The 218,359-nt window shown below is 50.0% G+C and overlaps 65 protein-coding genes across 66 annotated transcripts in view; 32 read left to right on the top strand and 33 right to left on the bottom strand.

Moving 5' to 3' along the window:
* The window catches only part of L3040_001780 (uncharacterized protein), a gene marked incomplete at both ends in the record, with an annotated part of 1,941 nt that extends 1,897 nt beyond the window's left edge, over positions 1-44 (bottom strand). Inside the window, one exon of the mRNA XM_066156892.1 lies at positions 1-44. This exon is cut by the window's left edge and continues 74 nt beyond it. Coding sequence (XP_066012898.1) covers positions 1-44 — 44 coding nt within the window.
* Positions 45-1,458: 1,414 nt separating this feature from the next.
* On the bottom strand, positions 1,459-3,232 carry L3040_001779 (uncharacterized protein; the record flags this gene model as incomplete). The annotated part of the gene is made up of 5 exons (XM_066156891.1): positions 1,459-1,654; positions 1,707-1,860; positions 1,909-2,327; positions 2,373-2,906; positions 2,955-3,232. 5 exons carry the CDS (start codon positions 3,230-3,232, stop codon positions 1,459-1,461), a joined length of 1,581 nt encoding a protein of 526 aa, XP_066012897.1.
* A 2,490-nt stretch (positions 3,233-5,722) lies between these two features.
* On the top strand, positions 5,723-6,555 carry L3040_001778 (uncharacterized protein; the record flags this gene model as incomplete). The annotated part of the gene is made up of 2 exons (XM_007294453.1): positions 5,723-5,836; positions 5,944-6,555. 2 exons carry the CDS (start codon positions 5,723-5,725, stop codon positions 6,553-6,555), a joined length of 726 nt encoding a protein of 241 aa, XP_007294515.1.
* Positions 6,556-8,187: 1,632 nt separating this feature from the next.
* L3040_001777 (uncharacterized protein) lies at positions 8,188-10,174 on the bottom strand (the record flags this gene model as incomplete). Its single annotated transcript, XM_066156890.1, has 6 exons — positions 8,188-8,256; positions 8,316-8,336; positions 8,411-8,488; positions 8,537-8,610; positions 8,677-9,953; positions 10,017-10,174. 6 exons carry the CDS (start codon positions 10,172-10,174, stop codon positions 8,188-8,190), a joined length of 1,677 nt encoding a protein of 558 aa, XP_066012896.1.
* Positions 10,175-12,060: 1,886 nt separating this feature from the next.
* L3040_001776 (uncharacterized protein) lies at positions 12,061-15,974 on the top strand (the record flags this gene model as incomplete). The annotated part of the gene is made up of 5 exons (XM_007294451.1): positions 12,061-12,465; positions 12,558-13,998; positions 14,090-15,090; positions 15,147-15,508; positions 15,602-15,974. The coding sequence occupies 5 exons, from the start codon at positions 12,061-12,063 to the stop codon at positions 15,972-15,974; spliced, it is 3,582 nt and encodes a 1,193-aa protein (XP_007294513.1).
* Positions 15,975-16,623: 649 nt separating this feature from the next.
* L3040_001775 (uncharacterized protein) lies at positions 16,624-17,277 on the bottom strand (the record flags this gene model as incomplete). The annotated part of the gene is made up of 2 exons (XM_007294450.1): positions 16,624-16,898; positions 16,998-17,277. 2 exons carry the CDS (start codon positions 17,275-17,277, stop codon positions 16,624-16,626), a joined length of 555 nt encoding a protein of 184 aa, XP_007294512.1.
* A 1,149-nt stretch (positions 17,278-18,426) lies between these two features.
* On the bottom strand, positions 18,427-19,014 carry L3040_001774 (uncharacterized protein; the record flags this gene model as incomplete). Its single annotated transcript, XM_007294449.1, has 2 exons — positions 18,427-18,802; positions 18,872-19,014. The coding sequence occupies 2 exons, from the start codon at positions 19,012-19,014 to the stop codon at positions 18,427-18,429; spliced, it is 519 nt and encodes a 172-aa protein (XP_007294511.1).
* A 1,667-nt stretch (positions 19,015-20,681) lies between these two features.
* Positions 20,682-21,042, top strand: L3040_001773 (uncharacterized protein; the record flags this gene model as incomplete). Its single annotated transcript, XM_066156889.1, has 3 exons — positions 20,682-20,761; positions 20,818-20,911; positions 20,962-21,042. 3 exons carry the CDS (start codon positions 20,682-20,684, stop codon positions 21,040-21,042), a joined length of 255 nt encoding a protein of 84 aa, XP_066012895.1.
* Positions 21,043-22,312: 1,270 nt separating this feature from the next.
* Positions 22,313-24,226, top strand: L3040_001772 (uncharacterized protein; the record flags this gene model as incomplete). The annotated part of the gene is made up of 5 exons (XM_007294448.2): positions 22,313-22,639; positions 22,687-23,052; positions 23,099-23,178; positions 23,228-23,553; positions 23,601-24,226. The coding sequence occupies 5 exons, from the start codon at positions 22,313-22,315 to the stop codon at positions 24,224-24,226; spliced, it is 1,725 nt and encodes a 574-aa protein (XP_007294510.2).
* A 4,585-nt stretch (positions 24,227-28,811) lies between these two features.
* Positions 28,812-29,140, top strand: L3040_001771 (uncharacterized protein; the record flags this gene model as incomplete). The annotated part of the gene is made up of 3 exons (XM_066156888.1): positions 28,812-28,823; positions 28,882-28,988; positions 29,041-29,140. The coding sequence occupies 3 exons, from the start codon at positions 28,812-28,814 to the stop codon at positions 29,138-29,140; spliced, it is 219 nt and encodes a 72-aa protein (XP_066012894.1).
* A 1,107-nt stretch (positions 29,141-30,247) lies between these two features.
* Positions 30,248-31,336, bottom strand: L3040_001770 (uncharacterized protein; the record flags this gene model as incomplete). The annotated part of the gene is made up of 4 exons (XM_066156887.1): positions 30,248-30,497; positions 30,546-30,874; positions 31,147-31,183; positions 31,239-31,336. The coding sequence occupies 4 exons, from the start codon at positions 31,334-31,336 to the stop codon at positions 30,248-30,250; spliced, it is 714 nt and encodes a 237-aa protein (XP_066012893.1).
* Positions 31,337-31,725: 389 nt separating this feature from the next.
* On the top strand, positions 31,726-32,752 carry L3040_001769 (uncharacterized protein; the record flags this gene model as incomplete). Its single annotated transcript, XM_066156886.1, has 3 exons — positions 31,726-31,914; positions 32,012-32,065; positions 32,132-32,752. 3 exons carry the CDS (start codon positions 31,726-31,728, stop codon positions 32,750-32,752), a joined length of 864 nt encoding a protein of 287 aa, XP_066012892.1.
* A 274-nt stretch (positions 32,753-33,026) lies between these two features.
* On the bottom strand, positions 33,027-33,562 carry L3040_001768 (uncharacterized protein; the record flags this gene model as incomplete). The annotated part of the gene is made up of 4 exons (XM_007294444.1): positions 33,027-33,106; positions 33,228-33,280; positions 33,381-33,464; positions 33,552-33,562. 4 exons carry the CDS (start codon positions 33,560-33,562, stop codon positions 33,027-33,029), a joined length of 228 nt encoding a protein of 75 aa, XP_007294506.1.
* Positions 33,563-37,207: 3,645 nt separating this feature from the next.
* L3040_001767 (uncharacterized protein) lies at positions 37,208-38,178 on the bottom strand (the record flags this gene model as incomplete). The annotated part of the gene is made up of 2 exons (XM_007294443.2): positions 37,208-38,080; positions 38,134-38,178. 2 exons carry the CDS (start codon positions 38,176-38,178, stop codon positions 37,208-37,210), a joined length of 918 nt encoding a protein of 305 aa, XP_007294505.2.
* A 537-nt stretch (positions 38,179-38,715) lies between these two features.
* L3040_001766 (uncharacterized protein) lies at positions 38,716-41,024 on the top strand (the record flags this gene model as incomplete). Its single annotated transcript, XM_007294442.1, has 3 exons — positions 38,716-38,769; positions 38,827-39,003; positions 39,057-41,024. 3 exons carry the CDS (start codon positions 38,716-38,718, stop codon positions 41,022-41,024), a joined length of 2,199 nt encoding a protein of 732 aa, XP_007294504.1.
* A 489-nt stretch (positions 41,025-41,513) lies between these two features.
* On the top strand, positions 41,514-42,836 carry L3040_001765 (uncharacterized protein; the record flags this gene model as incomplete). The annotated part of the gene is made up of 6 exons (XM_007294441.2): positions 41,514-41,548; positions 41,649-41,721; positions 41,785-41,867; positions 41,932-42,532; positions 42,582-42,713; positions 42,807-42,836. 6 exons carry the CDS (start codon positions 41,514-41,516, stop codon positions 42,834-42,836), a joined length of 954 nt encoding a protein of 317 aa, XP_007294503.2.
* Positions 42,837-43,444: 608 nt separating this feature from the next.
* On the bottom strand, positions 43,445-44,807 carry L3040_001764 (uncharacterized protein; the record flags this gene model as incomplete). Its single annotated transcript, XM_066156885.1, has 3 exons — positions 43,445-43,925; positions 43,990-44,430; positions 44,593-44,807. 3 exons carry the CDS (start codon positions 44,805-44,807, stop codon positions 43,445-43,447), a joined length of 1,137 nt encoding a protein of 378 aa, XP_066012891.1.
* Positions 44,808-45,319: 512 nt separating this feature from the next.
* L3040_001763 (uncharacterized protein) lies at positions 45,320-46,967 on the top strand (the record flags this gene model as incomplete). Its single annotated transcript, XM_007294439.1, has 3 exons — positions 45,320-45,783; positions 45,841-46,130; positions 46,189-46,967. The coding sequence occupies 3 exons, from the start codon at positions 45,320-45,322 to the stop codon at positions 46,965-46,967; spliced, it is 1,533 nt and encodes a 510-aa protein (XP_007294501.1).
* Positions 46,968-49,154: 2,187 nt separating this feature from the next.
* Positions 49,155-50,909, top strand: L3040_001762 (uncharacterized protein; the record flags this gene model as incomplete). Its single annotated transcript, XM_007294438.2, has 2 exons — positions 49,155-49,601; positions 49,938-50,909. The coding sequence occupies 2 exons, from the start codon at positions 49,155-49,157 to the stop codon at positions 50,907-50,909; spliced, it is 1,419 nt and encodes a 472-aa protein (XP_007294500.2).
* A 1,189-nt stretch (positions 50,910-52,098) lies between these two features.
* Positions 52,099-55,152, bottom strand: L3040_001761 (uncharacterized protein; the record flags this gene model as incomplete). The annotated part of the gene is made up of 3 exons (XM_066156883.1): positions 52,099-53,404; positions 53,465-53,491; positions 53,786-55,152. 3 exons carry the CDS (start codon positions 55,150-55,152, stop codon positions 52,099-52,101), a joined length of 2,700 nt encoding a protein of 899 aa, XP_066012890.1.
* A 2,141-nt stretch (positions 55,153-57,293) lies between these two features.
* L3040_001760 (uncharacterized protein) lies at positions 57,294-58,363 on the top strand (the record flags this gene model as incomplete). The annotated part of the gene is made up of 4 exons (XM_007294436.2): positions 57,294-57,404; positions 57,566-57,662; positions 57,777-57,940; positions 58,028-58,363. 4 exons carry the CDS (start codon positions 57,294-57,296, stop codon positions 58,361-58,363), a joined length of 708 nt encoding a protein of 235 aa, XP_007294498.2.
* Positions 58,364-59,310: 947 nt separating this feature from the next.
* L3040_001759 (uncharacterized protein) lies at positions 59,311-60,351 on the bottom strand (the record flags this gene model as incomplete). The annotated part of the gene is made up of 3 exons (XM_007294435.1): positions 59,311-59,825; positions 60,046-60,151; positions 60,238-60,351. The coding sequence occupies 3 exons, from the start codon at positions 60,349-60,351 to the stop codon at positions 59,311-59,313; spliced, it is 735 nt and encodes a 244-aa protein (XP_007294497.1).
* Positions 60,352-62,226: 1,875 nt separating this feature from the next.
* On the top strand, positions 62,227-63,050 carry L3040_001758 (uncharacterized protein; the record flags this gene model as incomplete). Its single annotated transcript, XM_007294434.1, has 3 exons — positions 62,227-62,615; positions 62,690-62,906; positions 62,961-63,050. The coding sequence occupies 3 exons, from the start codon at positions 62,227-62,229 to the stop codon at positions 63,048-63,050; spliced, it is 696 nt and encodes a 231-aa protein (XP_007294496.1).
* Positions 63,051-63,561: 511 nt separating this feature from the next.
* On the bottom strand, positions 63,562-64,093 carry L3040_001757 (uncharacterized protein; the record flags this gene model as incomplete). The annotated part of the gene is made up of 4 exons (XM_007294433.1): positions 63,562-63,702; positions 63,749-63,886; positions 63,947-63,982; positions 64,034-64,093. 4 exons carry the CDS (start codon positions 64,091-64,093, stop codon positions 63,562-63,564), a joined length of 375 nt encoding a protein of 124 aa, XP_007294495.1.
* Positions 64,094-64,360: 267 nt separating this feature from the next.
* Positions 64,361-65,833, top strand: L3040_001756 (uncharacterized protein; the record flags this gene model as incomplete). The annotated part of the gene is made up of 2 exons (XM_007294432.1): positions 64,361-64,615; positions 64,676-65,833. The coding sequence occupies 2 exons, from the start codon at positions 64,361-64,363 to the stop codon at positions 65,831-65,833; spliced, it is 1,413 nt and encodes a 470-aa protein (XP_007294494.1).
* Positions 65,834-66,416: 583 nt separating this feature from the next.
* On the top strand, positions 66,417-69,738 carry L3040_001755 (uncharacterized protein; the record flags this gene model as incomplete). Its single annotated transcript, XM_007294431.1, has 3 exons — positions 66,417-67,449; positions 67,500-68,488; positions 68,539-69,738. The coding sequence occupies 3 exons, from the start codon at positions 66,417-66,419 to the stop codon at positions 69,736-69,738; spliced, it is 3,222 nt and encodes a 1,073-aa protein (XP_007294493.1).
* A 1,120-nt stretch (positions 69,739-70,858) lies between these two features.
* Positions 70,859-73,424, top strand: L3040_001754 (uncharacterized protein; the record flags this gene model as incomplete). Its single annotated transcript, XM_007294430.1, has 4 exons — positions 70,859-70,958; positions 71,030-71,061; positions 71,129-71,203; positions 71,307-73,424. 4 exons carry the CDS (start codon positions 70,859-70,861, stop codon positions 73,422-73,424), a joined length of 2,325 nt encoding a protein of 774 aa, XP_007294492.1.
* Positions 73,425-76,209: 2,785 nt separating this feature from the next.
* On the top strand, positions 76,210-78,100 carry L3040_001753 (uncharacterized protein; the record flags this gene model as incomplete). The annotated part of the gene is made up of 3 exons (XM_007294429.1): positions 76,210-76,270; positions 76,336-76,964; positions 77,018-78,100. 3 exons carry the CDS (start codon positions 76,210-76,212, stop codon positions 78,098-78,100), a joined length of 1,773 nt encoding a protein of 590 aa, XP_007294491.1.
* A 1,809-nt stretch (positions 78,101-79,909) lies between these two features.
* Positions 79,910-80,755, top strand: L3040_001752 (uncharacterized protein; the record flags this gene model as incomplete). The annotated part of the gene is made up of 4 exons (XM_066156882.1): positions 79,910-79,933; positions 79,985-80,335; positions 80,433-80,652; positions 80,706-80,755. 4 exons carry the CDS (start codon positions 79,910-79,912, stop codon positions 80,753-80,755), a joined length of 645 nt encoding a protein of 214 aa, XP_066012889.1.
* Positions 80,756-81,640: 885 nt separating this feature from the next.
* L3040_001751 (uncharacterized protein) lies at positions 81,641-82,597 on the top strand (the record flags this gene model as incomplete). 2 transcript variants are annotated; one of them, XM_007294427.1, is made up of 3 exons in its annotated part: positions 81,641-81,799; positions 81,971-82,363; positions 82,463-82,597. In XM_007294427.1, the coding sequence occupies 3 exons, from the start codon at positions 81,641-81,643 to the stop codon at positions 82,595-82,597; spliced, it is 687 nt and encodes a 228-aa protein (XP_007294489.1). The 2 variants fall into 2 exon arrangements, with proteins under 2 accessions (XP_007294489.1, XP_066012888.1); XM_066156879.1 differs by lacking the exon at positions 81,641-81,799 and having other exon boundaries at positions 82,238-82,363.
* A 1,291-nt stretch (positions 82,598-83,888) lies between these two features.
* L3040_001750 (uncharacterized protein) lies at positions 83,889-85,382 on the bottom strand (the record flags this gene model as incomplete). The annotated part of the gene is made up of 1 exon (XM_007294426.2): positions 83,889-85,382. One exon carries the CDS (start codon positions 85,380-85,382, stop codon positions 83,889-83,891), a length of 1,494 nt encoding a protein of 497 aa, XP_007294488.1.
* Positions 85,383-87,199: 1,817 nt separating this feature from the next.
* On the top strand, positions 87,200-87,576 carry L3040_001749 (uncharacterized protein; the record flags this gene model as incomplete). Its single annotated transcript, XM_066156878.1, has 3 exons — positions 87,200-87,259; positions 87,310-87,359; positions 87,426-87,576. 3 exons carry the CDS (start codon positions 87,200-87,202, stop codon positions 87,574-87,576), a joined length of 261 nt encoding a protein of 86 aa, XP_066012887.1.
* A 1,302-nt stretch (positions 87,577-88,878) lies between these two features.
* On the top strand, positions 88,879-89,753 carry L3040_001748 (mitochondrial 54S ribosomal protein uL29m; the record flags this gene model as incomplete). Its single annotated transcript, XM_007294424.2, has 2 exons — positions 88,879-89,406; positions 89,460-89,753. The coding sequence occupies 2 exons, from the start codon at positions 88,879-88,881 to the stop codon at positions 89,751-89,753; spliced, it is 822 nt and encodes a 273-aa protein (XP_007294486.2).
* Positions 89,754-90,185: 432 nt separating this feature from the next.
* Positions 90,186-91,972, top strand: L3040_001747 (uncharacterized protein; the record flags this gene model as incomplete). Its single annotated transcript, XM_007294423.2, has 8 exons — positions 90,186-90,231; positions 90,303-90,327; positions 90,382-90,441; positions 90,491-90,518; positions 90,565-90,910; positions 90,957-91,505; positions 91,553-91,707; positions 91,775-91,972. The coding sequence occupies 8 exons, from the start codon at positions 90,186-90,188 to the stop codon at positions 91,970-91,972; spliced, it is 1,407 nt and encodes a 468-aa protein (XP_007294485.1).
* A 1,795-nt stretch (positions 91,973-93,767) lies between these two features.
* Positions 93,768-95,197, top strand: L3040_001746 (uncharacterized protein; the record flags this gene model as incomplete). The annotated part of the gene is made up of 3 exons (XM_007294422.1): positions 93,768-93,908; positions 93,988-94,113; positions 94,184-95,197. 3 exons carry the CDS (start codon positions 93,768-93,770, stop codon positions 95,195-95,197), a joined length of 1,281 nt encoding a protein of 426 aa, XP_007294484.1.
* A 554-nt stretch (positions 95,198-95,751) lies between these two features.
* Positions 95,752-97,005, bottom strand: L3040_001745 (uncharacterized protein; the record flags this gene model as incomplete). The annotated part of the gene is made up of 1 exon (XM_007294421.1): positions 95,752-97,005. The coding sequence occupies one exon, from the start codon at positions 97,003-97,005 to the stop codon at positions 95,752-95,754; it is 1,254 nt and encodes a 417-aa protein (XP_007294483.1).
* Positions 97,006-97,940: 935 nt separating this feature from the next.
* On the top strand, positions 97,941-98,299 carry L3040_001744 (uncharacterized protein; the record flags this gene model as incomplete). Its single annotated transcript, XM_066156877.1, has 2 exons — positions 97,941-97,954; positions 98,110-98,299. The coding sequence occupies 2 exons, from the start codon at positions 97,941-97,943 to the stop codon at positions 98,297-98,299; spliced, it is 204 nt and encodes a 67-aa protein (XP_066012886.1).
* A 1,443-nt stretch (positions 98,300-99,742) lies between these two features.
* On the bottom strand, positions 99,743-102,987 carry L3040_001743 (uncharacterized protein; the record flags this gene model as incomplete). Its single annotated transcript, XM_007294420.2, has 2 exons — positions 99,743-102,171; positions 102,237-102,987. The coding sequence occupies 2 exons, from the start codon at positions 102,985-102,987 to the stop codon at positions 99,743-99,745; spliced, it is 3,180 nt and encodes a 1,059-aa protein (XP_007294482.2).
* A 6,835-nt stretch (positions 102,988-109,822) lies between these two features.
* Positions 109,823-111,238, bottom strand: L3040_001742 (uncharacterized protein; the record flags this gene model as incomplete). The annotated part of the gene is made up of 4 exons (XM_007294418.1): positions 109,823-109,998; positions 110,053-110,467; positions 110,631-110,893; positions 111,100-111,238. 4 exons carry the CDS (start codon positions 111,236-111,238, stop codon positions 109,823-109,825), a joined length of 993 nt encoding a protein of 330 aa, XP_007294480.1.
* A 2,832-nt stretch (positions 111,239-114,070) lies between these two features.
* L3040_001741 (uncharacterized protein) lies at positions 114,071-116,429 on the top strand (the record flags this gene model as incomplete). Its single annotated transcript, XM_066156876.1, has 2 exons — positions 114,071-114,527; positions 114,577-116,429. The coding sequence occupies 2 exons, from the start codon at positions 114,071-114,073 to the stop codon at positions 116,427-116,429; spliced, it is 2,310 nt and encodes a 769-aa protein (XP_066012885.1).
* A 4,103-nt stretch (positions 116,430-120,532) lies between these two features.
* Positions 120,533-121,910, bottom strand: L3040_001740 (uncharacterized protein; the record flags this gene model as incomplete). Its single annotated transcript, XM_007294416.1, has 5 exons — positions 120,533-120,856; positions 120,913-121,234; positions 121,299-121,522; positions 121,578-121,646; positions 121,710-121,910. 5 exons carry the CDS (start codon positions 121,908-121,910, stop codon positions 120,533-120,535), a joined length of 1,140 nt encoding a protein of 379 aa, XP_007294478.1.
* Positions 121,911-122,733: 823 nt separating this feature from the next.
* On the bottom strand, positions 122,734-123,745 carry L3040_001739 (uncharacterized protein; the record flags this gene model as incomplete). Its single annotated transcript, XM_007294415.1, has 3 exons — positions 122,734-123,351; positions 123,412-123,661; positions 123,729-123,745. The coding sequence occupies 3 exons, from the start codon at positions 123,743-123,745 to the stop codon at positions 122,734-122,736; spliced, it is 885 nt and encodes a 294-aa protein (XP_007294477.1).
* Positions 123,746-124,858: 1,113 nt separating this feature from the next.
* L3040_001738 (uncharacterized protein) lies at positions 124,859-127,048 on the bottom strand (the record flags this gene model as incomplete). The annotated part of the gene is made up of 4 exons (XM_007294414.1): positions 124,859-126,666; positions 126,715-126,780; positions 126,839-126,962; positions 127,022-127,048. 4 exons carry the CDS (start codon positions 127,046-127,048, stop codon positions 124,859-124,861), a joined length of 2,025 nt encoding a protein of 674 aa, XP_007294476.1.
* A 525-nt stretch (positions 127,049-127,573) lies between these two features.
* On the top strand, positions 127,574-130,211 carry L3040_001737 (uncharacterized protein; the record flags this gene model as incomplete). The annotated part of the gene is made up of 6 exons (XM_066156875.1): positions 127,574-127,596; positions 127,655-127,723; positions 127,860-128,802; positions 128,890-129,181; positions 129,255-130,047; positions 130,127-130,211. 6 exons carry the CDS (start codon positions 127,574-127,576, stop codon positions 130,209-130,211), a joined length of 2,205 nt encoding a protein of 734 aa, XP_066012884.1.
* A 2,934-nt stretch (positions 130,212-133,145) lies between these two features.
* Positions 133,146-134,947, bottom strand: L3040_001736 (uncharacterized protein; the record flags this gene model as incomplete). The annotated part of the gene is made up of 4 exons (XM_007294412.1): positions 133,146-133,511; positions 133,562-134,324; positions 134,375-134,446; positions 134,493-134,947. The coding sequence occupies 4 exons, from the start codon at positions 134,945-134,947 to the stop codon at positions 133,146-133,148; spliced, it is 1,656 nt and encodes a 551-aa protein (XP_007294474.1).
* A 775-nt stretch (positions 134,948-135,722) lies between these two features.
* L3040_001735 (uncharacterized protein) lies at positions 135,723-136,830 on the bottom strand (the record flags this gene model as incomplete). Its single annotated transcript, XM_066156874.1, has 3 exons — positions 135,723-136,276; positions 136,330-136,663; positions 136,714-136,830. 3 exons carry the CDS (start codon positions 136,828-136,830, stop codon positions 135,723-135,725), a joined length of 1,005 nt encoding a protein of 334 aa, XP_066012883.1.
* A 4,320-nt stretch (positions 136,831-141,150) lies between these two features.
* On the bottom strand, positions 141,151-142,836 carry L3040_001734 (uncharacterized protein; the record flags this gene model as incomplete). The annotated part of the gene is made up of 5 exons (XM_007294410.1): positions 141,151-141,491; positions 141,541-142,253; positions 142,305-142,488; positions 142,538-142,673; positions 142,741-142,836. 5 exons carry the CDS (start codon positions 142,834-142,836, stop codon positions 141,151-141,153), a joined length of 1,470 nt encoding a protein of 489 aa, XP_007294472.1.
* A 304-nt stretch (positions 142,837-143,140) lies between these two features.
* Positions 143,141-143,993, top strand: L3040_001733 (uncharacterized protein; the record flags this gene model as incomplete). The annotated part of the gene is made up of 4 exons (XM_007294409.1): positions 143,141-143,395; positions 143,445-143,629; positions 143,688-143,742; positions 143,790-143,993. 4 exons carry the CDS (start codon positions 143,141-143,143, stop codon positions 143,991-143,993), a joined length of 699 nt encoding a protein of 232 aa, XP_007294471.1.
* Positions 143,994-146,515: 2,522 nt separating this feature from the next.
* L3040_001732 (uncharacterized protein) lies at positions 146,516-148,436 on the bottom strand (the record flags this gene model as incomplete). Its single annotated transcript, XM_007294408.1, has 4 exons — positions 146,516-147,231; positions 147,276-147,724; positions 147,797-148,036; positions 148,345-148,436. 4 exons carry the CDS (start codon positions 148,434-148,436, stop codon positions 146,516-146,518), a joined length of 1,497 nt encoding a protein of 498 aa, XP_007294470.1.
* A 1,837-nt stretch (positions 148,437-150,273) lies between these two features.
* On the bottom strand, positions 150,274-153,938 carry L3040_001731 (uncharacterized protein; the record flags this gene model as incomplete). The annotated part of the gene is made up of 6 exons (XM_007294407.1): positions 150,274-150,624; positions 150,683-151,195; positions 151,246-151,486; positions 151,539-152,095; positions 152,147-152,406; positions 152,456-153,938. The coding sequence occupies 6 exons, from the start codon at positions 153,936-153,938 to the stop codon at positions 150,274-150,276; spliced, it is 3,405 nt and encodes a 1,134-aa protein (XP_007294469.1).
* A 981-nt stretch (positions 153,939-154,919) lies between these two features.
* Positions 154,920-156,189, bottom strand: L3040_001730 (uncharacterized protein; the record flags this gene model as incomplete). Its single annotated transcript, XM_007294406.1, has 3 exons — positions 154,920-155,114; positions 155,170-155,732; positions 155,784-156,189. The coding sequence occupies 3 exons, from the start codon at positions 156,187-156,189 to the stop codon at positions 154,920-154,922; spliced, it is 1,164 nt and encodes a 387-aa protein (XP_007294468.1).
* Positions 156,190-156,619: 430 nt separating this feature from the next.
* L3040_001729 (uncharacterized protein) lies at positions 156,620-159,406 on the top strand (the record flags this gene model as incomplete). Its single annotated transcript, XM_066156873.1, has 8 exons — positions 156,620-156,685; positions 156,772-157,930; positions 157,984-158,113; positions 158,216-158,396; positions 158,505-158,607; positions 158,805-158,923; positions 159,090-159,140; positions 159,257-159,406. 8 exons carry the CDS (start codon positions 156,620-156,622, stop codon positions 159,404-159,406), a joined length of 1,959 nt encoding a protein of 652 aa, XP_066012882.1.
* A 1,352-nt stretch (positions 159,407-160,758) lies between these two features.
* Positions 160,759-162,196, bottom strand: L3040_001728 (uncharacterized protein; the record flags this gene model as incomplete). Its single annotated transcript, XM_007294404.2, has 3 exons — positions 160,759-161,847; positions 161,901-161,932; positions 162,175-162,196. 3 exons carry the CDS (start codon positions 162,194-162,196, stop codon positions 160,759-160,761), a joined length of 1,143 nt encoding a protein of 380 aa, XP_007294466.2.
* Positions 162,197-163,338: 1,142 nt separating this feature from the next.
* On the bottom strand, positions 163,339-166,011 carry L3040_001727 (uncharacterized protein; the record flags this gene model as incomplete). Its single annotated transcript, XM_066156872.1, has 5 exons — positions 163,339-163,925; positions 164,005-164,968; positions 165,016-165,686; positions 165,739-165,834; positions 165,888-166,011. The coding sequence occupies 5 exons, from the start codon at positions 166,009-166,011 to the stop codon at positions 163,339-163,341; spliced, it is 2,442 nt and encodes an 813-aa protein (XP_066012881.1).
* A 1,449-nt stretch (positions 166,012-167,460) lies between these two features.
* Positions 167,461-171,743, top strand: L3040_001726 (uncharacterized protein; the record flags this gene model as incomplete). Its single annotated transcript, XM_066156871.1, has 15 exons — positions 167,461-167,741; positions 167,887-167,982; positions 168,074-168,119; positions 168,167-168,204; positions 168,267-168,333; positions 168,609-168,838; positions 168,928-168,976; positions 169,024-169,091; positions 169,201-169,256; positions 169,305-169,364; positions 169,416-169,433; positions 169,484-169,595; positions 169,746-170,349; positions 170,422-171,537; positions 171,618-171,743. The coding sequence occupies 15 exons, from the start codon at positions 167,461-167,463 to the stop codon at positions 171,741-171,743; spliced, it is 2,967 nt and encodes a 988-aa protein (XP_066012880.1).
* Positions 171,744-172,943: 1,200 nt separating this feature from the next.
* L3040_001725 (uncharacterized protein) lies at positions 172,944-175,510 on the top strand (the record flags this gene model as incomplete). Its single annotated transcript, XM_066156870.1, has 6 exons — positions 172,944-172,968; positions 173,072-173,104; positions 173,168-173,256; positions 173,317-173,337; positions 173,391-174,760; positions 174,808-175,510. The coding sequence occupies 6 exons, from the start codon at positions 172,944-172,946 to the stop codon at positions 175,508-175,510; spliced, it is 2,241 nt and encodes a 746-aa protein (XP_066012879.1).
* Positions 175,511-177,164: 1,654 nt separating this feature from the next.
* On the top strand, positions 177,165-178,322 carry L3040_001724 (uncharacterized protein; the record flags this gene model as incomplete). Its single annotated transcript, XM_007294400.1, has 1 exon — positions 177,165-178,322. The coding sequence occupies one exon, from the start codon at positions 177,165-177,167 to the stop codon at positions 178,320-178,322; it is 1,158 nt and encodes a 385-aa protein (XP_007294462.1).
* Positions 178,323-178,913: 591 nt separating this feature from the next.
* Positions 178,914-179,797, bottom strand: L3040_001723 (uncharacterized protein; the record flags this gene model as incomplete). The annotated part of the gene is made up of 2 exons (XM_007294399.1): positions 178,914-179,046; positions 179,160-179,797. The coding sequence occupies 2 exons, from the start codon at positions 179,795-179,797 to the stop codon at positions 178,914-178,916; spliced, it is 771 nt and encodes a 256-aa protein (XP_007294461.1).
* A 2,468-nt stretch (positions 179,798-182,265) lies between these two features.
* L3040_001722 (uncharacterized protein) lies at positions 182,266-183,720 on the bottom strand (the record flags this gene model as incomplete). The annotated part of the gene is made up of 1 exon (XM_007294397.2): positions 182,266-183,720. The coding sequence occupies one exon, from the start codon at positions 183,718-183,720 to the stop codon at positions 182,266-182,268; it is 1,455 nt and encodes a 484-aa protein (XP_007294459.1).
* A 1,064-nt stretch (positions 183,721-184,784) lies between these two features.
* On the bottom strand, positions 184,785-187,101 carry L3040_001721 (uncharacterized protein; the record flags this gene model as incomplete). Its single annotated transcript, XM_066156869.1, has 4 exons — positions 184,785-185,339; positions 185,404-185,707; positions 185,764-186,178; positions 186,237-187,101. The coding sequence occupies 4 exons, from the start codon at positions 187,099-187,101 to the stop codon at positions 184,785-184,787; spliced, it is 2,139 nt and encodes a 712-aa protein (XP_066012878.1).
* Positions 187,102-188,196: 1,095 nt separating this feature from the next.
* Positions 188,197-190,944, bottom strand: L3040_001720 (uncharacterized protein; the record flags this gene model as incomplete). The annotated part of the gene is made up of 6 exons (XM_066156868.1): positions 188,197-188,954; positions 189,075-189,354; positions 189,409-189,664; positions 189,726-190,167; positions 190,218-190,613; positions 190,692-190,944. The coding sequence occupies 6 exons, from the start codon at positions 190,942-190,944 to the stop codon at positions 188,197-188,199; spliced, it is 2,385 nt and encodes a 794-aa protein (XP_066012877.1).
* A 5,569-nt stretch (positions 190,945-196,513) lies between these two features.
* L3040_001719 (uncharacterized protein) lies at positions 196,514-196,813 on the top strand (the record flags this gene model as incomplete). The annotated part of the gene is made up of 2 exons (XM_066156867.1): positions 196,514-196,683; positions 196,741-196,813. 2 exons carry the CDS (start codon positions 196,514-196,516, stop codon positions 196,811-196,813), a joined length of 243 nt encoding a protein of 80 aa, XP_066012876.1.
* A 1,809-nt stretch (positions 196,814-198,622) lies between these two features.
* Positions 198,623-199,738, bottom strand: L3040_001718 (uncharacterized protein; the record flags this gene model as incomplete). Its single annotated transcript, XM_007294392.2, has 3 exons — positions 198,623-198,796; positions 198,885-199,521; positions 199,635-199,738. The coding sequence occupies 3 exons, from the start codon at positions 199,736-199,738 to the stop codon at positions 198,623-198,625; spliced, it is 915 nt and encodes a 304-aa protein (XP_007294454.2).
* Positions 199,739-200,643: 905 nt separating this feature from the next.
* L3040_001717 (uncharacterized protein) lies at positions 200,644-201,671 on the bottom strand (the record flags this gene model as incomplete). Its single annotated transcript, XM_066156866.1, has 6 exons — positions 200,644-200,652; positions 200,994-201,047; positions 201,116-201,209; positions 201,327-201,380; positions 201,521-201,597; positions 201,660-201,671. 6 exons carry the CDS (start codon positions 201,669-201,671, stop codon positions 200,644-200,646), a joined length of 300 nt encoding a protein of 99 aa, XP_066012875.1.
* Positions 201,672-203,039: 1,368 nt separating this feature from the next.
* On the top strand, positions 203,040-203,540 carry L3040_001716 (uncharacterized protein; the record flags this gene model as incomplete). Its single annotated transcript, XM_007294390.1, has 1 exon — positions 203,040-203,540. The coding sequence occupies one exon, from the start codon at positions 203,040-203,042 to the stop codon at positions 203,538-203,540; it is 501 nt and encodes a 166-aa protein (XP_007294452.1).
* Between the last annotated feature and the right edge of the window lie 14,819 nt (positions 203,541-218,359).

The following is a 218,359-nucleotide window of genomic DNA, read 5'->3' as shown; positions in this document are numbered from 1 at the left end:
CTCTGCAGATCGCGATGCTCGTGGTGGTTGTGTCCGCCCGCCATGGTTGTGGTACTTGGTTGTCTAAAGCTCAACTTTATATAAGGCTCGATCAGAAATCGAGGCCAGCAGCAGCCGTCCGGTATTTAAGCCACAGTAAACCCTGTCACAAAGACCGAAGCCTTGAAACCTATCTCAAGGGGAGCAAAGAGCGAGAAGAAAGATGATGGAGGAAAGATTGTTGAAACGGCAGGGCGAAGCGGTCTTTCATCAACTAGCGCAGCCTGAAACCCGCAACACAAAAATGCCCAAGGAGACCAGTGAAGAGGATGGAAGGAAGATGCGATATACGACTTAGATCTCGGTGAGATAGCACTCAGGGGTATGAAAGAGGCTTTTGATGCAAGGGAGAAAAAAGGGCTGATTCTTTGCCCGGCTCAAGAGTGTGTGAGGCAAGATGGCGCAAGACGATCACAGCTGGCCCTTCCTGTGACTCTTTATATACTTTCAGACCATATTTTATCGGAGCACAATAGGTGTGTTGTAACTGATCGGTGACTCAGCCGCCTGAGGTGAACAACAGTCAATGGGCTGGCTGTGTTTGGTGGGTGCGCAGCAAAGGATTCACAAATTACCAACATTGTTGAAGTCAACTAGCGAATACTTCGCTTGATTATCCTACCAAGTGAACTCGCAATACCCCAAACAACGAATTTTCGCAAACAAAAGAGAGAAGAATTCTCGGAGAAAAGCCGCGTGTGTTCCAAAGCCCTTGACGCCTGACCCGGGAAAAAATGCTGCACGAAGCATGTCGTGGTACACAAAGGCAGCGCAGCGCTACACGACTCCTAGCAAACCGTCCTCAAAATGCTGTCCTTTCCCTGCATCCGAGCTAGGGGCAGCAATCTCGCTCTGCTGGCTTAGCCCGGTCGGTGGCTCGCTCGCTATTGGCAAAAAGCGCGATCGAATGGTATGATGATTACCTCGTGCCCAGGCAGAGCAGGGCAGAGCCGCGATCGAGGCGGATTCGGAAGCTGAGCTTTCTGGCTTCTGGCTTGGTGAATCGTGGAACGCTTGAGAGCGGACTTCTACATTGCGAAGTTGCATGAGTGCAGGTATTAAGTTTATATCAGTTGATGTGGTGCGTTCACAAAGAAGGAAGGCAAGCTGGCGATTGGGATGGAAAGGAAGAAACGACATCCTCTAAGACTATCTACCAGTGCACGGATCGTGAAACCTGCACTATTGTGCCGACCAGGTACCAGTTAGCCAGGTTGAAAGCCGAGCGATTTATCGACGCTTAATAGATTTTATATATACTTCGCTCCTCTACCGAAATGGTCCGATGTGCATGGAACCCGAGATAGTGACTGGGCGGACTGTCTCCGCCCGCTATCTGTCGAGGAAAAGGCCGATATTCTAGTCAAGTATAAAGCGCAGTATAAGCAAAAGAAACGTTACGATCAACATTATCCTTGCTCAAACGGTGTATCTGTAGAACATAGCATCATCACCTTTCTCACGCTCAGCCAACTTCTGTTCATCCGAATAGTTCCCCTCGGCAAGGATAGCATCACGTCGAGCGTTCTCTCGGCGGTAGTACAACGTCATGATCGATGTCAGGATAAACGACATTGAGGTGAGTCCGATCAGAATGCAATGACCTTTGACAAACCTAAGATTCAATCATCAGTACACGGCTTGGCATCAAGAAGCGAGATGCTCACCTCGGTCCATCCTTTGACAGGTAGACAAAACCAGAGATGGCTCCTCCCAGGTTCCCGAAGCCAACTTGCATTGCAATCCCTACCCCTCGCTTCATACTGCCGCCGATGTTGTTGCTGGTCCAGGCTGTAATGAGTGGAACAAGAGAATAGATTCCTGTCGCGTGTGTCAGCAGAAACCTGTCAGATGTCGTGTTGGACATACCGGAGGCAGCCAGGAATGTCCCGGCGTATTGTACATGTGGAATCCCGTTTGTGACCAGCATTAGAAACCCGATGATTGCTAAGGACTGGAAGCCTAGCAAGAAAATCCCTCGCTGTCCTGCCTTATCAGCAGCATAGTTGCTCAGGATGGTGAAGATGCAAGCTACTACGTAGGGCGGCACGGTCATCAGCTGTGCCTTGTTATTGGTGTAACCAAGATTCTTCAAGATCGTAGGAAGAAACAGGGCAAAAGAGTATAGTGGTGTGAAGATCCCAATCGTGATCACCATGTTGACCCAGATTTTCCAGTCCTTCATGGCATGGCCTACGTATTTGAGATTGAACTCTTCGGACAGACCGCTGTCGGCCGACAATCGTCGTTCGACCTCAGTTCTTTCAGTAGTTGTCAGGAATGCGGCACTAGAGAATTTTAGCTAGAATTCTTTTACAACGCGGGAGACCTACGTTGAGGGATAATCGTTGACGGCCCAGTACGAGAAAGCACCAACCACCATGGTTAGGAGACCTTCAAGAATGAATATCCAAGCCCACGCCGGCTTCCCACCAACGCCAGCCATTTCCGAAATGCCTCGAGCGAGCAGTCCACCAAAAGCACCAGCTGCTGTAGCAGCAGAAAAGAACAATGCTATCCGAAAGCCACATTCACTGCGCCGATACCACATTGTGATGAGGTAGGTTATCCCTGGAAATAGACCGCCTTCTGCGAGACCTAGGAAAGCTCGGCACGCGAGTAGTCCTTGGAAGTTATGTATCAAGCCCGTGCAGGTCATTACCAGTCCCCATGAGACCATTATAACCGTGAACCAGATCGACGGTCTGAACCGCTTCAGCATCATGTTGCTTGGGATCTCGGCAAGGACGTAGAAAGGGAACAGGATAGCCAGGGCGATGTTGTAATCCAGACCCTTCATTTTCAAATCTGTCTCGAGGCCGGCGAGGCGCGCATTTCCAACATTGGTGCGGTCGAGAAAGCATAGGCTACAGCTGTCAGAACGTGTAAGTTCTCTGAATTCCAGTGATGCTCACAGGTAGATGAGCGCAAGGAACGGAATCAAGTGTAGATCCAGCTTGCGAAGCAATTTCTTGGTATCGACATCATTGAAGGAATTCGTGTGAGTGATGGGGTCGCTCTCTTCCGAGCCTGTCGTATCGATGTTCTTTTCTCGATGGGCAGTATCAGTCGCATCGATTCCTCCTGGCCTGATAATAGATACTGAGCCCATCGCTGGTATTGCAAGAGCGATTTCCTGAAAGTAGAAAGACTCGTGAGAATCAGTGGAAGATTCGTCACCCCAGTTGCGCATATTGGCTGTCTGAGGTCGCTCGAGGGCGGAGCTTTTATAGGTGTCTCTGCAGTGTCAAAGGTTCAGCTCGTGGCGCTTGACAAATAAGAGGTGCTGTTGTGTTCCCCGATAAGCAGGTCTGCGAAGTGATACAAAGTTGTATCTTGTATGACGAAAGCTGAAGTGGGTTCAGCAGGCCGACCACTAGCGCCATCTACAAAAGGAAGGAGCGCCGACCCAGGAAATCTACCAGTAGCTTCTGTAGAGCTTAGTTAGAAATTTGAAAGCCTTCACGGGTGTTTAACGTCTACTCACTTGTGCCGGCTCCCTTCTGGTTCCCTCTCGTCTATATATGGAACTTTCTCTGCAGTATTCTCTCCTGTAGCACAGCTGTATGCTGACTGCATCATACGTGAACCTTCTCTACTTGGGGAATAGCACTTCAGCCGGCTTGAAAGACCTTGATTCATGCTGCAATAGCTGGCTGCAGCCATACATTTGTGCCGCCAGGGAAGAAGGGAAAAGACCTCGTAGAATTGCAGAAGATAGTAGTTCATGAGTTGTAATATAAAATTGACGAGCCACTCTCGTATCGTTCTATCGTTCTATTTTCACTTGCTCAGTCTAATCTCCTCAATCTCCTCAATCTCCTCAATCTCCTCAATCTCCTCAATCTCCTCAATCTCCTCAATCTCCTCAATCTCCTCAATCTCCTCAATCTCCTCAATCTCCTCAATCTCCTCAATCTCCTCAATCTCCTCAATCTCCTCAATCTCCTCAATCTCCTCAATCTCCTCAATCCCTTAATTCCATCTCAAGATCAGCGGATTCGACCACCGCCGAAGATCTCTATGTCCCCTCCCCTCCCAAAAAAACAAAAAGGAAAAACCCTATAATTTCTATCTCCATCTCCAACCTCTCCCCCCTTACAAAGGATTAAAGCCCGGGAGTTCACGATATCCGCTAATCCCTCAAGCGTGCCAATGAACAGCAACGTTCGAAAATTGCTTCAGCTGATCTTTCGACTGAAAGCATTTGCCCTCCATTTTCAAATCACCCTCATTTACCGCTTTCGCTGGAATAACCATCTGCAAGTGCCATTGAGGGTTTTGAACCCATGAGAAGCGCAACGCTTTCTCGGGCTCTGATATCTATTCCTCTGATGACTTGATATACTCCACGATGGCTTTTTCTTCTCCGGACCGTAAGTTTTGTTGCCTCTCACTACCAGTTGCAGTCATCTTTTTATAAGATTTCGGAATGTATACTCTATCCAAACCTTCTATCTCTCGCTCTAATAACACAATACGGACATTCTGCTATAATCTTTAAATTATTAGGATCGCTTACTATTTAAATTGTTAGCTCCGCGTAATAAGTAACGATTCATATAGATCAACTCACCCATATTAAAGCCAGGTCCTAATGGATTGTGTACGGATTCTACTACCTCTAACCCGTTATCTTGAATAATTCGCCAAGAGAAGACCTATAATTCGAGTAATTAATATAAGCTCATATACGAAAATCAAGTGAAACTTACTTCGTCAAGTGCTGCATAGCCGATGACTTTTCTCTATGGAGTGAGTCCATCTTATCTCGGACTTTATCCATATGAGCTCTACTAAAGAGCAAGCTTAAGGCTAGCAAGACTGCCAAGACAGACTTCGATCGTAGCATCGTATTGGTATACGGAGGTCTTTTAATACTGCGAGCTGACGAAAGGGAATAAGCTTGCAAAGGAAGAGGATGATAAATTTAGTCTAAAGCAGATGCAAGAAGAAACACATATATCTTTTTTGAGTTGAATTCGAAATTTCTACGTCGGTTGTAAATAATCGTGCAGCTAGTTATGGTCAGCGCACTGACTATTATATTCGTCTTTTTATTTTATATCGAAGATGTTCTCAATATGAATTATATTCATAGTATTGCAATCTTAAAAGGATTAACGTGATTACTTGTACAGAATCTCGCAATTTGATACAAATAGTACGAAGTGTCAAGATGCAGCATATGCAGGTACGGATAAACACGTTGCTGCCGTGACTTAGTATTGCGTAAACGATCGTCGGTTACCTTAAGTAATTCTTATAAAATTGATCCGACTTCAATTCAAGGTAACCGACGATTACAGTCCACAGGAAAGTAACAAAACAAAACATAAATCAAATCATTCGAAAGAAAAAGAAAACGGGTTCCGAAAACCAGCTATCGTACTCTTCTGCTTTGGTACCGGACATATACCTCGACTTTACTTCGCCCAAGTGGCGGAGGGCAGAGTTGATAGATCACTCGACATACCTCTGTATCTCTGTATCACGTTCAGGTCTATTCTATATGTTTGTATTTTGTACTTTGTACTCCGTAGCTTCTGTCTTCCCATCACGTCCACGTCTATTGTATCAAAGCTGACACCTTAAAATCCAGGCATCCAAAACCCGGCGCGTCTACTCATCCCGACCGCGTCTCTTTATCAACAGAAGGAAACACAACAATCAACCTCCCACCATGGCATTACCACTGCAGCCAGGCCTGACGCCGACAGAAGTGGCATTTCTCTGCGAAATGGAAATGATCACCGTCGTTCCGCGTCAACGCCTCGAAAGCCTGAGTCTTCTCGGTGTGAGTTTCTACCCCGCCGACCCCTCCATCCAATTCTATTCCATCCTATTATCTCCTTTTCTCATGTCATGTAAAGAACAATTATAATATACTCACAACCCCCCCAGGGCCTAACACCAGCCCTTCGCCCACCGCACCGCGCTTCCATTCCCCTCTGGCTCGCCCTCCTCCTCAAACGCCAACGCCGCGCCAACATCCTCCCGCCTCCCTGGCTGCTCCCCTCCTCCCTCGATCGCATCCTAAAATACGAGACCGAGACCTCGATCAAGGCTTTCTCACCACCCCCTCCGCACCCATACCCCGTATCCTCCCGCCCCGCGCCTACAGACAGCATATCGCCGCCCTTCCTACCTTCCTCGACAGCAGAATCGCCGCCCGACTACCTACCCTACCACTGGCTGGAGCTAGGCGAGATTCTGCTCGAGGCGTGTTCGGACGACATCTCTGACCCGGATCGGGTTCGGACGCTGCTGAGGGACTTGAGGGAGGTGAGGATGGCGAAGATGAGGGACAGCGTGAAGGTGCTGGAGGGTGGCGGCGTGAACAGTCTGCGGGGCGTGGGCGCCATGGAGGTTGCGGAGGGGAGGGCCTTCATTGTGGGCGTTATGGATGGGCTGAGGAAGCTGGGGGCCAGCAGGGAGGTTTCGAGAAGGGAGAGGGATGATGAGCAACGGAGGGACGGGGAGGGGAGTGAGGATGAGGATATGGGGTTTGAATGAGTAGACTAGGGCGGGTGTCACGATGATGATGTGTATGTATGGGCGATACGAAGGAAGGTCTTTGGCGTTTGGGAGGGGCGTATGGGTAGAAAGAAGGTATACCATTTGACGAGCTTCAATCACACTTTAACTTCTCACACCAAGATCTGGATTTTTCCTTACCAAGCACGCATTCCAGGTTGATATTAGCCCTGCTGTCAACCACGCTCTTGTTATTTATCTAACGCCTGCTGCTGTCACCTAGCGACCTTATAAAACATGAAGAAAAGGTGAAGATGCCCATTGTTGGTCGCTAAAAGCTTAAGTATCGATTGGCTTGGAGGTTGTCATCAGGCTTCTTTATACGACGGCACTTAGCGTCGGGGTGCATTAGTGCACGTTTATCTCAAGGCTCGTGAGGATCTTCTGACACGTATTTCAATTCTGAAGTAATAGTAGATGCATCCGGATTATCGCTGTCGACTGTACTTCTATTGTCATTTATGATCTCCTACAGTACTCACTCTAGATTACAATTACCAGCATAGCTATCTCACACCACCTGTCCTATGGACTACAGAACAGATCTCGAGGCTCTAATATTCATCTGCGAACTCCTTTGGAAACACACACATACGTATATATAAGTGTATATATATACATCCGAGATAAAAGATAGGGAGCCCCTCTGCATGTGACCTTTCGTATCGTATACATATCGTCCCCTTGATACTCCTGATTTATATCTTCTTTTATATTGAGAATTCAGATTGCTAATGAAATAGTGAAATGGGGTTGTCACAGGTCATATACTCAATTGCCAATTAAGCTAAGCGACGTCAGTGATCTATCTACCCTATTACAATCCAATCCCTTTTCTCTTCGCTCCTAGCCTTTAAAGCTCTGGAACGCGGTATGTCTGATCTATACAATTATACATATATATATATATACATACATCTGTTGTGTGAAGGCGCTAATATTTAAATCCGCCAAAAAATTTCCCACTTCGAAAAATCAAAGACGTCGTACTCCTCGATCTCTTCTTCTTCTTCGGGGTTGATTCTTTATCACGACCCTCTCACTTTCTACCACCGCACCAATCTAGCTCATCGGCACTTTCGGTCGTGCCTCTGATAGTAGTACCGAGTCTGCTGCGCTTTATTTGCTTAAAGAATTAAGAATTAACTCTGCTGGCTGCTTATTTTTATGCGTCAACTCTCGTGAGCGCTTGTATCTATTTCTGGGTATCTAGCGAATCCGTAAAAAGTAATATTTTCATCGTATCTTTATCGCCGCAGCGGCTTTTGGGCGCTAGCTTTGAAATTTACTCATGGGTTAATTGGTAACCCTCCCGTTGTTCATGCTCGTACGCTATCGGTCGTCGTCAGGTGTTGCTGCTAGTATGGCAAAACATATCAGGCTAAGCGAGGATTTTTCCAGAGAAGTATTGGAACATGGTGTCTAGATAATCGCCAATCCAAATCGATATACAAAGTCCACAAGACAAATTATTAGCAGAGCTGGATTATTCGAAGGTCATAAGCTGCAGGTGTTATGCGAGCTCAGGGCCTGAAGGAATAGGAGCGAGACACAATGTCCCAGAGACAACGCCTATTTTTATCTATCCCGTCCAACATCTTATCCAAAACCCTAAACCCAAAATAACACGATAGAATTTTTGAGTGTATAGAAGACGTTCCAGATGCTGGTGGGCATGTCCTATGACAACTTCCGTCACTTCATTGCTGCAACTCGTTGCGTCGGAGCAGCAGACGTACCTCCCTGATAGATCTTCGGCACTTATGAATGCTCGGTTTTAGGTTGCCAGAATTGAGCTCCTTTATTCCAATAGGCTGCTCGTTTCTTCGGGTACCGCTTCCTCTACTCGTTTGCTTCCGTCGGGTGGGAACGCGGCGAAGAGAAGCACGATGAACGCGACTGACGCAACGGCCTACCGGCAATCAGAAGTTTTTCGTGGTCAAGCCCCCATTTAACTTACAGCATTACACGTAAACACAAGGTTGATCTTTCCAGCCTCCGCGAAAGCGGCAAAGATGAATCCAAAGATGGTCGCTTGGAGAGAGAGAGAGAGCCCTGGTTAGCGGAAATTCTCTCCGCTCATGTCATCGCGATACTTACTCGTTGTTAGTCTTGCAACCATTTCCACTAGGGTGATAGCACTCAGTGCGTCGGTCCGTTCTGATGGGGAGCACATTTGGATGATCACTCCTTTCGCACTAGATCCCGTCCCAGACGCCAATGGTAGCAAGACGGCCACGACGTACAACTGCCACCCTTCAGTCACGAACGTCGCGCATCCCGTAAGTAAAGAATCAGCGAGTATGCTCCATCGGCTGTACTGCAAATCAAAGTCAAACGTCTCGCCTCCATTCTCCAAATGCGGCATCGGCATAGGCTCTTCATCCCGTTCTCCTACTTCAGCTGTAGCGGCGAAGTCGCTTGGCTCAGTCGGTAAATTTGTATCTGATTCCGGAGAGGGCTCGCAGTCTTTCACGTGCTTGGGGTTGGAGTATCTGGCTCTGCCGTATGAGATGATGACCGGAAACACGAAGGTGAGAAAGATGCCACGAATAAATGAGTTGAGCGAAATGAGATATCCGTTCTCAGTCGCGCCAAATGCGTATACATCAGTAGCATACATCTGGAGTAACACTGGGATGAATCCTGTCGCCAAGACACCCAGGAATACTCCAAAGCCGAGGAGAATTGTGCCGTATTCCATTCTCACTTGACCATTCTGCATCATCCATTTCCTCGGAGTAAAGATCTTGAGGGGGCCAAAGAACCGGGAGAGCTTGGTTTTCTGGACTTTCAAAGCAGTCTTGTCTGGTGCGATCCAGGGGAGGAACAGGGCCACGTAGATTGAGGAGCTGGTAAATAGAGCGAGGGTGACCCGGAATGGAGCGATCAAGCCGAACACATCGGTAATCAATCCACCTAGAAAGTAAGCAAGCGACATACCTAAAAATGCGCATCCTTGAAGTTTTCCCAAAGCTCCCGTCCGTTCGCTCGGCTCGAGGATCTCGGCCACATATGAATTAAGAGCCAAGAGGTATCCGGCTGGACCGCCGACGATACAGATAATTTGAGAACATTGTATGATCAACATTCCAGTTGCTCCCCCATGCATAACCCCGATATTCTGGATGAGCAGGCGCACTGCAGGCCAGAAAACGGAGTTCAACAAAGCGGACTTGGCGCCTAGTTTCTTGATAGCCCATCCCGTGATGAATAAATTCGCCATGCCGAAGAATGTTGTTGACGCACCGAGGATACTGTAGGCGCGAGCTGTACCAGCTTCAATCATTCGGTTCTCGCAGCGGTCTCCGTGAGCTGGCTCCGGATGGGTTGTATAGTAAGCGTCACATGTCATGAGACGGAAGACATATAGCAGCCTTTAACTAAAAATGAGCATTTTGAAAAGTTTTCTCTTAAGATGGGGGTCCAGGTTGACCTACGGAACTTGCGTGACGCCAAAAGACAAAGAAACAACGAATCCGCAAAGCAAGGCTCTGTACAATACAGATTTTCCATATTTGACTGCCTTCGATGAATGGCATTGTATAAGAGGCGTGTTCTCATTAGCCTTCACGGAATTGGGATCCTGCAATGCCATGTTGGTTGACGGGAGGAAGTCAGAGAATTTAACATTTTCGCGCGAGGGCTGCTTTGTTATCGGTAAGAATTTGAAGAGTGGGGTTTGGATCGTCGGCCCTGAAGTTGACGGTCACGTGGGGATAAATATGGGATTCTCCAGAGGGTGCAAGATCAAGTGTGTAAAGAAGATGTATCTTTTCGCAAGGAAGACGTAGGCTTATTGGTACAAAGTAGCGTGAAGCTGGTTAAATATTATAGGCCATACGTAACAGACCTGTCGTCTTCATGTCATATTCTGACAGCGTTAATGCATCAAGCCTCCAACAAACGAATCTTGGAATTGTAGAATCCATCCCGTGGAGAAAGCGTGTGGCGGCTTGCGATTTGCTGCAATCTTTGGGGCAGCCGGGAGGAGAGGCTTGTTCTCAGAGAAGTGCTTCCGGGAAAGGGGTCGCCTTTACTTAAGTTAATTGAAGCAAGAACAGGTCATGTTTGAGATACATACTAAAGCCAAAAACCGAAGACTATTTGGTTAAGTCCAGTTATTTATGTTAAAGGAATATTATTTGGATATTTGTAGTTGTTCTCAAGTGAATTGGAGTGATGACAGATCGAGCTGAAATGTTAAGCGAGCCCCTGAAATCCAAAGAGCTGTAGTGAGCGCAGTCTAGCTGGCTGGAACTGGGTCTCTATGAGGATATGTTCTGGAATTTGGCAAACTGTATCCTGCTAGAAATGCTCTTTGGGCTTTGACTGTGGTGGAATCTGGTCTGGAACAGTTAGTACTGGCGCAAGCTTGTAGCTAGGAAATCGCAATTATGGCTAATTAGCCATACAACGACCGCCTCTCCTGTAACAGATTGAGGCCGCAGAAGCAACGATCCTTCCTCATCTATAAGCCATATGGCTTCATGATAGAAGGACTAAGTATCTGTAAGTAGTACATAGTGTTTTGAGCTAGCATTGCCGACTCTCCATTTTTCCAGTCCCAGGGATCGGACTAGCTGCCACGGTGAAAGGTCTTAAGTCCAACAAAGAAAAATCGCAAATGAGGAGGAAGACGTAGTAAGAGTTTCTCCTAGCCTAGAGAGCTAAAATCCGACACTCTGGGCTTGGAAAGTACAAAGGGTACATTCATGATGTGGCTATAAGAAAGCTGAACGATCCGGTTGTCGAGGTAAGCCTTTGCACGCAATCATATCGCTGATTTTACCGACATCGGACCAGATAAGTAAGGTTTCGGTAATTCTTACCATATAATATATATTCTCTCAGTCGGCTTCCAGACTTACATTTCTATGAAAGAGTTTAGCGGGCCCCTAAAGATGTGAGGTCAACTTCCACTATTAGCACTTCAATCGAAATTTAGATGTATATACCTACCAGCCAGGACCATGCAAGGGACATCCTAACACGCACCTGTCCGCGGTTCTGGCCTCATTTTCTCTTACATCTGTCTTAATCTTTAAATTCTATCGAAAGCTGCAGTGGGCTTGCGCATACATATTTGACATAAGAAAGGACAAGAAAAAAGTGAGGATGTTTGGTTGGTTGTTTACCGGCCCACCCACCGGGAACGTGCTGGTAGCCGGGAACCCTGATAACTCCGCACAACTTCGTATACGGAGTGAGATTGGCAGAAGCAATAGCGATCCGCAGCCATACGATAGGTCCGCCAGAATTCACAGCGGGGCGCCTCTATCACTGTCAGCGGATGATTTATTCTCGATAGATTCGCGGTTGAACCTCTTGCAAACAGAATAAACCAGCTACCTCAACCTCAACCTCAACCCCGTCGTACCCACCGTGGAGCAGGAAACAGCGTTCTCAGCAAATCGCCTGCTCTGGAGCCTTTCCCCCCCCCCAGAAATTAACGACAGGCAACTGCTTCAAGAATCTGCCAAAATGGAGATATTCATCCGAGACGTCCCTGGGCAAGTTACCGAGAATGGGATGAGGAGGCAGCTCCAGCCTTACATTGACAAGCTCTCGATCAAGACCTACCATTGTCGAAAGCAGATTCAAAAAAGATTTGCTACAGTGACTTTCTTGCATGTGCAGGAGGGACAAAGCTTTCTTAAGGCATACGGCGGCCAGTTCAAGGCGCCAAACTTCTCGGGCGAGCAGCAACAACTCAGGATACTCGGTACTCCAGTCTATTGCACTATCAGCGCGAAAAAAGTTAATCAGCTGTTGTTGAAAAGCTTGGCTAAGGAAGAGAAAGATCGGTTGACCCTAGATGAGAAGCCAGCTACGAAAGCGAGGACTATCTCGGGGACGACAAGATCGTTCTCTTTCTCGTCCGTATCGGTAAGCCTAATTTCTAACAAGCACGCCCCTGTCTCCGAAATATAATAATTTTTTACCCTTCTATCACGTAGAACTTGCTGACAAGCAAACAGTGCGGTGTCTGGGGCTACGAAGGATCGAAGCTTTGCTTCATTCCATATTTCAGTCACAACCACCATGGCGAGGGGGTCGCAAAATTTGGGACCCGAAGTGTTGTCCTCACCCTTGAATCTGGTGAGCGGCTCGACTTCTTGTACGCAAGCACAAAGAGCATTACGACGGAGAATGTGCCCAAGCCTTCAATCACCTTTACTCTCTGGGAGGCACCGAGGATTTATCAGTCAACTTCAAATGACCCCATACCACAACTTGTCGCAAAAATGGGGCAAATGAGCTTCGGTGCACCGAAGAGTAACCAAAGATCCAGAGTCTCGGCTCTTGGAAAGGCGCACGTTCAGACTGTGATCAGCTGTTTCGTATACCGAATTGCACTTACTGCAGAGCCCGAAGAACTCCGGAAGCCTCTCCTGAATTTACAGAGAGCGCCTGGCATACCTCCTATCATCCACCAGCAAGTGGAAGTCCATCCTCCCGAAACGTCTTTCTCTGTTCAGCTGAAGAGGCTAGATGAAATTCTTAGCGACACTCGAAATATCCCGTGGATCCTGGCTTTTCAACTTCGAGGGCTCGTCATGAACGGAGTCTTGACCCCAGAACAAACAAGACAGCTTATACCTGAAGTACTGGCGATAATGAGGCGAAACGGTGTCACCATTGCAGTCGCAGCTGTTCGAAAACTCGGCACCCAAATCCCGTTTCCCGGTTTGGAGACGCAGGCTTATCAATTCGACACTGCAAGATTCCAGATGCAATTGCAGTTCAACGCAGATCGGGCGAAGAAGGAAGAGCTGAAGGCTCTCGTCGATGGAAGTATCTCGAAATCGGAAAACCATGCCATGATCCACCGCGTGACGATAACTCCATCGGGTTTCTATCTCGGAGGCCCGGAATACGAACCCATGAATCGAGTGCTAAGACAGTACCCAAAGCATCACGATTCTTTCATCCGAGTAAGCTTCGCGGATGAGGATGGCGAGCCTATCAGGTTCAATCCAAAAGTCTCCAACGAGAAAATTTTCCAAGACAGGTTTGGAACGTTCCTGTCAACCGGGTTCCACGTTGCAGGTCGCAAATTCGATTTCCTTGGATTCTCTCACTCCTCTTTGAGAGCGCAGTCTTGCTGGTTTATGTCGCCATTTGCTCACAACGGCAGTCTCATGTACGATCGCGTACTTATTCAACAGCTCGGCGACTTTACGAAGATTCGATGCCCGGCAAAGTGCGCCGCGCGAATCGGCCAGGCCTTTTCCGAAACCCCAATCGCCGTCCCCTTAGAGCCTGGTCTGGTTCAGCTACTGCCGGACGTCGAGCGCGGATCCAGAGTCTTTAGCGATGGATGTGGTAAAATCTCGCGATCGATCATGCACAGGATCTGGGCCGTACTTCCGGACATGAGAAAACACCAGCCAACATGCTTTCAAATTCGATACCAAGGTAAGGCTTGCTGCCGTTGAAAGGCGCATCAATTTCGATGAATGCTGATTGCCCGAGTTTTGAATTCGAAGTTCCTGCTAACACGATTTAGGTGCTAAGGGTATGCTATCGCTAGATGACACGCTCGAAGGAGATCAGGTTCTCATGCGTCCATCAATGATCAAGTTCGACGGGTCCCCCTCCTTTGACCTAGAACTCTGCAATGCATCATATAAGTCTTTGCCCATGTACCTGAATCGCCAACTTATCAAGATCATGGAGGACATAGGCGTTCCCGACCAATGGTTCCTAGATCTCCAATCACAGGAAATCGAGCGTCTCCGAAAGGCAACCACCAGCGCGTCAAATGCCGCGAAATTCTTGAGCTCGCACTCCATCGGAGACCGAGTCCATCTATCATGGCTGATTCGCAAGCTAGCTCAGATGAGCATCGAGTTCCGCACTGATCGATTCCTGTGCGATGTCCTCGAGTTATCCGTCATGCTAGAAGTCAAAACCTTGAAGCATCGCGCACGATACCCCGTGCCGGAGGGACTGACGCTATACGGCATCATGGACGAGACCGGGATCCTGGAGGAAGGTGAAATCTACTGTACCTACCAGAGCCAGAAAGGGAAAAGAATGGTAGTCATCCAGGACAGAGTCCTGGTCACTCGCTCTCCTGCTCTTCATCCCGGGGACGTGCAGCCTGTAAAAGCCGTCAACGTTCCGCGCGATTCTCCCCTCTCGAAACTCCGTAACTGCATCTGCTTCAGCCAGAAAGGCGACCGTGATCTCCCCAGCATGCTAAGTGGTGGAGACTTGGATGGCGATCTGTACAACATCATTTGGGATCCTGGATGCCAGATTCGTTTCAAGAGCTTTCCGGCTGATTATCCCAGGCAGGATCCCATTGACATTGGGAGACAGGTTTCGAGAGAAGACATGACTAAATTCTTTGTACAGTTTATGGAGACGGATCAGTTGGGAAGGATCGCGATGAGTCACCAGATTCTGGCGGATCAAAAAGATATGGGCACGTTTGATGAGGACTGCAGGATACTTGCGGAGATGCATTCTACTGCTGTCGACTTTTCCAAGACTGGGGTTCCGGTAAGCCAAATCTTCTAGATCAGATCTCGTTGCCACTGCTGATATATGCAATCCAGGTCGATATGAAGAAGATGCCTAAGTTTACACCTATCCGACCGGACTTCATGTCGATGGGAAACCACGTCCGGATGGAGAAGAAAGAAGGGCTGCTACTCGAGGCCACTACTCTCTCAACCCAAGATGACAACAACGACGACGACGACTTCCCTGCCTACCGATACTACGAAAGCGACAGGATTCTCGGAAAGCTCTACCGCGCAATCGACGAGCACGAGGTCTTTAGCGAGATCAAGAAATACCGCATGCTATCAAGAAAGACGCCCTCCGTGCTCGACAGGGTATGGGTCCACGTCCACAAGAAGTGCTGGAATCTGCAATGGGCGCAGCACGTACTCTGGGCGCAGGAGATCCGCGAGATGTAAGTATCACCACTGACATTCACATCGATCGAATCCCCCATCCTCTCTCTGTTTCTGCGCTGGACGCCAGGCTAAGAAAGGCCGACCCGCAGGTACGAAGACAACCTCCGCAACATAATGTCAAGCTACAGCGAGCACCCGTCCCGGCCCATCTCGGAACTCGAGGCCTTCATCGGCAACATCCTGAGCGTCACTGGCACCCAGTCCAAGAAACAGCGCGACCTGTCCGTTACCATGAAAGAGGCGTTCGATCGCGACGCTGGGTTCGTCGTGGACTGCATCATCTACGACGAGGAAGGGGAGTATGCTGAGAATGCACTGGAGAAGAGCATGGCGTGTCTGTCGGTATGTTTGGGTCAGGGGAGCGCGTTTGTACGTGCTGGGCGAGACAGTGAGGTGCTGGTTAGCTTTGGGTATCTTGCTGCCGCTGTTTGTTTGAGGGAGATGGAGTGCTATTTTACGTGAGGGGGAGCGAGCGAGGCCTTGATGATTTATGATGAAATATGACGGTGATTCTGAGGGGTTGGAAAAGATATCCGGAGTTTATTTATATCATGGGAATCTGATATTGGGTGATTGGAAGGGCTAGGATATGGATGGATGGGTGGATGGATACCTATGTGTTTGGGTTTGCTCGAGTCACTTCTCAACTATTATCGGATACAGCAGTGGAGAATACAAATCTGCGCTGAAACGAATTCCAACTTCCCAGGCCTTTGCAAGATCTCATGAACAACTGCCACGCAGAGCTCTCACCCGGTCAATCAATGGTCGATTCTCTTCCTTTGCAAGTCCCAGCTGCTTCATATTTATCCAGTGAGGTTTGGTATTTTCGCTTACGACCACCGCTGACTATTATCTAGATCTTCCACTTTTAAAACTATGCTCAAAGACCCGTGTTTACCAATCGTCTGAGAAACCTCCTGTTATCGCATAGTGGTTTATTATTCCTAGCCACGCTACAAAACACGCCTTTTCTTGTAGGATTCTGCTCTCTATTTACACCCCTCGCCATCATTGGCATCGCATCCTAACAAGAGTCTCCAAGGGCGCAACCAAGAAAATCAGTACTTGCAGACATTTACAGACGACAAACCGAAGCCGCGTACCTATCCTATTCTAGCAGTACATCCAATCCCGACTTCTCGTCTCCACCCTCAAGCGCCGCAATCTCCCTCCGCAAGACATCCGCCTTGAAAGCCTTGAAGGCCTTCTCAATCCTCGCTTTGCTCTCCGGATCGCTGCCGATCGTCCTTTTTGCCGAGAACGATCCAGTCAGCAAGCCCAACTCACCACCCAAGAACAGGCCCCCAGCCGAGAAGAAAGTGTACGCCGCGATGTCGCCGAGAGTGCTTGGCTTTAACATCGGGGTGATATCCGGCAGCGGCTCTATTCGCGTCATCAACACCATGGTTCCCAAATCTCCAAAAGAAAAAGAGAAGCAATGGGAAAAAATAAGGGGAAAAAAAGAGCAGCATTCCCACATACCCGTTCGACCGTTCGCAAACTGCACGTGTGTAGGCCGCTCAACCGCCCGAAACGCCTTGAACATCTCCCCCCTCGCTCGCCGAACCCTGAACGCCAGGACGGCCCCCAGGCCCAGGCCCAGCAGCGAGCCGACGGTGGCGAAGGTTCCGAACTTCTGCGCGGCGCTTTGCAGGGCGTCGCGGTCTGACTGCCGGAGGTCATGCTTCATGTGTTCTTCGGCTAGTTGAGCGAGCTCTTTGCTGGCGTTCTTGCGGGAAATGGCGAGGGACTCGAGAGACATTTTGGATTAGAATTCCCTTTTCTTTTCTTCTTTTGAGAGGAGCTTGAATTGGGTGGATTGGAAGAGATGGAAGGGTTTGAGAGAAGATGGAAAATGTTTGTTGTGAGCGCAGGGGAAGGATCGGAAATCAGGCCATGACATCATATGGTGGATATTTGATCACGTGTTGATATAAAGAAATCGCAGACGTTCGTTCAGGGCTTTTATTTCTGGATTTGCTGTTGAAGGAAGATTCCAATTTCTTGTGTCAGAGACTCCTATCTATCTGTTTGATGTCGTGGCTGAATAGTTTTGTTGCGCTCTTTGATATTCGCTTTCAATTTTCTTGACCGGATGATGCATCATCCAAGGGAATCTAGCCTTCCGATAGTCTATAAAACATGCTATGCTTTTTCATTTACATTATGAGCATCCTCTACGTCTGTTACGCTCAGCTCTGTTTGGTTTGAGATATCTACATACCAACCAAAAGTCGATGCAGCTTTGTGTGCTATAAACAGCTGGCAGCAGTTCCCATTAAAGCAAAGCCTCCAGCAGCTGCCAGCTAGGCTGGAAACTATATCTAGTAGCTTTATATATGCTTATTTTCGGATTAAGCAGCCATCAATCAATATCGCCGGCATTCATCACTTCTGAATTCGCCCCTGAAATGAAAATTGTTTACGCGCCAGGGGCCTAAGCGAGAAATTTTTAAGGTTCGTTCTTGATCATAAAGTCCAGATCAACCAAAATCGCGTCATTATTTATGGGTATGGTAACAGGGATTGAAAATCTCGGAGGCAGTCGATGCTCGCACGCTATTGATCACCTCTTCTTTTCGAATAATTTCCATTTTATGATTCAAGCCTGACTCTAAGAAGGATGAGAAGTGTCGTCCCTTCACCTCACTTCCCTCTCTCTTCGAAGATTGCGTGATATGAAATTTATTAAATAGTCATTGAACATATGGATTCATTATATGATAAGTGTGTCATCCTAGTAGACAAGATTGACTCTCAAGCCGTCGAGTGTTTATTCAAAACTGCAAGTCAAAACCTCCAAGCTCTCCCATCTCTCCCATTCCTTCCTTCCATCGTAGCTGGCACGGTTAGCTCGAAACCACTTACCCTGATAAGATCAGCACTTACACAAGAAGAAAAAGCATAATTCCTACTCCCACTTCGACTTCTCAAGTCTCTCCCCCAGGGTCAAGCAATTGTTCGAAGTCTCATAAGCCCAAACTTGAAGCTGCGGTGCCTCCTCATACCGCTCACTAGAGCTCGCAAAGTCATCCTCCAGCGGGGCCAGGGCCGCGTGCTCCTGCGGGCGTGACTTCAGTGTGACGTTGTCCTCTGGAGCCCCCACTAGCAACGAATCAAGATCCTCGGGCCTAGTTCCGCCCACGCCCTCGCCAACAGGCGCTTCACAATACCCAGTCGCAGGAGTCGGCTGCTGAACTTCTGGATTTTGTTCAGTAGGTAGCAGTGTCTCGGGAACAGGGGCGTCGGGAAAAGGGGGAAAGGTGTTGCCCGGAGGCTTCGCAAGTCTACACAGGAGGATTATCAGAACGAATATTTGCACAGAATCGGCCGCAGCCGGTGTCATGCATTTCTACTTCTTGAGGTTGGCAGTATACTTCTTCTGGTCAGTGTTCGGTGCCATAGCAGCTGGGTTGGCAAGAGTGAGACAGTGCTGAGCGAGCAGTGCAAATGATGTGACGGCGAATGACGGGCCCAGAACTGGAGTTTTAATGAACATGTTGCTTTTTGGAAGGGCAAATCTCTTTTATTTATGTATTTTGCCAAAGCTTTTGCCGAGTTAGCTCCTCGGCCATCTCGATACCACTGGCAGCAACGAGCGGTGACTTGAAAGCAAGAAAACGCACTCGCATCAGAAGGTCAAAATCATGCAGCCGACGAACCATTTCCCTTCCTTCAAGCAGTTTATAGCAAGCAGGCGGTTGAATCTTGAAGTCATTAGCCCTCTTGTGCTTGGATCGTCTCTGCAGATGAATGCAACACCAATTCTTCATAACTGCAGCTTGCCTTCCTCGGAGGAAGTCCCAATACCGGAGATCTCCTTTTCATTAGTTGGTTCATCGATCCCGCGTTAGCGAGAGTTGACAGCCAGAATGACAACGCTGGTCTTACTTCCCGGTTGGTGATACGCGAGATCGAGAGGTTCTGTCTCAAAGCACAACAGGACCATAAAATAATATCGTGGCGGTCAATATTATCAGAGTCCAATGGCAGCACCCCGATGACAGTACTCAAAGCACATCTTGAATGTTCTGCTAGGACCTACTGTATGTCAGTGGAAGCTTCCGGTCCCAGATCGTACCTTTCTTCAACGTCCTGCACATCTCGCCCTCCTGGGTAAATATGGTGCAACCTAGCGTTGCTCACTGAAGAAGAATTAAAAAGCCAATAGCTAATAGCTCTGACGAATGTCCCCGATTCGACTCACAGCCAATTTGGGGCTTTTCGTTGATTCCCTTATTATCTGCCGCTGCCGTGACTTTTCTTCTGGAACCATCAATTCGATCAGAAGTTCTTTAGGCAGGTATCCGCGCCAACATGACAGCAGACGCTGCATCTTCTTCCACACCGCAAATATCAAGCGCTTGCCCTTTGCTGCATTTTCACCGCAAGATACGTGTTCACTTGAACGAGAATTCATCCGAGTCCATTGCTCGTTCCATTTGAGCATCAGTCGCTCCTTTATGCAGAATTCCGGAAGACGATTCAGCATTCAGTCACAGTAAAGCCGCTTTGGATTCGAGTTTGGCTTGGCTTCTGGTCGTGGCTTTTGCAGCAACTATTTAATATTGCCCTGGCCTTTCTTCAAAAGAAAGGAAGGCGACGCTGAGCATGGCTCGGTGCTCGCTTCCTGGCGAACCAAAAAAATAAAATAAAAATAAATCGGCTGAACGTTTATCCCACAGGATACCTGCAGCCCTATCTCAATCGTAGTAGCATTCGTACGAGAGCCGGGTACTGGAGTCTCTTCGACCCCCACGAGGCAAATGGGTTCAAGGTTAGCCTGTTGGCGAACTGCGACCCCTGGGTGAAGTCCAGGTTCCCGGCTTTCTCCCTATATACCCAACACATTCACTTCTCAGGCTATGTTTCAGCATTGTTGTCTCGCTATCACAAAATAAGTATCGTGCTACCCCATATGCAAAGTAGGTGCGAAGAAAAGGCCAAAGCAACTAGGTAAAAGATCATATTTCTTGAAGCAGAGAGGAATCACATAAAATAAAAGAGCAGAGTGGTACCCGAAGAATTAAACAGACAATCAGAAAAAGAAAAAAAATCTATCATCGCTTCTTCGAAACACATTTAGCGCTGCCCATTACATTCCTCCAGCATCAGAGCTGCCCGCAGTTTCTTGGCTGTGGAGGTCGAGTCGTGGGTGCTTTATGCATGGCGCCGAACCATAGCTCTTCGATCTCAGCATCTGCGCTTGTAACACCTTGCAATATTGCGAGGAACACTCGTTTCTGGTAAGTTAAATTGGCGGCTGTTTGGCCAGTACCCCGACGGTTAACCGCCAGCGTAGGAACACTTTGCTGTCGGGCAAACCGGTCTTACGTCCAAACTCCAACATGGCAGGTGGCCACGGAATCGAGGAAACCATTATATCGCCTCAGCTCGTACGATAATATATCCACAGGATTCATGAGGCATGGTGTCGGGACACCAGGGTCTGGACAGCTCGAGAGCCGGTTTTGTCGATTCTGGTCTGACTCGGCACGCCACCGGTCCGGGAAATGCGCATAGTTAAAGATGGACATATCGGTATCAACGACTGGCACTGTAAACCAGAAAGCATAAATACGGACGTCGATGGGTTGAAGGATGGGTTGATAGGATCGTCGGAGATGCATCCGGTAGACGCTAGGCTCGTTAAGAATCAAAATAAACGCTAGAAAAGTATCATTCTAGTAGTAGATGTTGCGTACCTTTTCAGCGACTTTGTTCCTCCATTACTGGGTGCTGAGCGTTCAAAAGAGAAGCGAGGAAAAAAAAACTGCCAACTGAATAATATCTAACTCCGCGTAGGCTGACATCAACCGGCGAAGGGGGCGGTGGCTCAGCGGCGTGCTTGCTTGCTTGCAAGAGCGGCCGTCCCATTCACCGGTCGATAATTATAATGGTGTATATCCTATTATAATACGACAAATACGGTACGAATCCATTCAATTGGATTTGTAAGCAGGAACCTCATAACATCCCGTTGTTATGGGCTTCCGGCAATGACAGAAATCAAAATGTATATAATGTTGTGTATATCCCATTATAGCACCAAAAAACCCATTAAGTTGAGTTTGTAAGCTGGAACCTTGTAACATCCCGTTGTTACGAGCTTCCAGCTGAGTTTTGCTATTTGAATTTATTTATTTTTTTCTCTCTTAGGCAACCTACTTGATTGATATACGAAGAGCGTCGATATCTCTGCGTTACAGCCATGAGATAATCAAAATATGCAATTAAAAAGTATATGATTCAAACTTTTATCGTATTATCGCGACTTTTCCATCGAGCTAGTTGCACATCTCTACCTTGTATTCTGATATCCGGACTAACCTTCTGGGCAATATCATTTATCAGCATCTTCGAAATCTGTAAGGTTTTCAATTAATTGGTGGTTTGACTTTTATTAATTATTCCTCTCCTTTCTATTCAGTATCTCATTCAGAAGCTTGGCGGCTCATAAAAAAGCGAATCATGAATTTGAATCGTCTGATCGACCGACCTTTATCTGTGCGCTTAAAAACAAGCAAATCTTTACAGATGAATCAGCTACTATCTGATTTTATTTCTTATTCATACGAATTCGAGTTGCGATACGATTATATAGCTATTTCAATTCTGGATTCCTCAAGGAAATGGATGTCTCGCGGTAATTTGGCCGGGGTGCAAAAGCTTAATGGAAAGGAATGGGCACTAGTCCCTCAACTCATGCCTACATGCCCCGAGATACAGGAGAGCCATTCATGCGCGGTCATGGATACAAATATTCACCAATATTCAAGAGACCGCATTTCTTCCCTATGGCTTCTCATTTGACTCGCAGCTGGGAAAGATTTCGTCAAGCAATACAATTCTTGTATCGAGACAAGCTTTGTAGGTGGGTTTTGGCCGGGACTTCAGCCGCCGTTGTCGCAGTAGCCGTTGGGTTAGGATCATGGTTACTGCTGCGTCAACACAACACCCGGTCTATCGTCGACCTGGGCTATTCGATCTACGAAGGTGTGAAACTTGATTCGGGCGTTGATCGCTTTCTGGGAATGCGATATGCTGCCTCGCCAGTTGGGGATCTAAGATTCAGAGCGCCCGTCAAAGCTCAGAATACGACCGGGATGCAGGCTGCAACAGCGGTAAGTCTTCCGATGCCTCACAGGATAATTGACTGATTGGTCAATAGTTCGGGCCTCTGTGCCTCAGCACTGGCGTCTATTACCCAATGCTCTCTGACAAGGGAGAGGCAATAGAGTCCGAGGATTGCCTTTTCATCAATGTCTGGAAGCCGGCATCTGCTACATCGGATTCAAAGTTGCCCGTTTGGGTCTACATTCAAGGCGGAGGCTATGCTGGCCTGTCTAATGCCAACTATGAGGGGTCCACAGTCGTGGCTGCTTCAGGGCATAACATAGTCGTCGTCAACTTCAACTATCGAGCTTCCGTTTGGGGATTCCTGGCGAGTGAGAAAGTAAGAGCTGATGGAGACTTGAATGTTGGTCTCCTAGATCAGAGGAGAGCATTGGAATGGGTCCAGGAGAATATTCATCACGTGAGATATTTCACGATAATCCAAGTCAATAGCTAACCGACAGCAGTTTGGTGGCGACCCTAAACATGTTGTGGCTCATGGAGTATCTGCTGGGGCTGGGTCACTGGCATTTCATCTCACGGCTTAGTAAAAGCTACACCCATGAGACGTGAAGACGATATCTGACATGTCACAGTGGCGGCCGAAACGACGATCTGTTCGTTGGTGCAATCTTTGAATCCCCATTCGTCCCAACCAACCCCAAAGTTCTGGAACTCGAATGGCAATTCGATCGTTATGTTAATGCGACAGGCTGCGCTGAGGCCTCGGACCAGATGGCATGCATGAGATCCAAAAGTACAGCGACATTACAGGCCGCGAATAGAGGGTACCCGTACCCCGGGCGGATAACCGCGCCGCGATTCTACTGGACCCCAACTATCGATGGAGAATTCATTCAGGATTTTCTATCTAACATGATCGAGTCGGGAAAGTTCTCTAAAGTTCCGGCCATGGTTGGCGGTATGATAGCCTTTGTTCACTCTCGCTTCATGGCTGACACGCTTTAGACGACACCAACGAAGGCTCTAGCTTCGCGACTAATGCCACAAGCCCAGGAGCCGTGGCAGCCTTTTTTCAAGACAACTATCCCAAGCTCAATGATACCGATACCGCAGCCATTAATGCCCAATACCCACTGATGCCACCGCTACCCCGGCGCGCCGCCTACTACCCCTCCTTATCCGCTGCTTACGGGGAAGCAGCATTCACCTGCCCCGGAAACCATCTCTCCGGCTCTTTCAGCGCGTATACCTCCCCCACGAATGTGTGGAACTACCGGTACAATGTTTTACAGGAAGACAATGTCGCTGTCGGCCTCGGCGTACCGCATACCTTCGAATCTCCAGCTATATGGGGAGTCGGCAGCACCGGCTCTAACGATCTACTCAGCAGCTATACGACGTACAACAAGGACATCGTGCCTGTGGTTATGCATTACTGGATCAGTTTCGTGAGGTCGCTAGATCCAAACATGTTTCGCTATGAAGGCGCGCCGGAGTGGGGTAGTTGGGGAAATGGGAGCGGGCAGAGGCTCGTGTTGGAGACTAAAAATACAAGGATGGAGGACCTACCCGAGGATCAGGTGAGGAGGTGTGAGTTCTGGAGGGGATTGGCAGACACGCTGGAGCACTAACGCCATGGAGCATCACTGCTGGATCAAAGGACTACATATCAGTACGGAATCTAATTCCCTGCATAAATTTTGGTGGCTTCAAGAGCACCATCAACAACAGGATACTGTTTGAAAGGTGGTGTCTCCCTCGTGGTACATCTTCCGTCCGTGATTAGATGATTAGATGATTAGATAGGCAATGCTAGGTTCAGCTGCCTTTGGATATGGTTTGCTGAGCTCGTAAGAAAGTCAGGACCAGCTACAACCTCCAAGAAAAAAAAAAGGCAGCGGAGGATTTTCTCAAATCATACGTATTTGTAAGGTATACAAGAGCGAGGATAAATATCAACTAGTAGGAATGGCAGTTATCCTTTCCGCAGGCATCACCTCAGATACGTAGTACTAATACGAGGACCGGATCTTAGCAAATTGCTTTACCAAATGTAAAATCTAAACCCCGCAAAGTTTCTCGAGACAAAATCTATGCTAAACCTTTCAATCAAAACATTTTCTTTAAAAAATAAGAGATTACGTAGGAACGCGTGGGCTTGAACAAGACTAAGTAAAGAAGATCAAAAACATTCAGTGTTTTTGATTAACGTCGTGCGGTATAAGTTTATCAAGTAAGTTGACGTAGATGGCAAGCAGCTTACGTAACATCAAAGCGAGCTTGGGAGTGCACCTACCAAGGTATATACGCGCAATTGAGAGTTCACAGGATTTGAAGAGGCGTGTTTATTTGAATGATTTGAAGTTCGAAATAATAGTATATCTCTAGTCTTCAATTGTCAATACCGGTATTTCAATTACGTTGTCTGCCATTTTAGGATTCTGCCTCCCGTCACCACGCGCACTTTTTAACTGACCAATCAATTCCATTCGCTAAAAAAGGTTATTTGCATTTTTTCATGAGGCCTATGATGGCCTGAGGCTGCCAGGCCTGTTAGGGGCACGTGCACGCTAAGGGGGTACATAGATTTCTCCCACCAAAGAGAATTTAGAAATATCATCCTCTCCACACAACATCCCCCCCCCACCCTGAAGTGGTGACCTACGCAGGGATCGAACTTGCAATCTCTTGATTCGCAGTTAAAGAGATAAACAACAAACACCAAAAATACCATCACCAGAAACACAAACTTCACCTTCAACAACCTCTTCCTAAGAATTCAGCAACAAAACCTCCATTCCACCACTACTACTACCAAAACTACAAGAAGACCCACAAAAACGACCCACAAAATCAAATAAATGCATAAAGAAGGAACGACAGAACACCACCCCAACTCACCTTCTCCGACAGACTCAGAAAAGAGATACGAGGAGAACTTGCACCACCTTCAGCCTTCACCTTCAATACCTTTAACACCAAACGGGCGCTCACTTTCGACGGCCTCAATCCTTTCCAACTCAGAGCAATACTCATAGCACAAACTGATAACTGAACTTCCTTCGAGAACATACCCATGGATAGCGAGGTCAATTACCTCACCATCCCAACTGTCAGAAACGGAGGATTGGGGGAACGCTATCTTGGAACACATCGCGAAGCACGAGATCATCAACGAAAACGTCCAAGAGAGTCCCAAAAGAAAGGAGCCATTCTCTCAAAAGGTCCGGAGCTTGCTACCAGGATCTCTCGTGATGCTATACGACCAGAGAGCAGCTGGACAGAAACTCCGACCATCCTGGAGAGGCCCTTTCAAAGTATCAGGCCTAAGAGGTGAACATAGGAGATCTTACACCTTAAAGCAGATCAACAAAAAACCGATACCACGACACTTCCATATAGACCAACTCAAGCCATTCTACTTGCGGACCTCTTATTTGATAACAAGGGAGGAAGAGAGACTGCCGACGTACTAGAATCTGAGGGCTGGAACTTCAGAACACTCACTGCCATCGGAGCTCAGGAAGAAGAGGAAAGAGAAAGAGATGTTGATTGAGACGATCGCAGGACATTGAGAGGAGTGAGGAGATGAAAGGAAGATGAGGTTTAGAGATTTTGGTAGGAGTTATCAAGGAATATTGATATTGGCGCAAAGGAAACTAGGAAGCAAATGAGAGAGGGAACTATAAGAGTTAGGCAACGATACCTTAGCGGAGTTTGGAATTCCTTTAAGAGGAGTAATGAGCATTGAGCGCTTAGTTAGGAAGGAAGGTTCTCGGGGCGAGAACCTCGTGGGATAGGGTCATGTGATGGCCTAAGGCTGCCAGGCCTGTTAAGGGCACGTGCACGCTAAGGGGGTACATAGATTTCTCCCACTAAAGAGAACTTAGAAATATCATCCTCTCCACACAACACGGTCCCCCCCCCCACCCTGAAGTAGGCCACATTCCCCCTTATAGAGGAAGGAGCTCTCCGGTAATACCGGTACAAGGCTTCGCAAGCTCGCTTTGATAATACTAGAAACTGCAGTGTACATTGCAAGTCTGCTTTTGCACAACAGTTAAAAAGCTATATTCGCTCCGCTTGCTCGGTTGATCGATCGTTAATCGTCGGTTTCCTTAAATTTTAATTCGAAAGAATTGACCGACTGCGCCAGGTCGGGATTTTTTACAAATTAAATTCAAGGTAACCGACGATTACTGTAGCTGTTAGCTAAGCAAGTTTTGTACGTAGTACATGCAATGTAAAGTTTTCTTAGCCGGAAACTCGATGCTACCCCGCTACTGTATCGTCAGCTACGTACGAGGATGCATCTCGATCTGGTGATTACTTCGCTTAGTTAAGCGGCATCGCGGATCAAAAATCTAAATAATGCGAAGATACTACGGAGCGGCATAATCTTTACGTTAGCCAAATGGTTATCGGGCAAACAATGCCGTGCAAGAGTAACCGCTAGTAGTATATGGTAATATGAAGCAGTCGGTAAAGCGCCTTGACCGGCCTGCTCTAGGGGTGTGTCGTGCGGTATAAGGTTATAATACTACAGTAGTGCCACCCTTGCAGAAAACAAAGAGGAAACTTATAGGCTGTGGCTCCGTACGGACGGGGGTGCTGGAAGTACTCTGCAAAGTAGATGACCGCCTTCGCTAGCAAGGGGGTCGGCCAAGGTGAATTTCGGTGGTGAAATATTCTGCTTTCGATTCTGCTATGTAGAGCAGAGGTGGAGGTGGTGACCTACTTTGCCTCCAGCACCTCCGCGTAGTGTTTCCCGATCGGCTGGTGATGCTATAACCCTTCGTTAGTGTACTAAGCGCAGCAAGTCGTCTAGAACGTCTTTTCTAATGTGTTCATCGACTCTTGAACGCATATCGAACTTGACCGAGCGTAAAATCGGGTTTCTAAACGATTTGAGATGGTGAAAGGTTAGCGTCGTTATACAAAGTTTAAATACGTAATTGTTCATCTCGAGTACGGAGGTACAGCGGTTGAGTGGTTTGGTCCAGGCGAGGTACTACTACCGGTATGTCAGTTATTCACGAAACCTAATAAGGTATTATCAAAACTAGGTATAGCCGCCACTACTATCAAAACAGGTATTACGTATGAAAACCTTGAAAAGACCGAGACTTGTTTGGCCGCAGGTTATCTAGCCAAACCCGATTTTATTTTAAGGTTAATGAAGTGGGCAAAATAGTGATCTTTGGCGCGATCTGAACCTTGGCAGATTATATACAAATCGTAATATATCGCCTTTTTTAACAAAAGGCTGAGCTACGGATAGTTACACAACTCCTTGAGAGTATGCAAAGATATGCGCGATTGCTCTTGATTAAGGTATTCGTTTTCGTTAGCTAAAAGCTGATCTGTTTTGTAACTATCTTTCCAAGGGGAAGTTCGTTTAGGAGTCTTGTTGCACGGTTTAGTATAGTGAGCTTCTACTTATTTAGCGGCGATCACTGCTAGCAATTTTTCGTATAAGAAGTCTTGATAAGATCAAAATTCAGCGTCTCCGTCTTGTTCTTGCTATTGCAACGACATGTTTAATAGATTTTGCGAATCTATAAGGTTGAGCGAAAATCATGGTTCAATATAATTAAATCAGTTTTGAGCGAGGTTTGGTTATCGGCAATAGGTTATCGCTGTTAATTAGCGTGATTACCTCGAACGGGTACCGGTAGTGTGAATTCAGGTTTGAAGCGAGTTTCTCAAAACCTCTTGTTCTGTATAAGGTAGCGAAAAAGTATTGGAATACCAAGGTATGTAACGATATTTGCGATAAAATTGTGGGGACTTGACCAAACGTAGTTTTTACCGAAAACCTCCTGGCCACTACCAGTATTCACCATACCTGGCCTGGACCAGACCACTCTTAGTTGGGCAATATCGAAATGAGGTTCTTCGAGATTCCCGTTACTGCCCCATTAGGTTAAGGATAATGGCTGTGGGGCGGTAATGGTTACGATACCTAGCGGATGTACCTCCGTACTGTGCCTGGATAGCCAAATGATACGATTTTATTGTATTAAGCCTTGATTTGTATTATAGTTGTTTTTTTGCTTCCTAGCCACATAGACAGGTATATGTAAGAGCCAGTCGTCCACACTTGAGATTCCACATCCACCTTTCCAACATCTCCCTCAATCATCATTCGCATCTCAAAATACGAGAATTTCCCCTCTTAAGCTAGAAATCATTTCAAAGCCATCCAACGCCATCATGAAGACCTGGGTAGTTCTAGCCCTCTTGTTTGCATCAGCATCGTCCGCATCAATGATGAGCGCTAAAGAAAACGGAATTCTCGTCACCCGCCAATCTTGCCCTCCTACGCCTGACGGATGCGCATGTAGTAGGCCTGCTGGATGTCCTCGCTGCAATTGCGTTTGCGACAACTGCGTAAGTTCAGCTGAAGCGACAGATGATGTGACTTCCACTAACTCTGCAACAGTAAGTGTACTGTTCTGGTTTTGCACTTCGGAAGACGCCGGCTCTGGAAGGTGCTTGGAGATATCTGGTTCCTCGGTTCCCTTGCCCGCGCTCGAGTTTGATTTTTGGAGGCATTTTTCACCCGGTTGGGCGTGTTGTTTTCATCCTGTCTCTGCTATGCAAACGCCACGCACCTATAGCTGGCTAGCCACACTAAGATCGTTGTGTCCCGCATCCGCGGCACGATCAGAAAAATGTCACTGGTATGACCTCACAGTCGTGTTGAGGCGATCAACGTTTCCTCGGTCATTTTCGCAGTGAAAAGCAGAACATCTGCCATCTCAGTGGAAGATGTCTTGTGCTGATGAAGAAGGGCTTTGGAGAAGGGTTACTACCGAGGACGAAAAATGAGGGAGTTAAGCTTTAGGGCATTTCTACGTTTGAATGCCATGTGGATTCGGTCGACGGTCCAGCAATTCGGGCAACACAGCACAGCCGACCGCACAGACTTCTTCGAGAAACTTATCCCCTTTTCTTCTCTCACAACTTACGATCTCTTCTCTCTTTATAGACAGACAATTTGGACCTTCATCAAGACCTCGTTCTAATGAAGTGCCCCTTACGAACCTCTAGCTCTTTCGAGAGTCTGGAGAGCCGAGATTGAACCTATCGATAAGTTCTCGTTAGAGAGATTGCAATAAACGATATCCAGTTCGGTTCCGCGGGCAGGAAGCAGTACTCTATCCCAGGCATCCATCACTTCTTCAACCGTGATTTCCTGCGCTTCCTCCTTAGTGTTTGTAGTAATTTCTTGGATCATCGGTTTTCCGAGCTCTTCTTCTCGAGCTGGTACGAGTTTTTTTGTCTTTTTGTGTATCCACCCGACGGCATTCTCGGGCCACTTGAAAATCAGAGTGCTGAGTGCTATTCTAGATTTGGCGCCATAATTTTGATCTAGCTGCTCAGCCCAGTATTCCTTGGAGTGGCGATTAACAAGAGTCATCTCGCTCCCACAGAGCCGGTCCGCATCACGCGAATCTCGGAATGTACCGAAATATAAATGCAAGACAGTCTCGAGCCATGTTGACTTGGGCGGCGAGGCAGAAGGTGTTCGGTCTTAGACCTCAGCGTCTTGTAAAACCGGAGATCCGGGAACAGGGCTTTTCTGCGAGGCACATGCACGACTTTATAGCATCCATTTGCTACTTGAAAGCCGCCTAGAGTCTTCGCTAAGTAGGCGACCGAAAAGATTTCGTTGAGATTTTCGGGAATGTTATTTCTCCGAGGTGCGCCAGGTTCCCGATGAAAACGGGCATCGGCATGCCGCAGTAGGAAGTAATAGACTTTTGTTGCGGAACGGCGAGAGCTGGGCTTTCTTGGAATGCTGATCTTGATGAAAATTCGGGTTGAGGGCTTGGCTGAGTATCAGGGAAAGATCCTCTACTGTTTGCTTCAGCCATTCTGGCTGGTCCGGGTGTCCTGAAAGAAAGTCAGACTTTGCGCCTTTCATGAAAGTGGTAGACATACGCATCATAAATACCCAAACCAGAAGCATCTGGCCCATCATCCTCGCTCTTGAGATCGGCGTTTGAAAGTGCTCGAGACTGTACGGGACATTGGTCATCCTCGTTCTCGCTCTCGCTCTTAATCTCGACAATATCTACTGGAAGTGAAATAAGTTTAGTATAAGCAGGGGTCGATCTTGCGTTCCGGAAGGCTTGTAACTCGGCGTGCATATTTTCACGCAGCTGTTTCTGGAAGGCGGCAAGCTGGGCTTCTATCTTGGCCTGTAGGCCGTCCACAAAAGCGGATTTTTCTACGCTCGAGGAGAGCGGGCCTGATACGCTTCTGCGCCTCTAAGGGACTCGGGTCCAGCCTCGATTCTGTTTCTGATTGTGCTTAGAATCGCTGAGCGCTATACTAGTCCACTTACTCCAATAGAAACAGAGTTAGAAATAATCTCCTGCGAGCAACAGCTCTGACGGCTCTTTTGTCGACGGTAAAATCTCCCATCTGTACAGTCCATCATCCCCAGTTGATATGCGGATCAGAAATATCTTCAAATTCAGCATGAGTTCGTTGCCAAGACCTCTGGCATCCCGCCAGATTTCAAGTAATCGGAGCTTACCCAGAGATGCTGGGGAAGAGACGCCAAGGGCTTGAGTCTTTCAGGCGATCAGTAAAAGCAATTGACTCACAATTGACTCACAATTGACTCACTGGGCCGTCTTCAGAGTCTTCTGGGTCGGGCCATGGACTTTGCTATCCTTCAATGGCGCTTGTCGCCCCGATGAGCTGCCTTTGGTATGCGTGCGCATATCTAGTGATGACCACAAACTCGAATCATAAGAACTGAGCTGCAAAAAGATAGAATGGAAGAGCACTAATTGAGTGTCGAGGCAGCAAGCACTGGTCAAATTCACAAGCGGAAGAGAAAATTTGCCAAACAAGAAGATACGAAAATGTAGAGCGACAAGAATACAATGCATTATAGGGTAAACTGAGTTACTATTGGAGTTGCTTCGCTTTCCAGTGTTGATGTTGTCGCCAGCTGAAGGGATGAGGTTGAAATAAAAGGGGCAGCCGCTCGTCTATTCACCGGCCCCCCGTTCCGCACGGACGAGAACGCGTCTCCCGACTTCATTCTCACATCCGTACCCGCGATTATCATTGGTAATCAACACCGAATGAAACCCACATAGATGCGATGCCTATCTGCGTAGAATGCCGCCACCCGGTCAAGGCGCTCTATACCGACTACTCCGGCGCCGACGATAAGTCCAGTGGCCACGGCGTGCGGCTTACTGTATGCAAGAACTGCGGGCGCTTCTGCGATAAGTACGTCGAGCACGACCACGTTGTCTTGTTCATAGACCTGGTGCTGATAAAACCGCAAGTATGCTCCCCTATTCCTCATATTCCTCATATTCAACAGAGGGAGGGAGAAAGGGGGGGAGAGAGGGAGAGATAGAAGAAGTAGCTAACGAGTGAAGGTATATCGGCATCTACTGCACAACACGCTGATGCGGGAACATGATCAATTTGACGTACATGCCTCCTCTACCAACCAAATATCCAACTCGTAAAGAGAAGCTCGCTAATCCGAAGTCCAGCCATCGATCATCCGGCTAGGTATTCTATTACTGCTCTTCGATGTCTATCTAACGTGGGCCCGCATCGAGAGGCAAACCTCCACCGCGCCCCCCACCGCAGACAACAACTTCCTGCGCCTGGCCGCCCAGCCAATCGTCTTTCAATACGTCTTCTTTCTGGCCCTGTGCGCCCTCTCTTACCTCGCTTTCCACCTCTCCATCCGCTTTCTGACCTCTTCCCCATTTTCTCCCCTCGTTCTCTCGGGCCTCATCCCTCGGTATACGAGGCCCAACAGCGTAAGCACCGCTCTCCTGGTGTCTTCGTCGACGAAACTATTCCCCATATTGATGGTCATTTGGGAATACGATGTTCCTGCTGCGGCGAGGAGTTTGGGGTGGGCGGTGGTTGCGAATAACGTGGAGGCGCTGAAGATATTGCTGGATTGCGGGTATGGTACTGCGGCTATCCTGGCGACGGTGGGCGCGATTAGTCGGTGGATGGTCGGGAGAGGGATTCTGTGGGTGGTAGGTTTGGATGGGGTTGATACGGTGGGGGAGTCGGGGGTTGCAGCTGATGGGAAAGCATTGTGGGCTTTGCTTGAGATGGGAAGGGAATGGGGTGGGAGGCTCGGGTTAGGGTGAATGAAAATATACGTTGGCTGAGTGGCGCACCACATGGATTGCTGTGATATGCCTCACTAGTACCCTTTTCCATTTCGCTTTGTGATATAAACATCCCAACGACTTCCCTCTCGACATGAAAACCCGGAAACAGTTCCCAACATCTATTCCGTATCAATATACACACGGCCACTGGAGCCCGTTCCAAGAACGCCGAATAATACACCCATAACTCTTCTTTCCTCTCCCGTCGACTCATCCGCCACCTACTTTCTCCTCCCAACTCATCTCATCTTCAATGTCCTACGGTATGATTTCTCAGTCCAGACGCCCGCGGTTCGATGAGAGGATGCCATTGCGCCAGGAACGTAATCGCTAGAAGCAACCCACACACATTAGCACCCATCTCCTCCCGCATGGCCAGCAATCCAAGTCGAGCCACTTCTATTCAGTTCCATAGCTGAGAGTCGAGGAAAGGGAGGGAAAGGGAACATACCCCACATGAGATAGCAGCTCGCGAACGAGAGAAGCAGAGAGCTGCGCCAGATTCTGCTAGCTGTTAGCGGTGTTTCCCGCCATCTGTAGAGGCGTTGTTTGCTGCCGAGCAGGGCACTTTTGTGATTTAAGGGAAGTGAGATGGGGGACGTACGTTTGCGTCTCGCCCTTGGGAGAGAGGAACCAGCCTGCGATGCTGGCGAGGATAACTACCACGAGGCCGATGATGATGCTCCAGCTGTTTGTTTTTAGATATGCGGTTAACTAGCTGGAACTCGGAAAGCTGATTTCGGGGTGCTGAGTGGGAAATAGGATGGTGACATACCCGTTCGCCATGGTTGCGATTGTTCGTGGAGCTTTTGTGTAATGGTGCTGGGCTCTTGGATGTCTTGAGGTCGTCGAGAGCTCGGTCGCTTAGTCAGTGGGAAGGTCTTGGTGCTTTCAGGTTTCTTTTTACAACATCGCGTCACAACTACCTTCAACAACACTCACACTCATTCTTCAACTTCAAAACATTTGAATGTCGTCAAGAAATGATTTTTTTGGGATCGATTAAAGCGTCATGAGGCCACAAGGCAAAAACAGGCACACACGCATAACACAGCCTCCTTCGCCACTTCCTTCGCCACTTCCTTCGCCACTTCCTTCGCCACTTCCTTCGCCACTATTTTCGTATTAACTTCGCAACTTTTTTTGCTATTTTTAAGTCTTAATTTTATACTTTAATTTCTCCGCTATTTTACTTATATAAAAGCTAAGTCTTTACCGTTTGATCTAAAGCAAATTCAGCGAAATGGAAACTATTCTTAACCTTCCTCATGATACTGAGCACGTGCGCTCGATTCTTTTTACATTACCTTTACCTTTTTCACTTAGTTTAGCTGATTATAAGCTATTTTGGCCTCTTATCGATAACGTTTATTCCCTTCGAAATAAATCGCTACTTACATCAACAAAGCCTTACGTTTATTATTACGTCACGTGTCGATTCGAGCGTGCACGTGATGCTTCTCGGACTTCTACTTTTAGTCAACGAGGAGCTACTATTAAAAGAACCGAAAAAGGCGTTAAACCTCGCTGTAGCGTAGCGTTTTCTTTACGAGAATATAAAACTCACGTTGAATTTCATTCAGCTAATGGACGAGGAATAGCGCGGTCGGAAATAGTTCGGCACGAGCATTCATTAGACGAAAGTGACGCTAATAAGCGAAATGGACTCCTTCGAAACTTAGCGAAACAGCAAGCGGCGTCCGGTTACGCTCCCGCCGCGGTAGTTATTGCAATAAACGGCGGTAAAGGGCGTGCCGACGTTCAAAAAAAGCTTAAAGAAGCAGGTGGAGCATATTTTATTCGGCAAGACGTTATTAATAACGGCTTAGCGTGGCGCACGTCCAATCTTAATACGCTTTGGGTTTCGCTTTCGGCTAAAAGCGACGTTAGCGTACAAGCCAAGGAAGCGCTAGAAGCGCTAGATTCGCTTAGCTGGCTTAGCTGTCCAATCAATGCAATCGGACTCGACGGTCAACGAGGACAAGGGATTGTATTTGCGCTACCGACGCGATTAGAGATTTTAATTAAATTCGGCCACCTTACGCTAATCGATTCGACTCATAAAACGAACCAATTAGAATGGAAGCTTTTTACGATTATGGTTCGCGACTAATGGAGTGCTTGGCATGCGATAGCGCACGCACTTATGTCTCACGAATTTGGTGAATTAATTGCTGAATTCTTATTGGTTCTTAAACGATGGGCACCGAAGTGGGTTTTGCGCTACGTACTTAGCGACGATTCAGGGGCCGAGCAACGCGCGTTTCGATTAGCTTTTCGGGGTTTAATCGATGGAGAAACAGAAGTAAGTCGTATTCTTTTAATAATTTTAATTCTAGCTAATTATTTAGATTTCTCATCTTCTTTGCAGAGTTCATTGTATGCGTACGATTAAGCGAAAACTCGGTAGTAAAGATTGCGCTAAATCCCGAGCTGCACTAGTAGCTGCACTTTGTAATCGGCGAACTTTAATTGGCGCTTAACAATCTATCGATAACGCTATTCGATACGCACCGACCACCGAAAAAGCTAATTATATTCGAATCGAATGGGAAGCGAATTTATCAATGTGGGCTAACGCGTCACGCCAACATTCAGCGTTATTACTTCAAGTTCTTACTACCAATCCGAATGAAGCTTTTCATCGCTCGCTTAAAGCTTTAGCAGGTATAACTAAGCTGACTAAAAATTCGAAGTATTCTCTTTCAGGAATAATAAAAGTAATAGCGCAATGTACAGATCGATACGACGCTTGTGCTCGAAAGCTAGCTTACGATTGGTTTCGAAAAAAGCTTAGCCAAACGTTAGAATATCCGTGGCTATTAATTTTTCCGTACCCCGTGCAATTACTTTTATTAAACGAAATTAAGCGTGCGGAAGAGCTAGCGGAATTAGGAAAAGAAGTTCGCTTACCGGAATCCGGACGTTGCGATTGCGTTTTTGCACGTGCTTATTGGCTCCCTTGCAAGCACGTAATTTACGCTGATTCACTTGGATTTTTCGAAGAAGAAGTTGATTGGGAAGAATACGCTCGTCAATTCGACGAATCAGGTTACGAGATTTATTCGACGATTAGTGCTATCGAAGTAGAAGAAGACGAAGTTACGAGCCTTACACGTGATATTCGAACTAAATTAATTACAAGCGAAGCTTTAGATTCAGTTCGAACTCGATTTTTCGAAATATCGGAATTTAGCGAAACGTTAACGCCGGAAAATCGAAATATAATATTAAGTCGATGGGAAGCTGAATTAGCTGATTTTACAAGCGCATTTATTGGTCAATCGTTTACGGAGTGGTTAGAACGAGAATAATATAAGCTATACTTGATTAAGGTTAGAATGATCGGAAGTTCGGCGTCCGAGAGGCTGTGCAATGCGTGTGTGCCTGTTTTTGCCTTGTGGCCTCATGACGCTTTAATCGGGATCGATTAAAGCGTCATGAGGCTATAAGGCAGAAACAGGCACACATGCATTAGATAGCCACTCGGACGCCGAACCTCCGACGGAGCTAATCTCAATCGGCTATAGCCTACATCATTCCCGTATTAACTACTCCGTAAACGATTGACTATTAAACGCGCTCATAAGATCGGCTAAGTCGCTAAACTCCGATATTATGAAAATTCGAGTTCGAATCGAATTTAAAACTTCGCTCGTAATTGATTTGATTCGAATATCACGTGCGAAGCTCGTTAAGCGGCCGCTAGCTTCGCTTTTATTCTTTTAACTAAGGCCTGCTTGCTAGCACTGTATAGTACTATCCCCCCCCATGAATAAATGTCGGACCCAGTTTAGGCCTATAAATCATAGAGCGGTGGTTTCTTAATAGCTCAAAGCCTTGCTTACTCCACTGTATAGGCTAAATACCGGCTCAAAGATAATTTTCAAAGCTGAATCCTTATAAGTTGATTGGTTTAAGCCCTAGTAAGATTCCTTGCGAAATTATACTTTCGACATTTATTCATTAAGAGGATAGTAGTAATAAAAAGAAGGCTAAAAGCGGAAGTTTGAAGAGCCTTACGTGCACGCTCAAATCAACACGTGACGTAATAATAAACGTAAAGCTTTTTTAATATAAGTAATGGTTTTTTCGAACTGAATACACGTTATCGATAAAATGCTGAAATAGCTTATAATTCGCTAAAAAAAAAAAAAAAAAAAAATAGGTAACGTAAAAGAAGTCGAGAGCACGTGCTTAGTATTATAAAAAAAAGCTAAAAATAGTTTTTATTTCGTTGAATTTGCTTTAAGTCAAACGGCGGAGAAAGTAGCGGGAAAAGTGGCGAGAGGGGTGGCGGAAAAGGTGGCGGGAGAAGTGGCGAAGGAGGCTGTGTTATGCGTGTATGCCTGTTTCTGCCTTATGGCCTCATGACGCTTTAATCGATCCCCTTTAATCGATCCCATTTTTTTCCTTGAATATTCTCATTACTTAATTTTCAAATTTCAAACCAGCCTCCTTCCTTACCGCCCCATAAATAGCCGCAATGTCCCCCTTCTCCCCCTTATGGGCTTTCACTTGCTTCAGATGCTCATCAGCAACCTCAACACCGTGCATCCTCGTGCCCGCACTCTTCGCAAGCGCCATGGCATGTCTGGCATCCTTCCTCGCCAAATCAACCGCGAACAACGGCTCCTCTCTCTTTTGGTAATCCCCACTCAGCATTCTCGTCGAGTATGCCGCATAAGGGCCCGGAAACATCGTCTCAATGAACTGATGCAGATTTTCATTCCCGAGGCCGGATTTCTCAGCTAGCACGTGCCCTTCAGAGAGCGTTTCAACCATGTTGAGCACAAAGGTGTTGCCGATTACCTTTAGTAGAGTGGCTTTCCCTACCGGTTGGTCGGAGAAATCAACGTTCGCGCGGCCCATTACGCCTTTACAGTACGGCTTTACCTTCTCGACGCTTTCTTTGGGGCCAGCGAGGACGCAGACGAGTTGTCCACTCTCAGCCATAGCAGGGGCGCCGAAGACAGGACAGGCGACGAAGGAAGCGCCTGCGGCTGTGATCTTCTTGGCGAGTCCTTCGGTGGTGTCGGGGTGAACTGTTGAGCAGTCCACAAAAAGCTTGCCCTTGGCGTCACCCTCCAATGCGAAGTCAATGGTGGCGTTGATGGCGTCGTCGTCGCCCACGCAGGTGAATATTATGTCGGAGTGGGAGACCACTTCTCCAACCGACGAGGCGACGGTGGATTTTCCGGAAGGTAGGGACTTGCTGAGGTCTGTGGCTCTCTTTTCGGTCCGGTTGTATATGATAAGAGGCTTGTCAAGTTGACCCTTGTCGACGAGGTTTTTGCACATGCCCTAGCGAAGGTAGCGTAAGTAAACAGAGCTGGAGATGGAGGAGGGGGAATTGCCCTGCCCATGTTTCCGAGGCCGATCCATGCTAACTGAGGCGCCATTTTGAATTGCGTGAGCCTCTGTAAGTTGAGTTTCTGCAAGGGGGGATGGTAATTGAGTACTGTATAGAGAAAAGACCTGAGGGGGTAGAGGGGTTGAATAGACGCTCAGTTAGTCCTCGAGATGACGCGCATCGGATCAGACCTTACCCGGGATATCAGGGCGAAGCGGCTACCTCCTGTACCTACCTACTCCACTCGTACAAGTATTCCACTTTCCCACACACTTGAACAATAGTAGGTATGGGTATCCCCAATAGCCAAGCTATGTAAATATTCCCTGAAAATCCTCTATTGTCCGCCCGTCCTCGAAATGCGTCATCCACATGGCATGGCGATAAGGCCTTTATCGCATGCGGAGGCGGAAGTTTAACTCCGATCCCATAAAAATCCCTGGGCATATCACGCTGTTACGCAGTCATGCAGTCACACAGCTTCCCAACTTCAAAAGAATTCCCTCTCTCCACTGGCCTTTTCCCTCCTCATACACCCTAAAAACCTCCCATGAAACTACCACGGTAATACTGTGCAATATGCAGAATGATCTTGCAACAATCAGCCTTGAGACAGGGCAGACCAGCGGGTGGTCGTAATGTGAGTTGGAATGCTTGCGGCGGTGAGCGGGGAGCTTTAACTGACTGATGGATGTAGATCCGATGCTGGAACTATTTTGGAAATGATAACTCGAGATTTATGGCGGAGCACGGGAGGGGATTGGCAAACAAAAGTATTCAGGACAGTCAATTGAAAGAGGCGCTGGCGAGGGAGCATGTCAAAGACTTGGAGAACCGGGAGAAGGCGAAAAAGAAAGCCAAAGCACTCGACAAGGTACCATACACTTCCTTCTTGGGGCTTTTGAACAAATGATTAATGGGTGCAAGGACTTCTTCATCTCAGTCCTAGGCTCCTCGGCCACGAAACGCGAAGCGAGGTCCTACATTCAGCGCTTCACTCCTTCCGAAGAAGTCCCCTCTGCGACTGCGACTGCCAAACCGGCGCCTCAGTCACAACCATGTGGTGTTAATCTCGGTGGCTTCTACGGGCCTGCGGCGGTGACGAGGAGTCCAAAGTTCGTGCAGCAGCCTGAAAAGCTGGCCCGGGATACTGCGGGACCGCAGTTGCATGTTGCATTGGTAAAGATCAGGGCTCCGCAGATTTTGGACCACATCACGCTCGATGGTATTGGAAAAACACTTGCGCAGCTTGCTAGACTGGGGCTAGTGAGTGTAGTGGTGGTCGATTGCAACAACTCAGGCCCGCCTTATGGAGAAGGAATCAGCAATAAGGATTGGAAGACGGCGGAGATTGAGCAGGCGAATCGCTTGGTTGCTGCCATTGATGCTAATCGGGATACGGGGGCTCGGCTTGTGGACAATATCATCGGGGTTTCTGAGGAGCCGGCGCGCCCGGGGTTCGGGCAGACGAGGGCACATGTTTCGAGTCGCAATCTGCTGATGGTCCCGCTGAGGAGGAATATAATTCCGGTCATTCCTTCAATTGGGTATTCGGATGCTCAACAGATTGCGGTGCCAATTTTGGCTACGGATGTTGTGTTAGCCCTCACGAGAGAGTTAGCGGGCCTTCCCTTGACTCTATCGCTCGATGAGGACCACAAGGTTTTACAGACGGAGTTGCATGATGTCAAGAGGGAAGCTTCATTAGATCGGCTCATTGTTCTGGATCCGCTTGGAGGTGTACCTTCAACTGATCGGGATAATGGCTATCACGTCTTTTTGAACATGGAACAAGAGTTTGAGCCGATTAAGCAGGACTTGCTCAAGGGATTGTATCCACAAATGGATCAAAGCTCGCTAAAAGCTCAAGCGAAGGAGGAGAGCTCATCAGACCCAGGACTAAGCAACCTCCTTTCGAAATTCGTCGAGCTTGAGGATCCGAAGCCATTGGTTGCCACGCCTAGCGAGGAAACCACTGCGAAGCCTAAAGCCGAGAACTGGTACCATCTCCAGAATTTGCAGCTGGTCCGCGGGGTCCTGTCTATGCTACCGACCAGCTCATCTGCTCTCTTGACAACACCCGAAGAGGCAGCAAACTCTAGCAATGATGCGCCGTTTCAAGCTGCGAGAGTCGGCACCAGACGTCAGCGAAATCCGCTCATCCATAATTTACTCACAGACAAGCCTGTCTTCTCTTCCTCTTTGCCAGTAAGACGTCTAAGTCAACAGACTTCCGCAACTGAGAATTCGTCACCGGCAGAAAGAATCACTCCGACGACCTTTGCAAAACATGGCATGTCCGTCTCTATCTTCCCAGACCCATCAATTTCTCCGTGGCAACCACCGATTCCTGGCCAAGCAAAATTGACCTTGACGGACTCGGCAATTGACCTGCCTCGGTTGGTCCACCTAATCGAGGACTCATTTGGCCGCAAACTTGACGTCCAAGGGTATCTCAATCGAGTAAACAGCCACATCGCTGGAGTCATAATAGCCGGTGAGTACGAAGGCGGCGCCCTTCTAACCTGGGAAACACCCCCCGGCGTCCCTGACGATGGGCTCCCCTCAAACCGCGCTCGAATGGTGCCCTATCTCGACAAATTTGCCGTGCTCAAACGAGCCCAAGGATCCGGAGGCGTAGCAGACCTGATATTTAATGCCATGGTGCGAGACTGTTTTCCTCAGGGTTGCGTGTGGCGCTCGAGGAGGAATAACCCGGTTAACAAATGGTACTTCGAGAGGTCGAGGGGGACGTGGAAGGTGCCGGAGACGGGATGGACGATGTTCTGGACGACGCCGGATTTGGGCCTGGATAGGCAGCGGTTTGGGGATTACGAGGGCGTTTGCAAAAGTATTGAGCCTAGCTGGGCAGACAACAAGCAGGTTTTAGATTAGAGAGCTGGTGGAGTACTGGTGGGCATTGCATGGAGTTTTGGGAGGGACTCAGTTAGGGAGGTTCGAAAAGCTACATACAGCACTTTGCTTGAAACACTTTTTACACAATGTCAATATGATGCGGTATTTTGATGCTTGGAACAAGCGAGGACTTTAGGTGGTTGGTTGTTGTTAGGCGTCTAGGCGCATCCGAAAGAAGGTTGACGACTCACGAGTCAACCAAGTTCTTAGACAGAAAGACCATGCTCTGCAGTCACAGCTTATAGAATATTGCGAACAAGACTTCGTATACTATACGATAATTTCGCACAATACGCAAGCTTATCCTTCTGTTGTGGCTTTGCTTTAATGTCACGTGCCTGACCAAGGAGTGGTGGGGCTCTCAGTCCAGGGGATCTTGATCGAAGTTAACGTTTACTTGCAACATACCAGACACCTGCTTGTCAACCAGATTCGCCATCATATACGATTCATCCCACAACCTTCAAAATGGATAAAGTATCTGCCTTCGGAAAGAATATCTCGTACGTCATTCACACTAAAAAAAAACTATGCTCAACTGTGCTCTTTCGTTATCTATTGGCCTGCCTCGAAAACTATATAGGTCTAATACTGGTTCCACAGGGCTTCATTTACGCCGTTTGCCGCACGCACTCAGCAATATGTCAAGGAACAGCTTGGACAGGCTGAGGACAAGGTCAGAGATGCTTTGCTTCTGCTGCATGGCGCATGATCAGCTGCTTACCAGTGTCTGCTGCAGACTCAACTTCCCCCGGATTACATTGAGTTGGAGAAGCGGGTCGATGCCTTGAAGCAGGTTCATCAGAAGATGCTGCAGGTTACGTGCGTATTCATGCCACCCATATTATATTCTTAGACTCGTTATCTGACAGATGATTGCCGTCAGTTCCCAATACCAAAACGAAGCCTACGATTACCCAGCGAACATCAAGGAGTCCTTCGGAGACCTAGGCCGCACCGTCAGCGAGAAAGTCCACCTTTTGTCCTCCGCCACTACCCCCGCCGAAGCCCAAGCAGCATTCACTGCCCCTCCCTCCGCAAAGCCTCAGCCCAAGACCTTCAACCATGCTATTGCCCGCGCCAGTCTGGCCAGCAGCCAGTTGCTGCAACAACAAAATTCCGGCGCCGGGGAGGACCCCCTATCCACAGCCCTTGAGAAGTACGCGTTGGCCAGCGAGCGTGTCGGAGAAGCCAGACTCGCCCAAGACTCCCAGATCCAAAGCCGCTTTCTCGCAGGCTGGAGCACGACCTTGAACACCAACTTGATGTTTGCTACTCGTGCGAGAAAGGGCGTCGAGAATTCAAGACTGCTTCTCGATGCTGCAAAGGCCAAGGCCAAGAACCCTGGATGGCACTTGCCTGGCCAGGTCAAGACGGCTGATGGCGCTGATCATGAAGATACTTCCGAGGACGCTAGAGTTGAGATTGAGCAGGCCGAGGATGAGTTTGTTGGCCAGACCGAGGAGGCAGTTGGCGTTATGAAGAATGTGCGTGTTAAAGTCTATACTCTACAGCCCCTAAAACTAACAACAATAGGTCCTCGATACCCCCGAGCCTCTCCGCAACCTTGCAGATCTTATCGCTGCTCAACTCGAGTTTCACAAGAAGGCCTACGAGATCCTCAGCGAACTCGCGCCCGTCGTTGACGGCCTCCAGGTTGAGCAAGAAGTACGTCGTTCCGGAGATTTCACTGCATAATCCAATCAAAGAGACAGGCTATCAGAATTGGAAACCAAAGCTGATGATGCGCCTTTATTGCAGGCCAGCTACCGAAAGAGTAGAGAAGCGTAAATCAGATCATGTCTCTGACTCGAGCAGGAGACACAGGATTCGTTTTCCTCGACCAGGAGTGGTGATTTGTTTTGATTGGCGCTGATCGGGTGTGAGCGCTGGTGGCCGCCGAGCCGATATCCGAGATTGCCGGTCCCTCGTTTGCCTTCAAATTTGTTGTTTTATAAAGGGGCGTCCTTTTTCTTTGGGGGGTATGAGAGTAACCGATCAGATATTCCCTGTTTTTGATCGAGTTCGTGATGTTTTTATTGCTGTTTGGTGTGAACGCGACATGTGCTGCTACGTTCCGATTACAACTCTTTTGCCGCAAGTTCTCCGTTAATACTCATCCATACTTCAAACAGTCCTATAGTGACGAGCTCTGCCAACCCTCTGATCCGTCATGCTTTCATTAGCTTACTTCCCTTCGCTTCGCTCCACGCTTAAACTCGTGCTCTGGAAATTCGCACCGCCATTTTTTTGGCATATCGCATCACCATGCGTCTCGCAATCACATTAGAATTTTATACCTTGCACACGGCATTGTTCCGATTCAAAATTCCCATAGCCATTTGAGATAAACATCTTTCACATCCACATCCAGCGCCCCACCCACATCACAAGTATCTCTACTGCCTCCAAGAAGCAGTCTGTACCTCCCTATCCCAAAACGCTAACGCTTCATGTCTGCTCAACACACATTTCTCCTCCAGCCCTGGCAACCTCCAAACAGTGAAGCCAAACCCACTCTGCTTTAGACTCGTCACCATGGGTCCCAGCGTCATTCTTTTCACAGTTATCCCTTGGCTATCCAGCTCCGCAATGGCCAGCTCAGCAAAGCGAGCGAGAACTTCGTCGGAGGTACTCCCAGAACTATTGACCAGAAGTATGGCTTCCTCCTTCTTCTCGGAGTTAGAGAAAGGTATGAAAGCCCGGTCTGCGTCGGATGTGTCAGTGAGAAGGGTGATCATCTCTCTCGTGAGAGCTTCTGGACTTGGAACAGGCGATATCTGGCGAAGCCCTGGCTCGCCGTGGCAGCCGAGTCCGAGCTCTATGGTCGCTGGAGGAAGTGTCTGGATCTCGGTCATGATGTTATTTGGGAGTGCAACACTTGTACGATGGGAGGAGTCAGTGGATGTTCTCAGACATGATAGATACGGTCGGGTTCTCGCACCGGTCAAAAGCCACAGCAATCGTCCCCGAGTTCGCCGCGATGTACTCCATTACATCGCCCACTCTCTCTAGACTCTCCCCTCGATCCGCCAACGCACAAGCGATCTTCAGACCAACAACGTGACCGCTCAACCCTCTCCTGCCGACCTTGCCTCCCTTCTTCCGGCCGACCGCAACGTCGTCACCCACGGGGGTGAATCTGACTTTGTATCCTGCAGCCGTGGCTCGCGTGATGGCGAGGCCCGCATTGAGGATGTCGCCCGTGTAATTCCCACACACGATCAGCGTTCCCTTCGAAGACGTGTGACGATGTGGTGGTCGCGGCGCTTGGCACAGCCTGATGGCCTCGAAGATCTGTGCTGCAGTGGGAGACGCAAAGATGTTCCCCGACACGGCGCACGAGAGGAAGGAGGGGCCTACGAAGCCTGCAAACATGGGCTCGCTACAAAAGATCGATCAACGACTACCTGGGCCCAGGTCCTATCACAGAGAGAAGATACCGTTCGGATTTCCTAGAGGGGTCATGTGGATGTGGGTATGGATGTGGATGTGGATGTGGATGTGGATGTGGATATGGATATGGATCTTCTCGTGTGCAACTTACTGTCCACCTCCTGCGAATCCAATGGTTGTCACATGGTCTTTCCGAAAGGTGTCCAGGTCGCTGCGATAGACTATCTTGTGTGCCGTCGCGTACGAGAGGTTTGGATTGTGCTCGGTAAGGCCGATTGCGGCTTCGTTGACGGCGTCTGCGGCATCATTGATGAAGTGGAAGGTCTCTTTCTTTGCGGTTTGTCCGGTGTAGGTTCCTGTCGCCATCTTTGTCAACTGCGGGATCGATTGTGTGGTGGTATGTATGTATATATTTATCTAGACCTTGAGGCAGAAAATAGGTTTCGGTATTGCTTGACTGCAAACCACAATGAGGACACCTAGATGTGAAGATGTGATGATGTGATGAGGGGAGGAATGGAATAGGTTAGATTCGTTCTAAATAGGAAATCCGCATGGCGGGAAACACTACATGGACATATAAGCAAGCAAGCAAGCAAGCAACACTCGCAAAGTGGTTCCGATGGCTCGCAAAGAGCGCCGATGGTCCTCGTGGAGCTCTCTCTCTCCCCCGCAGTACAGTGCAGTTTTCGGGTTTCCCTTTCTGGACTACCGTTTGCTGCCCCAACCAGGTAAGCATGAATTCCCAATGACAGTTTGATAACAGGAGCTGGAAAGCAAAAGATCATTCTAGTATTTACGATCCGTCATTCGTTCTTCCTTTTACCCTGTACAGAGTGCCCTTTTTCAAAGTGCCCATTTTCATTTCCTCCCTCACCATGTCCATTGTTGTCGAACAAACACTCCCCTACAGCAGTGCGCAGCTCCAGCTCGAAGACCCAACGAGATGGAGTCGGCTACTCCCTCTCATACGACCCTCGGTCAAAAGCATCGAAACGGCAAACGGCCAGACGGTGCTTGTCGATACCGCGCTGGCGAGCAGCGAAAACGTTCTCGTTGCTGTTGTTGGGAGAGTTGGGAACTTCTCGAGCAAAATCTTGAGCGAGTCGCATCTGGTGGCAGCTTTCACAGTCGAGCAGAGGGAGAAGGGAATCTCGGCTCGAGATCTGGCAAGGGCTCTCGAGGAGTCGGGATTCCCTACTGAGAATGGGGTCGTCGTGCTCCGCGCTGGCGGAGCTCAAGATCTGACCATGGCGGCTGGCGTCATAGAGCTTACTCTGGATGGCGTGTTGAAGCTGGATCACATCCTGTCATTGTTTGCGGCAGCAAAGCCCAATGTCAAGTATGTATCGCGTTGATTCTTCTTCGGATTTGAAATCATGAACCTGAACTCCCTTAGAGCGTCTTTCGAAAAGACTCGAGCCTTACTAGACCACTTCGTTGGGTCCACCGCAGATACTACATCTACTTTCCACAAGCAGAAATCTGGAGACCGGCCTGCAGTAGCTCACGCTGCCGGTCTCGTCGCGTTCAACTCGGCCAAGTCCTCGATAGACAAGGACTTGAGTTCTTTACTACGCTCGAAAACACCATCGACGGATTCGATCTTCTCCATTCACTACTCTGACGTAAACGGCCTCTCTCGCTTAGAGAACAACATTTTGGCCCATGAGATTTCGGGTTTCCTAGGTGAGTTATATGAGTGAATCGGCGATTTTCGATCGATTGAGATGCTGAGGATCTACAGCCGGGAGGGACTCCGCGTCTTATATCTCCCAATCCACAATCCTCAACAGTCAGTCCCAAGCACGGGGCTGGGCGATATCATCATGTGTTCTTCCAGCTTACCTCTTGACACCGCAAGCGAAGCCAACAAACCCACTTGCCAGTGCCAACGACAGTGCTCCATCCGAGCCAAGCGACATTACATCCGCGATCACGTTTTCCGACGCCCAAGTTCGGCGGATGGTCACTGCAGGGTGCGAGCGAGTCATCAAAGAGGAGTCCACGATAACGGAGTACGATACCATCGTCGGCGACGGAGATTGCGGCTACACGCTGCGGGACGGAGCGACGCAAGTCATGAGCTACGTCCGCACCGCCGACCTGTCCAAGCTCCCTTCCACTCTCCGCGATCTCGTCGATGACCTCGAGGTGACCATGGGCGGCACATCCGGCGCTCTGTACTGCATCTTCCTCTCGTCCCTGGCGCAGCATCTCCGCCACGCGTCGACATTCCCCGCTGCCCTGGCCGGCGCCTTGGAGTCCCTGCTGAGATACACGCGAGCGCGACTGGGAGACCGGACGTGCTTGGATTGTCTGATTCCGTTTGTGGAGACCTTGAAAGCGACGGGTGACTCGAAGAAGGCGTTGAGCGAGGCAGGGAATGGCGTGGAAGGCACCAAGATGTTGGAGGCCAGGCTGGGTAGGTCGAGTTATCTGGATGAGTCGGCCACAAGGGGCGTTCCTGACCCTGGGGCTTATGGGTTGCTGGTGTTGTTGGAAGGGATGGTTGGCGCACAGTGAAGTAAGTGGCCATATTGCGTGATGTATGCTATACATATATGGAAAGACATTTTTCTGAACGTCATTTACGAATGAGTACCTGTCAGTTCATAGTAATGGTGTACGTTGTTCCACTTTTTTTCGGAACGGATTTTCAGATATAAACACAAGTTAGCAATTCTCGAGTCTCACAAGTAGGTAATAAGTAAGAAAGAAACAGGGCTGTCTATTGATCAAGATAGTTGGTTGTATGTGACGAAGGGAGTCCGGGCTTGCTTGGCAAAGTGGGCAAACGTAGTTCCTGCGTCGCAATTTTGATAAAATTATTATCTAACCAACGTGCGAGGACCTTGTCATTAACCGTATTCTTGATACCACATCACGATCGCTTAGCTCAGTTGGTTAGAGCGTGGTGCTAATAACGCCAAGGTCGCGAGTTCGACCCTCGTAGTGATCATTTGGACAAAACTTTTGCATTTCACTCTATTTTTTTCGCCCGGTTTGTTTGACTTCTCCGACTGTTGTGTGGGTGGCTTCAGTGTGGCTGTGGTGGGTTGGAGCTAAGCGAGGCCTAGCCAATACCGGTAGACAAGTAATAGTATTCAGAGCTGATCAGCTTCAGACTTGACGAAATTGATCCGGTTGATAGGTAGTCTGCTAAAAAAAAATTAAAAAATTTGACGTGTTTGATTTTCCTGCACACCCGCTATACAAGTCACCAGTTGAGGATCAGAATATTCCCCAAGTTTCCGGTGCGTTTGATTCTACTTCGTACGCACAGCTTTGGACTACGTCCGCCGATTTGGCCGGGTACATCCAAATCGCCAATTGATCGACCTGACGTTCTTGAAAGCGTCGTATTTCTATTTGGAGTCACAACTCCTGAGTCATTCAGCGTATACAAACAAGTCAGACAAACATACTTACTTGATCTTCACACAGCAGCACTCAGCAAATATCCAGCGTAATAGCAAGGATCTATCTCCCTATATCTCACTCTCAAAACAAGTGTCGCTCTACCTCTTCTCCCCGTAATGGGTTTCTCCTGTCCAACAGATACATAAGCACTGGACTGGCCTGAACTGAGAGAAACAATTTATCATGGAGCCAACCATCGGCTCTCTCAAATCCTGCACATAGATTCGCGACGGGTACCTTATAACCACCAACCCATCGCTCATCGCGGTCAAAGACGTCAACGAAGCATTCGCCAGCAAGGAAATGTACTGGTGCTACCCACTCTCTGAAGATGCCATGCGCTCACTTATCGACAACTCCCTCTGTTTCGCCGTCTTCTTGTTGTGCAAAAGCAGACTTGCAATGCACATTGCAGTTCCTAGTACTATAACCCTATACCGCACGACACTTCACCTATCCCTCTACTAGTCCCGCATCTCAAACCCCAAGCGCGCTTCCAGACGAGTCAACATTCATCGGTTGTGGCCGCATTATGACGGATTTCGTCACTATGGCGTACCTAACCGATGTGGACATCAAGCCTGCTCACCAGGGAAGGGGATTGGGGAGGTGGATGCTAGGCTGTATTCAAGAGACACTGGAGTCGATGCCGCATCTAAGGGGCAGTATCTTGTTTACCGGGCGGGCATTGGAAGAGACCAGTGCCGTTGTATGAGGACTTGCTGGGGATGAAGGTTAATCAGTACAAGAGGACTGAGGACGGGGCTGGCGAGGGGCTGGCGAGGGGCTGGCTAGTATGATGAAGATATCTGTGAAAGGGAAGTCCGCTGCATGAGGATAACGAGGGGGGAATTCAGGATGATTAATGTGCACAGCCGTCTGGCGTCTGGCGTCTGGCGTCTGGCGTCTGCCATCTGCGAAGGTGAAAAGCCACGGGATGGGACGGGATGGGATGGGAGCCGTCGGCATCGGAACTCGGGACTCGGGACTCGGGAGACTCGAAGTCAACCCGAAACGGCAAGTTTCAGCCAGGGCTGACTTAGCATGCCTAGCGCTGAGCTTAAATGGTTTATTTATAGATACGTACATCATGATCGCGATTCGTGGCATCTTCCTCGGGACCTCAGCCTTGTGAAGCCTCGTCACCATGAATACACGGACATAATCGCAGACCGGCGCAACGACGTCCATTCCATTCCCTCTCCTCTCCTCTCCTCTCCTCTCCTCTCCTCTCCTCTCCTCCCCTCTCCTCCCCTCTCCATAACTCTCCCACATACCCGCCTCACCAGCATGGTGATCCGCCCCGCGCCAATGGCATCCTCGACGTCCTCCGAACTCTCCTTCACCGAAACCCTCAGCTTGCTCTCACTGTCTCTCGCCTGCGTCGGCATCATCGCGAACACGTTCCGCGGCGATGGCGAACCCCTCATCGCGTCGCTAGCGTTCAGCGGGATCGCGTTTGCGGCGTCCTACTCGATGATTAGGTGGCTGGGGCCGACGTTCATGAAGGCCGGGTTGAAGGGGAAGGATATGTCCAAGGTGCATAAGAAGGAGATTCCAGAGACGATGGGCGCGGTGTGCGCCGTGGTGTACCTCCTCATCATTATTGTGTTCATCCCCTTTCCGTTTTACAAGGATATTGTGGCGGCGACTTCGGGAGGGGGGAACAAAGATGTGGTTTTTGAGTTGGATGTTGTGCAGACGGGGAGGTTTTTGCATAGATTTCCACACAGCAAGGTACGGACCCTTTCTGCTCTGAGGGTTGTTATATGGAAAAATTTCAACATCTGGCATGTTTTAGATATCTGGACTCGTGTTTTGAAGCATTGGCGCTTTCCAATTGTTCTTCTGCCAACATCCAGCTAGTGTTGGACGTTCACAGAGCGAGGGTTCTGAATCTTATGTTTTGTTCTTAAAAGTCCAAATCTGTTCTAGACATTATCAATATCAAAAGTGACAAGTCATACTTGAAGATAGTTTCTTTCACCTTCGATTTCTAGGGCCTCTTACTCCTGACAAGCTTCTCTTTCTACATACCTCAATAGCCCAGTACTATAGCTAACACAAACCCAGCTAGCATCCTACCTCTCAGCAATCCTCTCCCTCCAATCCATCTGCCTCCTCGGCGTAGGAGACGACCTCTTTGACATCCGCTGGCGGCACAAATTCTTCATCCCAGGAATCGCCTCCATTCCCCTGCTAATCGTTTACTTCGTCGACTTCGGCGTCACCAAGATCGTCATCCCGATTCCCCTGCGCCCTTACCTGGGCGGCCTCTTCGACCTCGGACCCCTCTACTACGCCTACATGTTCGCCATCGCGATCTTCTGCCCGAACAGTATCAACATCCTCGCCGGCATAAACGGCATCGAGGTCTCTCAATCCCTCGTCATCGCCTCGCTGCTCGTCCTAAACGATCTCTCCTACCTGATCCCCAGCCAGTCGCCCCCGCTCCACCCGGCGACCGACTCCCATCTCTTCTCCCTCTTCTTCCTCCTCCCCTTCATCGGCGTCTCGATCGCCTTGCTCTGCCACAACTGGTACCCGAGCCGGGTCTTCGTAGGCGACACCTACTGCTACTTCGCCGGCATGGTCTTCGCCGTCGTCGGGATCCTAGGCCACTTCTCCAAAACCCTGCTCCTCCTGTTCATCCCGCAGATCTTCAACTTCCTCTACTCGGCACCGCAGCTCTTCCGGCTGATCCCCTGCCCGCGCCACCGCCTCCCGCGATTCAACGCCCGCACCGGCCTCATGGAAGCGTCCGTGACCGAGTGGGCCCTCCCGCCCACCAGTATCCAGAACGCGTTCCTCACGATCCTGCACCGGCTGCGCCTGCTGCGGGTGACGTGGAACGCCGAGGGCGTCGTGACGGAGAGCACCAACTTCACCATCCTGAACCTGTGGCTGGTGTGGTGGGGTCCTCGGCGCGAGGACCGGCTCGCGGCCGAGATACTGCTCGTCCAGTCGGCCGTGGGCTTGCTCGGCTTGTTCGTGAGGCATAACTTTGCGCTGCTGGTTTTCGAGAGCGATAACCTGGTGAGGTGAGGTGAGTGAAGGGGGGTTGGGGTTGGGGTTGGGGGGTTGCACAGTTTGAACGAAAAATGAGAGTTAAGTGATCGATTGCACCACCCACCATCGGACATACGAACTGGGCCGGCTCGGCTGCCACAGGCAGAAGAGAAGGACAGACGAGGGAAAAGAGGCGCGCACGGTTGGTTGGTTGGTTGGTTGGTTGGTTGGATGGATGGATGGAAGCAAGTGTGTGCAGCGCAGTGCAGCGCAGTGCAGTGCAGTATGTATAGATGAAATCAAATAAAGAATCGATGGATGATGATGGTCCAGACAAGCAACCATGGATGGGACGAGATGAGATTAGGTGATTGCAAGACCAACCAGACATGTGTATATATATATATATATATTCACGTGTTTATGTATGTATGTATGTATGTATGTATGTCTGTATGGATTTACATGTACGATCAAATCTATCAGACAGAACAACTGTAGCCAGCAAGCCAGCAAGCCGGCAAGCCGAACTCCATTATCACAATATAAAGTACCACACAGCCTCGACAAGCAGAACGAGTGGCCTCCTGCCTGATCATCAGCCAAAAGAGCCAAAAGAGCCAAAAGAGCCAAAAGGGAGCCAAAAGAGCCAAAATGCAACCTCACCTTCCCCGACTCCGCACACTTACCCCTTCAAAGAAAAAGGGAAAAAGAAGTCCGATCTGGTTTGAATTCGAAAATTTTCTGTGCCGTGGAGGCTTTCTCTTTATGATCCTCAACTACAGTCACATACAAATAACAAAGGGGTATTTGCCCTGCTCTCATTTCCCTCCCTACCCTCATTCCATGTCCATGGCCATGCCCATCCTCCCTCCCATCATTGTTTCATCCCACCCACCTACTCTCAGGGGTAATCTCCAGAGAGCCCCACGGGTATTTGTCCGCAAGGAACAAATCCACAACAAAGGTACCAACCCAACCCCGAGTACGCCAGAGCTATTCCAAAGCCCCTTTTTGATGAAGCCCCCAAGCCTAGCCTTTGTAGCCAGACCAGGCCAGGCCAAGACACACCGGCCAGCCAAACCCAGAATCCCAGTAAAACACAATCGCTCAGACCCTATGGAGAACGAGAAACGAAGAGAAGAGAAAATAAAACGCCAGTCGTGGCGAGCGGGTTCAGGAGCGCCGGTAAAGAGAAAATCTAGAAATGGTTTACAGCGAGCCATCAGCCTTTTGTGACGGCCGGGGGGTTGTTGATCGGTAGAGATCCCGAGGTTGCACCTGCCGCCGCTACAAGATCGACGCTCTTCTCTACAATCGTCGGAGATTCGACCATTGCGGATCCCTCAAGACCTCCCTGGGCCCCCGCCTCCTCGATCGTCGATAAAGATGGCTTCAAGACCGCCGGTGAAAGAGTCGGGCTGCTTCCCGGCGCGGCCACAATCGCGTCCGTTTTCTTCGCCCTTCTTGCTGCGTAGTCGCTCAAGCTGAGCTTCTTTCTCTCGGGCTTAATCGGGACTGGCGGAGCACCGTTGGCAGCAGCAGCAGAGAAGACCGGTGTGGCTCCATTTGGAGGTCGCGCAGATGTAGGCGTCTTGGTAGGAGTTTCGCAGACTGTAGCCGACAAGATCGGGGGCGAGAGGACGGGAGTAGGAGGCATCCTGAGAGTAATTTTTGGGGAAGGATGAGAGTCACCCGCGGCGTCTGGCCACGTTGGCGGAAGGGGCTTATCAACGGGACTGTCCGAGACGGCCGGTGCGTCGGGCATAGTGATGTCGACAGGATCTGGATTACCCAGCGAAGACGCCGAAGATGCGACGCTCGTGTTTCGATCTTTTGTATCTGTCGGTAAATCCGTGGGGCTACCTCCATGGCTGGTTGTGTCTGCGGGTACAGGAACCAATGGAGAAGCGTCGCCAGTCTGGCTCTCGTCGCCAACCACCGAAGCCTGTCGTTGTAGAGCTTCCGCCTCTTGCTTTCGTTGGATATTCTGCCGGTTCTTGAGGAGGCGGGTGGCCAGAGGCAGAATCTTCCGTTTCACCCTCGGTGTTGGGGCGTTCCACCAAGCATTATCCACCTCGTCAGTCTGCGTAGACGATTCCACGTATGAAGGTTTCGGATGCGTCGAGCTATTGCGCGAGCGGTATGGGAGTGAGGGATGGGGAGAGGGGCGGTGGTCGGGCGAACGTTGCGCGGCGGTTGGCGAGACAGCACCGGCGCTGGATGGTGATGCGGATTCCCTCCTCGACGCAGTGCTTGCATCAACGTACTGCCGCGATCTAGATCCGTTGGCGGCCGTACCAGAAGTTTGCGAGATCGATGCGCGGGATGCTGCTGAACGTTGCCGGGGTTTTGCGGTAGGTTGGTTGGCTGCGGCGTGAGCAGGCAAGCTCATGCTCGATCCATCAGATGCGCGTTTCTTTTTCCTCGGTGGCTGTCCCTGCTCCATTTTGCGGAACGAGTCTTCGAGCGCTGCCAATTTTCTCTTCTCCCGTTCAGAATGTTCCGTGAGAAGTCCGTTGGGTTCAGCACTGTGTGACGGGGTCAAGTCACGACTGCGAGGTTTACTACGGACCGAACCAGATATTGACCGGTTATCGTCTTCGTCCTGGCCTTCACTAGCGTCTCGGCTATTAGTAGCATGGCCTGTGCTCGTGGGCGACATGTGGCTCTGTTTCGGCCTTCGACCTTTCTTTGTCTTGGCGGCATGTTGTTGTTGTTGTTGTTGTTGTTGCTGCTGCTGCTGCTGTTGCTGTTGCTGCTGCTGCTGTTGTTGTTGTTGCTGCTGCTGCTGTTGTTGCTGTTGCTGCTGCTGCTGCTGTTGTTGTTGTTGTTGTAAGGTCTGTTGCCTGGCTTTATATGCTGCATGAAATCGAGCAAAGGCGCAACCACTACCGAGATTGCAGGCGCACCCGCCATGATCGGAGAGAACCGTATGAATAAGTGGTATTAGCACATCGTATTCCTCATCGGTCGCGTCGAGTCCATCTGGCTTGGAGGCTTCTTCATCAATGAGGTTCAGGAGACGGTGGAATCGAGAACTGAGCTGCGACGGAAACTTGAATTCCCATGGCATAGTTATTTCTTCGTTAGCAGCGAGGGGACGATCAGTCGTTAGCCAAAAGTGATACTCCGAGCGTTGTGCAATAAAGATTTCCAAGGCCGTATTCGGCCGACAACTACGCCGCACATATCGACACAATGAGCCCTCGCTTCTAGTATCTATGAAGAGGGGGAGGTGTGGGATGAAGAAGACGAAAGGTCGCGGGTGGGCCATGTCTGCCCATCGATTCTCAACATCGTTACAGTAGTCGTTTTGGGTACCGACGATACCATTGAGCTCACCGACGGGTAGAGTTCCGGTGATGTGGGCTACATTGATCAGGCATATTCGAGTGAAGGTCGTCCCTCTGTCGGTCTCCTGTCGCCGCTCTATCCGGAGTTCAGGCCATCTCAGGGAGTCGACGGGTACTTTGAGGAAGTCGAAGCAATCCTCCTTCTTCATGCCGGTGTCCTCGTACATCTTCGCAGCGTCGTTGAGCCACAAGCCCATCGAATTCGACACAGAGAGGCTCGCGAACGAGTTGGTTGAGGTTATCAGGATTGACTTGTCATCATCGTACAATCTCATAAATCTTTCGGAGTAGTCGTAACCTTTGGAGGGGAGATCCGGCGGAGTGTGTACCGGACTCGGGGGATGAGCATGAATGTGTGATCGTGCAGTGATGGGTGGACTCCGTTTTATCTGCGAGCTGACCGATTGATTTGATCGATGGCCTTTCGACTTTTTCGTGGGAGGGGGAGGGCTGCCGTGTTTATGGGCATCGTGGTCTTGATGGCCATTATTGATATGAACTTCTGATGGCTTCGCCTTCTTCTTATGACTCTTGGAGGGTGGCCGCTTGGTCTTCTTATCGGGGCTGTCAACTGCTTTGTTCTGCCGTTGCTGCCGTTGCCGTTCGGTCGCATGCCGTCGGTCTAGTAGGCCCATTCGCGGTTTGCAGTCAGCACAGGAGTGGTCGAACTCCTCCTTGGAAGCATTGTCCACTTGGCCTGGGTAGTAGCATTCGATATGTTGCCATGTATCGCAAATCTCGCAGTAAATAGTATTTCCATCGTCGTCGGAATAATCACAGATGCACTTGATGGTGTAGGGCTCCTCTTCTGCGGACTCGCCGACCGGACGTGGATCGCCCGCAGATATCGAAGCCGTAGAGGACAGGGCGGCTGGAATGGGAGTCGCGATCTGCGTGGCGATCGAGAGAGGCCTTTCTGTCATAATCTAGCAGGAGCCTCTAGGTGGCTGTACACGTAGGAGGGTCAAGGTGAGTTCACTGATCCTTTGGCCTGAGTCGCATGACGAAGACGGCCGCGACTCAATCGAGAGACGTGTCGCAGAGCGAGCAGGAGGGTCGGAGATGACGACGAATCTCATCAGTTGCGGGAAAAGAGTGTAGAAGGTTCACGTCGCACGTTACAGCGTAGGCGGAGGACTCGAAGCACAGGCAGGTCGGAACCGGCAGACGCAAATTTTACGATTGTATACGCCTCCCCGATGATGTTTATGGCGATCGAACGACGAGTCAATTTCGAGTACGGCGTCGTGAGGCTGGGAATCGACTCGAGGGGGGTGGGGGGGGAGAGAAGACTTTTTTCGCAGCCAAGGAGGAGGAGAGGAGTAGTCGTGGAGATGAAAGAGGATATCTCGAGGGATAAGGGCTCGAATGGCCAGGGGAAAACCGCCTGCGTGAATGGATGGATGAGCGGGTAGTGATCTATCTGACCGGCCCTTGAAATTGAAGCGCGAGGTGGTGGAGGATGGTGGATGGTGGATGGTAGATGGGGGATGGCGGACGGCGGATGGCGTGGATCAAGGGACCAGATCTAATTGTCCAGGGCGATTCGAGGATGATGTGAGAGAGAAGGGGGGTTGTTGAGAATCTTGAATGAGTGCGAATGTGAAGATGTGGATGCATGCGATAGTAGTAAGAGCAGGATGGACAGCAGGAGGAGAAGGTGGAGGAGGAGAGGAGGAGGAGGAGGAAGAAACACGACGACCAGGAGATGAGAGGGGGAGAAGATGAGTCCTGACTGGTCGACGGGGCCCTGGCCTTTGCCCAAGGAAAGAGCGACCTAGCGCAATGGAAATGGATGGGATGAGGGCCGCTTTTGGCCGGAGGGTACGGGTCGCGGGACAGACCCGAAGCGCATTTCCAGGTAGGTCATGGTAGTTGTAACATGGGGGTGGAGAGGGTGGAGAGGGTGGATGGATGGGTTGGAGGTACGAAGTGCAACAAAGTGCTTCCGATCTGGGCCATACTGTTAGATATATGTATGTGTACGGTATATATGTATATATAGGCATGTATCATCGGTATATCAACATATATATATGGCAAGGCAACGTCGATGATGATGAAGGTGATGATGATGCATCGTCAGCTCCGGTCTGGTCTGGTCTGGTCTGGTCTGGTCTGGTCTGGCCCGGTCGAATAAAATCTGATAAGCGAACTGGGTTTCGCGATAGATGATAATGATGATATTGATGCAGACGCAGATAGATGCAGATGCAGATGCGATGCGAGAGGCAGAGTTGGTCCAGTATCGCTCGCTGGCTGTCACTCGGTGGGACGGGGACTGGATGTTGTCGGAATGATGGATCCACTTCGCACCCTAGTCAAGTGGCACTGTGCTTAACCAGCTGGGCCTTGACCCTTCTGGTCCTAGCGCCGAGGCATCCCGCCAATAGAAGGGAACGCTAAGTCTTAGCGTGCAGTGGCGCTGCCGCAGAAGGGCGTTGGATGGATGGATTGGGTGGATGGATTGGATGTTGGACTCCACCGAAGCCAGAGGTAAGGAAAGTCAGCACGGAGTAAGTAAGATAATAAGTAAACAAGAATAAGAATAGACCCAACCTGACCGAATTGGGAGTTGGGCCTGACCGACGAGACGAGACCAGAGTGCCGGGTACGGAGTCAAGAAGGAGGGAGGGGAAGGGGGGAAGGGGGGAAGGGGGGAAGGGGGGAAGGAAAGACAAGAGAAGAAGAGGAAGAGACCGTGTCGATCAATGACTGACTGAGTACCGTACCGCTACCCGTCTGAATACGACATGGGAAACCCTAGACGCTAGGTCGCGGGAGTAAAAAGCATTAGCCGGGTCACGTGATACCAGCCAGACACAGATGTGTACCGGTAGATACCTAGGTACCGGTAGATGAATCTTGTTTCCGACTCGATCTTCAAGAGCTGTCGAGGCAAAGGAGGGATGAACATTGACAAGAAGCAAAAGACCATCACAATAACATCTCGTGCTTTCCCGGAGAACACGAGACCTACGTTTCGCGAAGCGAACCGACGCGGCGTGACTCGACGGAAAAGCTTTACTCATTAACAGCACACACTGGGACTTCTGATACAACTATGTCGACAGGCAACCACCCCTACTTCCCTCCAGAGATCGTCCTCTCGGGTGGCGTCTTTGTTGAAAACGACTGGAATGTGTTCACACTGATCGCCATCTTCGGCGCAGGAGTACGTTCGGACAGAGCCGTTCCCCAATCTCTCTCTCGATCAGAGCCCTAGGAATGGGGAGAGACATATCAACAGCCTTTGGGTCAAAGATGTCACTAAGCCCTGAGATCTTAGAACTATGCTTTTTCATTAATACGTAGAGCTAGCTAATCTCTACGCAGTGGCTAGCCATAATGGCCGTCACCTTGCTGTTTGTCCAAAGAGTCAACCCTAAGCTGAGCAGCAGCGACAGATGCCTGGTCTTATGGTTTACTCTTTGTGCGTCTCCCCTTACCCCTCGAATCCAATACAATCACACTCCACTCCAATCCAATGCGAATTCGGGTCCAAATTTCAACTCCCTGATGAGATCCCAGAACTGACTCTCAATAGGCGGCTGCATCCACATCTTCTTCGAGGGCTACTTCATCTACAACCACCACCGCATGGCCTCCATGACCGACTTCTTTGGCCAGCTGTGGAAAGAATACGCCCTCTCTGATTCCCGCTACATGACATCCGACCCTTTCGTCTTATGTATGGAATCCTGGACCGCCGTACGCCCGTCCCTTCTCTCTCCTAAATCCTCTTACCCCCTCTTCTCTTACTCGAAACCCGGATGGTATCTAATACCCCTTCCCTAGCTCATCTGGGGCCCCCTCTCGCTCTTAACCGCCCATCACATAACCACCTCTTCCCCGTACCGGCACCCGCTCCAAGCCCTCGTCTCCACGGGCCATTTCTACGGCGCCTTGCTCTACTATTGCACCAGCCTCTATGAAGATTTCTTCCGAGGGGAGCGGTACTACCGGCCCGAGGGGTATTATTTCTGGTTCTACTTTGTCGGTATGAACGGCGCTTGGATTGTGATTCCGTTGGCGTGTTTGCTGGGGAGCATGAGGGCGGTGGGGAGGGCGTTTGAGGTTCAGGGGGCCATTGGGCGGGGGTTGGAGGAGGTGGAGATGAAGAAGAGGGTGTGAGAAAGACGGGGTGGGATGGAGGGGAGGGGGTGACTATCAGTCTCTCACACCTTTCTCAACCTTCCGCACTGGCACGTCCGACGAAGGGCTCGTCCCGCTTGCTTCTCCTGCCCCTCAGGCTCTGTGAGTATCCGGTGCTGAGGTACTATGTAAAAGCGGACCTAGGTGATGTTTCCTCGCCCAAACAGAAGAGTCCTCGAAAATGTCACTGCTACCTCCCTCAATACGGACGGCATATGGCTCTCTGCTTCTTCCATCGACCAAGACAATGACTCGATAAATCATCGTGTCCCAGAGGAGCTTTCTTCGTCGGCGCAGCCAGCCATTTACAACGAAACGATACTGACCATATGCGTATCAAGCAAAGTCTGAGTGAAATACACCGGCCCCAACTCTTCCAGCACAGATAGGAGCGAGGAATCCTTCGAAAAAGCATTGAAAAATCAAAGGTTTTGATCTCTCTCAGATTCGATTATATCCCGAAAGGTGCTGCTTGCTGTCTTTTGGAGCGGGCTGGCGATATGCAGCTGGCATGCAGGACCTAAAGACTCTTGTAATGATCACAGAGGAGGCTTTTGGATAGCAGGAAATGCTACAATTGGGATAGTGGTCGTCTCTTTGCTCGATGTTAATCAAAGTGATGAGCCATCCCGTTCTGACTGTAACACAATTCTGACTATGATGCAATTCTGACTGTAACACAATTCGGACTATGATACAATTCTGACTATAACACCATTCTGAGCATAACACCATCCTGACCATAACACCAGTCTGACCATAACACCATTCCGACCATGACACCATTCCGACCATGACACCATTCTGACTATGATACAAAGCCTTTTCCAAATTCTTTCCGGGTAAGGATCTGTCATGGCCTTAGACCAACACAGGCGCCAGGAGCACGAGCCATCTTGTTGAAGGACTTCCGTTCAACCAATTCTCTACGCCTCCCCTTTATCGGTGCCCGGCCCCTTGTAAGGCCAGTCTTCTTCGTTGTCCGGCTGCACGTAAGGCCATACTTCAGATTCTTGTCCCGGGCCGCCCAGAATACGCCAACTGTTCCAATCAACCGTCTCGGTCGCCTGCTCCTCCAGCTTCGCCTCCGTCTCGTAGCACTCGGCCCACAAATCCAACTCATCGTCCTTGAGCAGTGCATCTGGGATGACCATCTGCAGCTGCTGCTTGTCCCAGAAGGCGATGTACGAGAAGCGCAGGGCCGTCGCGGGGTCTGGTGACTCCGTGCCGCCTGGCTTTGCCAGAGAGGTGATGTATTCCGTGAGGAGACCTTCGTCTCCGCTCCAGAGGTACATCTTATTGGGATCCGCGCTCGAGCCCGCACCCCAGGCGTAGTATTCCGGAACCCATACTTTTTCGGCCGCGTCGATCTTCTCACTGTTCGCTTTGACGACGCAGTACCAATCGTCTTCGTCGCCTTGCCATCCAGGAGGGGTGTTTGCTATCAGGGTCGTTAGTTCCGAGTCATACGACGTGAGTGATAAGTAGAAATGAAGGGCGCGGGGTTGGAGAGAGCTGAGAGCTGAGAGCTGAGAGCTGGGTAGGTAGGTAGGTAGGTAGGTAGGTAGGTAGATACTGTGGGAATAGCCAAGAGGCTAATAATCCCCGTACAATCCCAAACAGTGGGTAAGGTAAGGATCTATAAATGCAAGGCAACTCACTCGTGTAAAAATAGCCGACTTCTCCTAATTGGCGAGGCCCTTCCTCATCATCGAAGTCATCATCTGTGGAAGGCTTGTGGTTTTCATTGATATACTCAGCCTCCTCCTATAATTCGCGTAGAAATTAGTATAAGCTTATACTGAAACGGCGAGGGTGTTATGGCTAGACTCTGTAGATCGTGTTAAACTTACTTTGTTGACTGTTCGATAGCCGATAATCTTTCTTCCATCTTGAGCTTGAGCTCCCGTGAGTAGGAAGCTCAAGGCCAGCACGGTTGGGCAAAGAAATTGCGATAGTCGAGGCATCGTGTCTTGGATGAAGGCTTTGAAGCCTTTTGATGGTGCGAGTTGAGGAGAGAGAATAAGCTTGAAGAGGGAGAAGATGGCGAAGATGGCGAAGATGGCGAAGATGGCGAAGATGGCGAAGATGGTGAAGATGGTGAAGATGGTGAAGATGGTGAAGATGATGGTGAGCTGGATTCAGAACAGGTGCAGGAGGAGATATATATCCTCATTCATTGATTCCCATCCGATAATACATCTCGTCAACTAATATTAGATTAACATTAGAAACCGCACCTGGAAATTTCATTCGTGCTGCCCGGCATAATCACTTGGGCCGTCCTTCCTCATCTTCGGCTCAGGGACGGCCAAGCCGATTACCTATCTCCATGTCGAAAATCCTCCCAAGTACCGGGTCAAATTTGCCAGATTTGCGCTTACCCAACCCTTGGAAGCGTTTCCCCGTGCAGTCTCTGTCATGCAGCAACTATACTTGTCTTTCGGTGCTTATATCGCAGATCATTCTAAATATAAAGTCGAATTCTCGCTTAACCAGCTATTCATAGTAGGAAGCTATGATAATTAACGAGCCAACCAGCTAAGAATATACCGCAAGAAATTTCGACGAGGAGAAAAAGGATGTACCGGTAGGCGATAGGAAAAGCTCTGTTCAGCCGATCGAAATTACGGTAATGCGCTTGGAGTACCGGTACCATTGTAAAAATACCGACCTAGCGCGGCCAGGTCGGCACCACCAAGGCTTTATTAGTCACTTTTAGTAATCACATCTATTAATTATTTCTCAGGATTGGCTTCTTACACATGTTCTGTTGAGTACATCTATTAATTATTCTTATTCATTTTAAAAAATATTTTAGCAAAATTATATGCTTAGAAAGCATTGCTATTTTACAAATATGTGTCATAGCTATAAAGATGTGTCCAACCGTTGCAAGTCAGGACATTGCGATGTGATGAAAATGTAGCGAAAATTTGTCCGAAACAATCAAATATCCTTTGTCCGTTCTAAATATCTTCAAAGCTACTAGGGGGAGGCTACGATTCTTTACCTGTGCGAGGTGCCTCCTACGAACCTTCGGCTCCCTCTCTCTTACGGTAGAGACAGTCTGGAGAGCCGAAATTGAATCATCGCCATGCGACGTCTCCTCGAAGAGATTCTCCTTTAACGTCGGTTCCATACCTCTTTCTTCATCTCGACTACTACGCCGACTACGATTTATTTCTGACGGGTCGACCGATTGAAAATAAATTGAGAGGATTTTTAATAGAGAGAGAACGGGTGTGAGAGACAGAAAGGGCTCGGTTCGATCGATTCAAAACCCAGTATTGCGCCCTCAAAAAAGCGTTCTGTAAACATACCGGCTCTATATACAGGCTACGAGCGCGAGCGTTCATAGCTTTACGACAACGAAACGGTGTTTGTAATTATAGGATCGAGGCCGCTCGTAAGGCTATACGTATTCGACAGTTACCGAGAGACAACTTGGTGCAAGTTATTTGAAATGCTTTAAGAGGCTTATAGGGAGTCTGCGATACCGCGCGATCAAAACCACGGAGCGATCTGAAACAAAGCGTTTCCTTAATTTGATCTCACTCTCTATTAGATAATATTTGGTTTATAAATCCTTTTCTTAGCACGTCGCCGTGCCCCATCAGGGGTCCTAGGGTCTAAGCATTGCGTTTTGGATATCAGCCCGACGTAAATAAATGCTATTACTACTTAACAACTACCAACCTAATCAAGAAATAAACCATACACGAGTAAGAAATAGTTGATTCTGTTACATGACCAATAGAAAATCTTTATGGAATAGAAGTTGGCGGTATAGAAAATGTGCTTCTAAAGGACGAGGTCTATTCCCGTTATCTGTATCAACAATGGCTATATCAAAAGCTCCTCCTGCGTCTTCTGACCCGGCAACGTCATTGTCCATCCATGCCAAGGCCATCAACTGCTCAGCCCCCGCCACCCACGAGCCTCAGCTCGTCCAGCTCCGCAATCCCGACCGCTCCCCATTAACATCGCAAACCTCATATCCTCGAAAACCCCCACGCACCCGAAATATGAAGTTCCCCTCCAGCATCCTCACCCTGCTCCTCAGCAGCCTGGTCGCCGTAGATGGCTTGTCGCTCTTCGGCAGTCAGAAGGTCCTCGGCGAGGGGGGACCAGTGCCCGGCGACAACCCTCTCACCTTCTGCAAAGCCGACCACTCGTCTGACATCTTGACGCTGCAGAAGGTCAACCTGAGTCCCAACCCTCCCAAGGCGTGCGTATCCTGCCCAGCTCTCAAACTCATTTCTGATATATATATATCATATGCTAATATAAGGCAAACCGTAGCGGACAAACCCTGAGGATCGAAGCCGTCGGAACACTGCTCGAAGATATCGAGCAGGACGCGAAGGTTATCCTGCAGGTCAAGTACGGACTGATCCGGCTGGTGAACACAGAGGCGGATCTCTGCCAGCAGGTTAGCAATGTGGATATGGAGTGCCCGATTAAGAAGGGGCCTATTACCATCACGAAGGATGTTGAGCTGCCGAAGGAAATCCCACCCGTTAGTTAAGTTCGATGCTTTGAGCTTGATGCGGTGCTAATGGTGGACATACAGGGAAAATACTCCGTCTTCGCTGATGCGTACACTATGGATGGCAAGCATATTACTTGCTTGGAGGCTACCGTTCAGTTCAGTAACTCGTAACTGTGAATCTGGGTTCCCTTAGGTGGTGGACTGATCAGGGAGAGATGAAATGTGCATTGAGAGGCGTGATGGGAGAGCCGGAGGGTAACGAATGACAGGAGTGTTTGGTCCATTTCGATGCATGGCTTGTAGTGATACCTATGGCGACGGGAGTTATTCCTTTTGGCAGATGCAACTCGTATCTACGGTAGTGCTCAGTGATATAATGCGAAGTTTACATTGCGCTTTGGGTTGTTTACTTTAGTGACTTCGCTTCGAGTAAACAATAGCCGAAGGATTCCTGCTACAAGATGACTACCCTCAGGATCCTGATCATTCACACTAGCTGCTCGAGGCTCACCGAGCGGTGAGTACACCAGGGCGCTGTGGGGATGAGAAACTTTGTCAATTTCTTTGTGAAACTCAATGCATTTGTGTAGTGAACGCCCGTAGCTCTTCCTCTAATGTACAGAGCGTACAGAGCTCAATCCCGGCCAATCCATACAGACAATCATCATATCATAAACACCCGCTATTCTCCAAAGAGTCTGCGCACCCGTCTCAACACACTGTCCTTCTCAGGGTCGTATGGATGGTCCTTGCTGGGGATCTCGAGGAGAGCTGGGAAGGCGGCAGTGTAGGTATCGACTCGGTGACGTATTCGCTCAGCAATCTGTATTCATCAGACCCCATACGAAGATGCAGAGCAATATCCTCACATGTTGGTTAATCAACAGGATGCCAATATCCTTTCTCTGTGTGGTGAATCTCTCGAACGCCTCCTCGATAGCTGCATTATCCGTCTTGCTGTCAACGACGAGGAAGTTCTTTTGCGAGTCGGGTGGATCGGTGACATGCTGAATCCCTATCAGCTGGCCATCCAATTCACTCCAGCCTCGGGCAGTTGTTGTTCATACACCAATACCTGCAAGTAGCAGCCCGGTCACAGAGTCCTCGGCGCGGTTAGCTATTGAATTCGAACTGCGTAAGATGCGAAAACTCACCTCGTCTCCAATCACCGCAAGGAATTGCCGGTCCTTGTAAGCAGATGGTGGAGCTGCCATCTTGTCTTGAATTTAATCGATAATCCCGAAATCGCAGAAATCCTGAACTCGAGCTTCGACCTTCAACCTTCTTCAGGGCGGCATGCCCACTAAGTAACGCTAGTTAGTTATTCAACCCCTGTCTGTCTACAGGCGAAAACCTCATCCGAAAGATTCGCGCCTTAGGCGTCTACTGTGCTGTGTAAACAAAGAACGTCACCCTCTGTGTCAACACCAACAACCCGACGATGTGAGGCGAAGGTCGAGGCCAACAACAACCTGCCCAATATGCCGAGACTCGTGCGCAGAAAACCGGCGCTTCAGCGCATCAAGGACTACCTGAACCCGGGCGACTTCTTGCTGTACATCTCGGAGGAGATCGAGACGAGGGACTGGGACTCCAAGCAGTTTGCTACTCCGTTGGCGTTGGGGCTACACATATCGCTTTTGATTGCGAGGGCGAACACGGGAATCTCGTTGGGAGGCGGACGGGATGATGTGTTCGGAGACGACTATTCTGGGACGGGCTGGCTGAGCTATATCGTAAGTAGACAAGAATGCTGGAGCTCTGGAAGATCACTTACTGACACCATATAATCGCAGGCTACGCTCGTTGTCTGGAGTTTGTCGATCTTCGCCGTGGTCAACGCTGCCTACACATTCTCTCGGACGCGGCATTATCGCCTGTTCGAAACGTCCATAGATGCCCCTCAGAGCACCCCCTCCGCGCACCGAGTGCGCGTCGACTCCTCTCCAGTATCCTCCTCTCCACTGCGATTGCTCACGAATATACTAGGCGATACGAGTGCCGAGTCAAGAGCGCATCCAGATCCCACTCGTGATGTATGGGAAATCGCTGTCTGGGACCCTATTCCCATTTGTCTTCGTTTGTTCTGCTTCTTCAGCCCCGGCCACGTCCTGGTCTACTGGCTTTTTCTTCCAACCGCCGCGGCAGACCCGCGCCCAAGCGTTACAGTCTTTACAACTATTCTCCTACAGGCATTGCTTTCTTCGCAGCTGTATCTACTCCAGACCTTCTTCTCTCAGCAGGAGCAGGATACGTCCATCATTCACAAGGAGGTCATGAGCGAGTACGATATCAAATACGTCCACCCTCGACTCAACCCACTTGTTCGCGATGTTGCTACACAGTACTCGGATGCAGGAACCGGAACGGACTACGAAGGAGATGGTGATGTGGACATTTACACCCCATCCGTCGTCCTCAGACGAGGTTTCCGCACCAACCCAAATCCCAACTACGCCAAACACGTCGATCCCGACAACTTCACAGGCATCAGCAGGCAAGCATCCCCTGCACCGCAATATACTCCCTCGGCCTTCAATTCTCGCGAGCCATCAGCCTTCACCGCCGTGACACCTCGACCTGCTATTCGCCAACCTCAGTTCCGGAAGAGCATGGGCCCTGTAACCACGCCCAGCACAGGCGATGGTGGCAGTTTAGGCGTGTACAGCCACGCCAATTCCCCCCTCAAAAAAGCCACCAGCATGTACGACATCCAGAGCCCTGGACCACCCAAAAACTCATTCGACATGGCGAGGTCAGAGATTCGCGAGCAGAGAGAGAAAAGCTCAGCGAAGAGACAGAGCGAGGTCTCGAGGTCATTTCTTCAGGGAAGAGCTCCGTCTTCCGATATCGAGGATGAGAGACGGATAAGTGCTCCCGCGTCTGGGCTGAACAGACGGCCGGGCTCGAGTGCGTTAGATAGCCCTTATAGACGATTTCCTTCGAGATTTTGATGTGGTCACGGATGAGAGAGGTCAGAGGTTGCGTGCGTATGGATATTGGTTGCATCGGGAGGCGTTCAGGTCTTGGAATCTGACGAGCATCCGGGGTGGCATTTATCATAGCAGTGGGGTGCATAATCGATGCATTACATTCTCTTCTTGTAAGTTCTTCTATGTCGGACAGCTGAATCTCTTGCGTTGCCTATTTTCACGCTCTTTGGTAGTGTTTGTAATCTCTTTTCACTAGTCTCCTTCAAAAAAAAAACATTTTACTCCAAACTCTCACGCCATATATCATCTCTGCAGCTGCGATCGAGGAACATGAGCCTTGTTTCATTCTTTATATCCTGCTTCAGTTACCAATTAGACTTTTGGCAAGTGCCAGTACTCTATTTCCCGGGTCCTCTCAAGGTAAGGAGTATTACTAAACAGCAAGCCGTCCCTTCCTTCCATATTCCTCGAACGTACCTTCTCTCGCCAGCATGGCAACCCATCCCCTTTTCCCGTATATGTTCATCCCCTCTCTTCTCGACTTCTCCATTACAACCACCCATCACTACTCCGCCCATCCAGGGCATATAATATACCAAGTGCGATGTCAACCGACGTTCAAGCCTCCCACACACCCGTATCATTCACGAAGCAAGAGCTGGACTCTCTCCGCGTCCGCGGCAGCCCCCCAAAACACTCGTCACCAAGTATTCTCATGTCCGGCGGCGCCCTCTGGTCGCCACCTCCCACCACCTCGCCCCTCAGCCCCTCCAAGCGCTCGTCAACCTGGCACCCGACGTCCTTCCTGAAACGGCTCAAGTCACCGCCGCCCGCAGCGCTGACTACCCAAGCGGAGAGGAAAGACCGGAGAGTCCACGGGCGGTCGAACAGCTTCAGTGAGGGGCTGAAGAAGCTGCTGCCGAGTCATCGGTCGGAGAAGGGCGGTACGCTGCGCGCGAAGAAGGGCGATGGCGAGGATGCATCTGGACAGCAGGATTTTCCCCGGGATGTAGCTCGCGCGGGTCTAGCTGTGGGTGCGGGGGACCAGGTGCAGGATAGGACGCAGCAGGCGGACGCGGAGAAAGCGAGGGGGCCATTTCAGGCTCATGTCTGGGTTTCCGGGACTGGAGACTTTCAGCGGGCAGGGAAACCCTTACCGGACGTGCCGCCGGCGGTGAGGGGGGATGGGACGTCGGGAAGGAGAGATAGAGGGGGGGAGGCGGATTTGACTTTTGTGCAGAGGATGTTCGAAGATAAGAGGAATAGGAGGCAGCAGAGGCGGAGCTTGAAGGAGAGTGGGGATTATTTGGGTGTCCAAGGCGCGAATCCGAGGACGGGTTATTGGGATGTTAGTAGCGGGAGCGAGCCGTCTGAGATGAGCGATGAGACTAAACGGAAGCTTGATGAAGAGGCGAGGAAAGTTGAAGAGCAGAAGAGACGGTATGATGAGGCTGAAGCTAAGCACAAATGGGAGCTGGAACGGGTGTTGAGTCTGCGGGCGAAGAAAAGAAAGTATGAGCAGAGGATGAAGCAGCGGAGGCACGGGAAGTGGCAGTTGAGTGATAATGGATGGAGCAGCGTTGCTGAGCCGGAATTGAGTCCGATTGTGCAGTCGGTGGTAGGATCGCCAAATGCTGGTAAGTAAAGTCAGGGGCTTAGTCTCGGCTCGGCTAATTTGTTTACGCAGACCTTGCTCCGGGCGATCGTCTCTTCCCGATGCCGACTGCTGATGATCCGACCCCTTATATTAGTGGGGCGCTGATTCGGCCACAAGATTATTTTGGACACAGGGCTGCGTCTTCACTACTGATGCAAGATCGTCTGTCTAGTCGATCTAGTGGGAGGACCTCGCTTGAACGTCAACATCCTGTCCACCGGAAAGCAGTGGATTCTCCGAGCCCGTATGCCAAGCGACCCTCTGTTCCACGGCAGAATACTATACCTCGGAAAGAAGTTGGTTCTCCAAGTCGTCGAAAAAGCAACGAATCTTCGATCACGATTGTCCATAATCCTGCCATCTTGATTCCTGTGAAGCAGAAGCCTGGGGAAGAGAATGGCCTGGGTATTCAGGGCGTCCAACATCTTACACCGCAGCCTATCGTACATGTAAGCGGTCCACAGGAGATTGGGATCCAAGTACAGGATGAATCTCTGTCTACTCCAGCCTCGCAAGTGCCTGGAAGCGGCAGAAGGTCTTCTTTACAGTCCGTGGCAGATAGCAAAACTATTTCACGGCCTGGTCCTATGCACAGGCCGGAAGGAATAGGAAGTCCCTTGGCACCAGAGGCTACGATGACGAAATCACATAGTGCTCCGGGTCTCCACAGAAGTCCACAGCAAGGGCCATTAAATTCGCAGCAAGCAAATAGAAGTCCCAAGGCACCAGCCCTGGCGACCAAGAGATATCCGTCGCGCAGACTAAGCTCTTTTTTAGAGAAGGAAGCCCGATGGGGGGAATACGAAGACCCGCAAGAAAGAAAAGCTTCAGCGATCCCATTCCAGTCAGTCTCGACGAAACAGGTTCAAGTCCAACTCCCTTCGGCCGAAAGCCAGAGAAACGTCAGCCGACAAACCAAAGTTATCACTTGCCTGAACGAACTACCACCGATCAAGCTGAAGCCTCCGTACGCGGCCAGCATCCCGTCGAGTTACCCGCCGAAGGAATCTTACCCAGTGGTACGTATCTCGTTCTCTGCTCGGGGGTTCTTTACTGATTTCATGTCTAGTGGATGCCGCCCACGATCCTCAAAACGGAACCAGACAGCCCACCATTGTTCACCAACACTATCATCACTACCACTACTGGTATCGATCCGTATCAGCACTTACCAGGTCAGACGGACGGTCCAGAGGACTTCATGAATGTAAGCCAGGGAGTCTCCGCTCCCCACCACAAACAACGTGGGATGACTTTGGGGGTGGACTCCGCTCAAAGTACCAAGCCCAGGAAGCGGCAGAACGAGTCGCACCACACTCATCCAGCAGACATCGTCATATCATCGGAACGCCACCTCGAGGAGACCAAGCAGCGGACCGCAAGGTTATGTCAGAGGGTTTCTCCCGACGGCGAGCGAGTGGAGCTGAAGAACACACCCATATCCATATCTACGTCCCTGACGCCCGAGCGGGAGAGCCAAGCAGCGAGAAGCGCAGCCCGCATGGCATTCCAGCATCGAAGACACAGTATGGCAAAGGAGAAGGCGGAAGATCCGGTGGGAGAGCAGCTCAGTCCGGCGAGGTCAAGAAAACAAAAGTCGGACGAGAAGAAAGGGGAGACCATGACTGGAGCATCCCCATCCGGCAGAGGAGACACCGGAAATCGTTCTGGGAACACGCGGAGTAGACTGGTGGTCGTCAGACGGGAGCCGAGCGTGAGCCCGACCCGAAAGCCGGAGGTTATCCGACCAGAGCCGAGTGTGAGCCCGGCCCGAAAACCGGAGGTCATCCGACCAGAGCCGAGCGTGAGCCCGGCCCGAGAGCCGGTACTAATCGTCGGCACGCAGGAGAAGCAGGTCATCTTGCCAACTGAGGCTGGAAATTTGAAAGCAGAGAATGCAGGGTCAAAGGGAACGGATGATGGGGATGCTGTCGCTTTCGTGCTAGTCCATCCAAGTGAGACTCAAACGTCGCCCGCCCCGTCGGGGTTGAAGAAGAAGCCGCTGCCGCTGCCAGTCGACCAGGTGATGGCCGGCTTCTGGCATAGCTGCTGGGTGTTTGTGGAGCCGGCCTTCAACGCGGAGAGTGCGGTGCGGAAGCGATTTGAGCGGCAGGAGTTGACGGTGCAGGACTGGGTGCTGTTCGCGGCGGCAGGGGGGTTCGTGGGGGGCAGTTTTCTCGTGGTGGTATTGGGTATCCGGGTGCTGGGAGCGGTCACGGGGGCAGTGATGGGGGTGGGGGGCTTGGTGCGGGTTTTGATGGGGGTCTGAGTCTGTGTCCGGGGGAGTACAGACAAAGTATATCTTGTCTACCAAGGAGGAGAGAGAAGGAGAGTGTCTGAGTCTGAGGTTAGCGGTTATTACTATTGCTCACCAGTATGATGTATTACCTTTTCCATTACCTTGATGAGTGTTCGATAGGTAGGTGGTGACTGAGGAGGGAATTGGAAGTGTAACTGTGTCGCTGAGGAAGAGAGAGAGAGAGAGAGAGAGAGAAAGGAAAGAGTGTGTGTCACGTGACAAAAGGAGCGACTGCACGTGCATACGTGCATACGTGCATGCAGTAGCGTGGAGCTAGGTATGCACGCATGGAGATGATTGATGTGCGGCCAGCCTAGCCTAGCCCAGCCTAGCTCAGCCCAGCCCAGCCTAGCCCAGCCCAGCACAGCCTAGCCCAGCCTAGCCTGGGTGAGGGGGGTCTACTCCGTACAGTACCGGTACTGTAGATGAGGTGACTACCGTATACCGGTAGTCCTTGACTACGGATACCTACTGGTACCACATGAGGGAGCGATTGCGGCCGGTCGGCACTGGCAGGTTGACTTGCGGCCAGATACAGACACTTTACCCCTCCACCTATACCGGTACCTACCTAAAGAATGCCCCGGTGAGATCTCGTTCCCCTCCGTTCGGTTCGCTCCCCTCCCCTCCTTACTCCCCCTCTGCCATTTCCCCGCTTACCCATGTACTGGAACGAAGTAAGTAGGTAATACTGCGTCTGTGATTGGTCAATCCTCAGCTTGGCACCGTATCAAAATACGTAGTACGGCGGGGAAAGCGCAGGCAGGGATCCCTCCCTTAACTTCTACCAACTCCCTTTCCCAGTACAGTAGCGAGCGATATCGGGACCCGATTCGCTGATCATTGCGGCATCAGTCACCCCGCACCGCCCGATAAACAAATATTTGAAAACTTCCTCTCCTTCGTTTCTATCTTGCTTTCCCAACAAAAGGCAACGACGAGAACAAGTTAGACAACAAAGACAATCTCCTCCCCATCTTCTCTATCATCATCTTTCTTACCTTCATCTCTATCTTCAGTAAAGAATCGGACATCACGGGCAGACATCACAAACAAACATCACAGAAAGACAGACACATCTACCTCAACCATGCCGACCGCAGAGCCACGCCCGCAGACTTTGTACGACAAGGTCCTCCAGGATCATATCGTTGATGAGAGACTGGATGGAACCATTCTGCTGTATATCGGTACGTGGGACTGCTGCTGGTGCCTACGTGAGGGTGAGGGTGAGGGTGAGACTGATGGTTCGGGTGTATAGACAGGCATCTGGTCCATGAGGTCACTTCTCCTGTAAGTGTCTCTGGAGTCTGAGGTGAGAGCAAGCGACTGAGCTACATACTGACTGACTGGGCTACAGCAAGCTTTCGAGGGTTTGAAGAATGCCGGCCGCAAGGTCCGACGCCCAGATTGCACTCTGGCTACTACCGATCACGTACGTCTTTATGCCATCCTCTACCCTCTAGCCTACTCTGCTACGGTCCCCAATTGCTACAGTCCCCAATTGCTATAGAAGAGGAAGAGCTAACTCGCCGCAGAACGTCCCTACCACGTCGCGGAAGAACCTCAAGAGCATCGAGACCTTCGTCGAGGAGGAGGACTCCCGCCTGCAATGCATGACCCTCGAAGACAACGTCAAGGACTTCGGCATCACATACTTCGGCCTCGGTGACAAGCGCCAGGGCATCGTGCATATCATCGGCCCCGAGCAAGGCTTCACCCTCCCCGGCACGACCGTCGTCTGCGGCGACTCGCACACGTCTACACATGGGGCCTTCGGATCTCTGGCCTTTGGTATCGGCACCAGTGAGGTCGAGCACGTCCTTGCGACGCAAACCCTCATCACCAAGCGTAGCAAGAACATGCGGATCCAGGTTGACGGCGAGCTCGCCCCTGGCGTCTCCTCCAAGGATATCATCCTCCACGCCATCGGACAGATTGGCACGGCTGGTGGCACGGGTGCCGTGATTGAGTTCTGCGGATCCGCTATCAAATCCCTCAGCATGGAGGGCCGCATGTCGATCTGCAACATGTCGATTGAAGGCGGTGCCCGAGCTGGCATGGTTGCACCTGACGAAGTCACATTCGAGTATCTCAAGGGCCGCCCGCTGGCCCCCAAGTACGACTCGGAGGAGTGGAAGAGAGCCGTCAAGTACTGGGAGGGGCTTAAGTCTGACCCGGGCGCCCAATATGACATTGACGTTTTTATTGACGCGAAGGACATTGCACCGACTGTTACCTGGGGAACCTCGCCCGAGGACGTCGTACCGATCACGGGCAAAGTTCCTGATCCGTCGACTTTCGCTACGAAGGATAAGCAGGCCAGTGGACAGCGCATGCTGGAGTACATGGGACTCACTGCGGGCATGCGGATGGAGGATATTGTGCTGGATAAGATCTTCATTGGCTCGTGCACAAATGCGAGAATTGAAGATTTGAGAGCAGCGGCGGCGGTGCTCAAGGGCAGGAAGATCGCGGCAAACATTAAGAGAGCGATGATTGTTCCTGGCAGTGGGCTCGTGAAAGACAAGGCCGAGGCCGAAGGTCTGGACAAGATCTTCACTGATGCTGGGTTCGAGTGGCGTGAGGCTGGCTGCAGTATGTGCCTGGGCATGAACCCGGATATCCTGTCGCCAAGGGAGCGTTGTGCCAGTACCTCTAATCGCAATTTTGAAGGTAGACAAGGAGCCTACGGACGCACTCATTTGGTCTCGCCTGTTACTGCTGCTGCGTGTGCTATTGTCGGCAAGCTTACCGATGTCCGGAAACTCGCAGGATACGAAAACTTTACCCGGAAATCCACCCCTCCTCCCATGGAGATCAAGCCCCACGTCGACGAGCGAGTTGAGAGTGACGATGCTGAGTGCGAGATGATCGGTGACCAGCCTGAAGACAACGAGCCACACACCAACACCATGTCCGCTGCCACATCTGCCGGTCTCCCCAAGTTTACTGTCTACAAGGGTATCGCCGCTCCTCTCGAACGTCAAAACGTCGACACGGACGCCATCATCCCCAAACAGTTCCTCAAGACCATTAAGCGCACCGGCCTCGCCTCTGCTCTCTTCTACGCCCTCCGCTTTAACGAGGACGGCTCCGAGAAGCCCGATTTTGTCCTCAACCAGCCCCAATACCGCAAATCCAAGATCTTGGTCGTCACTGGGCCCAATTTTGGATGTGGATCGTCGCGCGAACACGCCCCCTGGGCTCTACTCGACTTTGGCATCAAGTGCGTGATCGCGCCTTCTTTCGCTGACATCTTCTTCAACAACACGTTTAAAAACGGGATGCTGCCCATCGCCATCACCAACAAGGCCGATCTGGACGCCATCACAGCCGAGGCGCACGCCGGCCGCGAGATCGAAGTTGACCTTCCAAACCAGGTGATCAACAACGCGGCAGGCGAGAAGATCTGCAGCTTCGAGGTCGAGGAGTTCCGCAAGCACTGCCTAGTCAACGGCTTGGATGACATTGGACTCACGATGCAGATGGAGGAGAAGATCAATGCTTTTGAGCGCAAAATGAGCACCGTAACGCCGTGGCTGGATGGCAGTGGGTACCTCAAGCGCGCCAAGAATGGGAGGCTAGCGGTGAAGGCTGTCCCGGTCAAGAAGACGAATCGCGGGGAGGAGATTAAGGAGCCGCTTGATTGGTAGACAATCGAGCCTTGCTCCTCTTGTGCTTTGGGATTTCTGGCCGTAGGGGGAGAGGGGGCCTTGAATGATGGATGAATGAGCGGGAAATTTGCTTCCTTGCCCTCTTGGCGATGGTGCTTTTATGATGCCATGGATTTTCTATTTCAAAAGCAGAGCAGATAGCTTGAAATAAGATGAGAGATAGGGCGCGGTCTGATAAGACCAATGCCTAACTATCAAAGTTATATTATGATCAAAATGCAAAATATGGCCTATACTTTCACATCAGTCCAAAGGCTAATGCACGGAATTAGCTTTGAACGATACGCAAACCAAGATGAACAAAGTATCCAGAGCTCGAGATTAAATCTCGTTATAAATACGCAGATCGGCCAATCAGTAATTATTAACTCTTGAAACCGTCCAACTTGCTAAATACGTGGCTATGGATATGACCTTGTTTTTAAAATAACCAACTGAATGAGTTAGCTAGGCTGCGAAACCCCTCTCATCCCTTTCGTTTTTTAACGGAAGAATATTGCTTTTTTTTCTTCCCTTTCAAATTTTTTTTTTTTTTTTTTTTTTTTTTTTTTTTTTTTCATGTTTCAAAGTTCTTCGTACTTTATATCATCGACCTCGCTCGGATTCTCTCGGCTTGCTTACGCTGCGATACGTAAGCGTTGCTTCAGGTAGGTATGTTGAGTGTGCGATTAGGTAGGTATGGAAAACTGGGCGAATGTCAGTTCGGTCTGGCTGGCTTTGTCTACTAGTTTGAAGTTTGAAGGTTTTTTTTTTTTTTTTTGGAAGACGATAAAGGCTGATGTGATGATTTAGAGAGGTATACCATGATATAGGTAGTATGGATGGATGGATGGATGGATGGATGGATGGATGGATGGAAAAGTGCTGCTGCTGCTGGTGGCAGTAGCTACCTGGTCTATTCACGAATGGGAAGTGAGACAGTAAGTAAGCAAGGCGTGAGCTGAGACACCTCGATGGTATCTTTGATACCGTAGGCTGAATCTAAAGATACCTGGGATGAGGGTATGCGAGCGGGCGGGGTTTTGGTGGTGAGTCGGTCGGTCGTCGGTCGCTCTTTCCGTCTCGGTATGGTGGCTAGCGAATAAGGACATGATGCAATCTTTTCAATAGACGGGTTTTGATTCTGGACCTTGATCGCTTCCTGTTCTTAATTGTGTCAAATGATTGAAACCATGTCACGAGATATAGTCACCCTCTAGGGTGCTAATGCGTCGACTTTTACTTCGCACCAGAACTTTTTACATCTGATAGCTTCAACTTCCTATCATTATGGGCTTCGAAAGGCAGATTAATATTATAGCGCTTCTAACAATAAGAGATAGCTTATATTGATAAGACGGTTCTGGTCTATATTCATTATTTCATAGTTAATTAAAGCAAATATAAAAGGTTAACTTTCGCTTCAAATTTAAAAGAAGTTTTTTTTTTTTTTTTTTTTTTTTTTTTTTTTTTTAAAAAAAGACGCGACTTCAGCTTTATCTTTTGTATCTAGGTCTTTTAAACAACCAGGTTCAAGCTGATGTGTTTTTATAGAGTATTTCTCCGTAGATGGGATTAATGAATACCGGCTTTTTCTTTTTCGAAGTGTTGACCCTTAGTGATAAAGAATCGTGATTCGAAGTTCCTACGTATAAAGCTCCGTTAGTATCTAGATTGATTTTTTAGCCTGTTCAACTCTTGAACTTCTAGGAATCTCTTTTTTAAAGAGATGTGGCTTGTATAAGATACGTAGCCGAGCCGAGCCCGGCAGAGCCTCCGACTCCCTCCGAGTGGGTTCTGCTCCTGACACTTATTATAAAATACGTGATGGAGCCGACGCCGCAGAGCCTCTGATTACTTCCGACTCCCGGGTGGGTTCTGCTCCGGACAAAAGACTTCGAAATGAGATTATGCTGAATACTTATGTAGGTTCGGCTTGAAATCTTTATTTGTAATATAGAAATTCGATCTCTCGCGGTTTCCAAAGGCCTCTTAGATTATCACTTGTAATTTTTTTTTTTGTTTTTTCGCGTTATATATTCAAACCATTCGACGAGATTATTTCTCTCCGAGCGTGCGAGAAACTTATTCGGGGGGGAGGGGTTTCGACCTCGCTCGATGAACACTTATTTAATTTAAACGATTTCTCTTTGATCCTTTATCGTTGATTCTCGATGATTTAAATAATTTAAATACGTTTACGTTCGTATAGCCGCGTGTTTTTCCGTAAGTTCGAAGCGCTTTTTACGTTTTAATGAAAGATTTTATAATTTCAGGGCAGGGCAGGACAGGACAGCACAAGGCAATCGTTCCAACTCCATCCGAGCCGAGGGGTGTGTATAGCCCGAATTATGCAACTTTATGCAACCATGGATGGATTTTATCCAAAGTCGTCAGGACGTGATTGAGACGCTAAGGATATATCGTAGATGGATGAATCAAGATACATATAAAATTGGACTTGCTTATATCCGGAGTACATATATAGGAAAGGACGTTGTTTACTTACCGAGGTGTCTTATTATGCCCATGCTCGCTGAAGCTTTTGCAAATGCTTATCTGAATTTTAGATGCTGATCTCTCCGACGTCAGTGTATCACGTGTGCGCCATGATCTGGATAGGAATGTGGAATGTTCCCAATCTAGCGATCCTGCATTCCGATGCTTGTTCACTTACCAATGGCCTCCTCTGTGGAATGCAAGAGGGAAATCCCTCTCATCTCACAATAGAGGAACATTTCCGCTAACACCAAACACAATATCCTCTGTCAAAATAGCGCCAACGATGGCTTCGGAAACGGCAAAATTGTGGGATAACCTGGAGCTGCAGGTTGCTGGTGCTCGAGGTATGAACATTCTCGAACTCGACTCCGCAAAAGTCGTACCTACCAACTAACATGTATGTGCATAGATGTTCGGCACGTTAAACCTCCTAGTTTGGCCATCGGTAATCCAAGCAGCTCTACCTTTAAATACAATCTAAGTCCTTTCTTCAAGCGGGAGCATTGGGATATCAGCGATGGAGATTACAAGGCACTCTTACCAAGCATGCAGCTTGCGTCAAATCTGCTTAACTCTGGTTTCGATTTCCTTGCCAGCTTTGCGCCTTCAAACAGAGCACATGACCAGCTGCTAGAGAAACGTGCAGAGGATCCTACATATTACAGGGTCGTCCAAAAGCGATATGAAAACGATCAGCTCCAGGAGACGAGAGGGGAGCTAGCGGAGGTGGCCGAGTCTGTCAGATGGCAACTCAATGAGACCATGGCGAGAGACAAGAAATGGACCGGGGTCACCAGACTAGTCACCGACGACCGCTGGGGCCCTAGACCATGGACTGACTTGGTTGACCAAGATATAGCAGAGTCCGATCAGGATCTTCGAGCCCGGGGATCTCAACGCCGACCTCTGATCGTTGGGATCATGAAGGAGTATGTGGATGCCCTGACAACGTTCAGACCTGGCACCGAGGAGCATCTGCGGGCAAGCTTTCTTGCTGCTGTTACCATGACACATGAAGTTGCACATGTAGTCTGGCATGTGAGTATCTCCTGGCGCGTCCCCCAAATTGTGAGATGTTAACAACATTGCAGCAAGATTTTCGATCTTTAGATTACAGCGCCTCGGGACCTGAGCCACGCTATAACGATGATTGTGTTTCGGAACTGGGACTCTCGTTCATCGCATACATCTTTGGCGGCTACAGTCCGTCCACAGTCGACGGACAAGTTCCTACTAACTTCTCCAGCGCTCTTTGTTGGCAGAAAGTCTTCAAAGAGCAGGAAATCGACGTGCTCTACCGTAGCGATTACTCGATCTCCACAGCATATATCGAGAGGGTACTTTCTCAGGGCTTTTGGGATAGATTACTGGATAATATTGGAGCCATAGAGGATTCTGGGTGGCCTGCCATCGCTCGTCCCGCACTGCAGGCGCAGATCAAAAAAAACCCATTGGATGACTCTGTGGCAGAATCACGCATACCAGAGTGGACTGTTTCAAAGTACGACGGTGAGGTCATCTGGAGAAACCCTTTCTCTGACTCCAGGCTCAATCTGAGAGACAACAAGCTTCTGGAGAAAGTGACGGTGGAGGACAAGATGCTGGAGATAGCTCAACTCAAACTAGCCAATCCCAACGACAAGTCAAGATACAACTATGGCCAAGGAGACGTGGGAGAAAATGCAACTTCCAATGCGGCCGGCAACATAAACCCCGCCATCCAAGACGCGACTACACCTGGCCCGCCCCGGATCCCCGCAGAAATCCAACGCATTTACGAGATTGCCTTCTGCGGAGCTCGTCCAACCCTCATGGAACGGTTTCAGCAGATCCAAAGCGCCGCCGCGGAGCTCGCCAATGTCATGCGTCCAGGCGGAGGTCACGACTCCCTGCGTCCACACCTCCGCGATTTGCGCAGCGAAAGCGCGCAGGAGATGCTAGACAACCTTGCTGATTGGGAAGAGCGGCAGACCGCGAAAGAGGATCAGGCTCTGAGAGCTGTCAAGCCAAATGAGTGGGTGAAGAAGAAGCGGGACGATCTGAAGGCAGAACTCCCGCCTGGAACAATACTTGATGAGCACGGATGGCCAGTCTTGACAGACGCTGGTGCAGCGCCGGGGAAACAGGTGGGCAGTCATATGGTGGACCTGTATGCGAGGGTGAACCCGACGTGAGGGGACTTGTTTTGATTGTGGTTGGGTAAGCGAGACTGGGGAATTTAGGCGAAAAGGGACAGACTTGGCGAGTGTGGGGTAGATCTTCTAGCCAGCTATAATATTTGGGAGTGTATGATTGAATGGTTTTGCTTATGGGTGTCGAGTTCCTGATTTTTACACGGGCCTGGCTGTTGGCAGATGGAGGTTTTGCACCTCTTTCTTGTGATTTAGTCGTTCACGATTCTTGAATAGCTCTCAACTTCTGATCGGATATTTCCTTTTATTCTTGTTATACGAAAATCTCACCGTTGGAATATATCATAAGAGACATGCCGCAATTTATGAGAGTCAAGGTGATTGAAGCGCCTAAATCCTTGGCATCCTGACACCTTGCTCAAAAACGCTATACACTTGCTTCTCACGAGAACCTCGGTCCCATCTTGATTCCTGTCATATGAAAGTCTCTGCCCTTATTTCCTTCTTCATAGTTCCATCGCCAGTGCTTCAACTCCAAGCTAAACATGGCGCTTAACTACGACAGTGCTCTCCACCCTTCTTAACTGGGGGAAGCCGACAGATGGCAGAAAAAGCGCAAACCAGTGCGGCATGGTCAATACCTATGAGGTAGATCTGCATGATTTGAGGGTCGCTTGTGTCTTTAAGCCGCAAGTTCGATCTTTACGAGCCGCGGGCCCAGGTCACTAGGAGTTTTTCGAACAATCACACCAGGCCTCCAATCACACTAAATATACAAATAACAGAGCTCCATCCAACACGTCATCGCGGGCTTCATGTCCCCCTCCAGATGATGAGTAGGTTTGAAAGAATGCTGGCTACTGTGATCTCCAAATGATACTAGATTTAGACCAGATCAACAACGATTTCAAACGCAGCATGAAAGGCAGACTCAACGAAAAGTTGATGGGAAGAATAATACGCCCTTTTATGGGCATTGTAGCCTATGCTTCTTGCTACGCGCAAAACCTGCGTGGCTCTGGCAGCCTGATAATTCCTACCAAGTTATATCTTAACCCCAAGCATGTCCACACGATGATTGAAGGTGGAGGCATCACCAGATAAAAGAAGAGCTTGGATAAGTGCTACTCGTAGGGGTCCTTTGTTCACTCAATCGTCGTAACTTCTATTCGTCTCGCCCTTGGGGCGTAAGGCGTGGTGACTTTGTGAGTTCATGAGGGAGCTAATAGATGATGCCAAGCCGATGCCGAACTAGGACTAGCTCAGGGGCCAACAAGCGTTTGCTTCGTTTAATTTCTCTCGCCTTCTTTCTGCCGACTTCAATGCTCCATCAGATAGATACCGGCACGCACACTCTATCTGTACGCCTCGGCCAGACAAACTGCGACTCGCAGGTAGATTGGTCGTGAAGACGTTCTTTCCGTTTGAATCCTTCCTTCTCATCGCTTTGTCTTGTCACGACTCAAAGTTCAAGCCGCGGCAGAAGGAGATTTTTCAACGTGCTGTTACGCTGGTGCCGGATTGTCCCGATTTTCCGGCGAGGTGAATCCGGATTTTCATTTGCAATCCGAGGTTCCAGAAAAGGCAAGAGCAGGCTGCCAAGCTAAGCGATATGACTTTTTGAGCTGCCCTTACTTGCAGAAGGCCGAGATCCCCTTTCAACCTTTCAACCTTTCAACCTTTCAACCTTTCAACCTTTCAACATTGCAACCTTGCAACCTTGCAATTTCTCTTTAGTCTACACTCAACAACAAATCACCTCCGGTCTCGAGCCAGAATCTTTTTGTCACAGTACCCAACCCGATCTCCTTAGTCACGTCAGCCTACTGAGATACTTCATCTCTGCAGACCATGTCCACACCTGCACTGCCGTTCGTAAGCAAATGTTTCTCAGCTAAAGCATCCACTTCGGACTAATCTTCGCAGCCTCACTGCTGGGACAATGTTTTGCCCAAAGGCCAAACGCACGATGGTATCATCCACGTCACCGAGCAAGACTTCACCGCGCAACGCCCTTCACTTGAGCAGCCGATTCTCCAAACAGCGACCTTCGCAATCTCTCAGAAAGTCATGCGCGAATATGCTCCCGAAGAATTCAACACGAGGTTCATATCTTCTCAGGTAACTGCCGAGGATATCAAAGGGTATACAGTCACTAGCATCAGACTTTGGCTGCGCATCCTCCACAACACCGTCACGCCCGACCTGTACCACATCCCCATCGAGGATGTCTGGTATGCCATCGCTTTTGGTCAGCACTTCAGGTTCCCAATCACTGTAAGTAGGATGCTCTCTACGTCCGCTCTGACATCTGTGGCTCCAAGGTATCTTTAAACCTCTTGTCCCTTTCCGCTGACTGCCCTCCTACCTGCAGAAACTACCGAAATGGTATGACAAATGGTGGAAGGCGACCTTCCCTAATCCCAACACGCTACGAAGCGAACAGCTAAGGCAGTTGATCTATCCAAGCTATGAGGTGGGCGGAGGTGGCAAGCTGGAGTTCGTGACGAAGAGATTATGGGACCTCGCTGGCCACCTGAGGGAGACCAATCCGACCCAGTACCCTGAGCTTTTCGTGCCCCCCATAGCCATTGGTAAGTGAAATTGGGTGGTCCCGGTGCTTACGTGATGCTGATGATGGTTGAAGAGCTAGCTGAGCGAGACGCGAAAGCTGATGATCCTAGCGGCTCGAAATAAGGGCCAGTCTTACAGTCTTTTTTCGAGCGCGGTGTGAGTGAAGCCTGGGATGGGATGTTTTGATTTGATTTGGATTTGGATGTCGGTGCCATCGTCTCTCCCTGGTCGGGCCTATCGCTTTGCTCCCTCTCGGCGTCGGTGGATCTGAGCATATAGCACGTAATGTATATTCACGTCAGTCATTCATTCTGGCACACTTCTCTGCATCGCGACCTGTAGATTGATCAACGTCTGTCCCCAACTGTCAAGCATTCGTTCCGCACTACAGACTACCCGCACATCTCGCGGGCGTGTTGAATGAAGTGTTTCAAGCATTCCTCCCCCTTTCCCCCCTTCACCCATTTTCTCGCTTAGCGGCTGCGTCTGCCAAGCACGCGCGACCAGAGGACTTCCCTAGCCCGAAATGCCATCTTTTCAGTATGGTGATGGTTCCCGCGACGGATTCCGCCGATCTTTTTTTTTTTTTCTCGATCGCAACCTTCGCATCTTCCATGTCCGCGGAAGACGAAGCTGTATCTCAAGCGGGTGTCCCGGGCGGGGACTTGGGTACATGATCGTCAGTGGTTGATTGGTTGGTTAACTTGAGCATCTATCCCGTTTTGACTCATCGGCGCGGCTCACTCACTTGGACTATATGTAGGTAGGTAATACAACTGATTAACTGCAGCCCAAAAAAAACCCATATATATAGAGAGAGAGAGAGAGAGAGAGAGAGAGAGAGAGCCGCCCTCACTCCCCTCGCTCAATTCATCGTCATTGTTGCTGCACCTCTAATTATCGTCCTTCTTCTTCTTCTTCTTCTTCTTCTTCTTCTTTTGCTTTGTTTTGCTTTGTTGTACTTTGCGCTGCCCAAGTCGACCCAAGAAGCAAAAATAGAAGAACAAAATGCCGTCATCGACGGTCAGCTTGATTGCCTGGGATCCAGAGTCCCCGGCCCACGTCGGGCGCTTGTTCCAGCAGCGTGTCGCTTGCGGGTGGAAATCGGACTGCGTCGAGAGCTGGAGGCATCTGCAGAGGCAGGGCAAGATGGCGATCCAGTGGGTGGTGAGTTGCCTCGGTGGCGAATGTTTCCTTTCGCCCCCCCGGGCCCCCGTGGCAGCAGTCTAACGTGCATCTGAGATTGAGATACTCTCCCAGCCTAGGCCGTGTGGTGTGGAATACGTAGATGTGATGTGGTCTGGTCTGACATGCATGGGCACATGTGTATATGTGTAGGTCTTATCCGACGACGACGACGCAGCAAAACTCTCTCGGCACACGCTCAGATACCCCATGGAGAGCACGCCCATCCTCGACACGGCACTCGCCCTCGGTAGCAAGCCGCGCGCGCCCACGTCCGCTGCTTTTATCCCCATCGGTCACATCTCCCTGGACTCGGAATGTGCGTTTGAGGAGCAGGCCGATGCGTCGAGGGGGACCTACTGCATCACCTCCTTCTACATCTCTGCGGCGCTGCAAGGCAGTGGGCTTGGTCGTGCGGCCATGGACCGGGTCGAGAGGGAGGCAGTGAAGGAGCCGCTGCATGCGAAGGTCTTGACTTTGGATACGCTGTCGAACTCGAGCATGAGTAAGGAGACCTTTGAGGAGATGGGGCTCCCGGAGCCGAAGGTGCGTTTAGAAATTCTTATCTGCTGGCCGCGAAACTCATGATGAGGGGAAGGGGGCGATCATGGGCTGGAGATGTACGAGGCTTACCTGTGGTTCTAGATGTCGAACCAAGACTGGTATGAGAGACGTGGGTACAAAGCCTGGAAGCTCATGAGAGGCGACATCAAGTGGACTGATTCTGGAAACAAAGACTGGTTCCTCGATCGCGTCTTGATGAGAAAGACGGTTGCGTAGATCGGAAAGTTGCAGGCTTTATAGCCGGGTATGCTCGCCTTGAAAGCACAGGTAGGTAGATGAACACGCGAATGATCAAATGAGTTATGAGAAAGGCCCAACAGGCGCACGACCTCGTGTGATCAACGATGACTATTCCTCCGTCGAATATTCTTCCTCGTCAAGATCCTTCTGAGAGACCCCCAGTGATTCAAACCCGAGTCATGCTTCTCGGGAGGGGATTCAAAGTAGTGAGTATGGTCCAAGTGATAGAGTCGAGCGTCCCTCAACTTTCAACTTCCAACTTTCAATGCTGCTCCACACACTTTACGCACCAAGGAAAAAAGAAGCTGCAGATCAAGCTAAGCGTCATTCCCTCATCACCAAACACCATACTCTATAACCTCAAAGAAGTCGATACTGTCAAACAAGTGAAGATAGAAGATACCCAACCCAACTCCCGTCAACATAACGTATCAAGTAGCGACAAGTTCCAACACCTCACGCTGCGATGACTCTGCATGGCCTGGCACAGATGGTACCTGAGCTAGTCTCTATCGGAGTGGGGTTGGGTGGGTTCTTGCTCTGACTTGCTGGCATGCAAGTCAGGTAGGTTACTTACTTACCTTACTTGCTTACTTGGTAGCAATTACTCGTAGTGGTTGTCGAGCGGTTAGATTGGGTTGTGGTGAGTACTGGAAACGTATCCAGTGCACACAACTTGCAGGTCGGCTTTTGATGTACAGAGTTGGTAATCTGAGCTTGAGATTGACTGTATAGGGTTGGACGGTAGCAAAAGGTACTTACTCGACGGTGATTGGAGTGGACAAGTGACTGGAGCTGAGCCATTCGTACAAGCCAGAGGCAGAGATAGAAATAGAAACAGAAACAGAAACAGAAAGGATAGCAATACCAATCATGAAACCAAAGATACACTATCAGATCAACCAAGTAAAGCGGAGGCTGAAGTTTGATTGACATTTCACTTTCTACTTCCATGTATGAAAATATACTCTCCGAGTTTCCCTCTTACCAAAATCTATCTCGCCAGAAAGACGCCGCTGTCGCTTTCGTCTTGCCATAAAATGCACTTTTTTCCAGTATTGCCAGGCCCGGATAGACATGCACACGCAAACAGGGTAGACCCCTAAACTCCCCCTGCAATCTAGACCTAGACGCCCGCTAATCTGACAAAAAATCCTCCAACGCCGTTCTATACACGCAATTCGGACCTATCATCCATCGGACTGAATGTATCCAGGCCTCAAAGTCCGTTCCCCGGCTCAGTAACAGGTAACCAGGACCTAGGAGCCTAGTCATCTTCCGCATCTCGCCTGGTTCGCCTCACGGTGAAGCATTGCAGGGCTCCGAGTAGTGCCATAAAAGCACTCCCATACCATGCCAAGCCCGTGAACTCCATCCTCGAGCCCAACGTATATAGATAGCCTGCAAGTGGCGGAGCGATGGTCCTACACGCAGCTCCTGCAGAAGCAGCAAGACCGTTAACTTTTCCTAGCACACATGGCGAAGGCGTGGCTTGCTTGATGAGAATCAAAAGGACCGGGTAGGCAAGGATAGACGGGATGTTGCGGATCGTGAGACAGGTGTAGATGCCAAACATCAGGTACTTCGCTGGCAGGTAGGTGAGGTAAGGCATGGCGAGGTACGAGATTGGGTGTAACAATGAGACCATGATGAAGAGTCTGTGGATGCCGCATGCGGCTGCTGCGAGCGGGAAGACGACAGCCTGCACGATGATGGCGATGATTCCGTTCATGGACATGATGAACCCGACCTTTTGGATCGAGAGACCGAGACCACCGGGCACGTAGAACGGGTTGAAGGATGGGTTGTTGGAGAAGGCGCGGATGGTCATGGAGCCACGTTCATCTTCCAGGAAGATGGGTAGGAGGTGATCGTAGGTCATGCTATGGAAGGTAAAAATTCCAAGAGCAACGATGAGGGCCAAAACTTGACTTGTGAATATCTTGGGGCTTCCGCGGCTCTTTTTAGAGGCATGGCGCCATTGGCTATCGTCACTACCTTCAAATGTACCGTATGTCTCTGCTCGTAGATCGACCGGGGGAGCTTTAATTGCATCCGCAGTTCCGATTAGAGGGGTCTCATCGGACACGTAGGTTTCATCTGGCAAGTTCACCCTGGGTTGCTTATCCGGATGTGTCTCTTCGAGGAGGAAGTAGCCCGCCAGCATGCTTACAAGCAGCAAGCTGGAGCACAACAGGTTTGGGAGCAGGTATGGATATCGGCCGAAGAGCCCGTCCTTGGAGAAAGTGTTTGGAAATCCGATTGCAGGGTCTGCGAATGTTCCACCGAGCGCAGGCCCAATGATTGTCCCGATGGTCCAGACAAAAGGCATGATGCAGTACGCCCTAGGCTCATGCTCTGGCTTGCTTACCAGCTCCGCGACCATCGTTTGAATGACCCCAATGTTGCCATTGAGAAAGCCCCCTAGTGCTCGTCCTGCCACAGCCATCCAGATGTTTTTTGAAAAGCCCACCATGATCATACTCAGCATGGTTCCTGTGCATCCTGCCAGTAATACCGGCTTTCGTCCCACAGAATCACTGAGGCTCCCCCAGAACATGCCCGTCATGGACTCCGCGAGCGCGAAGGCTGAAATGAGGAGACCGGCATAGAAAGAGGCATCGCTTTCGTCGCCGACGTGGAACCTCTTGACAAGTGGCCAGGCATAAGGGAAGATGGAGGTGAGGGCGATTGGCTCCGCGAGTCGTACAATAGCTACATAGGAATCTTGGGTCAGTTGTGAACCGTTGTAAACAGGCATGGGATGTAGCGTAACGTGGTGGCCGTTCTAATTGTTCTACCAGAGGAAAGGACGTACCCAGGAGAAAGAGTTGTGCGGTGGGAAACTTGTCGGGATCTCGACTCGATCTCTGTCTGGTTAGAGTCATTGCTTTCGATCTGGCTATAGTCTTACGGCGTCCAAATAGAAGAGCGAACCTCTATTTGATAGAGAAGTGGTGGGAAGAAGAATGGCTTCGGTTCAGATGGACTCTCTCTTCTTTTCTTTTCTCTTTCCTCTCCTAGAGGTCGAAGAAAAAGAGGCAAGAAAGTAGAGTCTACAGAACACGAAGGACGGAGAGCAGAATTTGAAAGACTGTAAGGACCACAAGAGAGCAAGTGATAGTCGAGGGTCCGGAAGTGAAGTGCGATGGTCAGGAAGGGCGGTCGGTGTTTGGAGGGGATGTGCAGGTATATGAGCGCGGGGAGTGGTGGTGGTGGTGGTGAAGGTGGCGGTAGAGGCAGAAGCAGCGGTAGAGGTACCGGTAGAGATAGAGGGAGTGGTAATTGTGGGTCTCTTCGACTCGCTGGTTCCTGCAGGTACTAGTAGTAAGGACGGGAGTACTTAGCGAAAACTCTCTCGGAACCCAAAATTCTTGGATTGCCAGCATTAATGAGCTAGAGTAGCCTCTTTTCTCTTGACTCTACTTATACGTAGACGTAGAGGTAGACGTAGACATAGACGTAGACGTAGACCTAGACCTAGACCTAGACCTAGACCTAGACTCAGACGCTGACCTCGACCTCGACCTCGACCTATGCAGGCATCATTCACGTGTTTAGCTGGGGTTAAAACTGTCTGCTTGCGGAAATTCCGAGATGGGCACTGCTGCTGCACTGGGTGGCTGCAGCTCGACGCGAAACGGGAATTCGGGCCCACGCGCCGTCATTGGCCGGAAGAAGGCTGCGATGGTGCTTCCATGGTACAGTACTAGCTCCGTACGACAACTACCTAGTAGTAGTTGTACAGTAGTACTACTCCCTACAATTACTTGTACCCACAACTCAGAATGGGCCAAATCTAAATTCGCCCAGCTCAGCATTTTCAATCTTCAAGGACAGGCAATACCAGCAGGTACCGGTAGATCATCCTGTTACATCACGTGATGAAAAAGGGGTCCAGTACGAGTCAGACTCTCAGACTTCTCGGGGCTTAGGAAGGAAGTCCAGGGAACTGATTTAATGTCAACTTAACCAATAGATCATGGTTTTGCTTGCGCCGTCCAGCGGCAACTTTCTCGAGCATTTTGATCGATGCAAGGATCATACCGACCGCTGCAATCGCTTGCATGTACCGTACCGGTACAGTACAGTACGGTCCGGAACATATGCATCTGATAAGCAGCACAGGCACAGGCACAGGCATGGGCATGGGCACGGCCACGGCCACGGCCACGGTCACGGGCATGGGCACGCGTCTACCGGATATCTGCAAGCGGCAGCCCCAAAGGCGGTGAGGTTGATCGAGACACACCTCTTATCTATGAATCAGTGCCCGCTATCAAACATTCCCATGTGGCTGGCTCTGCAGACGCTCATGGTACGGAGTAGTACGAACCAGAGAGCTGCATATCAGGGAGATACGTGCAACCGGAGACGTTCCTCCATTCAATCTCATGCAGTCGGCAAAGTAAGGGCCAGCCCGAAACTTCCGCAGACTTTTTCATCAGCTCGGATGTCGTTATAAAGCGCTTCCTTCTTATGCGTGCGATACGACGGGTAGCATGTTACCAAGGTACGGTAGTACGAGCGGTGAAGTACCGGCAGAGGACAATTGGATAGACTTTGCCTTGAATCATCATGTACGGATACTGTATAGGAAGACTATCTATCGATGAAGGAAAAGTTCAATTACTAGGGGTAAGGACAACTCATATTGCATGTTGCATGTTGTCTGATGGTTGAGATAGGATTCGAAATGGATAGTGAGTCGAGGCCCCAAGAGTTGTCAGAGAGACATGTAAGCCATGGTGTTATGGTTTTGATACTGCATTCTTTTGGCCTGATATGCTAAGTTCGATAATAGCCTGAGAAGACGGCATGTATGGGCTGACTTCTTCCGATGTTCCCACTTCCAGGACAGATCAATATTCGGCCGACTATTTTACTGGCGTGCAACTTTCGGCGCGAGAAAGATCGGAAGGTTCTGGCTTCGATGGACTGCCTATCTTTTCTGACCGCTATCTGGCAAGTGAAGTCAAAAAGCCTTTTGCCAGACACAAGGAAACACAAGGAAACTCGCTTAAGCAAAAGGCGCTGATTACAACCTATGCATCTCTTCTGACGTCCCATGGTCGAACACAGAATACAGATTCTTGAGATTTCCGAGGAGACCTTTGAACATTCCATTTGGACTTACGGTTCGGGGGCAGATTGGTGAAGTCGTTCAGCTAGGCCAAGTCATATGAAACTTCTACCGGTAGTCGAAACGTGAAGAGGAAGTTGACCATTTTCCCTTAGAGGAGGTCTGAGCGTAAACAAACATATAAGATTCTCTCTCTCTCCTTTTTCTCTCTCAAAACGGCAACGCAGTTAGGTAGTTCCCACCTCTTCGCGCTCATTGTTTTCCTCTCTTTTACTCCTTGGCCTTGTTCTAAAACACTAATCAGCTACGTTCAAAGATACTCTATCTCAGATCGGTTTCAGAGTGGTTACGCGCAACGCTAGGATCCTTGAAAATCACGCTCAGCTACCTATTCATTTCAATCACGCAATACGCTAGCTTCCAGCACGGTTTCGAATTTCGTTCTCGATCAGGACTATCTCTGAGCACGGCTTTCCTATCTTAGAATGTACAATCGACCGGGAGGTTTTCCCGTGCTCGTAACGCGAATGCGAGAGTAATACGATTTGGTTGTGAGAGCCAGCATTTTCCTTCTTACTTATGTTTGGGGCAGCACAGCGGGCTTCTAGGTTCGTCTTGTAGTGGAGGGTCCTGATTAAAGCCCTGGCCCTGAATCCTCAATCTAGCCTGGCCTAACAGGTCTTGCTCTGTGCCCGTGCTCCGTAATATTGTACAAAACAGTACTGTAAGAAAGTCGCTGTCCTCTTTCTCTCGTTGGTATAACTATCGAGTGGCGTGGCGTTCAGATCTACTCCGTACATATCACTATGCACCTCATGCCTACGGCCCAACCACTGACTTCCGATACCATTTGCTTAGTACTTTTGTGTAACGATAGACTGCGACGTAATATTTATTCACTTGAGATGTTTTGACGCATCGTCCTAGGCACATGTGAAGATGCGAAGCTAAGTACAGGAAGTCAGAAATTCTAAGAAGTATTGTATCGTATTTGTGAATAGTATCAATGATTAAGTTGAGTATCGAAGCAAAGGGCTAATTGATTCGACTTCATCTGGTATACAATTATGCGCACGTGGCACTCCTCGACCCGCCGTAGCACTTGCATCCAAAAAGATATTTTGATACCTGCAGACAATACTGTCGACAACCGCAATTGTCGGCAACCACCACGATGTCCACGACCTCCGTCCTACGGCCCATCATGAGAGGGGTCCTGAAATCCAACAGACCCCACCAAACCCTCCCGGTCTTTCTGCTTCCCTCTCTCATCGCCCCTGTCCAGCAAGCGTCCTCTTTCTCCAGTACGCCCTCAACGCTCTACCCACGGGACATGAATCGCAACCGTGGCGTCTCCTCCACCCGCAGATCTGGTCTCCGCCAGCCTCTGTCCGTATCTAAAACCGAGCTCCCGAAGCCAGTCCTCGATTCCAAGAAGCGCAGCAAGGTCGAGGTGGATCCCGACCACGGACTGTGGCAGTTCTTCCACAGCAAGGAGAAGCCAATGAACACGCCCGAGGAAGAATCTGCGCATGGCAGAGCTTGGTGTCCCGAGGAGCTGAGGGGAAAGAGCTGGGAGGACCTACATGCGTTGTGGTGGATTTGTGCGAAGGAGCGGAATGTCATTGCGACGGAGAAGCGTGAGCGGGCTAGGTTGGAGGCTGGATATGGACAATCGGAGAGTGAGGCAAGGGACAAGTGTGTGAGTACTTGCCGTCGGGAGCGGGTGTCCGGATGGGGGCTAATTGGACATAGGTGAGGTGGACACAGAGGGCTATCAAGCAGGTGTTGACCGAGAGGTACTACTCATGGAGAGAGGCGGAGATCATTGCACAACAGGACCCTGAGATTGATCTCTCGGGATCCGGGCCATTATACACGCCCATGGAATACGAGCAGGACTATGAGGCGCTTGAATCGCCTGGAGAGGATGCCGAACTTATGGAGGAGCGAGAGCCCGAGCAGACTATCGAGCCGGACTTCAAGCCGGATCATCCTCGTGAGGAAGTGAAGCTAGAACAGAAGACTACCCCTTCACCCAACGCATAGGTCTGGACAGGAATTGTACAACAGTGGATACCCACACCTCAAGGTGTATGAGTTTGTGGTTGCGTTCGGGATGAGCAGTTGCAGAGCCAACTGTAGACAGATAGATGTAATCAACTTGTAGCACAAGAAAGATCTTACGAGTAAATTCGAGCCAGGCCTAAACTCAGCCCAAAAATCCATATGGCATTCATTGATTGAATGGCATATCATCGTCGGTGATCTGAGACAACGGATATAAGCGGTAACCTTTTCAAGACGGGGGGCAGCTTATAATAGGCGAGACCAAGGAATGGACCCATGGTCAACGACCGACAAGAGAGACCACCCGCATCTTGTACCTACCTACCCTCACCCAACATTTGCAGCTTCGGAACCGCAGGAAAGCCCTCTTCAGGACCTTTTATTTTACATACACGCCCTCCACCTATCACCATGGATGAGATTGCCCCCGAGTACGATGTCGTTGTTCTGGGAACAGGTAGGACTCCATGCGACCCCGCATAGAGGGGCATATCAGAGCCATGGACGAAAGCTAATATACGGACACAGGTCTGACTGAATGCGTGCTCTCTGGGTATGCTGCTATCCGCACAAGGTGAAGACATGGTCAAACTGACAAGCTGGATAGAGTGCTCAGTGTCAAGGGCAAGAAGGTGTTGCACATTGACCGCAACGATCACTATGGAGGGTATGCTCGAAGCCCGGCCATATCTTGCGACATGACTGACAGAAAGCAGAGAAGCAGCCTCGGTCAACATCGAGACGGTAAGTTCCATGTCTCCATCTGCGAGTCTGCACTGACATCTGCCAGCTCTTCAAGAAATACGGAAACTACAACCAGGGCGAGGAGCCATGGAAGAAGTACGGACGGGTGAACGACTGGAATATCGACTTGGTTCCCAAGCTTCTCATGTCCAGTGGGGAGTTGACCAATATCCTTGTGTCCACCGACGTTACCAGATACCTCGAGTTCAGACAGGTGGCAGGAAGCTATGTGCAGCAGGGTGCTGGTACGAAAGCTGCCGTTGCAAAGGTACCTTCAGACGCGGGTGAAGCTCTCCGGTCCTCCTTGATGGGCATTTTCGAGAAGAGACGGATGAAGAGCTTCATTGAATGGATTGGAACCTTCAGCGCTGAAGATTCTGCTAGCCACAAAGGTAGGAGCACACTCCATCATACGGAAGCTTATGCTGACAGAAGCAGGCCTCAACATTAACACATGCACAATGAAGGATGTCTACGACAAGTTTGGCCTCGAGACCGGCACTCGGGACTTCATCGGCCACGCCATGGCCCTCTATCAAACCGACGCCTACCTCACCAACCCAGGCCAAGCCCCCGAGGCCATCGAGCGTATCCGCCTGTACGGAAACTCCGTCTCCAGATACGGAAAGTCGCCATATATCTACCCTCTCTACGGTCTCGGCGAGCTGCCCCAGGGCTTTGCCCGCCTCTCCGCTATCTACGGAGGAACATACATGCTGAATACCAACATCGATGAGGTTATCTACGATGGGAGCAAGGCGGTGGGCATCAAGGCCACCATGGAAGACAGAGGTGGAGAGGCACCAATGAAGTTCGAGACTAAGGCAAAGAAGATCATCGCTGATCCGTCGTACTTCCCTGGCAAGGTCCAGGTTACCGGCCATGTCCTCAAGGCCATCTGCATCTTGAACCATCCGCTCGCTGGGACTGACAACAGCGATTCCGCACAGTTGATCATTCCCCAATCGCAAGTTGGACGAAAGAATGGTATGTTGGAGCTTCAAAATCCTGGGGATTCTAGCTAACAAGCCCAGATATCTACATCGCCGTCGTGTCTAGCGCCCACAGCGTCTGCCCTAAGGGCTACTACATCGCCATCGTCTCGACTATCGCCGAGACATCCGCTAACCACCATCTCGAACTCGCGCCCGGTTTCGAGCGTCTCGGCAAGATCGAGGAGAAGTTTATGGTACACCTCCCTCGGCTCTATCCCTTTTTTTTTTTTCTGTCATGCTAACCAACTTTTTTTTTTTCAGGGCCCACCAATTCCTCTTTACGAGCCACTCGAGAGCGGCTCTAACGACAACATTTTCATCTCCAAGAGCTACGACGCGACATCCCACTTCGAGACCACCACCGACGACGTCAAGGATATCTACCGCCGGGCTGAAGGCCACGAGCTTGTTGTTGAAGGGTTGAGGGAGGGCACGAATTTGGTTGGTGAGGATAACTAGGCTCAAGATGTGACTGGGGCGGGGTGAGGGGGGATGAAGTTGGTAGGGGGGTACATAGATTGTCTGGATGGGATGGGAGGAAATGACATTCGAACGGGTGTGGGTTTGATTCGATAGCGTCGATTCAATCAGATAACGGGTTGGAGCATTCTCCTTCTCATGAGCTTGGATTTGCGTGATTCCTATTCGATCTCCACCTATGTCAGATTGGTACTTCAAGGTCAGATGCCAATCTGTTTGAACCGAGCTCAGCTAGCAAATTCCTGTGGCCCAGTTTTCCGAAACCTCCCATAAAGTCGGAAAACTTGAGCATTGCTTGCTTCCTCGCTCCAACTCTGTAGCGAGGACTAGAGGGTGCAGAGTATCACCAAGTAAAAGAGAGTTGTCGCCTTTACATCCTTTTTTTTTTTTTTTTCTCAAATTGTTATCTCTGTGCTTTTTGTCTCGTGTATTTAATTACGCTTCTAAACACCTACGAAGCTGGTGACGAGAAAACCTCGTCAGGGCAGTGTTTTGCAGACGGGACTCGTAATCTGCAAGATAAGTATCGTCATGCCAAAAATGTATATATATATATATCTATTCTCTTCTGTATCTTGGGAATCTGAGAATCGCTGATCTTGAAAGCTTGTTGATGTGGTTTTTTTTTGGGGGGGGGGGGGGGTTAAGTAAGTGGTAAGTGGTAAGTGATGGTGATAAGTATAGCTCGGACTGGGGGGGCTCTAGGGAATGGAATTGAGTGAGTGAGTGAGTGAGTGAGTGAGTGATTCTGGGTGCGCGGTTTAGAAGTCGGGAGTGGTAGTTATAGTTATGTAGATGTATATAGATATATATCGGTAAGATGGAAAGAGAGACTCGTTTGTTTGGTTCCTTTGGAATACTTTCTAGAGGTCTTAGTCTGGCTAATTGCTTGCTTGCTTGCTTGCTGCAGAGGATAGAAAATCTTGGGAGAGGAGGGATGAGGGATAGGGGCTGGAGAAATGTGGAGGTTTGAAATGTACGGCAGTAGTATATATATATATGTATACGGATATGTATCGCCCCCCTCTGTTCTTCGACACCTTCTTTGGTACAATAATTAATCTAGCGGTAGAGTATCAGCCTCGAGAAGCTGTCAAAGGAATCCTCAGTAAGTAGGCAGCCGGCCGGACTCCTCCTACTCCTTACCAGGAGGAGGTGCCTTCACGTAGATATATCATGGATACTATACGAGAGCTCAATCGATATTGCAACGCCCTTGTTCATCTAATCTCCAAGAAGAAATTGAAAGTTACAAGTGAACTTTATAAGTGCTTGAGATAAAACTCGCGGCTACGTCGGAATCGTCGTCGCAATGGATGATGGTGATCGTCACTTACCTGGACTAGAGGATTCGGACACAGCAGTAGAAGCAGAGCAGCCATCTAAACAACTTCGCTGTACGAATTAGATGAGATATTAGAAACCGTCTTCTCCCAGACCCTCTTTACGCATCAAACGAGCTTTGGTATTGCTGGATTAGCGGCCCAGAAGAGGAGGACTCGATGGGAGGAAGAGGCGGGTTGGCAAGATAGCATCTTGATCTCCTCGTCGGGGGTTTTCCAGACCTCTGGCTAGCTCTCGGAGGCACTCGAGAGAACTCGAAGTAGAAGCTGGCCGGAGCTAAAGTGATATATATGTACCAGTATCTTATTTCGTTCGCATTTCAACGCAAACCGTCTTGGCTGTTGTTCGCTTGCGTAGAGTTTGTTAAGCGACAAATCACGAACACCAAATTAGCCGAGGTTGCTGATCGACATCAGAAAATCGGAATATAATGCCCTGCAGCCGTTTCCTTCCAACAGCTCGATTACGCTCCCAGATGATGTTTTCGAGGACTGTGCCAAGGCAACTGGCGAAGAAGTCGCGGAGAGGTTTCGCAGTAACCGCAAAGCGAGAGGCTGACTTCACCCATGCTGTAAGGCTATGCTCCAAAGCCATGATTACGATGAATGGTTGAATCAAGGAATGAATGATACTGACAATAAGATTGACAGGTAATAGGCGGAGGCGCGGTCGGGCTGGCCATTGCCAGGCAGTTAGCAGCTCGAGAGGGGACCAGCACGGTGCTCATCGAACGCAATAAAGCAGTCGGGATGGAGACTAGCTCCAGGAACTCCGAAGTCAAACACTCAGCCCCTCTCCTCTTTCTATTCGGATACGCAATCTCAGCTAACCAGATGTTCACAACAGGTCATCCACGCAGGCCTCTACTACGGCGCCACGTCTCTCAAGACCAAGCTGTGCATCCGTGGCCGCCACTTGCTGTACTCCCTCTGCGCCAAACACGACATCCCGCACTGCAACATGGGGAAGTGGATCGTGGCCCAGACCGACGAGCAGTGGGAGGAGCTCGTCAAGGTGCACAAGCTCTCGTGCACCGTCGGCGTCCCGACATCCTTCGTCGCGCTCTCGACGGCGGCGAAGCTGGAGCCAGACGTCCGCGCCGAGGTGGGCATCTTGGAATCGCCCACGACGGGTATCGTCGATAGCCATGCGTACATGCAGTTCCTGCTTGCGGATTACGAAGACCGAGGCGGGGACGTGGCGTACCAGGCTCCCGTGGTGGGCATCGCGGCCGTCGGTGACCAGAGAGGGAGTGCCGGCTGGGCCATCACCACCAGAGATGCAGCCACCGGGGAAGAGAGCACCGTCAGCGCGGAAGTGCTGGTGAACTCCGCGGGTCTGGGCGCCTGCGCCGTCAACAACATGATCCTGCCGCCGGACAGACACGTGACGCCCTACTACGCCAAGGGCAACTACTTCTCCTACTCGGCCGCCTCCCCCCGGACAAAGCACCTCATCTACCCGGCTCCCGAGCCCGGCCTCGGCGGCCTCGGCACGCACCTCACGCTCGACATCTCCGGGCGGATCCGCTTCGGCCCTGACGTCGAGTGGGTCGCCGACCCGGACAACCTGGCCGTGAACGACGCGCGGCTGCCGCAGGCCATCGAGCAGATCAAGCGGTTCCTGCCCGGCGTCAAGGAGGAGTGCATCCAGCCTGACTACGCGGGCATCCGGCCGAAGCTGGGGAAGGCGGGCGCGGTGGCGAGCGGGAAGGAGTTCTTGGACTTCGTGGCCAGGAAGGAGGCGGGCTACGAGGGCTTTGTCAACTTGCTTGGGATTGAGAGTCCCGGGCTGACGTCGAGCTTGGCGATTGCGGAGATGGTCGAGGGGTTGCTGTATGGGACGCACATAGGTGAGTGAGTGAGTAGATGCGTGAGTGGCTCAGGAAGAGGGCGGGAATATGCTGGTGTGTATGAAGCACGATCGAAAATTTCGGGACTAAGAAATTTCCGTTTTGGGGCTACGCGGATGTCGTACATCAGGTATATGTTAGAACCAGGGGAGAGGATATATTGAGGCAGCAGGCGCCGCGATCTAGATTTAAAAACAAGAAGGAAACAGACTTCGCAAGAATATTGCGCAAGGATTGATAATGCGTATCTGAAAATTGTTTTACGCACCTTAGCCAAGCTACAATCTATACCTCCAAGAGAAAGACAAAAATTAATGTAAAAATGTGCAGAGATCAAGTAGCAGCAGATGCAAAGGTCGTAAAGGTTTATCTAAGCCGCTGCCAGAGGCCCGTAGTCGCTAAAGTATGAACACTGAAGATTCTAAAAAGGTTGCAATATCTTGAAGCAGGAAGGAGATAACAGTAAGTAAGGTAGCGACCAATTATCAACCTGAGAACGATACTATGAATCCCAAGTCGAAGGAGCATCGGCCCCTTCCACCTCATTAGAAGGAGCAGCGATTCATACCAACTCCCCGATATCAACAGCAACGTCGAAGGCCCATAAATGCTTATTCTCCCGGCTCCTCGTGTCTCGCTGCACGCGCACCTCCACCCCATTCATCTCCCTCCCTAACCGCTTCGCAAGGCCGCTCCAGCTCCCTCTTTCAAGCAGCACACCCCCACCATTCGAACAGCTTGGGAGACCTTTGCCACCCAGCCTCACACTCTTCAAACTTCCATGGCCGCCCCAGCACAGGGCCACGAGAAAATCGCCAAGCTCCTCCTCCGTCGCTCGGACGCCCTGTAACGCAATACTTTGCAGACAAGGAAAGGCGAACCGCTGCTCCGCGAAGATGGCGAGGAAAGAGCGGATTTGGAGCTTGCGGTTTCCCAGAATCGCTAATCCGAAGTGCCGCAGCGATGGAGCGGCAGCTTGCAGGCACTGCGCGAGGTTGGCGAACACGAGGTTCATGTGCTTGTCGTTCAGCTGATTGCTGTAATCCAGCGCGAGACGGACGCGGGCCAAGTTCCGGAACGCGGAGACGAAGGGTACCGGTTTGCTACTGGGTGAGTGGAGAACGTGGGTGGCGGAGGGTTGCGGGAGTGCGATCTGGGCGCTTTGCTGCGCGAAGAACTCAAAGGGAAGCCGGTCGTGTACTAGCGAAGTGATATTCATGGTGGGGGAGTTACTAGATAAGACGCGTACGATGGCGTTCATACGTTCCACTATCGCGACTCTGTCCAGGGGCCGCGGGGAAGGGATGAAGAGCCAGACGTCCCGCAGCAGACGCGGCACTTTGCGATCAGCTTTTGAGATCGGACAAGATGCCACCAACGTGACGTTCACTTCGCGTAGATTCGGCAAGCGAGAGAAGATGTCTGTGAGGATAGCCTCGTCGCAAGGACCTGAAAGGAATTTCTCCTCGACTCGGTTAAAGTTCGCGGAAGCCTTCCACGTCTCGGATTGCTGGTCCCTGATACTACGCCGATAATAGTGTTTCATGAAGTGGAGTTGTTGGCGCGGGGGGTATTCGTTGAGTCCGCCGTGGTTAAAAATTACTGAGATGATTTGACGAGCGTAGGTGGGATGACAGGAGATCTTGTGCAGGCGGACAGTATCGGGCCTATGGGGGGCACTTATGAAGGAAGGGGACATGAGATAGTTCTCGCCTAGGAGAGCCCAGTTTTTGGAGGCAAGGCGGATGTTTTTCAGCTCTTGGAGGGGGAGGTATTGGAGGACGGAGGCCCGGAGCTCGATTGGGAGGGTTTCCATCTGAGACGGTCAGAGAGGTGAACTTGGTATAAAGAGAAGAGCAACATTTCAATAATACGATGTGAACGCATATATGGACACGCCAGAATTAAGCCAGGGTTGAAAGTGTATAATGGATGATACGAGCAGAGCAAACGAGCGACCGAAGTGATATCGGTCTTGCGTCACTTCAAGCTCAATGCCCAAGACCCAAAACAACTCAACATGTTATGGAAGAAGGGTAGCAAAATGGAACATCCTTCATCCACCCGATCCCTTACTCCAGTAAAACAGGCAGATATGCAATCTCCAGATTTCAAAACCAATTACGCACAAACAAAACAGCACATCGCAAAGCGAGGTCCACCTGCCTCTATACTCGGACTATGCTGTGTTCCTCAAGCCGAGTCATGAAATGCAGTGTGACATTATCAAATACCTGGTATAGCAGCCCAAGTAGAGCGGGTGAAAGAGGTGATGATGTAAGAGAGAGGGAGGTAGAAGACAGATGGAGGTGGAAGAAGTGCTCACATAAACAGAATATCCCTCCGGCTGACTAACCTCTATAAGGCCGCACTCCCCTCACAAGCTCCAAGCTCCAAGCTCCAATCCAATACTTACGTAATTTGACATTTCAGCCTCATTCCAAGCCCCACCCAGGTTTGGATCACCACTCCACTTCAACTCCAGACCTCCCTCTCGACTCCAACCTCAAACCAAACCAACCACCACCACAAAGCAGAAAATCAACAACAACAGTATCAAAAAATTCCACAAATCCCATCGTCAAATCACCAACCAACAAACCCGCCGCAGCAATAAAGCTCCAAGCTCCAAGCGACAAGCCAGCTATCAGCTATCAACATAGCATAGCATAGCATAGCACAGCTCCATCCATCTCCCGAACACTCCCCTCTCCCTCTCCCTCTCCCTCCCTATCAACCCCCCCCTCAAAAATGTCATTTCGAACGTACGTCCCCCACCCCATCCCCTAAGCACCCAAAAGAAACCCAAACCCAAAAAAAAAGCCAAAGAGCCCAAAACCCAAAAACCCAAAAACCCCCCAAAAAAAACCGAAAAAAAAAAAACTCACTCTCTCACATAAACCCCTCTCTCTCCATCTAGATCTCTCCTCGCCCTGCCCCCACGCACGCGCCTGGCCGTCGGCCTCGGCTTCCTGGCCTGGGGCACGGCCGGCCTGTACCTGACGGACGGCGCGGAGAGGAAGCTCGGGTGGTCCGCGGCGGGTCGGGAGGGTGAAGAGGAGGGGGTGGCGCTGCCGCGGGTGAGGGTCGTTGAGAGGGGGGAGAAGTGAGGAGGTGGGGGAGGGGGGGGGGGCAATATAACATATAACATAATAAGAAGCGAATGGTGAATGGGAAGAAGGGAATTTAGAAGAGATGAGATGAAAAGGGGGGGGGGGAGGAGATACGTTCATCAGAGAGCAGAGCAGAGGATAGCATAGGATAAGTTAAGATAGGCTAGGCAGCGATGAAATCCTCCGAGTCAATCCAATCCAATCCAATACAATCCAATAACCACCACAACCCCTACCACGCTTCTTACACCTACATCCACCCACACATACACACATCCACACATCCACACATCCATCACATACACACATACACATCCATACATACACACACATCCACACATCCACATCCATCAATCAGACACAACGATCGAAAAGGAAAAGGAAAAGGAAAAGGAAAAGGAAAAAAAAAACACAAGTATCCGTCATACCTCTATTCCGATTCCGGGTGGTAGATAGAGGGATAGATAGATGGATAGATAGAGGTATAGAGGGACAGAGGTGAGATAGCTAGCTGGTAGCCAGACATGCAGACAGGTAGCCAGACATGCAGACAGGCAGACAGGCAGGCAGACATGCAGACAGACAGACAGCCAGACAGACAGACATTGATTGGTTGATTTAATATTTTTTTTTGGTTCTGATGTGAGATTTTGAAAGGTATGATTGGACGAAAAGGGACGCATGCTAGAGTTATGCCATTACTATCTATATATATACCATTGCATACTTCCGCCCACCTAAGCAGGCAAGCACAAAAAGACAAATTATCCAGGAACGTCTATCAATCATTCCATCGTCCATCCTTTAAACACATGCAGCAGCGATGTAAGTACGGAAGTCGGAAGAGAAACGTTTCATTTATCCATTACTGACTGATTACCTATTTACGGCAACAGCGACCTTTTTTTTGGTATCTAGTCTATGCGCCTTTGAAAATACCCTTATGCACATTCACTTTGATCCACCCCATTAATTCCCCCCCCCCTCCCCCCCCGCCAGTTCCCCCGCCAGTTTCAGAAACGGTCGGCTGCTAGCTTACCGCTTAGCCAGAGCCGAAACCAATGCCATGTCATACCACCCCACAACGACGGCACCACCACGATGCAGCAAATGCAAATCGACAACACAGACAGTCTATACGCAACTCATCATCAACCCAAATCTGTAGGGCGCTTCTTCCCGTCATCAAGCTCTCAAGCGCTGGGAACTAAAAAAAATCGAAAAATCTAAAGCTCTCCGCCCGATCTAATTTCGCCTTCGAATGCAGGGAAGAGAGAAAGAACACGCGTTGTATATGAAAAGGGAAGAAGGAAAACCCCCTTGTCACTGAATGCAGAATGCTCCCTCACAGTGGAGAATTCCAACCGAAAAGCAAAAACTCCCTTCGCAATGCAGCCCTTTCGAGGGAGAACCCTTCTAACCCCCACCCATTGGTCGAGTCTAACCCATACTATTGTTGCTCATGTTCGTTTGTACACCCGGGACGGGGGAGTCGATGTGTTGATTGATCGGTTTGAAGAGTTGAGCCATGTCCAGTGTCAGGTCCGTCACGCCGTAGTCCTTGTGAATATCGTTGACGGAGCCCAGTTCCTCACCACGCTTTGAAGTATCGGCCTGAACCCAAGTCTTCACCGACTTCAACAGCTGCATCATTTCAGAAAAGCGCTGGTCGGGAGCCGTCCCGCAGTCGAGACCACGGACGTTCTGCATGAGGTATTTGCCGAGCCAGTAGAAGTGGATGGCGTCCCGACAGAATCCGAATCGGCGGTAGTTGGAAGACGAGGGCGGGTACTGGATAGCGATATCGTCGTCCCAGGTCTTTTTCCACTTGTCAAATGCCACGTTGAGCGACTTGATGGCCTGCGCGGACTGGCCGGCCGAGTCGGTCGGGGTGGCTCGACCACTGGTATTGGTGCTGTGTGCACCACTACTAGAGATATCTCCTCTCCTCCAGTCTGGTGTGCTACTGCCACTCACAGGGAATGCTACCGGTTGGCTAGATTCTTGCTGAGAAAGATGACGCTGAGCGGCCCAAAGTTGGACGTGCAGGGCGTGAACCAGGATGAACTTAGAGTAGAGATTGGTCCCTGCGGTCACAAGCCCATCGCCGTACAGGAGCGCCTTCATGGAGGCTGCAAAGTCGGGTTGTTTGGGTTGGCGACTGCCTTCTGGGTTCTTAGCGCGTGCCGCAGCAGGACCACACAAGCCCAGAGCTTCAGCACATTCGGAAGAAGATGGAGCGTCCCAGGCAGCATCATCGGCAGGCAGAGGAAGACGAATCTCGTCTCGCTCGAAACGTGGCGGGGTATTGAAGAAGATGACCATGACGGAATCTAAGAGGAAAATAGCAAACATCAGTCGGGAGCGCTTCTCCTGCTCGACCCACGCATTCCAGTCGAAGCTGGCGGCGTCCAAGTTCTCGACAGGGACATTTGGCTGGTGCAAGATACTGCGCGGGGAGATGGTCATTGGCTTGGTCAGGCCTGCTCGTCGAGCGATCTCGGCAATAATGGGGAAGTCTCTGCGAGCCTTCTCACGTTGCACAGGAGTGCCGTTCCAGGTGAAGAGGATCTGCATCATGTAAATCGCGGTAATCTGCTCCAATTCGGACTTGCTCGAACCGATTGTCTCACCACCAAAGCCAGAATCACCAGTCTGTTCCCGGGACACGATTGAAAAGACCTGCGAGTTTCGTTCAATGGCAAGCTTGGCAAGCTCCATCATTTCACGCACTTGAGTAGCGGGAATGCGATCGCTATATACAGCACCAATGCAGATGATCGCCAGCAAGAGACCGTCAAATGCCTCCGCAATCTGGAACGTGGGCATATGGATGATGGGGAAGTGACCCTGAAAGCTGGTAAACCGCTCCAAAAGATGCTTGATATTTGCAGCGGTGAGGTAGTTGCGAATGTTGTTGCTACGACCAATAATTTGGTTTTGTGGAAAGCAGAAGAATATGAGTCTGTTGGATAGCTCCTCGAGAGGATCACTCTGCAGGTTCCAGGCAGCACATGACGATGGCTGGTTGGGACCACTGGGAACGCTGCCGTAGATACCTGTGAAAATCGCATCGTTAGAGTTGTTGTTGTTGATAGATGGCTCAGACCTGAATTCCTGCTTGATCAAGACGGGGGCATCGGCAACGTTGGGATTGTACGGATTAATGGTGTACGCGGTAGGCGGAGGGGGCTGGAACATTTGCGACCAGTCTTGGCTGGCCGGGGGTTGAGTCGGGAAGGAGGTGCTGTTGCCGTGGGAGGCATAATCATAGCCCTGAGTAAATGAGTGACCGTTCTGACGAGTGTGTTGCATACTGAACGCGAGTGAAGGATTCATACCAGGGGCCATGCTCGTCACCGATCCGGCATAACTTTGCTGATCAAAGCTAGTTCGGTTCGAGCCTCCTGGGCTGGGCCCAGGCATACGATTACCGTGCCTACCTCCCAGTCCACCAAGCCCTCGTTGGCGCATCTGCTCTTGTTGCTCGTCGGTCAAGTTCGCGGTGGCGTCGGGACAAGATCCATCTGGGGAGATGCCGAAAGGGTTAGAGTTCATCGATCCACCGTTCATCGATCCGCCGTTCATCGATCCACCGTTCATCGATCCACCATTCATCGATCCACCATTCATCGATCCACCGTTCATGCCATTGACACCCATGAGCTCATTGCCGTCGGGCATGGAATTTGTACTACGGTGCGGGCCGGAGTTCGGCTTCTTCAAGTGAGCTTGAGAGTGGGAAAGATGGCTGGCACCGGTTGGGTTTCCGCGACGTATGGAGCACTTCTGGAAGTGACGCTTCAAGATATCACTGCGGGAGAAAGTATCTCTGCACAGAATACACATGTAGGGACGATCTCCGGTGTCTGCTCCAAATTAGAGCTTTTTCTTCTCCAAGAAGGCGGGGGGCCAAATAAAAAAAAACACTTACGTCTGAGAAGATGTCGCTTCAGGTGCTTTGCATGCAGGTACGTCTTGGTGCAATGAGGGCAAGGGAACTTTCCATCGGCGTCCTTGGCGGGGATCAACGCGTGCTTACCGGAGGAGTTGGCCGATACGGCGGGTCTGCCTGGCGCGCTGGGCAGGATACCTCTCCGACCTTGCGATCCGACGACGTGTGTAGGGGGCTCCATATCCTGCATGAGCATGTTGTTTTGGCCATAAGGATGCATACCCGGCTGCATCTGCATACCGTTTTGGGGCATGGGCCGAATGGGCTGGTTGCCGCGACTTAGCAGAGAAGCGGAGGCAATTGGCTGTTGTTGGGACATGGCAATGGCGGCCTGGGGAAGCCCGTATCTGGTATCCCCTTGGTGGTAGTTGGTGGAGGGCATCATGGGGGCGAAGCGCTGGCCGCCTATTTGATTAATCAAGTTCCCCATGGGGTTATTCGCGGAGACAGGAGTGCCAGGGGTTGACCCATTCCGCGGGGTGTGTGGCGCGCTGCCCGGGTACTGATTGAGGTGAGCAGGCATCGTGGCTTGCTGAGTGGCCTGCTGGGTGGCTTGCATGGGGGGCAGCGTGGTGTGGTGATGAGAGGAGGACTGCTGCTGTTGCTGCTGTTGCTGTGGCTGCTGCTGTTGTTGCTGCTGCTGCAGCTGGTGGGGCGAGACGTTGGAGGGGTAGGGCGAATTGGTATTGCTCATCCCATTGCCTTGATGGCCATACTGCGACCCGTCCATGATAGCGTATGGACAGGCTCGTATCTGTCGAGGTGGGATATTTGAGGGTCTGCCCCTGTTTTCCTCCACCGGAAGAAGCTGGATGGGGGCCAGCTAATTGATGTATGTAAGGTAAACGAACCGGGACGGGGTGGGTGTGTAATGCTGGTGTTCGAGCTCAACTGTTGTGGGGAAAAAAGATTGAGTTGTTGGGGATTGTTCGTCTTCGTCTGCGACGAAGAGCGACGATCGTTCTGACTAGTCTAGTGACGATCGGGGTGTAGCTTGATTCGGGCAGTGTGGTGTGATGTGTGGTGTTGCGCGGGCGAATGACGCCGGGGCCGAGGGAGGAATGGGTAGGCGCAATCCAAGGTTGAGTTGAAGCGCCCAGTCAAGTCACGTCGGCTCGCGGTCGAGGTGGAAGTGGGAAGTCAGTAGAGCGGGTGATGTGGAGGTGGAGGGGGTGGTGTTGGTGATGGTGATGGTGATGGGTGATGGATGGTGGATGGATGGATGAGGCTCAAGTCCCGTCGAGGATTGATTGATCTCGAAATTCGAAGTAAAGTGGGCCCCGAACCGAAGGTAGGTGTGGTGAGTGGATACGGTAGAGTGGATTGGGGCGGTAAACGGTGGGCGTAGGCGGGATCAGATCAGATGGAACGGGGACGGGGACGGGGACGGACGGCCCAGAAGAGAAGAAAAAAAGGAAGAAAAAAAAACCACCACCAAATGGTCAGTCAGCCTTCCATGGATGGGAGGGGGCAGCACAGCAGACCGTTGCTTGCGTGCTTGGGGTGCTTGGTTGTGCTGGCTACTCGACACCAACAATTGAAGGCGTCGAGAAGATGGGAATGGGACGGGGAGGGGGACGAAGATTCGGTGGTCAAAGTCGAGGAGGATGGTTTTGAAGAATGGATATGAAAGTGGATGTAGAAGTGGGTGTGGAGGGTGGGTGTGGGTTGTGGGTGTGGGTGTGGGTGTGAGTGTAAGTGTAAGTGTAAGTGTAAGTGCAAGTGTGGGTTGTGGAAGTGTGAAGTGTGGGAAAAAAGAAAAGCGGAAGAGAGAAAGAAGCTACTCTAGGACGAGCGGTCGGTCGGCATGCCGCTTTAAGACCCCCGGCGCAGAGGACCCTTGACGCGTGCGTCTACTGGGATTGGAGTCAGGGGGGGAGACACCCTCGACTCAGGTGATGGGATGGGATGGGATGGGAGGGGGAGGGGGAGGGGGAGGGGAGGGAAGGGGATGGGATGGGGTGAGATGGGGGAGAAACTCGAGAAGAGAGAGAGAGAGGCCGATCGGGAACGGGAAACGGGAATGGGAATGGGAATGGGAACTGGAACTGGAACTGGAACTGGAACTGGAATCCGTTGAGGTTGGAACGGGAACTCGACCTGCAAATTCGCCGGGAAGATGTGACAACTGCAGATTATGGTCGGAGAGCAGGGCACCACGGCATCACCTCATCCATGACCGAGATTTGCCCATGCCCATCATGCCATGCCGGCCGGACTTGCTAGCTCGTTGCTGCTCAGACGAGAAAAAGTCGTCCTCGTCTCGAGCGAGTCTGTAAACATAGCGATCTATATTCACACTACGACGATACGACGACTATACTACGACTGTCCTACGACTACGTACGACCGAGCCGCACTGAGCCGCATCCGGAGAGGTTGAGAAGCGGCGCGTGTAGCGCTCAATATCTCGGTGTGCCGAAGCGAGGTAGGAAGGAGGAAGGAGGGCAAGAACGGCATCGTCTACGTGCTATTCTTCAAGTCTACTTCAGCAAATCTAGTTCTCTAATACTCTATTACTATTACTCCATTACTGCGAGACTCTATTACTGTATTACCGTAATCGATGACGGTGACTTATTATTAGATCTTCTCCCGTTGTACCTAGGTACTAGTACCTAGGTACCTACTACTACGTACTACCTGCCTACCTACGGTACCTGCCTACCTACTACGTACCTACCCACCTACCCACCTACCCACCTACCCATCTAGCCTGGTCACGCTTACTGTGCATTCGACATTTCCTCATAGGCTGCTCTCTTTCGGCACCGGCATGACCATTCCCTGTACCTACCCATCCATCACCACCGTCATATCTCCATCTCCATCTCCATCTCCATCGCCATCGCCATCGCCATCGCCATCACTCAGCCCTGAGCGCCAGGCCGGTGCACTAAAGGAGCAAAAGGGGTCGGAGCTGCAGCGTAACGTCCGTCTGAGAGTCGCTCGCTACCGACCGTATCGACCTCGTACTGATCCGTACAGCACATCCCAAATGTCTGGCGACGTGGCTGCACAAGCGTGATCCTTTCATCTTCCTCCCTGCCCCATTGGTAGGGAGGGATCCATTCGATCCATCTGGGGAGGCGGGACATCTATCTGGCTCATCTTCCTCTTCGTCTTCGTCTCATCCACGTCGATCGGCTATTGACTCGGTGGGTTCATGCCGCCAAGTTCCTTGTCATTCGTGTGAAACGGACGGCAGAAGGCCGGCCCGCTACTCCCGGCTGGCAGGACCGGGGGGCGGGGGGAAGCAAAGCTGCCAAAGCCAGGACCGGCGAGGAGGAGAATCGACGCAAGACCCGATTCTCAAAAGAGAGGCGCAAAGACCGGTCACGCGATGCTCTAGGTATTACTACCGGTACATGTCCAAACTTCTATGCCATTACGGAGCTCACTACCTTTGTGCTTCCTTACCTAATCAGCTAGTGACTACCACGGATTGGGGAAAAAAAAAAAAAAAAAAAACCCCCCCCCCGAAGCCCTCTTGCACACATCAACAACGCCTGCCTTGCTACATAATATAATACAGTATATTCCTGCATCAATTCTCCCAGGACGCGACTCATCCATGGCACAATCAGGCAGGTATGCCGAAGGGCGAACGTCGGCTAATCCGTAGCCCAGCAGTCACACGGTATTACTGTATGTACGGAGTAGAGTAAAAACAGCGTTCCTCGCGGCAAAAGGCAGAGGCCAAGCCCCCTCCCCCCCCCCAAAGTTTAAGGATCAACAACCTCTTCTCTTTCCCCTTCACCCTGCATACCAAAGAGCCGAATCGAGTCGGTCCAAGCTCGGAAGCACAGTCAAAAAGAAAAAAGAGAAGAAAAAAATTGGTGAAATACAAATAGACCATGAGCGAGTCGATCCCGACGGACTAGACCTTGACCAGGACCACGACCATAATCTGACAACGACGATCGCTACCTGCCCGTCGGCAAACCGAACGGCAAGACAGGGAAGAGAGAGAGAGACAGAGAGAGAGAGAGACACATCCGGGCGGGCAGCAGCCGTGCGAGCGAAGTACCATGAAGATATGAAGCGAAAGAGTCAAGATCCAAGGTTCGGGTTTGACCGCCGCAGGATTCAGGATGAGATGACGATCAAAGCGCCGAACGACGCGCCGAAAAAAGAGGGAGATGAAGATGAAAGCGGAAGAGGAAGATAGGAAAATAAAAGGGAAGGGGGGGGGGAAAAAAACCCGTTACCCGGGCGATAGGTACAGTTCAGGCTCCGGGCGTAATTCAGAGTGCCGGATGGGTTGGTTTCTCGTTGCTTCAATCAAGCGTCCACCGTCCCACGTCAGCCATCGCTCATGGCTCCACATCGATCACCAGCGGCCACCGCTGGCGGCATATCCATATCCATATCCATATCTACCGGTACATCGACGTCGGCGTCGGCGTCGGCATCTTTACACCATACCTATCGAACCGCCTTGAGATTGTGAGATCCCGGCGGCTGCAGCTGGCACGCCGTTGCTTATTGTACTGTTGCGCAAGTATTTGGATCATGAATATATGCACGCATGTACTCAAATCAAACTAACCAGCCAACACGCCGAAGCAAACCAATAACAGGCTCAGGATACTAAGCCGGGTTCTAGCTCCGGTTAATACTACGTAGCATGATTCACAGTTTTTGGATGAACCAAGTAAACTAACGTATGCAGCATTACGAAACTTCACTCTTTTCCTCTCCTTTTTTTTATTTTATTTGGACCTCCCTCTTTCGTCCTCCTCTTCTCACCCTCATGTTCTCCATCCACCTTTTTCTTTCCTGAACTAAATAGAAGTCCACTTTCTTAATCAATCCGTCTCCAAAGTCTACCTCTCTACCCTGCCTATATCACACGTCTCTATCTACCTCGGGGTCCTGTACCGGTACCTACCTAGCTAGTAGTAGGTATCTGGTTGTACCTGCCTATCTACCTACGACTAACGACTGACTATATTTATCCCCTCCCCCGAGTGAATAACAGGGCCGGATCCCAATCCAGGGGTGGCACGGTTAGGGGTTCTTTCCTGCTTTGTTCCGGTTTAGGCTCGTGCCCAGTGCCCACCGCCGTGGCCTGCCTACCTGCCTGCCTAGGTACGGTACCTAGGTAGGTACTCTACCGCTGACCTTACTCACTCTACCGCTGACGTTTATTTAAAGAGGGGAGAGGGGAGGGGGGAGGAGGGGGAGGGGAAGGGGGAGGGGAAGGGGGAGGGGGAGAGGTAAGGAAGGGGGGTACCGGTACTACAGTACTGTAGGTACTAGTTCCATACGGGTCCTGCGGAGTCCTTTTCACAACTACCTAGGTAGGTAGTCTCTAATCAATCGTCACACATCACTCCCCGGGACGGCGTATCTCTCTTTTCGAATCTCGAGAGAGGAGGAGCAGAAGAAGAAGAAGAAGAAGGAGAAGAAGAAGAAGAAAAAAAGGAGCCGACCCAGCCCGGCCCGGACTCGGAACTTGACCTTGATCTTGACCTTGATCTTGACCTTGATCTTGACCTTGATCTTGATCTTGACCTCCACCGTGACCTTGCCCTTGCCCTACCATCATCTCCTCCATCTCCTCGTGTAGTGAGCCTCACGCATACATACATACATACATCCATAGTACATACATACATACGTAGTACATACATCCACACTGCACGCGACATGACACATGTGTCCCTGGATGGGAATCAGAATCGGAGTCGGAATCGGAGTCGGAGTCGGAACTACAAGTAGAGCTGGACCTCTTCGGCACGAATCACTTCCGAGCCGGGTTTTCTGTTATGGAGGGGGTTGGGCTGGGCTGGGATGGGCTGGGATGGACTGGGCTGGATTGGGATGGGATGGGTTGGATGCTCAGATCGTCGCAGCCCTTTTCTCTCCTCCTTTTTTTCCTTTTTTTCTTTCTACTCGGTTATTCACTCACTTATTCATTCATTCATCTACCTATCCATCCATCCACTCTCGCATCTCAAATCTCAAATCTCCTCACACACTCACACACACTACCTACCCACCTACCTACCCACCTAATCCTCCGACTCAGAAACCCCCTCCTCCCCATCCAAAGCCAACACTTACTCCCAACTCCAAACCCTCAAACCCTCAATCTTCACTCCCTCGTCAAAAGGCGTATTTCTTGTTCTTTCTATTCTCTGTCTGTTGCCCTTATTCCCCCCCCCCCCTTTTTTCCCCCCCTCTTCTTCCTCACTTCAACCAAACCAAACCAACCAACCCCATATGCAACCCTCCCAAATTCCAATACCGCTCGGTACCCATCGAATCCCGAACCCTCCCAAGTTTCCCAAAAGTCCAACGTCCGAATTCGAATCAATATATATATACACACAAAAAAAAAAAAAAAAAATTATATTCGAAGAACATGCTGCTTCCAATCCAATCCAATCCCATCCCCATCCCTGAATCTACCTACTACTCTTCACTTCACTTCCTCTTTTATATCCATCTATCCATCTAAGCATCTAAGCATCTAAGCATCTAACTATTCACCTACTCCGCATCACCAAACTCCAAACTCCACACTCCAACCCTCAATCCATCCCTCAATCCAACCTCCACGCCCCAAAACGAAATCAACATCCAAACCCCGACTCATACAAAACTCACACTCACACTCACACTCACACACCTCACCTACCATCCAGCTCCCTCTCTCCCTCCCAACCTCTCAACCCCTCACCATCTCAACCTTCTAACGACAGAGATCGATATCTACATCTACACCTGGCGTCTCCTCTTCTCTTCTCCTCTCTTCTCCTCTTCTCTTCTCTTCTCTTCTCCTCTCTTCTCTTCTCTTCTCTTCTCCTCTCTTCTCCTCTCTTCTCTTCTCTTCTCCTCTCTTCTCCTCTCTTCTCTTCTCTTCGAATCTAGTCTAGTCTAGTCTGGTCTAGTCTCATACAGTTCGATCTTTCGGATCTGGTGACTACGGTAGGTAGGTGATGAAACTACCTACAGTACCTACTTACTTACTTACTTGCTTACTTACTTACTTACTTACTTACTTACTTACTTACTTACTACTACTTACTTACTACTACCTACTACTACCTACTACTATCTACTACTACCTACTACTACCTACTACTAGCGTCGAGGTCTGGTGCCGTGGCCGGTATCGGAATGAGGGTGGTGGTGGTGGTGAAGAGGGCGGTGGTGAAGAGGGCGGTAGTGGTGGGTACCGTCAAGAGGGGGCTTCAGGAAGGAAGAACCTAATCCGGAATAGAGAAGAGGGATTTTGAATTTCAATACAGTCGGTTTGGATTTAGGAATTGGACGGGCAGACGGGCATCAAGGCTAAGATCCACTGTCTGTGCATTGATCAAACTATCGAGAACTCCCAGTGAATTCCGGTGCAAGTCAATTTCCTCCCGTTCCGCTTCGCTAGACGCCAATGAAGTCCAAACTCTAGGCGCAAGTTCCCCAGAACACCATCTTGAGACCCACACGCAAGAACCAACGCTCGGTACAACGCCCGCCCAGCGTGCATGGTTACAACTCCCAATCTCGCCATGTCCAGCCATCGTCAATACCGCAGGGCGCAGCTCGGAGACCCTTCAATCTTTGCTTTCAGTTCGTAGTGCTGCCACCGATCTGGTTGCCGTTGCCGTTGCATTTGCGGGAGGCGGAGGCGCAGAGGCTTCCGAGATAGACTCGGAACGCAGTAACTGCGATGGGACGGCTGGCTCGTGAGTGATCGACGAATACTGGTGCGTTTCATTTATTTGGCGCTCTAAGGAAAGTGTGAGCGACTACCCTTCGGGTCTTCTTTCGGCACAAGACTTACCCAGCTCTCGGATTCTCTGTCGTAACATCTGATTCTCTCTCACCATCATCTGCGTCTCGGCTTGATAGAAAGCGCTCTCGTCACGTCCAGCCAGGTTCCAATTCTCCCCGCCCTCCCCACTAATCGAGGTTGATCTTAGTCTTGGAGATGCGGTACGACTAGGTGTTCTCGATCGTCTGTGCTGAAGGTCGGCGCGAGCAAGGTCGAATGAGCTTCGCGGGTGAAGGGAAGCGGTTGGCGAACGGGGCGTGGACATATTTGAAAGTGGCACATTCGGGTTGGAGAAGGACATTGAGTGTTCTGAAGTCGGTGTAGAATCGTCGATGGCCGGCGGTGTGGTGTGAGTTTGTCCTCTCTCGGCCTGAAGCTGATTGAGTTGTTGCTGCTGCGAACGAATCATCTGTAGCAGGCGGTTCTGAGTGGCTAGTTAGCGACTGCTTAGAATGCAACTTGGCTAGCTTCCTAGCCGTCCCTGAAACTTCCAGCACTTCTCGGCCTTATATCACCAGAGGATGGATCCTCGCCCGTCGCAGTACCAGTCCCAATGTCTGCATTGAGCTTCTGGGAACATGGCTTACCACTTGAGCTTCTTGCTCCTGCTCTAACTCCTGGTGTATCTCTCCAAGACTCGGCGCACGGAAGTGATAAGGGTCGCTGGTGCGCATGACAGGCGAGTCTGCGAAAGATTGTGGACTGGATGTTCGGTGCTGAGGATCGTGGATCATCTCGCCGGGCGAGGGTAGTGAGGGGTCGTTAAGTTGCAGGTTCATCAGAACAGTGGAGCGTCTTCTGCCGGCATGGGATGCTTGTCTATTTCTTGTGGTGGAGCTGCCAGAAGAGCCTGTCTACCGCATTAGCCAATCTGAATCGCATTTTCAGAAGGTTGGATTTTCCCAATGTGCGGCGATTGAGTGAAAGCGACGTGTGGCAGGATCTCCAAGTCACTCAACCTTGAGGTTACTTTGTTGGGTGCGGGGTCCCCAGAGGCCAGGTTCCCCCCACCCATCTAGGTAGGGCTGAGAAGAGGATATTCGTATCTGTGCTTACGTCTTGAGTCTTCCTGTTGTAGTCCAGCATTGACAGCTGCCGCTGCTTGAAGGGAGGTAGAGGCGGATCGTGAGGATGGAGAAGGGCTTTGGCCGCGGAGGGCAGCGGCTTCCCCGGAGTTTGAGAGGGTTCGTGCCATGCTTGACGATCCCGAAAGAGAGAGTGATCGAGACGGAGGGAGCGAGTTCAGGTCGGGAGCCATTTGAGCTCTGAGGTATGGGCCGGGCTGCGATGGATGTGGATGTGGAAGTGGATGCGGATGCGGATGCGGATGTCGTGGTGGGTGAATGGATGGTATCGGGATCCAGAGGGGCAGAGGAGCAGAGGAGCAGAGGAGCAGAGGAGCAGAGGAGCAGAAAGGAAACCTGGCGTGAATGATGGGGAATGATGGGGAATGATGGGGAATGAATGTAATACCGCCCACGATCCCGAACATGCACAATGAGGGTGTGGATGTTGCAGTGTAGGGTAAGGAAAGGAATGTACAGAGGTGAGGAAGTCTGCTATCTGATATCTGATATCTGATATCTGATGGCGATGATGTTGTGCCGGCCTGGTGGTGACGGTCCAGGGTCCCAGTCATTGTCTTGGTGGAGCTAAGCCGAACGCGACCAAGTCCATGTTCCCCGGATTCCAACTTACGTAGTACTTACGGATATTTTCCAGCAGCAAGCAAACTTGAACTCATAAAAAATCTACATTCCAGCAACCCCATCGCAAAACTCTCTCGGCTTTTCCGCCGCACTCTGTCGGTTTCCCGCAATCGAATGGTCGTCGAGGGCAAACATTAATGAGGATGAGGATGAGGATGAGGAGCCAAGAGGACATGTACAGTCAGTAGGTGTACCGGTATTCATGTTCTTTCGCTTTAAGCTTTGGAGTACTAACTACCAGTAGCGAGGATCAAGAGACCGTGGGCATATAACCAAGCCTCAGTACCGTCAGGACATCCTACGCTGATTGATTCATTGTTCGACCTCTGTGAGCCTTTGGATGGATGGCCTACCGGTACATGTACTACTACGTACCTGATGTTCTAATTGCCAGTACCGGTACGGACATCCATGATGCGAGCTGGCTGAGATCCTTGCCGTTGAGTGTCGATCACATGGCAAGCCCGGTACTTGGTTGGCTACGTTTGCCCATCAGCGGAGCAGCAAAAATCTTGAATCGCCAAGACTTCCAAGGCGTTACAATGCCAAACTTTACAGTAACAGCACGCTGCTAGAAACTGCTTTGTACGGAAGTACTGGTCTTTGTCGCGGGCTTCTGTCAATGACTTCCATAGTCACAGCCAATCGAATGTTTATACGACCAATACTCTCTCTGGAACCTCGAGCATGGAAGATAGATCTCCTTGGCAGAGTTTGCACCATCGACCGCTTCGCCGCTAAGATCTAAAAACCAAAACCAACAGCTCATATCGACAAAAAAAAAAGAAAAAAAGAAAAAAAAAAGGAGAAAAAAAAAATAAGAAAAAAAAAAGGAAAAAGTTTCCGATCCCGGCCTCCGCCTCGGCAGCACAGACAATGCCATTCATTACCTTGAGACAGCGCATCCTAGTTCATAAAGCTATTGCACCGGAAACTTCACTGGCGACTGTGGCTGGCTTCTACAACTAGCACCACAAGTTATTCTGGCCAGTTTGATTTCGACGGACGGATCTGGAGCATCTCGTCAATAGACGAAGACGTGCAGCAGTGCAAACCTTGATTCTACAGACGAAAATGATCTTGGCAAGCCGTGCACCCGCAATCGCCAATTTGCTGAGGTGCACTTACTACTGGCTGGCTGTTGAGATGTACTCTGTAAGTACGGAGTACCTACCGGTACCGTATGTGCATCGACGTGTACTCCGTACAGAGCGGAGTACCGGCCCCTCCAAGGCTCAGGGGTCTGGCTCAGCCAAAACTTCTCTTTGCTTTTCTCGCCGTAGAAAGACCCGTGCGTGAGTAACTAATTACAAGCTGTCGCCCATGGAGCTTCCCATAGCTGTTGTTGCCAATGTCTACCTACTTTCCTGGCTCACCCAGCTCTATTGCTGCTTTCAATGTCTACATCCACCCCTCCATACCTGCATGTCCTCGATACTCGACATATTCACCTCTCCCTAGACCCGTCGATTCGTTTCCCCAGCCTTTTTTCCCACTCCCATGGTTAGCCCCCAAGAAACGGTTGAACTCCCTTATTATTCCCATCTACTTCTACAACCGTTGAACGACTGTTTACACGCACTCTGACCTCTCGGCGGTCCTGCCAGCTAGGCATCCATTGGGCCTGGCAAGAGGCTGAGACGACTTGTGGGGTACAGATCAGCCAACTGCCAACCCCTTCCTCAAGTTGAAACATATCCTGCAGCCCTCGAATACGGAACTTCAATCTTCTCAGCCGCGGGATTTTGAGTGGGGGCTATTCAAGATCATAATTCAGAGACCCTTGTGCCTGTTCAACAGATCCAGTCTGTCGAGGAAAATAATAGTTGGCATCAGTTATCGTTTGGACAATGGGAGAAACCAGTAAAAATCATGCCTCGACCCTGTCAAGTAGTATATCAAAGGTCAAATTGAATCCGGCTTCGACTTCGACTTCAACCCCCAGACGTCGAGCACGCCAGCCAAGAATAAACCTTTCAACCGGAGACATTGCAAGTCGCGTCCCTCCTCGCCAGCCGAAAGTAAACAGGAAGGATGAAAGAGAGTCCAAGGGTGGACTGCGGGAAATATTCACCCGGAACAAGGTTCAGAAAGAAAAGAGTCAAATATTGCCTGTGGCTGAAGAAACTCCGCGGTCTGGTATTTTTGAAAGATCGACGAAAGCTATCGCGGAAGCAAAATTGCGGCGCGGCCTCTCAATTAAAAAGCTCCAAAGCAGGACTGGAGCAGAATCTACCGTCTCCGCAACTCCTGTACCCGCTACTACCGGTCAACCAACTTCCAGGCCATCACGTTTGACTCTGAGGACAAGATCTGTGATGGAGGTGAAGACGCCGAGCAAATCCAGTTCTGCGGGTCACAAATCGTCAAAATATGGCACCAAATATCCTCCACGACTGCCGACGAGGACTTCTCCAGCCTGGGATCCACCACCTCTCTTCCAAGCCTACCCTCAAGCTGTTAAGCATGCTCAATTGTCCGCTATTTCACTCTCTACCGATGCTATACTGGGGTTGAGGAGCCACCACAAGAGAAACAACAGACTCACGCGTGATTTGGCAAAGACGACTTCGAATGAGCCATCGAGAACAGCGGCGAGAAAGACGGAGAAAGCAACTAGCAAGCATCGAAATCAACTCTCTGATGCAATCTCGAAAGCAGAATGGACACAGAAGATCTTTGTCCTGGTGACTTCGGGATATCTAGTTCAGTACTCTGGCGATGGGTCGTTTGATAGATTGCCTGAGAAGATGATGCAGCTAGGGAAAGACTCGGGTAGGTGCTGAGACAAATTCCTGTCGATAATTCACTGACCAACAATCAGTTGCATTTGCGAGCGATGTGATACCCGGAAAGCACTGGGTTCTGCAAATTTCTCAGGCAATGGACTCTGATGGTACTCCAACATCGGCCCAGAGATCTTTGTTGTCGCGTCTCACATTCAGAAGGGCCGATTACAAGAGGGCAGTCACAAGCATGCTCTTAGTCCTGGACAGTGCCGAAGATATGCATTCATGGCTCGCACTACTTCGAAGAGAAATTGAATCACTAGGTGGCAAGAAACACGGGAACGAAACGGGGAAGCCAACGGCAGACGACAGAGTGATGCAGTTGAGGGCGCAACCAAGCCACCGATATCTCACCCAACAGAATCCAGATCAAATTTCTGACCCACCTACGCCTCACAGCCAGACACCTAACCCTCAGCCTTGGGACAAGGACAGAGATGATGAGCTGCAATCGAAATATGAAGATGCTGCTTCCACGCTGAAAGACTCTCTATTCTCATCAGCCCGTCCGTCCACTGGCCACATGTCAGTTTCGGGAAGCGTCACATCCAGTGATGTGAGGGATAGCACAACCAGACTATCTTACATGTCCTCCGGCCAACAAACATTGGTGACATCTCAAAGTTCCACGCCCGCAACTTCGCCCATTCGCGAGAGATCAAGCTTCGACAAAATCATTTCATCTGCAACGGCGGAAGCTCGGCCTCTAACACCAAACGCTGCCGTACTCAACGAGCGTAGAAGATCAATACGAACAGTGCAAGTCCCAGTTTCCGAGCTCCAGGCAAAACACCGTCCCTCCATCCTTGGTGGTCCGGCAGTAAGCATAGTACGAAACCGCTCTTCAAGCATAACACCTAACTTCAGTGTTCCAATCTCCTCAAGCAAGCGATATTCGACAGTCCAAAGTCCACTACTATCATCCCCCACTGCCACTGCCACTGCCATGGCCCAACCGCCCGAATCAATCCTCAAAGGCACCCTTAAAGACCCCCCAGCCGGCCTTCAAATTTCCCGCCCCCTCTCCCCCCTCAAAGATTCCCCACAGGTCCTAGAAGAGGCTGTAAACATCACCCCAACGGACATGGCCCCCTCGCCCGTCACCCACGCCAAACCTTCCGTTGACACAACCCCGCCTCGCTCTCCCGCAGCGCCCTCCCCCCAAGCCGCCGCACACCGACCAAAAAACAGGTCCAGCCTTGTCTTTCTCAGCGGCCCCGAATCGTCACTTATCAAGTTCAACAAGCCGCGTCGTTACAGTAGCGTGCAGAACCTGCGCGAAATAAGCGAGATTCAACCCCCCTTCGACTTCGGCCCTCCCCTACGTCCGGCCCCTGTGCCACATGCTCCACTGTCGACGCCGTTGCCGAGCTCGCCGTCCAGCAGTCAATCTTCAGGCATGAACTCCTCGACTATTGAGATATCGCCAACTCAAGTCCCAACAACTATCCGCCCACAAAGTAGAGCGAGGTTAGAAACTACCAGCCCAGTCCCTGCTCCCGTCTTGGGCAACACGGAAACGAAATTCGAAAGACCGAAAAGCATACGAGTCGACACCTCACTGTCCAACTTCCGTTCCTCCAGCATTAGTAGCTGTCCCCCCTCCCGATCACAAGGCTCATTCTCACCACCACCGAGCGTGCGCCCCTTTTCGGCCCAAGGCACATACCCCACCCGACCGGGAAGACACGCGACTCCACCGGCTTCGCTCATGTCCCCATTATTGCAGAGAGTCACGGAGGAAGATAAATCTGCGAAGCACCAGCGAGGTACGCCAACGCTTGTCAACGGGCCTCCTCCGGCTCCACCTCCCGAATGCGCACTCCCGCCTATACCGCTACCCGGGAGTGCAGACCCCAGAGTCCGACTGGGAGCCCGGGGCCACTGAGGGTTGGGGCTTGAGGCGAGTAGCAGCTCTATCTCAAGCACTCATGCAATTGATACCATATGCACACAGATATATGCGCACGTACGCCCGTAACTGGCAATTTCTAAGTCTTTCGGGAAACGAAATGCATAACGAATACGCGCAACGCCAGAGCAATCGCCGCATAAAACCATCTACGCGCGCACACATGCACCATCCTTATAATCCTATTCGCAGTGCTTTTTGTCGGCATCTGTTTTATTGTACCCGTAGAATCATTCAAGCGAGGGCGAATCTGGCGAGCGGAAGCGTTGACGGTATGATACCATATACACGAAGATGAAGTATGACACTGGCCCGTGCTGAGGCTAGGGACTGTAATTAGAAATGGGCTGGCTCATGGACGAAATCACAGATAGCGATCGAGAAGCGAGGAATAAACAAATATAATATATATCAAGAGGAGAAGCCATGCTTGCCTTTTGCTTTCCCTTTTCTTCCCCTCCCCGCTCCTCTCATCTCCCCTCTTCTCCTCTCCTCTCCTTCCTTCGCATCACAAATTCACCTCTAACACCGCACGCAGCTTGATTTCTTTCCCTTATGAGAAATAACCACAAGTGTCCCAGCAGCCCCTCAGGATATGCATATTCCATGCCCCCACTACCAATCTCTTGCTCCCGATAACACAATACCGTCGTCTCAAATCCCCAGCGGCCAGGCTAGCTGATCACCGTATACTCCATAGATGATAAAAAGAATGATCCTAACTGTGAGTAGAAGTATTTCCGCGCTTCGATTGAAAAATTTCGATTCGTTATGTGTGTATATAACCTCCCCTCCCCCCTCCCCCCTCCCCCTCTCTCTATCTCCGGCTCTTCGTCATTTCCTAGCTGGGTAGACATGGGATATCGCCATCCATATGCGATTGGTGATGCTAGAAAGAAAAGGAAAAAAAAAAAAAAAGAAAAAAAAAAAGAAAGGAAAGGGGGGGTTGTTACTCACTCACTCACTCACTCACGAGCAGGTATTCCTCGTGTACGGCGTGCAAGCAAGCCATCTGCCAGAAGTAGAAGGACTCCGGGGACGATTCACAGGGGAACCGCGCGAGAGCATGAGAAGGGAGGGAGAGATGACAGTGGAGAAATCCCTTGACAGCCAGCCAGCCACTGACTGACTGACTGACTGATTGCATTCCGACAACGTTGATATCGAATTTTGGCTTTGGATCTCCTGGCTATGTTTTGGGTGGGTGGGAAGGTGCCGTGTGGGATCTTTCTCTTAGGTTCGTTCGATGCTGAAGCTTGAAAGGGGAAACGGTTACGCGGTGAAGCTCAGCCTAGAGTCGCTCGCTCGTCGGGGCTTTTTTTCTTTTGTTGAATGGCTTCGTTTCTGTCTTCGTTTGGCAAGGGGCTCTGCTTTGGGGTTGAGGCCGAGATTATATACCAGTCTTGGGCTTGTAGGACCGTAAAAGGTACAGGTGGGAATGGGGAATGGAAGGGAAGGAGGGAGGGAGATGGTGAAGATCTGGAATGGAGAGAAGTTGGTGTGTGACGTAGGTATCGAGGGGTGAATCGTAAATGCAAGGCTGGTCAAGTGATTGATTGAAGTGTGTATATAAAAGGAGTCAAATAGAGACCTCTGAGGGGTTCCTCCAAACGTACAATAGCTAGATTTCCCATAAGTGGCTTGACTGTAAAATGGCTCCGAGGAAATCAGTTCAGAAGATGGCGGTAGACGATGACGGTTTACTGATGATGTATGATTTCCTTCCAGAAGAGCCGATAGAGAAGGGGATGGACGATGATCAAGGAGCGGCGACGGTGATCTGGCGGCTGGCAGCCAGCGATCAAGCCCTCAGCTAGCATCAGCCAAGTTGAACGAAGTTCCTTCTTACACATCCAGATATTGTTTTCTGTTGGCCAACTATACAACACTACCTACCCTAGCTTTACTAGTGAGAAGTGATTAGCAGACGATGCAAAAAGATGCACAAAGATGCAAAACACAGCCGGGCGCTCGTAGCGCCCGGCTCAAAACCTAACTGAATAGGTTTTCCGGAATGGCGTCCAACCGGCGGACGCGGTAGGGCGATGGCTGAACGGTATTTAAACTGAGCGGCGTACCCCTCAGCCATCGCCCCCCCGCGCCCGCCGGTTGATGTCAAGAGAACTAGAGCCCGCTTAGATATCGCAAGTATAATTCTTCCCGGCGGCCCGGCAGGAAGCGAGTATACGTCTATGTCCATCTAGTCAAAGTGCGAGATGCGAGAGCGCGCGCATATCACACGAATAGAGATAATTTAAAGTGGAGGAGGTGGCCGGTGTTGTTAAGCGCTCGCTGCTCGCTAAGCCCTTTGCAAAGTAAACAACCAGAAATCGTGACTTTTTTGGGGGGTGGGGGGGTCTGGACGCTATTCGTTTATTGCCTCGATCTATGGTCAAACATAGCCCCTTATGGATTGGTCTCTATCCTTTAGTGAGAATAACGATGAGTGGTATCCCTGCGCAAAGTCCTGGCTGCATAGATTTGTAACGGCCCCTCCTTCTCCCAGAGTCTCGTTCGTTCTCCACTCGCTTTATCTAAAAATAACTACGCATTCAAACTCATCTGTGTAGCATTGCAGTGGGAAGTATATTCACTTTGCGGAATGGTGGCATTCGTTTCGGCGGCTTCTGCTGCAATGCGTGAGCCAGTCCTGCGAGGAAGGCGCAAACCATCTGCCTATCCCACTTATGTTCAGGATGATGCTGCTGCAGCATTAGATTTTCTCAGAATTTCCACGGTCGGGAGGCGTAGCGTATGGAAATGACGCAGAGGAGAAATCACTCTCTCATCCTGCAGGCAAAGCCCCAGTTGACTCGCTGGTCGTAGTTCAGAAGGGGATATGGGATGTCCTACCAGTCCAGCAGAAAATCCCATTCAGGATCTCGATTTTTCCCATTCTCAGATGCTGGCCAAATTTTCATTCTGTATAAGTACAAGTCGTAAGCAGCTATCCTGAAACTGATTGCACAGGCAGAAGTTCGCGGGATAGCAGAGGTCGAGCAGGGAGACCGAGCCGACGTGTTTCGATGTCCCCAGACTTGAACTTAAATATGCTCCGAGTGATCCATGTTGACCCTGAGTGGCTTTTCTCAGCTATTTATGCTCGAATGTTTCGTCATATTTCCGGTGCTAGAGCCCTGTCAGTAAGTAGATCGTAAATCTCGATTCGCCTCTCCTGTAGGCGACTTCGTATCTCGCAGGATATATCTGCCAAAGCAAAGTTTTCCTTTCGTCTCACTCTCCCACTTACTCACCCCCTTTACTCTACAATCACTCGAGCGTTCTTCATAAAACGTCACAAAACAGGGACAATCATAACGCTTCGCCACCCACGCCGAGCGATCAGCAAGCACACCATGAATACGCTCCTGAGTGCAAGCGACGCTAGTATAGAACAGAAAACATCAAGACCGACCTCGTGCGCTTTCAGACTCGAGGAAGCAATCCATGCCTGTTCGCTGCACTACTGGGGCCTGGTTTTTTATTTCCTCCAATACATCTTTATCTATATTTATTTCTACATGGTATCTGTCTGCGCGCAGCAAGCGAGTTCGCGTAAAATCTAGGCAGGGAAACACTTGATGACAAGGTTTTCGAGAGGGGCGAGCCTGGATGGCAGTGCCTCGGTCTAACATACTCGAGGCAGACGAACTGGAAGTTTGCGATGCTCCCAGGGGGGGAGCGTGCTTGAAGATGAGTAGGGGTATGAGCTGGCCTGGAATCTGGATCTTCTGCGTGAATGTCATAGTGATGCGAATGATGTGTGTTGGTATGCGCGCGAATGTACAAGATTACTGGGAAATGGATATATATATATATATATGTATATATGTATATTTCAGGGGCAAAGAGCATCGCTCTTCACCTAGGTCAAGATCACGGTACTGACCCTTAGCTCCAACCGTACCCAGGGAACGTGAAAAACGAAAGGCATTCTTCGTACGCAGCTCTATGCGTATAGAATTTGATCTATAACTCTTAAGTTGTCGGGATAGTAACTTTAGGAATGTCCTCCAACACGCCATGGTTTACCCCGTTAGTGAGAGGGGAGATATAACCCCCTGGCCAAAGCCCACCTGTCATCCCTCTGTCCTAGGTTTCGAGATGTATTCCATGCTCATCGTGACCTTATGCTGCACATGTATACAAGCGCTGTCCTCAAGGTTGGAATGGCCCCGACTGTCCGACCCGCTGATAGAAATGGAATTCATGCCTCGGCTACTTGCCGCCCCCAACTTCTGATCTAGATCCACCATCTCCTCACCGTGGCTGTCTAGCCGGTGGGATCGCGTCTGCATATTTTGGGAGTGGTCGGAGGCGAAGTAGTTGCTGTTCATGGTGCCGAAGAGGTGGGGAAGGTAGGCGGAGAAGAAGGGTCTCGTTGCTGGGATAGAGGCGCAGATCTTGGGTTGTCAGTCAGTTGGGACTGGATTGAAGGGGGAGAATTTTGGGAATTTACAATGGCGAGGTAGAGCTCTATCGCGGATGTTTTCCAGACCGGGTAAGAACGCCATGTCTGATCCCATCCCACAGTCACTTCCCACATGTAGTAGGTGCGTACTATACCGGCTATACATGAAATGAAGCCGAGCCCAAACAGCACAATGACGATGATCATTTGACGTCGAGGAAGCTGTAGCGTGGAGACTGTTCGGATAGGAAGCAGAACGGTAAGTATATCTGTGAGTGTATTTATGATGCCTGCAGCCAGAAGCGTCGCAGCTTGATCGATGCAGTTCGGTTGCGGTCCCTCGGTGATCTTCCAGTAATCTTGCATAGGCCTACCACAGGGGTAAGTATCTTCTGATGGATGTGGGGGAAAGCTATTATCGAAAGAGCAATTACCGGCACTGGAAGATGATCGTCAAGCCAAACACTGTTCCCTGAAGGGCCACAAATATAATGGCTATGATCGTTATGCGCCGCCAGAAAGTCGAAGTACTGGTAAGCAGCTTTTTGACCAGCATCAACATAGACAGTTTCGTAAGAGTGATAGCTGCCCCGAAGGCGACCTGGGCAGCCATAACCATCTTCAGTCCTCCGACAACATAGCTCGGCGGGATATCATACTACTACACTTCAGCACCTGTTCTTGACTTCTTGTCATGGGCGAACTCAACATACCGTATGTCGGATCCAAAGGTACTTGGTATCCTTCAAAACACTTATTATAAAGAACCCCGTCGTCGGGACCTACTTCTCATCAGCTTTCATTCCTCATTGCCTGTCCCCGTAATTGGAAGGAGGAAGTCTAACCATAGCACACAAGATAAGAACATCATCTGCTCCAAAAGCATTATTCAAATGCGTCCTCGTAAACACCCTCAATACAACAAAGCAGATCAAGATAACATAGAAGGCGATATTCAGGATTACGTTCGCGTTGCCTCTCGTATCCGGATCAACATAATTCGGGGCCGGCCAGGACGCAATCACGCTCGCAGGTGGCATTTGCATCGTTTCAACATACACATACCGCTAAGGGTTCAGGAAAGGAGAACAAGAGATGAGGTGAAACAAAGACAGAACGAAAAAGAAAGCCCGAATTGCAGACTTCTAGATCTTTCGTCTTCTTAAACGAATATCCTCGCCGACATGTTGGGGCTCGGGACGGAGATATGATTATGAGGGGGAAGATGGCAACGAAACGAAACAAAAAAAACGTAAAAAGGATAGACGTTGAAATGGGATGAACGGAGACACATAATATACCCCTCCCCGCTTGGTTGACAAGCCACATATAATGATAAGAAGCGTCTCCTTGCGATGAACATTGAACGCCCGCGTACCTGCGGTTTGAGTTTTGTTTGGGGGCGTGTCCGTGCACACTGGCCAACAAGCGATGCCGAAATTCCAGCACGTTGGCGATTTGGCGATTCATGCACGCGTGCTTATCGAGGGTCTAGTGACAATAGCGGTATTGTTGATCAGTGTCGATGCGGTCGGTTAGATTGATAAGCCGCCTGAGACAAACAAGAGGGAGAGACAAGGGATACTCGCGTGCTATATATAAATCTCGATAATTTCGAGAAAAAGAGATCCATCTGAATGAATACCATGTCGTTAGCAGCATAGACTGGGATTCTCAAGCATATCAAGAACAAGAAGGCATTTCAAATAGATGAACATGCACTTGAAACGAATCGTCAAGCTCAAAATCTTTTACATCTGGATGGAAATGCACGCACGGGCTTCCAATAATTCCATGGATTCGGGAAGGCGCTCGGGAAGTCTGTATTACGGTCCGCCGCCGCGATGCCTGCCTGTCTGTTGGTATCATCTAAGCAGCCTTCTTCGCAAACTCCACTCTGAGAATCAGATGCTTGAAGCCGTAACCGTCCATCTTCTCGCACGCCTTGGCCGCATCCGTCCGCTCCTGGAAGCTGATAAACGCAAAACCCTTCGCCATTCCCGTCTCCCGATCCTTGGCGAGGAAGACGCGGGTGACGCGCCCGAACCTCTCAAACATGTCACGCAGCTCCTGCTCCTCCGCCATCTCCGACACGTTCGTGACGCGCAGCGTAGCCAGGTCATCGCGCTCGTACTTGCCGCCTCCCATCCGATCTCCGGCAGCCGCCGCCCCTCCCCCGTTACGCATATGCGGTGGCACGTACGAGCTCTTGCCCGCACCGAGACCTCCGGGTCCTTCAGCGACGTCTGCGGCACCGCCGGCGGCGTCGGCCGAGGCATTTTCCTCGCCGACCGGGGCCATGGTATCCTTGAACGGACATCTCGCGGTGAAGTGCTCGCCGTTACAAATGCGGCACTTGACCTTTTTGTCCTTCAGCTTGTCCTTCATGCTGCCAGCCTCCGTCTTCTCCTCCTTTGCGTCCTTACGCCAGTTGGTGCTGGGTCGGAAGATAATATTCTCGCCTACGCTCGTGGTATCCGTAGCGGGCTGCAGAACCGTCAATATGAAGTTCCCTCTACAAACGCGTGGAATGCTGTTCCAACGTACCCCGGATCCATCCTTGGCGGAGAGTCCAAACTTGGACCATTGCTTGCGCTCTGCTACCCGTGGGTTGACGACCTCCTTGTGTACTGTGAATCGGATCCGGCGTGTAGTCTTGACCTTCTTGCCATCATCGTTGAATCTCCACGAGATAATCGTCTTGGTACCATCCTTGTTGGTAGTGGTGGTAGATGGAGGGAGATCGTTGGAGATAGTAGTATCGTCGAGGTCCTCATCGTCGGCCCAGTCGGCGCGACTGTTCAAGCACAGTATGAGCAAATAGTTCACAATGAAATGGGACGTAGTGGGCGGGCCGCTCTTACCCTGCAGTTTTCGACATCCTATTGTTGTTTATTATTCAGATGGTATTTGAGACTTTGAAGAGTGAACTCAGTGGATTGAGAGATGCTTGAATTTTGTTCGGGGTGGTTGTATTGAGGTTCCCAGTCGGAGGTTCTGTCTAAGAGGAAGCTTTGGAGAGTGGGGCGAAAATTCACAAGCAGAGTGTGGGTCACGTGTGACCCTGAGTACTACCATGGATTTGGGGATAGTCTACAGCACATTTCTCCCAAATCATATCTCATAATCCTCAAGCACCCGCATGATGGTATATTCATTTCTCAGGGTCATCAAGTATGTAGTAAAGTCACCCGAAGACAGGATGATCCGCCATCCGATCCATCACAAAACCCAAAATATGCGTACGGAGATCCACCGTACGTATATAACTAACTACACACAACCTTCTTCAATATTCAGCCCTCGATCCCACATAAAACCCTGCTGAACACAAGTGATTATATAAGTAAGCCGCTTCCGCTCGACTATGAAATCGCGTGGCGGGTTTTCTTTCGACCCTATTGATTCGTGCTCTCTACTCAAGAAATTTATTACCGGCCGATCAAAGCTCTTTGCAGGCGAGCAAGGCCGATCAAACACTACTTACCAGGTACTGACCTACTAACTACTTACCAAACTTTAGTTATATTTTTGCTGAATCATAAATGGAGTTTCTTTTCTGTTGCTTGTCGCGACACTAAAAAGGTACTGGTATACATCATCCCTGGTACTGATTTGGACCTAAGATAAACGCAAAGGCTTGTAGATTGCAAAGGACAGTCAAGTTTTGTATCGAAGAGCAGAAGAATCGCACTGAAATTTTTTGAGAGGGGATGTCATATTATTCGTCGTCTTCTATCCTAGTTTAATACAGCAACAGTCATTTGACCTGTGCAAAGTACCCACCACCACAGGTCCGCAGTGCATGGTCCGCAGTGCATGCTCTGCTCAGAACGCCTTTTTTGCCCCCCCAAAGCTACGAAAACAAGTGGTAGTATGACAACAGAGAAGAGTCGCCAATGTGCAACATATGAGTACAGAGATGAATACATGAGCGGTCTAAACCCAGCCCAAAAGAAGTCGCTAAAGAGTCAAAGTGTTGCTGTCAAATCATCTATTGCTTCTTCTCGCCATCCTTGGTCTCGCCCTCGGTGGGGTTCTCGCCAGACGGGGGGGCCTCTCCGGACTCGTTACGGGCCTTGTGCATCTTGTCGAAGAGATTCAAGCTGGCCATTTGAAGCTCATCGGTCTTCTCCTTGATCTCGGCGGCGGTGGCACTACCCTCACCAGATTGAGACTTGCTGACGAACTCGCGGAGAGTAGTAATCTTCTCACGAATTTGGTCAACCTCGGTCTTGTCGAGCTTCTCGGCGAACTCGTTCAAGGCCTTCTCGGTATCGTTCAGGACACTATCGGAACGGTTGGCGGCCTCAATGGCATTTTTGCGCTCTTTATCAGACTCGGCGTACTTTTCTGAGTCGTTGACCATGCTTTGGATCTCGTCGTCGGAGAGACCGGATCCGGAGGCGATAGTGATCGATTGGTCCTTGTTGGTAGACTTATCCTTGGCATGGACGTGGACAATCGCGTCGGCATCAATGTCAAAGGTGACCTCAACTTGGGGAACACCACGGTGCGCAGGTGGGATACCGGTTAGTTGGAAGTTGCCGAGCATCTTGTTGTCACGGACAAGCTCACGCTCTCCTTGGTAGACCTTGATCTCAACGGCAGTCTGGAAATCGGCGGCAGTGGAGAACACTTGAGACTTCTTAGTGGGGATGGTGGTGTTTCGGTTAATCAAACGAGTGAAGACACCTCCGAGGGTCTCAATACCAAGGGAGAGAGGAGTTACATCCAAGAGAAGGACATCGGTAACGTTACCAGCAAGGACACCACCCTGAATCGCAGCGCCCATAGCAACAGCCTCATCTGGGTTAACAGACTTGGCAGGGTCACGGCCAAAGATGCTCTTGACGGACTCAGCAACCTTGGGCATACGGGTCATTCCACCAACCAAGATGACCTCCTGAATGTCCTTGGCTTGGAGATTGGCATCCTTCAAAGCCTTGCGGACTGGCTCAACGGTGCGGCTAATGAGGGGATCAACCAGCTTCTCAAGCTGCGAGCGGGAAAGCTTTTGGTTGATGTGTTTAGGTCCGGAAGAATCGGCGGTAATGAAGGGAAGATTGATGTCGGTTTGCATGGAAGAAGACAGCTCAATCTTAGCCTTCTCAGCGGCTTCACGAATCCGCTGGATGGCCATACGGTCGCCAGAGATATCGATGCCAGAGTCCTTCTTAAATTGCTGGACCAAGTGGCGGACCAAGTGAATATCGAAATCTTCTCCTCCCAGATGGGTATCACCATTGGTTGACTTGACCTCAAAGACGCCCTTTTGGATCTCGAGAACAGAGATATCGAATGTGCCTCCACCCAAATCGTATACAGCAATAATCTTGTCCTCATCCTTCTCAAGACCATAGGCAAGAGCAGCAGCAGTTGGCTCGTTAACCACACGGAGAACGTTGAGGCCAGCGATTTGACCGGCATCCTTGGTAGCTTGTCGTTGGGAGTCGTTGAAGTAGGCTGGGACAGTGACAACGGCGTTTTGAATAGGCTTAGTGAGGTACGCCTCGGCGGTCTCTTTCATCTTTTGCAAGACGAAACCTCCGATTTGGGAAGGCGAATACTTATCTCCTCTCGCCGATACCCAGGCATCACCGTTTGTGTGTTGAACGATCTTGTACGGGACCTCCTTGATATCGCGTTGAACCTCGACATCTGTGAACTTTCGGCCAATCAACCGCTTGGTAGCGAAGAGTGTGTTCTCCGGATTGACGACAGCTTGACGCTTCGCTGAGACACCTACTAATCTCTCACCATCTTGTGCGAACGCTACTACAGAGGGTGTTGTTCGTGCACCTGAAGAAGATTAGTGGCGAAAAGAAGCCGGTAGAGCAATGTACATACCTTCAGAGTTCTCGATAATCTTGGCTGTAGTGCCTTCCATGATAGCGACGGCCGAGTTGGTAGTTCCTGGAAAACGGCATATGAGCATGCGAACTCATTTCACGCGCCGACAGCATAAACTTACCCAAGTCAATACCAATGACTGGTCCCCGAATCTTTTTATCAGCCTCATCTGCATATCTGCGCACAAAGGATGAGCTCAATGGTGCACGGATCGAACGTGTGGCGGAAGAGGTAGCTCTGGGAAGCTGTTGGAGGTCAGATGGTGATGTAATTAATAGAAGGGAAACCCAGAAGTCGCACTTACAGCTCTGGACAATCTCGAAGACAACATGGTGGCGGACGCTCAGAAATTAACAGAGGTACAGAGAGAAGGTATTGAGTATCAGGACAGGAAGAAGATCTGTATCGAAAAGAGGGATGGATCGATTGAAGTGTTTGTTTGATGGGGATGGGGAGGAAGTTGATAAATGTCGGAGAAGATGAGAGAAGAAGTGAAAGGAACCTCGAAAAATTCTTAGCGTATGGAATTGCACAGAAAGTAGGTGACCAATCGGAGCAAACGGCCTTTAGTTTGGCCGACATGCCGACGTGCCGACGACAGGGCTTCGCTCTCAGCCTTGACCTTGAGATTAATGATGCGACAGCTCAAGACACAGAACAAAACATCACATAAAATAGCAGCATCCCTTTTGCTGTCTCGACTCCAACACCAACATCGTGTTCTGCTCTGCAACAACATTTGATTGCTACACAGCTTCTTTCCGACAAGCCCGACCCTCTGCCCTGTCCTCGCCCCTCTCTTACTCACGCCAGTATCAAAGAACTTTATGAGCGCATCTGAAGGCGCATGGCAGCAATGGCCGTCGAAGATGAGAGCTTGTACGTTAGCATGATATCACAAACCCCTACAGCAAGTACTAATTTTTGCGGTATCTAGACATCATGCTACCGACAACTTGATCCTTTCAAACCCTCGCAAATACTACAGAGCCAATGTAGATACCAGGTGAGTGGGCTAGCATAAAGAGACTCGAACAAATGTGACGGGAACGCAGTCACAGCAACCGTTCTACCAAAGGGTCTCACAGCTCAGATAATTTTGTCGGAATGTATTCAAGACTACAAAGCTAACATGCGATTAGCCATTGGCAGTTGCGCTCCTTGATTAGCTCTCCAGAGCAAGACCTTGTCTACTTTCCCAGCGAAACCGAAATCTACTTGCTCAATACCAAGACCCAAAAGCTTGAGCTCGTTGCCTCTCTAGGCTTCATACCCAGATGTCTGGTTGCGTCGAAGGAGTGGCTTTGCTGTGGAGGGGAAAATGGAAAATACAGTGCCATCTCTTTGAAGCACCGCGCATTGGGCTCCGACCTGTCTTCCTTTCTCAATGCCGACCCAGACTCTCGACTCCCCCTTGATCTCGACCCTACTCGGCGCTCAAGTCTCCAAGAATCCGAACATTCCACAGGGCTACGAGACAATTGGGAATCTAGAAGATCTACGGCTGAGAAGATAGACGTTGGTACAGAGATCGTCAATTGCATTACACTCTGGTTCCCGACAGAAGACCTGTCGGAGCGTACCCACAAATTCCCCGTGGCTGTAGTCTCAAATAATGACCGTACGGTTTCAATATTGGACCTGGCAACTTCTAAGCCCATCCAAAGATTCAAGCTGCCCGACTGCGTTAACCGTTCAGCGATATCACCTGATGGCGAGTTATTGGTTGCAATATGCGATGATCCATTTCTCTACATCCACACGAGAAGACAAAAGAGAATAGAAAGAGAGCGCTTCGAGTCTGAGGCAAGCCAGGTCTACGAATGGGCTCCTGCAGGACGGATACAATTAGAGAGTCAGAGGCAGGCAGACAACTCTCAAATGAGAGGAAGCTTTGCTCTATCTTTCTCCAGATCGGGACAGTATCTTGCTGTAGCAACACAGTATGGCATTATTTCTGTCTTCGATACCCAATCTCTCACTGAGGGTGAGTCCTTGATGGTGTGGTTTACTACTTCCAGGCCGGGTCGTCAACCAGGAGCTGTCCGGGCAATGGAGTTCTGTCCAGGACCCTATGATCTCCTTGTAAGTGCTTTCCCATCTATTAGCATACATAATGAGCATTTGAGGCCCCGCCATCTGTACCGAGTATCGTTTGCTCACCAATTTCAGGCTTGGACAGAGTCTACTGGGCGAGTTGGAGTTGCCGATGTCCGAACAATGTTCAATTCCAGACAAATCATTTTAATCAACAAAAGCGATGCCAACGTTGAAAAAGTGGACGTATCAGATAGATCCGATCACCGATCAACAATCCGCACCGCTCAAGATCCAAGCAGCACGCCAGACTACATGAGCCTAGATGAGAGTCGAGGTTCAGATTCTGAGAGAAGACAATTGAGAACTCTGACGCGCGAGATGCTGGATAGGCATCGCGAAGCTTCGACAGTCGACGAAGAGCTGGGTATGTTCCTTCCCTGAATCACCACGAGGCGAGCCACTTCCTTAAAACATATCTGCTAACACGTAGCTACCAGCGGTCCTTCAAGCACTCCGCGTCGACCGTCAACGCAGAGAAGCATTGGCTGCCAGCTGGGCCGACCCCCGCCGCTCAGCTGTTACCGTTTTAAACTCCACCCGCCTCGCAGCAACTGCCTTGTCTCGAGAACTTTCAAACCAAGAGCGCCTCAGAGTCGACACTTTCCAGTCTGACGAGCGACGCCGCGAAATGCCTCGTCTGGCGCATCCTGAATCCGCCACAGCCGAGCGCGAAATGGCAGCTCGCCGCCTCGCGTCCGCCACATCCGCGCGGTGGAGTCGCGGGCTACTACTTGAAGCCGATGCAGCTGCCCGGAGAAGCGCGCGTCTTTTACCAGCTCCTGAGACGTCTGCCGAGAGATCAACAGCTAACAGCGCCCTATCCCTTGTTGAGGGTATTTCCCTGACATCCAGCCCCCGCCCTTCCTCTGGCCCTGTTACCGAGTCCTCAGGAGCACCGGAAAGCGATAACTCTTGGGCGAATGTCGAAGCTCTGTACCGGGCTCGGCTAGAAGATAGCAACCAACGCTTCCGTGCTAGAGTGAACGAGCAATTAGACCGTTTTGGACTTGAAAATTCTTCTGCCCAGAGATCTGCACGACTGCGAGCTAACTTGGAAGGTGATGAGCAGAACACGGCGACGGATTTTGCGCGTCGGAGGCAACCGTTGCGACCTAACTCGAATGATGAGGGTGGCCTTGGGGTGGCGAGTAGGGGCCAAGCTGGGGGTATGGATGGGGGACGGATGAATGAGACGATGGGTGTTTGCTGGAGTCCGGATGGGAGAATCTTGTGAGTTCAATCCTTTCCGTCTTCCCCCTACGAATGTCGTTCTGGATTCCCAATCTGTAGCATGGCTAAGAATAGACAGATACGCGGCAACAGTGGAAGGTATCCACGAGTATCACGTTAACATTCCCTGTCGCAAGAAGTTTCCCAGCCTTGTTCTTCGGTAATGCGGCGGGGAACTAAATGGGTGCATTAATTTGGCGTTTGGAGCTCAGCCGGTGGTGGGTACGATACGGTGTGGTACATACGGGCCGGAGCAGGGAGAAAGGAACATTGTAGGAATATCTGTATTTAGCGGTCCACACAGGATACATTCTTCGCTCGCAGTTAGTCGGGTATGGGGCGACATACGCATAATCGAGCGGAAAGCTGCCTGCCTTCAATTGGAAGGCTGCGATTTCAGCACTTCATAAATGAATGGAATGAACAAATGAACGATCAAGCAACCAACCCATCTGCACGGTTCTATCTTCTCTTCTGGCGTACTATATCGATTTATGCTTAATGATTAGTGAAAACCTCCCCTGTTGAGGGAACGGAGGGGAACGAGGAAGAGAAGGCGAAGCTAATTTGGGAAAGTTGAGAGCTTTTAGTTTATGTATATATAACGATAGGTAAAGGGTGTCTGTACGGAGTAAGTGCTTGCATAGGAAGAAGGAGAGGAAGGTTCACGCATAGGAATTTCCGCAGATATGGCATTTCTATGGATTGCTAGAGGATATGGCCTTCTCTTATATTTTTTTATGCATGGTCTTTCCTTGTTTGTTGCAGCTCACGCGAGACTTGTGGCATGGGCTGGCGTCTATTGTTTAATCGTCTTAAAAGGATGTAAGGAGGCCCACCTAAGCGAGCCGACGATTGGTACGTTTAATAATATTGGAGAAGTTTTGCTGGAGTTTTGCATCAACTGTCCCAGCCAAAACCGATGAAAAGGCTGGCACGCGATCTGTGGACTTTGATTCCCGGGCGCAGAAATGATAAGATCACTTTAGAACCAACATGGTTCTCTCACACCTTCAGCCCCTACTGTCATCTTCACATATCTATCTACCTGAACCATTAGAAAATGCTGGGATAGCAATCCGAATAGCTACCTAGCTACCACATCCGGTTTTTGCAACCCTCATCCTTTCTGGTTTTAATTTCTTGTTCTAGCTGAGCGTCTGTGAGACCCTGGCTGTGAATAGCGCAGGGCCTTGCAGGCTCGGTCAGGGGCTGCGAAAACGAACCTGATGATAAGCACTACCATCTACCCAGAACAGGCTATACATCCGCGAAGAGCCATACTTCTGCGGAGGATAGTATGTTCGACGTGGTCAACGTCGTGAATAAGAATCTATACTAATATCCTGGAGTTGAGGAGCCTATGACGCTGCGTGAATGCCTATCATATTTATCTTCCATTGCTGTCAATAAGATTATTGCTATTGTTTTATCAGTATCGATATTGCCTATGTATATATATATATATATATATTGAAGACAATAAAAAGCGTTTCTGAATACTTGGATCCAGCTCCACACCAAAGACTTAACATCCTTCTCTTCTAGCCCAGTCAGAAGTATATCGAATAAAGAGAGCTAAACTGCATCGAAACAGGCTCGGTGGTGCTCGATCCACGCCTCGTTTCGTGGCAGTTGTTAAGAGAAGAGGAGTGAAGAAAGGCCAGGAAATCATATAGGTTCGGGATCGAGGTGACTGAGTTATACCATAGATGTCTACTTCCTCGCTAATTCTATGAGAAACCTACCGCTACACATGGCCCGCTTTGACCGCTGATTTCTTGTTGTTCAAGGAAAAGGAAACGACTGACACCAAGATCTATGGGTAGGAGCCGGTTAGAGGAAGTCTTCTTGATAACAAAACTGACTTTCTAGAAGTATACGTGCTAAAAGAGGCTGAAAGTTCCAATTTGCAAAAGGGATCGCAAAATATATGCGGTGTAGTTGGTAATCGTACCCCTGGTCGGAGTACTAGTCAGAGGCAGGAACCGCAGGGGTACGATTAGCTGGTACTGTCAACATCCTTCTTGGTGTCATTTATACAGATTCTGGGCGCGGCCAGCGCCTATAATTCAAATCACCTTGGCCTGTGTTTCAAGGCAAGTAATACATCTATCTATCTGCTAGATCTGACACATCCTCATCCTCAGAATTACATCTGTGGACGAAGAGTAATTAATATCGATAGCCGCACGGTGCCTCCTTAATTTTTGAACTCTTTCGGCAGTGCCAGCTTGATTCAGGTGTCTTGTACAGCTAAATTCGCCCTTATATATCACTACTTCCTAAATGACGGAGCATCACATCTCCTACGCCTAAGACGTCAAGATTCCGAGGTTTGGCTTAACATGAATGAATCATCTCGCGGTACACGGGCGTCTGCTGAGAGCAGATTAATACTCATATTCACTCCCGGAATTCTCTCTCATCAAAGCCATGGAAGACAAGACAACCAAGAATCTATCTAGATCTTCAGACTTCAGACTTCTACAAGATCAGAATCCCATCAAACGACAGTAATTGTAGACCACTCAGATCCACGCCTTAAAAACCCAGGATCTTTCTCCACTGCTCGACACTAATCTATCCCCCAATTTTCTTCAAATTACTACCAGTACAATAGTACGCTCTCATTTACAAAAGAAAAGAATGTAAGTAATAAGAAAAGATCAGAGGGAGAACTAACTGCCAGCTTAGCTAGCTGCCAAGGACAAAAGAATAGCCGTAGCGAAGGGAGGAACGACGTAAACAAACCAGTCCCCCGTCAACCCTGACGTTTGTTCTACTTCTGAAAGACACGAAACATTCGAATTCTAATCCGAAATTATCATAGATCGATCGCCTAGACGAAGAGGTTGGTTAGCGAGTTGTGAATAATTACGGTATGGTGATGATGTTCTATCATCGTGTTGTGCCTGCGTAGCCCCTATGGTGTATCCTGGAACGCCACTGGGTATTTATTTCCTGACCATTTATTTATCCTTGCGCCAGCCACACTCGCAGCATCAATTCCCATTTTCCCATCTCACACCCGACCCTCTCGCTTGTTATTTTCTTACAACCTGCTGTCTCCCCTTGACATCAAACATTCATCTAGCTTAGGCATGCACTGCCTGCTGTACGTGTGGATAGACCTGAATCATGCGCTGCCACAGATCCGGATACTCGTATATCAGCACCTCAGGATCAAATGCCATGGCCACAAACAGCGTCGCCACACCGCTCTTGATCGGCACCAAGAAGATGTTCGCAATCTGCAGACCGATGAGGAAAGAAAAGGCCATGACGACGGCCGTGAAGGCGTTGCCTTCATTATAAACAGGCTTGGTGAAAGAGAGGTACAGATAAGCGAGGAAAGAGCAGAGGTAGGCGACAAATACGGCACCCATGGTGAGAACAGGGTTGATGAGGCATTCGTTGACGAGGGCGTCGATGCCGCGATCCTTCATCATTGTCCAGGTTGTCTGTTGCAATCAGTACGAGTAGGATGGGTGAGGGGAGAGGAGGGGTTTACCTTGGCAGCTGGAATGTAGGCTTTTCCGTACAACGCAATGTACGAGAACGCATATTCATTGATGAACTGGATAGCCCAGTCCAGAAGGCCGATGAAGCATTGCAAGCAGCAGAAGAAGATCGAGCCGAGAAGATTGCCTTGCGCGGCTTCGTTTTGTTGAGCAATCGAGCAGGCTTGACGTAGCATTTGAATGATGGCGACAAGCAAGCTGCCGAAACTTATGGAGCCGAAGCTGTACGTCATGGAGCGCTTGAAAGCACCACGTGTAGCGCCTTTAGGGACTCCCGTTGGCTTCTGCGAGCAGAAATACCAGGAGCCATAGACGCCTGAAATCGTAACGTGGATGACGTTCTTGATGACTTCCGTGATCCAGTAGGCGGCGAATGTGATGAAGACGAGAAGTCCGATAACCTTGGCATTGCTAGGACTCCCGCCGCCTGCTGCGGATCCCGTTGAATTCGGGTAGTACTTCACATAGACCCCGACCATAGTGACCGAGAACCAGGCCCCGAAGGCCGTAGCGATGAATCCCCCAATGGCAGAGACAGCAAAGACATGCCCATAGTTTTTGGAGACGTCAATGACGGTCTGTAGTATCAGCACTGAGAAGGGAATACGTGGGATCCAGGAGATGAAGCATATGATGTAGAAGACGGAGAAGACGAGGTAAACTATTCCTGCAGAGTACCAGCCGCGAATAAGATACACAATTGCTGTGCCGACACCGAAGACAATTTGTAAGATGCCGGTAATCCAGATAGCTCTGCGAAATGTTAGCGAAAGCTTCAGTTGAGCAATTGAGGGAGGACTTACTGTTTGGTAAAGGCGCGAATGATCCAGAAGTACGCAGCAGAAATCACGAACGCAACGAGCAGAACGAAGGCGCTGCAGCTATCAGAACAGTCCTTCGAATACTCGAATACAGACTTACAACAGGATAATCGTATTTGAGTTCAACGACAGCGTATTCTCGTCATCATAGATACCTCCGGTGCCAGCAACAGTATACCCATGGATCGCCAGTCCGCTGACCGCACAGAACCCGGCAAACGTGAGCAGGAACAGGATCGTTGCCCACAGGTCATTGTACTTCGGCTGATCCAGCTTGAAGGTCTGCTCGAAGCCCGAGAGCTTGCCATTGCCGTTCGGTGCATTGTTGACGGGCTGGATGTTTCCATACTTTGGTGGTTGCTGCGGGTATCCCGAAGCTGCAGCGCCATCGTACTGATTGTATGCGCCTTGTTGGTATTGGGGCTGCTTCTGGTACTCGCCTGGACCTTGTTGTTGGATATAACCCTTCTGCTGGGCTTGCATGCCGATATCTTGTTGACCCTCTTGGTAGTAGGCGTCGGCTTGGCCGCCGTGGTGCGGTTGCGTGTATGCCATTGTCGCCAGCGATGATAACTTGCTTGAAGCAACACCAATTCAAAAGGATGCTGCTGTGAGGATGGGAGGAGGAAATAGCATACAATGTCGAGATCAAAGGAGACGAAGAGAGATGGCGTCGCGAGAAATTAAATAGAGTTGCAACAATTACGGCCACCAGCTAATCCTTTCGACTATTAGTAAGTGACGTCTATACATACTGCCTCTAGATCTTTTAATAGAGCCACCCTGGTTGCTGGGTCACCGTAGCACAGCTACTCCCATTTTTTCCCCCTACCAGATGCAGGCCGTTAGCTGCATTGCTATGACTTCAACAACCATCTTTGGATTCAAACATGAGGAGAGTGGGATCGACAATAAAATTCTGGGGCATAAGGCGAGGCCTAGCTGAAGAAGGCTCCATCAAAATAAAGCTTGTTTGTTGACAAGAACAGGTGAGCAGGGCCCATTTGTGCGAGCTTGGGGCATCATGTGGCTGTGTTCGTTCTATCAAGTTTCGCCGGGGATGAAACATTCAAGACAATCGAGCTTTGAAGAATATGTATTTGAGATTACGCTACAATTACGACGTTATCATTGGGTATCTGAAAAGCAATGAAAGGCAACGCTGTCGCTGAAATGCTGTGAAGTAATGGGTATCCAGATCCAAGGCGCCGGAAAAATTCAGAGACTCCTCTCCTCCACTGGCTCTAGAATGTTCAGATATCTCTCGCCTCTGATCTTAACAATCATCTCGCTCTTCACATTCATCACCAATTCCTCCTTTAAAGCCCGTTTAAACACCTGCTCTCCTCAACTGCGCCTCATCGCTATGGCGACTACGTCCCCATATTCTACGGGTATGCGGCTTCTCAGTATACTCGCGCGTCTGATTCCTCCTTCCAATGAAGAAATCCACCACCCAAGTTATCGCTGCCAAAAACATGACAACAACAGCGACCCAGGTGATAGCCATGTATTTCCCACCTCTGTCTGCGTAGGCCCCGACAGCATTGCCGTACTTGTTGATGATGTTCACGGCTTTCGTTTGCACGTATGTGACGAGCGATGAGGTTATGCATAGGGCGGAAAAGCTTAGTGACGCGAGGCCGCAGTTACCGAAGGATATCAGGCGTGAGTCTTCCAGGAAGAAGGCTGCAGCGGAGCCAATAATGGCCAGCCCGGCAGCTGCGATCCCGATGGCGTATAAGATGAAGACTGCATTAAAAGCTGCGTTCAAAGCGTCCAAGCCCCTGTTGATATCATCGGGCCAGTTGATATCGGAGAGGCTAAGGTTGAGAGGGCCGATTTGGAGTTGTTGGTTCAGAATCTTGTCAATGTTGATATCATCTGCAGCGCCCGGTCAGTTTCGTTCCATGCGAAGTATGGGAGGTGGAGCTTACACAACGCAGTTCGATTAGTGCACGAGGTAATATTCTTGGATGCGCCCTCAGCCGTAGCATTCGGCTTGTAATTCCCCTGGCACCAATTCAACATGTGCAAGCTGTACCACTGGTTAATACCAAGCTCCGCCGCCAAATTGTTGGCGACGTCTGCCACCAACTCGTTGAACTCGTCTTCGACCCTATCCGTGACATTGTCCGTGACGCCAGTGATGAAGTTTCCAATTCTGCCCACAGTAGATGTCGCCGACGCCGTAGCAGAAGCGGATGTGGAAGTTGGTGTGGCATCGGAGTCGGAGCCGAAGACGTTGTGGCCCAAGGTAGACGTGTTGAGCTGTCAAGGGTCAGATTCTGTGCCTGATCAGGTTGGGAATAGAGACGTACTGTGATGATATGGTAGTCCTCCATGAAACTCTTCTCGCTACCTGCGAGTAGAGCTAACAGAGAGAGGATGAATCCCACTATGGCACACGCCAGAGGGAATAGAGCTATGACACGCATATTGGGTTTGTTCTTCAGTAGCAGAGGGAAGTAAGTGTAGTATTGCTTAAGCGCTGTAGCAAAGTGATAATATGGTACATAGATGGTGGTGAGCAAGCTGTTGGGAAGGTCAAACAGCATATACTTATCTACCCTCCAATCGAACCAGTGGATATCGCGGGCACACACTCACTCTTTGAACCCCATCTTTTTTTTCTTCAGTATGTCTGGCTGGCAACCCAACGACATCATCCAGTCAACACGCCATGCCCCAGACATGTCTCCTATTGATTCACAAGCCCATGCAGCTCGGAGTCCCTGCAAACATACCGAAATACCAGCCACTCTTATCCCATTTTCCAGATTGGCTGCTGGGGGCTCCATTGGTATGTTGTCGCCGGTGTCAGGGGTGGCGCGACGTCATTGAAGCGAAAGGAGGGACAAGGTTTGAGGGCGGCCGGGCAATTATTGGAAAACGGACTGGAAGCCGAAGCAAGCGCTTGATCGAGGTCTGCAGCCGCCAAAAGGGTTATCCCCTGACCAGTGGAGTGGAGTGGAGTGGATTGCATAATCGGGCCACGGGGAACGGTGAACGGTGAACGGTGAACGGTAAAACTTGCTGAATAGAAAATTATCTGAATCTGTAAGCCAAACTGGCTGTGTGGCTGGTTACACAGACTGAGAGTGGGTAGGCGCTAAAAACGAAGCTTGGATCATTCGGTAAAGAAGGAATGGATTGGAAATGGATCATGTGATGTGAGATGACTGAATCACGTTTTAAAGTGGGACACACCCTAAGACCCTAGGACATGGCTCATACGCTCTAACTCCGTATATGAATCCTCTTTGGAATCGATGCCTTCTTGTTAGCTGTTAATTACTTTTCCTTTTCACCATGAAGCGAAGCAGACTCAGTTTTCTCCATTCATCACCCGTCAACAGAGTCGCCAGGATCCCAGAACCGTCGGGCAGATTTTTGTACGTGCATTCTGCTGCAGGAAGCTCCTAAAGGCGGAGAGAGTAAATTCGAGAAGTTTATGTAGGTATATCTGCAGGATGACTGGCTAGAGACCAACTCACCGAAAATTATCGTGTGCGAGAGGCATGCGAAGCTTGCGTTTCTTTGTTCCAAGAGAGTGGCTCTATGTACAGTAGGGCACGTGCTGCAAGGCACCTGCCATGGCAGAGCTAGAGGCATTTTGCACAACAACTATCTACGTGCATTTCCAAGAAGAGATACTGTTGTCGTAACGAGCAATACCCGGGTTTGCTCCAACGTTCGGGATGGAATTGTGAGCAGTGATAAATCCGCCACTAGCGTTGCACCCGTTATCGCAGTTTTCTCGATTAGCTGTTTGGACTTGGGTTAAGGGGCAGTATGAGAGCCTTATATATAGAACTCGCAATTGGCGCCTTTAGCATCGAGACTAGTAATATGATCACGCAAATTCGAAGCCAGATCGTCTTCAACTTGGGAAGCTTTAATCCAATGTTTTAAAAAGAAAGATTCTTATTGCGGCGGCCTGATACCCAAGATAAGGGGTTGCAGCTTCGCAAATCAGGGTCGAGGCAAAGCGAGACTGTTTGGCTTTGCCTAACAGAAAGATCTGCAGGTGCTGCTGTTACGGCAGAAGCTGAGAGAACAGCTGCGGCGACGACAGCGTTGATGGACATCATGTTGAGAGAGTGATAGTGATAGTTGGATAATGTGATTGTTGGAAAGACTATTGGAAAGGCTGTTTGGTTTAGAAGTCTTTAAGATGACTTCTGGTATGTGCAAGTACATTTGCAGACACTTCATCCGGTCTTTCCGGTACGACGTGTTAGATACAATGAATTAAGAAAATTGGTCTTTTTAGTAGAAGTTCCAGAAGCCATATTGATAGACACCTTCAAGTAGCAGAAATTTCGAGAGAGCTATGCAAAAAAATTGGGCAAGAATCTGCTTCGATAGTATCTGGAAGATACTTTTCAAGGCTGAATCTTTATAAGTTGACTGGTTCAAGCCCTGGTAAGTAAAGATGTTCAACACTGTATACTACGTACCTATATGGTATCAGCGCCACGGCTAAGAAGCGCTAAGAAGTTGGTAGAGTGGACGGTCTCATGCGATAACGATTACTGACCTGCCGACCTGCGTAGCACTCCTGATGTGTTATCTCGACCTGCGAATACTGTATTTGGCTTGGTTTGCGAGTAGGCCGAAGTTCATTCGTGCCCTGACCCTTGACTTGACATTCGGTAAAGGTGTGTGTTGTATAGGGCTAGCAGAAAGGTTCGTGACGTCTGCGTAATTTTGAAAAATGGCTATCATACCTCATCATACATAAGGCTTGACAGTCAGGTTATATATAGCATAAAACCAATTATCTCACTCTATTGTCCTAAATATAGAGTCGGCGCCACAGCCAAGAGGTTAGTAAGGGAGACGCTTCAAAAGATAACGATCATTGACCTATCGACCTGGGTATCTATAACGATGCGTTGTCTCGACCTGCGGATACTCTATTCGGCTTAGTCTGCCCTTGGTTCGAAGTTCATTCTTTGCCCTGACCCTTTGAACTGACATAAAAGTGGATGCCCTGACTTGCTCTTCAGTGATCATATACCCCTATTTTGAAAGAAAGAAAAAAGAACCTCAATAATATCTGAATATAGGTAGCCTCGATCGCATTAGATCTAATGACAATATATACCCTCCCATCCCGCCGTGATTTGTTTCAATGTTATCGTCGCGATAATGATTTGTACGCAAAAACTCGCGAAGTATTCCCCACTTCTCTCCTTTCGAAGCGCAAGCCAAGGTGCTCTACGGATATCGAATTGGGTTAAGATAACTGACATACCGGTAGTTAACGGATCTTGCAAAACCCCTTTTTCAAAATTACTAATCGTGGGGTTAGCTCAGGAGTTATGCATGTTGGGTTAACTCGGCTGCAAAACCCCTCTACTGACAATTATCCCTTTCCCGGGGCTATCTAAAAGAGAGCTTTTCCTTAACGTAGTCTTTACTTTCGATTGGATAGTACTTTGTATATGATACCTCTACTTAAGACGTCGTCGTCTCCTACGGGAGGTCTCAGGGCCTGCCACCCGCCCGACGTTGATAAATACAACAACAATAACAACAACAAAATGCCGTATACTTTTGGCTCTTTTGCCACCGACTGGTCTGCGTTTCAAGTCACCGCAAAACTGGACCTGGAACCCAACAATTCCCCATTTCTATCGTGCATGACTTTTAGTCTACTTTCTCCAAGATCTGGACAAGAATAAGAAGTTGAATGACGTTGTTAGAAAAAGTAGGGTATCTGATTTAGCGATTCCACGAAGAGCCTCCTTCCCACGGGTGTACTCGGCTCGGGAAGGAGTTTCCGAGCTAACTCCCAGCCATCTGAGGATTCTGGTCATCAGCACACTCGGTGCGATCCGCATCGCTCTCTCAACTTGGAAGCCTATTACACATCGCGGGACGTGGACTCCCGAAATTCAACAACGGGTTCTTGCTACTAGAATAACAGCTATTCTTATAATATACAAAAGAAAATGGATCTCCTCCTACTGGCAGCACGACGTAAAAAGCTCAATTCATCTACCATCCACCTTAAAGTATCTCAAAAATCGAGCAAGACCCTACCATTAAGGTAACCGACCAGACCTCTAATTCGTGGCGAGTTACGACTGCTCTGGTTGCTCTCATCTTAACCCGACTCTACAGCCATCTAGGATATCTTTTATCGTAAATAGATGAAATGTCGCGAAGACGACTTGCCGCTTGGTATCAGTAGATTAGCCACCAATAGGTACCTTCCTTGAAGAGAAGAGCAGGGCATACGCGTTATGAGATCAGACTGGCGGTGAATATTACTTAGATGATCTGCCTTCCTCGCGTAGAGAGTTGAGAAGGAGCGGGCACACGTTTGCCGTTGACTGGCCCGGACTAAGCAGATACACCAATGGCTCGTGAAGTTATGCCACGTGAGTTCTGTTTCATTAGCATGGCGAAAGGAGCTGGTGACACGGATCACATCTCCCACCTGAGATGAGATCAGAAACATAGCATTCTGTAGCCAAAGGTGTTTAGATTACTAGGATACTAGGATACCGTGCACCGAGTTCGATGTCGCAAGTAGGACAGCAAAAAAACATAACAAAAACAATATCACATTCTGACTTGCACACTTTCATTTCCGCTTCTTTCCGCACTCACCTCTAAAACTTCCTTTCAAATCAGCAGCCTCCAATGTTTCAGACGCCGTTTTCAATCTTGCGCCGGACACCAAACTTTCACCACCCTGTGCTTCATATCATAGCGGCATGCACAGGTTCGAATTACTTCCCCTAGCTGTTCAGGTAACTTCTGATAGCACCCTGCAGCTTGCTCGCACCCTCGCCCAGTACTTGAGTCAAATTCTCCAGATCGTCGCCAGCGGTGACACCGAACTTGCGGACAAAGTCCTTGGCGGCGCTCTCAAGATCGCCATATTCTTCTCCAGCATCTTCCTCCTCGGCTCGGCCGAAGTATGCGTTTGATGAGATGGATGTGGCACCCTCAAATCCTTGCAGCCGGTTCTTTGCCTCAGATTGAGCGTAAGGATCAAAAGCTCCCTTGTTAAAGAATTCGTCCGACGAGATACCCTTCTGTGCACCGAACTTTTCACGAGCGTATTTTTGGTCGTCATCTGCCATATACTTTAGCAAAATTGACTATGAGAAGGGGCTTCTCCTTACCTTCTTGCGTAGCTGAGACTGGGCCAACAGATCCGAAACCACCCATTTTCTTTTGTGCAGCAGCGGCTGGCTTGGAGCCTCCAACCTGTCCAAATCCAAGACGTCCCATGCCCATGCCAAGTCTCTCGACGTCCCCGCCATTGCGGTCTCTGCCTGCTCTTCCAGGGTTCAATGGGGTCGGAGATGCGATGCTCTGAAGGTCGGCCGATTTGGTAATCGTCTTCTTCACAGAAACTTCCTCCGCATCTGGATCGTAACCCAACTTCTCAATTCTCTCAGCCTCCTCCTTCGCCTTCTTTTCTGCGGCATCAAAATCGATGACATCTCCGGTGACTTTCTTTACTCCCAGCTTCGTCTTCTTAGCTCCCAACACATTTGCCTTGCGAGGTCCCGTTCCAGTAGTGGTTGTTTTGCGCAGCGCAGCGGATGAAGTGGTGCGGCTTGCATTCGGCGCCGCGGCCCCTGCAAGAGGCGAAGCGGCTCGTGCATTTCCATTGCCATTTCCATTCGAGGCACTGGCGTTCAGGAATGGAGAAGGGGTTCGTCCAATAACAGGCGTGGCAGCACGGGAGACAGGAGGTGTGGGCTTCTTGATAGCTGGTTTGTCCCAGGAAGAAAAGAAGTCATCTTCAGGCTCGCCAGCTGGTGTAGATGCGCCGTCAGACGGGCCATTGCCCATCACGTCTGTCACCACAACATGGTTTGCTGTACCACTGTGCCCACCACGTCAGCATACATCGACACGAAACTTCCGAGCTGCTTACTTTGCAATATCCTTGTCGGCTAGTGCGTTCAGATACTTCTTATATGATTCGGCAACTGCTGAACCATACTTGGTCTTTGAGTCCTTGCTAGCCAGAGCAGCGCTTCCTCCGTGGGATTGAAAATACTTCTTGATGGCTTCATTTCCTCCCATCTTCATGAGTCTCAGTTGTCGCCATTGCCATTCTAGTTGCGCATTAGCTCTAGTAGCACAGCTGCATATATCACAACATACGGTCAAGGTTCGTGGACCGGACGAAGGAGATGTGTACACCTAGATTTCGGTGGTTCGAAGAGCAATCGAGGCAGAGATAGATTGCGAAGGGCACTGAAGTCCAGGTAGGATTGTTCTGTTTGCAGTCGAAGCAGATCTGAGCAGTGTATAGTCAGTATTAAACATCCCGCCACTAATCCAAGGCATCGTAGGATCTTGCTCACTTTGTTCTCAGGCCTTGTCTTTAATTTTTGGAATAGCTGCAAGGACTCAGCCTTGGAGGCCATTCCATTGTCAACGTTGCCTTCACTGTCTGCCATAGTTGCTACAATCTTGAGGAGTGTCGAAAGATTATCCGGAGCGAGTAGAATGGGAGAGGACCTGTGGGTGTTGCTTTTGCTCTCCAATTCCCGGGGAGATGGAAATACAATCGTGTCTGGGAGTGGGAGTGGGCCACCTTGCGATTCAGAAGTTCCACCTTTCCTGATTGGGAAAGGTGGGCCGTCCCCACGTTAGAGTACCTTAGGAAGTAGGTAGGTTGAAGCTTCAATTCACTCATTCTCAGTTTCCATCCATTATCAAGATCTCCAAGCGTCTATAACTCTACACATAATATTTATTGCCATGAATTCTCTTCGAACCCCGACGCTGCTAAAGGGTCCTGCGAATGTTCGCACCATTCTTGCCGCGCGGCTCTATGCAACTCAAGTAGGCCTTGGAACATCCAATGCTGCCCCAAAACCCAGGAGAAAAGCCATAACACCCTTCAACGACGACGGTAGGGTAGCATGGGGTGATCTTTCTGCCGGAGAGAAGGCTGCAAGAACAACACAGCAGACATTCAACTTTGGGTTCATTTTGCTGGGTGCAGTCTTGACCGTTGGTCTTTGAAAATTATATCGGCACGATCCGTCCTAATTGTTTATAGGGAAGCGTAGGATATATTTTATACACCGAAGTTTTCTCACTCGATAGCAAGACACATCATTTTAATAAAGCCGTCGACCAAGTAAAGAAGGATCCAAGATGCACAAAGCTGCTGGGAGACAGCAAGAAGATCACAGCTTACGGAGAACCAACCTGGAACAAATGGGCAAGAGCGAGACCTATCGCGTATGTTCTCCCTGTGTTGGGATAAGGGAGAGAGCAAAAGACACTGACATATCACCAGCTCAACGCTAAAGACGGATCATTATGGAAGAGAGCACCTTATCATGCATTTCAATGTCAGTCTCATGGCTTGCTGGTTATATGGAACACTAACAACGCTTAGGTTGAAGGGCCCTTGAACAAGGGTGTAGTCAACTTGCACATGGTGAAGTCCACGCCAGATAGCGAACTCGGAAGCCAATTTGTTTACAAATACCTCGCATTGGATGTCAAAGGCCACCAAAGGATATACCTCGAGAACGCTGATGCTTCACTGGAAAGTCCTGCAAAAAGCAAGACCAAAATATTTGGTGTGTCCTGGCGATAATCATCTACGTTGGAATGAACTTTGCCCCTGGGAAAACCCGAATGAAATAGGACCACGCCGAGATGGGGAAACCCTGGAAGGAATACTACCATGGAACAGCAAACCGAGAAGAATCATCAAGATCTTGATGGGGTTCAGGGATCCCTGATAGGGAGATGCAGCTGTTCCGAGTCACCTCGCGAAGAATCAATGCTTGATTCATTCCGCATATTAAGTTCGGATATATAGTTCCAGCACTTAAGGGGACTACTACTATGAATTGAATGCTAGAGAGACAGTTGCTTGCATCGCCACTTAAAAGCAGGAACTCAAAATGGTCTGCCGAGTCTCATCTGTTTTGATTGAGATTTCTGGCAGTGTCAAACATTTTAATTTTTGGGGGGTCACTGCCATAAATAGGATTTCTAGCAATGGATACCCAACAATAACGCTGTAATTGTGCCACGCCATCTACCTAAATTTCCTAGACTGTAAGCCCAAGGCTATCGAATCCCATATTGGCTTACCACTACCGACTGCCGAGTCATTGCTAAAGCGTTTATTCCGATCATGTAGGATTGTTACAGTTCATGAGGTTGTATGTAACATCAAGCCCCAAGCTCTGAAGCATCGACAAGCAAGCTTCCAACGCTTGAATCCTGCCAACCCTATCTGTCTCCTCTCGTTGTACTCTTGCCATCTCAACTTCCAATTGTGCACCTTTTTCCTATCCGAAGAGCCTTCAGCCAACAACCTCACCGACACTAGACAATACCTCAGAATTTGTTCACAGAATTCCATCCATCCTTTCTTATTCTTGATTCCGAAGTCCCACGAATCGATATCGACATCAATGTCACGATGTTGCGTAAGCTCCTGTGGGCTAGGCCTCGGATACGTATATTCATTCGTTCACTCAACCCCCTTGCCCCCCCCGCCGCCCGAGTCATATGGTTTATATAAATTCACAATCGATACAACCTGCCCCATTCCTGTCTATTTGCGCAATATCTTACTCTTAGATATTATACCGCTATCAACTTCGCAAGTCGTACACTTTACGTTTTACACTTTAAACCCTTGAGCTTTGCTGGTGATCCAGCTACACAATATATACATATATTACGCTTCAAACAAAGGAAGCAAAACAGACTTCCGAGCCCCTTTCTTTCACTCGCTAAGTAGTCTTGCTAGCTAGCATTTTACGTACGAAAACCCCGAAGTAATGTTTAACGAACCTCATACTAGCATCTCACACAGGAAAATCCCAGAGAAGGAAGGAGCTATACGGCGAACGCAAATCCATGTCTGGAATGACTTTTTTTTACTGTTGAGACCTTTTCTCAGCCGTGGAAGTACTGTGAGAAGAAGAGGAAGAAGAGTTGGCTTAGGCTGGCTATCGGTGGGGGGAAAACAAAGTCTCCAATGGATTATGATACTTACAAGAAGCTGTAAAGCTGGGCTAGATTGGCTCGATTAAATTGAATCGGGTAGGAAGATGGAAGAGGGGGAGGGGGGAGAAAATAAAAGGTCCAGCAGCGAAGAGGAGAGAGAGAAAAGGTAGCTTGAAAACCAGAATTCAAACCGATCAGGTCCGAAGTACTGATTAAGCACCATGGGTTAACATACCATCTCTTCTACAAATACAACTCTCTTATTACACCACCATTCATAACCTCTTCTTTCCATATATATATTAAATCTTAAATCAGCAAGCTGCCCGCTTCCCGCTTATCCTTCTCTGCTCATCGTCTGATAAAATGCCATCCCGATTGCAAAGCACGAATTTTTCCAAATTCACAAGGGCAATTTCGAAACCACACTCTGTATTCCACACCGTACAAGATACAGAGCCGCAAGTATACATATCTCGCCAGCCTTCTCTGGTCCTTCTTTTTTACTTTCATGACGGCTGGCTATGGGAAGTGGGTTGTGGGCTGCTAGCTAGCGAAGCGATTTATATCCTTTGCTCTCCTCTCTATCTATCCAAGTAACCGCTCTGAAAGTGGCTAGGATTACAGTGACTGTGAGAAGTGCTTTCGAAGAATACAAAACCACGCTTGGCTTGGTCCCGATTCTCAAAAAAAAAAAAAAAAAAAAAAAAAAAAAAAAAAAAAAAGGGAAAAGGAAATGGAAGGAGTCGACGTTCTAGCATAGCTAGATAGGAGCAAGGCCTCTTGGCCACACAACCAACAACAACAGAAGTCATATCCAGAGTCACAATATCCAGAGAGGGAGAGATAATTTACGGGGGTTCGTAATCGTGATTCATTATTCGCACCATCTCGATTTGGTACGTGCTACAAGCATTACTTTTTCCCGCCTGGAAATCACCGGGCCGTAATGCTAACGCAGATGCACAAGCAGATGCAGATGGAAAGCGAAGCAGATAGGCCTTTACCGTCTGAGCTCATGCAATAGACTCTCAAGACTCCAAGTGCGCCCCGACGCCCCATGCCATGCCGGAAACCCAAATCCGAAGACCGTTCGACGCGCCTGAGAAACAAGCACCCTGTAAATCCATCCAAAAATATCATACAAACTCACTCAACCGCCTCAGCCTTGACGTCGTTCAAGTACTTGTGTCTCAAATTCCACTGCGTGTTGAATTTGTTCTCTAATTTCTGGCCTTGGATGTAGACAGGGTCACCCTCCTTCCAGAACTCATAACAGTTGCTGAAGATCTGGCGAATGTCGCTCTCGAACTCACCCGCGGTGGTATACTCATCTCGATCCATCTTGCCCTTGATTGTGGTCAGGTCCATCGGCTTCTTGATAACCTCCAGGTAGTTGGGCACGTTCTCAAGGACAGGATCGACCGGATGTCTGAAGGCCTTGACGAGGCGTGTCCAGTATCCGGGGCCGAAGACCATGCGGGTGATCAAGGCGCGGCAGCACTCGAGATCCTCTTCAGGAGACAAGGAAAGGACTTCGACGGCGGCCTTACCCTTGCCGCGAATAGGCTCGGAGCGACGGCTTTGCTTCTTGACGACTGGTTTGGCTTCATGTAAGTCATTCGGGCCAGTGGCAGCGGCGGCGGTACTGGGACCAACATCTGTTTTGCGGCTGCGTTTAGGTGGGCGAGGAGGGTCAGGGTCTATTTCTGCGGGTTGGTCTGATTGCACGAGAGGTTTCTTTCCTGGACCTTGAGGTGTATAAGCTGGAGCGGGAAGCTCACTCATGACGATGACAAGCTCGCTGAGAATTTCATGAGGGAGGGATGAGGCGAATGCCTTGCGTGCTTCGGGAGATGCTCGCACTAAAATGGTCAGGTTCGGTCTTGAGATGGAACGGGAAACATACTGTGCTCTGCAGACCATTTGATAAGCATATTCCGAAGACCGCTACCCTCCTGAGTGTCTTGCCAAGCTTGGATGAGGAGGGGTGTGCCAGGGTTACAAGAAGTCAATTGACGACGCTCAGTCATAGTCTCCAAAATGGCGACACGAAGCGGAGCCATTCTCAACTTTGTAGCTAGCTTCCACAAGCCCATGAGAAGAGGGTAATCCGGAATCTCTTTGCCGTGTACCTCATCATAGACCTTGCCAGTGTAGACAAAGTTCTGGAAGCAGCCAAAGACATCTACCGTGGTATCTGGGAGCTTGACGATGGATTCAATTTGTCTCTCAGTGGCGTTATTTTCAAATAGGTCTCGATAAAAGGGAGATTGGGCACATAGGAGGTTCTGTTGCAGACCGAAGGGGATCTCCTCAGGGCCAACGAGGACAATGACAAACTTGGGATGGGCCTCGCTACTCGGAAGTCAACATATAAGAGGGCATTATAGACAAAAAAATAAGACAAAAGGATAGGCTGGGACTTACTGCCATGACACCGTATTTGAGAGCTCACCTGCCTCAGCGACAAGATCATTACCTTGGTAAGACATGGCCTTAGAATGGGGAGTCTTCTGTCGAGGAGCTTGGGTTCGGGAGCGATGTGGAACGCGACGCTCGCTCTTCTCAGGCGCCGGTGAGGAGTTCTGATTGATGGTGACGGGCATCGAATTATTGTATGCAATCGTCGATGAACCGTAGTATGCGAGCTCCTCAGGTGTGAAAGAGCTATTCGGCCACATCGAGGTCAGTATATGCTATTGCTAGTAGTATATGAAAGGGGAACGTCGACTTATGAGTCGGGTCGAGAGATGAGTTTCTGCTAAGGCAAATCGACAGCCCCAAACGGTTGGACTTATACCATTTCACTTAGAGAATGAGATTCCTTTTAAAGCAGCTCAAAAGAACTCCAGACTCGCCGCCGATATGAACGTCACTCACTACATGCCAACCACTGCGAGATTTTCAAATGTCGCAACAAGGTGGGGCACGGCGACAAGGAAATTGATAAACAAAGAATATTTCATAAAACGTACCTCGATGCTTCTTCGCCGTTCCTAATTATCGGATTCATCGCAGCCAGAAAATTATATTCTTGAACATAACTGTGGTCGAAGGTCAGTGACATGTATGATATTAGGGCAAGAGCGTTCTGTGGCTGTCGACTACGTTGGCCCTGAAGTATTCAAGTGCTATTGCAGTACGCCTTAAATATAAGGCTTCACCCCTTTGCTACTACAAAGTAGCTACCGAAGGAGGCTAAAAATGTCAACAAAGCTTAGTCGATTGAATACAGTCGCTCATGTTGTGGTGAGAAGGCTAGAAATAAAGCTTTTCTATCTTTCTAACTTATTTTTATATAGACTTGCATTACTTCAGTGCCCATGGGTATCACAGCCAGAATCAAACAGGGCTTGAAATGCGGCCACGGCTAGAGCGCTTCACGTTCGAGACAAATTGGTTCCTCCTCCTCCAAAACAATGTCAAGGTAAGTATTGACGGCTTCATGCCTCTTGAATACTCATTATCTGGCCACGAGAGACTCCCGACTCATGTTGCTTCCGTCTCCCCACGGCTAATTACAGAGATACCCTCCACACCCTCCCTATCTCATCGATCCTTAAGCGCAACATGTATTGCCAACCCAGCCATGAGAATCAAACACAGTACCAACAACAAAACGCCACCCTACCACAGCCCCCGCAAACTCCAGATTTTCCCTTAGGTATCCATCTTCCAACCCATACCAAACCCACCGACTACACAACCACAGGCATCATTCGTGTCACACATCCACACCTCGTACATGGGTGAACTCAACACCACAGTCCAAGCCAATGTAGAAATCTGCGGGATCACATTCAACGCCCAATTGATTGTGTTGGAAGTAGACCCCTATGACAGACCTTTATATCGGTGGCAGATGAAGGCATTGGCAGGCATTGATAGGCTGAGACGAAAGTAGAAGGTGAGTAGTCCGCTGGGTTGTAAGTGGCAGATCGCTAACATTTTCGAAAGGTAGTAGAGGAGATGACGTATTGCGCCAGCTGGAGGATGCGAGGAAGAGGCGTTGTTTGGTTTGAAGATACGTTGCGTATTGGTACTCTTCTGCTCTGCTCGTATTAGTCAGGGAACTCAAAGCTGAGCCAAGATATCTATTATCTCCACGAGTAATTGATGGCTTACCATCTTCATTACCAGCATTGAATCAAATTTAAGATACCAGGGTAAGACTACTAACTAACCTGCTTCAAGCCCGGCTTTGAATGAAAGTTGAAATCAGAATCAAAATCCCGGTGTTATCTTGATCCACTGATAAGGAAGGCGACGGCTCGAGGTTTACATTTTCAGTCTCGTAGTAAATTCACGAAAAAATAGTCTGTCAGAGTGGTGACTATTCCTACCGGCTATCAGCCTCTGGCAATTGTGTGTGCGCGTCATTGGAATAAGAAGCACGCAGCTTACCAGCATTGACCGTCAATACCACCTCCTCGCTAGGCCCTGCTCAAGCAGGCGATCGCGACAACAGTACATAGGTACCTAGTTCCAGCCACTCTGGAAATCATCTACCCAACGGCATCTCACACCTCGATGATGAAGTTTTTCTTGTAACCGACACAAGAATTTGGATTATGGATATTTTCTTCATTGAGATTTCAAACCCAAGAAAGCAATGCATTCTAGGAACATTTAAACTCCTCGCAGTACCGCAGAACACCAATGCAGACCCCAAACCAAGCGAAAACACAGGTATTTCTTATCAGAGATTAAACTCCAGCTGATACAGAGTTAAGCAGTACAGGTACTTTTAAAGCCCATGCTAGGAAAACAAAACGCATCGCCAATGGCAACCATAAATGACGGGAAAAGTACAAGCAAGGGCAAAGTCAGAGATCAACGCGATCTAAAAATCAAGATGAAGCAAAACTAGGCATCGCAACTTGCGATCGAACACTCCCCCACCCTCACAAATAGAACATGCAGTTGTCAAGACTCTTCGGCCAAGGGTTAATACGTCCATCCGTTGCATCTCTCTTCCATACTTTGGGATCAATCCGAGCATGTCGGACATAGCTGGGAGTATTCTCCAACGTCTCCGGCGAAGAAGTTGCCGGAGTGATGTTCATCGAGGAGCTGGAAGAAGGAGCAGCAGTCTGAGCAGTCTGAGCAGTGGGAGCAGCGATTACGTGCGACATGTCGAGGACGGGCTTCATGTAGCAGCGAAGCCGATCGCACAGAATATCGGCATAGCGGGCCGGGGTGCATACCGAGACAGCTCGGGTCGCTCTGGCGCTCGTGTAGCATATGTTGTTCGTCTTCAACTCAAGTTAGTCATGGGGAGTGAGAGAAGGGTGGTTGGAGCGAGCGTCTTACAATTTTCTGCAGCGCCATGGGTTCTTGGCCCGCGTCGTCGTAGAGGACGACGTAGTAGGCAGTACGAGCTGTACCCAGCTCGCTCGTGTGACTTTGGAGGTAGAAACTCCACTGGTTCGGTGTCACCACCTTGTTGTCAACTACCATGCCACACGCAACATTGACATCCTCTTCGCTGCCAGCGCTGACCTTCTTTTCCGGATAGAAGCGGGCATGATGTCGCTTGGTGACGACAATCAAGGTCAATTTTGGTACCCATTTCTTTGCGCTTGCTGGCACATCAGGCCACTGTCCCTTCATCAGCCTCGCAAGGGCATTTTTGCACCCCTGGAAAATCTGCGGCTTCTCTTCGTGCAAGACCATGCCATACTGACTCTCGCTGACTCCGTCGCGATAGAACAGAATCTCGCTGGGCAATACCTGGGCAGTGTCTCTGAGCGACTTGTCCTCTCTAGCCTTTTCGACCCAGGCCATGACCCGCTCCTCTACCATGCCTTGCAAGTCCTGGATGTACTGCCCTGCATCAGTTAATGTTCATGGCATAATTAAGACCGGATGCATACCTCTTGTCTTCCCTTTTGAAGCCGAGCGGAGGCTAGGTAACAGCTCGATTCGTCGTCATTCGTCGCAACAACGCCCGCCATAGATGGACAGTTCTCAAGACCTTTGCCAGGATGTGTGACATCGGCTCCCATGATCATTGTGCGAAGATTAGCGCCAGTCATTCCTTTAGGTTTAAATGTCCTTTGGCCAGTAGGTTCGATCTTATGGCTGACTCCTTTGAGCTTGAAGTTCATCTTGAGGCTTGAATAGGTTAGGTTTAATAAGCTGCCATTAGATGAATGAGAACACGTACCAGATATTTGCTCTGAGCTTAGGGTCAGCTTTGACTTTTCCGAGCTTAAATGCCGTGACACATACAGTCGGGATACCAACTACACAGTCGCCCCATCTCTTCACTTCTTGGTAGAATTTGATATCTTTCTCCTCCAAGACTACTAGAATAATGGTGGCTCTCGGGGTACCAAATTCGTTTGCAGCACTACGGAAAATAAATTCACAGCGGCTTCGGTAATCCGTTCCGGTATTTCTTGGGCCATTCAGATCCGCCATACTTTGAATGGACCATACGATCGCAGGTTCGTTTCCCGTGATCCCATAGCTAGACAGGTCAGCGTTCAAGGCGCTGACCCCTGGCAAAGCTTCTTTCTTTTTGATGAAGCTCATCACGCAGAGCCTTTGACATTGGACTGCTTTGTAGTAAAACTTCTGGCCAGTAATCCGCCACTCGCCCTTGATAGTTTCAGGGTGCTTGAATCTGTCGCCCTTCTGGTCTGCCATCTTGATTCTCGGACTAGGCAGGAGAGGAACGTTCATGTTGATCATTTTCGGAGAAGGGACCATACCAAATGACTTCGTTCACATTAGTCATGGTTCATCCTAATACAGTCGAGTAAGACTCACCTTGTAGAAGCTCTGCAGTGGCTTCAAACCTAGGACTTTAAGACCTTCTGCCAGAATCAATTCCATATTCTGCTGAGGCTTCTTCGTTGCTGCAGTGACCATTGAAATGCCAGACGCTTCTTCAACTGACTCTTTCGCGACTTGCCAGTCAACAATCGTCAATTGGTTTGCTGGGTACAAGATCTCGTTGTTAACGCCCCCGACATTGATGACGAAAGAGTTCTGATCTGCAGTGCTTGCGTGGTATGTTTTGGGGTATTCTATTGAAAAGGTCAGCAATACACATTAGCAGGGACGAAATACACGTACGGCGTTGCAAATAAGTGGCGAGTTTTATGATAGTCCCATCCTTTTCTTTAAATGATGTTTGAGAGACACGATTTGGAGTGAGGTTTTGAATGACCCAAAGGCGGCTGTTAGCGCCGTGAAGCAACAATTTAACCCGAACATCCTTCAGCTTTGCCTTGAATGACCCAGGTCCAGGAAAAGACCCAGACCATGCCAGTTCCATCCAGTTTTGTAGGTTTCTGGGCGAAAGGAATGCCGTTGTTACGGTGTTGACATTGAGTAGAACAGAATCTTGACCAGGACGCATCGAAGAAAAGAATCCATGTCGAAGAAAGTAGATCTCTCGCCTCTCCTCTGACTTTCTCCCTTCCGCCTCTTGACTTGCTGGATAGAACTTGTTCCCTGCTCGACCAACAAGGTTAGTGGTATCAGGCTTGGTGATATCTTTCCAAGAGATGATATTGAGTGCCTTCAGAACTTCGCCTGGATTCTCCATACTTTCCTTGCCATTCCCTCCGACATGGTTCTTCAAACCGGCTATGTCAACCTGACCAACAAGCGAGACAGAAGTCAGCAGACGTGGGGGAGGAACTCGTGGAGGTTTGTTGCTTTTGTGCGGATTCGGTGGTGCAGCGGGTGGCTCTATCAGAACTCCCAACTTTTCTGGAGGATACAGACTTCCGACAGAAATGATGGTGGAGTCCCAGTCTGTGGCCCAGTTCCCGTGAGCGGGCTTGTTCTTGCTCAAATAGTTCTGAATCAAGAACCGCTTCGTCTCTTTCTTGACCCTTCTCTTCCTTTTGAAGTCTGGCCCGACCCCATCTTCATCACCGTAATCGTCACCAGAGAGTGTCTCCTCCTCGACAGTGATGCTGTATTGTTGGAGCCGAGGGGTCTCGAGCTTGATCTCGAAGAAATTGGCCAGTATGTCGGCGCTCTTCTCTTCAGAGCTTTTTGCCGTTGATCTCTTGGATGGCATACTCTTCTCGGCACTAGCCCACGACTTCAACTGAGCAAGCTTGGGATCATCTTCCTCGACTTGCTTAGCTGGCGCTGTCTGGCGGGGGGTTCCTTTGCTGGGACTTGAGATAGATTTTGAATGGCTCTTTGGCCGAAGAGAGAGGTTTCTGGACAGGGACCCCGTCGGTGGTGAGTTCGGTGGTGACTTGGCGTTTGGTGACTGTAGATTCTTTGATGCCTCGATTGCGGCAAGAGCTTTCGCACGGTATGATGGTGTGAATTGGTTGATTTTGGCATCCGGGAGCTCCGCATATGGCACGTTCTTCGTGAGAGGACATGATTTATGGGGGTTGCTCTGGTGATCTCCGTGGCCGCAGGCTCTGCACGGCGGGTTGATGTGATCGGTGCATTGCTCGTATTCATGGCCTTCCTGGAAACATTGATCGCAAGTCTGCTCGTCGTAGGGATGATAATCAGCCCTTTTGCATTGGGATGCTTTATGATCGGCAGGAACTCCACACTTTGCGCATCCCTTCGGAGCCATCCTGGCGATCTAAACAGGCAATTCGCAACTCGCAACTACGCCGCAAGAAAGACTGGAATAGCCCAAAGACGGACGAAGTTTCCCAAAGGGAATAGGAGCAAAGACGATTTCTTGCCGATGAGACTGGCTCTCATAAGCGAACAGATGAGCCACTATATAGCAAGTTGACTGTTCCCTTGGCGATTGATTTCTGATTGCTGGAGGTATCATGACCAGCGACATGAGGTAAGAAATGCAGTAACTGACCGAAACAATCGAGTTGATTGAGTTTGAGGGAAGACAGGATAAGGGAGAGGGCGGTTTGGGTTGAGCTGCAACATCGCCTTCATCTGCTATCGGCAGCGATATTTTTTTGGTATAATTGGAAAACTTTAACCTGACATAGCTAGCTAGGCATCAAAACCCATGTGAACGAGAGCTACAGACGCGGCAAAGGAAGAAAAGCACCGCGTGACACGGCCGTAAAGCAATGCGAACGCTTCTTAAACACTGTCCCCAATGTTCTGTTGGAAGACATGGGAGGGACAGACAGAGGAAAAGTCACCTGGTCGTCCCTTAACTCCCTCGATTATACGCTATGTCCAAAAGCGCAATGTCCATTTGATGTTTGGCTGCTCTCATGACTTCTTGATTGAGCCATCACGAATGCTAGCGCTGAAGAAGGCGAGGAAGGAGCAATTGTACTTGAGGTAAGTAGGACTGGACGCAGCAACAAACCGCTTGGAATTATTTTGCTAAGATGCAGGAAAAAGAAGGAAGCGCTCCCTAATCTTGGAACACCTGGACTTCAGAATTCAGGACAGTGGTCGCATGATCGAAGTCATCAATAGTATAAAGCAAGGAAATATCCTGTAGAAAATGTGATTGCGCCAAGGATTGCCCCAAGCGAGAAAATATGCAAATACGCCCTATGATACACTTACTTTCCGACCAATTGCCTGAATGTCAATCCTGTAACAAATCACTCTTAAGTCCAAAAACCTAATCCTCATCGAACACCTCCTCAACTCGGGGCGCCATATGTCTTTGCTGGGTAGTGCTTGAAGTCTGGATTTGGGGTGCTGCGCCGGAGGTGGTAGCTGTAGCGGGAGCGGGTTGTCCTGTAAACGCAGCCATGGTTGCGCCTGCATTTGCAGAGCCAGTTGACTTCGTCTTCTTCTTGCCTTTCTTTTTCTCCTGCAGCAATTGTCAATTCCCGTCAGAGATCCCACGATACGAAGCCAAGACTCACCTCTTGCCAGCCCCAAAGAGGTCTGAAACTATCAAAGAATCCCACGTCCTCAAACAGGTTCGGGTATAACCAAAGTCCAGGCGGAACGGCAAACATAGTGATCGCGAAGAGAATGAGCCGGAAGATAGCCATAACGAAGAACAGACCTATAAGTCCCAGCATGCCCATACTAAGATACCAGACTCCAAGGCGGAGCTTCATGGGCCAGAGCGGGAACATGACAATAGTGAACACCAGAGCCAGCGCGCCGGCAGCGTACAGTTTCTGTTTAACCTGCGCACCATCATAGAGCCAGACGAAATGGAGGTCCTCGCGGCATTCTTGCTGTTGCTCGATCTTAACGGTCCAGAGACCCTTGACTCGCTTGGTCTTGTGGGCTCCTGGGGCGTGATTGTGGCCTTCATGAGGGTCGGACTTGGAGACACGGAGGGCGAGCAGAGACATGGGGAGGAGCTTAAACGCGTTCTCGAGGGATGCGCGGTCTGTAATTTCGGGGAGGAGGGGGTTTTTGGAGCGGGCTTTGGCGTAGGCTGGGGATTCAAGAGCGCGAAGAGCACGTTTGACTGTGCGACTGAATTAGTAAACTGCATCGGAACAGCTTGGGTTCGAAGTACCTTTAAACATGTCCTTGCGCTGGCCGTTGAGGATACATGTCCGCAACTTCAGATCTTGTCCTTTCAGGAAGTTTGCGACGGCTAGGGCCTCTGGCTTTGGAGGGCCGGGTTGAATAGGCTGATGCTGCTGTTGCTGCTGTTGCTGCTGCTGCTGGGCTTGAGCCTGCGCCTGTTGCTGTTGAGCCATTTGTTGTTGAGCCATCTGCGCTTCTCTCATCTTTTGAATATATGCCGGAACACTCATTCCCATCTTTTCGGCCTCCGCGAAGAGTTGCTTTCTCATCATCTCGATTTGCTCCGGGGTTGGCTGCGGTTGTCCCGGCGGCGCTCCAAAGGTGATCTGTGGTTCGCCTTGAGGTTGCCCTTGGGCTGGAGGCCCTTGGGGAGGTGGTTGTTCACTCGCCATTGTGGTTGCCTGGATTTGGTGACTTTGGAGGTGTGGATATGTAAGGAATGTAGAAGAGTTCTTCGAGAAAGAGAAGGCTGAGAGTTTTGCGAATGAAGTGTTCACATTTCCTCTAACGCCACGGTGGCTGATCCGGCCCGAGCGTTTTTCCGCAGCACAGAGGTCTAAACCCAAACCTAAACATCTACGGAGTATGCGTGCAGTACCGGTACCGGTACAGCATCCGCAAGAGGTTTTATGTATGTTACGACGTCGTTATGGCTTTACGCGCTTTCGGATGTTAATTTATATTACTATCTCATTGCTCAATCTCTATCCGAGGTGGCGTCTACGGACCGATCCCTTTCCTTATAACGGGCCTCCGGCTCATCCGATATTTGACCCGTCAAACATTCTGTTTTGAGCCCAATGCCGTTGGTTTTTGCGGAGGATGAGTGAGAACTACGATCCGCGTGTGAACATCACACTGGTGGATAACTACGATACGGTTTGGCTGGTATATAAGTTTCAATTCCAATTCCAATTCGAATTCCAATTCCAGTCCCATCTCAGATCCATGCTCACGTGCTGACACCCGTCTAGTCACAGAGAGATGCAGCTCTAAGAGTTCCCATCAACTTTGTTACCACTCCAGGCGTGTCACTTACAGCCGCTTGCTTCAGTGATAATCGGTATGCTGATGATGCTACGGGAGACTGTCTCTCGAATCTCTTAGCCGTCGGATTCCGCAGGTTTGAGATAGACTTGTACTGGGACGAAGGGCGTAGTGTCTGGTCATTCTGTCCCGTTGCTATTCCGGATTCGATTTCAGATCTATCGACTCCAACGACAGTTTCAAGTAGTTCTGCTTCACCAACTATTCAATCATCAAATCCAACGACCTCTTCATTCGCAATATCGATAGGGACCTCTCCTACCAACCCAGTCCTGAGAGCTCGGCAACTTACTCCAGACACCCCATTAGACGTTCCCACCAGCACTACCGCTGCATCGGAAAAGGCAGCGAGCTCTCTTGGGGACGTCATCCCTAGCGTCTCAGCTATCCCGAACTTCTCCAACCAGCCCACAATTGCCATTGGACCCTACGTCTGCACTAACACCATCAACCTCTCCGTATTGTTTTCTCTCTTTTCAGACTACATACAGAAGACACAAAGAACTCTTGAAGCCCAACTCATATACATAATCCTCAACATCCACGCCGCAGCATCCTTTGAATCGCCTGGCTCTCCCGCCCCAGAACCTTCAGTCCTACCTCGTGGTCCACAATTATTGGGAAACCAGTTTATTAGCAATCTATCTGAGTATATCTACTCGGACTCGGATCTATTTTCGGATCGGGCGAATCTGAACAGTACTTGGTTCCAGGTCAATGAGGAGTTCAAGAAACCTGCTGAAGGTTACTACGGGATGGTGGAAAACGATAACGGGATCCTGACTACGGACGATGGATGGCCGTCAGAAGCATACATCACTTTTGCACAGAGTAGAAGATTGCTTGTTGGCTGGGGAACGATCGATCCGCAGATGGCTGGTTACAATTTCAGTGGAGACTCAGGGACCATCTTCAACGCAGGTTTCATCAACGATGTCCAGACGGACGTGAATGCAACTGCTGATGGGCAGTTGACCAGTGGATGCTTCATCCGCAATGATACGAAAAATTTGGAATCGATAAATTCTTCTTGGGCGGTTGCAACAAACCTCTTTGAATTTACGTATCCAACGATAGCGTCAGCTGGTAAGCCACCCCCTTTCAGTGTGACATGCAGCGCTAACACGCGAGATCTAAAGATCTCACACCTCTTCTCAGTCTAACGCATAATATAACAAACTGCGGCATCTCTCCGCATCTGAATAGTACTCTCCTCAATTCCACCGCCGAGCTCAACTTCCAAGCCTATGAAAACTTCACCCAGGCAACGTAAGCGAGCACTCCTCCTCTCCGATCCTCAAGATTCGCCAAATCATGAAACAACGCCGCTCAAATCCTACCGAAAGAAGAGAGAATACTAACAAAGCTAAGGATATGGTCCTGGGCCCCCGGCGAACCGCGCACCTTCCCCCCAGAATCCCCCACAGACGAAATATCATCAAACTCTATGTTCCGCTGCGCCATCTCCAACAAAAATCTCCTCGGCTGGGTCGTAGAAGACTGCTCACAGAAACGACATGCGGCTTGTCGAGCTCGTGGCCAACCATACAACGTGCGCGCCACCTTCATCTCTCCCCCCGCCTCCGTTCCAATTGTCCTCGCTTGCAAACGCGATGTCTCAGAAGTACCGGAGAGATTACAGGCTGACGATGCCAAATAGTGGACCCTCGCCAACGTTCGAGTATCCTACTCCTTCGCCGACGAAAATTGCCCAGATGACTACGATTTCGCAGCCCCCCGCACAGCTTTAGAAAATGCGTACCGTAAGTCTTGCCCCCCTGCCTCTTTACCCCATCCCACTCCAACTCTCTTCCTGTTTTCGCTCCCCCCCCCTCCCCTTGCTCTCTCTGGGGAAAAAAAACCCCCCTCCCAAGCAACAACCCACAGGGAACAAGCAAGCCCCCAAATCTCCATTTCACTACAATCGTAAACGCTAACTGAATTCTATCCATGCATCTAGTGACAGAAGTAATGCGCACTGCAGACCGAGATTTGGACGGTCATGGGGCCTGGATTGATTTCAACAGCCTCGACATCCAAGGTTGCTGGACGAGCGGCGGTCCGAACGCAACTTGTCCTGTAACCTCCCTATTTCCATCCTCCCATACCATTCATCTATCTCTCTTTCTCCACCGTCCCATTCCCTTATTTCCTTATCCTTTTCCACGATTTTTCTCTTCCTAACCCCGCTCCTTTTGCTCCTCTATATATGCCAACTTATTATCACCCGCTTACGCTCCAGCAGTGGACCCCACAGGTCACGCAGTCCATGGAACTCACGCGGAGAAGGATCTTGGTTCGTTTTATATTTTCTGTTTTCGTTTTCCCCCTTCTCTCGTTACCCCCATCCATCAAGCCAATATATGTCTCCACGTTGCGAAGGCCCACCGCGGTTCTAACGCAAGGCACCAGGTCCCCGCCATAGGCGCCGTCCTAGTCCTCGTCCTCTTCACTATCTGGCTCGAGCTGAAATGCTACGGAAACCGACGCACCAGCCGCCGGAGCCGCCGCCGCCGGAGGAGAGCCGGTGGGGTTGTGATTTATGAGGGCGTGCCATCATGATCTGCCTTCAGAATCTGTATCTATATCTCCATCTACAACTCCTCAGAGGAAGGCAGGACTTGTCCATTCAGCCATTCAGCCATCCATCCACCCCCTTCGCGACAGGTGGACATGAGGCTTCGATCACCCTCGATATCACAATCGTTCAATCCGTCGATCCTAATTCGTTCCTCACAGACGCGCCTCAAACCTGCGCCTCATACAAGCCCCCAAAGCTCAAACTCGAAACTTTCACTGAAACCGACACCTCACTGCCCGTGTCCACAAAGAGTGGACCTCCATGTCTAGTTGTGTATAAACCGCCAACCAACCAACCAACTAACTTGCCGCTCTATCCTTTCTTCTGAGAAACAGGGAGAGATAGACATAACTAACTAGGTATATATATAATGTACATCTAAGTATCCATACTCCTATTCATCTCAACTCCTTTCCTGCCCGTTTCGATCCTTTACATATGTACATACATGGCTATGCAATCATGCAAGCATGTATTCAAGCTGTTGTAACCGGTCCGATGGGATGAATGAAAGCGAGTTATCCTGCGAATAGGCGACGTGGAGGTTAACCTGTCGGTCAGATATGTGGTTATCTATGAAAGACGCATTGAAAGGAAGAAGAAGCTACTTTGTCAATAAGGAAAAGGCGCATTAGAGCAGAAAAAAATAAGATGAAGGAGGGAAGAGGGAGAGGGTGCGTGGGGGTAGGGTTGTGAAAACCGAAGGAAATCGGCTATTTGTGTGTATGGATTGTTATTCGTTGTCATGATATCGGTTGATTTGATTTGATGTAGGACGGTAATACCTATCTATGAATTACAATTGACGAAATGAGACGATACAATCTGATATATATTATAGTCCAATCGCAATAATACATATACATAGACATACACGTATTGCAATTGAACAAGAAATTGGTGGAGTTGAGGAGCGGAATCATTCACTTATCAATTTTGTTTTCCGAGCCAAAAAAAAGAAGATACAATGGTACAGAGCGTAAACAGATGATACGCGAGATATCTATGATTAAGAAACGATTGTAGGTAGGCAATCCAGATGTTGACTTCCCGCTTCCCCTCCCAACACCTAGGTACCTGCCCCGCCCGAAGCCCAATTCCCAAATCCAAAAAACTCAAGCATGACTATGAATCAGCCAATCAGTCACTCCTACTCAGCCAACCCCACCAACACAAAAGACTCTCTAGACGCCAGTGAACCCATCAGTGAACCCATACGTTATATATCCCGATGATTCCTCGCTTTCTTCTGTGTGCAGCTGGCTGCCAAATTTTTCCATACGCCAGTCCAAGACAAAGATACCGCAATGCTGCACTGTGCCATCTACCTTATCTAGTGATGCAAAAAATCGGTCTCGCTGACATCGCTCCCGACCTCCGTCCATGAGCTGGGCGTTGGAATGCCGTCCCCATCAAGGCTCATCACATCAGCCTCGCTCGTGGCACCACTGCGCGTGGCCCAGACATCCTCGCCGGAACCAGCCAGCGAGACAGAGTCCGTAGGCGTGGCCTCGCCACTGCCAGGGACTGAAACATCAGGGTCGCTGAACGTAGGCGAGCCAGGGCGGACTTCCAGCCGAGGGGTAACTGAGCGGGGAGTCACAGGGAGCGGGGAGTAGAAACTAGAATTTGCGTTGTCGGCCCACGCGTGGATCGAAGCATAAGCGTCGTTGTTCCGAGCCATGGAAGCGTAGTTGTTGGAGGTCTCGGCCAGCATAGGCTCTTCCATGGAAGGGTGCGAGACAGGCGGATCTGGGGCGGTATGAGAGTCGGAAGTTTTGACGGTTTGCTCTGCGGCGATTGTGGCGGTACTTTGTCGGGATTCCCTTGGCTCTTCCTGAGCAGAGTAGAGGTCACTCATGGCATCCGACTGCTCACATGCCTCTGGCGACAACAGGCTCGCGTCCATAGTGCGCTGCTCTTCGGACTCGATGCCGTTCTCATCGCCGAAGGGATTTGCGTAGAAGGATCCTCTATTCAGCCCCCGAACACCGCGTTGGCGGAGTCCCTCTTCGGCGTCGGCGTGAATGTCGGCGCCCGTGTTATACACGTACGTGCCTTTCTCAGCAGACTCATCTTGCTGCAAAAAATCGTCGAAACTGGACCCGCGGCCCCGGATTCCCGGCCGATCCGCACCCGCCACCTTTCGCTCTTTCTCCAGCTTCTCTAGATGGACGGCGTTCCAGTGCATCAGCTCCTCGCGCTGCCGGCGCTTAGACTCCTCGTCGCCATCCATGCCGGGATCAGTGCCAGCCTGGCTCTTGAGGAAGCCCTCTGCATCTTCGGGACGGTTGAATCGGGGTCCTCGTTGGGGGGCGGGGTTGATCTCGTCGCCGAGGGAGTGCAGGGCAACTGCTATGCGGCGGCGGACATCTTCGGCGAATTGGCGTGCTTGGGGGGATTCATAGACGGCGATGGCAGCCTTGAATGGGAGTTAGTTGATGTGGTTTCGGGAATTTTTGTGGGAATACTCACAGCGACGGCTGCTGCAACGACGATGACGGCGCCTGAAACCACGGCCGGATGAGAAGGCATTCTTGCAATTTGTATAATAGAGACTTGGGGGTTGGGGGGTTTAGGAGGAAATGGAAATGGGAAGCAAAAGCAGGAGACAGGTTCCTGCTAGGAGAATTGTAGGAGTTCTGGACACGGAGAGATCTCGACGTCGGTGCCTCGAAGGCGAGAGTTACATGCGTGAGGCGAAACCGAGGTGTATGGGGTGTCACGAATGCGCGGGAGTCGGACTAACCTTTTACCGCCAGGAGGGGCATTTTGATGGAACTGTTTCTGGGTTGGAAGCGAAGTTCAAGATTACAGAAGTAAGTGAGTGAGTGAGTGAGGGAGTGAGTGAGTGTATAAATGGAATTGAGGGAGTGAGAAGAAAGATGTATAGAAGGAGAGAAAGATAGAACGGAGCGGAAGAAGGGAAAAAAAAGAGAACAAGTACTTGTTTATGGTCGGACCCGTCGTAGCAGGGCCAGTCCGGCTCCGACTAAAACTAAAAAAAATACCAAAGTTGGACTTACTTATCCGTCCAATCTTGCATAAGTCCGTGTGGTGTGGAAAGAAAGGCATTAATCAATTGAATACTCGGTAACTCGGGAACTTACAAGTTACAAAGTTGAGTTTCTGTACTTCATACGTACAATACCATGATCATCGGTTTCGCCTCCCCCCACATACGCCCCACCCACCCACCAACCAGGAGGTCCGGGTGTTGGGTCTCGACTTTCACCCCGCCACCATCACCGCCACGTCTAGGTGCCTTATCGTTATCAGCCATGTGGCATCGTGGCGTCGTGGCGTCGTGGCGTCGTGGCTGTGCTCTTCCCTCGCTTGAGCTGGTGAATCAATATTGATCTCGCCCCTTGACAACAATCAGGTCCGCCCTGATATTCTCCATGTCTTAGTGAGGGGGGTTAACTTAAAGGATTTGAAGGCGCGGTATAGAAGGATGATATTGGATCTTGGATTGAAGAGAACGGAAGGAAAGGAAGGATTTTGATCAGCTTAGCAGCATACCTATCTACGATAATGAGGGGAGGGGGTTGAAGTCCCGGTTACACGTGCACCCAGCTGGGCCCCGGTTGGTGATTGATGGGTGGAGGGCGTGGTGTTGGGTGATCTTTGGGTTAATGGTGACCCGTTCAACGTACGATAGAGGTAGGAATGCAATTCTAAAAGATAAAAAGAGATGTTGCGCGTAGTAATGCTGCATAAAAAGAAAATAAAAGAATAGTTATGTACACGAAAGCACCAACAGCAATATGAAAAGATAAATAAATAAATCCCAAATCCATAATTCTGCGCCACCACCGTTGCGAACCCATTTCCGCCTATGCAGAATCTAGCTCGGGAGTCTGGAATCTTGATCCATATAAAAATATCTACATATCGCTCCCAATCACTTCTTTTACTCCCCGAAGCCCTCCGAGAAAATACTCTTCCGCTTGCTGTCACGAGGACTCCCACGTCCTTGCGGCCTCGTCGTACCCGTCCCAATATAACCTCCTCCTTCGCCTTCAACCCCCGGCGGCGTGAGCGGACTCACGGCGCTCGGTCTCACTCCCACTCTCTCTACGCTCTCAATCCGCGGCGAGGCAGGAGCGGGCGTTGATCCCATCCCTAGATGTTCTATCGTCGTCGGCGGCGTCGCATATGCGACGTCCGTACTGATGACGCTCGTCTCACTTATGGCCCTCATATTATGCCCAGGCTGCTCGCGTTCACTAGAAGCATTGCTCACCGCGCTGACCATATGGGTCTGGTCCTCGGGATGCGGGGTTGAGCCCTCGCGGGGAGACGAGAGAGGCGAGACTCGCAGTCTTGAGGGAGAGGAGTCCATTTCGGAAATATGTGACACGGAGCTCGCTTGGGATGTCTGCGATGTGACAGAGGGGGAAGAGGCGAGACCATTTGGGTGGCGGAGGTTTCTCTTTGAGGCGCTGATTGCGACGAAGCCTGTGCCTGTATCGTGGAGTTCGGCGGGGACGCTCGTGTCTGTTTGCGTCAGTATCGTATTCTTTTCGGTGGAGTCTGGTTGAGAGGACGTTTACGAGAGGATGGGGAGAGAACCTACCCATCATTTCGTGGACCTGGCGGCCGCCCATCTCAGGCAAATCTAGTCTCTTTTCCGAGTACGGATTTCCAACGGATTCATCTGTCGTCATAGTTGGCGCTTTCGCGTCCACGGGTGTCGAGCGCAACCAGTTTGCTACCCAGTTCCTGGTGTCCATCGTCCCAGCTTCGCTCGGCCTGCCAGTACTACGGCGCAGGGTTTTGCGGCGACGATATAGCAGGATGGCGAGAACAGTGAGCGTGGTTAAGAATAGGCCCAGGACTACGCCTAAGACGGGCGCCAAATAGCCGGGTGTTCCAGAGCTCTTGCTGCCTGAGATTGGGGGAAGCGTAGGGCGCGTCGTATTCCCTGGCGATGCTTCTTGGTAGGGATACCAGTTAGTGATTTTAGTGCTGTTGTACGGTGTTGCAAAAAGAGGAGTCATGGCAGGATCTGCAAATCCAGAAGAAGGAGATTTTTGAGTTGCACCGCCGGTAGCTGTTCCTCCGAGCATCGATTGCCATGCGTCTGGGATGGAGTAGTTACTCCAGACTTTCGGGTCGTAGGATTCGATCCAGGCGTTGCTTGAGAGATTGTATATTTGGATGATGCCGCCTTCGACACAGCTGAGGGTAGTGCCAGATAGAGAAGTGTAACCGCCGATGACGAGCATTTGGTCTGGGTATGGCTTTACACATTTGTGGCCAGCACGAGCGTGGGATGATGTTCCACTATTCATCTTCATCCATTTGAAGGAGGGGATTGAGAGGATATAGACAGCGTCGCTGAAGTCGCCTGCGGGGTGCAGTCCATCAAAGCCTCCATACCAGTAGATGTTGTGGCTCGATCCATCTTGCGCTGATGCTAGCACGGTGCAGCCTTGCATCAAGGCAGGTGGAGGGTCAGTTGTAGTCTGTTCGTACCATACCTCTTTTGCAACGTCGTACACAGCAACCGAAGACATAAACTTGGGACTTTCAGTCTCCTCGAGTACAGTTAGCATTGGAGTGTTCTGATAGATAGATGACTTACGCTTATACTGGTCGAGGAAGCATTGTTCGTCTGATTGACATTTGCATAAGCCGGATATAAGACACCCCCAATCGCGACCAAAATCCCCTTTTCGGAGACCGGTACCCAAACGAGTTCTGCGCTGGCCCTTCCGGGCACAGTGGTTGGCAACGTTGTATTCTTCCAGGTCTCTTTTCCTTGAGTCGTCATATCTATGCCGATCATTGTTGAAGACAGCTGGTCAGCATTGACAGACTGGTTCCTTGGACCAGGCAGGTTGAAGATGGGTCCCCAGCTCGCAGATCTCAGGCCTCCAAAGTAGTAGCCAAGGTTCTCCGACGGCACACTGACAGCTGCACCTTCAGTAACATATCGGGTAATTCCAGAGTCCAAGGTATTCAGGATATAACCTTTGTTGAAGGATTTTGGCGGGCCGGAAGGGTATACCTGATAAGCAGCAACGGCATTGGAGGAAGGTGCCTTGAAAGCATCAGTCAATGCCAACTCTCCTCCGTATGTGAACCATTCGTAGTCATTTGCAAACATCGCTCCACTATAGTAATTTGGGGCAATATTATTCGCCGCTCCTCCACCTGAGGCTTTCGAGAGAGTATCGAAAACCGCGCTCAAGTTCTGCGAAGTGTTGAAAGGAGTACCGAAGTTGAAAAGATACACCAGTCCCAGTGGATTACCTTGGAATAGTTAATAACTCGTACGCAATCCGACAATGAGCCGATGCCATACCATCAGACGTAGCGCTTCCATATGATCCATCGGAAAGCCCAGGAGTCCACCACAGGTAACCTCCATCAATATAGAGCGTATCTCGAACAACTGCAGCTGTTGATCTTTAGCATTTGATTCTCCTTTTCATGGTAGCTAAGGGATGATACCTCGTGGAGATCGCCATTGACACATAGTCGTGTTGACCTGGCCATTCTGCCACCCTGCAGCCTGCCCCACGCATAGTCGTACAAAACACTCGGTAATGATTAGCGAAAGCTGAAGTTTAAACATTATAACTTATAAGACCAAAGTTCCCAGGACTCGATTAGGGTGGCCGTCTGACTCTGGAAATGAAGAAGCTCCGCTCATTGCATGGATTATCGTGAGTGACTGCATAGAATAAACCGAATTTTTCCATTGTTCCAACTTCCCAGCTGTAGATGACCAGTAAAAATGCGTGATCATGATCGCCACTCTTTGCCAAGTCAGAATGGTGCATCTTGATGTACTGCGAAAGGACTGGGCCGCACACCTTCAAAGGCTGGAATGTGGTTACCGAAGTTCTCGAAGATCGGCTACCGCATCCAGCGGGTCAAGTCGCTCAGGTTCTTTGATAGAATATCTCCGGGATCACTTGACCGTGAGGAAGAGGAGGGTGGATGGACGCCTGCAGTTGCAGTCAAATTTGTATTTGCATTTATACCCATAGCCGAACATAGAGCCATGGGACGGTCACCTGTGAGAGCATGCTTGGTTGGGGGCGTTCCAGCTGTAGTAGATTTGAGGAAAGATCCAGCCTCGCAGATTGATGTAATATGAATGCGTGATCAAGCGAGTCATTGTTGTCGTTGACGTTGATGGCGCGCTGCATGCGATTTAATTCTTTGTCTTGTCACTCGGCATTGGGGGTGGTGGTGGTGGTGGTGGTGATGAGCAGCACTACCGGTACCGTAAGCGATGATTATTTGCAGAAACGAGGAGGTTCGTGGCCCAGAGATTCGACGAGTCCGGTCCGAATTGGCTCCACTGTTTCCCGTGACAGCACGTGCATCTTCAATACTCGAGTATTCACTCCATGCATGCATGCATCTATCTATCTATTTACCTATCGATCAACCATCCTCTCATATCTCATCGCCCAAGCAGTTCGAATCATGAGTTGCTGTACAGTTATCACTTTCATCTTCACTATATATACAATATATTTACACACATCTATTCAGAGCTTGATCGGCCCGTGCGCATATACGCAGCGTGGCCAGGCTTCATATGGTTGACTACTTTCCATTTCGACCTGCTTTTGACGACGTTGCATGCAGCCACGCATAATTGGCCCCTTGTACTGTTCCTCGTCGAAAGCAGTTGCCTGCGAGTAAAGAGAATCCCGTTTGGCACCATGTGCTTGCTAGGGCTCTGCTCCATAGGTAGTGAGGTTGGTAGCTCTTTTCTGCTTTGAGAAATGCGAGTGCGCAATGCGGACAATACTCTCTTTCTTCCCAGCTTTTTCTTTGTACGTCAGCCTCCTGAGGTCGATTTTTGTCTATTATCGAACATCTCATCAAACCTTGAATCATCAAGGATCCGGAAGTCTGCAAGTCTGCAAGTCTCTCGTCAATTGGGCGCCTGTTTCTCGTGATAAATTCTCCGCCTCATGTAGCGGTCTTCTGTCACCCTCTTTTTGACTTCACAATATCGTGCAATTAAACCCGTCGTTTTCGACAGCTGGCGAATTGATCCAACATGGTTTCAAGCAGGAAGTTATGGGCACTAATTGGCTTGCTGGGGATCGCAAACGCTCAAGTTCAGTTTCCTGATACCACATCAACAACCGCGCCGACAGACGGGGCATTGGCAAAGGCCAAACCCAAGCCTACGACTTCGATGCGCATTGATAAACCGTCGCCATCGAGGCCCGGCGACTGTCAAGCATCAACTGTTACAGTTCCCGCTCCGTGCTACCCCATGGATTGCTACCCGACTACTATCACAAAAACAAAAACTCGCTATGTCACACTGCCTGCGTATGCTTAAACCCTCTGCCTAATCTACCTTACTAATGATAGTCTCAGTTCAACGTCAGTCTCAATATTAACATCAGTCTCAACGAAAACCGCATAGTAAGTCGTCGATTGCTCTAGGGCTACAGAACGACTCACATGTGTCCAGCGTTTCCACAACCGAGAAAAAGTACAGCACCGAGAAGGAGACAGAAAAAGACACGGAAACTTCTGTCACTACTACCACTTCGGCGGACGCTGCAACGTAAGCATCCGAAATTTCCAAGGGATAGCTTGCGTTGAATTTATATGGGGGGAAACCATAGGTGCTGGACTGTGCTGAGATATCGAAACAGGGCCACGACTGCAGCACTAGCATACACAACGCAGTTCATTTATTCAGTAGGCAGTAATTTTTTAGTGTACAGGCTGTCGCTAATAATGTGTAGTCCTATCCGTACAATGTCACAATTATGAATTCCTACGGGTAAGTTTCAGACCCAGTCCACACCCAGTCCACTTTCTGGCAACCTGCTGACAGTCCCGAAGTTATCCAGTCGTTAGAACGGAATGGAGTACTACTACAGCCACTGTTGTGTCAAGCTACGTTAAAGCTGTAAGTCGGACTCCGGAATCACTGTATCGCTGGCGGACTGTCAGTTCTATAAGTACGCGAAATGGGAATATATGCTTTGCCAGTGCAATTGCAGGTGACTGTTTCTCATCGAGCCTGTAACCACTTGTTCGGGCGTCCTGTTATATGACCCTTGAAAGTAAATCGGATCTTCTCGCCTACTTGCCGAAGTTCAACCTCGGAACAAAAATTGTTATGCTCCCTCCAAACTCGAAGTCCCTGTTTTCAACGCACGGTGCGGCTGACACTTCTATTAGATCCCGAATACTGTAGAAATAATCGTACCGACAACGACAACGCTAGTCAGCACGGAGTTCCAGCCAAGTGAGCTTGAAGGTCTCGACATATATCGGCCTTACGCTAGGCTTGCGGTAGCGACAGTGATATCAACATACACATACCTCACTAGCTATCCAGCTGCGGTAATTTCGTCTGCTACATCATATATATATGTGCCAATAACTGAGATCTCGACGTACACGGCCAGGTTCGTATTCCAAACCCTCATCTATCCGAGCCGAGTTCCTCGAGTCTAGGTCAATACGATTGAGATCTGGACTTGGCTAATATGCACAGTGTCACCGGTACTGAGATATTGTCCTCCACGGCCAATTTGCCGACTACGGTAGGATTCAATACGAAGAGGATTTGGGCAGAGCTGACGTGTGCTAGATTGCAGAGACGTCCATTTCGGTGTCGCTTTCTGTGTCGACTTACGAGACCACTTCTACTTATATAGTGTAAGAATTGTCCTGGATTCCTTTCATCGTGCTACCGGAGCTTACTCGGTCCTTGAACTTTGCACAGCCCTGTTCACATTGTGATGTGACGAATGCTGACTCTCTCTAGATCATACCCCGTAACTGTTATTAGCTCGACTACTATATTCAGCTACAATACTGCTAGTTAGTCATTCCATTATCTGAAATGCAAACCGTACTAAGCTCTGGAAGCTACTACCATAACCCAGCTGTCCCTGGTGACCGACACATCTTATGTAACGGATTCAACGAGTATGTGTCTCTCCTTCACTGTCATACCAGCCCAAGGCTAACTCTTTCTAGCAACAACTTCAACTAGTGGTGAGCCTTGAAGTCTAGTAATCGGATGTAAAATAAGGCTAATTCTCCAGTCTCCACACTATCCTTCACGACCACGTCAACCCTTCCGGCTTCGACCGTGACTACATCGATTTCTGGGAGCCTCACAACGATAACGCTGCCTGCTAGCACGACGATAACCACGTAAGTCCTTGTGTCAGAAAGATTTGTGGTGTCCTCATGCCTGTCTGTTCTCAAGCGCCCTGGACCTTGGGATAATTTCCCGCCGATTTCCGTATGCCGTCCGAAGAATAGTACAGGACGTTGTTGGCTGACTGGAAGGCCTTTTCACAGGTTTATATCGCTGATCACGAGCTTCACCACTTTGCCTGGGGAAATTACAACTTTACCGGGCCAAATCACCACACTCCTGGCTTCAACCATAACGCTACCGGCTCAGACAACTACACTTTCGGGCCAAATAACCACACTGCCTGCCTCAACCATCACCTTGCCTGGTCAAATCACAACTCTACCAGGTGCAATTATTAGCTTCACCGCCTCAGGAGAAATCATAACCACAACGCTACCAGCTCAGACAACTACACTTTCGGGCCAAATAACCACACTGCCTGCCTCAACCATCACCTTGCCTGGTCAAATCACAACTCTACCAGGTGCAATTATTAGCTTCACCGCCTCAGGAGAAATCATAACCACAACGCTACCAGCTCAGACAACTACACTTCCAGGCCAAATAACCACACTGCCTGCCTCAATCATCACCTTGCCTGGTCAAATCACAACTCTACCAGGTGCAATTATTAGCTTCACCGCCTCAGGCGAAATCACAACATTACCGGGGCAGATAACGACTTTGGCTGGCTCAGTCAGTACCCGGACATTACCTGGTCTTGTAACGACCCTTGCTGGAACCGTTTGTACAATTCTAGGGCCGGTAAGCTTTGTTTCTCATCTCCGAAAACCTGGAGATTGGAATCAAATGTGCTGACGTATTTGTCCGTGCAAGTACCCAACTATCACCATTTCAGGTGCCACATCTGTTTCTATGTCGAAGCTTCCTGAACATGTAACGACTCTTTCCGGCCAAATTGTGACTTTACCCGGGGCCACCTCCTTGTCCACAATCCCAGGAATTGTCTCGACGATCGCGGGCCCTCCTGGACCAACACTGACCTTACCTCCAGTTCTCAGCACAACACTAATCCCTGGATCGACTATTATAAATCCTGGGCCATCTGTAACGGCAAGTAGTTTAGTCATTTGCCCAAAGCCTACAAACCTTCCAGGCGTGGCTGTAACTCCACAAGACAAAGGACCAAATGCGCTGTGGGGCTGTTCTCCAGGCTACGTTTGTAACGTCCCGAAGCCAGCTGGCTGTGACATTTTCGCTGATCCGCCTGACTACGACTATCTCTGCGATGCTAAATACTGTATCCCAAGCCCTTTATTCCCTGTGGTGACCTGGCCGAAAGGAGAAACGGCATACTATCCACTAACAGAGGGTTACTTCAACCTCAACCCGCAGGCCTTCGGACTCGATTTCACAATTTTTGTAACGAACGTGGTAGTTATCACGGTAGCCGGGAAATACGGAAATCTGGAAACGATCACGGAAGCCGGCCAATACAGCTCGCAAGTAAGTCTCTCTCGCTTCGAATCGACTTCAACTCCCACTTTCACTGTGGGTTTAAAGTCTTCAGCCTACACACCGATAAATTCCGCCCACGCGCACTGGAAGAAATCTCGCGAAGAACACGTCCAAGCCAGAGAGGCGTGGGTCCAAGCCCGCGACACCCTTCATCTACTCAAGCGAGACGCTTCCGTTGCCCCCGCTGTTTGTTTCGCGCAATGCAACAACTGCTACATCGAAGCGCAATCCGTTGGCAAGTCCCCTGCCCTCTGCGCCGCCGACTCCGCTTTCCGCTCCTACTACGAAGGCTGCCAGTCCTGCGTCGCATCCAACTCGGCCACCCCTGAAGAATCTCTTGCGGTGTATGTCGAGCCAAAATTTGCGGAATTCACGGGTTACTGTGACGCGCAAGCTCCTCCCATTCCTGTATTAGATGGCTCGTTCACGAGTACGGTGCCCGTCACACGAACGGAAACTCCGTTACCGGTCACAGTGAGTGTGGTTGTGAGTCCAGAGACGGCGCAGACTCCTACGTTATCTGTGGGAATTACGAGTCGGGTACCGGTTAATAGTGGCACGGCTTCTACCCAAACCTCTACCTCCACACCTCCTCTTGCATCCCTAAGCTCAGCATCAAGTGGCCCAGAGACATCGCCCAGCACGACACGCAGCCCGCCACTAACGACTTTCGGACCTGAACCGGTGCCTGGGGCAGCTAGCGATTCACGGCCACCCTCTCTCGGTTTCCTCATCTCGATTCTCCTTTCCTCCGTGCTCGCTCTTCTCGTGTAGTCGCAGGTGTGCTTCGATTTTCTTCTCGTCGCGTATGTGGTTCCCGGATGGCTTTATAGGCTCCCACTCATGACACCCACGATCCTTGTGAGCTAGAACAGCATCATATCCCACTGTCTTTACGGAAGCATATACGAGATAGAGAGGGCGATCCTGGAAGAGGGAGAGGTAGACCCATACTCCCTACGGAACGGCGTTTGCGGGACTAGGAGCTGCTGGGAATGGGAACAGTTTGGTTTGTCCGTACGAAGGGGAATTCTGGGCTGGAAGGTGTGAAGGACTTGGCTTTAATTTTGATACTGCTATCACTATAGGTACAGGCGGCTGCTATCGAGATGGCTTACATTTTATATCACCAAACTTGGTATATTTTGGCTGCGGGACTGACTTCAGGTTCACGCTGGTCCGAAGTCCTCACGCGATCCGAGCCCTTGAAGCTAGACTGTATGTAGACTTCAGGGCCCCAAAAATCAAATCTCCCATCTGTTATACCGGTAATTTATCTGCCTTGGGGGATGTCGATATAGCGAGCTGCATATATATTATCCGCTTCGAGAACCACCATGGCCGTAATTTCATTAAGTCAATTTCCAAATGCTATCAGGAAATATCATTTGATAGTGATGCCAATCGTCTTTATGCAACGAATTGCCTACTGCAGGCTTTCCCGATACTGGGGAATCTAGTATCTCTACGTACAGAGTGTACCGGTACCTAGTTTTGCCTAACTACTACCTACTGGAAATAAGAACCTGGAGCCAGCGAATGGGAAAGATTCATTGGTTGACTACTGTTTTACCTTAGGTTCGCCAAGAATGCCGTGGCGGGCTTTAGGCAGTAGGGCTGGCAATCGAATCCCCACCAAGCATCACGCCAGATCGCTACCTCGTTAACTTCGTAACTTTGTCGACTTTTTCACAGCACTGTCCGAATATCCTCACACCGGTATGCCGCGTCTGAGGAAGTACGCCTTTCGGGCGACTTGTATTTTTATGGTGATATGTCTCTATTTCATGTATATGCGCCCCGGGTCGGGCAGGTCGGCGCTGCAGCCTGCGGGGCGGCGTGGGGGCGGCGGGTCTCAGGGCGTTCTGGACACTATCAACATGTTTATTGGGACCACGAACGGAGGTGAGATCTCGTCCACTGCCTGGCTCTCCCATTGCAATACACGATATCCTTCTTCTACATGATATCCTTCCTCTACACGTGCTGACATGTATGCGGCGGGCAGGCCATGCGTTTCCAGGGGCGTCGCTGCCATACGGTAGGGATATATATCTTCCGGGCCTTTTCCTTTTCACTTGAGGAATCCAGCTGATGGAAGCAGGAATGGCAAAGGCCTCGGCCGATTGTGTTGGTGAAGCGGAGGGAGGATTTGCCTCGGACGGAAGTGACATCGCGGGATTTAGTCACATGGTCAGATGAATCCAGCACCCAAAACTTCGTCACGGAATCTTGAGCTGACTTCCTGCCCAGCATGACTCGGGAACTGGCGGGGTGAGTAGGACGGACTATCGGAATCGAGCAATGTTTGCTGACAGCAGCTCAAGTCTGTTTCCTTGGGAAACTTCCCCATCTTCCCCCAGTATTGTGAGAATAACGATGTCTCGAAGTGCAAGTTTACCAAAAAGCAGCGCCTCGTCCCTCGTGGCGAATTCGATGCGTCCCCGGGCTACTTCGATATCACCCTGGCTGATGGCATACGAGGCGAGGCGACTGTTACGGCTCACACGGCATTATACCGGTTCACTTTCCCTAAGAACGTGTCTTCGACTGGAGAGCTTCTTCGGCCTGTCATCACTCTCGACTTGAATAACTTGGATAACAAGCGAAGTGGACCCGGAAGTCTATCGATTGACGCAAAGACTGGCCAGATATCTGGAAGCGGGATCTTTCTACCGAGTTTTGGTACTGGCCAGTACGAGCTGCACTTCTGCATGGACTTCAGCAGTGCTTCCAGGGCGGAAACTGACATATGGGAAGGCCTCGGCTCGCTCGTGAATAAAACGCAAGTGGAGTTCACCGGATATGCCGGCGGTGGTACAATTTCGAAATTTCAACCTCCAGGGAGCGATTACGTGATGGCCCGTGTCGGCCTCAGCTTTATAAGTCAAGCTCAAGCTTGCCAGAATGCCGAGTCCGAGATTCCCAATTTTGACTTCGAGAAGGTGAGAAAGGCCGCCAGGAAGGAGTGGGAAAAGAAATTCGATGTCATCAAGATCGCGCCAGGTGGGATCGACAAGGACTTGGAGGTCATCTTCTGGAGTGGCTTCTACCGGACGATGTTGAGCCCCCAGGATTACACGGGCGAGAATCCTCTCTGGAATTCCACGGAGCCGTACTTCGATAGCTTCTACTGTATCTGGGACTCCTTCCGGTCTCAACATCCGTTTCTAACGCTGGTGGACCCCGACGAGCAGTCAAGAATGGTGCGGGCTTTGATCGATATCTGGAAGTTCGAAGGAAAGCTACCGGACTGCCGCATGAGTCTTTGCCAGGGGCTTACTCAAGGCGGATCGAATGCCGACGTCGTCATTGCCGATGCGTATGTGAAGAAGCTGGGCGGCCCTATCGATTGGGACTTGGCTTATCGCGCAGTCGTCTCAGACGCCGAAGACGAGCTTGATAGGTGGGACACCGCAGGCAGAGGGGGCTTGAACAGCTGGAAGTCTTTGGGCTACCTTCCTGTCAACGATAAGAATGATCGTGGGCAGGGATTGAAAACTCGCACCGTTTCGAGGACAGTCGAGTTCGCCTACAACGACTTCTGCATTGCCGCCATGGCCCAGGGCTTGAACCATGGAGTAGACCAGAAAAAGTATCTTCGAAGAGCCAGCAATTGGAAAAATCTGTTTAAAGCCGACCAGAATTCATCTATTAATGGTGTAGACACGGGATTTATGGGGTTCTTGCAGCCACGGTACGTCATTTCCTGTTCTAGATCTGTGCATGCTGACCCCAGGGCAGCGAGGCGGATGGGACTTGGGTATTTCAAAACCCCATCAAATGTTCCCCGCTTATGGATCCGCTCTCCTGCTTTCTCGATAGCGGCGGGGGCGCGACCTACGAGGGTGCTTGCTGGCTCTACACCTTCTTCGCGCCACAGGATATGGCCGCACTCATCTCTTTACTCGGCGGACCCGAGCGGTTTACAGAACGCCTGAACTTCCTCCACGAAAGTGGCCTGTCGTATATGGGTGACGAGCAGGCTTTTTTGACGGTTTTCCTCTACCATTATGCCGGCCGACCTGGACTCAGCTCCAAGCGCGCCCATTCGTACATTCCGAGCGAGTTCAACAACACTATCAATGGCATCCCGGGAAATGATGACTCGGGAGCCATGGGCTCCTTCGTCACCCTGACCATGATGGGTGTCTTCCCCAACCCAGGTCAGGACGTCTACTTCATCACGCCTCCCTTCTTCCAGGAGATCAGCCTCTTGAATCGACAGACAGGCAAGACGGCAACAATCCGGAATATCAACTTCGATCCAGAATACAAAAATATCTACGTCCAGACTGCGACGCGAGATGGGGTCGCCTGGACCAAGAACTGGATCGATCACGGCTTCTTTCTTGAGGGAGGGGTCCTTGAGTTGACGTTGGGTCCCGAGGAGAGCGAGTGGGGCACGAAGGAGGAAGATCTGCCGCCGAGTATGAGCACGACATGATTCCCCGCGATCTAATCAGATGTATAAGGAATACCCGAAAATTTGGATGTCAGCTTGGATACTCTTTTCAACCAAGCCTAGACTGTAAAATCATATGAATGCTTTCCTACCTCGTCTCTGATGTCGAAACTGGAGGTGCAGAAAACCGCTGTCTCTCGTTCATTTCAAGACTACTGCACCCAAGATTGCTCCTGTCGCTACGTATCAATGGTAACGATATCGGAATCTATTAGTATACTGCTATTAACGGAGTTGCGAAAGCGGAGTTGGAAATCAAGAAGTTGGAGATGTGGGGGAAGTCAACAAGGTTTTTGCGCCTTGGGCAGACAGCACTCTGATATTCGGGATACCACGCTGTTCCGCGCCGCGATTTACGTACTAGTAGCCTCTTGGCCCACCGGTACTTATTCTGCTAAACATAGGTAAACAACGTCACCACAAGTCCCTTACGGCAATATCCCCTGTTACAAGCAAACGAAAAAAAAAAAGAGAAAAAGAAAAAAAATAAAACCTTATCTTACTAGTTGAAGCGATGTACGTACTACGGTAAGTAGGTATCTGGTAGTTCCGTTCCCGCTCTGCCGAGCCCAGCCGCGACTAGCCGCGGTCTCGCTCATCGCCTAGCCCCCAATTCCCGTCCACTCGATTGCCGATTCCTATCCTCCCTTTGTCACGACTGACGACGGAGATCTCACCCTGCTTATCTCTGTTCTCTGTTCTCTGTTCACTGTTCTCTGTTCTCTGTTTTCTTTCTCTCTCTTTCATGCCCGCCCAGACAGCTACCGTTCGAAAAGAGAAGAGAAGAGAAGAGAAGAGAATCTCGAGTGTTTTCTTATTTCCCGTCTTTCCCCCTCTTATCTCTCTCTCTCGCTTCCAAAAACAAAAACAAAAAGAAGTAAGGAGGAAAGAACGAAAGTAACGAAAAGAACGAAAGTATTCGCGCGGACAGATTCCGGACGTGGCGATTGAGAAGAAAGTGTTTGGGGGTTTTTGAGTGGGATATCTACAGTCGATCGTTCGTCGGTCGGTCGGTCGGTATGTATGTACATGTCGCAGTCGCGTCTCTCTTTCTTGATCGTTACCCCCTTTCCCTTTTTTTTTTTTTTTTTTTTTTTTTTTTTTTTTTTTTTTTTTGATGCCCTGGGCGGGTGAAGTGTCAATTGGGGAGGGAAGGGGATGGAGGAAGGGGGAAGAAGAGAGGGTCCCCTTCGCTCGCTGAAGTTGAATCGGTACCGGTTTGTTTGTCTGTGGAGCCTTTTTTATGTGAATGTTTTTTTTTTGGTTCCAAGTGGAGAGGGTTGGATGTTCTGAATAGGAAGCAGGAGCAGAGAGAGGAGAGATGCAAGGTTTGGTATCCCGTTCGGCGGTGATTCGAGTTTCATTTTCATTTTCATTTTCATTTTCATTTTCATTTTCATTTTCATTTTCATTTTCATTTTCATTTTCATTTTCATTTTCATTTTCATTTTCATTTTCAATTTTTTTTTTTTGGGTTCTTTGAAAAAAAAAAAAAAATTTCTAAGGCTCAAGTGCAGAACAGAAAAAGCGATTCAGCTGCTGAGATAACGCTTCCCACATACGAAAAGTCAGACATAACATCTATCTTTCTGAAGGCGTGCCTCAAGGCCAAGCGCCCACTTCGCGACTACTCAAGATGGGCAGCATCGAGATCTCCCAGGGCGACGTCCCGCCTCCCGACACCATCGCCGTAGCACCCAGCTGGCAAGGACCCGGGCCAGCAGCCTATGACCTCCGCACCGACACCATCACGACCCCGACGCTCTCCATGCTGCAGGCCATCGCGCAGTCCTCCCTCGGCGACGACGTGTACCAAGAAGACGCCACGACGACGGCCTTCGAGGCCTCCATGGCGGCGCTGACCGGCAAGCCCGCCGCGATGCTCGCGCTGTCCGGAACGATGGGCAACCAGCTCGCGCTCCGCTCGCTGCTCACCCAGCCCCCGCACGCCATCCTGTGCCACCACCAGAGCCACATCCTCGTTGCCGAGGCCGGGGGCTGCGCGACCCTCAGCCAGGCGCACATGCAGGCGGTGCGACCGCGCCACGGCAGCGGCCTGTACCTCACGCTCGAGGACGTCGAGCGCGAGGCGGTGGTCAGCTCCAACATCCACGTGGCGCCGACCCGCGTCATCTCCCTCGAGGTCACGCTCGGGGGCTCCATCACGCCCCTGGCAGAGGTGCGGCGCATCGCCGCCTTCGCGCGCCGGCACGGCATCAAGATGCACCTCGACGGGGCCCGCATCTGGGAGGCCGTAGCCGCAGGCGCGGGCTCCCTGCCGGACTACCTGGAGTGCTTCGACACGGCGCAGATGTGCTTCTCCAAGGGGCTCGCGGCGCCGATGGGCAGCGTGATCGTCGGGCCCGCGGCGGTGCTGGACCACTGCCGCTGGGTGCGGAAGAGTATCGGCGGGGGGATCCGGCAGGCGGGGATCATCGCGGCGGCGGCGAGGGTGGCGGTCGAGGAGAACTTCCTCGCGGGTGCCGGGGCCAAGCTCCGGGAGACGCACCGCAAGGCCAAGATGGTGGAGCAGATGTGGACCCGGCGGGGCGGGACGCTCGTTCGGCCCGCGGAGACGAACATGGCCGTCCTGGACCTGGTGGAGAGCGGCATCGAGGTGGCGGATTTCGTGCGCGTCGGGGCGGAGGAGGGCCTCAAGTTGATGGGGGGCCGGATCGTGGTCCATCTGCAGGTGGTGGACGAGGCGTTCGCGCGGCTGGAGAGGGTGTTTGATCGGGTCATGGCTGCGAAGGGCAAGGACGTCGTTGCGCAGCAGTCGGTTTACGGGTATTGAAAAAAATGGGGGCGCGTTGGCAATGCAAAAAGTGTGCGCTGCTGCCCCTTCGACATTTGACAGTTGGGATCATCAGGTATTAGATTAGAATAGAGGTATCAGCCAAAAGCTAGCTTAGCATATCAGAAAATTTCGTCCGGAGAGGCGAATATCGTGGTCGTGGTAGAAGATTGGGTATGCTTGCAGGTTTAGCTTCAAAAAAAAAAAAAAAATTGAACGGTTGAGACTACTTTGCTCTATTATAGGACTTGCTACTCTCGCCGGACAGATCAGATCACAAATACAAATCTCGTTCGCAGAAGAGTAAGCCTATCAGCAAATCCACATGTCAAAACCTGAAAGGAAGAAGAAGGAAAAAGAAAAAGAAGAAAAAAACAGAAAGAAACGGGGAAAAATAAATTAGCAAGAAAAGTCAAAGATACTTGCCAATATAAAAAGACAGCCTTACATAGTCAATAAAAAAAAGCACTTATAAACCTCGACCCCCCTGCTATGCCATTTCTACCTGTTCAAATCCTCCATCTACTTTTTTCTTCCGCCCCCCCCCCCCCCAAAACCTTTTCATAATCTCCTGCCTTTCTTTCTTTCCATCTACGGCGAGGTGAGCGCGATCATCTTGTCGGCCATCTCGGGCAGGGTCTCGGCCATCACGTCCATCGTCTCGGTATCGAAGATCTCTGCGCAGGGATCCTGGTCGTAGATGGAGCAGTAGGCGCCTCGAAAGCTGGTGGGGAGCAGAGAGGGAGTGGTTAGCGGTGGTTTGGAAGGTGGAGAGGAGGAAGGGGAAGGGGAAGGGGAAAGGGAAAGGCAAAGGGGAGAAGGAAAAAGATCCCCTACCCAGCCTTCACCGCCGCCGACACATCCCACATATGCGCCGCCCCAAACCACTTCTCGTCCTCCTCCGCAAACAAGCCCAACACCGCCCGGTACGCGGCCAAACACGGCTTGTACAGCGCGCCCTGCCCCGTCCCCATCCTCTCGCCCAGCTCCGCACAACTCACGATCCTCTCCTCCTCCATCACCAACCCCCCCTTCTCAAAATACCCCTTCACCCTCCCCTTCTCCCCACTCGTCAAGCACCACACCAGCCAGCCCTCCCCCCGCAGCCGCTCCACCATCTCCCGGCACCCGTCCCGCAGCTCCAGCCCGTCCGTGTAGGCCCGCACGCACACGTCCCTCTCCTCGCGACTGGCGAAGGCGCCGGCGCGCACCGGGCCGGCGGGCACGCCGGCCATGACGAGGGTGCGGGCGAAGACGGCGGCGAGGACGCGCGGGTAGGGGAGGCCGCGCTCGGACTGCAGCAGGAGGTAGAACTCGAGCTCGGCGGCCTCTTTCCAGGTGTAGCCGAAGTGGGCGGGGGAGATGTTGTGGGCGAGGAGGCGGGGGCCGAGGGTGCGCGCGATTTGGGCGTAGAAGGCGGTGAAGGAGACGCAGGTGCCGACGACGTCGAGGACGAGGTGTTTCTTGGGGGCCATGGTGGTGGGAGAGGTCTGGTCTGGTGTGGTTCGTGTTCGTGTTCTCGTTCGCGTTCTTGCCAGTCGCTCGCTCGCTCGTTGCTACGCCGCAGAATTCCAGATCAGCTCAGCTCAGTTCAGTGCAGTTCAGTTCAGACATGTCAGTAAACCATTCCGACATCCTCCAGGCTCTGGGGGACTGAATACGTGACCGTGCCTACTGTAACAGTAACCCCCAAAAAACACCCTGCAAATAAAAGCCGACGACAGATCGATCAATCATCCAAAGGCGCCCAACCCCCTCTTAACAAGCATAAGCATACGCATCCGCATCCCATCTCCCCCCACTACTCTTCCAACCCTAATCCCACGTGATACCACCATACGTGCCGCATACGAACCAACGGCTCAATGCCCTCCTAGGTACAGTACCGGTACCGTATCGGACTTTGCTCGACGGGAAATCTCAGCACGGGGCTCTCCCGGCCTCTCGAGAAGCGATGTCGGGGTTCGGGCTTTGGCCTTTCGGCTTGAGTCCGGACTACGTAGAGGGGTACCGGTACCGGTACCTCTACCGGTAGCTCATCAATTACCTATCCACAACAGCTAGCTCATACATACATACCGTACCTACCTAGTCCGCGTAAATCTCCACCTTAACAGAGAACACCCCCCCTACCTACCTAGGTCGACTACGTACAAGCACAAGCACACGACCTGCCACTTTCCCCTCTCGCAATCGTATAATTATGAATTTAAATACTACTGTCCTTCAACGGAATCTAGTCATCGAATAGAATAGAATAGAGTAAGTAAGCAAGTAAGTAGTAGCTGTGATACTTGGATTGGAAGTTGGATTGGATACGCATCGCATACAAGGGCGTCGATATAAAAATATATATATAAAAATTACCCCCCAGAAATCTAAAGTTCCGATTCAGAAATTTACGTACGCGGACTACTTGTTTATGGAGGGCTCTAGTCTACGGTAGGTAGGTACCTAGGTACAAGTACAATGAGATGAGATGAGATGAGGTTGTTCCCGGCTTCGGGTACCTACGGTCCTACCTAGTACCACGCCGCGCAGACGTACCGGTAGCCTTGGCGCGCGCGCACGCAGGTCTGAAAGAAAGATCGTCACGATAGGTAGATAGGTAGGTACCTAAACCTACCGGTACCTACCTTTTTCGACGAGCAGACCCTCATTTTAATCCAGTCCAGTCCAGTCCCTTCTCTTCTCTTCCGCCCCCATTCATCGTCGTTGAGATGGCGAGCCGGGAAAAAAAAAAATTAAAAAATTAAAAAATTAGAATTTATATATATGTTAACCGCTCACTCGAAACACCCCAGCACCGCGTCCCCGATCCGCTGAGCGGACCGGCTTGCGCGATGGCTCGGCCCGCGGCGAGGGAGAGGGAGAGGAAGAGGGAGGGAAAGAAGCCGATGCCGGCGCCGCTAGCACCAGCCGCCAGAGCGACCATCTCGTCTGGATACCTACCGGTATGTCACCGACGGCAGACCTAGCTGGAGCGCCTCGTCCCTCAGCGAACCATGCCCCCCCTCGGCTTCGAGACCGGCGCCGGGCCTGACCTGTCCGCCGAGGCGTGGACTGCGGGTCTCCCCATCGTGGCGTGGATGGATGGACGTGTGGGAGGCACGCACGCTGCTGGGACGGTTTTTCGCGATGCTCGAGTTTAGAGAAATAGGGAAGGGGGGGGGTGGGCGAGTGTGGAAGTTGGAGATGAACCTGGCTCTCTTATACTGTAACAAGCAGAGCACCCCCGGTGCACCTCGAGGCTCAGAGCAGAACGCCCGTAGCGATCGATGCATCTTCATCTTCCGGCTTCTACAGATGCGTCTCGTAAGAGCCGCATTATGTCCTGCGCAGCATGGCAGATATTAGCGTCATCTCGAAGAGAGGTTAGCGGCAGACCACCCATCGTGCGTCGTTGGGTCTGCAACGGATAGGTAGATAGGTAAGGGAGCAGAAAGATGGGACGCGGCTCCCGTAGTACCGCAAAACAGCTGTCGGAATAGAGTTGGGGCTTCCTGCAGAGCTGCGAGTGGCGCGAAGCTTGCCAGTACCGGTATGTAGTTGCACGTCGGCTTAAGCGAGGGTGGACCCTGATACTGTAGTACCGGAGCGGGTCATTTCTTTGACAGGTATGGATCGGATCGTCCGCCTACCCCGGGGAAGAATTCGAGAAAGAATCCGAGAAAGGACTCGAGAACGAATTCGAGAAAGGATTCAAGCAAGAAAACAGGCCATACTTCAAAAGTCCAAAAGAGCTGTCTGCAGGGAGTGACAACGGGGCCTGATTGGTCACCAGAGCGACGAAATTGACGAGTAAACAAATGGTACCTATTAGTCGAGGATGACGCCATGTGTCACGTTCAAGAACAATATGTCACGAATCAACCGACAACGCCTACCCGCTCGCTCCAATCCTAACGCCACCAACGCCGCCCAACACAAGCACGCTCCCCGCTCAGTTCAAAATCAATCCCCCATCATCCGGCCCCGCGAGCGACCTCTCAATCCTCTCCCTCGTCGTCTGGAACAACCTCGGAATCCCCGTATCCTCAAACCCACACCTCTCCGTCATCATCTTCGCGATCCCCTTCGCCGCCAGCCAGATCACCGGCATCCCATGCCCGTTGAACCCCGCCAACACAAACTGGTTCTCCTCAAATGGCTCCCCGCTCCCCCAATGCCACGGCCGTCGCAGCCACCCTGCCCCCTCCTGATCCCTCTTGGGGAGCCGGCCGATGTGAGGATTGCCGTCGAAGCTGTACCCCATGACGCCCGACCAGATACTATCGACCCTCGCACCCGTGTCTTCCCAGCCGTGGAAGAGGCGCTGCATGTAGGTGTCGAAGTGGTCTTTCCCTGGCAGGAGCGTGCTGTCGTCCACGTTGTTGTACCACTGGTCGAGGAAGGGTCTGAACTTCGTACCCGCACCCCCGACGACGATGCTCCCGTCGATCTTGGGGGTGAGGTAGGACAGGGTGAGATCCTCTTCGCGGATGATGTAGGAGTTGGTGAGGAGAGGGGCACGTTTGCCAGCGGGGAGGCTGATGTGCGAGCAGATGCCTTTGCAGGGGACGATGGCTTTGTGGTAGTCGGGGAGCAGGCCGGCAATGTATCCGTTGTTCGAGTACACTACCTGTTTGGCGTGGGTGGTTCCGCGGGCAGTGGTGATGACAAAGCCGCCGTTGGGGTCGGGCGTAACTTTCGTGACGGGGGTGTGAGTTTGAATATTGACTGCCTCTTGCTCGACGAGAATCTTGGCGAGTCCGAGGATGAATTTGTAGGGGGTCATGGTTCCTGCGGTGTAGGTGGCACAGGCTTTGGCTCCTTTGATACCGGAGATGTTCTCGGCATCTTTGGGCTTGGTGAAGAAGACGTCGTCCATATACTTCAGATTGTGCTTCATCATGAGGTCGTACGTCTGCCTCGCCTTGGTAGCAGCGGCTTGATTGATCCACACATCCACCGTCCGCGTGATGGTGAAGTCGCAGTCAATATTCTCCGTCTCGATGACTTTCTTGATCGCATTCAGGTGAGCAATTTCAAACTCGGCAATCTCCACTCCGGCTTGCAGCCCATCTCGCTCGATGTAGGTGGGGATGTGGCCGTACAGATCGGGTCTTAGATGGCCACCATTTCTCCCCGTCGCGCCGGAGCAGACGCCTCGCGCCTCGAGGATCGTGACTGAGAGATTGTTCTTCTTCTCGCCTTTCTTCAGATGATACGCGGCGGCGACACCGGCGTACCCGGCTCCGATAATCACTACATCGCTCCACGGCGGGAGGCTTGGGGTTGTTTGTGTGTCATGGAGTTCATGAGGTTCCTCGTGCCAGAAAGACGGCGTCGCATCCTCCACCGGTCGATAATCCGCAAGCGGGGTCGTCAAGGGCTTCGTATCAGAAGACATCGACATGGTGGAAGGATGCGAGGGGAAACGAAAGGGACGTTGGTAACGAATGGCAAGCACACGCCGAATAGCAATGATCATCAACTCGGCAGGGGAGGAGGGGGAGGAGGGGAAGGAGGGAGAAATGGAAGAGTAGGAGGAGTAGAAAGAGATGGAAGAGTTGGAAGAGATGGACGAGTAGGAGGAGGAGGAAGATTAAGAAGAGATGGAGGAGTAGGAAGATTAAGAAGAGTAGGAAGAAAGAAGGAAGAGGAAGAGGAAGAGGAAGAGTAGGAAGAGGCGCAAGCAGTGAAAGCCAGATGGAACGAATGAAAGGAAAGGAGCAATGACAGCATGGATCAAGAAAGCCGCCCAACATGGCGGAACCGAGCGACGTCGTCGGCTCAGGAACCAGACCCTGAGGTCCCCACACCGCACGCCACGTTCGCCGTGGTAAGTAGTACGTAGTACGTTGGTACGGAGTAAGTGTCCTCTTCCTGATCCGGAACGAGATGCGGGCAAGACATTTCCCATCTGATGCGGGACTCCGGAACGCTAATCTAATCAGATCGCATCTGATAGGTGCCAGGCGGTGTATGAAGAAGACCTTACCGGACCCGGAGTGGCTCGGAGTAGCTCGGAGTAGCTCGGATCCCCAAGCCCTATGCCCATGCCCATGCCCATGCCCATCCCCTTCCCCATCCATACCCACATCCACACCCACATGCACACCCACCCAACAAGCTTTGGAGCTCCGAGACCCATTCATCTGCCTCTGAAGCGAGCTCCGAATCGACGCCGTCCCCGCCCGGTTCTACTCCGAGACCCACACCGACGTTTCAACATTCATCGCTCCTCGGCAATGCCTTCCTCGGGAATGCCGAGAGTTTGGCGATGCTTATCTGACAGCAGTTGTTGGTTCGGTGACTTTATGCCCATCAAGGTGTGCAACGTTGGCAGTCTTGTCTTGACCCGAGCCGATTCATTTTCACCGCTCGATCACGCTCAATCACGGCATATTCTTAAAAATCGGGTCTGGACCCTGCCTCTCCGAAGATCGGAAGAGCGAGCGGACGCATATTGTACTTAACTTACTCACTCGGACTTGGAAGGTCTTGTTGACTCAGTTCCAACCAGTCCCCCTGCGTCCAATCGACCGTGTTCAACCAGTCCAGATCATCCAGGGCCATGAGCGCCGGGTCAAACTGATCCTCTACGTCAAATTCCGTTCCCGCCAGTGCATCGCTGTCCTGCAAAGGGGGAAGGTGGAACTGATGATGATCATCACCAGCCGCGACATTCGGCAGATGTCCCGTCACCGGCGGCTCCCGCGATGATTGCTGCTGTGGACCCCCCGGTGGTACTGGAGGCGGGGGCGGAGGCCGAGGTGCATCAATCGCCGTGTCGATGATTCGCTTGACGACCTTCTTGAACTTCCCGCAGAGCTGGACGTTGTTGTCCGTGGGCCGGATCCAGTTCAGGAAGGCGATGAACATGGTGAGTGCCTGCACCACTTCGGAGCGCGACAGCTGGACGGGCGTGGGTGAGGGCATTGTTTCCGTGGGTGCCATGGGAGGGGCGAGGTTGCTGGCTCGGAGGAGCTCGAGACAAAGGATACCCGCACATGGGATTCCATATGAGAGGATCTAGTTTGGTTTCGACAATTAGTGGACGGAAAATCTGGGCCCTGGCCTCGGGAAGTCTGCTTACGATCCAATCAAATGCAAAGTTGAAGTCTCGGAGGTGCTCGCTATCCGACCAGAGAGACAACACGACGTGGATCATGTCGTACGCGATGTTGAATAGCTTCTGGCCGTTACAGTATCCCCGAGATACCAGCAAGCGCTGCAATAAAAACGCACACTGCAAAACGTCTAGCTGTATGCGAGTAATCAAATATATCTCATGAGGTGCTCTCTTGCGAGACTGAGAATGATCCGGGTGCTCTATCGTGTGGTAACGAATGTGCGGTGGGTAAGTGCCGACAATCTGTTCAAGCTGTGTAACCAGGGCACTGTACCACCGTCAGAAGCGAGACCCCATACAAATAAATACAAGGATGGTTTATACTCGACTTGTGCTTTGGTGTACTTGAGGCTCGCAGTGAGCGACAACCCCAAGATCTCTTCCCGGATGGGCGACAAGAGACTGACAGCTCGGAGCCAGGTGGTGGCGTAAATCTGATTGTCGGTATTCCAGCCATTGGCGTCCAGTCGCTTGACGGCTGCTTGAAATCTCTCGTCACCATTGTAGACATCCTCCTCGGAAAGGTCGAGCGGAAGAGGTATGTAGCAGAAGCGTTTGTCCAGTATCGGCGGTCTTCCATTGAACAGGCTCTCGCATTTGTCGAGGTGGAAGAAAGAGGACGAAATGATGCATCGATATTGTGATAGAGGTGTGAGTATCGGAGAGACCGGGAGGCGATGTAAGCCGGCGGTGATGAACGCAGCTCCAGTAGTGCCAAAATCCATTCTCAGATGGTCGCCTATGAGCGGCGCCAGTCAGCGCCGTGCCAGTAACAGGTATTTGGCTGGATTACTCACTCTCATCGCTGATGATATTGCTGCGCAACTTCGCACAGTTTTTCATCAGCACAATAATGATGTCGTTGATCTCCACGAAATCATCACAGAGCCTCAGACAGTTATTCGCACAAACCCTCATGTTCTCCGCAGCAGTCTTCCGATTTCTCCCCTGCTGCTCAGGAAACTCGAAAATGCGATCGCATTCCTGTTTGTGTCGGAAAATCATGCCGGCCCACGTGAAAAGGATTCCAATCATCTCCCAGCGAAGCCTTGGCCCTCCAAACCAGTTGTGCCAGCTCGTACCGTCCGTACCACGTGGGTCCGGGTTCGACAACGGCCGCTTGCCAGTCTCGAAGATGTCGTCCACCATCACCGACACGGATTCTCGCGATCGATTCGTCCCCAAGCATGCGCCGTACTCGGTCCAGACTTGATTGAGACACTGCCGGATCATGACAGGTGACTGCCACACGTCGTACATCTCCGGCACGTTCTGCATCAATGATTCGCACGTCCGCAAGGTAGGAAACTCCATCATAGTATTGATAGCCAGCTCTCGGCGGGCATTGCTATCATCGAGCCCGAGATGCGATAGATTTGATCCCGAGTGAGGTACTCGAGCACCCGGCTCCGCGGCTTCATCGAGAATTGCGGGACCAAAACTCGCATGGTTCTCCGAGAAAACCGCCGAATACCGCGTCGTTCCATACGGCATGCCTTCCCGCTGAAATAAGAAAGCTCGCTTGGATTGTTCGTACGCTGGCTCAGGTCCAGGTAGGGCCGGGGAGGCCGCATCAGAAGCTGAGGTTGGGGTTGATGTTGCGGTCGAGGTTGAGGTGCCGGACGATGTGACGGTGAATCTCTCTTGCCCGGTCGGAGTCATGATAGGACTCAATGGGGTTGGGTGGTGTTGGTGGTGGTGGTGGAGGTGGTGGTGGTGGTGATGTTCATTCTGGGTCCCGGACAGGGGGGCCGTGAAGCCATATTGTGACGGTGAGGACTCCTGGCTCAAGCCGCGGGCCTTGCTCATGGGATTTGGATGGTAGAAGCAATCCAATTGACGGGTCACGCATCGTGAACATCTCGGGCTCCCGTGATCACATCGAACTTTCGTCTTTCGACACGCTTCGCAGGCCTGGGGCTGGCCATTCCGCCGCACCCTTCCAGGAGGCATTCCGGGAAGCCTGGATGGAGCACGATCTTGATGAATTTGGGGATCAGTTGGTGGATGAGTTTGAGTTGGTGGTATACAGGCCGACAGTAGCAGAAGATGGGGCAGAGTCCATGGAATTATAACGTCTCAAGATAAATCACGTGGGGAAGGTATAGCTGAGATCTACAGGTGGAGAGAGAGAGCGAGAGAAATTTCTAATCAAGTGGGATGCGACTGCATCGACAACCCCCCTGCTAGCCTCGGCAGACCCAAGCCCCACAATAACTGGACTTAGTAAATGCTTGAACATATGTCTCGATATAAAAAGCCGTATCACTATTCAGTGCTTGTGTGTTTTGCTGGATACTGCTGTGTGGTTTTATTCTGCCGTCGATTCGATGACGGGGAAAAAAATATTGGGCTGTGGACGATCAGGGTCAGTCAACCCGCGTCCCAGCCAGGAAAACAATCAAATGGAGCCTTTCGCCTCAAAAATCTAATGTGTCCGGGTCTTTCCAGACAGCACAAGAATCGACGCGGAAGAAAAATATAGAGAGAGGAAACCGAGCCCCGATTGCTGTGCAACTTGCGCGGCGAATCGTGAGCCTGGTCCAGGAACCGAACGACCTAGCGACATACGCTGTTTTGGTTACACAGCTCCTAAGCGAGATCCAGTTAGTTGCACCAACAAAACAAACCCGGATGACTACCTCCCTTACTTGCCCTGACTTGGGCATTTCACCACCACCACCGCGAAGAAACAGCCGAACAAAGTCTTTCAACGCCTCTTCGTAGATTAGATCAGAAGCCGGATCGGATATCACATTACAGCAAGGAAATGGACCCGGCCACTCCCGCAAGCAGCACCGCCAACGCCAGATTCCTCCCCTCGGCCAGCCCACGCGCCGTGCCTTGCTTCGGCGTCGTCCCATTGCGATTCGCACTCCCCATCCCATCGACCGTCGTCTGGAACACGGGATCCACGCTCTGCGCGCTCGCCGCGCTCAAGGCCGTCACGCTCCCGTCGACGCAGAACTTGTTCGGATCCGTCCAGGTGGCGTCCACCGTCTTCTTCCACGTCATCTCGGGACTCATCAGCATCTTCGCCGTGAAGTAGATGCGGCAGTTCGCCGGCTCGTACAGGAACTGCAGGGGGACCTTGGAGTCCGTGGCGGCAAACGCGTTCTTGCCGTTGACCGCGCCCGGGTTCGCCGGGTTGCTGAGCCGGCGCAGGGCGTAGCCTTCGGCGAGGACGCCGAGCTCGCTGGATTTGAGCGCCGCCTGCTCGGACGAGGGCGCGAGGATGATGGATGCCGCAGCTGCCTGGGATATCTCGTTGAGGGGGAAGACCTGGGCGCCTTCTACTCCGGCGATGGACTGCATGGTGCCGGTATTGGGGCGGCCACCGACGACCGTGGTCTTGATGTTCATCTGGAGGATCATCAGGTACGAGAAGATTGTACAAGTCGATCCACAGGTTCCGTCCGTCAGAAGGACAACATTTTCCGGGGCGAAGACGGAAGCGAGTGGGTTCGATCGGGACCCGGTACCGGTAAGATTGAACGCGGCGCTGGTATCGTTTACTGGGTAACGAAAGAGTCAGCCATTGCCACATGGACCAATTTCGTAGGAAGGAATTTTATCATGTCCCAGGATCAGGGGGGGATAAAAAAGGCAGAGGACATGGTTCAGAGTTGTCTTACAAGGTGCTTGCTGATACGCCGTGAAGCGGTCCCCTTTGAGTGTAACAGGGGCGATGATCTCCTCCGTTGTAGTGAAGAGTTTTCCCGAAGGTGTGAATATGCCCCCCGGCTCAATGTTACTAGTGATGACACTATTTTGTAGAACGTTGAGGGCAGCACGCTCCAACGAAGTTTTGGCCGTGAAGTTGTTAGGGATGCTACCAGCCACTCTAGCCAAGCTAGCAACACTGTCGGCCAGTCTGATATTGTCTGCTTGAAATCTCTTGACTGTGGGGAAAAGCTGAATGGAGTCAGATGAACGAACGGCTTTGAAATTATAGAGAGAGATGCAAACCTGAGCAAAGAGCTCGTAGCCCGCGATCACGAAACCACCTCCGTTTGCCTGCACATCAATGATGAGTTTCGTCTTGCCGGCTGCCTTTGATTTCTCCAAGAATGTTCCGACAGTCCTCTGAAAGTCGGATAGATAATCGATAGACCCAGCGTCGCCCTGGGGCGCGAACGCGGAAACAGCCAGAACAGCGACGTTGTCATAGCCTGTGCCGTTGAGGAAATACCCAGAGGTGGTGTTACCGCCATTGTCACGAACGCTAGAAGAAAGAGAAGTCAGCATGGCAGATCCACACTCGGCAGTTCACCACAGAGACATACATAGGAGCCGGATATCCTTGGATCGTTGGCAAAATTGCCGGTCTACTCATACTCGGAGTCGGTGCCATAGTCGGGGTCCCTGTACCATTTGTGTCTCGCCTCGGTGGCGTACAGAATCTGGTGTAGTAATCTTCCCCACTGTTTACTCCAGTGAAGTTCACCCCTTGACGGATCACCGCAAAGCTATCTTCCGTCTTCTCTTCTCCATTATCGTAGGTTAACGTGACACTCGGACCTTGAAACGCTATCGAAGCAGCAACAGTGAGGATTCCCTGAGGATTGGCGTACGATCTGAAAACCGAGTTCCACTGAGAGTCTGGGTCCTGGAAACTGCTGAATTCCAAATTTTGTTCCTCGATATATTTCGCTGCATCGACCCCGTTGATCTTCGTGATGGCCGGGGCGTTGGTCATTGTGCCATTCATGGCACCCAAAACAGCGCCTGGAATATCAGCCCACGCAGTCAAGAGGATCAAGATCAAGATCACTTACCAGCATGATACAGCTTAGGAACCGCTTTGCCATCAGTGGAGATTGAAACGATATCCGAAGACAAGTTGTTCCTGAAAACAAAAGCCTTGAACACATCAGGTCGGTATGAGAAATGACCGTCATGCGCCGTCGTGATCAGCTTGACCATGCTAAGCTGGAATTCGTACTCGCTCTTGAATTGCTGATTCGTAGCCGTCGTTGAGATGTTGTCCAAGCCACCCTCGATATCGGTCGCGGGCAGCATGTAAGAAGCGGGGGGGTCTTTCAAGAAAGCCAGCGTACTCTGCCATTGTACAAATGCCTTCAAGCTCTTCACGAGAGCTGCAGCGGGCTCGGGCTTGTTCGGTACGGACTGGAGGCAGTCGTAAGCCAATTGAGCTGACACAGTCGGAGTTGCTAAATTTCGAAGGTCAGCACCATCCTTCAGGCTCCATCATCATCTTTCAGGGTCTTTCCGAGTCTAGCAAGACACACCTCTTGAATTCTGCGCGATCTGGACTGAAGTCGAAGAAGCAATCTGAGCACACGCCTGAGCGTCATTCGTAGGGCCGGGTTGGGATGTACTCGAAGAAGTGGATGTGGAAGTACTCGAAGAAGTGGATGTAGAAGTACTCGAAGAAGTGGATGTAGAGGTACCAGAAGTCGAGTAGAATATGCTGGTTTCCTGAGGACTCGGCGATGCGTTAAGGACAGCAGCAAACAGCAACAAGCACCAGCTCATTCTCATGACTGCTCCAGATAGCGCAGCTATCCTAAATCCACCTAACTCCATGACTTACCCAAAGAATTAAAATATGAAAAATATGAATATTAAAATATGAAAATTTAAATCTGAAAATTTAAATATGAAAATTAAAATATGACAGCGAAGAAATTAAGGAAGATTCGAGAGCAACCAGTACGCATCGATCTTAATCCTCAACCATTTGCTGGGAGGTCTCATCTTTTAACAATTTCCCCAGACGGGATATCACAAGGATAAGTCCGAGGTGCTTCGGCCAAGGGAGGCCAAACGTCGGTAACATCAAAGAATAGAAAGAAGCCCTTGGCAGTGAGATCAAGCTTAGATCACGGCTGGGTTTCAGAGGGGTCGACCGGAGTTGGCGTTTTTGAAGTTACACCAACCGTTGCAGATCGACGGAGCATGACTTCGCCGCACGGATGCTGGGTGTAGCTCTCGAGAGGAGAGAGCTTCAAGACTCCACCACAATATCAGATTATACACCGCCACGCTTATGGGATTTTGCTACATAGAATCTGGTAACTTGGTGGCAAGCCTGCGCAGAATATCGGCTTATGGCGCAGATACTTCCTTGTTGTGCCGGTAAGAGGCCCGTGTTCTTGGGACAGCGCATGACTATAATCCGAACTCATGAAACTTCACCAAAACGAAAACAAAAATCATTAGTCTGGTGTAAATACACCATGGGCGACACAAACAAACTGACTCCACCAGAATGAAAACAAAAATCATTGGTTTGGGACACGTCCACCGTGAGCGACGAAACAATATGGGGTAGACTTATAAGCGAGTTCACCTGGAGGTTCAGAGCAACACAAGTATTTCCCTTAGGTTTGGGACTAAAATCGACACTAAGCACAATAAGTGAGTACTCACGTCAAGAAATTACGAATTGTATTCTGATCTAGAAACTGTACTCTAAGGCTACCCTTGTGGCAGTTTCCCAGATAAGACCATGTGGTCAGAAGTGCTGACGCGACTCTCACAGCAGTGAAGACAATGAAATTTGAGTGCTCCGCTATAATGCTATCTGAAAAGACTAATAATGATGAATAACGAACAGAAAGCCCGCAAAAACAATACAGAATTCTCTGCTAAGCTAGGCCGGTGTCTCGACAAAGTCCCTCGGCCACCAAAGCATACACATACACAGTTCAAGCCCACAAGCTCCGAAAGTGCAAAAACTGACATTAGATCCTGATTTTTTCGCTCGTTTTCAAAGTCTATCGGTCATCTCCACGTCTGCTGGTTCTTGCACACGCTGTTGGTTTGAACTCGAACCGACATTGCCACTTCCCTCTCCTTGGTTCAGTATCTCTCGGATTATGGCCATGTTTTCCATCTTGGATGTTGATAACGGGCTGTGTTATCTCCACATGCATGAATTCGTGACGCATACATGTCGGCTTTTTCTATCCTCTCTTTGAGCGTAGTTGGACCGTTAAAGCAGTTGACCCAGTTGATCAGAGCGTCCGTCGTGTTGTGCTTGGTGTTGAAACCCGTTCCACTGCAAGTGACAAAAATCATCTTGGCGCGAAGAAAGTATCGTTCCAGGAAAATCAGCAAGTTGAGTACTATGAATGGGTCGAGACTTACCAAAAGGTAGGACCCGGCAATTAGTCGTGATATCAATATACAATTCCTCCAACACCGGGAACTTTGCGACGAGGCTCATAGGGAGCGGCGTAAGCACAACGTCCGATGCCAGATGGATTTTTTTGATCAATGATCTTTGAAGTGAATTCCGGCGACTGAGCCATGCCCTACAAGACTGAAAGTCGGTAATGGACCAGGTATTTGTGCCCCAAAGAATGCCCACAGCTTCTAGGTATGTTTGCCGGCAGACTGACAAGATCTCGACATGAACTCTGCTTCTAACACCGGTGGGGTAGACCTGGTGGCAATTATAATGTCGATTACAGCCCTGTGTCATGTCTCCGGGGCCTATCAACCTGTGGTCCTCCTTGCGTGCCAACTCATATGCCTCGCGTTCCGTCACCAGGGATGCGCAGACGGTGTGAAAGAATCCCAGATGAGGGACCTGAAGGCCCGCTCGAGGTCGTTCTTCCATGATGTGTATAAATTGAAAGCCAAGGACGTAACCCCAGATCATGGCACGAAGTTCAACAGGAAGTGAAAGTAACGGCCCTGAGGTAATGTTCTGGTTCAAACTTAAAGCAAATGAGATGTGTACTTGACTCGAGCGAAGACTCGGGAACCGCTTACATTCCTTGTGCCTTTAGATCTTTCCGAGTCGTGGATAGTTGCATGCGTGCCCTCTTGCGTGGTGGCTCCATCGCTGTAGACCGGAACCGCAACCCTAAACGAGACGAGAGAAGCGGTTCTCTTGATACCTAATGTCAGCACTGTAATATAGGAGCACAGAGAGCCCATCATGTTATGGAGCAAATTTTTGGACGACATACTTTCAACTCAAGTTGCGTAAGCAGAATTTGCGCGATGAGTGAGATCCACAGATGTGGAGAAAGATGTTTTGAATCCCTAACGATGCTGGGTATAAGAATGCGCTCAGTAAATGAAAAGCTGATGAATATGTGATGATGATAAACAGCGGCAGCAGACAAGAAGTGGTTGCAGATTGCCAGCGGGCCTTGGCCGGGTAGGAAGTTGGAAGGAATGCACCCTTAGTCTTCTTGCCAGGAAGGCTCAACCCCCCCTGATCTCAACAATTGTTTCGCCAAATGGTCCTTGAAATTCGTCAGCTTCTCAACGTATAACTTCAATGCCATCGCTTTTGGGGCATCGCTTCTTGTAAAACGATGTGCGTTCAGTGGTCGGTGAACCAGCTCAGGGAGACTCAACCGTCAAATTGAAGCTAGGCACAGCCTTTGAAAAGCGCTTGACTGAATTGCGCTCCGATAGTATTGGATTCATTTTCAAGATCTTCAATCTCGACTCCTTCGACACAAACCTATTGACCAGCCTCTTCTCTCCCGCATGCAACATCGAGATAGCAGCCCTCATATTATTCCATAACCCTTATATCTTCTTAGAGACTTGACTGGTGATTGTATGGCTTTCCTCCTTAAAGCCCGAGCCCGACAGCATATAGCAATAAGAAAGATACCAGGTCTTATACCGGATTAATTTCATGCCTCAATAAGTAGGAGCATTGTCATTTCTTTCGATTTCCTTTGCGCCATTACCATATAAACGTGCTAGAAGAGCTCCTCAAAAAAATCTCAGAAATAACAATAGGAAGAAAGCAACAGTAATAAATAGAATTATCGCTGCGATCATGCGATTATCTCGACCTTGGATTACGACCTTATTTTTGAAAAAGTGTTTTTTTTTTTTTTTTTTTTTTTTTTTTTTTTTTTTTCTGGCTTACCAGACGTCTTTTTGTGAGAATTTCACCGGCTGGAAATATTTTTAAGTCCGAAAAGAAGAGATTATCGGCAATATTTACTGGAAAAGCGACAGCAAGAATAAACTCGACAGCAATAGGATCATGGGCAAAGGAAAGAGGGCACGGATGCACCGTTCCTCTTGCTCTTCGGCTCCGTCGCGACTTGATCCGCATCACCATCATCCGCCTCGTCAAAATCCATCTCATCATCCTCCGCATCATCGCTGTCCTCTTGCGACTGAACTTGCCAGGGCTCGGGCTTACGCTTTCTCTTCTGGTGCGCCTCCGACACTTGGTTAGACATTGAAAGACCCAAATTGATTGCTATTCTGAGAACAGCAAGACTTGCACCTTCTAAGGCTCGAGATCAAAAACTTCATCAGCCGTCACCTTGTCCTTTTTCGGCCACTTTCATTTCTCAAATTTCAGTCCCAGATCAAACGCATACAGAAAGGGGAAGCTGGAGAACGCGAAGTATAATGATAAATGATACGATGTGATTCTAAACAGAAGAACTGCTCAATGATGTCATATTAGAAGAGAAAATTTCTCAAGTTGATTATTTTTAGCTTATGCAGTTGGGGGCTTTGATACACTACTGCAGTTTGCATATGAATCGGTCAAGTTTCCCTATCATTTACGATCACCTCCCCACCCCTTGCCCTCCACCTGAACTAATTTGAGTATTGCCCATCTTCAAAATCCCAAGAACTCGGGCTGCTTGGAACCATTTGGAAAGCAAATATAAAAACAACGTCAACAAACTCTCGCTTAAATTAGACTTCGAAAAGCCCCCCCCAAAAAAAGCACGATCCGATTCCCAAGGGCCAAGAACTTCGCTTGTAATATGCTTTATCTCATAGAAAATAATACAGAATATCAGAGACGTAAGTAAACAGATTCGGTGAGCCTCCATTGAGGCGGTCAATAGCCGTCTAAACGATATTCACTCTCTATCTGCGTGGGGGATGTAAAACAGGCCTACACTCCAAGGGCCCAAAGCAGCCGAGTTGTGCGGGGATGAATCAAGGAAGAGGATAAAAGAGCATGAGTGGTGGCATTTTTACGAGACTTCCTTTTCGTAGAAATTTCCTTGAGGCTGGTAGCGTTCCAAAGCCGAGATCCATTTCTCAATTGGGGCCACTTGGCCAGCTAGTCTAGTCACGGCCCTGATTTTGGGAGACATGAAATGCACTTCTTCTTTTGACGGTGAGGGCGCAAATGACAGTACTAATTTCTTATCGTATAGCAGCGCTAGGATATCAGCAAGTAGCGATGAAGGAGATGCCTCTCTCCGACGTAGCGAAGGGCTCCGACAGTGACCGTATGAAGAATGCTTGATTGAGCGTTGTTTTCGGGATGTATAGGTAGATGTCCTTGGTAATAGACTTGAAGACTCAAAAAAGGTCAGAGCCTTCAATTTTTATACGTATTACGTCATCTTGTTCCGCTTGGTAGCTATTTGCTTTCTGTCTTTAGAATCGTCATCTGCTATGGTTTGTGTGTCGGACTATCGTAAATGAGAATATAACAGGAGCGTTTTTATGATATTGTAAAGCTCTTCCAAGATGCAAGGAAAAGGATGGGGACCTGTTTGGCGCGAATGATCGATGCTTTATTCGAATAGAGTACAACATACCGAACACCGGAACTCAGCTTGCGGAACTGAATATCAAAGATCAGAGATCTGCTAGCTATACCCTTGAAAGCTGAAACACACCTTCATTTAAATGTAAATCAAAAAACGCAAGATGGCAGCAGAAAGATAAATGATGGCGAAAAAAGAGCAGATCAAATATTTCAACTCACTATTTTGATACATAGTCAAAGAGGAATGGGTTAATAGCGGTCCATTTTCTATATAAGCCCGCAGCGGCAACTTCACCGACCATTATTTGCTCCAAGTGTTTTCCGTTGGTGCTTACTACGCCGTCATAATTGTCATTCCATACTTCTCAAACTCAACAATATCTATATCCTGACTCCAAATCCCAGATAACTCAATGTAGGTCTAGGGACTAGAATATTCCTAGTCCCGAAAAGGAGAATTAGCAAGGACATCAGCGAACTGGAAACCTACTATGCATCTTCCCAGAAAGGCATATAAGTACCCGCATAAGAGATCATCGAGAAAGCAAGTAAATCAGAACCCCTATCAGAGATAAGAATGCATGTGCCGCGAAGATGCCCAAATTCTCACTCGCCTTTTCTTCCCCGCACTCGCAGTCCTGCAGCGATGGATCCAAGAATGAGACGGGATTAATGAAGCCTACGGTCTGCTTGCACATCCAGAATCTTGACAACAGATTGGAAGATGACGAGAAAAATCAACATGCAGGCAGATTGAAAAACAGGTATGATAACGAAAATTCATAGATTTGAGCACGTAATCTAACTCTTCCCTCTCTCAGAGTCCCAGAACAACAAGCAGCTGCGCTGCTACTATTCTTACAAACCGCGGCGCAACCCAGCGGCCCATACTAGCATCATAGACTCAGGATTTTTTTTTTCTTGTGCCTCGAGAATTTGCGTCGCGATCGATCCATATAAGCTCTAGTCACCCGACGGGATCATCTCCAGAACTAGCGCGGAATACCGAACGAAGTTCAAACTTGAAGGCCAACTACTGAATTACCAGCTATATCTGCGTCGCTGGTATCATCCCCACTCGTTCCAACACGAACAAACAGCGAATCAAGAAGACCGTGAAAAGCAGCGAAATCAGTGAAGAGCGGCGACAGTAAGACTATCAAGGGCTCTGTTTGGTACAGCACTGCAGGGCCCACTGCATAAGATCCTATAAATTATACCGTATCCTAAGAAAGCTACGAATGCGCCCATGACACACATGCTACCAATCGAGGATTGTTTCAAGGTGGCTTACGTCTCGCCCTAGTACACCAATATTGCCGGCGTCTGAATGCCCTCATAAGTAAGAAGAAGAAAAAAAGAGGGAGAGGGATTTTTCTGCACTAGATATTCATAGCTTTTGCACGCACCTTCTTGAAGGAAATCAAAGTAGAGCAGTCGACGAGTTGATTGGCAACACCAACAACAACAACAACAACAACAACAACAACAACAGCAACAACAACAACAAAAGAATTTCCTTCCTTTCTACTATCGTCGAAAACCACGCATTGTCTATCAATAGATACATGGCAACAACATCAATCACAGCAGCAAGACTTCCTTCTCTCTCCCTTTCTCGACAATCAAAACCTCCCTCCCCATCAAAAACCTCCAGAGGATACTGACCTCCAAAACCTCCTTTCCCACTAACCAAGCGAAACCCTCCACCCCCACCCTCTCGATCCTCAGACGACGCCCTAGAAAAAGAATTCGCACCCCTCTCTCAGATCCTCCTACATTCTTCGACTGCCGTCATTACTGCTTCACAGCTCACGCAATACCGAGAAGCAACGGACGAGCCACAAGAGCGAACACGTTTACATGCAAGAAGGAGATGGGATAGCTAATGGCTAGTACGTAGAAAAACAGCCAGCCACTCCCTTAACCGTACCTACAAGGTAGGTAACTGGTCAATTCCAAGTGTGGAATTGGATACCAAGCTGGCTTAGTATAGTAGGAGTCGACCGTGTGAAAGAAAGCTGAAGGATGTACATACACACACAAACCTGCACACGCACACACGCACACACACATATATATACACACACATATATATACATATATATTCTCTCTCAACCAGAGCCGCCGCTCTACACTCTCCAACGAGTCCGATTCAGTGTGCAAAGAAAACCCCGCTAGCGATATCTTATCTACGGAAAACCAGCAGCCTATATACACGCTAAAATATAGATGAAAACACCATGAGAAAAGGAACAGAGAGAGAGAGAAGAGGCGATGAAGAGACCCTTGAAAGAGAAAATCCAGACTTTCAATGTATAGGTAAAGGAATGCGCATCATTATCATCGACATCGCTAGCTGAGAATCTCGGTGATCCATCCCATCCCGTCCCATCCCATCCCATCCTTCCCCATAATCTATCCATCAGAAGAATCAACGCCCTGAGAATGCAAATGCATGCATACATGCATGTAAAAGAAAGCCTGCCCGTCATTATCATTATCCCGTTATCCCATTATCCCATAACCCGCGTCTGGTATCTTACTCATCCCCGAGCACCGATGCAGCCATTAATGGCCATCATGGGCCGTCATCCACTGCGACTCCTCCGCCATAGGCCTGGGCCAGATACCATATCTCTTTGGTAGGTAGGTGCATCGAGGCTTTCCCATCAGATCAGCATTGTAGGATGCGCTCCCTCTCTACCAATCAGCAGCCCATCCGTTTTCCTCCAGAAACTCCTCGCACGCAAGCCGCAACGCCAGATTCGGCCTCAGATCCTCCACTCGGAGCGGCTCCCTCGTCAGCGGGTCGGTTGACGAGCGCCGGAGGTGTTCCATTATGCTGGACCGGTCGTACGATTGCCCGGTTTTGGTCTACCGTTTCCCTTTAGCCGCAGTCCTCCACTGGTATAGAGGTACCAGATGAAGAGAAAAAGGAGAGGGTATGGAGGGGGGAACTTACCACGACCGGGTCCACCATGACGGCAAACGTGATATTATCCACGCACCAATCCGGTACTGTCCTCCTCCGACTCTCCCCTTCCTTCCCGGCTTTCTCCCACACCTGGCGCACTTCCTCTTTCTTTGCCTCCCATTTCTTCTCTATCTCCGTACGCCTCTCCCCTCTATCGATCCCTTCCGCACTACTATCAAACTTCGAATCCAACCTCTCCACACCCTCTGCTCTGCCCCCTTCCAACCCCTCCAACTCCGCCCTCATCTCTCTATCCAACCCCCTCAAGACATCCCCTAACAACCCCTCCCTCTCCCTCTCCTTCTCCCGCTCCCGCATAGCCCACGCCTCCCCCTTACACCGTAGCACCAACTCCGTAATGACGCCCAGGCTGCTTCCGCCCTTACCCCCTGCCTGCAATTCCTCAACGCAGTACTTGTGCGCCAGCTTCGCGCTTTCCAGCGCCGGGATCGGGTTATGGAGCTCGATTTGCGCCTGCGCAAGTTGAAAGTGCGCTTTCATACTATGCGGTGAGAGGGCAATGGAGTGCATGGAGTTGGCGACCACGGCCGGGTAGTTGAGCAGCTTCAGGAGCGCGGTGGAGCGGTTGGTATAGAGAAGGGGGTTTTGGACGTCGTGCCGGATGCTGCGGCAGGAAAGGAGATCAGCTTTGCATTGGAGCGTAGAGCCAGAGGCAGAGGCAGAGGCAAAGGGACACAGTGAGATGGGAGGAGGAGGAAGAAGGGCGAAAGCACATACGCTTTCTCATAATAGGCCTCCGCGGCTACGTAATCCCCGGCTTGGAAGCATTTATTGCCCATCTCTTTGTACTCAAGCGCTTTCGCCGGGTCGTGGTTCGTCATCTTGGCCCAGCTTTCTTCCTTCCGTTCCTTTCCTTCCTTCCTTCCTTCCTTTCGTTTCTCGAGATGAATTATCCAAGGTCCTAGGTCTCGAAACCGATAAAGAGGAAGCGGAAATCGAAACCAGATTTACAATTGATGATCCTCTCCCTTCTGTCCTGCGCCTTGTCCCTTCCCGGTTTGTGATTGCAGTTCGGCTTTGCAGTCGATGTAAATGGTGGTTTGCTAGGAGGGCAAGTGAGCCGAGTATCCAATATACATGCGGAGCAAGCAGACAAAGACAGACGACAAGAAGATGAAAGATAGAAGGCAAAACATTGAAGGCAGAAGAAGGAAAAAGATGAGTCAAGTTTTAGATGAGCTGCCCGGAACAAAGTTAGTCCCCTACCTACCTAGGTAGATATTTACCTATCTCTTTGTTGTCGCAAGAGGGGTGGATTGCAGGTAGGGCTCAGCCTCGTCTGTTCGTTCGTTCGTTCGTATGAGCGTAAACTGGATGTAAGATATGAATGTTTTAGAATTGACTTATAATCTGAGAAAGCCTTTCAGAGGAGGAAGCATATGACGGAGAGATCTTCAAGTTTCAAGAGACGTGATTTTATGAGGGAAGAAGGTGAGTTGTCACGCAGCCGTGAACATCCGGCGGCCGGGCAGTCAGCCTCGTTATCGCCAAGGATGGAGCGTTTAGAAGATTCTCGAAGTAAGGATGATTACTCTCGTGACTGTCATCTTGGTGCTGATATTACAGAGTATGTTTGTTTGATAATTTGATGGTGCGGAAAGAGAGAGTTTTGAAAGATGTCTATAGCGTGCGGTTCTTTTGTACAGTGTATCTTACTTGCATCTCCTCTTCTCCACACTTCGCTCCAACCTTTCTGCCCTGTCCCAACCCAGTCGGTGCATGGCAATTAGAAGGGCTGTTGATATTTGTCAGCTTAAGTTCGAGAAGGAGGACTTTAGTCAAATCTGTTGGGCTTGAGGTTTGGGTCTCGGCTATGCCTTGTTGTCTGCTGCCGTCGAAGAGGGATGAGTGTTCGCCGCAATTGTAGCTTCCGTGTACCATTAGGGTCGAGTATTCGTGGATAGGGATGAAGTCAAGCAGATTCAACTATCCTTATGATCCTGACAGATCCATACTGATTCAGGGCCTTTGGAAAGAATTGCGACACTTGTAGCTTCCACGACCTATAGCAGGTTTCCACTTTACATCCAGTCCAGCTATCATGCAAGAGCTGACTCGAAGAAAAGATAAACCTACGTTATCAGAAGGCGGAATTTCCTTAACAAAGTGTGGTCCGATAATCGGAACTTTCTGCTTCATATCAGCTTGTCTGTTTCTTCTTCCTTCCCCTTTCCTTTCTCTCCGGGGGTAAAACGTACCACCATAATATCATTCCGCACCTTGGGAATCTCAGCAAAGAAAAACACAGCAAAGACACCTGCGACACCACCAAAAGCTCCGAGCGTCATGCCTCTGTTGTTTCATCAGCTCATGTTCTCTTCCGAGGTTCAGTTGCGTCGACAGATGGTATTGCATAGCGTGAGGTAACTGCAAAGAGGTATTGGGAGTAGCCGGGGGTGATGGGCGTACAGTCTCGTAGCATGCTTCATCGTCCACCCATTAATGTTCGGGTTCGTCTTGTATCTGCGGGTCAAATCAGCCTCGTCTCTTTTGATCCCTCTTCCTATCCATCTCTGTATCTCCTCCGTCTCTTTAACGTCTTTCCCCACTTCCATCCCTCAGATTGGCACCAAAATTCGTCTGGAATGGAAACGTGAGCGTACTTAGGACCGTAAGGACTCTTGTAAGTCTTGTAGCCGGGGGCCATCTTTGGCGGCGTGATGCCGGTGCTAGGGTGAAACTGCGCGCAAGAATATCAGCAGGTCGGGAGCGAGAGTGGTGGAAGGTAGAGGGTGTACATACTTCGCCAGACATATTGTTTGGAGGTTGTAGGAAGCCGGTGGGTGGCGCAATTGCGGTTGCGATTTTGCTGGAGAGGTGGTGATGAGGGAAGTGGAAGGCTCGGGTATTCTCGGCGGTGAGGAATTGTAGAGTCACGTGGCATAAAAACCGATTGAAGGCCCCGGAGATTGGGATATAACCAACGGGCGTCTACTTTCTGGCGTCTAGTTTCTGGCGTCTAGTTTCTGACGTCTAATCTCTGGCGTTTAATCTCTGGCCTCTTTGATTCCTACTCATCTCAAACGTTATTTATGGATATTGAATCTGTCACGTTTCTCTTGCAGGAGGAGCACCTTCATAGCCGCATGTTTTCTTTGCAGGACACACTCATCCCAGAGCCGAGAGACCTATATTTGTCCCTCATCAATCAACCAAACTTTCTCCTTTGGATGGCCTCAATCGATTCCATGCTTCCACCGTGAAATCTGTCTGCTTTATTCACAAAGACTTAATTTAAGCAGAGAACAATCACAAGTCCACTCTCATACAAATTGATCCATCGAGCAGCCAGCTCACGCTTCCTTCCATCTGCTTCCCAACAAAGAGCTCTTGAATCTTCCGTTCTCTTCACATTGACTGACCTCGCCGCACTATAATATATTCTGTCGTCTTGCAATATTGCCCCCTTCCTCCTCTTTGCTTTCATTCCCATTTCCATTCGCAATCATCACTCGCTCTGGATTCGCTGAGTGATATCTTCCTCCTCATTGGCTATTCCCCCTTCCCTTCCTCCGGTCCACCATCCTGGCGCATAATCATATCGGCCGAGGCCGAGATCCCCGATTCCCCGGTCCCGACCTGAACCGACATCATCAGAGAACCCCATCCCATCTCACCCCTCCTGGCAGCTGGACCGTGGAATAAATATACTTCACTTCTTACTTTTCAACCCAGTCGCGGTTACTTTCGCCAAAGAACCGATCCATCTCGCCACAAACCATCACCACCGAATGCAATCCCTCATCTTCCGCCCTGCTTAAACAGACCGAGGATACTTACTCGCGCCGCGGCCACCGACAAGCACTGTATGCACAACCACGACATCAATACGTGCTGAAGATCCGGCACCGTAAACACAAACCCGACTTTTGGGAAAGAGGCGCAGACCAAGCCTGCCGAGCTGCTTTTGCAACGCAGATCACACAGGCGTGAAAGTTTTACCGTGCATATCTATCCACCCGCCCCGATTTCTCAAACCCAAGATATAAGATACAGTATTCCCATCTCGGATCCCTTCTACGAACGAAAGTCAAGAGAATATACGCATCTAGCGAACGCAACAGAGAACACAAGAGGAACGTACACATGGAGCGCCGCCTACCCGCAGACTCCGATCCCATAATGCCCACCCAACTCCCCTTCTTCTCCAACTTCCTCGCCGCCTTCCGCGCACACTCCGCGATTCAAACTTCTAAAGCCGCATCGAGCTCCTCCTCAGCATCCCCTTCGTCCTCTCAAGCAACCTCTTCCTACACTACCGCATCCTCGCCTTCGCAACCCCGCCAAATATCCTCCTCGACATCAACAAGTACGTCAAAACCCGGCGCCACCACAGCCCTCACATCCCTTCACTCCCCCCGCACGCACTCCACATCTCCGCTCTCTCACTCCCCGGGCTCCCCGGCCGCAGAAAAAGAGGCGGTACAGCAGGGACGGTACATGGCGAGCAGAAACCGGCGGGGCAGCGATAGTTCGAGCGAGGGGTTCCGAGATGTACTGGGCGCGGAGAAGTGGTATATCGGTGGCCGGACGGCGGGAGGTGAGGAGCGCTACTTCAAGCTGGGTGTTGTGAGAAGGAAGGGGAGCAGGGACCGCTTGAGCCTGGATAGGCTGAGTTTGTGATGAGGACGACGAACGGAGAAGAAGTGATTGGTAAAGAGAGCTAGCTGAGCGTTAGATGGTATGAAACGAACGAGCTACGAAACAAGATTTACGAGGATGGCCAGGCATGGGCTATAGATGGAGACTGGGACGTGGCCCGATAGCAGGTACACATTTGCGATAGACATGTCTTCAGCGGTAGACGAGACTTGTATACGACTGGACTCTGATGACCCAGTCACTATACAAGCATCGCGGCTAGGGCTTGGCGTTTGGGCAATGGGAAATGGACAGGACTCGAGACTGAGGCTTTAGGATAGAGATTTGAGATTTAAGACCTTGCCATCAGATATTGCGTACCTATATATATATATAACAATAAAGACACGCAGAGAGAAGACACCTCATTCCAACCTTCACGGATCTGTCTGCCAGCTAAGCTTACATAATATAAAATGCTCGCAGGTCTGTACATTACTCGCCTTTTCTTTTCTTTTCTCCTCTTTTCTTTTTTCTCACCGCCGTTGTTTCTCCACTATCTTTTCACCGTCAAAAAATGTTTTTGAATAGAATATGGCTCTTGGCTTGCGTTACAGGTGAATTCATATTTAACTATATTGTACTGTATTCTGCACCTTGTGTTTCCTTGTAAATTATTTTGTTATTTATCACGCGCTATACGGGCAGGCAAGATGATGAAGAGCATCTTTTCCGAGATAACAGCGAAGCTACATACAACGCCGATACTAATACCTGGTTCTAATGAAAATGAAGACTCTAGCGATAACCATTACGCAGAAATCCTTGTAACTGTTAGATACAAGATTCCAAGCTTCCTAACCTTTTTAGAAAATTCGAAAGCACGAAAGGGCAATTCGCGCTGTTATTGAGAGACTAGACTTGGCAGCATCTGCTGATCAGCGATAAGGCACCTACCTACCTCTTCGTGCTGGCCGTAGTGCTAACGGGATTTGCCGATGATAGTAAGGCTGAATTCAACATTGTCAAGCGCGTAGTAGCTGTTGTCAGGTGGGAGGGAGACTTTCCGCGCGCGGTGGCTAGGGGTTGGCTTACCTTGCGTATATATCTATACATACATATTCGTAAGCTTACCCTCGATTTTTCTTCTCAACTACTGTGTTCCCAGAAGTGCGTTTCTCAAGCGCTGTTAATGAGAATGCAGAACTACTGCCCGTCCATCACACGGAGCGCAGACAGAAATGTTCCAGACAGCGTTGAGAACTCGATTGAGATGGTAGGTGAGTAAAGAAGCTTGCTTGCTGGGTATCGCTAATTGGATCTTCCTCTCCCATTTACTCTGTAATGCGTTTCAATCCAGGAAGAAAGGAAAGAGGTAAAGGAGTAGGCAGATATCCTCGATCTAGAAACCTCGTGGGTAGCTGGAGCTTTAGAGTGCATGTAACCTTGACTTCGTTGGAAAAGAAGATCGGTTAAGATCAATCGAATTAAAAGAGCTCCAGAAAAGTACGGCTAAACGACTCGGGGACGCAGAAATCGTCTTGGGAGTTTTCCGGCTGGTGATTTGATATTGCGTATATTCAGGCTTATGCGTTATCTCTCTCTCTCTCTCTCTCTCTCTCTCTCTCTCTCTCTCTCTCTCAACCGGCGGTCTAAGGGAGGTTTCTTCGCCCTCCGGTATACAAGTGTCTTTCGGACTTGTTGTTATTTCATCTTTTTCTATCGTGGATACTATGCTATTGCTAATACTATCGACATCAATTACTGCCGTCGGTATTTCCACTGCATTTCAAATGTAGATAATCTTCAGTATTGGATTGGACGGGCAAGTAGCAGAGTGAGGGCCATATTACACGTAAAGAAAGTTGATTACCAGATATACATGGTGTCCAGATCTTTTATGACATTCTCGACAGTCGAGGAAAAAAGCCCAGAACAGCTGAGTCAATATTCTTCTTTGCATTGAACCTGATAAGTGGTCAGATTAAGACCCAAGAGGTATTATATACAAACCAATTTTGTCGAAAATGCGTAATACATGATTGAGCAGCGAATTTTGGTAATTAAATACGGCTAGACTGGAGTATAAAAATGGAATGGGATGGTTTTTTTTAGCGCATTTCAAACCCATTTGTTTAGCTGTACAAGTCCCGCTCACCATCCCTATCTAGCTGCTGTAATCCAAATACTCATAGTACCAACTCGAATTTACAAAATCGAATCCTCTCAGAAGCCGTCGAGGAAACCTTTAACTTTTATCTCACATCGGTCTATATCGTTCAAACTTTAAATACGTACCCAAGCGGCACTGGTATCATACTATCAAGCGCACAAGTTCCTCTTCAGACCCCTTCACATCATTTTTCCTTTTAGTCAATCAGATTTTTTCATCTCTCTCTCTCATATCACTCTTCAAATCTCGCCAGCGTGCTTCTCGAGGAGTGATTACCATCTAGACACCCGCAAAAGGAAAAAAAAAACACATCCCTCAACCATATAACACCCGCAACTTAAATACCAATTCAGCAGCTCCCCTATCTCTGCAAGCGGATTTATATATTAACTTCAATCAACCGATATCCACCATCGTTCCGCAATTCACCAGCCACGAAGACAATCGACCACGATCGATAATGCATATCGTGAAAGCATCGCCCGAATATCAATACCTATATCGCAACCGCGCCGTACTTAAATGATGACAAATGCCCCAGAATTACTTTCGGACCGGCTTACAGAAAGCGATCGCGAGAAAAGCAAAACCGCAATATTTGGACGCGTAGGAATACGACGAGAAGTTCGCTCACGCCCCGCGAACACACTCACAAAAAAAAATAAAAAATAAAAAATAAAAGACAGATACAAACCTACAGTACAAGCAATGATAACGAGAAACGAAAAAAAAAAAAGGGGGGGGGGGGCAGCACCGATCGATTCTTCAGACTGTTTGCTGCTGCCAACAACCCCTTTTGCTGCCAATTCTCGAAATTCTACGGGTCGAAAGCACCGCCCCTATCTCATCCCCCAGTTCTCTCTGCATGAACTGCCTTTTTTCGAAGTGAGAGGAGAAAATAAAAGATGGATCTTCGACTGTCCTCCTCTGAGCTCTCGGGATCCCTCTCTCGTCAACGCTCTACTTTTGGACGCGGATACGTGTATGATGGCCAGCTAGCTACATAGCTAGATATCTTCGAAGCAGTCACCACTACACCTTCTCGGTATCATGATTCAAGAATTCGAAATTGCGTATTGCTGGGAGAACTAATCAGAACAGAAAATGGCTTGTCTAAATATATCCGCTGAGTAGTGATGGATCGTCACTATTATCGGTAAAGCTTTGGTTGGTTGTCGTTGATGTCCGCGGCTAGCCTCGCTTATACGCTTAAGCGATTAATCGATTGATTGATTGATTGATTGATTGATTGATTGATTGATTGATTTCACTTGCTCCGAGTCACGCCGGGAATGTAGAGATAGGCATTGCAGTAAAGGACAAGAATTCCACTTGTCTTTAAGCATTCATTCATTTCAATGGATCACTTCAATGAAATCTACCGTACACCCTTCCGAAACTAACGTGATTCTGCGAAGCGAATATCAAAAAATTATTTAAGTATCATATCTATCCCGGCAAAATAGCTTGTGCGAACTTTTCAACAAGAATGGTCGGGTTCGCCGAAGATATTCAATCGGCGCAAGCAAAGCAAGATATCATTAACGGAAGCTTCCGCAGGTAATTTCGTAGCTCGCTCCAGGTGTCGGTTTCTAATCTTTCCAACCATTTTCTTGGTACGAGATTCTAATTGTAAAATCTCGCATTTTTTGCCGTGATGACTTGCGTTGCGTCAAAGTGAAAGTGAAAATGAAACTGGAAGTGAAAGTGAGTGAAAGTGAGTGAAAGTGAGTGAAAGTGAGTGAAAGTGAGTGAAAGTGAGTGAAAGTGAGTGAAAGTGAGTGAAAGTGAAAGTCAAACTGCTTGAATCGGGGAAGGCTTCAATGGCGGACGCCGGATTGATTTCACCCCCCACAGCCCGGCCGCTTCATCGTGCAACGAAGATACGCGTGGCGCGGAGCTTGTATAACTGGAGGTGTGAGGTCATCATGCCTATTCGGGTGCCTGGCGAGAAATCTATGGCCTAAAGAAGGAGGGAAAAAGGGAGGGAAGACAGAGGCTTAGGAGTATATCTCCTTATTCAGCTTCGAAGTTGATCATGAGGGGCGGTGAGAGGGCCTGGTCGAGGAGGTCCTTTGTTGATATTGACATTGCAGCTTCGTTCCGTCAATTTACCTTACAGGATGCGGATGCTGCGGGTGAGAAGGCACAGCATTGCAGCGATGGTGTCGGTGAGCAATAGGGACTTAATGCTGGCTGCTGGCTCCTGGGGTGGGCTTGGCTCAAGCTCAGAGGCTGAAATAATCTCGAGCTCGAACTCGGGTAAGTGGGAGGCGTGGGCTTGCAGGAACATGAAGGGGTTATAGTTCGTTGGCGGGTAGGAGGCTGATCTCCGGGGAGAGGAGGACCGACTGGGAACTTGCGCAAGAGGGAGCATCGTAGAGAAAAAAAGCTAGGAGGAGATGACTCCTGCAGCGCTGTGAAGTACCGCTAACATACGCCCCTGCTTGCTTGCTTCCCGCAAACGTAGAGAACCGGTGTCTTCGACGTCTGCTGATGGATGAGGTAAGCTTGGGAGAGATATCGATGACGGATGAGGTTTTCAATCTAGCGGGCGGCCTTGTAGGGGGGCCCCCGAATGAGGCACATAGGAATAGGTAGATTGCGGATCTATTCTGATATGCTATTGAGGAGTTTTCTGAACCTTTCCAGCTTTCCAAGCGGGATTTACGAAGTACAATGAACGAAGATGCCACATGACAATGGCCTGATAATGACCACATTCCGCGCCTCGGATGAAGACTCTGGTTGAACAATGTTGTCGGAAATGGAAGTAGTTAACCAGATTCTGATATTTGGCATGTTTCGTGTCCACGACACGGATCCCAACGCCTTTCCAGACGCAGGCCCGTGAACTGGGGATTGTGCTCACATGCCCTCCGAGAACGCGAGGTAACAGATGATAGATGCGAGACATGAGATATCTCGAGGGAGAAAGGCAAAGTCCAAATCCGTAGAGAGTCGATCTCAGAAATTTCAATATATCTGGCATGAGCTGTGGTTTAAGTGGACCGGCTCGGGGTCTATATCCAAATGGAAAGTGAATTTACCTACCGGTAGCTCTGTCTATCTTGGCTTGCCTTTGAGTAAGGGCAAGTAAGGAGATAGACTTCACCGATCAGCCGCTGATGTTATGACATTGAGGCTTTTCGGCAACCGGTTATTGGCACGAGAATGATAGGCTGTAGGTAGCATGGTCAGAGCTGAAGCCTGTACCTAGCCTATGCTCCGTTTCGAACCATCTATCCCCGTCCCGATTCTTGCATGGCATTGGTTCCTACAGGAGCTTTGAGCCGGTGACGGTGACGATGAAGATGAGGGCCACCAGACAATCTGGAAGCCCTGTTTTTCTCAGCTATCGTGCTACCCGGTCAGGGAGTAGCGGTAGCGAAACGCTTTTCGCTTGATATGAACGGGTATTTGCCGCTGAGATAGGAATGAGCTGGGAAAGAGGTTGTCAACTGTAGCCGGATGGTAAGACGTCGCCGATTGCTTGCTCCGCTATCATAAAGAGAGATCAGGGCGAAGTGAAATGAGGCGGAGTCGCTAGTGGACTGCGTAGTCCATAGCTTAGAAGGGGGCCGGCCACTTGACCCCTCATGTGACTTGGTCACTTGGATCCCATTTCTACTTGTAATACCCCGATCTTCTTTCTATCTGGGCATCAAAAGCAAAATCGAAGTCTATGTCAAAATCCCGCAAAGATAGAGTCAATGCAATAGCAGAATCGAACCTCCATGCGTCAGCTTCGTGCAACAAGGCCGTCTGCTGCCCGTTTTCGACGAACCATTTCTCTGACAGCACATCTTGCACTTTGCAGCTTGCATAGACAGCATAGAACAGCGCCTCAGAGTCATTATGCGTGGGCGTGGCCGAGGCCTTCCTGCATTTGGGCCTCATTCTATTCCCAACCGCTTCAGATTGATATGCCCCCAGGCTGCCTTTCTCCTTAACAAACAAGCGAGATGAACCCCCATGTCACGATGAATTATGCCCGATGCGCCTCCCCTTACCTTTCCAGGCCACCTCACTCTGTTTCTGCTGCCGCTTCTGCGCTGCCGCTACCTTTGCCTCTGAAATAATGACCTCTACTCTCTGCCCTGCCCTCTCTGCTTCGGCCTGAGTCTAGACCATGAATGGAATGCGAGCTCCTGGTCCGAGCAGCATTGTTCATCTGACGTCTGTTCGGCAAGTCGTTGACGCCAGCCAGCGGCTACGCACATGAGATAGAATAGGGGGATCCATCCGTTGAGGATTGCTAGCTGTGGGCACTCCAGGGCTAACATGAACAGACGGTTACGTTGCCTGCAGCGTCCCCGTTCATCGGATTGACTCGCTATCGTCGCCTAATACCTTGCTATCACGGACTTTGATGGTGTTGAGGAGCAAGCCTTGATGACCCAGCAGCACTTTGACCAACCCGGCCCTGGCTCACTTCACTTCACCTCACCTCACCTCATCTCACCCATGTATCGATCAGGGTGCAACAGTGGGGTGCGTACGAAGCCGGCACCAAACGCCATAAGGGACACCAGATTTTCAATTCCGGCATCGAGAGGAACGGATGGGATCTCCGGCCATTGACATGGCGAGGGAAGGAGACGACCTGGAATTGAGGTTACGCGACAGGTAGCCGCGTGATAGGAATGGGTCTTCTCAATGAGCTGCAGATGAAAGCAAACACGAGCTTCCAGCTTCGCACTTGGGCTGGCAGCAATCCATTCCCTCCGTCAACCGCCTCCTCAGGCAAGCAGATCTGTGCCTCGCCATCTTGCGTGCTGCATCGTGGTCTGGTCAGCTCAGCATGAGTGCGCACCCTCCCGCGGTCTGTGATCTCTCCGAGACAGCGGACTGGACTTGAGTGGACTAGGTAGGCCTGGGAACCTCAGGCGAGGAAGCAGGAGGTGTATAGTTCACCGTCCATAGTTCACCGTCCATAGTTCACCGTCCATAGTTCATCGTCCATAGTCCGTTGTCCATTGCTCATGGCTTGGAAGGGCATTATTCAATAGTCTTGGGGCTACTCATGCCGTACGACGTATACAGAGTAGGCGTGGACGGCGGATAGTTCGTGAGCTCGGGGGGAGGAGTTCGTCCGCTTCTCTGGAAGGCGGTGGGATCCGGGGGGTGTTGTTGCACTGGAAGAAGGTTCGTCGGGAGTGACATTGGGACCTGGGACTTGTGGAACATATGGATATACATGGATACGAAGATACGTAATGAGATATGTCGATACCGCGTTGATGACTTGAAGCGTGAGGTGAAGGAAGGATGCGTGGGGGAGGTGAAGGAGGTAGAATGGAGTGTGGGTAGTGTAGATGCTAGAGACGAAGCGGCAAGTAGCGAAGATGATCTCGACGGGCAGGGGCAGCGACATCTCGGCCAAGAAATTCTTCGGTTCCTCGCTGTTCTGTTGTCATTGCCGCCACTCGAGCAACTCTTTCAACGCAAGTCAAGCCAAGCCCCCCGTTTCCATCTCCGTCTTGATCAAAATTACGGCCCTGTACAGTATCCCCCTTCTCAATCCAATCCCATCCAATCCAGTCCAATCCAATCAGCAGCGCCTATCTCCAAGTCTCCAAGTCTCCAAAAGCCCATCCTCCGCTCACCGACTTATTCAAGTACGTATGTACAGCTGTAGGTGTATATATATATAATTTATATATACCTATATACATATACATATATACCCATATATCTTAATGTTTAAAATGAAGAAATCAAAAAGATAAACAAACAAATAATATAAGCGAATAAATCAACCTCGCCTTGCAATTGCCCAATGCCGATGCGGATAATAACAGCTAATGCCGTACCACCCGCGGCGTGGACAAGGAAGAGAAGGAATAGAAAGAGAAGAAGAAACAAAGAGGTGGGCTGTCATCTCGCACAAGATTCCTTTACATGCGCGATGTCATGCTGCGGGTCGGTGCTGCTTGCTGCCTGTTGATTACTGCTGCCTGTTGATTACTGCTGCCTTTTGTGTGACGGATGGATCGATTTATACGTGGAAAGAAGTTGGAGGAGGGGGGTGGGGGTGAGGGATGAACGAATAGGATAGATACCGGTAGATAGATGGATAGATCGAACTTCTGTCTAAAACTATTCGATTGGTTCAAAATACATCTCCGCGCCGTTGTCTGTCATTTGCTGATTGCCACTTGGTTGATCCATTTAATCTATTCGGACGAGCTAGAGAAGGGAAAAAAAAGGCAGAATAGAAGATCTATTCAATCAAACCGATACGAAAATTCGTACCTAAAATCTATTATAAATCGCTATTAGATTTAAACGCATCAATCAGCCAGGCAGTTTGTCAGGTAGTCCAGCCAGCATGCTAACTAATTACCTCTATAACCATTTCTCTACACTTAGCTGCTTATTCACTTAATTACCTACTCACTTTGTAACGTCTCGCCAAGATCATCAATATACAGAATGTAATGAAATTCAATCCATTCCAATAAAAACAAACTGCAAATTTACTAACCCCAATCCCAGAATTCAATCCCTCCACTCACGGTTGATTCGATAACCAATCGAGAAACCTCATTTTATAATTCTCGTTATAAAAACGTAACTATGAAACGTCAGAGAATACATATATCATCTATCCATCCATCCATTATTACTATGTAAAAAGGGATCCAGCCAGCTGAAAAAGACGCAACAGCAACAGATCCCGACACACGCATACTCCGTAGAGGGAAAAAAGGAAGAAGCGGGAGAGAAAGTAGGTATGCGGAAGCAAAAGTATTTACTTACTTAATTCCGTTGTCGGTGCGGCTACTTGCATCAAAGAGCTACGGAGTATGCGCGCATGCGTGCATGCTTCCATCTACCCATGTATATGTTAAAGTGAGCAATGCCTGGCTTAATTCGCCCGGCTGGCTCGGAAGTATCAAAATCTGCAGGTAAGCGAAACGAAGCCAGCTGGCTGGCTGGTCTGCCTCTGCTGGGTATTTATTTAGCTACCTACCTAAACAGATAGACAAGTGTTGCAGCTTAAGAAAATTGCTGTTTACTTTAGCATCAGTGTTTACCCATCTTCAATCTCTCTCTCTCTCTGTCTCTCTGTCTCCTGCTCTCTCTCTTTTCTGTGGAAGCAAACAAACAAGCTAGCAAGCTAGCAAGCAAGCAAACAAGCAAGCAAACCTTTCCCTTCCTTCCCTCCAGATCTCAAAAACTTGGATCGGTGAGAACTTAAGAAAGACGGGAACGGGGGTTTGTAATATACCCAGCTCGCTGGCCATGGATCAAAACGTACGACTGCTACGTTTGCTTTTACTTTTATTTTTATTTTTGATCTGGCCGAACCGCCTGCAGCCGTACGCAACTAAGCGAACGATTGACCTCTCCGCAAGGCTGCTTTTTTCTTCCCCTTTAACTGTCTATCATTATTGTTATTGTGATTTTTATAACTATGAATGCCGTCATCGGTAAGTTATAATATGGGAGAGGAGATTATGTTATATGCGTGCCTGGTGTGCAGTCACTTGATACACATACACATCTATACATATATACACATATGTATGGACCACTCACTCACTTACATAGCTCTCACAAAAGAACGAGCAAAGGCCAGCCTGAAGCTAAAGCTAAGAGACAGAAATTGGAATGCCGTTTCAAGCAGAGGCATTCTTAGATACGAGTAAAGTAAGCTATGAAATTTTCAAAGGCCTGCTTTACCTACTTGCTTGCCTGCTTTGTTTGTATCGGTTAACGTTTCTACCCGCTGCATCCACGCATGCGCGCATACTCTTCAAGCTCTCTCTCTCCCAGCCTTGCTTGCTACCTGCTTGCTCCACGATAATAACATCCCCCACTGATTGGTCCCTTCCCTTCTTTCTCTTTTCTCGTCTCTTCCCGTACGGTACTGTACTCTAGCTGAGACGTCCATTCAATGGCGAGTAGAATTCATGACTTTCAGGTAATCTCTAAATACTCTAAACCGCTTTTACATAATAAGCACCTTTGCTTTGCAGATTCTAGAGCCTAGTCCAGTTGAAGATATCCCTATCCCTGCTGGTTTGAATTCAAGCTCAGCTCAGCTCAACTCAGCTCAGCAGCTCGCAATCTCAGATTTAAGAGCGCTGCAATCCAGGATCTCCCGGCCTTTAGGATATCCTATCCTCCCTCTGGACGACGGCGATGGGCGGTGAAAGGAAGAGCGACTGTAGCTACGACGAGCGAAAGAAAGGTCAGACTTCCTTCGTTTCAGCCTAGGGCTAGAATAAGATTCGCTTGATTGATTGGCCGGCTGGCTGCTTGCTTGCTTGAGTTTGAGCTTGAGCTTGAGCTTGAGCTTGAGCTTGAGCTTGAGCTTGAGCTTGCCCGGGCTTGATTGCCTGCTTAACGTGAATTGGCTTGCTCATCCTGGCTGGGGAAAAGTGGAGTCGGAGAAGATGATCGCCGTAGAAGCTACAGGGCCGGGGGAGATCCACCAGGGGTCGTACAGTGCAGCAGAGCAGAGCACAACAGGGCAGAGCGGGTACAGTAGGTATATTACAGCATATGATGATAGTATAGTGCGGGAGGGGAGGGAGGGGCGAGGGACGCTTACAGGCCAGGCAGGCAGGCTGTTTGAGGGTGTGGGCGGAAGGGATTATGAGATAGGTAATGTATGGGGGTTTTTTTTTGTTTGTTTGGTTTGATTTGGTTTATACGATGGGTGTCAGAGCGGATGGGCATGTGGAGGAGTGGAGTTGGATGGGATTATCGAAGCTGGCTGGCTAGCTGGCTACCATATGATCGATCCCACACGGTCATATCATATCATATCATATGATCGTGAACGTGATCGTGATCGTGATCGATCAACCTCGGGATACAGCGAGTATACCGAGGTCAGCAAAGTCAACAAACAAGTAAACAAGTGTTTTCCGAAAGGAAGAACAAAAAATAACTGACTAACTAAAGCAGCTAAATTATCATGTGTAGCGAGCTAGCTAAACGATCTCTTATCTCGAGCGGCTGTGCATCTGTGATGGATAGGTATCCGAGACAGACAACGCCAGTGCAGTTTATCGATTTATGGTTTCGGCATTCGCGAGGCCGAGCAAACTGTCAAGTACCACCGGTAAGCTTACGCTTAGCCCCGGACGTCCCCAGAGCAGAACCTAGCTAGGTACAGTCGGAGGGGCGCTAGGACTAGGACTCGGACTGGGAGTAGGACTGATAGGACTGGTAGGACTAGGACTTGGACTTGGACTAGGACTAGGACTAGGACTAGAAGTGGCGCAGTAGCAGGCGGGCAGACAGATAGTCAGTCAAGCTCCAGCTAGGCTGTTACCCCACACGCTAGCTAGTGTAGTTAGTTCATCGACACAGAGATCGCTACTACTGAGCTAGCCAGGAAGTCATTCAGGCAGTTAGTCTGTCAGACAATGGAACTGAGAATGAAGAATTTGATCGATGTCAATGCTGAGGGGAGGAGGAAGAATAAGAATAAGAAGTGAGTTACGACATTTAAAAAGTCCCGTGATTGGCAGCCAATAGTTGCTTATTGAGTTTTGATTGTTTACTATTATATCGCTCTACGAAGTATGCATAGATACACACCTACATACATTACCTCTATAGATAGAAGCTATACTGACTGACATAAGGGGACTTCAATCACATCACGTAATAAACATAGTTCCTCAACTCTCGGGTCACTAGATCAAGAATCTCATGTATCCACTAGACGATAGATAGAGATAGACAGAGATCGAGGTCAAGAAAACACATGTCCAGCCCCCATTCACCGGAACGAGCGATCCAGGAGTGAGTGAGGCTGATCGATTTGCATCGCAGCGCTGCGTACGTGCCGTGCAGCAGTAGCCAGACCAGTCCAGGCCAGTCCAGGCCAGCTCATGCCAGACTCAGCTTAGGTCTCTCGGGAGCGATGCCGGATTCCACTTAGAACACCCCCCGCTACCACCCTGCACTGCACCGTGCCTGCAGAGCAAATACGAGTGATCGATCACATTCTGGATATCCCCTCTCCCATCCATCTATATTTCTATATTTCTATATTTCTGTCTATCTATATGTCTACCAGGCTGCACTGCACTGCGCGGCGGTGATCCGTGTACGCTGGATGGCTGCTGGGTTGGATCATGTTGAGGTTTGATTTTAATTCTACTCTATTGTACTTTGACCTCACTAACTATTCATCACTACCCCATATTAACTGCACGTGTCTGATTTATCGGAGAGCAAAGGGCGGCGGACTGTTACAGATACTAGATGCGAAGCGATACCTGGGGAAGAATGCATCCGCTTAGCTTAGCCTGGTTAACTAGTAAAGTAAATAAAGTATCTTGGACCCCGAGACCTAACCGCAACTCCCCTCACCTCTCCCTTGTAATTGTTTAAATTCCGTGCGCGGATTAGCGCGCGTGTGGTCTATGGACATGGATATGTAGATACATGTACGTGTATGTATGGTACATGTATGGTAATGGTGTGGGTTATGGGTCGGGTATGGGAAGGGACGCTGCGTCGACGGGACGTTTGCTTTGCTAGCTTTGTTTTGCTTTGCTTTGCCTCTTTCTCTCTCTCTCTCTCTCTCTCTCGCCCCTCGCCATATGATCCATGATCCATGATCCAATTTCTCGATCTATTCTCTCTCTGCGCAACGACTGGCTGTTTCTATCTGCTTGGCGGGCTGCTTGCTTGCTAGGGCAGGCGCAGGCTACCTTACTTTTACTTTCCTCTCTTCCCTGCATCGTTGCCTGGAGTCTCGTGCTTTGTGCGGCTTAATTTGAGCCTGAGCTTTCCTGCATTGGTCTTGGGGACTAAAGATCTGTCAAGGGGATCTTCTTGAAGCTATGCTTTGTATGGATGTATGTATGCTGAGGTACGTCAGGTCGAGGGTACCTCAGCTTAACGCTTCCGCAAGTCTAACCCGGAAGCTAACTACTCCGGGAACAAACTCTGGCTTGAGGGAGATGAGGAAAGAGTGAGAGTGAGAGAGTATGAGGGAGAGGCGCAGATGGAAGGGAGCTAGTGATAGAGTTAGTGGTTCGGACAGGGCAGGCCAGGCCAGCCAAACCAGCCAAACCAAACCAAAGCGAACCGAATCCTGGATCAGATCTCCTGTCGTGCGAGGGCTTCGATGCAATGCTTGTCTGCGGGCTCCGGCTGTCAATCATTCATTCCCTCCCTCACTCATCCATCCAGTCTCAAGGCAGGCAGGCAGGCAGGCAGGCAGGCAGCCAGCCAGCCAGCCAGCCAGATGTGATGCAATGCAATGCGCAAAACAAAACCTCGAGCTTGCTTAGTTCGCGCTCGCGCTCGAACATGAAGAACGAGAAGAAGAAGAAAAAATCGCTCCCCCAATAGGATAGATATAGTTCGCCATGGATACTCGAACATCATCGAGTCTCTTCTCACCGTAACCTATCTCTCTTTTTCTCTCTGGCTTTCAGCTTTGACTTCCCGAATCCCTACACCACATCAGGCTTTGCTACATAACTTGACTTGTCCGGTACTTTCCCCAAGTGCTCTTCCTTGTCTCTGCTTGCGCAACAGAGCGGAGCCATCTCCATCAGATTTTAGTTCTCGACGAGTCACTTCTTGTGTTTCCCTACCAGCGATCCAATCTCGGTCGTTCTCTGGAGGCCAGAGCTCGCCTCTCTTCTCCTCCCCTCTCCAACGAAAACGAACTAAACTCCACCGGGATCTTCTAACGGAGACGAGACTATACCAGACCAGGTATGCTAATGCCATGCCCTGCCATGTTCCCATCTCCTAGTCCCTTAGTTCCAAGGCTGCGATGAAGGTTGTATGTTGCATTGTCACGCATCTTCAACCTTCACGTCTCCAAGGCCACCGGCGTCCAGGTCCAGAGCTAGGGCCAGGTCCACGTCCCCAAGTCGCCGACGTGAACCATGCAACAATGGCAATGGGGGCGGTAGCTGATGCGTACAGACCCATCGATCTATCTCTTAGCTCGAACACCCAGAGATCCAATCCCACCCCATCTCATCCTATCCAATCCCATCCATTGAAACGCCTCCTCCTCCGCCGCCTCCTCCTCCTCTTCTAGTCTCCACTTACCACGTGCCATATCGAACCCACAGTCACCCGTCGAAGAAGCTTTGGGGGTTGCTGGTGCTGGATATCGATTGGTATTAGTGTCGATTGTGCCAAGTGCGGAAGAAGATTGTTTGATTCATATATTGAGACGGACCCCATTGATTCATTCAGTCAGTCAGTCAATCAGTCAGTCCGGGTCTAATACGATACTATATACCATACCATAGGATACGATACCGGGCTGCTCATCATCACGTCGAAGAGAAAAAGGAAAACAAAAACAAAAGAAAAGAAAAGAAAAGAAAAGAAAGAAGCAAGAAGAAGAAGAGAAGCATACCCTTGTTCCTGCACGACAGTCCCGTTCGCCGTTTCGGGGAGATACTTCCAGGCTTCCGGGTCAGCTTTTGCTCCCTCTCCTCTCTCACCCACACATGCGTCTCACCTGCATCTCTATCCTCTTCCCACGAATATACGCACCGAGCCAGAACCACATCTCCGACTATCCCCCACACGCCCAACAAGACAAGCGATCACCCCTCCTCAACTCAACAAGAAACCTGGAATCAAGAAAACGAATTTTTTCTTGTGTTTAGTTTTTGCAGAAAAAGATTGGGAGGAAAGAAGACGAACGAGTTTGTTCCAAGAAGAGCCAGCCAGC

The sequence above is a fragment of the Drepanopeziza brunnea genome, assembly GCF_022702325.1.
Source record: "Drepanopeziza brunnea f. sp. 'multigermtubi' strain 214-2 chromosome Unknown ctg2, whole genome shotgun sequence".
NCBI classification, from domain to species: domain Eukaryota; kingdom Fungi; phylum Ascomycota; class Leotiomycetes; order Helotiales; family Drepanopezizaceae; genus Drepanopeziza; species Drepanopeziza brunnea.
The sequence above is the reverse complement of the archived record's forward strand: the minus strand, read 5'-3'. Positions and strand labels throughout refer to the sequence as shown.